Source organism: Pholcus phalangioides, unplaced genomic scaffold (genome assembly GCF_987345545.1).
Source record: "Pholcus phalangioides strain wild (caught in Gottingen) unplaced genomic scaffold, Ppha-v1.0 ptg000009l_1, whole genome shotgun sequence".
In the NCBI taxonomy this organism is placed as follows: domain Eukaryota; kingdom Metazoa; phylum Arthropoda; class Arachnida; order Araneae; family Pholcidae; genus Pholcus; species Pholcus phalangioides.
This window is the reverse complement of record NW_028301602.1, coordinates 45,313,302-45,601,659: the sequence shown is the minus strand read 5'-3', so window position 1 is coordinate 45,601,659 and position 288,358 is coordinate 45,313,302. Positions and strand designations below refer to the sequence as shown.

General features: G+C 37.6%; 8 protein-coding genes and 1 pseudogene across 14 annotated transcripts in view; 2 read left to right on the top strand and 7 right to left on the bottom strand.

Moving 5' to 3' along the window:
* Sec16 (endoplasmic reticulum export factor secretory 16) overlaps nt 1-44,041 on the bottom strand; it is a 94,902-nt gene extending 50,861 nt beyond the window's left edge. The window contains exons 1-13 of one of the 5 annotated variants that reach the window (XM_089236358.1): nt 43,763-44,041; nt 41,215-41,321; nt 39,872-39,944; nt 37,385-37,418; nt 36,156-36,234; nt 31,609-31,752; nt 18,888-19,935; nt 15,314-15,390; nt 14,932-14,986; nt 12,975-13,354; nt 8,720-9,794; nt 4,233-4,356; nt 1,024-1,155 (exon numbers count right to left, since the gene is read on the bottom strand). In XM_089236358.1, coding sequence (XP_089092484.1) covers nt 1,024-1,155; nt 4,233-4,356; nt 8,720-9,794; nt 12,975-13,354; nt 14,932-14,986; nt 15,314-15,390; nt 18,888-19,935; nt 31,609-31,752; nt 36,156-36,234; nt 37,385-37,418; nt 39,872-39,911 — 3,188 coding nt within the window. In that variant the 5' untranslated portion in view covers nt 39,912-39,944; nt 41,215-41,321; nt 43,763-44,041. Of the gene's footprint in view, nt 1-1,023; nt 1,156-4,232; nt 4,357-8,719; nt 9,795-12,974; nt 13,355-14,931; nt 14,987-15,313; nt 15,391-18,887; nt 19,936-31,608; nt 31,753-36,155; nt 36,235-37,384; nt 37,419-39,871; nt 39,947-41,214; nt 41,322-43,747 lie in introns of all 5 variants that reach the window. The other 4 variants (XM_089236357.1, XM_089236360.1, XM_089236359.1 and 1 more) reach the window with 4 other exon arrangements.
* A 7,408-nt stretch (nt 44,042-51,449) lies between these two features.
* Nucleotides 51,450-69,820, bottom strand: LOC149083185 (CCR4-NOT transcription complex subunit 9-like). Its single transcript, XM_089236356.1, has 9 exons — nt 69,583-69,820; nt 66,324-66,445; nt 66,098-66,218; nt 64,130-64,217; nt 60,460-60,566; nt 60,267-60,362; nt 59,177-59,275; nt 58,587-58,678; nt 51,450-53,432 (listed from the first exon to the last, which is right to left on the bottom strand). The coding sequence occupies exons 1-9, from the start codon at nt 69,604-69,606 to the stop codon at nt 53,264-53,266; spliced, it is 918 nt and encodes a 305-aa protein (XP_089092482.1). The 5' UTR covers nt 69,607-69,820; the 3' UTR covers nt 51,450-53,263.
* Nucleotides 69,821-78,181: 8,361 nt separating this feature from the next.
* Nucleotides 78,182-89,527, bottom strand: LOC149083184 (sterol carrier protein 2 pseudogene; annotated as a pseudogene). Its single transcript, XR_016193223.1, has 2 exons — nt 89,368-89,527; nt 78,182-80,363 (listed from the first exon to the last, which is right to left on the bottom strand). The product of XR_016193223.1 is annotated as a sterol carrier protein 2 pseudogene (transcript).
* An 8,188-nt stretch (nt 89,528-97,715) lies between these two features.
* On the bottom strand, nt 97,716-129,747 carry LOC149083183 (retinal-binding protein-like). Its single transcript, XM_089236355.1, has 13 exons — nt 129,230-129,747; nt 126,181-126,252; nt 123,877-123,952; nt 121,969-122,012; nt 111,960-112,022; nt 111,710-111,803; nt 110,453-110,547; nt 109,765-109,843; nt 107,715-107,795; nt 105,418-105,504; nt 103,151-103,257; nt 100,196-100,502; nt 97,716-97,981 (listed from the first exon to the last, which is right to left on the bottom strand). Exons 2-13 carry the CDS (start codon nt 126,235-126,237, stop codon nt 97,845-97,847), a joined length of 1,227 nt encoding a protein of 408 aa, XP_089092481.1. The 5' UTR covers nt 126,238-126,252; nt 129,230-129,747; the 3' UTR covers nt 97,716-97,844.
* A 4,209-nt stretch (nt 129,748-133,956) lies between these two features.
* Nucleotides 133,957-181,376, bottom strand: LOC149083181 (retinal-binding protein-like). Of its 2 annotated transcripts, none has more exons than XM_089236353.1 (13): nt 181,261-181,376; nt 174,721-174,799; nt 172,822-172,897; nt 172,430-172,473; nt 170,334-170,396; nt 168,258-168,348; nt 166,677-166,771; nt 165,205-165,283; nt 163,617-163,697; nt 146,358-146,444; nt 145,823-145,929; nt 141,954-142,269; nt 133,957-134,064 (listed from the first exon to the last, which is right to left on the bottom strand). In XM_089236353.1, exons 2-13 carry the CDS (start codon nt 174,775-174,777, stop codon nt 133,958-133,960), a joined length of 1,203 nt encoding a protein of 400 aa, XP_089092479.1. In that variant the 5' UTR covers nt 174,778-174,799; nt 181,261-181,376; the 3' UTR covers nt 133,957. The 2 variants fall into 2 exon arrangements, with proteins under 2 accessions (XP_089092479.1, XP_089092478.1); XM_089236352.1 differs by having other exon boundaries at nt 180,918-181,294.
* Nucleotides 149,411-160,048, bottom strand: LOC149083182 (uncharacterized). The gene is made up of 2 exons (XM_089236351.1): nt 159,694-160,048; nt 149,411-153,184 (listed from the first exon to the last, which is right to left on the bottom strand). Exons 1-2 carry the CDS (start codon nt 159,925-159,927, stop codon nt 149,495-149,497), a joined length of 3,924 nt encoding a protein of 1,307 aa, XP_089092477.1. The 5' UTR covers nt 159,928-160,048; the 3' UTR covers nt 149,411-149,494.
* A 6,219-nt stretch (nt 181,377-187,595) lies between the features above and the next one.
* LOC149083180 (SEC14-like protein 2) lies at nt 187,596-218,801 on the bottom strand. Its single transcript, XM_089236354.1, has 13 exons — nt 218,513-218,801; nt 211,325-211,443; nt 206,210-206,285; nt 203,616-203,659; nt 203,401-203,460; nt 200,766-200,859; nt 199,214-199,308; nt 197,215-197,293; nt 194,664-194,744; nt 193,189-193,275; nt 192,526-192,632; nt 189,582-189,891; nt 187,596-189,392 (listed from the first exon to the last, which is right to left on the bottom strand). The coding sequence occupies exons 2-13, from the start codon at nt 211,379-211,381 to the stop codon at nt 189,286-189,288; spliced, it is 1,197 nt and encodes a 398-aa protein (XP_089092480.1). The 5' UTR covers nt 211,382-211,443; nt 218,513-218,801; the 3' UTR covers nt 187,596-189,285.
* Nucleotides 218,802-252,578: 33,777 nt separating this feature from the next.
* LOC149083179 (uncharacterized) lies at nt 252,579-259,834 on the top strand. Its single transcript, XM_089236922.1, has 2 exons — nt 252,579-252,679; nt 259,393-259,834. Exons 1-2 carry the CDS (start codon nt 252,652-252,654, stop codon nt 259,665-259,667), a joined length of 303 nt encoding a protein of 100 aa, XP_089093048.1. The 5' UTR covers nt 252,579-252,651; the 3' UTR covers nt 259,668-259,834.
* An 18,508-nt stretch (nt 259,835-278,342) lies between these two features.
* Nucleotides 278,343-286,449, top strand: mtSSB (mitochondrial single stranded DNA-binding protein). The gene is made up of 6 exons (XM_089236921.1): nt 278,343-278,502; nt 280,139-280,202; nt 281,064-281,183; nt 282,873-282,960; nt 284,970-285,058; nt 286,309-286,449. Exons 1-6 carry the CDS (start codon nt 278,452-278,454, stop codon nt 286,389-286,391), a joined length of 495 nt encoding a protein of 164 aa, XP_089093047.1. The 5' UTR covers nt 278,343-278,451; the 3' UTR covers nt 286,392-286,449.
* The last annotated feature ends 1,909 nt before the right edge of the window (nt 286,450-288,358 follow it).

The window sequence follows — 288,358 nt, the reverse complement described above, 5'->3', positions numbered from 1 at the left end:
ATTCTCATTGACGAGCGACTTAAGTTTTCTGAACATTGTTCAGCGGTTGTCAAAAAATCGAATAGAATGCTTGGTCTCATTTTCAAAAAGGTCTCTTCGCGTTCTCCTAAAGTCATTCTTCCGCTTTTTCGAGGCTTAGTTCGTCCTGGACTGGAGTATGCTGTAAGGTTTTGGAGACCATACCTACAGAGGGACATAGACTTGGTTGAAGGGGTGCAGAGAAGAGCTACGCGTGTCCTTATTGGCACACAGGGCTTGAGTTATGAAGAAAGACTTCATTTTTTGAATATGTTTACATTGGATGAACGCAGGTGTCGAGGAGATATGATCGAAGTGTTCAAAATTTTCAATGGGATGGATAGGATGGACCATGAACTTTTAGTACACCGCCAATCGACTGCTTTTACAAGGGGACACCAGTATCGATTGGTGAGGGACAATGCAAGGTTATGGTGTCGCAGGGAATTTTTCTCCAATAGGGTTGTTAATAAATGGAATAGCTTACCCCCGGAGGTAGTAAATTGTAACACAATTGACACGTTTAAAAAGAAATACGATAAACATGTTGGGGTAAATCGAGAAGCTATCCATTCTTAGAATAAGACAACCATAAGTATTCTTTATGGGCATTGTATAATATTTTATCATGTGTATATATTGTTTGTAATTTGTGTTAATTGCATTTTTAATTGGGTTGCTGTATTTTTGAAACATATGACAACCATATTTTTATGGGCATCTTTTTATCAGCCACCTCGTTGGGCATTTTGCCTGTTGTGGTGTTGTATTTGTATTTGTATTTGTATTTAAATGGATATGCATCAATGTGTTTCAAAATCTTTTAAGACGACTATCTAGAAAGGACAATAAGGTATTGGGGCAAAAAATAGATTAAAAAATTTACTAACAATAATTTTTACGTACGTAAATACATACACATGTTAACAAATATTTTTGTTTCTACTCTAAGTGTGAAAATAGTTTTAATTTGTTACAATGGAATACATAAGTATGAACATATACCTTTGAGAGGTTTCTTTACTCATTTCTGTAACTGAGCTACGACCAGAATGTACACTTGATCTTTCAGCATCTGTTTCATAACCCATTCTCCTGTAGTAGTCTCTATATTGTTCATCCACTTGTTGTCTATACCTGTATAACACATGCAAGTTTAAATTACGGATTTTGCTGATGAGAGTAATATCTTGCAACTAAACTAAAGAAACTTACAAAATGGGAGGAAAAAACCATATGTAATATTATTGTTATCTCTTCTAGTTCTTTTAAATTTAAAATTGATTTTTTAAATGATGAACGTTAATTTAAAAATAAGATAAGATACTCGATTACACTTGATAACAGAAAAACTGCCTCCAACATGAAATATGAAGTTCCAAATGATTTTCGACGCATTATGTACATGAATATCAAAATAAAAGTTTTATTGGCTCTTGTTTTGGAGATATTAATATGCTACCAGTAGAAAAAAGTGTTTTACAAGCAGTATTATATACAAGACTATTTTGGTTGCAATATTCGTGAAAAAGATGAAGATTAAGCTTCATATGTGTGACAGTATCCATCAACATTCTGCTGTGGCTTTCTAGCAAATATAAAGTGGTAGTATCTTTTGCTGTTCCCATGATTTGAAGTGAGCCAAGCAATCACATAAATAAAACACTATTTCTGCATGGTGCCATCTCTTGTAGGAGGTGTTACAATAAAAAAGCAGCAATAAAATACCTTAACATAGCATCTGTTATACTATTTGTTTCTTATGGCAAAAGACTTCCCATACTCAGCCAAAAAGATTTTGATAATGTTTTTTGTATTTTTTTTTTGCTTTCGTTTTGTTATATTTTAATGTATCATGTTACCAATATGTGTATTAAACATGCCATTGCAAAGAAAACCATAGTCAATTTAACTTTTTTATATTCAGATTCGTGTTCAGCATAGCAAATTGCAAAGGAATTGAATGTTTTATTGTGGATGAAGAAAATTTGTTGTTTAATGTTATTTGACATACACCCTACTACACTGGTGCATAAAATAAACAAAATTTAGTGCAGAAGAACTTCGGTTAAAAAGCAAAATTTTGAACAGATTTTGACTGAATTAACAAGTGATAATTTGCATTACAAGCATAAAATTTGTGCTTTGTTTACTCCGTTAAAACCATTACAACTGAACTGATTGTTTTCGCTTTACAAACACACTTACTGTGGGATTGTGAGTAATACAGACCAAACTTTACCCACTGACAGTTTCAGAGGAACCATTTCTACATCATCTAGTCTCAAGATAATCAATAAAACCTGCAATGGATGTCACCAAGAGATCCCTCAACTCTGCTTCAAGAAAACTGGGCTGATTGCATTATTGAACATGATTTTAAGGGTTTAGCTCATGAACAATAGCCACCAGTTGTCATAGAGATTTTGTCCTTAGGAAAGACCATGGACATGAGGGCAATTCATGAGGACACCTGACTAGTTCATGAGGGCATCATTCAAGAACTAGTTGAATAAGGCCAAGAGTTGACCAGAGACAAATTGATGGATCTCCACAGCTTATGCAAAGGATTTTACCTGAAGAAGGAAATGAAAAGGAATCTCTCATTTCAAACAAGATTAGAAAAATGTGAGGAAAGCTGAGAAAAATTTAGCAGAAAAGAACCACCCAAGCAAAGCTGTAGCAGCGCAAGCAATGAATCTGTCCAATGATAATGCAATTCCTATTTCCGCAAAATCCTCAAGAGGGGGCAAAAGCAAGTAGCATTGGATGAGTACATTTTTAAAGTCACACAAAAAGAAAAAGATATTTGTTCGCTGTAAGTCAGCTGATAACAGCGAGTAATTATTGATTAAATATGATTTTTATCAGTTATTTTTATGTGTATGAATGATTGTTGAACAAATCATCCAAGTTTACACCATTTCCTATGGAAAGATTTGTTTCAATACATGAATAATTTCGATAACAAGCACGTTCAAGGAACAAATTATGCTCGTAAACAGAAGTTCCACTGCATATCTGAAAACAAAAATTTCATTTTTCTTTATAATATTTTGCTCATGCTAGTACAATCATTTACAGTTGGACCATTATAAAAACTTCCAGAGAACAAAAACCTTGTTTGCTATATTAAGAGGTTCACTATATCTGACTTATATATCAGAACATGCTACCCCCTCCTTTTATGTGACCTGCTTCAGTGAGGATTCTGTTTTCAAAAAATGATTCTTCAAAATAAGTTTTCAAATGGTGAGAAAAGAAGGGCTATTGTTACATCCCTATCAAAAATTGTTCTAATTTTTTTTTATCAAAAAATTTGGAACATTTTTAAAGTAAAACTTTTAATTATCAAAATTCATAAGATTTACTAGTTTTCAAGTTTTGCCCTGTTTAACCCTTTAAGCAGTTTTATAAACTTCACTGATCCACATTATAACTGGCACAGTGGAAATAACCTAGCGCTCTGTAAAATGGCACATCTTTTGAAGAAGACTTTTTCCCAATTTTGTGCTTCTCTTCCACAACTCTGAGAATAATAATAAAAAAATTAATAAATAAAAAATAAAAGAAGAGAAATATTCTATCTTTTTCTATTATTTAAACTAGACATATATTCCAATACTACCACAAAAAGGAATGGTGGGGAGTCATATTTTGAACAATGTCTCTCTTTCAGTTACCAAAACATGAACAATAACCGACTCTGCTCACTGGCTGTTGATCAACATTTTGGGGAGGGATGGAGAAAACATGTTCTTAAAAGAACCCTCATAACAAAGTATCTTGGCTTGCATTGACGATATATGGGGGTTTTAAGGAGGCGAGTTGTCTCGTAACTGCTGAAATAGAAAGCATCAAGTTAGGCGAGTAATATCGTAATTGCTGCTGAAAGAGTCAAGGCCCATGTAACATTTCATGAGGATTGGTCAAAAACTATTCGATTTGCATGGAAAACATGCAATACACTACACATAAACAGATAGGAAAATCAAAAATGTATTAATGGATACTCACATTATTGTGTTCAAAAGAATAAGAAATATTTTCCTCAATAGAAATAATAACAGCATAAGCCCACATAAATACAGTTGGGAAAAAACAGGAATGAAAGTTTTATTTATTAAATCAGAAAAATTGTTAGAGCACAGTTCATATTATATACTAACCTCTGACTACATTAAACTGGAAAAAAAACTTAAAATCAAACAAACCTAGGATCATTCCGATATAATTCATCGTAGTATCCATAATTATATCTGCTGTAGTTCTGCTGATAAGGATCATAGTATCCGTAATATTGATAGCCGGACATCTGATAGGGATCGTAATCATAACCTGCAAGAAATAACAAAACTATATCATAATTTCATAATTTTAAAGTTACAAGAATCGAGATGAAGAATACAATGCTTCAATGGATTGACAAACTCTTCATTTTCTTAATACTACCATTATCATGGTGAAATATGTTTTTTGTTTTTGATATCACTATGAATGTTTTTATTTTTCCATGATTTTTAGTTAAATGGAACAAATAATGAACTGGAAGTTTGTGTGGGATATATACAGTGGAATTTCCATAGGCAGCCACCTCTATTCCAAAGCCAACTTCCCTACATGGCCAGTTTTTCTCGGAACAGACAATAAGCTCCATAGACATATATACACTGCTCAAAACAATTAGGGGAGCACATGGTTTTAACAAAATTACGCAAAGATGTATACCGATAAGTAACATAAAATGAATCATCCATAATTTAAAGCCTAGCAGGAAACGGAAGAAGAAAACTTCATATGCAAATCAAAGTTCATGACGTCAAAAACCAGAAAAAGGAGATAAGGGCAGAAATCGGGATGTTGCAGAAACGTCTGTTATACTGCCGTAACTGTGAAATTTGATTGCGCAGTATTTTTTTTTCGAGACAAGGTGACTTAAGGATGTCTCAACAAAGTGATTTACCGGAATCCATGGCACGGCGTGTTATAGGCAGACTGGAATCCGGGCAAACACAACGTAGTGTCGCGGATGCTGTTGGAGTCGCCAGAAGTGTTGTTGCAAGGCTGTGGAATTGATTCCAAGAAACAGGAAATGTTAGACGTCGACCAGGGCAAGGTCGGCCACGCGCCACTACAGCAACTGATGACCGGTATATACGGTTAACAGCCCGTCAAAACAGAACAGAGAATGCTATGCAGCTGCAAAGACGGTTGCTCTTGGCAACAGGACGAAGGGTGTTTAGCCAAACAGTACGTAATCGGCTTCATGAGGGAGGGCTCTATGCACGTAGGCCAATGGTCTGCATTCCGTTGACCCCATGCCACCGTGCGGCTCGAAGAAGATGGGCTGCTGAACATCGAGATTGGGAGCAACATGATTGGAGCCAAGTGCTGTTTACAGACGAGTCCCGATTCAGTCTGGAGTGTGACACCCGACGTGTTCTGGTATGGAGGGACAGGGGCAATCGAAATAACCCTGCATTCGTTCGTGAAAGGTCACAATACAGACGAGCTGGTTGGATGGTATGGGGTGGAATCAGTATAGGCGGACATACGGACCTGCATATCATTCAGAATGGCACTTTGACGGCCAGAAGGTATGCAGACGAGATACTGCGACCTCATGTCATCCCTTACGCTGGAGCCATTCGAGATTCCTTTGTTTTCCAGGATGATAATGCCCGACCGCATAGAGCTCGTCTGGTGGAGAACATGCTTGAAGCTGAAACAATACAGTGTATGGAATGGCCAGCGTGCTCTCTTGACCTGAATCCACCTTGGACGACGCATTGCTGCGCGACCAAGGCCGCCTGTTACTGTCCGAGACTTGCAGATTGCACTTCTTGAGGAGTGGAACAGTATTCCCCAAAGTCTGATCGATAACCTCATCGCATCCATGGCAAACAGGTGTGCAGCAGTCTTAGCTGTTCGGGGAGACCACACGCCCTATTAAAACTCATGCATCATGTCTAAACAGTACTTTTTTTTATCGTTTACACGTAACCAAATTGTTGCCCTAAATCATCTTTTCATGTTTTTTTCCATATTTTCAAAGAATTAAAGCTTAATTCCAAATTTTTTTATGTCTTTTTTCTGTATTGCGCATTGATACGCGTGTACTATCCATTGTATGCCAATACATGGCTGTCTCGCACGGTTTTCTTCACTTTTTTGCTTGCTCCCATAATTGTTTTGAGCAGTGTAATACAAAAACCACCCCTATTCTGTGGCCACCACTGTATGTTGTCTGAGGCCACTTCCTTATTGATAACCGTTGAAAAAAAACCAAGTTTTTCTTTTTTCAAATCCATTGAAAGCTGCTAGTTCTCTTTGCACAACCTTATCATTTTTAAACATCAACATAAGAACATTTTCAGATCAATAGGATTTTCTGTTCATATGTGACATTGTCAAGTTGAAAACATTTGTGAATAGGATGACAACGGTGAATGCTATACAGTTGTTCTTAGCTGATAAGACAAATAACCTGTGATCTTTACAGAATAAGTGAAGGATGTGGAAAATCTGACTTTGTGGATACTTTCTTCACTTTTTAGCATGCAGATATTCAGTATAACAAGTGAAGGAGTAAAAGAAATGTGAGGAAAGAACATGTACAACCTGCTATAAAGCAGAACAGATCCCTCATAATACAGATTAAGGAACTGATTGAACTATCTGTAGTTCAAGTTCCGCATAAAATACAGTGAAACCTCAATATATATAATAACACCAGACCAAGAAAAAATATCACTATAGAGGGGTTATCATTATATTGAAAGGCAACATTATCATGTGCCATAAAATTTACGCTGCTGTTGGCATCTTTTCTAAATTGGCCTTGTCAGTATACCAAAAAATGTGCTTCAGAGTATTCATTCATCGCAAAAGATTTTAATTGATTAGCTGAAAAATAAAATTCAGTTCGATCTGTGTGTGCTGCTCCTGTAAAAAGTTTTATCACAATACACTTTGGTTGTATCACACAAAAAAGTAGTAATACACTTACAGTGATTAAGTGATGCCAAATACAGATATAATTAGACGTCCTTGGAAGAACTGAAATATGTGACAAGTTTAAAAATATGTTGAAAGATATTTGAAGCAAAAAATATTACAGCAGCAATTTTACTCTCCTAAAAATATTGTTATAGAAGGGTTTATCATAGTAAATGATATTTTTTGTATCGAGAGGACTTTGACATTAGGCTACAGGGGATTCCTAACAAGATTTGAAAAAATATCAATGTGTAGAAGAATTTATCATTAGCTTGAGTATCATTGCAACAAAGTTTCACAGCATGTTTTTTTTTTTTTTTTTTCTGGCATTGTAAGTAAACTGAGTATACGATTTTTTTGTGACATTGAAAACTATTATTTTGAGATGCGCTCCTGAATTTTTTTTCCTGTCTTACAACTTCTATTCGGCATTCACCTCCACAGATGGCCACTTTTTCGTGGAGTGTAGAATGGTCATCTTAGAGGAGTATCATTGTAATACCTTGTATTGTACACCCCCCACCCGCTATGATTTTCAAGAAAGTGTCATAACAGTAGGCTTCATAGAAATTAAATTTTTAATATCTATTCTTTTGATATCTATATATATAAAATTGATTTTCCATCTCTGTGTGTGTGTTCTCTACACAAATCTACAATTTTAGATCGATCGTCACCAAATTTTGCATACGAGTATATACCGAATGGGACCAGACTTGAACGATAGGCTACTTTAAAATTTCGTCAGAGCAGGGCAAATGTCCCAAATGGGCAAAAAACTGTCGGGCAACAATGGTTTTTTGGGCTCAACAATCACTTTCGGAAAATTTACTTTGGTTACCGTGGTTCCCTAGCAATGCGTTTCAGATGTGTACAATGTCTGCCTTTAACGCCTTTACAATGGTTTGTCACTTCTTTAATGCTGCCAGTATATGTATAATAGTTTATGCCTTCAATACTCCCAGTAATGAGGCTCTTTTGAATAGACATCATAATCATCATCAGCATCGCTTTGAGGGTCAGGCAAAGGTTGATCCCATAGAAATCAGTTAAAATTGCTGATTTTACTGTAGAAATGCGGAAATTTAGTGGGGGTTTTCCGCCACATTAATAATTTTAAAAATTGTATTAAATTCTCGATTTTTGAAATATTGAGTTTGCTTAGAGATATACAAAGCCCAGGAGATTAAATATGAAGTAATTAGCTGGACCTACTTTTAAGTTGGATATCCATGCAATAACATTGATTTAACCATTTATTTACATCTTCTCAAGCTCGACAATGAAAATGATTCCATATTGTCTTTTAATATTCAACTGCATAAATTCATATAGTTTAGGTTGTTTTAAAATTAGTTATGGGCCCATAAAGTAATCGAAGAAATTCCACAGCTTTTAACTAAGCATTTTTGGAAGCTGAAACAGGCAGATGGATAACTTGAAGTTCAAGGGGATCAGAATACCTAGCGCCCCTTAAAAAAGGAAAAAAAAAAATTTTAATCTCTACGTTTCTTGAAATCTAGATTTGTTTATTTCATGAGTCGCGCAAGAAGTAGCCATATTGGTTAATGTGGACAGCTTGTATTTCCCTCAAAGAAAGAGGGAGATATCAGATGATCCAAAAAGCCTCACTGAAGAAAACCCGGGCAGCGCCAGGTATTATAGCTAGTCATAAATATAGATGATTACAAACATTTCTTACCTGGATAACCTTTATTTCTCCTATAATAATCTTCATCCCTTTGGTAACTATCACGATATCGACGATCATAATACGGATGATTTCCAGCTTCTCTACCTCTTATAGGTTCCGATTCACTCATTCTTGATGATGGCCGCTCATTGTCAGACATGTATGATTTTTGGTACCCAATCTCTCTGAATGGATGACGTTCTAGAGGTTCATTTAAGGACATCCTACTTGAAGGTCTGGACCCTTCTCTACTAGGATATGTCCTTTGATCAATGTTCCTAAACCTTTCCTCTTCATATCTGTATCTGCTACCATTTTTGTCAATAAAATCATTTTGATATCCTAATGATCGACTTGATCCTGATTCTGTGGTTGGAGGCCTGCTTGATGCATCTTTTCTGTTTGGTCTTGGATCCATGTCTTGGTTTAATTCATAATCACGGTGTCGTTCATATCTGGAATCTCTTCCTTGATACTTTTCATAAGACTGATAGTGTTCAAATTCCCCATCATCATCGAATACTCTTCTGCGATACTTATCATCATAGCGATCTCTGTCATAAAATTCCTCTGAATCAATATCTTTTCTATGTCTTTCTTTTTCAGTGTCTCTGCTATGATATTTTGCTTTAACATTTTTATCTCTGTATTTTCCTCTTTCAGAAGCTTTTGCATGCTTTTCTCTTTCAACATTATCTTCAAAATACCTGTCATTAGCTGATTCTTTATCATAATACCTGCTATGAATATTTTTATTGTAATATCTACTATGGGTATCCTTCTCAGGTCTTCTCTTATCATTTTCATCCTCAGAATATGTTTCCCGGTGTTTCTTAAAATCGCTCTGTTGAGAACCACTGGAAACTGAAAGTGGGGACTTAGAATCATGGGAAGGGCTACGTCTATCATGACTTGAAACCTGTTCAACACATTCTTGACTAGATCTACTTGTATCACAAATATTCATATTTTCACTAGACGATTCTTCTTCTTTGTGTGGAATGGTTAAAATATCACTGGATGGATTGGACTTCATAATATTCTGACTGCTTGTTTCAGATAAGCTCTGTGGCACTGCTGAAACCTATATAGAGTAAATGTTAATAGTAAGGCCACGATAACACCAATAATTTTAGAGAATGACAGAAATGATTTAAAGAAGAGTAACTGGGTCTGTATTCAATCAAAAACAATTTTAGTTATTCAGTTTTCTTTCCATTAAATGTCACATCAAAGCTCCAGCAATTAAATGTGTACAATGAAATATGTTTAGATATACAAAAGGTAGATCTCAAATCATTTGTTCTATTGAAACTAGCAAGTATTCTGTCATACTAGGAGAGAAAAAAATTGTAGATTGTATGTAAAAAAGTCAGAAATTTTCCTCCTTCACTATAACACATCCTTTGTTTTATCTCATGCCTTCAGGACATGTATGCATACTTATAGTTGATACTACCTCTGTGATCACATTATCAAAGTTTGACCTTGATAGCATAATGTTTCTTGCTTATGCCTCAGTGGGGAAACATGGGCTCCACTAGCAGTGTGCATCAAAGAGAAACAAAAGAATAGTGATCCGATTTCTCTGGTTGGATGGTGTTGCCACGAATTGATAAAATAGTTTGAAGGTGACTGGTTGAACATAATTCACAAAGAAAAAGTAAGATGCCCGTCAACCTCCATCATAGACAAAATTCAGTAAGCTCAAGTACTGGCAAACCAGAAAGTAATTTATAATGTAGTACACTATGCAGATTAGTCATGGTTCTACCTATCAAATCATCCATAATAAACTATGCTTAAGTAAACAGGGCTGCCTTAAGAACATCATGAGTTCCTGTGCAAAGGGATTTTTCTGGAGGCACTGTACCTGACTAGAAATGCCCACCAACTAATTTGCATCTGCTTAGTCTCAAAATTTTTAATCAGATCTCATTTTCATGAGGCAACCGGGCCATGCCTGGGTGAGCCCACGAGTTAAGATGTTGATGGCCATAAAGTCTGTGCAAGATAGGTGTCAAGAGAGCTTACTGCAGAGCAGAGCTAGAATCTAAAAAGCAAAGCATGGGATGCAAACAACCGAAAAGGACCACAAAAAAAAAAATTCAAGATCAAACCTTCTGGAGCAAAGGTTATCCTAACCACTTTTTGGGACTCAAAAGGGTCTATACTGCAAGAGTACCTGAATAAGCAGACTATGATCAACAGTGCAAGAACCAGTGATCTAAAACTGGTAGTACCAGTCAATCTTTCAATCAGATCACTGGTAGAACCAGTGATCTGATTGAAAAACAATCTGAAGTCATTTTGACTGAACTGATTTTTTTTCTCAGCTTAATGGATGAAGGCAGTTATTTTTCTTTTCTGGACATTATGCCCAGTTGAACTTGGGAAGAAAAGATGTTTCTTTCCTAGTGAGAGAAGACAGAGAGTTTTGTCTTTACCACGTTAGATTCCTGGTGAAGACAAAATGCTTACTACTACTGCCACCAGGTAAGGGGTCATGCTGAAATTAGGGGAGGGCTATATGATGTCTCTACTTCAGCGCATTATGTCACTATACATAAATTATAAGGAAGGGTTGGTCCTGTCTCTAGTGGTGTACATGGATAGCTCACTTGCCTGGATTTCATGGGGACTGGGTTCAATTCCCGGCGCAGACAAAATTACTATTCTTCCCGAGTTCAACTCAACATAATATCCGGGAAAAAAAAATCTAAAGTCAAATTTTAATTTGACAAGATGCAAATGCAATTTGTCAAAGTGTAATTTCACCAAATACTGAGGCTTGTTGTCAAACAAAAACAAAAAGGAATCGCATGCAATGCACACCCATACATAGCTGGCCATAATGTTGAAACGATTACCCTTTTGTGCTTTGAGCCATAGAAATACCCTGCTTATAGCTCGGATCTTGCCTCTTCCGGCTATCATCTCTTTGGACCGCACAAACATTATGGGGTCGTTAATTATTGACATACTAAAAAGTGCAGGAAGCAGCACATAAATAGTTGGGCGAACAACACAAAACCTTCTTCCCTGATAAAAATGTGGTGCAGGTTTATGGATCACTAGACAAAAGTGCATCTAAAAGGAAGGAGACTGTGAAGGGAAATGAAATATCTGTTCAAGTCCTACATTTGTGCAAATAAATTGGAAAAAAAAAAATTAAATAAAGTGACAATATTCTTTGACTTCCCCCCTTAATTCAAGCACCTAAAAGAAACATCTTTGTCTGTTTTATAATTAATAAAGCTTCCACTTTCAATGAGATATTAATCTACTGGTTTTTTTTCTTCAATATACATAATACAGTAAAATCCCTCTGTTGCGGACACTCATGGGGCAAAAAATTTGACTGTAACAGAGAGGGGGTGATTGCAAATGAACCAAATTCTGACAATATAAGGTGTGTTTAAAGTCCTGAAAGTACATAGACAAACAATTAAAATTACAAGAAATATCACATAAGTTTACATACTGAATTTACATGTTTTGTAAAAAATTATCAATATTTGGTGGGTTTTGCTGACTATTCCAACTCCTTCAAACATTGGCCGCATGCAGCCAGCAGGCCAGTTCTTGACCATCCTTGGCATATATCTTTGGCTGAATATCCCTTAATAACTTTTAGACATTTTTTACTCCATTCTTCACTAATCACACTTGACAAAGTTGATTAGTGATTCACTGTTCAATAGCTGCCATCAAACTCGCAACTGTTGGTGTCCAAACATGGGTTTTAGTCCAATGGAACAAATGATGAAAAAAGTGTCCATGACCGTACTTGAGGGGGTTCGAAATACATTATTTACTTTTTGTCGAGATATTTTTATTTGGTGAAAAAAACCCCGGGGTGACCACATCTTGGGGGGGGGGGAGCGACCATTAAGAGGGGTTTTACTTTATATGGCACCTTTATGTATGTAAATCAAGGGTTCTCAAAATGTGTGCCGCCAACCATTGTCAGGGACATGTGGAACTATGGCCCAGACAAAGGTTTTCTGAATAGATTCTTTGTTAAACAGCTCTGGAGAGCCACAGATAAGAATTGATTATGGGTAAGGGGAGCCAAGGTGGAAAAAGTTTGAAAATCCTGACGTAAATATTTAAAATCACTTACTTGATTTACATGAAAGTGAATTTTTTCAAATGAACTATGCCATAAAATATACATAATGCAAAATATAATTCATTTTAAAAATTCTAGAGTTAAATTAATTTTAATCACAAATACAATACTATGAATAGTATAACATACCTCTGGGTTTTCAGTTGATTCAGAGCATTTTTCATTTGATTGTTTTTCATTAATGGTCAACTGCAAAGAATTGTTTTCATCATTTGAAGGAGGTATAGAAATGACAGGAGTTGGTACTGCTGGCACTAATGTTATATGGGGAATGTCAGGACTGTCCCAAAGGGAAGTACTAGAAAGGCTCAATTTATTTTCATGATCATCTCGTAAATGATGACGGTGTAGTGAATGCCAAGAGGAATGTTTCTTCAATTCTTCATGATCTGGAGGTCTTTCTAGATTGTCTGGAACTGTTTCAAGGTTCACTTCCTGAATACCATTATCCTCATGACTGTGAGATTTCATACTCAACTTTTGCGGTTGACTTTCCTGTGTTACAACCCCTGTGTACAATTAAAAAATACATACCAAAAGTAAATTAAAAAGTTATTAAAATTTATAACAACAGAAACTCCTGAATCCTCAGGATTTACACAATTTGGAATTCAAGAGATTGAATGAAACACATCATAAAATTAACGTGAGTACAAAAGCTAAAAGATCTGAATACTCTCAATCATCTATCTTAGAAAAACTAGTGAGAAACAAACTTCTGAGTTTCTATTATGCATGATATATGTTTTACATCTTAGCAATACTTGCTTCACAGAAGCAAAAGTACAACTACAGAGACAAATATTTCAATATATTTTGAGAAAATGACAATGCATAGCAGCAAAATAAATTCCAGAACTGAAAAAAATTTGGATTTTTTTTTAATCAATGCTAATAGCAGTCGTGTTTCCATATAATAAAGTTGCTTCATTCCATCAAGACTTGTTTTATAGAAAATTTAATAGAGAAATAATTTAATTGTAGTTAAGAGTAAATTAACAAAAATATGAGGATTTTGTTTAAAAAAATTTTACAAGCAAGTTTGTTGTAAGGGGTCATTCAAGTATTACGTCAGCATCGAGGGGGGGGGGGTTTGGATTCGCTGACTTTTGATGGCAAGGGGGGTTTGAAGGTTGCTTACGTCATCAACCACCCCTTTTTGAAGATATGAAATATTCTAAGCTGCTGACGAAATTTTGCTGACGGGTGAGGGGGGGGGGGTCCAGTGTTTTGCTGACAGGGGGGGGGGGGGTCAAAAATGGCTGAAAATCTGCTTACGTAATACTTGAATAGCCCCTACAGAGATTTCTATTATTATTTGTAGCTTAAATGGCAAAGTTGATGATGATTAGGACTTTTTCATGATTTTATACATCTATTCCATAATTTGTGGACGAATAATGTCAAAATGATATAAACAGATAATTTATATATATAGCCAAGTGGCAAAGTTTATTAGTTGCCCGCTAGTGCAGAGATTTTGTTGGCAGTTGTTTTTTGTTTAATACAATTTCTGGGTGCATCCATCCTTTAGGAGCACTCAGAGATGTGAAACAAGGTCTGGTCAAAGTTATTTATATATATATATATATATATATATATATATAGACTTAACTACATTTAGTTATTATATTTATTATTTGCATTGCTATTCACACAAATAAAAATAATGCAGCAGCAATTTTATTTTTCTTAGAGTATGTAAATTAGGCAATCTAGGAGCATAACAAATGACCAGAATTAAGGTTTTTATTAATCTATTGAAAAAATTGGCTAATCAAAATGCAACATGCACCACCAATGCATGGATTGGATTCTATTATGAATGCATTATTTTTTTGGATGGGATAATATTTGCTTGGTTCAACTAGTGATTAGAATTTATTACCATTATTAAACATTAATTGTGCTTTATTTAATTATTTGAAAAAATAATGTATTTTCCAATAGGAATATTGAACAAAGGACTGAAAACGGTTGAAAATAAAGCTCTCCTGAATAAAACAACTGTAAACTACACACTACGTGAAAAGATGCTAAGAAAAATGCAATAAATTAATCAGATATAAGTAAATATATACATTACTTTCAGCAGGAACTTGCTGATTCAAGTGATCATCGGGTGATTGATCGTCATTAGGCTGTAAGCAGAATCATGAGCTTAATTAGCATATGAAAGAAAACCAGAAAGCACAATACAATGTTATAGTGATGTGAAAAAATTTCATTTTTTTAATGTTGCAATAAAAATTCCATAATTTTTATATATCCATATTTTCTTTCAATAAAATTCTGACAAAACTACAAAATTCAACTTTGATTAATTACAGCCCACACATATATCATAATTTCCTGCCTAGTATTCATGGATAATGCGATGAACAAAAATAACTCAACTTATTTACCATGCAGTAAACATAATGTAGCTTTGCTCAATTAAAATGTCTTATTAATGCCCAGCAAATTACCTGATTAGCTGAGTGAGAAGTTGATGAATTATAAAGAGACAAATCATTTGGCTCAGGAACCTCTTGATTAAGTGGCTCTAAAAATTTAAAAAAAAAAAATCATTAGCTCTTTACATTCATATTTTCATTAACATTGCAATTATATATACAGGGCTAATGGCATTTTACTGTGAATCATTGGTCCTAGAGGCATACTTCCAATTACAAAACGTGTCTAAATAGTGTATAGTACTCAGATACGTCATTTATGTTGTAAGGGGTTGTTTAGTTATTAAAATAAAAAAAATGAACTTTTTATACCATCCCCATGTGCCCCAAATAACCCAATTAGAAAGTTGTTGCTGTTTTTCCTCTGATGCCAAAAAAAATTCCTTGTTTCTAAGCACAATATTCACTGAGATATTCAAATTCGAAAAATGGAGGAAAATTGGGTAAAAAAACAGTATTAAATGCAGGAAAACCATTTCACTTGCATTTAAAATTTCATATCAATTCAACCTCAAGAGTTTTTCAGTTTGAGACTTGTCTCTGAACTCACATTTGTCCAACATTCAAAAGTAGATAATCCATCCGTCTTATGTCTTCGTTGCCCAATCGCTTTGCATGTGAAGAAAGCAATGGGATTAAAAATGAATGAAGCAATGGGATTAAAATGCATCGACCTGATGCCATTTTATGAATAAATTTTTGAAATACAATGTCAGAATTACACTATAAAAGTTTTATGAAAGTTTGTTTATAAGACTTGAAAAATGCAACCAATAATCTTGTCGATTACATTCAAGCAAATGCAACTGATAAGATTATGGTTGCATTTTTCAAGTTTTATGAACAAAATTTCAAAAAATTTTAAAATTTTTTATAGTATTATTAACTTTTATAGTGTAATCCTGGCCTAAGGCACAAAAAAATTTGAATAATTTCAATGTGTGTGAATACTAAGCGATGTTACCGAAAAGAAATCTCTATGTATGATATCAGTAGTAAGTGATCTATTTTTGACAACAATTAAGCTTTCTACAAAAAATTGGTATGATAAGCCCCTTTTACATGTGCAAGGTTAGGGTTGAATGGGGAATGGTTTAATGAATATAAATCTGCTAGAGGCAACTCCCCCCCCCCCCCCTCCCCTATAAGGAAAAAGAGGTGGAAGAAATTTACACCATCTTTTTTGATGGCTTTATGGGGTTCCATGCCCCCTTTCTCATAATCCTTTACAATGTTTTCACTATTGCTGAGTGAAAGATACCACCTGTTTTATTTCCTATATACACGGGGGGGGGGGGGGGGGGAATAGTCTATCAATATGAATTGGAAATTATATAACTGTTATAATTACTGATAGAGTAAAAATAAAATTTTGATACAGTATATGAAGCTGACATTGGAAATAATTTTGTCTTTCATGTTTAGAAACAGCTTGTAGGAGAATTTGCACAACTCATTTTTTTGCTTGAAAGAAGTGTTTTTTCGATTGTGTAGTTGTTTGTTTTTTCATGAAAAATTCACCTCAACTTATATGCTTACATTATCTGTCTCATTTACAACATAATTTCAAGGCATTGCTTTATTATAAAATCACAACCTCTTCCCTCTTGAAATAAAATATTAAATGATGGCACATAAATTCTGAAGATGAGGCAAAATATAAAAAAAAAATTTTAACAAAAATTTTTATTTAATTCCCTACAAATTATGTAGTGGATATTGCCTGTAACTTAAAAAAACCACCATGTTGAAACATTTTAAGCAGGAGAATGTTTCAGACAGGAATTTTTGGTGAGTATTTTCAGCATACAGGAAAAAGTTGGGACTACGAAAATAAGTTAAACTAAGTGGGAAAATGTTCTAAGTGCGATTGTTATAAGCGAGATCCACTGTGTCTGATAATTTCTGTATCTCTTAATCAATGGCAGAATGCTTTAATGTGTATGTGTGTGTTACCCTCTCTGCAATTTAAAATTTTACAAAAATCAATAACAGATTCATCATTTTGTATATAAACTAAGTTTGTAACATTTTGTAAATAAACAAAAATAAAAAACATGTTATGAGAAAATCACTAATTCTTAAAAAATAGTGACTAAACATGTGTTTGCCAATACTGAATTTTTTTGCAGCTTGATCATAGACAGATCATTTAGATCTCTTGGGTCATTACCATGGACATGTATTTCACTTCACCAAACTGTGTTTTTCACCCATTCATCTTTTGTCTTCTCCTATATTTTGTTTATTTGTATCAATAAATTAATTACACTGGACAAAAATTAAATTGTGCCCGACATATAAATAAATATACAATTCTGGATGGTTTTGACCTGTGGAACACGAATATCGCCATGAAAACGTTCTGTCTTTTTAGCGGAGAGCTATTACCATGTTAAAAATGAATGAACTGCAGTGCTTCAATACATTTGTGTTTCTATGCATTTTTGTAGTGTTTTTTGTATTTGTGTCGTGTTTTGTGTACATTTATGTTGTGTCTCTATATGTTTGCGGAAATTTCTAAATTTTTTTTTGCATATTTATTATTTTTTCCATTGTGTTTCAATCTATTTGTATTGTACTAATATACATAGAATGTCCCACAGTTGACTGACGGTTTCCAAACCGGGATAGCAAGAAAACGGTGACAGCTATTGAAGTTATTTTTACAGAACATAAATATGAGAAGTCAGGAATTTCATTTACCTCATTCATGTTTCAAGGTGTTGTATAGTTATTAAAATAAAAAAATTAACTTTTTATGTGGACACCCTATGCTCGGAAACCCAATTAGAAAGTTGTTCCATTTTGTCTCTCCTGATGCCAACAAAAAAGTTCCATTTTTTAAAATCAATATTCGCTGAGATATTTGAATTCAATAAGTAGAGGAAAGTTGGGAAAAAGTAACAGACAACACTTCTTTCCCATCTTTTCTCCAATTTTTGAATTCAGTTACCTTTGTGAATATTGCACTTAAAAATGAAATTTTTTTGTTAGCATCAGGACAGACAACTTTCTAACTGGGTTTTTTGGGCACAGGGTGTGTATATAAAAAGTTAATATTTTTATTTTAATAACTATACAATCCCTTGAAACACGAATAACATATCTTAGTCTACTACACATTATTTGGATACTTTTTTTAATTGGAAGTATGCCTTTCGAATCAATGGTTTGCCAGTGAAGTGTGCCATATGTCCTGTTATATGTGCACCCTGTATATAAGCATTAGGGCTCATATCCATAAGGAAAGAATATTACATTTGAAACATGAATGACGTAACTGAAATTCCTGACTGCACATTTATATTCCTTAAGAATGACATTAATATCTGTCAAAGTTTTCTTGCTATCTCATTTTTAAAACTCTCAGTGGATTGTGGGAAACTATGTATTAAATGAACAACTCAAAGAAAATCCAGCCAATCCAGCTTTTTTATGATTAGATTCGTGGTTAGCACACTAAACTACATAGAAATTGATTATTTTTATTCAGGATGCAGAAAAGTTTTCAAAATTTGTTGTCTAGTGTTGTTATAAAATGACAAAAAATAAAAAAAGAAAAAAAAAAGAAATTGATTCAAACCTTCTACGGCCGAATCTGGAACATCAGTAGGAGGAAAAGTTGGGCCTTCGTCATAGGATAAGTCATTTTGGCCTGGCATAGTTTGATACTGTTCATTTATATCCTCCGCATTCTCTTGGGTTTCACTAGTTTCACAGTTATGCACTACAGGAGATTCATTAGAAGTTTCTATCCCACCACAAATGTTTTCTATTGTCATCTGAGGTATACTTTCTACAGTATTTTCATCATTAGGGTTAGTAACACTTTGATCATCTATGCTGTGGTTGAAGAATGTGCTCACAGAACCACTTTCTGGATCAATTTCATGAGCTATTTCTGGGGCATCAGAACTGCACATTGCATTAGCAACACTGCTGTTACACGATTCCAGATTCTCCAGATTGTTATCACCTATATATGACTGTTGATCCACAAATTGATTGATGGTTGGAGGGTAAACCAAATTACTTGCTTGACTGCTGCTATCAGTAGGTTGTAAGTAGTTAACAGCATGTTGTAGATTATTTTGGCCAGTGCCTGCTTGTGGAACTTGATTAGACTCAGTATTTACGACTCCAAATAACTCAGTATTGTTAGCTTCAGTTGTCAAAGAATTTGCTGAATCTACAGGCCACTGTGATATGGATTGACTCATTGGAGGGGGAGGTAAAGTTTGCGGTACACTATACGTCCATGGTAGATGAGCAGATTGTGACAGGGGTTGTGAAAGGGCCTCCCAGCTAGATTGTTCTTGCTGATACACAGAATTATTATACTGATTTACATTTTGGTTGCTATTGCCACTCATATTTTGTTGACACCAGTCATTCTGCATTCCATAGGCAGAATTTGCAGGTTGGCCTACTGATGGGTGTTCATATACCCCAAGTGTTTCATTGTTGCCTGTAGAACTTGGCACCGTATTGACTTGGGAAGTGGAGGGCAATAAATTACCTTGATGCTGCTGATACTGGGATTGAATAGCTGTATTTCTGTTGTTATTGATGCTGTTAGTATTACCACTGTTGTTCTCTGGCATCCAATTCCAGACATTGTTTTCTGGGGGCTGAAACAAGAATTGAAAATTTGTCAATTAAATAAGTTTTAGAAAAAGTGTCCTTTGATCAGTAGCAAAAACTAATACAATGCGGCACAATTTATGAATTTCTCATGGGAACCACTTGGTTTTATTTACATAAAAAAGTTATGTAAATAAAACAAACTTCAAAATTGAAATAAAACATTATTTATATTATAGCTTTGTATAAATTTTTTTATGGATATATTTGAGGCAAATCTGTTGTTCTGCCACCTAGGGGTCATTCAAGTATTACGTCATCATCGATGGGGAGTAGGTTTCCGATTTGCTGACTTTTGATGACAAGGGGGAAGGGAGGGGGGTTGGATAATGCTTACTTCATCTACCACCCTTTATGGAAATATGAGTTAGGATTCTGAGGGGCAGAGCTGATGACGAAATTTTGCTGACAAGAGGGGGGTCAGCGTTTTGCTGACAAGGGGGGGAGGGGGTCAAAAATGGCTAAAAATTTGCTTACGTAATACTTGAACGGCCCCCCTAGCGATATGTCCAATCTATTTTCATTTAAAATGTTTCATTCTTTCGATGACATCATATTAGGGATGGGACGAATAGTGATTTGGCTGAATAGCCAAATACTCGACTAATGTCTTGATTGAATACCGAATATCAATTTTCTTAAAATTCATCAAAATCGATATATATAAAATTGATTTTCTGTGTGTGTGTCTGTGTGTGTATGTTCTCTATACAAATCTACAATTTTAGATCGATCGTCGCCAAATTTTGCATATATACCAAATGGGACCTGACTTGAACGATAGGCTACTTTAAAATTTCGTCAGACTAGGGCAAATGCCCCAAATGGGCAAAAAACTGTCCGGCAACAATGGTTTTTGGGCCTCAACAATCACTTTCTGAACGTTTACTTTGGTTACCGTCGTTCCCTAGCAATGCGTTTCAGACGTGTATATGCCTTTACAACGGTTTGTCACTTCTTTAATCCTGTTAGTATATGTATAATAGTTTATGCCTTTATAATGGTTTGCCACATTTTCAATATACTCTCAGTAATGAGGCTTTTTGAATAGATGTCCTAATCATCATCAGCATCGCTTTGAGAGTCAGGAAAAGGGTGATCCTCATAGAAATCAGTGCTAAAATTGTTGATTTTACTGTAGAAATGCGGAAATTAGTGCTATTTTCCACCCCATCAATAATTTTAAAAATTGTATTGAATTCTCGATTTTTGAAATATTCAGTTCGCTTAGAGATATACGAAGCCCAGGAGATTAAAGGATAATTATGAAGTAATTAGCCAAACCTATACTTTTGAGTTGGATATTCGAGCAATATCATTGATTTCATTTATATCTTCTCAAGTATGAAAATTAATGTCTCCATATTGTACTTTTGATATTTATTTGAATAAATTCATGTCGGTTAGGATATTTTAAAATTAGTTATGAGCCCGTGAAAAGTGCATCGAAAAAATTCCACAGCTTTAACTAAGGATTTTTGGAAGCTGGAACAGACAGATGGATAACTTGAAGTTCAGGGGGGGGGGGGATCGAAATACCTAGCGCCCCTTAAAAAAAGAAAAATATATATTCATTTCTACATTTCTGTGTAAATCTAGATTCATTTATTTCATGAATCACGCAGGTCACAATATTGGTTAACTTGGACACGGTTTGTATGTCCCTCAAGAAAAATTGAGGGAGATATCACGTGATCCAAAAAAGCCTCATTGAAGAAAACCCGGGCAGCGCCGGGTATTATAGCTAGTTATAAATAAAATTGAAAATAAATTATTGGTAATTTCAAATGATTGACATTGAATTAATTATTTTAATTTTATTTAATATTTTAATTTTTTTATTTAAATAAATATTAAAAAACTGGTAACCAAAAGATTTTTGATGCTATGATACTGACAAATTTAATAATGATATATTGTATTTTACTATTAGTGATACCTCAGCAATGAAGATGAATTTCAACGTGCAGAGAAGTGATATTGAAACCATATGGGTTGAACTTGAGAACAAAAGATGTCATAAACTTATTGTTAGTTGTGGAGGGCGGGGATCTTATAGCCATTACAGAATCTTGGGCAACCGATGAGGATGAATCTTTCTTACACATCTCAGGATACTATACTTTTTTGAGAAATAGATCTGATAGGAAAGGGGGTGGAGTGTTGATATACGTGAAATCCTGTTTGAAGGCTAGAGATTGTAACGTGCAGAGAAGTGATATTGAAACTATATGGGTTGAGCTTGTGAACAAAAGACGTCATAAACTTATTGTTGGGGTTTGTTACAATCCACCGAATAGGGATCAAAACTAGATCGCCAAATTGCATGATGAAATTTCCTACATGTGTAAGCGTAAGAGGGTTCTCTTACTAGGGGATTTCAATTACCCAGGTATTGATTGGGAAAACCTTTCATCTAGAGATCAGTATGAAAGAGACTTTCTTAAGTTGGTGCTGGAAAATTTTTTGTATCGCCATGTATCAGAAGCCACTAGGGTTACTGCTATTTTGGATTTAGTTCTTACTAGTTCTGAGTATCTAGTTGAACATGTTTCAGTGGGGAAAGAGTTTTCTTCCAGTGATCATCGTATCGTCAGATTTCACTGTAACTTTTCCTCAGGTAAGGTTGATAACAAAAGATTGGTTCCTTGTTTTCGGAGAACTAACTTTGATGTTTTGAGAGGAAGGTTAGCGGAAGATTTCAAAGACCGGTTGGAATCAGTAGGGGTGGTAAGTCAATGGGAAGAATTTAGTACGAAGCTGTCCTCTGTTTTGCATGACGTCATACCCTTTGTTCGAAAAAAGCGTGTTTGTACATCACACCCTCTATGGTTTACGAATAGCGTGCGGAACCTTCATCTTGAAAAGAAAAGAGCATTCAGAGAGTATAAAAGTGGATGAGGTGCCCTATCATTGTTTACTGGTAAAAGAGGACTGTTGAATTAAGCGATAAGGGATAGTAAAAAAGAAGTTGAATCTAGGTTGGCAGATAACATTGCCTCTGACCCAAAATAATTGTTTCGATACGTCAATAATGGATGTAAGGGGACAGGTGGCCCCCTCTCGATAGGAGGCTCTAGGTTAGAGAGCAATGTAGGCATGTGTAATGCTTTCAATGACTTTTTCGTGTCGGTTTTTAAATGGAGATAATGATATTCGATACACGGGTGTTGCATGGGGTAATAAAGCCCTCAACGATATTCAAGTAGAAGACGTGGAGGTCCCAAATCTTCTAAGAAATGTATGTGCAAGCAAAGCACCAGGACCAGATATCTATCCCAGGGCCCTCAGGGAATGTGCTAATGAATTGTTGGGTCCAGTCGTACAGATATACAGGAGTAGTGTTGCTGAGGGTATCATCCCAAGGGATTGGAAACTTGCTAATGTTGTTCCGATATTTAAGAAGGGTAGTAGAGAAGCGGTGTCCAATTATCGTCCAGTGAGTTTGACGAGCTCCCTCTCGAAAATTTTGGAAATTATCATCAAAAGGCAGTTAGTGAAGTGGATAGACGAGAATAATGTACTGTCGGATGATCATGCCTGGGTTCAGGAAAGGGGAAGCCATGTGTAACTAACCTCCTTTGCTTCTATGATCACGTGACTAAGGCTTTGGGTAAGATCAAAAATGTCGATGTTGTTTACCTTGATTTCCAGGATGTATTCGATCGGGTCTAACATGGTAAACTCTTGAAGCGTTTACACGATATTGGAATTGGGGCAAGTTGCTGAATTGGATAGAATCGTCGTTAAGAGATAGGTCGCAACGAGTTATGGTGAACGGGGAATTCTCTGGTTGGACAGACGTCACAAGTGGAGTTCCTCAAAAAAGTGTCCTTGGCCCCACACTTTTTTCACTTTTTATCGATAAACTCGATCAGGGTATCGATGGGATTACTACCAAATTCGCAGATGATGTGAAGCTAATGGGGGTAATCGAGAATAAAAGCGATAGGGAGTCCCTCCAGACCAGTCTAAACAGGATTGCAGCATGGGCAAATGAATGGAGCATGTCGTTTACCGTTGATAAGTGCATGGTCGCTCCTTTTGGTTCGAACAACCCACGGTTCTCTTACGAGTTTAATGGTGTCCCTATCCCGAATGTAACTAGGGTCACCGATTTGGGAATTCTCATTGACGAGCGGCTTAGGTTTTCTGAACATTGTTCAGCGGTGGTCAAAAAAGCGAATAGAATGCTTGGACTCATTTTCAAAAAAAGTCTCTTCGCGTTCTCTTAAAGTCATTCTTCCGCTTTTTCGAGGCTTAGTTTGTCCTGGACTGGAGTATGCTGTAAGGTTTTGGAGACCATACCTACAGAGGGACATAGACTTGGTTGAAGGGGTGCAGAGAAGAGCTACGCATGTCCTTATTGGCACACAGGGCTTGAGTTATGAAGAGAGACTTCATTTTTTGAATATGTTTACATTGGATGAACGCAGGTGTCAAGGAGATATGATCGAAGTGTTCAAAATTTTCAATGGGATGGATAGGATGGACCATGAACTTTTAGTACACCGCCAATCGACTGCTTTTACAAGGGGACACCAGCATCGATTGGTGAGGGACAATGCAAGGTTATGGTGTCGCAGGGAATTTTTCTCTAATAGGGTTGCTAATAAATGGAATAGCTTACCCGCGGAGGTAGTAAATTGTAACACAATTGTCATGTTTAAAAAGAAATACGATAAACATGTTGGGGTAAATCGAGAAGCTATCCATACTTAGAATAAGACAACCATAAGTATTCTTTATGGGCATTGTATAATATTTTATCATGTGTATATATTGTTTGTAATTTGTGTTAATTGCATTTTTAATTGGGTTGCTGTATTTTTGAAACATATGACAACCATATTTTTATGGGCATCTTTTTATCAGCCACCTGGTTGGGCATTTTGCCTGTTGTGGCGCTGTATTTGTATTCAGTTGTAATAACTTGAAAATAAATGAACAAAATTTTTGCTCGTTATGCGAATTGCTCGTTAACCGAATCACACGTTAACTTAAGTTCCACTGAATAATCATCAGGGCCGGAGCTCTGGGCGAATTGATTTTCCTGCCCCCTCCCCTTCAACTAGAAACTATTGCTTACCAATTTGCATGCTTAATGTTGAAAATATTAACGAGATCTCAATATCATAAGCACCCCCCCCCCCCCGTCTGCGCTTGAGACTCCACGGGGCAAATTCATGCCTTTAAGACGGCACTCATATAATCATTTATATCATATAATCCTCCAGCTGTGTTGATATGAGCTAAATGAAGATAAATCTCCAACAAACAGCAGATTATGACCAGATTTAATTAATAACAATCACATGCATATATAGCCATTACAGAATCTTGGGCAACCGATGAGGATGAATCTTTCTTACACATCTCAGGATACGATACTTTTTTGAGAAATAGATCTGATAGGAAAGGGGGTGGAGTGTTGATATACGTGAAATCCTGTTCAAGGCTAGAGATTGTAACGTGCAGAGAAGTGATATTGAAACTATATAGGTTGAGCTTGTGAACAAAAGACGTCATAAACTTATTGTTGGGGTTTGTTACAATCCACCGAATAGGGATCAAAACTAGATCGCCAAATTGCATGATGAAATTTCCTACATGTGTAAGCGTAAGAGGGTTCTCTTACTAGGGGATTTCAATTACCCAGGTATTGATTGGGAAAACCTTTCATCTAGAGATCAGTATGAAAGAGACTTTCTTAAGTTGGTGCTGGAAAATTTTTTGTATCGCCATGTATCAGAAGCCACTAGGGTTACTGCTATTTTGGATTTAGTTCTTACTAGTTCTGAGTATCTAGTTGAACATGTTTCAGTGGGGAAAGAGTTTTCTTCCAGTGATCATCGTTTCGTCAGATTTCACTGTAACTTTTCCTCAGGTAAGGTTGATAACAAAAGATTGGTTCTTTGTTTTCGGAGAACTAACTTTGATGTTTTGAGAGGAAGGTTAGCGGAAGATTTCAAAGACCGGTTGGAATCAGTAGGGGTGGTAAGTCAATGGGAAGAATTTAGTACATAGCTGTCCTCTGTTTTGCATGACGTCATACCCTTTGTTAAAAAAAAAAATGTGTTTGTACATCGCACCCTCTATGGTTCACGGATAGCGTGGGGGAACATTTATCTTGAAAAGAAAAGGGCATTCAGAGAGTATAAAAGTGGACGAGGTGACCTATTATTGTTTACTGATAAAAGAAGACTGTTGAAGAAAGCGATAAGGGATAGTAAAAAGGAAGTTGAATCTAGGTTGGCAGATAACATTGGCTGTGACCCAATATCATTTTTTCGACACGTCAATAATGGATGTAAGGGGACAGTTGGCCCCCTCTCGATAGGAGGCTCTAGGGTAGAGAGCAATGTAGGCATGTGTAGTGCTTTCAATGACTTTTTCGCGTCGGTTTTTAATGGAGATAATGATATTCGATATACGGGTGTTGCATGGGGTAATAAAGCCCTCAACGATATTCAAGTAGCAAACGTGGAGGTCCTAAATCTTCTAAGAAATGTATGTGCAAGCAAAGCACCAGGAACAGATGATATCTATCCCAGGGTCCTCAGGGAATGTGCTAATGGATTGTTGGGGCCAGTCGCACAGATATACAGAAGTAGTGTTGCTGAGGGTATCGTCCCAAGAGATTGGAAACTTGCTAACATTGTTCCGATATTTAAGAAGGGTAGTAGAGAAGCGGTGTCAAATTATCGTCCAGTGAGTTTGACGTGCTCCCTCTCGAAAATTTTGGAAATGATCATCAAAAGGCAGTTTGTGAAGTGGATAGACAAGAATAATGTATTGTCGGATAAACAGCATGGGTTCAGGAAGGGGAAGTCATGTGTAACTAACCTCCTTCGCTTCTATGATCACGTGACTAAGGCTTTGGGTAAGAGCAAAAGTGTAGACATTGTTTACCTTGATTTCCAGAAGGCATTCGATCAGGGCCCAACATGGCAAACTCTTGAAGCGTTTACACGAGATTGGAATTGGGGGCAACTTGCTGAATCAGATAGAAACGTGGTTAAGAGATAGGTCGCAAAGAGTTATGGTGAACGAAGAATTCTATGGTTGGACAGACGTCACAAGTGGAGTTCCTCAAGGAAGTGTCCTTGGTCCCATGCTTTTTTCACTTTTTATAGATAAACTCGATCAGGGTATTGATGGGTATCTGCAAATTCGCAGATGATGTGAAGTTAATGGGGGTAATCGGGAATGAAAGCAATAGGGAGTTGCTCCAGACCAGTCACTATCCCGGATGCAACTAGGGTCACCGATTTGGGAATTCTCATTGACGAGAGACTTAGATTTTCTGAACATTGTTCAGCGGTGGTCAAAAAAGCAAATAGAATGCTTGGTCTCATTTTCAAAAAGGTCTCTTCGCGTTCTCCTAAAGTCATTCTTCCGCTTTTTCGAGGATTAGTTCGTCCCGGACTGGAGTATGCTGTAAGGTTTTGGAGACCATATCTACAGAGGGACATAGAATTGGTTGAAGGGGTGCAGAGAAGAGCTACGTGTGTCCTTATTGACACACAGGGTTTGAGTTATGAAGAGAGACTTCATTTTTCGGATATGTTTACATTGGATGAACGCAGGTGTCGAGGAGATATGATCGAAGTGTTTAAAACTTTCAATGGGATGGATAGGATGGACCATGAACTTTTAGTACACTGCCAATCGACTGCTTTTACAAGGGGACACCAGTATCGATTGGTGAGGGACAATGCAAGGTTATGGTGTCACAGGGAATTTTTCTCTAATAGGGTTGTTAATAAATGGAATAGCTTACCCCCGGAGGTAGTAAATTGTAACACAATTTACACGTTTAAAAAGAAGTACGATAAACATGTTGGGGTAAATCGAGAAGCTATCCATTCTTAGAATAAGACAACCATAAGTATTCTTTATGGGCGTTGTATAATATTTTATCATGTGTATATATTGTTTATAATTTGTGTTAATTGCATTTTTAATTGGGTTGCTGGGTTTTTTTTTTAAATATATGACATCCATATATATTTTATGGGCATCTTTTTATCAGCCACCTCATTGGGCATTTTGCCTGTTGTGGCATTGTATTTGTATTTGTATATTTGTAATTGTTCTGGAATCACTTCATTAGTCGAATGTGATCGTTTGATTCGTTCCAGCTTATGCCAAAAATGTAAAGATGTAAGTTTTTTAAACACACAGGGATGCTATAAAAAAGACAAAAACTGATTGAAAGCTAAAATGAACAGCTTCAAAATTGTATAAATGAGAATAAACAGGAAGATAAGAGATGCTGATCTTTTTATTTTCCAGCATGTAACACAACGAACACCAGCTTTAATCTACTATAATGCTCATGTTGACACAACCCGATTGAGTTTGTGTCCCCATCCATTTCTGATTTGGTCAGCTCATTTTTAAGTCTGATACATGCAGATGGAAAAGATAATCTCTTAATCTCTTTTAGACTGTTCGGTTTGATGAGTCTCACACTGAAAGAATGCGTGCTCTGAAAACATAGGCTACAATTTTTTTTAATGCATTTCCTATTTTGGCTGAACCTTTCATTTCATGTGAAATGGTTCAAAGAATTTCAGAAAGAGAAGCCTAGGTACAAAGCCTAGAAAAAAGATTCCAAGGTGGATATGAGTTAACCCGGCCCTAGTGACAGTAATTCTGATTTGTGTGAAAATTCAGCTAATGATGTGAGTATTTTATGTTAGTGTGTGCATACATATCATTGAAAATGTTCATTAGCTGAATCTGCATTCGTTAGCCAAAGCAGAAAATTCATGAAAAATCTTCATTAGTCAGAAAATTCATTAGCCGAGGTATCACAGAGAATCAAGTTTTTTTTCCCAACACTTGTTACAATTTTACATCTAATTACAAAAATGTCAACCATTATTTACTCTCAAGTATTAATGCATAATAAAACGTGTATGACTTATTTTTCCTCTTTAGATGTTCTTTGTCCCTTTCAGTAGCTCAATATGTTTCTTGTCTAGGTACATTCTTCAGTTAGTGAATTTGTGTAATTCAAGCTCACTTCCACATTATTGCAGGATTCTATTTTCAGCTTCATGTTTTACTTCTCCTAGAAATTCACTATGACATAACCTCTTGCACAGAAAAGGATAAGTATGCACCACACAATAAAATATAATTAGTAAATTGTTAATTTATGTGAAAAATTCCAATTAATATAATTTTTAAAATCAGTTTGGTGTGCTAAGATGGACACAGATATTCGGCCAAATACCTAAGCAATATTTGGCAAAAGGGCCGAATAGTAGCTGAATATATTCGTCCCATCTCTACATCATACGATTGATGGTGCTTGACCATTATTTTACTAATCTGGACCATGAGGATATAAAGATCTTGAAATATGGCAACACTCTATAGTGGAACTTTGGTTAATGAACTTAATTTGTTCCCCCAAAGTGCTGATTATCCAAATTGCTCATATATTGAATCAAACTTTCCCATAGGAAATAATGGAGACTCAGTTTTAATTCATTCCACAATTATTCATTAACATAAAAATGACAAATAAAAACAGCATTCAATCAATAATATAATAAATAATACAATAAAATATATATAATATTATGACACTTATGACAACTTACTCTAAATGACGAGAGAGAGGCGGACTATTATTAACGATGATTTACAGACTCACTGTTGTTTGCAAACTTATTCTTTGTGTAACTTAAAAAAAACTTATCCAATGACACTTGCTTTTGTCTCCTTTTTATGATTTCTCAGAAATGGGAAAATACATTATTGTTGGATCGATTCATTAGTTTGGCTTGGCTTTTTTCTACAAAATTTTACACGGATTCCCACGTTTTATGCATCTCTCTAATCTGATTTGAAGTTAGACACTTCTCTTTATTTCTCTGTTCCTCCTCCTCAGACAAGATATCATCCATGAGCTCTTGCTGTTGCCCGCAATGGAAATCCATCAGTTTGTCTGTGGTCAACTCCTGGCTATTCTACCACATAGTTCTTGAATGTCATCCTCATGTGTCTTGCTGCTGTGGTGGTCAAGTGGTCATAGTGACTGACTCGCATCGGGAGGATCTGGGTTTGAACCCCGCCCCCATCACCACAATGGTGGTCAGCTGAAGTTGATTTTTTTGTGGTTTTTAACTTTGAGAGAGCTGATCTCAACATTAAAAAGTCTCGCCACAGAGAGCAACAGGCCTACAATAATAAAATTATTCAATCATTATATTTCAGTCATAGTGAGAAAAGTTGATGGCAGCACTACACATAACATTACCATAGTGGTGGTCGGCTGAAGTTGATTTTCTGTAGTTTCCAACTTAGAGGCGCGAATTCGAGCTGATCTCCCCCGTTAAAGAGTCTCGCCACAGAGAGCAACAGGCCTACAACAATACAATTATTCAATCATTACACTTCTTCCACAGTTAGAAAAAACATTTATGGCAGATGGCTGCACTACACATAACAAGCATTACACAGAAACAAACTTCACGTCAGGTTAACTACACATACACACACATTCCAACATGTACCAATTCGTTAGAAGTTCCGCAGAGGAATATGGACGAGGTGCATGTGTGGTTTAGCAGTAGTCCCATGGTCTTCCCCAAGGACACAATCTCTTCGACAAATGTTGGCTTCTGTTCACGAGATAACCCCTCAAAGTCGCATTCAATAATGTAATTAGCCCACAGTTTTCTCAAAGCAAAATTACAAATAATTTCAAGCACACATACGTGGTTACACATGTATGGACAAGCAAAAAAAACTTTAGCTCTGTTAAATGTGATAATAAATAAACAACGATAACATGAAAATAAATAAACAAAACAAAGTTTTTGCTTGTAATACAAATCATCGCTTGTTAACAGAGTCAAAATTTTTGCTCATCGTGCGAATTGCTTGTTAACTGAATCGTTCATTAACCAAAGTTTCACTGTACTAGTCTATGTGTGGCTGCTACTCTCCTGGGAAACACTGTGTATCTTTGCTAGTTAAAGATATAATCAAAGAGTATGGGTGTCCTTTACCTATGCCAATTATATAGGTTCTTGGATGAAATAATACTACTAGGATAGTAGTATAAATATTTAGTAGGATAAGTAAAACCATGGTTTTTCAAGTTGACAGTCAAACACAATAAGTCCCTTGTGACAAATGGTGGTTTTTCCTCCTTTAGTTACATTTTAGTTTCTTGAAAAGAAAAGTTATCATACACACCATATTATTTGATAAGTTCTGGCTTATCTTGAAGCACATTTACTTAAGTCTGAAATATAAAATGTGCAAAATAATAGAATGAGCCATGCAATCTACCCCCTCCCCATTAAAAATGATTAAAATACTCATATTTAAAGCATAAAGCAACAAAATTCATTATTGAGCAAAAAGCAAATAATATCTTTAAATAATTATCTTTTATATAGGATTGCTGCAAAGCAGGTAAAAGCAATGCAAAGCAGAGAAATGAGCAATCGATATTCATACAAATAATTAAGTCTATATATACCCAGAACAAGTAGAATTTAATGCTATCAATCACCATAACAAGAGAATCAATTTTGGCTGTTCTGAAAATCAACATTAATTTTTGATACGATGATACTGACAAACAATAATACCACCACCTAATGGAAAATTAACATATTTATTCTTACCCTAGATGTATAATAAGTTGAGCCATCATGCCAAGACTCTTGTGGAGGTAAATAAGGTGATTGGATAGGCTCTTGCCCACTATAGTATGCTTGCTGTTGTTGAATTGGGTGTTGTTGCCAGGGGCTGTCAATGCTTTGGTTGGCCTGACATAAAAATAACAACTCACAATAGAGTAATGCCATGCATGCTAACCTTCACATACAATTGTATGCAATTGTAAGCATTGAATATAGCATATGCTTAACCATAAAAACACATTGAGGCTGCCAATCATAAATGGTGCTGCCCACAAAAACCAAATCAAGAATTTATAAAAATTTGTTTGATTCTCCTTCTTTCAGATGGGTTGAAAATCCTAGGGTCAGTTATTCAATATGAAAAAGGGAAATAAGGTGACAATCTTGAAACTTCAAGAAAAATTGAGTAAATATAATTAACAGAATAGAACAGACAGACATATTGCTTTACTGGATTGACAGCATACACATATTTAGACTACACACACAAACTAAGACATACGAGCACCAAAAAGAAAAAAAAAATTGTAGTCAGGAACTTTTTGCAAAAGCTGCAGGGCCTTTTTAAAAATAGAATTATATACAAAGTATGATAACAGCCGCCATAAGAAATTACAAACTGTAACTGCTTGTTCCCCTCAAGTATAAAAGATTTTTTTATTGATTTGGACTGTTGACTGCTAAAAAACTGTATCCATAGTGGAACTCTGATTGAGTGAGAATCATATAACATCATAAGCTTGATAAAATAGTTTATTTTTTAAGGATCTATAATATAATATATGTCAGTTCTTCTAACATTCTTGCTTCTTCTTCAAAGAGAGGCAAGAATGTTGAAAGGAGTAAAATCTTAAACAAATCCTCAGAAAATAAGGTAAACACTTGATTGTTGCATATTCTGGTGCGATTAAAATTTATTGGGCTATATCAAGTTGACACTATAACTAGTAAATCACATTGGGATCCCAAAATTCCCAGCCGCATTATCTCCCCTGAACCCTCTGCTACCATTCATTGGAACAGAAAAATGTTTGGAGCAAATTCGCAAATTATAGAAAAGTATGATGATTATTTACTCTAAATATAGTACTCTATTTACGAATTGATATTGGATTGAAAAGGAAAAATAAGAGAGGTTTTCTAAATGTCTAGCAAATGTTTTGAATAGTCATTTAATTTTTTTTACACTACTCTTTGAATTTATGGGATTTTTGTCAAATGATATGTAAATACGTAACGGAAACATATCAAGTCACCTTACTGTAGTGAAAAATCTCAGTGTACACAGTGGGATAGTTGTGCCAATAATGCATACCATAAAGATAAATGAGTTTCACGGTAAGATTGATCCAGACACATGAAAAGATTTAGCACAAGATCAAACAAATTAAAAAAGAAAAGCAAAAATTATAAACTAAGAAATATTTTTCACATGCAGATATAATAAATGTGTGCTGAAATTGCTATGATAATTGGATACAATATTATAGGGCATGAATGATTATAATGAATTGGCTGGCTTGACAAATTCTAATGTTAATTTAAATTCCTTCCTATCAGACATATTACAATCGATTTTTGACAATTTTGGACTCAAACAGTGCATCATAATAATCATAAAAAATACAACTGCAAAATTAAATTAGCGTTTTTCATACGTATATGAATACATGCATTTATACTGAAAGAAAATGTGCATCCTACTTCACATCTCCTTTGAGATATTGAATCATTCTCAGATGACAGGTGCATCTGGAGTTAAAGAAGTTGGCATTACTCAATACAGGCCCCACAGAATGGAAGAGTCCTATTAATCCAGTCAAACACCCCAGTGCCAATTCTTGCATTATCTGAATTTTGGGTGTGTTTTGTACCAACAGACGCAACAGGGACCCTCCCATTCACCCTCAGCCACTGAGAGTGAACAAAAAGTGCTCATTTATTTATGAATCAACATACAATACTTCATTCATTATTATATGCAACATCCTAGTAAAAAGAAAAGCATATCAAAAGCAATGTCTACAGTTGGTAATGTTTAGCAGTATATCTAGCCTTATCACGATTATGAAACAGATTACCACTGGATCTCGTGTGTTTATCCACACATCACAGTATTTGTCATTCTCTCAGCGTTTTTAATATTTCATTTGTTTAACATGCTATGCGTTTTAATTCATCGTATTGAGTTTTATTGGTGCATATATGCTTATTTTATTGACTGTGTTCAGTTTTTTTATTTACTTATTTTCTTTAATAGGTGTAATATAATTCCTATTAATAGGTGTGACCTTTTTTATATATATTTCCCCTTTGTTTGCGTTTCTTGTGTAATCTTTTTTATTGCTTTTACTGATATTGCTGTTTTTTCTCATCAGTTCCATTGATTATTGTAATTTGAAATGACATATATGCAATACTTTAAAAAAATTTTTTTTTACTATACAGTGATACTTTGGATCTCGTGTGTTTATCCACACATCACAGTATTTGTCATTCTCTCAGTGTTTTTAATATTTCATTTGTTTAACATGCTATGCATTTTAATTCATCGTATTGAGTTTTATTGGTGCATATATGCTTATTTTATTGACTGTGTTCAGTTTTTTTATTTACTTATTTTCTTTAATAGGTGTAATATAATTCCTATTAATAGGTGTGACCTTTTTTATATATATTTCCCCTTTGTTTGCGTTTCTTGTGTAATCTTTTTTATTGCTTTTACTGATATTGCTGTTTTTTCTCATCAGTTCCATTGATTATTGTAATTTGAAATGACATATATGCAATACTTTAAAAAAAATTTTTTTTACTATACAGTGATACTTTGGATCTCGTGTGTTTATCCACACATCACAGTATTTGTCATTCTCTCAGTGTTTTTAATATTTCATTTGTTTAACATGCTATGCATTTTAATTCATCGTATTGAGTTTTATTGGTGCATATATGCTTATTTTATTGACTGTGTTCAGTTTTTTTATTTACTTATTTTCTTTAATAGGTGTAATATAATTCCTATTAATAGGTGTGACCTTTTTTATATATATTTCCCCTTTGTTTGCGTTTCTTGTGTAATCTTTTTTATTGCTTTTACTGATATTGCTGTTTTTTCTCATCAGTTCCATTGATTATTGTAATTTGAAATGACATATATGCAATACTTTAAAAAAATTTTTTTTTACTATACAGTGATACTTTGGCTAACAAACGTCTCAGCTAATTGGCTATTTCCCCCCCCCCCCCATTTTACTGCCTTAGCTAACAACGATTTTTCTCGATATGGATGCATGATTAACCTAACTCAGCCATGTTGCGAGCTGAAATTTCATGCAAATCATAATTAAAAGTTGTCCCTCAAGCCTGATTAATTAATTAATATTCACCTTAGAACTTTCGAGATAATAACTTCTTTTAAATAACATTTTTGAATCATTTCATGTGAAATGAAAGGTTAAACTAAGAGAAAATGCATAAAAAAAAGGATGCCTGGACTTGAATATTTTCAGTGCACATGATAGAATGGTCTGAATTCACGTTGTTTCAATGCAAAGCTCTTTAGCATCAAACTGAGTGGTCTGGACTTCCTAGGAGTTTTTCCATCTGCATGTATGATGAGACACAGAAATGAACTGATCAAATCAAAATGGATATTAACACCTACTAACTCAACTGGGTCATGTACATTAGTGTAAAATAAAAAGATTTTTACTTTCTCATCTTGTAAATTCTCATGAATCTAATTGTGCTTTCAGTCAGATTTAGCCATTGATCAGTTTTTGTCTTTTGTACAGTGTTTCTTGGATGTTTTATGAAACTAGTCTTTAAATTTTTGGGTGTATCTGGAACAAATTAAATGATTTTCCATAGAAACCTATGGGAAATTGCATTTCGGCTAACAAAGATGGCTTACGAATGTAATTCTGGAAAGAATTATCTTCATTAGCCAAGGCATCACTGTCCATTGAATTTTATTTGTGTATACATGTTTATTTTATTGTTTATTTCAGGGTATTTTTTAAATACTTTATTAGTGTAATCTTTTATGCATTTTCCCCTTTGTATATATATGCTCGTGTGATTAATTTATTGTTTAAACTGATATACCCCTGCTTTTCATTCCAATTTCATTGATTGCTTGTATTGTGCACCTAGTGAAGTCAGAGCCCTTTGGCCTTTCACAGGTTTGTATACTAAATAAATAAATAAATATATATCATATAAATAAAATTAAGAATCCATATGCTCATAATATACTGTGAAACCTCTGTAATAGGGATGGTCACAATGTTCCTAAAAAAATTGCCACTTTAAGAGGTGGTAATTAATGCATCTTTAGCAGGATAATGATACATTAATTACCACCTTTTAAAAAGTATACTAATTTATAAGGTGAAAATTATCCACCATAAAAAATTGTCCTTGTAAGACAGTGGAACTTCACAAAGATTCTGCAGTGGTCGAATTTCTAGAAGCACCTAAATGACACTGTGTGATTTCTTTCTTTAAATAATAATCCAAGGACTCACTTGTTGATTATATAATGGCACATCTGGAGAACATTGCATATAAGGTATACTGGAGGTTGTTGCTGCTGGACTCTCTTGCCTTTTAAAAAACAAATAAGCATTTATGTATTTGAATGATTTCAAATATTAATTTTGTGGAAAGATACCAGTTAACATGTAAGGAAACTGTCAGATTAAGAAGAATGCATAATAATGGTATATTAAAAAAAAGTTTGAAATAAAGAAAAAACAGAAAAAACTTTCTAACTGATGATACATTAATTAGAGAAAATTACCATTAGTTCATTTCTACACTATAATAGGCTAATTAGATTAGGAGACACAGTTTAAAGAGGATTTAAAACAGACAACTATATCAAAAGTGGAGTATGAGTATGCTAAATAGTGCATGACCAAATGGTGCTCAACATAAAATTCTCAACCCCGCTTGGCATTTGAAATTTTTATTCAAACATACTTTTGTTTCAACCTTTCTAAAATAAGAAATATGGGGGACTCCACTTCAAAGAGTGGTTTTATGTATTAGGGTAATAAATAACTGCAACATTATTGTAGCATTGATATCATAACAGCCGTACAGTTGGAATACTAAACTCAGGCCAATGTAGATACTACACAAGTCTGTGTAAATAGCCATAGGTTCAAATCCTGTGTTTTTAGGCATGTCATTGTTGAATAGCAGGATTTTGTCCCAGTCTAATTAGCTTTAATGAGCAAACATAAACTGTGGTGAAGAAAACAATTGAAAGTAAGTCTAAAGAGGATTACAGTTGAATTTTATCCATTCATAAAATCACCCTATATAAATAGAGTCTTTTACTATAATCATATGCACTGTCTGTCAATCATGCACACATGAGTCTGTTTTATCGAGTCTCATACGGTGACCTAAGGTTTGACCTAAGGTGACTAACAGTGCATGTATGCAATAAAATGTTATGCATTTTAGATAATAAGTTAAGTATTTTTTATAAATCGAAAAGAGCCATAACAAATGTGATATATGCTACAGCAATTCAATCAGATATGCTCACCCCACCAATAAACTTGTTGCTAACCTAAGTTCAGATTTCCATACACATTAAACTTTGTTCCCACAAAGAGAAGAATTTAAAGGTTGCCCAATTACATGCACATATGTGCTTCATGTAATACTGTAACATTTGAAATTTTTCATTCGCCACAGAAAATGTTTACTATATTAGCAAAAGCAGGAATCGCTAACTTACTTTTGAATAACAGGATTACTGTAGAGAGATGAATCTACATAAAAAAAAAAAAAAAATGCACAGAATTATACAAATATAATTTAGTAAATGTGGACACACATATGTTTAACATTAAAAAAAAAAATAGATAATTCAATAAATTTGAAATATTTGCAAACAGTAATTTTTTTCTTAATGTGTAACAAAAGCTCTGGTTACTTGATATTTTTTCTGTTCCAATATTCTTAATCCCGTTACGTACAAACTTTTGGCAACTAATCTGAATAATATGCAATTGAACTAGCAGAGATGAATCTCACAAACTGGTATCATTGTTTACACATGGGAAATGAAGGAAAAAAGATGAGAGGAAAGCAGATTTTTACACTTTCTCCCTCTTCCAGCTACCCTTCTCCTATGTATATATTTACAGTCAGCTCCCCATATTCAAGTTTTTTTTCCCTTTATTGGAAATTTTTTTTGGCAACACTCAGCAATCATTTACGTGTTTGGTTAATAAAATTTGAGTTGTGCATGTTTAGGATGGCTCATTTTTCTAGTGCTACTGATAATGCTTCGAAAAGACAAAAAAAAAGTGAAAACTTTACAAGAAAAATTTGATATATTGACTATGCTTGGCGAAAGTAAGTAAATTGCTGCTGTGGTCTGCCGTTATGAAATCAACGGATCTATGGTGAGATATATCAAGAAAAAGGAATCTGAAATTTGATCAGCCATGGCTGTAGCTGCCTGCACCTGTGGCAGCCAAAACTTTGCATCGCCTGTGGAATCTATGTGTTTCTCACACAGAAAATACTGTTTTTTTGTGGGTACAAGACTGCTACAAAAAAAGTATTCCAATTGATTGTAATATTATAAAAGAAAAGGTGAAAATTTTTTACTCCTCTATAAACCAAAGGACTGGTGAAACGTCTATTTCATCAGAATTTTATGATTCAATATGGATGTAGAGGAAGTCGAACCGCTAATTAATAGAAATTCAGAGGCACTGACCGAGGAGGAATTAATGCAACTGACTGCGCCTGAAACTGAAGCAGTACCAGAAGAGAAAGAAGTGGAAGACAACATTCACCATGTATAACATCGCGGAAAGGCTTCGCAAGTTCAAATCAGCAATAGATTATTTTCATGACCTAGATCCCTCTATGGTACGTTATTCAGGTGTACAAAAATTAGTACAGGAAGCTTTGTCAACATAATCTAACATACTTGATATGAAGAAATGGCAAACAGAAATCACAATGTTCTTTCAGAAAATATCGCCAACAATCGCTGCAACCTCTTTTACATTCCCTTCTACCTCTGCTTCACCCCATTCTTCTCTTGATGTTCAATAAACGAGATATACAAAAAAAAAACCTTATAGTTTCGGTTATTTGCGGTCACCTGTAGAACATAACCTCTGCGAATACGGGGCAGACTGTACTGTATTTTATTTTTTTCGTCAAACTGTAGTGAGGAAGAAAAGGTAATGATGAGAAGAAAAAAAAGGCTATTTTGCTTTACAGGGTTACTAATGAGAGTCCCGGAGGAAGGAAAAGAGAGCTCAAATGTATTTCTTCCACACAGGGGCAAGATATCTCAGCTCTAATTGTTAAGGGCTTAAAAAACCTACTCTTGAATGGCACACCCTAATGCCTACTCAGTGTGGCGGGAGAGTTACATAGGTAATTTTAAATGTTCAGTATTTCATAGCTTGCCTTTATTTGCACATTCCCCACCTTCAAACAACTTCAAAAGTACATTTAAAATTATATTTTGACTTTTTTTTGGCACAAGGACTTACAGAGATCATGCAGTGCCAAAGCACAACATTCAGGGTATCTAAATGAAAGGTTCCTTCACTTCTTTTTCAAAATTATGACTTGAAAAATTTATCAAAAGAGTTGAAAATTAATTTTGTTTAACTTACAACACTTTATTGATGGAATAGAAATCAATAGAGATGGGCATGCATTTGTGTGGGGGTGTAAAAATATGAGTAGGAAATAAAATGCTTCAAAACTCAATTTATTTTGAGTACTATCTTCACAATTTTTTTTTCTATTCTGTGGAGACCATCTATACAAGGTGTCCCATAAATAAAGGTACACACTTTAAGGGGAGGTACAGAACATCAAAACGATTGAGAATTGCCTAGGAACCCATGACAGGAAATGCCATCATACGTTGCTAGGCGGTTCTAATCATGACAGCACTAGAAGGGAAATATGTGATTTTTCCCTCATTCGAGTGGTAGTTACAGCCCTCCCTAGCGATATGATAACTTTTCCGCGGTCATGGGTGCCCATGCAATTCTGAAATCTTATCTTGACAAATTTTATATATGTAAATTGTTTATTAATTTAAATTTCATTGTCATATGGAACAAAGTGACAGAAAAATAAAGACTCGACTGCATTCAAAAATATGAAAGCCATTACAATGGTCAAAATAATAATGATAAAACACTTCTTTTTAATGCTAAAATAAGAACAAAATACTCACTCTTGGGATACCTGCCCCTCTGGTACAACTTCTTGCTCATTTTGTTTTGACTTCCCGAACAGAATTTTACAACCTTAGTAATAATCAAAAGTGGAACAGAATTAATAATAGCACAAAAAAGGTACACACTTTAAAGTTAGATAACTTAAATATCTTAATTTGTAATACAGTAAATGCCACTTATTAGAATCACAGAAAATGTTATCATTCGGATATTTGTTATCACGAAGTAAGAAACAGACCAATATCATAACTTGGGAAAAAATTCCATTATAACCATACCACAAATTTTCAACACCAAATCGGCACATTTTGGCTTGTTTCTTTAAGAACGGCTTGTTTAAAAAATAAAGAACAAATTTATGGACATTACACAAAGGAAATATTTGACATAAAACAAGAAGCATAAATTTGAAGAAAATTCACCACAATAAAAAAGTGCCAAGAAGAATGGTTATAATGGAAGAGTATCGGGGAAAAAATAGTTAACGGGACTTCAGTTTATATAGGTCTTTTTTTCTATTGGGAATTCTTTTTGTATATTTTGAAGCTAAGGTAATTTTTAGACTCCATTCCATTATAAGTTATCACTTTCAACCTGCAAGACTATGTAGGTCAGAAGATGCCGTGCCCCCCCCCCCCCATTAACAAAAATCTCCGTACTCAATTCAAAATGTCCTTATAACAGCTGTTACGCTGCTGTAAGGACATATAATCAATGTATGTGTGGAGCTGCTTTTGCCAAGGGCGTAGCCAGAGGGGGGACTTGGGGGGTCTGGTCCCCCCCCCCCGAAATGTGAGAAAATGACCGAAAAAAGGGAAAAAGATGGCAAAATCTATTGTTCTGTCACTTTGGTTCCCCCCCCGAAATGAAAGTGGTCCCCCCACCGAACGAAATTTCTGGCTACGCCCCTGGCTTTTGCAATGGGTATTCTATAGTGAAGACATGTGCAAGATTAGAAAAAAGTCAGGCATTTTTTTATATAGCACATTTTTATATATACATATGGGCATACTTTTTTCAGCCACTTCATTGGGAAATTTGCCTTGCATATTTCAGCATTTTTAGTGCGTATTTTGCATTTTTTTAGCACATATAATCTGGTCTCTAGTCATCATCACACTTATAACCAAATATTTTTGGATATAGTAATCAATCAGTTATTATCAGAACCCACCCCTTTCCAAAGTCCAAATGTGATTACATTAAGCGGCATGCACTGTATTAAGCTAAAAAGTTAGACAGATGAGGTTTACAATTCAGACACGTGCACTGTAAAAACATTTCATGTTCACAGAGATCCATTTAGTATTTTTTTTTGGGAGAAGATTCATTTTCTTACCTGGAAAAGGAAGGGGAGTTATTTTTTTACTGCAGAGACACTAACAGGGAAGGGGAGTTAATGGCTGCATAAAACACCTTGCCTCTGTGTTTGGAGACTTGATTTATCTGATTGGATAAAGAAAATGGGAGTCATATTGCAGAAAAAAATGTTATAGTTGCATCAATTCAAAGACGTAAACATGACAAATACATTGTAACATTATAGGTAAGAGGCTTGCCTTACCACCAGAGCTGGAATTAGGATGAGAAGGGGCAGAGGGCAAAGAGAGCAACTGTCCCGGCAGTAAACTTTGGCAGAAATAATAAAATTATGTCCTCAAGACATAAAATTATCAAATTCCACAGTGAAGAGGGCAACAAAATCATGTTCGCCCCTCTTTTCTCCTCCCACAAAATTCTTAGATACAGTTATGATAGCTTTCTCACAAAGGTATACCAAAGATATCACTTTGGATATGGTTTAATGTCTACTTGCTAATAGATCACTCAAGTCAGGTGATTCGGGATGATGTGCCAAAGGGGAGTACACTCATTGTGCAGGTCTGTTGGATCATCCCATACTTTATGGGGCAGACAAATTTTCACATTTTATTCTACTTTTGGGAGGGATGATCCTGAGAGAAGGCAGGCATCTGCAATTGTGAAGGAAGAGGAGGCAGGCATCTTCAGCTGCAAATGAGGCATCGGCAGACATCTTCGGATGTTAATGGGGTGAGAAATCAGGCATTTTCAGCTATGAATGAAACAGAGGCAGGCAGCTTCAGCTATGAATAGAATGGAGGCAGACATCTTCAGGTGTGAAAACAGCAGATTAATATACATTCTTCGAGCCCTTGAATATCATAACTTACTTAGCCGCATAGGCAGAGATAGACTTGGAAGTCTGGGGGGCACGATGATAATGATGTCAATTCATATATATGTACACATTAGATCAGTCAACTCCACTTCTGTGATGTTGGGCCCCCTTCCTTCCCGTATCTCCACCCATGCCTGGCTGAGGTACTTTTGTTAAGAACTCTTACTTGGTTTACTGTAAGACCAGATGTGATCCAGGCTCTGTCCCAAGAGGGATATATGCCTTTTACCCCGAGGGGTTGGACTTGGTTTACTGGTCGAGAGGGTGCAGAGAAGAGCCAAGTGCACTCTTGTTGTACACCGAGTTTGAGCTATGATTGATTTTTTGAATGCGTTGGAGATAATTTCTTATAGAGATGGAACAAATATTTGGCTGCTATTCAGTATTCAGTCCTTTTGCCAACCAAATATTGCTGGATAAATATTCGGCTGGATATCTGTGTAAATCTACGCACAACAAACTAATTTTAAAAAATTATATTAATTGGAATTTTTCACATAAATTAAAAGTTTACTGATTATATTTTATTGTGTGGTGTATACCTATCCCTTTCTGTGCAAGAGGTTATGACAGAGTGAACTTCTGGGATTGGAAAAACATGAAACTGAAAATATAATCCTACTGTAATTAGGTGGAAGCAAGCATTAATTACACAAGTTCATTAACTCAAGGATGCACACAGAAAAGCTACATATTGAGCTATTGAAAGGGGGCAAAGAACACCTAAAGAAATATAAGAAAAATATGTCTTAAATGTTATGATGCATTATTGGTTGAGAGTAAATAATGGTTGAAATTTTCTTAATTAGATGTTAAATCGTGACAAGTGTTTAAAAAAATGGATTCTGTAAGTAATATTAAAATATGATATATCATTGTTAAATTTGATCACCAGAGTATCATGGCATTAAAAATCGTTTAATTACCAGTTTTTTAATATTTAAACAATAAACTGCAATAACTATACTTAAATTCAATATCAATTATTTACAATTACCAGTAATTTTATTTTCAATTAAAAACACCAATTTTATTTGCAATTGTGTTGAATTTTAAGAAAAGTGATATTCGGCCAAATCACTATTCGTCTCATCTCTCATTTCTTGATTGAAAAATGCATTAGAATTTCTTCAATTTTTAAAAAGCGTTTGTATGCTACTCCGAATGACATGGCATGTCGCAGGTTGGCCACTCTTGTTTTAGTGACTATTTGTTTTCTTGTGATAATTGCTCCTATTTTAGGGGGTTGCTGCATTTTAATTATATTTAACACCCATATTTCTTTACGGGCATATTTTTTTTTCAGCCACCCTGTTGGGTATTTTGCCTATCGCGGCCTTCGTATATTTGTATTTGATCAATTTGACGTGCTACCGATGGGCACATATGCATCAATGAAGAAAAATGAAATATATACTCTATCAAGATTTACAGACATTTTCCGAAGAACAAAATGATATAATCTCCTTTCGATGTAAATTAATGTCACATTAAAGAATTGTATATAAAAACTAATCGCTTCACATTAAAGTGATAATAACAAGATTGGAAATCGTTGCAATGCGTAATCACGGGATTCAACCAGCGCTAATGATAGTATTCAAAAATATGCAATACATAACACCAATAAATAATTATATAAAATGTTTCTTTTTTTTTCTCTCCCTCATCTCAACAAGAGGCTAACCTTCAAGATTTCGCAGTAGATCTCTCCATATGAATGTGACTGACGTGATGGCCTTTAACTAACACACATGAAATTCCGCTGCAAATCTGATTATTAGGGCATTGGATCAACACAAATCTCTCAAATGATGAGCGGCGAATCCAACAGCTTCGAAGGAAGAGGACTTGTATGTTAGCATTCAAACTGAGAGGAAAAGCAAATTATTTTAAAAGTGCCGAGAGAGAACTATTAAGTAAAAATCTAACAGCTGTAAGTAGCTAGCAGTTGCACCAGTGATTACGTTTACCTACTATTGTTGCCAATTTATGATAAGTCAAAGGGGAAAAAAATCGGTACAAATAAAATTGGGTTACTTATATTTAGGTTAATGGACCCTACTCTGACCATATTTTGCGAAGGAAAATACGGGATATTTAGTTCGGGAGGTGGGGGAACGGGACAACACTTAACTGTCGCCGAAAAAAGCACCACATTAACTTCACATTACTGTGAAGTTGCCAAATATCCATTTTCAACCCCCCACCATGGGCGGAGATACGGGGGGGAGTGTGGGGGGCATTGTTCTCCCAGCGTCGAAGGTGGAGTCGACTGATCTAATGTATATATGTATATATGAGCTGACATCATCATCATCGTGCCCCCCCAGCAATAATGACCTTGCCCCCCAGACTTCCAAGTCAATCCCCGCCTATGCCCCCCCCCCAAGTAGGAAAAATTTCGGAATAAGGTTCGTTTCTGGTGGTCCGAGGATTATAAATGTTTTGTTTCTTATATTAATCGATTCAAATTTATTTTCTCCATTCTCAAACTTTTCCCCCCTCAAATTAACCCTTTAAGCGGTTTTTAAAATTTTCCTGATCCGCATTATAACTGCCACATTTGAAATTTGCGAAACCTTCACAAATCGTCATCTATTTTCAAAAAAAATATTTTTTTTTTCCGATTTGCCAGCTGATAACTGTTTTACACAACAACAAGAAAATTTACTCTGCCCACCGCTTTTATTTTCCTCACAAAGATACGCCAGATACAATAATTTCCACGCCACCTTCCCATAAAATCCAAAATATGTTGTTTTTCAATTTTGCACGTCATAAAAAATTTAAATAATGAACTACGATTATGCAATAATAGTTAATGAAAATTTTCAGAAAAGCAAGGGGAATGAAAATTCAGAAAAGGGCATTTATTGAAATGCCTTCAACATAATGTTTTGTTTTTGTTGACGAAATCATAAAAACATAGACATGATACATGAAAAACATTTCAATACGACATAGACTTATTGGATGAATGGAAAAATCGAAACCACCAGAGCGAATTGGCTCCCTCGGGTGTCCCTGACTATGAATACGGTAAGCGTCATGAAAATTGATTCTCAATTAAATGTCATGGAAGAAGTTGCATGTGGCGGAGCAAACTTACATGATTATAATCAGATATATTCTTACAGTGGAACTTTGGTTAACTAGCTTAATTCGTTCCGCCAATGTGCTCGTTTTCGGATTCGCTCGTATATCGAATCAAACTTTTCTGTAGGGAATAATAGAAACTCGGATAATGAGTTCCACGTTTCACATAAAAATGACGTAATAACGGCATTCAATAAATAATACAACACAATAATAACATAATAAAATTTACAAAACACACACACACATATATATATACAGTCAAATCCCGTTTTAACGAATACCGATATAGCGAAAATCTCGTTTTAACGAACACTTTTCTAATCCGCCAGATAAGTTTACATAGGAACAATGCAAAAACCTGGAATTCCTTTATAACGAAATTTCATTTTCACGAAGTGATTTCTTCGGTCTCTTGGAGTTCGTTATAATTGGATTCGACTGTGTATATATATATAATAACGCCATAAAAATAAACACATAATACGATAATGTTTGCAAATTATTATAACAAAAATTAGAACTTTGCCTGGTTTTAATTTATACGAACTCTAGTCTGCAATAGTCTTAAAAACGTGTCAAATTTTTTAATTAAAAAAAAAAAAAAAAAAAAAAAAATATATATATATATATATATATATAAAGTTTATAAATTAACTTACTCTGAACAACAAAAAGGGGAGGAGAATTATATCGTTTAGGACAGTTTCCCAAAGTGGGCAATATCACCCCCTGGCGGGCGATGGAATGGTCCGGGGGGGGGCGATAGAAGCTACAAATATAACATAGGATCCTATGGGTTCGCTTGAGTCGGGGGCGATGAGAGAAAAAAATTTCTGAAGAAGGGGTCGATGGAACAAAAAGTTTGGGAAAATATGCTTTAGGACAATTTACAGCTCTCTGTTATTTGCAAACTAATTCTTTTTGTGTGACTGAAAAAGAGCCTATTCAATGATACTTGCTTTTGCCTCCTTTTTAGGACTTCTCTGAAATGGGAAATTGCATTGTCATTGGCCAGATTCATTGTTCGCATTGCTACAGTTTTATTGGGTTGATTCTTTTTCTCAAAATTTTGCAAAGATTCCCACATTCATCTCTTTCATCTCATTTGAGGAGAGGGACTTTTCACTTCTCTCGTCCTCAGACGAATGTAAAGAATTTTCAAGTGCATGCACGCGTGGTTACAAAGTTACATCTAGTTTCGTATCATAAATAGTTATGCTCGCTTGTGTTCATTGTTACAGTGAGGCAGACGTGGCAGTTAATGTGACCGGAGACTGTAGGGGGAAGAATATTACCCACAATTCCACACTACATGTGTGGTGAACACGAAAGTGAAAACCCATCAGTCCTGGGGGGAAGATTGGCAACGTTCGAGACGTTTTTCATCGCCGAAAGTTGCCCTTGCGGGTGATTCTGTGGGTGGGAACGAATCAGGTAGGAGCGAATATTAGTGTCTCTGTCACAGTACCGGAATTTACTATTATCCGCTAGGGAGGGGGGTTCTGATGCGGCAGTGATTCCAGTGCTGCCAAGGGGTAGTAGGGGGTATAGGAGTAGGATCCATCAATTCAATATAGGCTTGAAGGACATTTGCTCCTCACTTGGGGTCACGTTCTTGGAGCTTCCCGCATTTACCGATAGGTGGCTTCGTTCGGATGGGATCCATCTAAATAAGAGCGGGAGGCGGGGGGGGGGGTGTGTGGGAGGTTTACGATAGTCTTAGGTCAGGTTTTTTACTCCCAGACCACGTAGTCGGGAATGCGGGTTAATTAATGGTAATCACAACAGTACTGACGGGGAATTACCCACCTCTGACTTGGATGGCTTCTCGATTGACACTAAATCACCGGGCAAATTAAAATGTGTGTTAATAAATGCCAGGAGCTTGGGTAATAAGAAAGACTTTTTAGAAACTATGATAGTTGTGGAGGGCCGGGATCTTATAGCCATTACAGAATCTTGGGCAACCGATGAGGATGAATCTTTCTTACACATCTCAGGATACGATACTTTTTTGAGAAATAGATCTGATAGGAAAGGGGGTGGAGTGTTGATATACGTGAAATCCTGTTTGAAGGCTAGAGATTGTAACGTGCAGAGAAGTGATATTGAAACTATATGGGTTGAGCTTGTGAACAAAAGACGTCATAAACTTATTGTTGGGGTTTGTTACAATCCACCGAATAGGGATCAAAACTAGATCGCCAAATTGCATGATGAAATTTCCTACATGTGTAAGCATAAGAAGGTTCTCATACTAGGCGACGATTTCAATTACCCAGGTATTGATTGAGAGAACCTTTCATCTGGAAATCAGTATGAAAGAGACTTTCTTAAGTTGGTGCTGGAAAATGTTTTGTATCAGCATATATCAGAAGCCACTAGGGGTACTGCTATTTTGGATTTAGTTCTTACTAGTTCTGAGAACCTAGTTGAACATGTTTCAGTGCGGGAAGAGTTTTCTTCCAGTGATCATCGTATCGTCAGATTTCACTGTAACTTTTCCTCGGGTAAGGTTGATAACAAAAGACTGGTTCCTTGTTTTCGGAGAACTAACTTTGATGTTTTGAGAGGAAGGTTAGCGGAAGTTTTCAAAGACCGGTTGGAATCAGTAGGGGTGGTAAGTCAATGGGTAGAATTTACTACGAAACTGTCCTCTGTTTTGCACGACGTCATACCCTTTGTTCGAAAAAAGCGTGTTTGTACATCGCACCCTCTATGGTTTACGAATAGCGTGCGGAACCTTTATCTTGAAAATAAAAGAGCATTCAAAGAGTATAAAAGTGGACGAGATGACCTATCATTGTTTACTGGTAAAAGAAGACTGTTGAAGAAAGCGATAAGGGATAGTGAAAGGGAAGTTGAATCTAGGTTGGCAGATAACATTGCCTCTGACCCAAAATAATTGTTTCGATACGTCAATAATGGATGTAAGGGGACGGGTGGCCCCCTCTCGATAGGAGGCTCTAGGTTAGAGAGCAATGTAGGCATGTGTAATGCTTTCAATGACTTTTTCGCGTCGGTTTTTAAATGGAGATAATGATATTCGATATACGGGTGTTGCATGGGGTAATAAAGCCCTCAACGATATTCAAGTAGAAGACGTGGAGGTCCTAAATCTTCTAAGAAATGTATGTGTAAGCATACGCAGGATTTTCTGGAGGTATGGGTTTTTGGGAATCATAATTTTTTTACTGCAAAAACACTAAAATCTCTGAAAAAAAATCGTCAACGAATAAGGCAAACATCAGGAAATACTAAAAAATTCCTAATACATTTTGACACAATATGAGTGTCGTCTTCAGAGGATAAGAGTATCACGCTGACCGAGTTTCCCATTTGGATTGAGTACCAAATCTTCAATCTCGGTAGCAACCGTGCTCAATCCAAATGGGATACTCGGTCAGCGTGATACTCTTAACCTCTGAAGACGACACCCATAGTGTGTCGAAATGTATTAGGAATATTTTATTATTTCCTGGTATTTGCCTTATTCGTTGACGATTTTTTTTTGAGTATTGTTAGGCAAAGATCTACTCTTCCGTACTAAAATCTTTGTTCAGGAAGAAAGCTTCCCCCCCTTTTTGCGTACGTCGGTGAGCTTCACAACATCCCTCACAGCAATGTGCAACATACACAGGGGTTCTGTCAATGGACCTGATAACGCATGATGTTATATACCCAAGGAGGTGGATTGGACGCTCGGGACCCATTGCTTGGCCTCCACGTTCACCGGATCTCAATCCGTGTGACTTTTTCCTCTTGGGTCACCTTAAATCACTCGTTTATGCGACGTCTGTGGACACCCCGTAGGATTTCATAGCGCGAATTGTCGTCGCTGCGGCAGATATCAAAAGCACACCTGGTATCTTCGAGTGCGTCCGGGAATCGTTTTTACGTCGTTGTAGAGTGTGCAATGACGTCAGTGGCCGCCACTTCCAACTGTAATAATTAATCAAATAAATCTTTTTGTAGTTATTATTGTACTTTTTGTCGTTCCAGCATAACGTCAAAACCTGCATGCATTTTTTGCGATTTTCACCTTCTTAACGTGGTTTGCGACACCATGTTCCATTGCAATTTTTGTTCCTCTTGATGTCTACTAACCCTCTGAGGGTATCGGTCCATTAACAGAACACCTTGTATACATATATACACTGAAGAGCCAAAAAAAACTGGTACACCTGCCTAATATCGTGTAGGGCCCCCGCGAGCCCGCAGAAGTGCCGCAACACGATGTAGCACGGACTCGACTAATGTCTGAAGTAGTGCTGCAGGTAATTGACACCATGAATCCTGCAGGACTGTCCATAAATCCGTAGGAGTAAGAGGGGGGTGGAGATCTCTTCTGAACAGCACGTTGCAAGGCATCCCAGATATGTTCAATAATGTTCATGTCTGGGGATTTAGGTGGCCAGCGGAAGTGTCTAAAGTCAGAAGAGTGTTCCTGGAGCCACTTTGTAGCAATTCTGGACGTGTGGGGTGTCGCATTGTCCTGCTGAAATTGTCCAAGTCCGTCGGAATGCACAATGGACATGAATGGGTGCAGGTGATCAGACAGGATGCTTACGTACCTGTCAGAGTCGTATCTAGACGTATCAGGGGTTCCATATCACGCCAATTGCACACGCCCCATACCAGCACAGAGCCTCCACCAGCTTGAACAGTCCCCTGTTGACATGTAGGGTCCATGGATTCATGAGGTTGTCTCCATACCCGTACACGTCCATCAGCTCGAAGCAATTGGAACCGAGACTCGTCAGACCAGGCAGTCCTCAATAGTCCAATGTCGGTGTTGTCGGGCCCAGGCGAGGCGTAAAGCTTTGTGTCGTGCAGTCATCAAGGGTACACGAGTGTGCCTTCGGCTCCGAAAGCCCATATCGATGATGTTTCGTTGAATGGTTCGCACGCTGACACTTGTTAATGGCCCAGCATTGAAATCTGCAGCAATTTGCGGAAGGGTTGCACGTCTGTCACGTTTAATGATTCTCGTCAGTCGTCGTTGGTCCCGTTCTTGCATCATCTTTTTCCGGCCGCAGCGATGTCGTAGATTTAATTTTTTACCGGATTCCCGATATTCACCGTACACTCGTGAAATCTCGATAACCTGTAGCAGCAGTAACCGATCTAACAACTATGCCAGACACTTGTTGTGTTATATAGCCGTTGCCGACCGCAGCGCCGTACTCTGATTGGTTCGATATAGAGGGGGCAGGGCAACTTCCCGGCTGAAAAATTTAGGGGTGGGGCGGTAGTTTTAGGTGGGAACAAAGAACACCGTTAAAAAATGACCGAATTTTAAAGTTTTGGGAGGGGCAAAAATCCTAGTTACGGCCGTGATGCGAGTAAATTCATTTCATTCAAAAAAATTTTTAATAAAAGGAAAAGTTTTTCTTTTACTTTTTTTTATTTAACGCATGAATGAACATAACGATAATGGACAAGCACTTCCTGTATAGGCCACATTCTGAGCGGAAGGTTAAAGAGCTCTTTATTTAGCGACGGAAATTCGATCTTGAAAACATAACTACGTCTACATGAACTTCGGTTAAACGTAGTGTTTTGGTAATTACAATTTGATAAAATAATTATTGAATATTCCATATAATCGGGGTTAACACTTTACTAAAGTTTTTATTAATAATTAAAAAATTTAATATTTATAAATTGTAATTTTGTGATGATCTCCATTTACGAGACTTGAAACAAAAAGTTGTATCTCATATTACGATGTAGTGGAGTACACAAGATCGATCTTTTGAAGGACCGTACAAGGTTTGCGGATGGCAAGGGGGGCCACCAGGAATCGCTTTCAGAGAATTTTTAGTTGCCACCCTTAAAAAAAGTCCTTTTAAGGTGATAAAAATTGATCAAGAGATAACAATTTCGATATTTTAATTTTTTTCCACACAAATATACGCCAATATACAGAAATATACTGCGTACGTGACAATGGTGAGCAACCTTCAGAGCTAGAACGAGTAAAATGCCATCGGTCGATCATAGCGGGGCCTAATAACAAAAAATGCTACTTTTAATTCAATTTTCCATTTCCTGTAAGTTGTGCTTGTGTCCCCCCCCCCCCCAATTATATGCGGTTTTGAATTTCTAAATCATATGAGTGCATGCACCTTCAGCATGGGAATGATGATTCAGATTTTTCTTGATTTCTTAACTGAAAAAAATATGCATTTTTTGTAAATAAGAAATTCGAGGAAAAACAAAAATAAAGTGTAAACACAGATAGCAAGAGAGCTGATGCCAGAAAAATATACAGATAACCTTTTATTACTCGTATTAACATCAATTTTACATTGTGCTATCTTTTCTGGACAGTATAGTTGTGAATGGTTTAAAAAAAAGAAAACCACGATATATATAATATATATGCTCCATGGTTATGCTGCTAGCTATAACCGTGGGTTTTAGCTAGCAGAAACATCAAAAACCTTTTCAAAAATGCACAAATATACTGAAAAATGCAGAATTTTTCTCCTTAAAAAAATACGATTACATAAGACAACAAAATCCCATTAATAGTAAAATAGGATAATTTGCATTCCCTTTTCAGTGATTTAAAAAAAAAAAAAATCTGTTTTAACACAAAATATAATTTCACTACTAAAAAAATTAATTTATTAATGTTACATGATTGAAAACATTTAGAGATATCAATCGTTAAAGGAAAAGCTATATATTCTACTTTATCTCATTAAGTAAATGAGGGGAAAATTTAGAATGCTGAAAAGCAATGATTCAAAATTTTATAAATTATTTTCAATTCTGTGAAAGAATGCACAATTTCATGGCCCGTATCACTGGTAGATGCTTCTGAGCTATAGAACTGCGTAAAGTTCTTGGAATAGCCTTAAAAGCTTCAACTATTCTTAATTATATAAGAAAGAGGTTACATATGAATGAGAAATAAAAATGCATTGAAGTTTCTTACATGTACTTTGACTTAGGAACAATAAATCAATATTTATTATCTCCATAATGTAGAACTGGAACCAAAATTAAACACTGAAATGAACACAGGAAAAACAAAATAAGACGAGGTTTAATTGCAGCATAAAAATATTGTACATTTAATTACCTTTTTTAAAAGGAGCTATTCAAACATTATAAATTAAGAAAATTATAAAAGCAATTGTCATTTTTTCAAGATGCAATGAATCTTTTTGATTAATAGCTTTGAAATGAGCAAGTTAATGGAGCTGCCATGTTTTATTTTTTGCAAGAAAAAATTTGATTTTCAAATAATTTCTTAACAATTATATTTACTTTTTAGTCCCAAATTATTTTCTCACAAGAAAAATTTCCAACAATGAACATTAAATTTCAATGAAATGATACAAAAGAAGCAGAATATAGAAAGCATTTTCAGACAAATATGTTAAAAACAATTATCAGCCTCATTCACAATCTATACGGCACAAGTAAGCTTGGAAATTTTTGTCCAATAGCTCATATCACAATAAAAGATCTATTGATTACAGCAAATTATGAACATAAGAAAATAGGGGGAAATGAAGTTCATCAATACATAAATTGAAGAGCTTCATTTATTACATATACGATACTTCTATATACATCATGAATTGGCTTCAAAAGGAAGGGGGAAGTGAATTCCGTTTTGTTTTGATAAAACGGTTAAATTATTCTTCAAAATATCTCAACTTTTTCACAAAGTTCAGCCAAAGTTTATAATAATTGAAAGTGAAGTCAAATTCAGGATCACCATTTCAAGGAAATCAAGTTTATATTCCTTAGGTTACAGATACATTACAAATATTACATAAAAATTGCAGATTTGAATATACTAAAACGCAAAAGAAAATATTTTGCAGTTAATTTTTTTATCTTTTGAGTTATAAAGATGTTTTTATAAACATGTTTTTTTTTTCATAGACCAACCATAAGAATATATATAAAATGTAACAAAGTGATTCTTTAGAAAACTGATGTTTTTACTCAAAGAAAAAAATCTATTTGGTACACAAAGCTTTTTTTGTCAAGCTCTTCACCAGTGTCAAATGGTTTTTCACATTTTTCAATATCACATCATATTTACATAACAAAACAATTACTGCATTGTATAAGCATTCAGTCTCTCCTCTGACATAGGAGCATTTTCAAGATTTTTTAGCAGTTGACTTAGCCAATGTTTTGTCGATTTGTCCTCTTTCAGGCAATTCGCAAATGTACTATCTCTGAGTTGATCTGGAAGACACTGACGTAATGCTTCCCTGGCCCTATAATAAGATGCAAAAACATATTTTATTGACTGCGTCAATCATATAAACATGACACATATTGAAATATTGAACTCTCTCTTTGATAGATTTTGTCTACTTAAAAATTATTCACTGGGGTTACGTTCTGGGGGTGACCAAGAATACGGAAATCCACGAATAACCGAAACCATAGGTTTTTTTTTGTATATCTCATTTATTGAACATCATGAGAAAGAGCAGGGTAACGCAGAGGTAGAAGGGAATGTGAAAGAAGGTGCAGAGATTGTGTGCTATGTTTTCTGAAAGAACGTTGTGATTTTTCGGTTTGATGTCGTCTTCTTCATATCGCCATGGTGGAGTATGTTGACAAGGCTTCCTCTACCAATTTTTCTACATGTGAAGATGTAAAATAGATGGATCTATGTCATGAAAATAATCTATTGCTGATTTGAGCTTGCAAAGCCCTTCCACTATATTACTTGTGGTTAACTTGTCTTCTACATCTTTATCTTGATCTTCATCTGGTACCGCTTCAGTTGCAAGACCAGTCAGCTGCATTAATTCCTCCTCAGTCAATCCAGTATTAATTGGCATTTTCTTCCATAATAGTGTAGTTTCGTCAGCGTTAAACACCTGCTGATGGGCATAACCCTTCTCTTCAATAATTTTCTACAAAGTCTTTGGAAATTTTCTAGTTGCCTCCTGGTCGGCCGAGACTTGATCGCCAGTGATTTTTACATTGCGTGATCCGAATTGTTTCTTAAACCTATGAAACAACCTTTACTTGCATAAAATTCTGATGAAAAATAGATGTTTCACCTGCCCTTTCCTTTATAGAATAGTAAAATTTTTCGCCTTTTCTGTTATAATACTACAATCAATTGGAATACTTTTTTGTATCAGTTTTGTACCCACAAAAAACTGCATTTTCCATACAAGAAACACGTGGATCCCGTAGGTGATGTAAAGTTTTGACTGCCACGGCTAAACAAATTTCAGAGATTCCTTTTTCTTGATATATCTCACTGTAGATTCATTGATTCTGTAATGGCGGGCCACAACAGGTATTGACTTACTTTTGCCAAGCATAGTTTTCATCCACAAATTTTTCTTGTGAAGTTCTCACTTTTATTTGTCTTCTCAAAGTGTTATGAGTAGTAATAGAAGAATGAGCCATCCTAAATAAGCACAACTCAAATTTTGTAAACAAGACATGTGAATGATGATTGCTGAGTGTTGTCAAAAATTTTGACAACACTCACAACACCCAATACGGGATGGGGGGGGGGGGGGAAATGACTATCATTTCATAATCAATTATGTTAACATTTTATACAAACACTAATAATTGCAACAAGCAAATTGGCAAAGTAAAAGATGGCATTTAATAGATTTTTATATAATTATCAAGAGTTTTTGTGAAAGTCCAGTTATATTACACAGATGAATTGGGTAATTCAAACTTTTTTGGTGTCTCCTTCAGCTTTGCATTAAACAAGTTTGGCTGTATATATTGGAAATATATAATCAAAGAAACACTTACAAAGCAAATCAACAAACTTTGTGTTTTTTCCTTGTTGCAGAAATTATATTTTCCACCGAAATTTGGGGTAAAAACAATTTGTCATACTAAAAATAAAATATGGGTAAAAAGGTATAATAAATAATAAAATAGCATAATGTAAGGGCAAAATAAATGAAGTAACTTGGAATAAACCATATTAAAAGGAATGGGTGGCAAAAGGGATAGTATTCCCACCTACCACTGTGAGAGAGGTGCTAGTATCTTCACATTTGGAACCAGAAAAAGCAAAAAGAAACGGGCGCGGTAGCCCGGTCGATAAGATGCTTGCCTAAAGTACCAAAGGATGTTTAGAGGTGTCGCGAGTTCGATACCCGGTTCGTCCTTGTCAGAAAACTTTCCTGACACAGGGGTACAACAAAAAAACGGCGACTTGACCGCAGCAAAAAAATTGCTACCGCAGGGAGTCCCCCCTCTGTTTTTTAATACTCATCGAGAGGTTGGTACCTCTCGATGAGTATTAAAAAACAAGCCTGGCGTTCGGAATCGGCGATAAATTGTAGGTCTCGGTCTAATTAGCCCTCATGTGCAGAAAATGACTGTGGTGCGACAAAAATGATGAGCAAAAAGAAACAGGTCATTTTCATCCCAACTTGATATCAGATTTTCTCTTGGAGAAGAAAGATGGTGCTAACTATTCAAATGCACCAATGACTGGAACTTACTTTATGGCAGGGTTGTTTGGTTTAAACCAAGTGGTTTTTTTTCAAAAAATCAAATAGAAGTGGCCTAAATATCATTTTTTTCCTTGAAAAATATCATATTGGTTCACTATTAGCCAAAATGTTTCATTTTTACCACATTTTACATCCTTGGGGTACATTCTGATGGTATATCTTTAAATGACATAAGATTTTATAAGTGGTTTTTTTTCAAAAAGTCCCATAAAAGTGGCCAGAATATATATATTTTTTTCATATGAAATATCTTAGTTATTTAAAGCTATATACAGAAGCCAAAATTTCTCATTCTTGCCACATTTTCTAACCTTTGACTACATTCTGATGCTCTATCTTCAGCAAATTCATGAATAAAGATTGCATCACACATCTAAATATAGTGGTGTATTTCTCACAGGTTTCTTTTTCCCTTCACAAAGAAGCAGCAACAGTAGTGACACCATCATGCTAGAGGCAGGTGGTCTTATAATCCAATAAAGACACCAGCTGTCCTTAAAGGACAAAGACTAGTGTACTAGTTGTTACATTACCTCACATACATTTTTATTTTCTTTCCCATAAGAAGTAGCACATCTACTGTATATCTCCCATTCTTAATATTCGTTAATAATAATAGTTTTTTTTTATACTTTCATGGTTAAGCCCAGTTAATCAAAGGTTCTACTGGATAGTAGTAACAGATTCATGAAAAATAATCAGCTATATACAGGGTGATTATAATTTAAGTTTTGATTCTAAAACTATACAATAAGTACTGGTCAGAATGACTTGGAAATTTGCATGGATACTCCTGGAGTGGAATGGAAGTTTCTTTCGCAAAAGGAAAAAAGTGCAAGCAGTGCAAAATGTGCAAGTAGATAATGCAGTACACTTGGCCAGCAGTATAATCTATTTTGTGCAATCACATCATTTCGGCACTGCCACAGCATCAGTGTGTGGATAGAACAACTTCTTGCACATTGCAATACCAGCAAAGCAGCTGCTGAAGCCCATTTTGACAATAACAGGATGCAACTTAACCCTTGCAACTTCTGGGGTGGGGGTGGGGTGGTGCCACAAAATGTTACGAGCAGTGGTCAGATTGCAAACTTTGGTGAATTGCAATCTCCAGCGCATCCCCTTCTATATGTTAGCAGTTCCTCTGGAATATTAATGGGGGGGGGGGGGGGAGAGGTCGGTTCAATAAAGATGAATTGCAAGCGCATCCTCATCATGACCATGGCATACTCTGTTGTTGAACAAGAATTTTTGTGCTTTCACCTCATATCCAGAACACGGTGGACAACATATTTAACATTTCTTGAGTAAGTTGTAGTTGTTGATTACTTCGTTTTTTTGTGATGTTTCCATTAATTATAAAATCGTGAAATGCTATAATTATCATTTTGCCATGACTGGCTATCGTTTCCGTTCTGCAAGCGAATTTCCCATGTGTTGGATGTCGTTAATTTTACATTTTTAAGTTGTTTTTTTTTCCTTTACCAAATAAAATTCCATTTCTTCAGGAATATTCATGTCAATTTTCAAGTCATTCTGACAATCATTCTTTTTTTACAGTGTTTTGAAATCAGAACCTTAGTTATAATCACCCTGTATATCGTAAATCATTGCTAATTAATCTGCATCATTTATGCTTCATTAAATACATTATATTCACCTAATTTTTATTAGTTTTTGCAAAATAGCTTTCTAATTAAGTATACTGAAAGTAACTGGAGAAAAAAACCTTTATATATATATTATATGATTAATAACAACATTAAAAGAATTTTCATACACACAGTAATCCATTGAGTTGCAAAAAATAATTAAATTGCAAAAGTTGGTTTTTGTTAAAATGTCAGAAATATTTATTGGTTAATTAATATGGGAATAGTGTTAATTACATTAATAAACATTTTATTTTAATTAATTATTAAAAGTTTGAATGATTTTTCAGAAATTTTACTGTTTTTAATGTTAATACTATTTAAAACAAAAAAACCTGGTTTAAACCAAAAAAACCGTTTTTTTTACCAACCCTGCTTTATGGTGCCTTTTAAGCATATAGCAATGCTGTTAACAAGCTATTTTTTTAAAGGAAGCCACAGAAATTATCTGCTCCTCTCTCAAACTTTTTCATGGTTAACCAAAATTAGCGATGAGTAAACGATGATTTAATAATGTTGTTGTCTATGAAAGCTGGACAAGCCTGAAGAAAAACGATGACTTATTAGGGTGATGACTTAACAAGGTTTTACTGTAGTAAGAACTCATGCCAGTAGTATGGTAAAGCCAATAAGTTGCTGCAAGGAAATAATTTAGTTTCTTCAACTCTCCAAAGATGGCAGTAGTAATAAGTGCGAGGACTTCAGCACAGAGACTTTGGCTCTTGTCCTGTAAAATTTTGATTTTTGTGACTTAAGCCCCGTTCACATGTGCAAGATTGGGGGTCGCTTTGGTGATAATTACCGGCATGACAACTTTTTTTCCCCTCGTAGGGAAGAAAAAGGTGGGAGAGAAGCTCATCAAAAAAAGCCCATCTTTCTTGGAGTGGATTGGAGGTCGACACAGACCTTCTCTCCCATAATCCTTTGTGCTGCAAAAACTGCTATAAGCTCCTTCGTCAAACCATCTTGAATCAATCACTTCCGTTCAACCTATGTAACCAGTGACGACTTCCGGAAAGAAGAGAGGGAGATTACCGGCATAAACTTAACGTCATGTGAACGGTTTGTAGCAAAAATCCCCGTTACCAGGAACTTCCCGGGATATTTTATTGTACATGTGAACAGGGCTATACATGATTTTCCATGTCAATGCCACATTTAGTAACTAATCAGAGTAATAGATCTGGTTCAAATTTTAAAATACCTCACTGTTCAAAATAATTTTCCAGATGACAATTTATTTCCATGACTCTATAATTACCTTGGGTTGTCAGACAGCCTGAGATAACACCTTATAACATGTTTTAACAATCGGGCGGATTGCTCCTTTGCTAAAGACAGAACCATTTTCCCCTGATAATGATAAAAATTGAGAAATAAATTAAAAAATTTTTATTTAAGAAATGTTTTTGTTATTAACTAGATAATTTTAGTCAAAAACAAAAATAGCTTCAAATTGTGAAAATGGATGACATTTGATTTTCAAAAATTTCCCCTACCACAGAACATGGTTTTCTTAGAGCTCCTCGTTTATTAAAAAGAGGTTGTATTAATCTCACATAAAATTCCACACAAGTTCTTATAGAATCCTTAATAGCATCTACTAGCAGGAATAGTGATCTATTTTCGAAGATTGCTAACCTTTCAATACATATTTATATATTGAAAGATTAGCAATTAGTCAATTATTATTTATTACATAAATTTTCTCATTCTAGTTAAAGTTGAAAAAAAAATGGTTTACAGTTTTTATTTTTTTTAATTGCATAAGTGAAACTTACAAATTAAAAATTTTAGATTATCTAAACATCATAAATATAAATTCAAAACAAAACTATAATTTCTACTCACAAGGATCATGGCAACATGAGAAAACCTTTCATATGTTTGACAAATATATGACAGGCCTGTCTCGTCTAAGAGAATTTTTTGGAGTATAAAAGTGGCTACCTATTTAAAAAAAGAAAATCACATAATCAAATATAAACAACATGTACGCAAAATTAGAAAATTACTCAATTTTCTGCAAGAAACTCAAAAGTTAGATAGTTTTTAATTATTTAGAAGAATTACAAATAACATTACATTTGCTTTCACAAATTGTGGGTAAAAAAGTTGTAAATAGGAAAAAATACCAGTAAATAAATTTGAAGACATTTAGACAATGGATAAATTTATTTCATCAGATTTAGCAAACTGTTTCCTTTTTTTTCTTTTCTCCTTCGAATGCATCAAGGCAAAATAATATTTTTCAACACAAGAAACATGCAAATAATTATGAATGCAGAGACCACTACTTATATTGAAAAATATTATAAGAAGTGACTACAATTGAACCTTTTCAAATTGATATCCCCAAGACCAGAAATCACAATATTCACTTAGCGAATCAACATGCACCCTGAGTGGATACAGGGGTCCACATATTTCTCGCAAATATGAAATTCTAGTTTCACTAGAACTGTATTCTTCGATTAAATTTTTCATGGCATTGTCAATGGGTTACCAAACGTTGCTCATCAGTGAGATCTGGTGAGTTGTATCTGAGACATTCTCAAATTTGTCTTGGCTACATTATCAAGTCCAACATATTTTGTCGTCAAAGGATTTAACTATGTTATATATCTTTAATTTGCAAGTCCATTTTTAGGATTAAAGTTAAACTCCAAGCTGAATTTTGCAGGGGTTGCCATTCCTAAAATCAACTTTTAAAAGTCGCATTATAGTGAAATTGCATAAAGTGAAAAAGCATAAAGCGAGGGATACTTGTACTGAACTTGCTATTAATTTCCTTGATTGTCTGTTTGATCTATACACATTGAAACCATGCTGAAATTAAAATTTTAGCACATACAAGTAAGGCTTTTGCTTTCATTGTTTAAAGCTGATCCTGAAATGAGAGGCCGCCCATTCAAAATTCAAACATTGCAATGAAACTTACTGTTTTAGACAATTCACTTCCCGATTCCATAATCCTCAGGCACAACGGGATTATCTCTGTGGTGAGCAGAAAATTTATCACTTCTTGTTCGTCAGTCTGTAAAATATACAAATTGAGGAGTGTGTGCATGATAGGAAAAAAATAAGGTTTTATCTTCCAAAAATTCTATAACAAAAAATTAAATCAAACTCACTTTGACCAAAGCTCCAATCACCCCTAAACTTGTGAGTCTCAAATACTCAAATGGACGGGTTTTACTGACCGTGTGAAGGAAAGGATATAAAAACAAAGGCGTGTTAGCTGAAAACAAAAAACCCAAGAAAATTATATTTCATGCACTCTATATTGCAAAAGAAAAAAGAAGAGAAGACGATAAATTAAATACCATATAAAAATTAGTCTGGAATACAGGAATGGGTATTTTTAACATACAGTCAACTACACTTATATAAAACTATAACAAATATAACCCCACTTATAACAAATATCAATGATTCCAGTACATAATATAATTAAAAAAGAAATTAATATGCACCAAAAAAATAATAAACTTCTAGAATAAATTTGAATATAAAGGTGAAAAGAAAACATAATTTGACATTACCCTCTTTTTGCAATTCAAATTTTTCCATTTTTTCATTGCATCCAAAGTCTGATCCCATAGATTGGTCTCACAAATTCATTTTTTTTTCTTTTCGCATTTATCTTTTTACTGTTCAGGGCATAAAACATAGTGACTAATGCTTTTATTGGGAAAATCAGTAGAATGAGAGGAGAACTTTAGCATAGCCTCTCAGAGAGAAATTTTGATTCTTAAAGATTTTATTTCTATAGATTCTTTATTTCTATAAGCAGGGCATTTGTTCAACCGACTCCAATGAAGAGGTACAGACTGGTATAAAAAAATAAAAAAATTCACAAAAACACATAAAATTTAGAATTGATAGCATATTTCTGATATTTTACAGAGTGATTATAATTAAAGTTCCATTCTCTGAGTAGTTTTCTCTCAAAAACTGCTTATCCAAATACAGCCAAATTTTTAGGACATCTCAATAAGACTATGAGAAAGATCTATTAAATAAAAAAAGAGTTTAATTTTTGACCACCAGATGACACAAAAAGTGTAAATTTTTTATTGAATTTTCCCTTTTCCCATGGATCATATAGCATATATACCAAATTGCAATGGAATATGTTCTCCAAAACGGGTGCTACAAAGGTCAGAATAGTATTAGTCTGAGCAGCCAGTATACTGAAAATACTCATACCTATGTAGCACTTGGTCTGAAGGGTGTATTCCCATTGCAACTTTGTATATATGCTATATAGACCATGGGAAAATGTAAAATGCAAAAAAAAGGCGCAACTTTTTCACCTGGTGGTTGAAAATTGAACTATTTTTTTTATTAAATACATCTCTCCCCCATGGTCTCATTAAAATATCCTAAAAAAGTTGGCTGCATTCGGATAAGCAGTTTTTGAGGAAAAACTACTCAGAGTACGGGAATTTTAATCGTAATCCCCTGTATTTACACCAGTACATAAAAAATCAAACAAGTACGCGATGAAATTAAGTCTGGAAAAATGATTTCATTTCAAAATTTATAGCTATCGCATACATTCTTGGGAAAGGTCACAGAGGGGATTGCAGATGGTCAAAAAAAAGGAAACCCTTTTAAATTAAAGAAAATAAGGAGAAAACAAATGGAGAAAGTATCGAAGAAAATCAGAATTTTTCACAGACTGCCTCATTCAAGAAAATGAGAAACAGCGAGGAAATGAAGAAAAAACATTTCTCAAGATAAATATCCAAAAGAAGAGGTTTAGAGAAGGATCAGATCTTTTGAAATGGTTTAAAGAAATAGGCAAGAGAAACAATGTATCTTTCAGTGACAAGGTTATTATACTTGTATTATGTATATTATGTTGGTTTTTTTTTAATATACACAATAATGCAAAAGTCTATTTCGGTTTTTTTAAAACTCCAATCTTTACTTATTATACATTCAGCAAATGGTCGTGCTATTAAAATTTGTGTGCAATGAAAGCTGATTGTTTGATTTTAGCTACTCAGGAAAGGGTCTCAAGACATCTTTGAAAAACTTATTACAGGTTCTATTCATTTAAATATGCACAAAAATATGAAAAAATCTGGTGGAATTATTATGGGCCACTGAGAAAATGTGATTAATATTTGACATGCCAAATAGAGGCCAAGAATGAATTTAAAAATCCCGCAAAACCCTAGAGCAGTGGTTCTTAACCTTTTTTCCATCCCACACCTACAAAGTGCAATATGACTTACCTTCCCGCACCTCGTTGCATAATGTTTTCTATTTGTAATTTTTATTTTCTGCAATCAATTCAGTATTAATTAATTTTTATAAACTTTACTTAATTCCTTTTCTAGGCTACTATTAATATTTAAGCTTGTTTTCTTTATATATATCAATTCAAAAGATAAACTAAAAAAACCTTTTTTTTTTAAAATTTGGAAAAAGTTTCAATAAATTGTTCACGTAAGTCTAGCCAGCACCACAATATAGCCGCTGTGGTGGTCGAGTGGTTATGATGACGGACTCGCACTGCAAGGTCCCAGGTTCGAACCCCACCGTCGCCACAGGGGTGGTTGATTGAAGTTGGTTTTTTGTGGTTCCCAATTTCAAGCCGATCTCCCCTTTAAAAAGTCTCGCCACAGAGAGCAACAGACCTACAAACAGTAAAAATGTAATTCAATCATAACGCATCACTCAAATCACTTCTGAAATATGGATGGCAGCACTGAAAAATCCAACACAACACTACATGCACACTCAGACTGTTAGGTACACACACACAGTTACACTTCTGGCACAACTCACTAGGTAGTAAATCGCTCATGGTGATAGACCCGAGTTGTGTTCAGTTTGAAAGAAAGAAAGTACCACAATATACAAGGTGTCCTGTAAACCCTAACTCAGCTTTTATCTCATCAAGTGTCCATCGTAGAGGAAATGGTTCCAGTTTAAAAAATGCTGAAAATGTGTTCAAAAATCACCCCGTACCAATTTTGAGAGTGAAAACTACAGTATGTAATAAAATAAATTAAAAAAATAAAAATTCATGTTTTAAGTGATATATTTGAATTTGCTGATATATAGAATTCAAAAATTGGCATAAAGCTGGGAAAGGATAGCAAAAACTAATGGACAATGCTGCTTTTCCCCATTTAAATTAAACTGCAACATATTTTGGGTATTAATGGTGTTTCTTCTCAACTGAAATAGAAAACAAGTATGAATGCTAATAAAAAAAAAAACTTTTCATAACGCAAATTCCATATTATACATTTCTACAAGCAAAAGTTAAAAGATAAAGTGCTAAAATGAAAGTATAATTTTTTTTAAAAGTGTAATGTTTTTTTATGAATCGAAAAATTCTATTTTTATCATTTCAATATTCCTGAATAATTAGTCGACATGCAGTAATTTTTTTTTCTATCTCGCACAACCAAAAATGCGCTCCCACACCCTCCTATTAAGAACCACTGCTTTAGAGAGTTATCATTCAAACAACATGTGATCAAATACAGCACAGACAAAGAAAAAAAAAAAAAAAAAAAAAAGAGAAATAACTAGTTTCTAGAAGAGAGAAACTATAGGGGAGGAGGGAGCTATATAGAATATAGAGTGGGCGAGAATTTTTTTATAGATACGGCCAAGAAATGTTGAGAGGTGATGAGTATCCAACTGTTGTCTTTTCTAATAATTTTTTTGTGGAATCTTTAATAATTGCACGCTGGTGCTAATTTTTCTGTTTTTATGTGTTTCTGGGTGAGATGAATTGACTTAAATTTTGGAAAAAGTGGAAAGTTTAGTTACCTTGGAGAAAAGATGATCTGGTTTCTGGGTGGGATGCTACGCACTGGAGTAATGCCAAGGCATTACACACTCTGTTCGACTGATGGGCCTATGAAAAATGAACAGCAAAAAATTACCAACAACTGATAATGTAAAACAAAAATAATAAACCCATAGTAATAATCTTTTAAATTTGAATTTTCATTGTTCATTTCACATTATTTATTGCATAAATTTTATTTATTTCACATAAATGTATTTTGCCTCATAAAAGTAAGAAAAATAAGGGAAAGAAAGGCCAGATCCATTTTGAAAAGTTATTGTCTTAATGTTATTTACTGATCAAGCATTTCTGTAGTACAGTTGGACCCCAATATAATGAACTTCAACAAATTCCAAGATTAAAAAAAAAAAATTTCTGAAATTTTGAGAAAAATAAAGGTCAACACCCTGTTTAACAAATGAAAAACCTTTGATAAAACAAATCTATTTAGAACTATTCTTATTTTTTTTTCTTTATTTCTTGTCACCCAAAATCCACAATATGAAGATTTGATTTCTAAGGATTTGATCTTCAGCTCAGCTCATCTTTAGAGACAAACCAAAAAAAAAGGGAGGGAAGCAAAAAATCTGTTCCTTTTTGGTTCAAATCATCAAACGTTGGTGTCCTAGAGAGAAGAGCTTAAGCAATTTTGCCCATTACACTGACTGACACCAAGTGTTATAACTTGAGTTCACAGTCATGTAAATGTGAAGTATCCTTCTGTGGAGGATTTCGGTTAGTGAAAAAAAATGAAAATTCCTGGCGTGATTCTTAAGTTTATGTATTTTTTTTTTCCAATTGTTGCCAGAAATAAGTTGTAACAACCCCAAAGTAACTTTTAAGATTTTTCGGTTGGAGTGTGTTTATGCCCCTGATCAATTTGACCCAGATTTAATGAATAAAAAATTGTTGGCCCCCCCCCCCCCCCGGGATTCTATAAATTGGGATTTGACTCTGCATAGTTATGTGAAAATATTGTGAGCCTTCTTTAAGTATATATTTTTATCATGGTCTGCAATGAAATTTTTTTTAACGCACAGTCTAAGCAAAAATAAAAAGTTTTTTTTTTTTAAACATTTTTATAGTTTGTTAATCTTTTTCCAAAGTGCCTTTTTCATTGCATATGATGTCATTTTGACTTACTAGTCACAAGACACACATGCTGTGGCCACACACACAACTCACTTCCCACAGTAGTGGTCCACAAATTTTATGAGCACATCCACTTAAGAGGATCACAGTTGTGGTTCATGTCTTCACATGCTAACATTTTACAGCATCTGGAAACTGTATACCATATATATATATATATATAAGACAAGTTGTTTTTTTTTTGAAAGGTTTGTTTCTTAATTTGGGGGGGATTGCCTCATAACACCGGTCAGTTTTTGAGGAGAAAATATCGACCTCACTTTACCAAATCATATACATGACCTCCACATGGCTAGCTGGTAGATCTGCGTCGTCATTGGACTACTTCAGATGGCGTCACTAAGTCAGTTCAGTAATTTTTGTAGCTATGTCCATACCCCACAAAACCAATTATGTTAAAATCAAAACAAAAAAATTGGAAACGTCGTTGGCTTTGATACTCTGTGGACTAAGGTGAAAATTATACTCAGTGGTTGAAGATGAAAACGAAGATGCCACACTTTATGATTTGACTTTCGATGTAGAGCCTGAAGAATCAGAAGAAATGAATCAGAAAGTTTGAATTATGTTTCATTGTAACTTTTATTGCATGAAAATGTACGAATTTTTTCCTCCTCTATATTATGTTGATTTTTGGGGATCGGCTTGGGCATGTGATTTCAATTTATTGCGGTTCTGATGGTCCTGAAGTGAGAAGGTCGGCTTATACACGAGTATATACAGCATTCCTTTACGAATGACCCTGTATACGTATTTTTTTTTTCAGGCCAAAAATAAAAGTACTTCATACTCACTGTTAAAACTGGTGGGTTTATAGCAGGATAAATATTAATGATCTCGAGTAAGAGAGCAGATATCGTGCCAAATGAGTGCCATAACATGGGAGCAAGATCCGGAACTACCTCCCTCTTCTTGCTGAACATGTAAAGTAAAACAATATGAATGATTTTTCAAAATTTATTATTATTTTTATTCTGTTTAATAAGATCAAAGGGGGAAAAATCAATAAGTGCATTTAACCTCAGTTCCAGAAGTGCATTTTCCCTTGTTTCTTGTCTGGTCAGCTCGCTGATCCACTGATAGATTTTTTCTCTCTCTACTGGCTGTAACGTCACATGCTGAGTTACACCTACCATACGTTGCTTGAAGAGGAAAATAAATACTTAATACTAAATCATATATAAACAATACAAGGTAAAAAATTTAAAAAAAAATCAGAAAAAGTATGATTAACCCCCCTCATGAATATTGTCCCCACCAAAGATAAATGACGGTATTACTAGGTGGTGCTACGCAGTCATGTGGGCATCGTCATGTACTTGCATAGTGAGGACCCAGGTTCAAACCCCACTGACGGCATAGTGGTGGCCGACTCTAGTTGGTTTCCTGTGGCATTCCAACTTCAAGGTGCAAATGTAAACTATTCAAGCCAATCTCCCATTTAAAAAAAGTTTCTCGACAGAGAGCAATCAGGCCTACAACATTTCAAAAATTCACATACGACACAAGCAATTTTTGCAAAAAAAACTGCTTTCTAAACCTAGGAAATATGTCTTCCTGTGTGCATCTTCCCCCCACCCCCATTAAAAATTCATTCATTCAAACATTCGAAGATATTCACAATAGTCCAAAGTTAGATGTGCAATTATCCAACTGCAGAAGCATATTTGCTGTGAAGCTTAGCAGGCAAAGGCCCAGGGCGGCAAGTTTGAGGAATGATCGGTTAAGAAAGTTAGTAGAATATGAGAAGGGCAGTAAAATTTATAGTACCAATCGGTGCACTGTGCTGAACTCCCATCCTGACAATCCAGGTTCAAGCCTTTGCTGGCGACACAGTGGTGGTGAAGTTTGTTTTTCAACTTCACAAGGGTCGGTCTCCCATTTGAAAAAAAAAAAAGTCTCCCCACAGAACGCAGACAGACCTCCAGCTAGATATTGCATAACACATGAAAATTCAAGTATATCCACCCTCTTCATTTCAAAATTACTACAAAAAACAGTGTGTAAGATCTTGAGTAATTAAAACAGTGTTCAAGCACGTGAGTGACTAAAACAGTAACCTAGAGAGTGCGAGACCAGGCCAGTGAGGAACCTAGAGCATGTGCAAACATGAGAATAACCAAAAGAGGAACCTAGGGCACATGCAAATTTGAACAGAGTCGCCTAGAGAGCCATGGACCACGTCAGTGAGCAACCTAGAGATTTTGTGAGCGTGGGAGTGACCAAAAGATAAACTCAGAGAACAAAGTACCAGCTCAGCGAGAGATCAAAAGTGTGAACTACGTTTGCAAGCATGTGAATGATCAAAAGAGGGACAGAGAGCGAGGGGCCAGGACACTTATTGACCTAGAGATTTTGAGTGCATGGGAGTGACCTAGAGACAGGGCCGCAGCTAGATGTTTGCTCAGCTGAGCAAACAGATTCCCCCCCCCTTCATAATGTTGAAAGGTTAAAGGGTCAAATCTGTACTCCCCTCTGGCTTGGTGAACTACACCCTCCTGCCCCCTATTTGCAGCCCTGCTAACATCGCCATGGTGAACAGAAATGCAGCTATACTCTAATTTACTAGGAGCCCGGGACCCAGGTTATTAGCCAAATCCTTTATGAGGGAAAGTAGGTCCCTCCTGAAAAAAAAAAAATAAAGTATGGGTTTCCCCTCCCCCAATTATTATTCACTGGTATCCCTATGAATGAAACAATTCATTTCTAAAAACATGTTCAATCCGAAGGTTCACTCAGCGATTTATTTACCAGCTTAGAACTATAGTGAACCTACAATGAACATTTACTTTCATTGTCTACTACTGGAGTCCAGGTATTTGACGCGCTATAGTGCCATCTCTGGTGAATATATAGGCGTATTTATTGGGCTCCTAGAAAATAAAATTATTTGTCATCTAATTTTGGCAGCCCTCCCCCCTCCATTTTGTAATGGAAAAAGACAAAACTCAACACCTGAACACAAAACTCCAGCTCTCCCTTGTAACCCTGTCTAGCAAGGGGATCAGCCAACATCATCTATAGCAGAAGGTGTCCACACGTTCTGTTTGGAGGGGCAAATTGTATACATTCTTTGAACAGTCCCATATGTTACGGGACAGAAAACTTTTCCCATATTATTTGGCTCTTGGGAGGGGGGGGGGGGTGATCGTTCCTACTCCCTCCCTCCACGGGATCCACTCCTGAGTGAAGGCAGACATCTTCAGTTGCCAATGAAGTGGAAGCAGGCATCTTCAACTGCAAATGAAACTGGGCCAGATATCTTCAGTTGCAAATGCAGCAGAGATGGATAGCTTCAGCTGAGAATATAGAGTGGACGCCAGAATCTTTAGCTGTGAATGAAATGGAGGCAGGCATATTCAGCTGCAAATGAAACCAAAGTAGATGTCTTCAGTTGCAAATGAAGTCGAGGGCAGATACCTTCAACTGTGAATGAAAGGGCAGGTATAATCAGCTGTGAATGAAAGGGCAGGTATAATCAGCTGTGAATGAAAGGGCAGGTATAATCAGCTGTGAAAGAAAGGGCAAGCATCTTCAGCTGTGAATGAAGACACAGGTATTTTCAGCTGCAAATGGAATAGAGGCAGGCGGATCCAGGGTGATGTGTTGAAGAAGCAACTTATTGTGTATAATCTTGGGTGCATTGGATTATCCCGTATTTTATTGGACAGACAAATTTACCCCATATTATTCTGCTCTCGGATGAAGTGATTGCCTTCTCCCTATGGATCTGCAGCTTGTTTGGAGACATAAATATATTTACAGGGTTGGGGACCAAGTAGGCTGAGGATTGTAAATGGTGGCTAAAAAAAATTAGACTAGGATAGAAGAAAGGGTGGTAAAATTTGTGTAGCCCATAGCAGTGCCGTCTTAACGCATGGGCCTCACAGAAATGAGATCTGGCTAATATTTTCTAGAATTTACCAGGCAAAGGCTCAGGAAAAACAACTTGGCCTGGGGCCCATGATGCTCTTAAGATGGCCCTGGCCCACAAACAGTCCAAGCCTCAGTCCAACTTCATTGCATTTGTTTATAAATAATTGTAATCATTTAGTGTGAAAAAATGTTTTCTCAACAATAAATGTCATTGGAATATTTCAAAAATACAGAATTGAATTCATCACAAAACGATGATGACTGAATGCCAGCCTCCAGATGTTTGCATTCGTGTCTCGTCTGCACATTCATTTTATACTTCTTCCTCGTTGTACACACGCAGACGACAGAATACAGCACAGCTTTATAAAAAAAACTACCCCCAGAAAAGAAATTTACTTACTGGAGGAACGGATAAATTATTCATAGCTTCTGAGGTCTATGCTTTGTATCTCTTAAATATCGCATAAATTTACTGAAACGTCACAATTTACCCGACTCACTCTCAGTACAATATATTATCAATATATATATTTATACATATATATATGAATTATTTTATTACTATTATCACAGATCTTTTCGTGGACAAACGATTCGTTCAATCATCCGACTCGCGAACGGATCATATCGTTCGCGTAACGTTCATCTTCAACTACAACGATTTCCTGGGAGTATAGAGTGATTGGTAAAGTTTTCGAGTTACTCAACAGATGGCACCCCAGAGAGTAAAACGGTGAAGAAATAACTGACGTGGAGCAAGGCCACAGAAGTCATCAATCTATGTTTTTTGAATCCTTGATTGACGTCTCTTTTAAGTATCATTTCTCCTTTTTTGATTTTTTCATGCATTTTGTGTTGAAATCTGGTGCCGTGGGCATCGAACTCACGCCGCTCCTTCAACGTTATACGGGAGTGCCAAAATGCGTGCTTGCCCTGGTTGACCAAACGTGTAGCTTCAGTCCAACTGATGTTAATAAAAAGCCTCTGCGGGTAACGTAATGTAATGAATTTAATGACTTCCGTGCCATGATCCGTCAACCATGCCATGTGCAGAATGTCCAAACTAGAGTCCCTAGACATACCAGTTATACCGAACTTTTTAGTTTTGAACTAAAAAGAGTAAGCACAGCGCCCAGGGCACCAGAGTTCTCCCCCCCCCACCCGCCGCACTACCCTAGTCGTAGCCCTTTTCTCACCCCACTGCGTTGAGAAGGTTTCTTTTGCTAGAGCTCCTTGAAACCCTAGACCAAAGCGGCTTAAGATTTATACAGCTTTAATACAGCTTTGCCCTAGACTCACTTATCCACTATGTTTGAACGAAAGTCTCGTCAACGCTATAGCCAATCGTTGTTCCAAACGCCGCTTTAATTTTAACGATCAGACGTCACTTGGAGCTGCAAAATCAGTTCTGTGTTCTAAGATGGAGGACGACACCCTCCCTATTTTTATAGAGGCGCGCATACCTTCTTTCTTTCTTTCAAACCGATCATAACACACCATTAGTGGGGAAATCACTAATATGTGTGTGTGTCTGAGTGCGTATCTAGGCCTGTTGACAGTATTGGTTGGCACCAGGGGCGTACGCAGGATCGACCTTTAGAAGGGACCAAAAGGTTTCACGGGTGAGGAAGCTCAAAAAAATTCTTTTCTAGAAAACCACCTATCATCACTGAGATGCAAAGCTGCATTAAGAGTACACTTACAAGCGGCTTTGCTGAGATGAGATGTTTTGTTGTGATTTTTTTCCGTAGAAAATGCCATGGAAAAAACAACAAAAAACAAAAAGAATTCAATTCCGAAATGTTTTGGCAATTTGCTATTACTCAACCGTACATGCATCCCGTAAAAATTCCTCTGAGGAATTTCTAATGAATTGGTACATGCAGGAACGTTTGTGTAAATGCGTGGTCCCCCCTAACGTATTTATATTGTCAGAGTTTTGCCCTCCCTGCGTTTTACTTATACTGCTATCTGCCTTCCATATTTTGAAATGATATTGGCGAATGTATGAACTTTTATGTTGTGCTAGCTTACCCGTCACGCGTTGCTGCGATCTCAGAAGAAAGGAAATGAAGGAAAGGAAAAAAAATTAAAAAAAAACAACATCCAAAAACTGCCAGAAACCTTCGCGGGAGTGTATTCAACAACTTCCCAAAGTTTCATGGCGATCGGATGAATGGTGTAGTAATGCATAAAGAACAGACAGACAGACATACATTCGTTTTTATATATATAGATAAGTACCGTGTAAAGGTCCACCAGCTCTCTGCGGATAGTTTTCCAAATGGCAGACTGGCTTGCATTAACTAAATTACCATAAACCTCCAATTTGCAACTGCTAAAATTCTACTGATGCAATTCTGATGATCTTATCGGCCTCTTACTAGAAGTCACCAGACGAATTAAAAATAAGAAAGCATAATATGCGAAAAAATTAATTTTATTCCAAAAAAAAAAAACTTCCGAAAGTTTGATATATATTTCTAGGGCCGTAACTAGGCTGGGACAACCGGAGCACTGTCCCCGGGCCCACGAGTTGAATGGAAGGGTACCACAAAAGTTTACATTTGTTTTGCATAATAATAACCCTTTCAAGAGGGGCCCCAAGGAAAAGTCTGCCCCGGGGTCCCGATAAAGCAAACTACGGCCCTGTATTTTTCTAAATTTCAACAATGGGTAGGGTGGTCGGAATCGTTTTTTTTAGACATGTGACTGTTTGACTTAAGCTTAAACGCTCAGCATGCCCCCATTATCCAGCCATCCAGGGAGGATCAGCGTAGTAGTCCTTAAACCATGGCTCCCACATAGGGGGGGGGGGGGCCTGACAGGGCTCTCGCCCTGGGACCCGGGACGGTTATCATCATTTTTTTACTTTTTCACGCTATAAATTAACTACAGAAGGGGCCCGTTAAAAGTCTGACCGTGGGAGCCCGCAAAAGATCCCAGCCTAGGGCATGTATTCTAAGCTGCTGACGAAATTTTGCTGACGGGGGGGGGGGGGGGTCAGTTGACAAGGAGGGGAGGGGGGTCAAAAATGGCTGAAAATCTGCTTACGTAATATTTGAATGGCCCCTTGTATATATATATTCTAGTTGACTTTTTTTTAAATTATTTCCTTATTTTCTGACAGGTTTGCTCATGCTGTGTTGGCTGGTTGTACATTGTTGAGTATATTGCTTGTCTACCCGCAATCGATACTTTGTCGGTGATTGTGGATTCGAATCCAGTTTCTCTGACTGAACCATACTTTTTTTCCCGATTGCATTCAATTTGCAAGTCTGAGTTTGAGTGCTTTCCATCTTTCACAAAAGACAACTGAAAAAAAGGGAATTTGTTTTTGCTCAGCCGCACTAAGAGCAGTTTTACTCCCCGCAGCCTCAGGGATAAGTAGTACATTTTGATTTCAAAAATTAATACTAGGGGGGTTCGTCCCAGTGCTGCAAAAGATTATGGATGAATACGTGCTTGCCCAGCTGACCAGTATCATGACCCAAGTGTCAGCTTGAGGCTCTGAAGGACTATCTACTATCTTTTTCTCTCCCTAAGCGCATGGGCGGAGACATTCAGCTCCTCCTAGAGATAGAAGGCCTCTGAACTGTTTGCCATAAACGTCATTCAGACTACCTAGCAAGTTTGCCACATTTTGAAACACAGCATCCTATTTCGTTTCTTCTTATTTTGGCATAGAATCTTCCTGATTGGCTCACAAATACCGCATAGTGATTGGATGTGGGGCATAGAAATCATCAATTCTGAGCCCGATCATTTCTTTTCCTCACAACGATGATACTGGCACGAGCAGGGAATTTTTTCCTTGAATATTCTGAGGGAAAAATGGACTACTTACTGACGTCACAAGCAGACTGCGGAGGCCTTCTATCTATAGGAGGTGCTGGGACATCTCACTTCCAATATCAGAGGCGGAGCCGATCGATTCAATGTATATGCATAGGCTATATTTGAACTGACATCGTCATCATCATGTCCCCTCCAGCAATCATCATCATCATGCCACCCCCAGAGTCTATCTCCGCCTATGTCTATACAGGCGCCTATAGGCATGCTCAGTCTGGTTGAGTCGGAATTGTATTTCTGCTTGTTATCTAATAGTGCACATGTGAAAGTTAGTTTTATACCTAGATATAAAACCGAAGTGAAAAGGGAAAAATAAGCGATGATATGCTCAATGATAGTCTCCAACATGATGTCATTAGGGATCTCAGAGATTGGCGAAATAACAATGTTATCTCTATAACTATATTGCATGTTCAGGTGTAGCCATCTATCTTCTACAAGAAGTGAAAGTGAGAAACTTTAAATTGAGGGATATTTTTCTTAGTGCAATTTAAAATTTAGCCCCTTCACGTAAAATCTTATGACAACAAATTTGGACAATCTCTATTTCCAGTATCGGCGGTAATTCTAAAAAAAAAAAGTTTTCCCTTGTTCGCGGATGTTAGAAAAAGAGAGAAAGGGGAAAAAAAGAAATATAAGGGAAACTACAGTACAGTAAATAAGTAGATACAAGAGTGCTCTTTCGCTCTCACCTTCCCCTATGTTTCTTTTTCTATTTTATATACAGTATGTGTCAGGGCGTAGCCAGAAATTTCGTTCGGGGGGGGGGGGACCACTTTCATTTTGGGGGGGGGGACCAAAGTGACAGAACAATGGATTTGGTCATCTTTTTCCCTTTTTTCGGTCATTTTCTCACATTTCGGGGTGGGGGGGGGGACCAGACCCCCAAGTCCCCCCCCCCTCGCTGCTACGCCCTTGGTATGTGTATATATATATATATATATAGTGTGGAAAGATACATTATACGTGGAGGAAAAAAATCATTAAACAAGAGTATAGAAAGAACGGGGACGGAAAGAAAAACTTCCGTTCAAAGGGGTACAATGAAGCTTCGTGACGATGAAAAACAGAGATAAAACAGGGAAAGTTCGAATGAATTTCTTCTACTTTTCGTTTGGATGAGATATCTCGTCCGTGATCGTTCATTTTTGGGGGCGTGGTAACCGGTATTGTATCTCTGCAAACATATTTCCGCATCCAATTTAATCATTTCCTGTCTGTATCAAAAGCAACAAGTGGTCGCATCGTTTCGGTGTTATTCTGAACGGAATGGGATTCACGTGCAGTTTGTGTGTGTTTAAATGTAAGATTAATGCGGATTCAAGTCCACGTGAACATGATTCACGAACAATTTCGACTTTGCTAATTAGAGGGAAGCGGTGGCGTAGATTTTGAAGAGAAAGTAAAAAAAAAACTTATAGGTTTGATGTGGCGTCGTTTTCCTTGATCTCAGCAAGTAAAGGCCAGTTGGAAAGTACCTATTACTTTCAGATCCATGAAAGGTAAAAAAAAAACCCTAATAACAATTTCGAGTGGTGTTATTTTGGTCAATAAATGCATACACACAATAGCTTCAGCGTCGACAAGTGAAGTCGCTTTAGCTTTCACTTCCTTTTTCTCGATTGTTTCAAGCATTTTTTTTTCTCTCTCTCTTTTTTCTGTATTGTGTTTCGTATTTTCCTGTTTTCTTTCTCCTATAATAATAACATCGCGCAATTTTCCATAATTCACTTTTCCTGTGCGTAAACGATTGAAGAAGAGAATGTACATGTGCACTCATCACTCGTGTCAGGGCCATGTTTGAGGAAATCATACCTAGATATAAAACCCACGTGAAAAGGAAAAAAAAAGCGATGAGCTCAATGATAGCCACCAACATGATGTCATTATACCCAGGGATCTCAGAGCTCGGCGAAATAACAATGTTATCTCTATAACTGCCGAAATTTTCGATTTATAGAAGCTGAATCCATAGTACAGAACTGTGAACACTCTTCTCTGACTCGTACTTAGAGGATTGAGAGTGTCGAGATCACAGAAAATTGATACGAACTTCCTCTATATATTCATGAATTCACTGTTTTTATTTACGAAGAAGTCATAACCCCACGGTCACGGGTATTTTCTTTTGCCATGATTTCGAAAAGCATTGTCTCTCTCTCAAACTGACAACATAGGTAACAAAATTATTTTCCGGTTGTATTTTCCCAATAACGTAAGAATTGAAATGTTGCATTTCTGTCTTCCTTCCTTTTCAAAAAGTTTCTTTTGTTCCATCAATAAAAAAAATGTCCCCTCCCCACTTTTATCTATTGTTCCAGCTTGAAACAATTTTCCTCAAAAACTGGAAAAAAAAAAAAAATTCCAGACACTTTTTGTTCCTTTCTTATCTACAGAAGAAATCAAGAGACGCACGTGCACTTCATACATATCATAATTATCCCGGTATTCATCTAGTATGTCGTGTACGAATTCAGTATGACCATACATACGTCTCGTTCCTCGTTCTTACATGTTATTTCATTCCATGAAACTTACAGTGAAATTTTGAAAATCGTTTTCAGTACAATCAATGCTGGGCCTGATTTTCACATGGGCAAGCGGCATTTGCCCAGGATACTCACGGCTTTGGGGCTCAAAATTTAAACTATAAATACATTTGTGTACACAGGGTGAAGTCATTTCAACTAAAATACAGTAACTCATAAACCCTATACGTTATAAAAAACATAGTTCCAGTTACAAAAAGTATCCAAAAAACGCGTACATTTTATGATCTATTAGATATGTCATTTATTCTACTAAGTGCCGTATATATGTAATTGCCTAAGCCCGAAGTTGGCCACTTCGCGAACAGGTCGGCCCAGTTGATTCGGCTAATGTCTGAAATTCGGGCTTTCGCCGGCCCCCATATGCCGATCCGTATACACATGGATCATTAAGATATCGATATTCAGATTCCTTCGATCGTTAGGGTTGCCATAGCTAACTATGGCTAATTATAAATGGCCATAATTATCACAAAAGAAACGCCAACGCGGCGATGACCCCGAATCATAGGAATCTATATATGGGGCCGGCCAAAGTCCGAATTTCGGACATTGGCTGGGTCAACTTGGCTCGTCCCTTATCCTCTAACTTTCAATTAAGAAGTTGTTGCCATCTATTTGCTGAACCGAAGGAAAAAAAATCCATTTGCAAGTGAAATGTTAACCGAGATATTTTAAAGTTAAAAATCGCTGAAAATGAGGGAGAGAACATCGTATGAAGCGAAAAACAAGTTTTCCGTTATCATATTCTCTTCTTTCTCAGCAATTTATGAACTCAAATATCTCGGCTAATATTGAATTTTCTTTCTTGGAGGTGAAGCAGAGATGGGGGCAACAACTGTGAAAATTAGGGAATAGGTGGACCGTATAAAAAGTAACTTTGTACACATACGGCTCCCTGTAAAATAAATGACATGCCTGAGAAGTGCTCGTTATTTGAAAACTTTTTGAAAATAACAGTTTGTTTCTAACAAACCAACTAGATCAAAATCGTGAGGTTGACTTAGTTAATGCCCAATTTGCACATGGTTCCATCATATCAAATTTGCTGAAAAAAATGCTGAGTTGTTCGTATTTTTTACTTCCATTAACTGTTTCAAAGCTCTTCCAATATTTTCAATAACTTTACTCATGTTTGTGATGCATTTTTCATTTTTGTACATTCTAAATGCATGCATGTCTGCTTGAGGTAGATTTTTTCACCTCAAAATGTAGCTCGTAGCTCGAGCAGCCACAAAATATATTTGGATTCCAAATCTTCAAACTCAATAGAGCCAACATCACCTATATAAGACGACCGCGCGAAGCTTGCGACGGCACTGAAGGCCATTTCACATATTGCCATTGGATATAGCAGGCCGGCGAATGCGATATCTTTAACTATTTTTGCAATATATCCAACGGCAATAGGAGAAATCTGTGTGGCCTTCTTCTGTGACGTCACAGGCTTCGTGCGGAGACCTTCTATAGGTGGTGTTGATAGAGCCCGGAAGTTTAGGAAAGTGCCTAAACTTCCTTTAGTGCCTAAGCTCAAAATAGGCACTAAATAAGCATTCACAAAAATGGAAGGAAAAAAAGTAACTGAAAGACTATATATATATTAAGTGTCCGAAAACTGGCTAAAAATTGGTTGCACTTACTCTATTGCTTCAATTATGGCTTAAGATAACTACATTATTTTAAAAATAAATGATTTTATGCCAAAAATAAAGTGTTTGTGGCACCTCAGTTATGATTAGTTCGATTCCAGGGCCTCGCACCTGTCACACGACCCTGAAGGCATCTGTGGTCAATTCAGTCTTATACTAAATACCTAAAATAGTTTTCAATGCATTTGTGGTGCAAAAAAGTAAAATGGGCTCCAGAGATCTTTCAACTACTGAACGGCGCTGGATGAGCCAAGGCGCCAACTGATGCGTTTGTCTGAAACAAAAGTATTTGTGCCTTACACCATCCGAACCAAGCGAAGTTAATGCAGGACAACACTGAGTTTTTTTTTATCTCTCAGGCACTTGAACCTATTCGCGTTTGAACAGGGCAGGAAAGATTGGGTTGATTTTAGGAGAATCAAAAGTTCTCCACGTACAAAATATCCAAGTTCAACAGAATATGGTCTTTTTCTTTCTTTCAAATCGAGCACAACTCAGGTATATCGCCACTTATTGGCAATTTACCACCTAGTGATTTGTGCTGGAAGTGTAAGTGGGTGTACCTAACAGTCTGCGTGCGTATGTGATTTGTCAGTGTTGCCATATATATTTATACCGTTTGTAGGCCTGTTTCTTTCTGTGATGAGACTTTTTAACGGGGCGATCGGCTCGCATTCGAGCCTCGAAGGTGGGAACCAACCACAGAAAACCAACTTCAGCCGAACACCACTATGACTACCATAGCGGCAGAATGTGGCCTCCGAAATTCACAAGTAAACTTAAAACAATGTTGGGCATGTATGACAAGAAAAAAGGTGTTTTTACAAAAAAAAAAAAAAAAAATTGAAAAAGGCAAAATCGGGCATTTTGCGTGAACTTCCGGGCTCCACTTTAAAAAATAGCCACGTTTCAAATTTGTTGAAGCACAAATTCTTCCACACATTAGTAAAGAAAAACAAAAAATATATATTTTATTTTAACAAAACATATTCTCTGAAAAATTTCTTTTCACATTGAAATAAGAAATAAAATTCTGTAATTTAATGTTCCTAGAACACATTTAGAATTGTTTTAATAACACACACACGCACTGGTTGGAATAAATTCTTACAATGTCTTTTTGCGGGAATGTCATTATACATAACCCATCGAGTGTATTGGTTAAAAAAAATTCAGTTTTCAAAAATTCAATCAACAAAGAATTTTTTCTGGATATCATGACGAGGATTTTTCACCTCGGCATAATATCCAAGAACAAAAGTCTTTCCTTCACACATTGGGCTGAGAAAAAAAATCATCTCAAATCTCACTAAATTCATTTTGTTCATATTCTGATGGCAAAAAAAAAAAAACGTATTCATATATTAACGTATATTTTAAGCATAAAATCTGATTAAAATTCGGATCATTTAAAATTTCTCTTCTTTGGCTTCGGTGCTAAAATATAACATCTAAAAAAACTGACGTATTTATGCCTTAAAGTTTCGAGAGCAGGATATCTTTCAAGTACAAGAATTTAGTAATGAGTCCAACGTTTCCTTGCAATTTCAATTTCCCAGAGAAGAAAGCGTTTTCTGGCGTGTACTTCCTCTCCAGCAGATCGGACAGGACACTGTCGTTGAGGGTAACCGTGCAATCGCTCTTGACATCCGGATCGAAACTCACGCCGATCTTCCCGTTATCGACGTTTATCACTCCGACGGCCATGTAGTCGGACTTGTCATCTCGAACTCTGACCTTGAACGAGCCTTTCAACTTCTTGTCGATGACTTCCTCGACGTAATCGATGATACTCTCTGCCAACGTGAAAAACGAAGCGGATTTCAACTTCTTCATATCTTCCGGAAGCTCCAATGGCTTCCTATCTGAAGAACTTGGGTTGGGAGCCGATGGTCTCAACTCCGGAAAACCGAGCCTATACAATCCGACGACGACAGCACCGCCAAGACCGATGTTATGCTGTAGAGCGAGTTTGGCTCCTGGAACTTGTCTTTCACCAGCTTCGTTACGCAACTGCCAACAGAGTTCGGAGCACTGCGCTATTCCAGTTGCACCGAGGGGGTGTCCCTTCGAGATAAGGCCTCCGCTCGGGTTGACAACGTAGCGACCTCCGTATGTATTATTCCCGGAATCAACGAGTTCTGCACCTTTGCCGACTTCGCATAATCCCAATGCCTCGTAGGTGATCAGTTCGTTTGTAGAGAAACAGTCGTGAAGCTCTACGACGTCGACATCAGAGGGCCTTATGCCCGTCTTGCCGAACAAATTCTCAGCAGCTCTATGGGTCATGTCGAAACCAATCATTTTGATGCTTGTCTGTTCGCTGAACGAACTCGGAACGTCGGTTGCCATTTCCATACCGACAATCTCCACCGCTTGGCTCTCCAATTTATGGTCTCGAACGAATTTTTCCGACGCCAGAATAGCCGCTGCCGCTCCATCCGAAGTCGGGCAGCACTGAAGTTTAGTCAGAGGCTCGTATATGACCGGAGAATTCATGATTTGCTCAAGGCTATATTCATCTCGAAACTGGGAATAAGGGTTTTTGACAGAATGCTTATGGTTCTTGTAAGCGATCTTGGCAAAATGTATCGGTTTCGTACCATACTTTTGCATGTGTTCCCTGCCGGCACTCCCGAAGAATTGAGCAGCTACAGGGGAACTCTCGAAGCCATGCGTTTGAGAGAGAACGGTCACGTGCTTTTCCATCGGGTTCGTCCTATCGTCGAACTTGGAAGTCAGTGAACCTCTGGCCATCTTTTCAAATCCGACTGCGAGTGTGCAATCTGCGAGTCCCCCTTCGATCAATTGTTTCGCCATGAAAAGAGCAGTGGCACCAGTCGAGCAGTTGTTGTTCACGTTGTAGATAGGGATGCCGGACATGCCAACTTCGTAAAGAGCTCTCTGGCCACAGGTGGAGTCGCCATATACATAACCTGCAACCGCTTGCTGCACCTGTTGGTACTGGATTTTCGCATCTTTCAGGGCTTTAGTTACAGCTTCGACCGCTAGATCAGGATAATCTCGTCCATGGGAACCTGGCTTCAAGAACTTGGTCATCCCGACTCCGATGACAAAAACCCGAGACCTTACCGATGCCATCGAGTATCGGTGATAAGAATCTTCCCCTGCAAATAAACATCATAGAATTAATGATAAAAGCACACACAGGAAGGTTAATTTCCTTCTATCGAACACACCATGAAAATAACGAGGCCTTCTCACAGTATCATGGCCCTCAGGCAATGTTATGCTATAAGGCAGTGATTCTCAAAGTATGCGTCGCGGTTCCTAGTGGCGCTGCGGCGAGATAGTGATATTGATGTGTGAATGTTCGTTGCTTTGAAGCAGTTCTTTGTTGGACTATTCAGGGAAGCCGTGAACGGACATTGACTAGGGCAATCTAGAACGTTCCAGATCTCCTTGTTTTCTTTACCTCTTTTCTCATCATCGCGAAGCTTCATTGTAACCCCGAATGGAAGTTATAGCTTTTTCTGTCTTTCTATATAACTGTTTAGTGATCCCACCATAGATAATGCATCTTTGTTACTGCCAAAGAACGAAATCGGCCGGTTCGCAGTTGACCCAGTCAATGTCCGAATTTCGGGCTTTTACCGGCCCGTATATATCGATCCCTAAGATATCGATTCCTTTGATCGTTAGCGTTGCCACTGCTAACAATAATTGTAAATGGCCAAAATTATAACAAAAAATACGCCAACATGGCGATGATCTCCGAATCATATGGATCGATAAGTCCGAAATTCGGACATTGGCCGGGCGGGTCAACTGTGCCGGCCAGTTCGGATTTCGAGCTTTGGTAGTAACGCGTGTGTGTGTGTGTACATATATATGTGTTGTGTTTCGTCGGCATCAAATAGCTAGAACCAGCTTCTTTCAATAACTACATAGGAGATTGTGAAGGATCCTTTATCCTTCTATTTCTAACATGCGAACAAGTAAACTACTAGTTTGTGATATTTATTGCCGATCTTCAAATACTTATCATTCAAATTTGTAGTCAAAAGCCTTTACGAGAAGGGGGTTAAAGCTGATTCTCTTAGAGACATCGAATTTCAAAAGTATGCATAAGTTAACCTGTACATTTTGATACAATTAATTTCGATTCACTATTCTACTTATAATGATACGAAAAGTTAATTATATGTGTAAAGGGCAGCAGCACAAATATGCAAACCGACTTTTTTTGACGGATATTCATTTGAAATAATTTCAAAACATACGCAGCATTTTGTTACAAACTTATAGAAATAAAAAGGTTCATTTCTCTATCGAAAAATAATTTTGCGACTCATATTATCCCTCTCTTGTACTATCATGGCAAAAATATCAGCAGCATCTTTTTTCCTTGAAAAATTATCCCTCTTACTATTTTTATAACATGTATTTCATTAAAGAATCCACCAAATAAGGAAAAACTCTCTTAAAATAATACTAATAAACCCTCGGCAATAAATTCGTTGATGCAATGATTCGCTCAATTTCTAGTTGATTAGATATTTATGTTTTGACGAGAATTTAAAGGGGGAAAAAACTCTCATAAATAATATATTCTAGCTAATTTTTCCGTCTAAAGCAGTGATTCCCATCGGGGCGGTAGACGCTACGGGCATAACATAGGATCCTATGGGTTAGATTGCATTGGGGGCGATGGGACAAAAAAGATTGGGAACTATGGTCTACCGCCCCGCCCCCCTGGGTAAATTCCATCGTCCCCCACAGAGGCGTTAACGTCCACGTTGGGAATCACTGGTCTAAATAAAGGAAGAGGTTCTTATCAAAGCCTCCTAGAAGTCAAGATACCCTTATAATGTGCTCGTTAAACCAGAATTTAGATCAGTTTTCCATTTGCATCACGTCCTATTTCAAGAGAAAAACAAATTTCTCAGCTCAATTCTTAAGTGGGGGACCCGAACAATTAATGTTAATATCTTTGCCCAGCGGTTCGTTCCAGCGACTCTTGGAAAGCAATACCCCCCGCCCCCCCCCCCCCAACTTCGGATACCACTGATTCAAACAATCAACCCTTTAATGCATCGTTTTGCCGACAAGCTACAATCGATTCATAATTGATTGTTCCATTTAATTGACATTAAAATTTTTTTTTTCATTTTCTATTTTTCTGGTGATATAGTCCATAGAAACTAATGGCAAATTTTAACTTGAAAACATTGGAAAAAAATATGGTAAATTACCATACCATGTTAAAAACATTGTAGAAAAATCTACCAAGAAGAGATCTATGTTCATCCACTTATCACAGATTTTGCCACTCTCTCTCAGCGCTTCTGATCTCTCATCATTTTTCACGTGCTAGATCATCATATTGAGTTTTATGGGTGTTGTGTATATTTTATTAAGTATATTCTTATTTTATTGTATGTCGTTTGTTTTAAAATTTATTTATATTTTTAACATATCTTCGCTTGCGTTTTTTGCGTGTAATCGTTTTTACTGATATTGCTACTTTTTCTCACGAGTGATATTATATTTTAATTTGCAATTACATGCAATTTTTTTTTTCGTTTTTTTAAATTTTTTACTTTATCATATACATTGAATTTTATTTGTACATACACGTGTATTTTATCGTTTGTTATGTACGTATTCGGGAATTTTTTTACGTATTTATTAGTGTCACCTACATATGTTCGCGCGTGTGTGATTAATTTATTGACGTCCCTCTGCTTTTTCTTTCTAATTTCATGGATTGCTTGTATTATGCACCTAGTGAAGTAAGAGCTCTTTGGCCTTTCACAGGTTTGTATAATAAATAAAAAAAATAGCAAAAAATTTCCTTTATTCAGCACTTTTTTCCCTCCAAAAGGATATTTACTTGACTGTTATTTAGAAACCTTCAAATCTTAGAAAATGACTGACAGAAATTCAATTTTTCATTTGGAAAGAATTCACGAGATTCCACAATATTTTATTCATGAAGAAAAACAATTTCGAGTATTCGGATTTTGACACTAAATGCGTTAAGGGTTAGGTTAATGACCCGTCTTTATGACAATTTTGAAAGTGAGTCCCGGTCTAGTTGGTCCTCTTGCGTATGAAATGATCATGCGACGAAACCTAATGGGTTATGAGCAATGATGGGATTGCGCAAACCTCAGAAACGGATACAACACATCCTATTATGTGCCAAATCGTCAGAGTTCAGAGTATCAAACATTAACCGTGAAATTAGAAATCGATCGTTGAATAAATAGAAAGAAATTTCAAAACAAGAAAATTCTTCGTTTTTGTTGCCACACGGAATCATTTCAAATACGGTAATTTCGTTTTAATGACAAATGCCACTCGTATCATAACAGTGATAAGAGAATGCTAGATTAATGCTATCTCTGAGATGATGCATTCAAAGTTCAAAGCGCTAAGTCAAAAAATTAAAAGAAATGTAGAGGCTATGATTTTTTTGCAGTTATATTGTTTCTATCTCTTATAATCTAATTATAATCTTATAACTCGCGAATCCTGAAACCTCTTGCCATCGTTTAGCTAGTGATGATGACCAGAGACTTTAAAAAGCAGTTATTGAAGGAATGACTTAGTCAAACTCTCTTAGATTTAACGCCCCATGTACACCAGAAATTCGTTAATTTGATTGGGTAATTCAAACTTTTACGAACTTCCTTTTAGTTTTCCATCTAATTTAATGTTAAAATTTTGAAAATGTTTTGAATGTTTTGGATAATTCGAAGTTGCAGGGAAAAAATTTTGTATGAGCCAATTTAGTTGGGAAAAATTCTTCAAGAAGTCAGAGTTTGTTTTATTTGATCAAGTTGTTTTGAAAACAACAAATTTTCAAAAACAAATATAAGTTCGAAAATTCGTCTTTTTTCTACTCTTTCTTTGATAAATTAATGTTCATTTTAACGTTGTCCAGCTGGAAGGCATCGAGAATGTGTACCACTTGATACCGATTATATTTAACCTACGGATCAATCGATACATAATCAAAACTGGAATCTTTTTTATCGTCATTAAGAGTACCGGAAAGTACAAATTGTAATAAGTTAATGACAAGTATATTTCCATGATAGCATAAGAATGATAAGCAAAATTTGGGAAACAGTTTCGTAATGGATGATCACGAATTATTTTAGTAAATCAAGTTTTGAACACGGTCAAGAAATTTTGCAGAAATGCTGATTCCAGAACAGTGGAATAATGTAGCAACTAATATCAATTATTACAATTATAAAATTATTAAAATCTGGAAGATAGTTTTGTAACTGATGATAAAATAATAACAATTATTATTTTCCTATGTGAATGTTGATGATTAAGTTGCAAGTTATAGTCAGTTTACAGATTCAGGATAGATCAATTGGATAATTCCAAGTTTATTCCGCTGACTATGAGCCATTGTATTTCCATTGTATGAAGTTCCATTGTATTTAGCAGAATTCTAGAGCTATAATAAGTTTGAAGTTATATCGGATCACTGCTAATCCCGTTTGCTTATATCCCTCCTCGAGACAGAGTGGGAGCCATGTTCTGGTTTGGTGCTAACCCCGTTGCAATCCCTGTGTGTGAAAGATTCATTGACAGAAAATTTCTGGTGCTAAGTGGGGGTTGGCACTAAATCGGGAAGGCCACAATGGGGTTCGACTGTATATTTATATACTTCACAAAACGAACTACTCCGTGCTTCAGTGAATTTCAATTTTACAAACAGGCATGTTTGTACGTATATAATGCGTTGGTGTAGGCTTTCACGGCCGGAGTCTAATTGAGAATGAAAACCTAAAAGCCCTGAAAGTCCTTGGTCGAACGCAGAGATGACCAAGGTCCACCTGCGCTGTGCCACAGTCACTCGCGAGAGGAGTGTACTGCACTATCCGAAGTCTGGAAAATGTGTAAAGTGGCCTGTCATTTTGCGGAGCACCCGCACTCCAGACGTAGGCTATGACATATTGAATATATGGATTTTGTATCATTTCATTCTAATATCTCGGGTTTTTCTACGCAAGCGCAACAAACACCTTAGCAACCTCGTGAGAAGTATATATATATGTATTATATTTCATTGTATTGATTAAAAATACTTATCATCAAAAAAAGTATTATTTTAGTATAGGCATTTTTGCAATGAAATATTCCACCATAAATATATTTGATGCAAATGTAATTATGTATAGAAACGCAATTAATTTGCATTGGTTTTAAATATCCCTTGTTGAACTGGATTTTTGCTCAACCGGCTGACCCTCAGTCCCAGTTGAACCGGTTAATGGAGGTTCAAGTATATTGGAGGATTGTATCTGGTCTGATGCGTAGTTACAATATTACAGGATAGAGTGTGCCTTTGATTAATTTACGGTTACAATTTTTCTCGAGATATTCTGCACGCTATCCATTTAAGGGTGCTTAAACATACGCTGGGGGGTGGGATTAAAGGGCTTAACGGTGGATGCAGAATATGATGGATTAATCTCAGTAAAAATTAATTTGTCCGATCAAGGAGCAAACTAAATGCGGAGAAATTCCCACGTTCGAACAAGTTAAGCATATTTATGTAATTGCATGTTTATTATTAGCCAATATCTCTGATCGCTGCAGGGCATGTGATTTTTTTTATGATCAATTCTCGCCGTTCCTCAATTTCTTCTTCCTTATGCGTAATGTTGACTTTCAACTTTCTTTAGCTCTAAGCTATTTTATAAGGCGATTAGTTCGGTTCCTGAGATAGAATAATTAATATTATCGTAGAAATGTTGCATAGGATTAAAAGTGGAAAAGAAACGAAGAAACGGAAATTCGAGCAACCTTGACCCATTGACTGCAGAGAGAGAAAAAAAAAACGTTTAACGTTTGAGGTAATTAGGAAGAAAAGAACGAGGAGAGAAACTCGGAAGTATCAATATAAGTAAAAAAAGTGCATAGTAAAAAAGCTACCTATTACTCATTTCTTGGAAATCTCTGTTATCCATTTTCTCTTTACGTAGAAGTCTTTTAAGAATTAATTTCTCCGATAAAATTCTTTGAACCAGTTGATTCCCAAAGTGGGGCCCACACCCCACGAAGAGGGGGCACAATTTGGGAACCAGTTTTTCTAATTGAGGCTTAGTAATTTTCATAACGCACACCATTTCATACTAATACAATTTTTTAAACAACTTCATGGTGACTTCTTTTCCACTATACTCTCATTTCGTTCTTTTATTTATCGCTTCCAGTGTATTCATTCGAATATTTAGACCAGGGGTTCTCAACCTTTCTTTTATCTGTGACCTAAAGCAAACACGATCTACTTTACGAGCCATGGATCAGTGTGGTTTTAGAAAATAACTATAAGCCATTGGCAAACTTGAGTGCATTTATAACAGGATTGCGAGCTTATTTGTACGGCCCATCTCGGAAGCCCCTGTGTGTGTGATTCCCACGTATGGATTTCCACCCATTAAGAACTATTGCTTTAGACCACACAAGTGAATGATCTTTTTAACAGTGTTACAAACAGTAAAAAAAATTTCCCACTAGGTTCTTCTAGAACATCATAGTTTATGAATAGAACATCTTCGAACTAGAAAACGGGCTTTTCTGATTTGCCCAAAATTTTATTCCATGTGAAAATTAATACCAGAATTAATTTTATTCATGTTTCCGATGGCCATACGCCCCGTATATCTCGGGACGTTCCAGTATTTTCACGTAATTTAATAATAGATTACTAGTACACAGGAGAATTTTTGAAAAAGTCTAGGAAACAACTAGCAACTAGATGGGTATTTTTTCCAACTAAATGACTGAAAAAAAGACCAGATCTAATTGGCAAATAACTACCTAAGTTGGCAACACTGCGTTTTGGCTTCCTTCACGTGAATAGAAGTTCGCTTTTAGAGTAACAGTAATTACAAGTTACGGGAGAAAGCACCTGAACTAGTGGGGGGGGGGGAAGGAGGCAAGAGCCCCGGGTAGCAGTTTTGACGAGGTGGCAAAATGACGGGGGGGGGGGGGTTACGTCAGGATTTTAGAGATGCTTTGGTGGGGCATGACCTGAAAAACATTGGGAACCACTGCTTTAAATCCTTCAAGTACCACATTATGAAAAATAGAAATATTAAAATATAAATATGTATAACGATAATAATGAATAATTATCATGAAAATTATTTGGTAGGTCATTTTAGGTTTAATTAAAGACAAGAAAAGTTTTTTTTTTTAAATACTTACACACCACAAATTATTTACGCTGGTACTTTGAAGTACCGTCAGTAGTCAAAGGGTAGACACGTATTTACAGCGGCGGCAATTGCGAGAAGTAGCGAATTTGAGGAATGAGTGGTCACGAAAATTAATGGAATGGGAGAACGATGGCAAAACTTGTACAGCCCACAGACGGCATAAATGCGCCTCTGCCTAAAGAGCGACGGAGTAGGTTAGTGAGTGACCAAACGAGAGGAAGTTTGAAGAATGTAAGCGACCTAAAATGCAAAGAACCAAATCCGTGAGTGACCAAAAAAGTGACCCAGAAAGTTTGCAAGCACGTGAGTGATAAACACAGTGACTTAGAAAGCAAAGGACCAGGTCAGCCAGTGACCAAAAGTGGAATTGGAGATTTTTCAGGCATGTGAGTGACCAAGAACGGGACCTGGAGAGTTTGCAAGTATGTGAGTGACCTAGAGAGTATGGGACCAGGCCAGTGGACGACCAAAAGTGTCACATACCGGACACCAGGTCGATGGGCGTACTTTATTCGCAGTCCCTACCGTTTTCCGTGACTGGCGATTTTTTTAGCAATTTTAGCGATATAGTTGGCAACTTTACTTGCCTTTTTCGGCTGTGAATGGCAAATTTACTTACCTTTGAGAATTTTAGGCTGTAACTGACATTTTACTTGCATTTGAGTTGACTATTTTACTTTTTGGCTTTAATTGGCTATTTCGCTTTTTTTTGACTGTAATTGAACATTTTACTTTTTTTTTTAAAACAATTTTTGTGGCTGCAATTGGCACCTTTACTTAGCTTTGACAATTTTTTCGGCTGTAACTTAAATTATTTTGACTGTAATTGCCATCTTTACTTCCCCCGACAATTTTTGGCTGTAACTGGTAGTAACTTTACGTGCCTTTGACAATTTTTTTCCGGATGTAACTGGAAGCGTTACTTGCATTTGACAAACTTTTCGCCTGTTTATGGCACCTTGCCTTGACAACTTTTCTTTGGCGACATTTCGTTTTTATATGAAAGAAATACAGTCAGTGGGTATTTATCGTGTTGCGTCAAAACAAACTTCTTTCTACCGATACAACTTCCGCCGACCGGAGGTTGTGCGGGCACACCCTCATTTATATCTCAGATTTCAAGACGTTAGTTGCTCGTATTTTATATATTATTTCGGCACATTTCAGAGGACAAATCAAATGATTCACATTCACGGTTGTGTGTTAAAATTGTCATTTATTGCCAAACGGGCAAATTCATTTTCTTTCCTTGTCGGCACTTGCAATCCAGGGCGATGCAACGTTTAGTTCCGTTGGATCGTCCAGCATGTTTACGGGAGATAAATTTCCTTTTTATTTTTTGGCTCCTAAGAGAGGCGATCACCCCCAAAGCCTCCTAGATACTTCTAGGAGGATTTGTCACCCCCCCCCCCGGATCCGCACATGCTATATATATATATATTTTGTTTTTTCTGCCGGTGACTATTTTCAACAGTAGTAGATAATATTTACGCGAGTCAGATATTAAAAACATTGAAAATTACGCTCGAAACGTTCATTTCAAGTGATAAATTCCTTCTGATCGATAGAGTATTTCCAGACGATGTAAAAGATGGCAACATTCTAAATGGGAGAAATAAAATTCCGCCGAGTCATCGCATCAGCTCACAACAATGATGTGATCAACAGCAATTCACATTTTTTATCTCATATAAGTAGGTGAACACGATAATAAAGAATTATTGATTAAGGCTCGTGAGAAATGTTTTTTGTTTGTTTGAAGAGCGACCACAAAATATATACGTTATTGTAGCCAAATACACGAACACGCCCCCGTTATTTACGCAGCAGCAGCAGCAGCCAAGTGAAATTGACGAAGAGAGAAAGTAAAGAAAGAGAGGTTGTGTGTGTGTTTGTAATACGAGTAGATTCTTACCTTTTGCAAGGAAACCAACTTTACCGAGAGAGAGAAAAGGTGAATCGGCTTTTCTTTTTTCTCTACACAACTGATTCTTGCGCGCACCTGTATAAACCAACAACAACAAAGTCGACTTGAAGATCAAGGGTTTAAAACCACGGGTTTCATTATCGCCTGGGGCATCAAACAAATATCACATGACCGGCGTCAGAGCGAGCAGATGGCGCTGCGATCGCCCTTTATCGGGAACGACTGCGCTGTGAGGGGGGGGGGAGGAAGGAAAGAAATTGTTTCCTGCTTGTGCGCGCGCCAAAAAAGAGACGCGCGACAAATATTTCAATTTTTTTTTATTTTATTTATTTTTTGGTGAGAAAAATGAAGCAGACACGTGATGGCGGTTATCGTTCATTGAAGATACGAGTCTGGGAAACAATTTTATCAGATAAAATATCATTTTTGAAAACGTAAACAACCTCAAAACCTTGTGCAGAGATACGGGGGTCATGAGAACTGAGTGCTATACCAAAGACTCCTAGCTATTACTAGGAGGCTTTGGCTATACCCCCACAACCAGGAGTAGAGCCCCTAGGCTGGGACCTTTCGCGGACTCCCCGTTCAGACTTCTCACGGGCACTTCTATAGTTCATGTATAGCGTGAAAAAGAAAGCAAAAAAATTATGAGAATTGTCCCGGGCCCCAAGGCTAGAGCCCTGTCAACCCCATCCTTGGGGCCATGACCCCCCACCCCCTACACCTCAGCATCTATCACAAATGATGTAATGTATAAATGTGCATACATGGCCAACCCGTGGGCCAGATGTGGCCCTCTGAGAATTCTGATGTTGCCCGCAACCTCAAACCTAGTTTTGTGAAAATAAACTAAACCGCACATTTATAAATCACCAAAGTCATCCCCGTGCAGTTCCACACCTACTCAAGTAGCCCGCTGCACATTCCTAGGTCACTTAAGTGACCCGCAGCGTATTTACAGATATTACTTAAGTGATCCACAGTATATGGGTTCAGCTCTCACTCCTTTATTTTGCAATTTCTATTGCAGTTTAAAATTTAGAATATTTGAAATTTTGACAATTTCAGAATGGCCAATTCGGCAACTTTACGGACTAATGAGGGGGGAAAAGGCAGAGAGAACTACACACACACATAGCTTCGAAAATTCATTTCACTGTTTCAAGCATTTATATCTCTTCTCAGATTTTTAGTTGCTCGTATAAAAATACTATTTCGGTGTATTTCAGTTACAGATCACTGTTATAGTTTACTCGAGTGATTTGGGCGTATTTTCAGAGCATTTAAGAGAGCCGTGGCACATTTTCAGATCACTGAAGTGACCCGCAGCATAGTTCCAGATCGCTTAGTGACCCGAGGCACATTCCCAGATTACATAAGTGGCCTCTGGTGACTCTCCAAAATTTTGAGCACAATTGATGTGGCATTTACAACTACTGTTGGCATCATCATCATCTCATGCTACTGCCTTCCCCTAGCTATTCAAGTCAATAAAAGAAAAAATATCCACTCATTCTCTAAACATTTTTTGGCATTAGATGTGATCATGTGGGACATTAAATTGAGAATGTGACTTCAAAGCATGGTGAAGCTTGCTGCTGTTGTAATTTAACTCTTTATCTACCACATTATGAAAAATGGAAAATTATTATCATGTAAATTTTCTCTGGTAGGTCATTTCAAGTTGTAACTAAGGCATACGAGATTTGTTCAAAAAGTATCCGACCATAATTTTTGATGCGTAAACCAATGAAGCTAGGGAGTTGTGTTTTGGTGATCCTATATATAGTGCGCATTCTTGAATATTTACTTGCTTTCAGAAGCTGTTAGTCGCCGGCAGATCACCGATGAATAATGAAGTGACAAATTCTCGAAAAATTCAAATACGTTTCATTTTTCTGAGGGCCCTCTTCTCTTGCGGCCCCCGGGTCATGCCCAGGTGGTCCCATGCGTTAAGACGGCACTGCCTACGATAATATCACACTTCCGTCATAGTTTGAAAAATTGATGGCAGATGGCAGCACTACGTTAGGTTCACAATACGTAACATTACAACATGCACCAATTCGTTAGAAGTTTCACAGACGAATATGGACGAGCTGCATGTTGTATGGTTTAGTAGCAGTAGTACGGATTTCAGTGGCCAGAGCTCAACGATTTTATTTTTGATTTTATTCGTTTTTCTATGTAAAGTAGCTATTTTCTAAAAATGGTCGGCGGGCCACAGAAGAAATCTTGAAGGACCACATTTGGCCTGCAGGCCATGGGTCGAAGACCCCTGTTGTACTGCATTAAATTTTATGTGAGGCCTGGTGATTCCAGAGTGAAAACAATCCGCAAGATTCGGCAGACCCTCGAAGATGAAGAAATGGGTATCACTCAGATAAAGGAGTGGTGCAACAACTTGGTGGACGCACATCAATGGAAAGTGAAGCACATTCTAGCAGGCCCTTAACGTCCAGAAATGAGATCGTTATTTACCAAATGAGGTGATGCATGATCATCCAATCACGATCAGATAACTTGCAGACGAGGCGAGCATTAGCATTAGATTCGGTCATTCTATTTTAGAACGATATACAGAACGGTAATACTGACGATTAGTGAGATGCTATATCAAAGTTATGCAGTCCGTCTTTTTTGACTACAGTGGCGTGGTTCATCACAAGTACGCACCACACGGCACAACTATCACGGCACAACTATAAGAAGTACTACCGATAGGTTCTGCGTCGCAACAGCCCCTGCTGTACAGCAACACGAACAGTTGAAGCTTTCACAATACATTGACGTAATAAGCGAAAAGTGAGCTCTCCAGTTATTTGGTTACTTACCCATGATGAGAACACATATGATCCTCGTGTTGCGAACGTCTGTGAATCATATCACCCAGGTGATTTGCATAAACACGGCTGTCACTTGGATTAGTGAAATTTATGAAATATTCACTGGCCAATGCGTGTGTTGTTAAAAATAGAAAATGCTTTGAATAATGAAATGGTCTTTCATGTCAAGGCCTTAAACTTCATTGAAATATGAACCATAACTCGTAGACCCTGAATGAATGAATGTTGTTTTTACTTTGTTGAAGATTTCCCTAAAACCTATCAAAGAAGAAAGATGACGACTGTCAGTCTATAGTCGTTGGCCATGAAACGAGTAACTACATCGGAAAGTATGTATGTAATGATTAATATTAAATTTATAATTACAATAATTACTCTTTTCCTGTTTTCCGAGTAGAAGAAGTTCGACGATTGCAACATTCAAAGGGGCGACGACACTTTCAAACGGTCATCGAGTTTTATCGCGTACAATTTGAATGTTAAATAAAAGAATCGCGCAATGTTTAGACATTTTTTGAAAGTCTTATAGCATCAGCTGAACTGGCACCATCTAGGAAAAAATCTTTTCTCATGATAACTGATATGTCCACAAGTAGTATAAAGATATCAATTTTTTTTAGATTTCGCACGGCAAAGGCCTCCACAGGCACCAGAGCCATGCGATATTTTAACATTCCAATTTCTACTTGGTTCTTTCTTCATTTCGAACCGAGCACAATTCCGGTCAATCGCCATGGGCAATTTATCATCGAGTAATTGTGCCGGAGGTGTGAGTGTGGGTACCTAACACTTTGATTGCGCATCTAGTGTTGTGTCTGATTTTTCAGTGCTGTCATCTATATTCCAGATTATGTGTGAAGTGTAATGATTGAATATTTGTATCGTTGCAGGCCTGTTGCTCTCTGATTTTCAACAGGGACTTAAACGGGGAGATCAGTTCGCATTCGGGGCTCGAAGGTGGGAGCCAGAGGAAACCAACTTCAGCCGACCACCACCACCACTACGACCACTAAACCACACATACACCACGTCCACATTCCTTTCCGAAGTTTCTAATGAATTGGTACATGTTGGAATGTGCTTGTGGGCGTCGTGAACCTAACGTGGAGTGTGTTTCTGCGTACCACCATTTGAAGATTAAAACTCCATATCAGTGGTGCTGAAGGCCAACTATTTAATAACCATTACCAATATCAAGAGGGCGTGGTAGTCCAGGTCGATAAGATACTCGTCTAAAGTACTAAACGATGTTTAGAAATGTCGCGAGTTCGATACCCGATTCGTCCTCGTCAGAAATAAAACTATTCGACGCTTTGGTGAATATATTGGTGTAAATCGCATTTACTTTTATCCTCTTGAAACCTGAGGCAAAACTGACTTAATGTTTTAAGACTATTATTAATGACTAATTAATTTGGGTGGATGTATTTACTATTACCATTTGAGTTGGGTACCCTTTTTTGCGTATACCTCAAGTCTTAACTTGAAAAAAGAATCATTGAAAATCATTTAAAGCCATTAAAAATGAGGCACACGCATATGTACCTATGGAGTGAATAGGTTGATTTTTTATCAATTTTCGAAATATGTCCAGGACTTTTCATCCACCCTATATATCGAATGTTCCATGCTAGAGTTTGGGATAGAAAGACTTCATTTCTCGTTGGTTTTTTTAGCAATAACTAACTAGTATATACACGCCTTTTCATTCTTCATCTTTTTTTATAAGGCGATTAATGTTGTCACACGCAGACCTAGAGTACGAAGACGGCGAATACAGAAAGTGCAACAAACTTGCGAAATCAGGATATAATCTACGCAATGAAGTAGGAAATATGGGAAAAATCATTAAAACAAACACTATGGTTAGTATAATGCATGACAATCCCCGCAGACCACGTTTCTCTATTTCTAATCCACAGACCTTGAGTGTGATGCGTTTCTCTTTTCGCAATAACACACCGCGTAACGGCATTCAATAGGAAGGTGCGTTTCTCCCCTCCCCTCTCACTCATGTGTGTGTGTGTGTGTGTTGATTGACAAGCGCGAACCTTGGTGTTTTTTTGCATCTTGCGGAATCGAAACCTAAATAACTTGACCAATATAATTAGAAAATAAAATATATTTATTAACCCTTCTAATAGAAGGCATTAAACGTGGCAGAAATTTTTTTTTTTGCATATTGATTTCTGTCATACGTGGTATTTATTGTGATAATTATTGTTTAATGACAGAACCAAAAAGAGCATCGAATAAGCATAGAAGTAAATGTTCTAGTTTTATTAGACATTTCCGAAGAAGAAAAAGGTGGAGAATTTTCCAGAGAAGAATGGTTTGTTAATTCGATCATCGAAGAATAAGAGGCTGACGGGACAAGGACAGCCACTTTCTAAAAGTATTAATAGTCATGAAAAGTTCGATTTCATTCTTTTTCCTTCGGGGTCACGATTTCTCAAAGTGCTTGTCAAATACAATTACGTATCTTCCTAACTGGGATTATGGAGAATGCATGATAACTACTCTAACATACAGTCGGACCCGGATAAAACGAACTCCGATTCAGCGCAAATCTCTCGATTATGGTCAAAACAAAGGTTAAACCCCCACTTTAACGAATATAAAAACCCTCGATATGCGAATTTTTTTTTCCGAACTACTGTATATTCTTAATTTTTTTCTCTTTTTTCTAGTCACCCAAAACCACAATCCGAAGATTTGCGACCTCCGGCTCTTCTTTAGAGTCAAACATAAATAGGGAGCAGGAATCTGTCCCTTTTTAAGTAAAAGAGGGAATAAAGCCATCTAGAGTGTGTGCGGAATGGTTTCTGTGGCCACAATACCATAAAAATGGTATACATCAAGGGTGCTCAGCCTCATGAAGAGTGCGGGCAACTTCATTGGTTTAGGAAACGTGTCGCGAGCCACGTAAGTGATCTGTGAATATGCCTCCGATCACTTCAGTGATCTGCTGCGCCAAGGGTCACTTATGTGGTGTAGAAATATGCCAGGTGTCGCTAAAGTGGTCTAGAAATGTGCGTGCCGCGGTCACTTAAGGAAGCTGGAAATGTGCCTTGGGCCACTTAAGTGATCTGAAACAACATCCTGGTCATCAGTTATCTGTAAATGCGCCATGGGTCACTTAAGTGCTCTGGAAATGTGCCATGGGTCGTTTAAGTGGACTGGGAATGTGCAGCGGGTCACTTAAGTGACGCACCTCGTCCATATTCCTCTGCAAAACTTCCAACGAATTGGCGCGTGTTGGAATATGCGTGTATGTATTGTGAACACGTATGTGAATTTTGTTGCTGTGTAATGCTTGTTATGTGTAGCGCTACCATCTGCCATCGGGTTTTCTAAGTATGAGTGAAGTGTAATCATTGAATAATTGTATCGTTGTAGACCTGTTGATCTCTGTGGCGAGGCTTTTTAACGGGGGAGATTGGCTCGCATTCGCGCTTCGAAGTTGTGAACCACAGAAAACCAACTTCAGCCGACCACCATTGTGGCGACTGTGGTGTTCGCGCGTTATATGATTGCGTGATTTAACTTATTAAAAACACTTCTTGGTGACAGCATTTTGCACTACCAATGCTGGGCGCTCGTGGATTACGTACTCATTAAAGAGTTGAAAAAACTGAATTCCCCGAGACAATTGTTTTGCCCTCAAGAAAAATGAAAAAAAGGCGTATTTAAGTAACAAAAACAAAAAGGAAAAGTATCACAACTGAAAGCAAAACTCTTCCCGACGCCTGCAGTAACCTGGCGGAATTCATGGTTCAAAGCTGTCGTTTATCCGAGCTGATATATGAAACGTATTTCTGCTTTTCTCAATGAATATGTTGATGATAACTCGAGGATAAGTTTCTTAAAGGAAAACTGGACGATGTGAAATTTCAGCTCGTAAAATACGAGTTCAGTTGACTAGCGTTTCCGAGTTCTGCAGGAAAACTATGGAACTAATCGAGAACTTGGAGGGATCAAACTATCCATTTTCTCGCACCTTTCGTGGAGTTTTTTTTTGAAATACATGAGAGAGAGAGAGAGAGACATCTCAGCCACCTCGTTAGGCGGCATTTTGCCTGTTGTGGCGTTGTATTTGTAAGTTGGTAGACTTGAAACGTGTCTTGAGTACCAATTTCAAAGGCATTTTCACGAGAGAAAATTTTTTTTTAACAAATGAGAATGGTGGAAATGATGGAGTATATATTATTATGCTGAAGTCACAGCAGCAGAGAAGAGTTTAAATAAACCGACTCGACACTTCCAACGCACAAAAATGAAGCTTACCAGCGTATAGGTAGGCTATTTTGTCCATCTGAAGTCGCGACAACACCTAAATAATCTTTTATACAGCTCTTCTCCAAAATACCTTTTTAAAATTGTTTTTGTGTGTGTGAACAAATGTGAAATTTGATTCAATTTTTTTCTTGCGAATAAATGCGAAATTTCTTGCAAATTCTTTCTTTTTTCGCAAAATTTATACGCATTATTATATATATTTTTTAAAGTAACAGAACCCCACGGTAACCAATGAACTGCAACAAAAGAGGGAAACTCTTGGTTTTACTACCGCTTCCGTTCGGATCTGCACTTCCGTTCTGGCTCGAAGGGCTTGAACCGCCGCTTCCGTTCTGGTTTAAAGGACTAAGACAGCCGCTTTCGTTACTGTTCATTTATCTGCACGATCAACTACTTTCGTTCTTGTTTGCGGGGCAGGAGTACCACTTTCGGTCTAGTTTGTGGAGGTGACGGACACTATTCGTTCGACCTTCAGAAGTGATGGACTTTCAGTTTATTACGCACTTTGTTAAGTCTGACAACTAGTCGCTTAGCGCTATTTGATGCGCACTTACACTCGTCTCTATCGACACTCCGCCCCGTAACTACTTTCGAAGTTCGTATCATCATTTATTCGGAGTGTCTGTGTCTCCACCACCACCACCCCTCGTTTTAGTTTCCGAGAAGCATTTCAGATCGATCTTCATTTTGGTATGAATTCCGGTCCTTCACTTTTGAAATTTTGTTCCCATATGTCCCGTTTTTGTGTTGAAGGAATCCTTCGCTTCGCGCGATCACACTTTAGGAAGTTTTTCATGACGCGATTATTTTGCATACCAATCAATCGCGTAAAAATCTTGCGATAAAGTATGGATGGTTTCTATGGGTAGATGGTGCAAAAATACCGATGCTTGTAAACGCGCAGCCTAAAACCCACCTAAAAATATCGTTATAGAAGGATTTATCTTTGTATTGAGTATCGTTGTTGCGAGGTTCAAGGCCGTCTTAAGAGCATCATGGGCTCCCTGGCAAAATGATTTTTCTGAGGCCCTGAACGGCGAATTCTCGAAAAATTCAACTACTCTTTTTTTTCCCCCCGAGGCCCCTCTTCTCTTGAGGCGCCAGTGTGGGCCCATGCCTTAAAACGGGCACTGGCAAGGTTTCACTGCACTACTGAATTGAATTGACAATGTTTTTATATATAGACGTACATGAGGAATAAACTTTTATTGTTTTTGAACGAATATTATAATACATGTTAGCGATCGAAATATTGGTTTGATGATATAATACGTTCCCGAAAGGTAAAACAATGTTTAAATGAATAAATACACGTGCACTTCATTGGGTCAAATTCACGTATTCAGGTGCTTTAGAAGTGACGCACACTTTGCGTCCATTCGGTTTGATGATGTCTGCCCTGACGTATAGCTCTTTAGATATCAACCAACTGAATGAATTGTCGAAGATGATGTGATCTGTATCAAAGAAGAAAAAAAATCGATATGTAATGCATTTCACATACAATAACTTATTCAGGGTGATCCAAAAGTAAGTTAACATTTGAAAGATTGATAATTAGCCGAATAAAGGATAAAAATTGACACACATGCTGGAAACGAAACGAGGTTTTATTAAAACCTTGGAAGAATAGTTACAAAAATGGCCAACAGATGACACTAGACAGATTTTTGATCTATAATTAATATATTGATTAATCTTTGCTAATAGATTCATTGTAATGTTGATTTTAGCTTTCGTTATCGGACGAGAGCGTCATCTGTTGGTCATAATTATTTTTAAGGTTTCAATAAAACCACACGCCGTTTCTAGCCTGTGTGTGAATTTGTATCCCTTTAAGTACTTCCGTGAATTATTAAAATTTCAGATGTTAACTGATTTTTGGATTACGCTGTATATTGGCACGAAGTAAGTGAGACATTGAATAGGATTCGATTCATTACGTCTAAGCACTATTAGCGTTAGAGGTAAACTGAGCGCTCTCTTCGCGTTTGAGAGGCGTATTTACACATGGCTGGAACAGGAAGTTGATACATGCAAATCAGTTAGAGAATAGTCTAGAAACCTCTAGAACCAACACAGGAAATGAAATAACGCAAATGGGAACTAATTCAACATTTAAATGCCTATCCATCTGGATAAGGCTGGCCTCGAACCCACTACCTTTAGCATAATGTCTTAGCCCACTGCACCGACTAATGTTATTTTCCTAGCTGGCAATATTAGTAGTAGCGCAGAATTCAGAAAAATAAACTAAAATAACCGAAGAACACACTGTGTGTGTCTTGCGCATAAAAAAATGTTTGTAATCAGGGGCGGCTCTTTGGCCGAGCAGCCGTACAGGCCACCGCTCTAAGTACCAAATCCAAGGTGAAAGGACGAAAATAAGCTATGTCGACGTGGAAAGGGGGGCGCCAAGAAGGTCCAGCACACGAAGAGGTTTTTCCTCTGGCATGCCCCCCCCCCCCATGTACGTCTCTGACCCCAATGTGTGTCAGAAAGTAGGGGTACAGCTGACGAAACTTTGCTGACAAGGGGGGGAGGGTCTGAGTTTTGTTGACAAGAAAGTGGGGTAAAAAATGGCTAAAAATCTGCTGATAGTCCTTCATGACATATTTGAATGGCCCCTTATGGCTAATTTCCTTCCCCAAGAAATTCCGTTTAGCTACTACTCCGCTTTGGGCACCATTTTTTTCCCGGAAATATTGAAATATTTATCTGTGCCTGGGTCTGTGGGACCCAACCCGTGTCAAGCAACAACCACAGTCAAGCAACATTTTTTTTCCAATGTTAACTGATATAATTATTTTAAAATGACTTTCAAAATTAGATATGAATATATATATGTTTGTTTTCATATTATATAAGGTTTATTGCACATACATTTGAAAAGTCATCTTATCGTTTTTATCATTGAATTTCTTCTTTACTATGACGTTATGAGTAATCCAGAACTGTTCGTTTGAAATTTACTGTAAAATAGTACAGCAATGGGTAATTACTTTCATTTTATGTTCATTATTATAGCTAAAATGATGTAATAATAAATGTATCAAAATACTAAAAAAGAATGAGTATAAACTTTTTAATGTACTATATAATTCAGTACGGATCTGTTGGACCCAACTCGTGCACTCACGGAACATTTTCTCACCCGTGCACTGGAGGGGTTAAAGGCATCTATCGTGGGGGAATCCACGATAACAGAAGTTAAGCTATTCCAATCAGCACCAAGAAATTCCGATGTTTTTTAACATATTGGCCCGACTCATGCCAGAAGCATGCACGTGAAAATTTCCAAAACGTGGGAAATGGCATTTGAATGTTTACTCTACCCGTATTACTCTATAAGTGCAATTTCCCTAATATGCTTTGCAGCATGCATTTCAATAGGGGCTAAAAAAATATTTGCGTTTTTCTTATAAAACTTAGATAGTAAAATATACAACCAGCTGATAAACCCAAAAAATGAAAATTTGCATATTCAGGTTTCCGGCATGGTGGGGACGATATAATATGCAGGTCAATGCTGTAACTAATTTTTATCTTAAAGTATGGCAACAACCGTTTCCTATTTTTGAATTTATTAGTGAATGGTAAGAATTAGTGAGAGCTAAAGAATATAATTTCTTAAAGAAAATATGGAAATGTACAACTGAGGAAGTTCTTACATGTTCCGGGTCTTTCGCACAAAAACATGCCAGTTTCACAAAAGACTCGAGTGTCCACCTTTTGCACCGGAATGACGTCCTCCGAAACATTGCTATGACTGTGAAAGTACCTGAGGCCGAATCCGATATCGTAGTTTACGGTCTGGAATTCCCATTCGATTCTTGAACCTGGGTCTGGAACCTCCACCTTGATGGTATGCCGAGACATTCTCGACACAGTGAACTTCTTCACCCCAGGTTTAGTGGATATGTTTTTTGCCGATTTGCTCGAATAGTAACTTTGTGGCACAATGCTTCCTCTTTTGACCTGAAGATGAATAGAAATAGCAAAAGTAAATCATAATCAGTCCGTGTCTATGAGAGAGGGTTACTTTCCTAATTAGCTTCACGAGACATGATATAACTTCATTCACATATTTGTCAAACATGCAGTATTTTGGCGAATTACATTTTTTTCACTTGCAGTACCCATCATTTTCCACGATAAGCAATTTTTCAGCCATTTTAGCGATTCCTTGCAACTTTATCCGCGTTTGACAATTTTTTTTTACTGTAATTTACAACTTCACCTGTCTTTGAGAATTTTTGCGCTATAACTGCCAACTTTACGTACCGTTGACAATTTTTTCGGCTGTAATTGACAACCCTTTTCTTGTCTTGAAACTTTTTTGGCGATATCCCGCATTTTTATGAAAGAAATATGGTCAGCTTAGTTATTCATAGCATTGTGTGTATTAGGTATTCATAGTATTGTGTGTATTAGGTATTCATAGCATTGTGTGTATTAGGTATTCATAGCATTATGTTTTGATACTTTTACCAACTCTTGCAGGCCGGATGAAACCCGTTGGCGGGCCGCATTTGTCCCGCGGGCTGGAGGTTGTGCATCCCTGGTTTAATTCAGCGTTTCTTAACTTTGTTGTTTCTTTCCCGCGCCCCAGTGCAATTCACTTTACATACCTTTCCGCATAGAGGTTTTCTATTCATTAGGAAATTTAATTTCTTGTATAGCTAGTTATTTATAGATTAGTTATCCATTAATTAGCCTAATTTTTTATAAATTCTTCTAAATATATTTAATTCTTTTTTGGCTGTAGTTAGCAATTCTGGCTATTCAATTTTTTTTCCAACTAATTCAAAAACTAATAAAAACAAATTTTTTCAACCATTTCGAAATTTGAGAGGGAAAGAATAAATGATGAAATAAAATAAATAAAATGAAGTTCTTTACTTATGGATATCAGCGCCCCCCCCCCCCCCAATAGGGTGCATACGTAACAGGACGTATGTCAATAACCGACGAACCGTTGATCCTAGGGGCATACTTCCAATTAGAAAAAGTATTCAAATAACGTGTAGTACTCACATATGTCATAACATGTTTCAAGGGAGGTTGTACAGCTATTAAAATAAAAAAAAATAACTTTTTATACCATCCCCGTGTGCCCAAAAGAACCAAATTAGAAAGATCTTGCCCTGTCTCTCCTGATGCCAACTAAAAGAAATTCCAGATTTTCCGCATCCCCGGTTAAGAACCACTGGTTTAAACTCATTTCATTGTTGAAAAAATTGTCGCTCTCCTCTCTATTTTTTTTATAACTATTCAAAGGGAGTGAATCTTTATTATCCTTGTTTGATCACACACCATGCATGATTATCAGCCACGATTCTTTATGCCTGATAATGTATCGTTTCTATCGTCTATCCCAGTGGTGCGCAAACTTTTCAGTGATGCGGTTGACAAACCAGATATGCAGTATTTCTGTCGCTCGTGGGCCAGAAATTGTATGTTTACAGTGTGACCATATGTGCGACATGTATTTTACGGGACATTTCCGTGATACTGGATGTTCCATTATTTTTGTTCGAAAAATTCGCTGTTTTCTCTCTTATTTTCAATGTGGCTCACATGCACTTTTGGTATCAAGAATTTAGATTTTTTTTCATGATTTAGTCATAATTATCATAACATAATTTATATCATAATTAATTTTACTCATATAAACATATTTATTTCACATATTTGTCAAACATATACATTTTGTTTGGTGCATTATACAAATTTACACCCATTGAATCTTGTGGAAGCTCCCTACAAAAAGTGTTCATTTTAGTACTCAGGGCTGCAACTGGGGGGGGCAGCAGGCGGGTCTGGTGCCCCGTTCGCTAAACTAGAAGGGGACGCCAAATTCACCCTTTAACTGCTTCTTCTACATTACAAGGGGCGCCAAAATGCCGGCTTCTCCCGGGTGACAAAATCTTGTTGTGGCCCTGTTAGCACTTAATCGCCATTAATTGCTGGCTTCAGTCAAGGGTGATGGATTCGATTTGTGATGTTGATTATGTTTAAAAATATTGGTTAATGTGAAGAAAGCCAACGTAACTTATGTGTGTTTGTATATATATATTTTTTATTTTTATAACACTTATATTTTCATTTAATTTTATTTTAACAGCAAAATCTGTGCATAGCGCACACATCATGTACGGGTGGCAAGGAACTGATAAGTGGTTGAATTTAAGTGATGTTTCCGCATGATTTCTTCCACGTATTAATGATGCTTACCAACTTCATTCGGGAAAAATGCATAATCACCGTGATAAATGTAGGAAAAATTGTCAAACCTATCGAGATGACTGTGGTGATTATGCATAATAACCAGCGACTATGGATAACCTCTAATTTATCATATTTACCGTAACATACATATATTGGAAATATGATAGGCTTTGTTTGGTTTTGCTTATACTATTTATACTTTCATGGTGGAACGGTGAATGAAGTGCATTCTAAACTTCCTTTCCCGCTGCACACGAACTCTGATCATATCACCATATGGAAAGTTTACATTTTAAATTGAACATAGTGTATTGTATGCTGCACTGCATGCAATCTAGTTACAACAAAACTGCCCCTTAAAAATTGAAGAACAGGAATTCGTATAGAACACTCACGAATGTTGTACACAAGGGATTTCCATCTGGATCAGTTCTTGTACCACCTAGATACGCAGGCAAGATTCCAGGATCCGCGACACGAGTCAGCTCTTCTTGCCACCCATCTGAAATCACAAATACGAGGGTGAGTGAAAAATAAGAAACAGTGAAATTAAAAAAAAAAAGATTTTGAAATTCACTCTTGCAAAAAGCAACCAACAAGAAATACACATCAAAGCTTGACTGATTCTTTTAGTGGAATTTAGTAGATTCTTTCATCGAACACATATAGCTATCAATGAAAAGATTCCATATCTTTTTATGAATACAGATTCTTTTCCGATCAAAGAAATGAATTTTTAAAACCCTTTGTTTCAACCCGACAGAAATAATTTCTCCATTATTTTCAACTGTCCCACTCCTGAAGTTTGTAATACAGTCAAACCCGGTAATAACGACATCAAAGATTCCACGATATTTTGTTGTCATAACAGAGGTGTCAGTACAACCAAGGTATGTGTTTTCAAGACTTTTTGACGAAAAATATTATCAGAGGCAATCAAATATTTTACATGAAGTTTTTTATTTTTTTATGATTAGGGTGACCAATTTGATCGAGAAAAGTACGGGAAATTGGGATAATTAATACGGGACATCGCCGTTTCTCACTAAAGATGTTACTAAATGTCAACGAAATTATCACACATTGTTTATAAACAACCTTTTTCGAAAAAAAAAAAAAATGCTGCAGCAACCTTTGGAGCAAATATATACGGAATATATTCATACAGACTTAATTGACAAGCATTAAACATTAACCCTTTAATTGACAAGCATTGAAATATAAAGAGGAGAACAATTTTTTAAGGGTTATGTATAAAGCAAATGAGGTACCCCGAATACTTTTACATGAAAAAAAAAATTAGTGTCAATATTTAAAAAATATAGGATGTTGCACTTTAGGGAACACACTGTATTTATATGATTTATATAGATTTGAATAGTATAGAAACATCATTAATTGTTTGCCAACTTATTTTTCTATCATTGTTGAAGAATGCGCGGCAATATGTCCCTTCCACACATGGTACATCCCTCCAAAATGCGAGGACTAAAAATCATTCTTGCTTGGCTTGTCAAGAAATAGGAGACACGTGTACCTTTGAGTCCTAATTTTGCTCCTAATTATGGAAACTTCGCGAACAGCTCACGAGTAAAAATCGAATGTTTGGGACTTGCTTAGAAGCATCGATGTCGAAACGAGCTCAAAATATACAATGTTTTTATTTGAAAAATACATGAAACTCATGTTTTTTTTGAGAGCAACACTGCGAAATAAACGGTTAAACATCAAATGGTTTTCCGTTTTTAATACTGTACAGATAAGTACGTTTACGGTCAGTGGCACTGGAAGGTAGGTGTGTCTATAGAATTGCACTGCTTCACTTTTGTTATCTATGTCCGAATTGCACTGACTGCCACCTCTCCACTTTCCTGCTGATACCGATTGTTGGTAGATAACTTTTTTCTTCTCTCTTATCATTATTTTTCCTTCTTATTTCATTTTTGCTTAGAACAGGCAGTGGCATATAGTCACTGGCACGAAAATTTAAGTTTCTGTAATTAACTCAATTAATTATCCAACAATTAGTTGTTATAAAAATTTCAAACTTAAAATATTTACTCCCTAAATTGCAAAATCAATTTCTTGGGGAAAAAAATGCACCCGGGTATATCAATGCAACACAATTAAAATTACTGTGCATGTCGACTTTTGTGATTAATTTATTGTTTCTTTTTCAAAAAAAAAATTATATTTAGCGAAATTTAGATTCTTTCTTTGAAAATGCTACCTGCGTATTATAATCCTCTACATTCAAGCGATGTGTGGTTCCTGTTTTCACAAGCAAAAGTGATGAAAACCCCATTTCGCAAATGACTAGTAGAAATCTTTTAAAAGCTGTCTTCCCTAGTTTTGGAAAGGATTCCAATTGAGAACACGAAAATAGTTCTAAATAATGGTTTTGAAATTCCATTTAAATGCGTGCGCTGGCTCGCATTTCAATAAGGTAATTTTGTATTAAATTACCATAATTTATTATAAGTTTATAAAGAAATTTTTGAATTTCTGACTTTGCTAACAGAAAAAGAAAAATTTCGCAGTTACAAATGCATATTCCACAACATTGTAATAGATTTCGCAGCGGAAATAATGCAAGAAAAATGCAAAAAAAAGCCCCCCCCCCCACCCACAAATATGAGGAGTTGAGAAATTTTCGTCTTACGTTTGCCGAATACTTTGACTTTGTTCTTCGTTTTTTCGTAGAGCAAAGGTTTCAGCAATGAATAAGCGATTGTAAAGGTGAGAGATGCTAAAAGAAATAAAATAAATTATAGACACAAAACAAAATAATACCACCAATTAATATAGTAATATAAATACCTACTATAATTTTTTTTTAAAAATAAATAATGTGATCTTCACGTATTCTCAAGGGATCAGCATGATCCGTCCAGGGAAAGTCGCATAACACTGCATAATAACATTCATTATATTGTAATATACACTGAAGAACCAAAAAAACTGGTGCACCTGCCTAATATCGTGTAGGGCCCCCGCGAGCCCGCAGAAGTGCCGCAACACGACGTGGCATGGACTCGACTAATGTCTGAAGTAGTGCTGGAGGTAATTGACACCGTGAATCCTGCAGGGCTGTCCATAAATCCGTAGGAGTAAGAGGGGGTGGAGATCTCTTCTGAACAGCACGTTGCAAGGCATCCCAGATATGTTCAATAATGTTCATGTCTGGGGATTTAGGTGGCCAGCGGAAGTGTCTAAAGTCACAAGAGTGTTCCTGGAGCCACTTTGCAGCAATTCTGGACGTGTGGGGTGTCGCATTGTCCTGCTGAAATTGTCCAAGTCCGTCGGAATGCACAATGGACATGAATGGGTGCAGGTGATCAGACAGGATGCTTACGTACCTGTCACCTGTCAGAGTTGTATCTAGACGTATCAGGGGTCCCATATCACGCCAACTGCACACGCCCCATACCATCACAGAGCCTCCACCAGCTTGAACAGTCCCCTGTTGACACGTAGTGTCCATGGATTCATGAGGTTGTCTCCATGACCGTACACGTCCATCAGCTCGAAGCAATTGGAACCGAGACTCGTCAGACCAGGCAGTCCTCAACAGCCCAATGTCGGTGTTGTCGGGCCCAGGCGAGGCGTAAAGCTTTGTGTCGTGCAGTCATCAAGGGTACACGAGTGGGCCTTCGGCTCCGAAAACCCATATCGATGATGTTTCGTTGAATTGTTCGCACGCTGACACTTGTTGATGGCCCAGCATTGAAATCTGCAGCAATTTGCGGAAAGCACGTGTGTCACGTTTAATAATTCTCGTCAGTCCCGTTTTTGCATGATCTTTTTCCGGCCGCAGCGATGTCGTAGATTTAAGTTTTTACCGGATTCCTGATATTCACGGTACGCTCGTGAAATGGTCGTACGTGAAAATCCAAATTTCATCGCTACCTCGGAAATGCTATGTCCCATCTCTCGTGCGCCGACTATAACACCACGTTCAAACTGACTTTAATCTCGATAACCTGCCATTGTAGCAGCAGTAACCGATCTAACAACTATGCCAGACACTTGTTGTGTTATATAGGCGTTGCCGACCGCAGCGCCGTAGTCTGATTGGTTCCATACCTCTTTATTTGCATACGCATGCCTGTACCAGTTTTTTCGGCTCTTCAGTTTATTATAAATACATACTACTACTAAGCCACGCATGCACCTCGTCCACATTCCCCTGCGGAACTTTTAACGAATTGGTACATGTTGGAATGTGCATGATTATAATTATAAAATGTATTAAATACTCGTATATCGCACAGGGTGAACCGAGGTCCATGATGCAATTCAAAAATCAGAATAAAATCAAACAAAATTATGTTTTTCAAAGTCATGATTAACGGTGACCCCCTCTTTTACGGGCAAATTTTTTAACCGATTGACGTAGAAGAGCGTGATTTGCAGTAAACTGGTTGTCATGGGAAAGATGTTGATGAAAGATTGGCTGTAACAGAAAATATCTTCTCATCGAAAAAGAAATAGGAAAACACAAGTAAGAGTACAAAATATTGATTGCAGTAAGAGTAGAAAATGTCTGAGTAAGAGTAGAAAATGTCTGATAAGAGTAGAAAATGTCTGATAAGAGTAGAAAATGTCTGATAAGAGTAGAAAATGTCTGAGTAAGAGTAGAAAATGTCTGAGTAAGAGTAGAAAATGTCTGAGTGCAGTAAGAGTATAAATTATCTGAGGGTATTTTAGGAAAGCATTTATTTGAGTGTATATTTGTTGTATATTTATACTGAAATAAGACGCAAGAGGGAAAAAAGAATAAACAGTGCATCATCGTTATAAATGAGGTGTTTCTGAGACATCAATTTACATGCCCGTCAACAAGGTATTTACAGTAATCACAGCTAATACACAGACCATGATAAAATACCCAGGGACATATCTTTGGGTATTTATGAAATGGATGAGTAATAAGTAGTTTTTAGATGATACACTTACCGTTTATTATGTAGGCAGTTTTCAATCTCTCGGGATAATTTGCTTCATAAATAGGAAACATCGATAACAATAAATCCATGGCTGATATGAGAGAAAAAAAAGAGAAATTCATATATATATAAACAATCTTCTTTTTACACTGATAACTGCGGTAGAACTTGGTCAATTCGACCTTTTACGAAATCTCCTTCAGTTTTCTTTTTGATCTAAAGTTGAAACTCCTTGTTTCAATTCAAATTTTTTTTGGATAATTGGAAATTAAAGGGAAAAATCATAATTTTTGAATGAGTAAATTTAGTTAGAACAAGAAGCCAGATTTTGTGCTTTTCTCGATCTAGTTGTTAAATAACAAAGTTTTTAGGACTATTAAATGCTTGAAAATTCTGTTTTTCTCTATTCTTATTTTTTTGTTGTTGTTGTTGATAATTGAATACCCGTTTTAAGAATATTCAGCTGGAGTGCACACATCGGGACTGTGTACCACTTGATACCGATTATGCTTATCAACCTATTAGATCAAGGTATAACATTCAAAATCTGAATCTTCTTGTCATGATTAAGAGTATAGAAAAGTATAGGAAAAATTAGAATAAATTGCAATACGGTAATGAAAGTATATCTCCTTGATAGCATAAGAATGATAAACAAAATTTGTGAAAACAGTTTCATAACGAATGAACATGAACTATTTCCGTAAATCAGGCATTGAACATGGCCAAGAAATTTTGCGGAGATGCTGATTCCAGAACCGTGGAATAATGTAGCAGCTAAGGTAAATTATTATAATTAATTAGCTATTAACATTTCGGAGACAGTTCCGTAACTGATGATAACATTTTAATAATTGATGATTGTTATCTCCTATGTGAATGTTGATCATTAAGTTGCAATTTGTAGTCATTTTACGGATCCGGGACAGATTAAATGGGTAATTTTAATTTTGAATAACTCTAATTTTTTTCCAGTGACTTTGGACTTTGAATTTACCAAGTTCAAATGTGTCTGTTAAGCACTACTGTTAAAACATGAATTTGCCTGTGTATGTAATTTTTTTTTTCAAATTCATTTTATTATTTTAATAACATTTTATTACAATATTTATACATTTTATTACAATATTTATATATTTTATAATATTTATATATTTTATAATATTTATATATTTTATAATATTTATATATTTTATAATATTTATATATTTTATAATTATACAATAACATAATAATAATTATTATATCCATGAAATTCATTCAACTCAGGACGTGCACAACCTCGGCCTGCGGGCCAAATGTGAATCACCAAGGGATCCAGCACGCGAAAGTTGTTCCGGTAGAAAAGTATCAATACACATAACGTGATAAATACCTAGGCTGACCATACATCTTTCATAAATAGACGAGATATCGCAAGAAAAGATCCCAGTTACAGCCGAAAAAATAGTCAAAGGCATGTAAAGTTGATAGTTACAGCCAAAAATTGTCTAAGACAAGAAAAGGTGCCAATTACAGTCAAAACAGTTGTCAAAGACAATTAAATTTGTCTGCTACAGCCAAAAATATTGTTAAAGGCAAGTGAAATAGCCAATTACAGCCACAAAATTGTCAAATGCAAGTAAAGTTGCGAACTACCGCTAAAATTTCTGAAAAATTCTGGAGCCGGTATATGCATGTATATCAATTGGCATCATCATCATCATCATGCCCCCTTCCCCCCACAGCTTTCATTATCGTGTCCTTTCCAGCCTGTCCTGTCTGTCTCCGCTTATGGTTTATGACCCGCGAGCTGCAGAAATACCGCATATCTGACCCATGGACTGAAAAGGTTATGTATACCCCCTGATCTAACTGTTCAGTAATCCGATTCCCATAAAAAAAGTGCAATACATGTGACATCTTTCATTAATTAGAGTTTTTTTTGTTTTAGACTAAAGTAATAGTGTTTGTAATGTACAAAAAGAGTCTCTGGAGTGATTTGCAAAAATAGAATTGAATGTGTTATTTTAGACGTTATAAATGAGCATTTAGAAATAGAATAATTTATCATTTCTTACCCTGTTTGTTCGTTACTTGGGACATGGGCATTTTATCGAAATCCATGATAAATATCCACGTATCGCATAATCTTCCGTCCTAGAAGAGTAAGGAAAAAAAACCCGTTAGATTTTTTACGGTTTTGATTATAGTATATAAACTTAGTAAATAAAACAAAGCTACTAAATTGGGATACAACTTAACACCCCCTTGTCCCCACGCGAACGTCCCTTTCCAGCTACGCACTAATGAGTCAGTCTCTTTCAATTTTTTTCCCCTGTTTACTAAGCATTAAAAGTCTGAGGCGTGATATTGGACTACGATGAAACCAAAATGCCGTGCATATATATGAAAAATATCGTGCACCATAAATGGATCACAACTATGAAAGTAAATACTGCTTAGGGGGTCATTCAAGTATTACGTTAGCATCGGGGGGGGGGGGGGTTCGGATTTGCTGACTTTTGATGACAAGGGGGGGGAGGGGGGTTTGGATAATGCTTACGTCATCAACCACCCTTTTTGAAGATATGGAATATTCTAAGCTGCTGACGAAATTTTGCTGACGAGGGGTGGGGGGTCAAAAATGGCTAAAGATCTGCTTACGTAATACTTGAATGGCCCCCTTATTAATATTTGAACTTTGGAAATTAATAGATGGAACAGTAAGAGTTACAAAATTACACAACCGATGTATAAGACTCTCACCTCTTCCGATTTCTTCCTCAATAACTCAGCGAAATATTCCACCAAATATATAACATGAATTGTGAATTCAGCTTTGCTAACACTTTTAGAAAAGCCTGAAAATGAAACCATTATATTTTACTAGTGTGAAAAAACAAAATCAGTAATTAAAATACAACGGGGGAAAAACTGAATAATTTTTGTTTTCTTTACGTTTTCGTCACATATTGTCTTCACGTCGGCTAAATTTTTTTATCATAAACCCTCAGATTGAAGCACACTCGATTATCGGAAACCATGGATTTCTCGACATAGACTTGTCCTGATTACGTCGTATAATCGAGGTTTTAATGTAAACTGCCGTTCGTTTCTGATCGCATAATTACAAATCTTACATTCTTGGTTCTACTAGAGCAGTGTTTCCCAAAGTGGGGAATGTCACCTTCGGTGGGAGATGGAAAGGTCCAGGGGGACGATAGAAGCTACGGGTATAACATGGGATCCTATGGGTACGCTTGAGTTGAGGGCGATGAGAGAAAAAATTTCTCTGAAGAAGGGGGTGGTGGAACAAAAAGTTTGGGAAACTATGCTCTAGTACATAGTACCGTATATTATACCGTACCGTACTTATACCGTAAAGAAGAAGCATATCCAGGCAACTTTTATTAAGAAATTCATTTAAAATTCGTTTTTGGTGCTCCTCTTGTTTCTGGTATGAAAATTTTCAAAAATTTTAGTGTCTAACTAAAGCCTAAGCTGTCGCCCCTTACAACCGGCCGCCCCTTGGGGTACACCGCACCAGTTGCACCCTCGCTCAAGCCGCCCCTGATAACGGGATTCGAATCTGCCACCTTCGTCGTGAGAGTACCACACTCTACCAGCTACACCATAACAGATATTGAATTTCAGCTATAATTAAATAAATAAAAAAGGTGGGGAAGAAAACACCCATTCTCTCAACTTCGCAAATAAAATTTCGCCTAGGATTTTTCTATAAGTGTCGTATTGGTTCATTGCGACCAATTATGAGACGCTATCAGTCCTTTATTATACCTGGAATACATACACACGTATAGGAATGTAAACTTTGCGCTGCGGGGTCCTATTTGGCGCATATGCCAGATTTTGCGAAGATCAATAAAAGATGGAAAGATTCATATTGAAAACGTATGCGTACGCAGACAGATGGAAAGCAACGAAAATGTGCAACAATTTCTCATTTCATTCATCTTGGTTTTATGAACATAAAGTGTGTTGATAAATTTTAAATCCACTTGCCTATGAGATCCATACTCTTGAAATCGGTTAAAAGTACAGTGTCTCCTTCGTAGCCGAATCCAAAATATGTCAGGGGATAATATTTATCTAATACCTAAAAATAACCGAAGAAATTTTTTTTTTTTAAAATAATAAAGACTTTTTTTTTCATGCGATCGCATTCGTGATACGCATTTGTTTGTCAAGGATCAAAACACGCCGATAAATAGATATGAGTGATATAGATATTTTGAGAAGTGAAATTTCTTACTTCGGGAGGTTTGTACGTTTGAACCAAGTTATCGATTCCGTGTTTCTGTCGCCATTTGATGCTCTAGTGACGAAAAAATATTTTTCAATTATTAACAAAATTTAGTTTGCATCAAAAAAATTACTAGTAAATCAGTTTCAATTGTAACGAATACCAAAATTAAAAGTTAAAGACATGAGAATATAAAAAGAACTCAAAGAGAGAAAAAAGAGCACTTGTGAAAACCGTACGATAGACGTTTGAGTTATTTTTTGTATACCCGATTTAACGAATCGGAAGAAATCAACAATTTTATCCATTAAATCGGGGTCAAATTGATCAGGAGCATAAACACACTCGAAACCGCAAATTTTAAAAGCTAATTTACTTCGGGGGTTGTTACAACTTGTTTATGACAACAACTGAAAAAAAAAATTACTTAAACTTGAGAATGAAGTCAGAATGCATGAAAAAATTGCTAGATAGAAGCACTGGTGTACGCAGGGGGGGGGGGGGGAAGAGCCAAGATTATAGTGTTATTTTACCGGAAAAACATAAACCTTCCCTCAGAAGGAAAAAAAATCTGAAAAAACCCTCCTCGAGAAAATTCTGCATACGCCTACGGATAGAAGTACTATGTTGGATACGTCTCAGTCGAAATTGTAATTTTTTTCGCTAATCGAAGAACGTTTTCTCTTCAGAGATGACACCAGCGTTTTTCCATACTATACATGGAATTTTAACGTGGGGTTACGCTCATTGGTTAAGATCAGAATTACATGACTGAAAAGGGAAGCAAATGTGGTTGTTGTTTATGGAGTTTACAGCGCCATCTAGGTTGGCCAAATAGAGATTGAAAATTTCCCAGCAATTTCAATAATATAATTTTTAAAAACGGTGATATTTTTTCTTTTTTTTTAATTTTAAGTAACGTATTACTTAAATTTTTTTTCAACTTGCTCAGTTATGTAAATAAAACTAGCATTTTTTGCCATTACTTATATGATGCAATTTTTTTTCTTAAAGATGAAAATTTTCTTGGTTTCTTGTTTAAGGCCGGGATTACACTATAAAAGTTTGATAAAAGTCCTTTTATAAAACTTGAAAAATCCAATCAATGAGGTTATTGGTTACATAATCTTTTGATGCCGTATTAAATGAGTCATAATCAGATTTGTCTTTAAAAAGCTATCCGTACGCGGGACCGCAACTAGATGTTTAGTCAGACGGCGGAAGCACGCATTCTGATGCCCCCCTTGTAATGTTGAAGGTAAGGATAAAGGGTGAATTTTGATCCCCTCCCCGTCTCTGGTCCAAGACTGCGGTACCAGACCCACCTTCTCTATCCCTAGTTGCGGGCCTGGTCGCGCTACATAGAGCAAGAAACCCTGACTATTAGTCGATTTGAAGGACCCATGTCGGAAGTCCCTGAAACAAATGTGGATCATGACCCATATAGCTCAAGAATTCCTGACAGTAAAAGTGCATTTCTACGACTCGTCTCGTAATCCCCGCGACGGCCCATGAGTTGAGGAAACCTTGGCGTAGTAGTACATGTATGCTGAAGCCCAACTCTGTTTTTCTGTGTTTAGAAATCGAACAATTATCTATAAACTTCCATTGTTGAAGCTACTGGCGCTGAATGTTTTTAAACATTGTAAAATTTTCATTGTTTCGATTGGAAACGTGATGTTTTCAGTTTTTGCTTCATTCTTATCCATCCCCTCTGAGGATCGCTATACGGCTTTTGCCCGTCCCATCATCGTGACGCCGAGTTTGGATGACCAATCCCCACAGTTTGCCCCGTGTGCAGCTGGTCGGTCGCCATTTCATTCGCGTGCGTGATGGTCGACTGTCAAGGAAGCCGGGGCAGAGGAAGCGGCCCGTGTCGAAAGGCTTCTTTCCATCGTTGGGCCGAGCCATACGACCTTAACCGGGTCCGGGGCTCGGCCGAAACGTGGTGTACGGGCGAGGCCTCTACCAGGGCACCCAACCAACCAACTTGCGGTTGCTGCTCTGGGGCCCGTCGAGAGAGGATCTTCGATGGGTTGCGCAGGATGAAGACGGAAATATGCCTACGTGGGAACCCGCCGTACACAAAGGGGTAACGCGCCTGGCACCATACCTCCTGGGTGGTGTGGAAAAAAAGTGGTGCATTTTTTCCTATTCTCTTCTCGGCTTGGCGAGTATTCTTTGCATTTAACAACTTCACGTACAAGGTTTTGGCAAGAAATTTTGGTTTCCCATTTTTAACGAATCGGAGATAAATATGGTTACGTTGTTACGTTGTGCTAATCTAACCACACGTTAGAAAGGGGGGGGGGGATATATATAAAAGGGAAAAAGTATTATAGATAAGGTGAATAAGAGAGTTTTTTTAGAGTCCTCTTTCACTCTCATCCTATGTGTTCTCTTTCGTTCCTATATGTATAGTCGAAAGTTACATTATATGTGTGGAAGGAAAAACCATTAACAGTTGTATAGAAATAAAGGGGAAGGGGAAAGAGAGATAGATAGATAGATAGATAACGCAACTTCCGTTGAGATAGGGTCAATATAAAGCTTCGCGATGGAGGAAAGAGGAAAGAAAACACAGAGAACTTGTTTGAATTTATTCCGCTGGTGTTTGAACGTAATATTACGCTCGTGATCGTAAAGATGTTAAATGCATCCATACCTATGAATCCGACGCGAAGTAAGATGAAGTATCGATCCCCTGTTTGCTTCGGTACGTTACAGTTAGAGAGTTGACGCGAATCAACCCAAAGAAGCCATTCGATTCACTGAGGACAACGTGGAACATAAGGTTCTCAATCTGAGGCCCATATGGAACCCCTTGCGGTCCTGGGATAGTCTAAGGAGGCCACGAGGGAAAATCAAGTGAAAGGGGAGCCATGACAGGTACTTAAGGGGGGGGGGCACAGAGCACAGAGAACCGTGGAAAAAAAATTCGGCTGTCAAGTCCTCAGTGAAATCTGGTGTGAAAAAAATGTGACTAGTTTCAGAATCCAGCAAAAAGTCTTGACTCAGGAATGTCTTAAGAGCACCGCATTTCATTATCATGTGAATCCTTCCTCTGTATTATTAATTGGCCGAGCAGGATCTCGGTGGGCCGTGGAGTTCAGATAGCACCGTTTGGATCATCTTAGCGCATGCGCCCATCTGAGTATCATACTAAGGGCTTCATGTCCGCAGGAGACGTCCGTGATGAGGTCCCGGATTTTTACGAGGAAGTATGTAAATATGTAAGCTGCTACTTTCAGCTAAGTATGGCTCTTCCCCCCCCCCCCCCCATAACAACATTTTGCTCCAGAACTCATGATGTTGCGACGGTCCTTCATAGCCCTAAATGCCAGCGGTACCTCGACACAGGAGAGAAGCTCACTTATTTCTAGCCCATATCAGGCGTGGATCCAGGGTGGCATGTTAGGAGGGGCGATTAATTGCTTAGGTTCGTTGATTCCATACTTTATGGACAGACTGATTTTTTCCATATGATCTACTTGAGAGGCCTGCCACCCTTCTTGATCCAAGTGTGGTGGCCCAGGGGTCCAAAAATCAAACTCATTTATAAAATTTTTGTTGATTATGAATTTAATATTGATTAAGGCCCCGAGAAGAAAATATTGTCCAAAAAGGTGACATGGGCTAAAAAAGGTTAAGAAACGCTAAACTGAAAGACGACACCAACTACAGTCTGAGCAGTTGCCGAATTCCCTCTGCTTCGCCTGATGAAATTCCATCTTTCCCATTTGAAGGTGAAAGTGGATTCGAAGATGAGATGCGTCGAGGATATGTGACTCCACAAGCTCAGGAAGCAGTGCCGTATTAATGAATGGGCCCAACCGGAAACGGCCCGAAGGCGTCGAGTGCAGAGGGAAGGGGCCTCATTAAAATTACATCTGGTTGAAATTTCCGGGAATATAAGCATGTAAATTTCGTAGGACGGAAATTTTTTAGCCCGGTAGGGAGCCCTCACAAAAATCACTTTGCCTGAGGCCCCCATGGTGCTCTTGAAATTCCTGTCTGGAAGCTATTACCAACCAGAAAATGACCAATTATGTCCTATCCAAAATTTCATTCCGATTCCACCGGAGAATAGTAGGCATAGTCAGACAGTATTTATCATTTTGCCGCTTGTGGGCTATGCAGATTTTGCAGCCCTTTTGCCGTTTTCGGGTAATTTTCTTGAAAACTCATTCCTGAAATTTGTCGCACCTCCCGACTTGTTACCCTAAGCGCCTTCTATAACAGCAAAGAACATCATTCTTTTTTTCCAACCAAAACACAACTTTTAATATTTAGAGCATACATGCTCAACCCATGGCCCACGGCGAAATTTCGCCCTCGGAGTCATCTGATGTGACCCCGCTGCCTCAAACCTCACCTTGTAATGTTTAAGGAAGTGAATGAAATTCGAGATATAGGTGCTTCAGAGTATGCGCTTAAGAACAGGAAGGGAAATAAAACCTTAGCTCTCGTGGTTGCATCAACAGCAACGAAATTTCAAAAATTCGAATGGCAACACTCACTTACTGTATATGCACTGCTAAGTGATCGGTACAATGAAAAACTATGAATGGCTATAATGGAATTAACTTTTTAGCAATGTAGAACGCAAAAATTCCAACAGCTGTTTGGAAAAGCTGTCCCGGTTCGTCAGTGGAAAATGCAATGAAAGTGAAAAAACCTGTTATAGCGCAGGTCACTCGCTAAACTAAAAAGTCCCTTCCAGCCACTCATACAAATATATACAAATACAACGCCACAACAGGCAAATTGCCCAACGAGGTGGCTGACTTAAGAACATCATGGATCCCCGAGCCATTTTTTGGAGGCCCTACCTACTACTGCTACACCACACCCCCCCCCCCGCGGAACCCCCATCGGTACATGCGGGAATGTGCGTGTACGTGTAGTGAAACCTGACGTGAAGTTTTTTGTGTTTCTCTGTAATGCTTGTTATGTGTAGTGCTGCCATCTGCCACCAGTTTTTCTAACTATGAGTGAAGTGTTATGATTGAATGATTTATCGTTGTAGGACTGTTGCTCTCTGTGGAGAGACTTTTTAGCGGGGAGATCGGCTCGCATTTGCGCCTTGAAGGTGGGAACCACAGAAAACCAACTTCAGCCGACCACCACTGTGGGGTTCGAACCCGGATCCTCGCATCGCGAGTCCGTCACTATAACCACTCGACCACCACAGCGGCTTCGCTGCACCCCGTCTCATAATCGCAATCGTTTCACCATCATCACCACCACCACCACCACTATCTTTCTCTTTAATACAGTTTTGCTCGCCATCATCACTACGTGTTGCCACGTTCCGTGTAACCACGTGTTTTTTATTTTAGCGAGTGTCCTGCGCTTTAACAGGTTTTTTCACTTTTCCACATTGGAAACATTTCATTTTCCACTGACGAAGGGGTTATAGTAGCTCCAAAAAAGTTGTCTGGCGTTAATTTCCGCATGTTTTTAGCTAACATCGTTGTATTTTTTGCATTCAACTATGAATGGCGTTTGAACGGTATCTAGAGCACCATAAACGAAGGCGCCGGACGCAGACAAAAAAGATACCAGCAAGGGGTTTGGACGCCGTTCCCTCAGTGGCGAACTTACTGCTCCAGTAATGTGATTAGCCCACAGATAAGAGGATAATAAGATATTTTATAGGGGGTGTTGGATTAGCATTGGATGTTTCCACGTGTTTCTTTGTTATCGCCGGCGAAAATATACAATACAGGTTCGTTGTCCACTTAAGCAAAGCAAATGATTATATTCAAATTTTTACACATTCTGAGCATTTACAAAGGTTTTTTGAAGACTTCCTACATAAACATATAGTGTTCTGACGCTTTGTTTTCTTTATATTCCCCTTCTTTCTCTATCATTCATTCTTTTTCTGGCTCACTTGTGTGCATTACAAAATGATATCAACGTAGTAAGGAAATTGTTATTGACGCTCTCTTCGCTTTTTTGTTATGTCTTTTTTACACGTGGTTTAATTTTCAAGCGTCATGTTAACTACACTGCTCAAAACAATTAGGGGAGCAAATGGTTTTAACAAAATTACGCAAAGATGTATACCGATAAGTAACATAAAATGAAACATCCATAATTTAAAGCCTAGCAAGAAACGGAAGAAGAAAACTCCATATGCAGATCAAAGTTCATGACGTCAAAAACCAGAAAAAGGAGATAAGGGCAGAAATCGGGATGTTGCAGAAACGTCTGTTTTACTTTGACCTTTGAAGACCGGACACACCCCGCTTCCCATCTCATAGAGATATCGAAGCGTTCCCGAAGGGTGGGTGTATCCGGAAAGTTTTATTATAAAAACAAAACATTGTCGCCTCATACGAAAGCAACCAAAAAAAAAATATATATATATATATATATGAAGATGATCGTTAATCTAAAATCATATAACAGGTGATTAAACTCGAAACATAAAACGCCAATCGACAATCGAAATTATAAAGAAGATTATGCGATGATAGCCCTCCCATAAGAATCTTGCCATCGTCAGTTAATCTAATGATTGTCAATAATACCATGGCAAACAGGTGGGCAGCAGTCTTAGCTGTTCGAGAAGACCACACGCCCTATTAAAACTCATGCATCATGTCTAAACAGTACTTTTTTTTATCGTTTACATGTAACCAAATTGTTGCCCTAAATCATCTTTTCATGTTTTTTTCCATATTTTCAAAGAATTAAAGCTTAATTCCAAATTTTTTTACGTCTTTTTTCTGTATTGCGCATTGATACGCGTGTACTATCCATTGTATGCCAATACGTGGCTGTCTCGCACGGTTTTCTTCACTTTTTTGCTTGCTCCCCTAATTGTTTTGAGCAGTGTAGATACCAATCTAATGGATCGATTTTCAAACAAAAAGAGGGAAAAACATATTTTTCCTGCTAGTCTGACACGTATAATAACTCTGCCTACAAAATTCCTATAATGAATTTTTTTTTCCCATTTCTCAAAAAGGTCACATTAACAACAGAAAATGTGTGCAGCTTGAAATCGTGAATCATTTTTAAAATCTCCTTTGAACAACAATCATCAGCAGATCACCAATGACTCTAAAGCAGGGGTGCGCGGACCAAATCAGCACCTCCTATAGAATGAAGGCCTCTGCTTGTGACGTCAGTAAGTAGTCCATTTTCCCTCAGAATATATATATTCAGGGGAAAAAAACTTCCCTGCTCGTGCCAGTATCATCGTTGTGAGGAAAAGAAATGATCGGGCTCAGAATTGATGATTTCTATGCCCCACATCCAATCACTACGCGGTATTTGTGAGCCAATCAGGAAGATTCTACGCCAGAATAAGAAGAAACGAAATAGGATGCTGTGTTTCAAAATGTGGCACACTTGCTAGGTAGTCTGAATGACGTTTATGGCAAGCACTGCAGAGGCCTTCTATCTCTAGGAGGTGTTGGCCAAATGCAACCCAACCAATCCGGCTCGCGGAAGCGTTCTAGAGAAGAAGTGTCAATTCACTTAACAAAATATATGACGGGGTTAAAGTCGAAGGGGTGCAAGTCGATTAATACTCATTTTGAAAAAAGAAGTTTTTACAAGAATTTTTGAAAAAAGGGTCCCTTGCTAGAAAGTTTTTATGATTTCATAAATCCAATTGCGACTATCGAAGCTGGGAATCGTAAATTTCTTCCAACAGTTTAGCACTTCTACCCGAGAGAGAGAGAGAGAGAGAGAGAGAGAGAGAGAAAGGACGTGGGTTCGCGATTCCCCGCAGGAGCAGTTGAATTTTCTCTTTTTCAAAAATATATCTTGGCATCAGCCAACTGTTAAAAACATTTGTTTAGCACTTCTAGATTGCATTTCTGGCCTTAAGTCAGAAATATGATTTACATTCACAATGACTTTTACCAACACCACCTTGGTATTGTTTTAACTCCCTCGTGTGTACCCAGGCTGACCATATAAAACTAGGCTGAGCCAGAAATGAAGATCTCTACCTAAAATACTGTACGTCACTGAGTAATCATAGTCATCGTATTACGTATCACGTGATCTTTCTAGAACCTTGCTTTTTCCATCATGCTGGGAATGGATTTCGACATTGAAGAAGCTGTTGTCCCCGATTTTTACGGCATGCCTGTTAATTCAAATACAAATACAAATACAATATATTTGTATTGTATTGGGGGAATATGGAATTTTTTTTCTTAATCTTACATTCTGACAATCAGGAAAAAAAAAAACAACTCAAAAAACAGCCAATAGGTGGTGCTGGTACAAGCGGCTTCGGTGGAAATATGCAAATGAGACGGTATAAGAATTTAAACTCCTAATCCACAATCAGTTCACCGTTGTAAACCGTGTATGTGGATCTGCTGTACTCTGCGTTGCTGGATTTGTGACTCGCCTGCAGTGTACAGGGTGATCAGCGAATACGCCCTTATTTCAAAATTAAATATCTCTACAACAAAGATCAATAGAATTATGCGGTAAACGGTACGTTTATTAGCAAAACTGTAAGACTGTTGTACAGAAATTTCGAAAATTTAGGTTTTTTTTTTTAATTTTTTAAAATTAAAAAAAAACAAAAACAAAACTGGAGATTTTGGGGATCCGAAAATCCTCATTTGTGTGAAGAGAAACCACTGCATTCGCCCAAAGTTACTGCATGGGCTGCGGTATGCGCCAGAGGCATTATCGGTCCCTTCTTCGTGCGAGAAACGATTACTACTGAACGTTACGTTACAATTTTGGAACAATTTGTCAGCACACATGGCGCATACCGCAGCCCATGCAGTAACTTTAGACGAATGCAGTGGTTTCTCTTCACACAAATGAGGATTTTCGGAACCCCAAAATCTCCAGTTTTGTTTTTTTTGTTTTAAATTTTAAAAAATTTAAAAAAAAAAAAAACGAAATTTTTGAAATTTCTGTACAACAGTCTTACAGTTTTGCTAATAAACGTACCGTTTGCCGCATAATTCTATTGATCTTTGTTGTAGAGATATTTAATTTTGAAATAAGGGCTTATTCGCTGATCACCCTGTATTATCCCCTGTGGTGGCCATGTGGAACACATACTGCTGTAATAAACGATTTCGGGGCATTCTGTTTGTTCAAGGAAATAGTTATTTTCAGGATATTTTGCTGAGGTGAACTCGGAAAGAAAAGTCATCACGTCTCCGCCGGGACTCGAACACAGGCCCTCTTGCATACCGGGTAAGCATGCTACCATCTACACCACTGGAGACATGACCCTGCCTTCCTTATTTCACGCACTGTTTCCTCGATATCTCGGGCTGAGAAAAAGCCATCTATCTCACTCTAAACCGTCCCACCCGGGGGCCATTTCCTGAAGTTGAGGCTACGAATGGCTCTACTTCAGCGCCTCACGCCACAGTGCGTGAAATAACGAATGCAGGGTCATATCTCCAGTGGTGTAGATGATAGCATGCTTGCCCGGTATGCAAGAGGGCCTGGGTTCGAGTCCCGGCGGAGACGTGATGACTTTTCTTTCCGAGTTCACCTCAGCAAAATATCCGGAAAATAACTGTTTCCTTGATATCTCGGGCTGAGAAAAAGCCATCTATCTCACTCTATTCTGTTTGTTATTTGCGCATCGTTTCTTTGACTTCTGTACGCAGAGCCACCTATCGGCTGTTTTATGAGTTTATTTTTTTCCTGTCAAAAAATTTCCGTGACTTAGCGATGCTAACCCTGCAAACCGTTTATTTCTCCGGTTTTTATGCATTTTTAAAGTTTATACGGACTTTTTGCCCACCCTGTATTTATAGTGAAGTATAATAATAATAAATAATATGCTGATTAAAAAAAATAATAATTGTTATTTGAAGGAAAACGTTCTACGAGGAAAGACATGATAAGTAATCTCGTTGGTTAGCATAGCGTAATGTAAAAGAAAAGATGAAGTAGATGATAATAACACAATAGCTTCAAAATTATTGATGAAAGCTCAAAACTGAAAGGCAAACTATAAAAGAATTGCAAAATTGGAAAGAGAATAAATAATAAGACTCACGTTGCTGAGCATCGTGACCGCTTTGTCAACTTCGAAATCTCTCGCTGCAAAAAATAATCATAAAAAATAATTACTAACAATGCTATTTTCCTTTTTTTCACTCGAGCATATTTGTATTTTTTAATTCCCGTAATGAAATACATACCGTATTTTCCAGCTCATAATACACGATTATACATTAAAAGAAATCATAATTTCTCAGTGCGGATTATACAGGGTGCATAGGTACCAACACGCACGGCATTTTACTGGTGAATCGTTGATCCTAGAGGTATACTTCCAATTAGAAAAAAGTACTCAAATTACGTGTAGAACTCAGATATATATATACGCCATTCATGATGCAAGGCGTTGTATAGTTATTAAAATATAAAAATTGATTTTTTTATACGGGCAAAATCAAATTCGCTCAGATATTTACATTCGAAAAACGGAGGAAAGTTAGGAAAAAACAGCATTAAAAAATCAGAAACATGAATTGTTATTGTTGTTGTTGTTGGCATCAGGAGAGGCAGCGCTACAACTTCCTTATTGGATTTTTGGGCACTAGGTGTTCGTTTAGAAAGTTAACAGTTTTATTTTAATAACCATACAACACACATGAAATGACTTATCTGAGTACTACACGTTATTTGTAGATACTTTTTATAATTGGAAGTACGCTTCTAGGATCAACGGTTCACCTGTAAAATGCCGTGTAGCAGTACTACAATAGTACCAGCTTCTTTTTTTGAAGAAATTAGAAAATAAATAAATATTTAAGGAGTTAATGTCTAAAAGTGGATTTTTTTCAAAGATATAAAGCTGGTATATGGAATCCGACTAAAAAAAATCAGCATCTTTTCAACAAAAAAGCATAACTAATATAATCTCCCTCCTCCATATCCTTAAAATTTCGTTACTGATAAATGAAATTTTTATACGCGGATTATACGCAGGAAATTACAATACAGAAAATTCTTGTCAGTTGGTGGATCAATCACTTCAACAAAAGTTTTCGAGGTATTCAATTTCACTAATTTTTGAATATAAATTGTGAGATAATTTCTCGTAATTTCATGTAATAATGGATTTTTATGAGTATTTTGACTCTAGGATAGTGGTTCTTAACCGGGGGTGCGAGATGGGGAAAAAAAAATTACAACGAGTTGAGTGATTATTCTGGAGCACTGAAATGATGATAAAAATTAAATTTTTTTAGTTCTTAAAAAAAATGGATCATACCAGTATTTTGATACCTCATCTCTGGGCTTTCGCTCGCAGAAATATGTCACTCAGAATTTGCGTTGTAAAATTTTCATTTTCGTTTAGCGATCGTACTTCTATTTTTCATTTCGGTTGAGAAAAAAAAAATACATAAACTATTTCGTGGTTTGTTTATATTATGGTACCGCGTGTCTTGGCATCTCGTGCTTAGATTTGATACTGTCGTGAAGACAAGACTCAGCAAAAATGCCAAAAAATTTATTCAAGCGTGTGCATTGATTTATAGTTGTTGCAGCTGGAATCAATGAGTGAGTAATTATTCAATGCATTTTTTTTACCAAATCTCAAAACATGTTTAAAAAAGTATCTTCTTTTTTAGTTTCGTTTTTGAATTAATTTTCAAAAAAAAGAGTAAAGTCAAATTTAAATGTTAGCCACAGCCGAAAAGGTCATTTAATAATAAGTATAAGGATTCATAGAAATTAATTAAAGGATAATTAATGTAATTAATTACAGAAAAAACCTGAATTTTCCAACAGATAAAAAACGAATTCCGAAGTGGTGCTGGAAGATAAGTCGCATTGCTCTGGGGGGTGCAGTAACTATTTTCACGTGATTATTCGCTTATACTGCTCAAGTGGCAGATACGTGACACTCCAGCACTCTGATTTTATAGAATATCAAAAATAGAAAATGACTTACCTCTTAAGAATCTTAGTATTCGGGGTTCGTCTCTGGCTTCGTCAGCTCCATGAAGTTCCGTTATTCGTTGCTTCATCTGTGAATCGTAATTGTAATATACGTAAAATTATCACTTGAACTGTTTTAAAAATGCCTAATATCAAAATATCAGAGAATTTAACAATCATTTGATAAGCTTCTAGTCTCTCTTAGTCAAACTTGATTTGTCAAACGAAAATTTTAAATAATACCGTTGATTTTTAAAAGCTACTTCACCCTAGAACAGAGGTCTTAAACCTTTTTCTAGCCGCGAGCACTGCCTGAACCCATCATGAGAAGAAAAGAGCACCTTTATGGGGTTAATTCACATACAAATCCATGAAATCAGGATAATTTCAATTCTTGAATCCAATCTGCACAAGCTGTTAAATTGGGATGTTGATTAAGTGCTCGCGAGCACGATATCGTACACGAGCATCGAGCACTCTGGGTGCTTCAGAGAGCACTGTAGTGCTCACGAGGAAAGGGTTGAAGATGCCTGTTCTAGAAATACCGAGCGGTCATTTTGACCGGTGTTGGAAAATTTCGTTGCTTAACAGATTTTAAATATACTATGGATGCATTTTTTAGGAAATAAAATTATTCATTCCCTCTTCTGAAACTAGGATATAGAATCGTTCGCGTTCCGTTACTTTAATTCAGGCGTGAGCAAACATACAAGGTGTTTCAAAAAAATGAACTAATTTCTAAAAATGGTAGAAGTCATTGAAATTATTCATTTTTTTTGTCTTACAAATACTTGTTTAAAAATATGGCACGAAGGTGCCAGAGTGTTCTAGAGCAGAGGTTCTCAACCGGTGCTCCGCGGCGACTCGAGGAAAATAAAATGAATCAGTAAATTTGATAGATAAATAAGAGAGGTCTACAAGGTTCTGCCATAAACATTATGTACAAAAAAGGGCTCCTCGAATCAAACAGGGCTCCGCCATAGAGTAAGTATGGAGTAAGTATGCCTTTTTAAGTATGGCAGGGCTCTGCCATACTTAAAAAGGCTCCGCGAGTCAAAAAGGTTGAGAACCGCTGTCCTAGAGCATAAAGCCAAGGAGGTGAATCACATTTTATTTTTGACAAAGCATCTTGCGGTAGCAGTCCCATTTCGATGTGTCAAAGGGTCACCTATGTGGGGATGGAAGTTGTCTAGTGACTTTAGATTCCGTATTTTATCGGACGGAACCCTTGTTTTATCATTTCGGCTCATTATACAATTACACGTAAATGATTAGTGACACAAAATGGTTTGCCTATTCCAACAACTTGAAAACAAAAGCGACAAAACTGTAACAACACCTCGCATTCTTCCTGTTGGTGAATGGAGTATTAGCTTCAAACGTAAAATTTTCTTTACTTAAAGGATCCTTTGCGCATATGCAAAGCTACGCATTTTAGGATTAAAAAGTTTCCTAACAAAGCTGAGTTGGGTTGATGAGATTTTGTTGTGAGCAGTTTTAGCTTTACACTACAGCGTTGCACACAGATACCGATTGAAATTTGCTCCTAAGAGTAGGATTGCAAAGCCATTGCCATCTAATGTGTACGTAAATTCTGAACTGATTATTCGATTTTGTTGCTAAAACTTAACCGAATTTACGTGATTCTACTGACATGTCTGACCGCGTATAAGGAAGCATATTACTGTATGAACGTAAAATATTCGAAACCAGGCGGATCCACTTCCGATGAGATAAATGTTTTGAAAGCCTCTTGATATATTTTTGGCCAAAATATCTTTGGTTAAATTGGTTTATGAATTCTGGTGGTTAAGTTTTATGGTGCCAATCTTAATTTTCCCCATGCTGTTAATATTAGGAACCGAAGGCTTCACTGTCTCCAGTCTTGTGGGTTGATCTACTACTGCTACTAAACCACACATGCACCTCGTCCATATTCCTCTGCGGAACTTCTAACGAATCGGTACTTTTTGGTATGTGTGTGTACGTGTAGTGAACCTAACGGGAAGTTTGTTTCTGTGCAATGCTTGTTATGTGTTGTGCTGCCCTCTGCCATCAATTTCTCTAACTATGAGTGAAATGTAATGATTGTACCGTTGTAGGCCTGTGTTGCGAGACCTTTTTACGGGGAGATCGGCTCGAATTCGGGAACCGCAGAAAACCAACTTCAGCCGACCACCACTCTGGCGACTGTGGGGTTCGAATTCAGGTCCTCGCGATGCGAGTCCGTCACTATGACCACTCGACCATCACAGCGTCTCTTTGGTAACACGAGAAATAATAATAATAAAAAGAGAAAAAGTCAATAAATAATTACTTGATTGAAGCTGATGAGCTCGCCATCGGTCAAATGTTTGGTCACGTGAAAATCCATGTCCAACAGATAAATCTGTCACAATAAAAGAAATTTTCACAATCACTGTTTGATTCGGATTTAAAATGACCAGTGCCCGGGTGTCGATGACATTTGCATTTTTGTGCAGTTTTTCACAATGAAGGACTTTTTTTTCAAGTTTTAAGGTATGTTTTTGCACATTTTAATCAAGTTTTTTTTTTTCAGTTTTCAATTTTTTTTGAGAATAGGTTAAAAAATTGTAAATAATAAGCAATGGATAATTATGAAAAAAAACTCAGCAATATTTTTTTTTTTTTTAAAGATGCATTACTTTCATCACTTAAATCAGTGGTTTTAACCCTTTTTCTCCGCTGCGACCCAAAACCAATGCAACTAGCTTCGTGACCCATTGGACTGTTTGTTTTTCGAAATTAGTGAAATCAGTGACTCAATAAGTGCATTTAAAACAGAACCATAAATGAAGTTTTACGACTCATCTAGGAAGTCCCTGAGAGTCAAGTTTGGGCCGTTACCCATAGATTACGACCCCTCTCAGAAGCCCCTGCGAATCAAATTCGGATCGTGACGGTGACCCATAGCTCAAGAATCTCTGGCTGCAAGTGGATTCGAACAACCTCTCTCGGACGGCTCTGCGAATCAAATTCGGATCGTGAGACATAGCTCAAGAATCTCTGGCTGCAAGTGGATTTGAACGACCCATCTCGGAACTCCCAGGAACCCAAATAGATTGAGAGCCCCCTGACTTAAACTTTATATTTTTTTATAGCAGGGTCACCCTTACCAGACGCGGGGCCCCGAGCGAAAATAATAGCGGTGTCAGAATCGTCTTAATAATTTCGGGGTCCTAGCCCGAATTTATATACTCTGGGGAAGATGGGAATGATCATACAAAAATTAATTCACTATTATAGAATATACAGGGGTCTGCTGAAAAATACCCATACAAAAAATATAGACACAATGAAATTAATTTTAAAAAAATGAAAATCATTGGAAATTCAGATCGATAAATTGTAAATAAGAAAAATAATTGACAGAGATAATTCCAGCACCCATTGCGATTCCTACGAAACTTTGGGAAAGCTCGCCTTCACAAAAAACTCTTCAAGTGGAGTGTGGAGACGCATTATCATAATTTTTTTTTTAGAAATATAACGTGATCTTCACTTTAATAACATAAGAACGCAATAGAGCAGGGGGTACACAACCTTCGGCCCTCGAGCCAAATGCAGCCCGCCGAGGTGTCCCGGTAGAAAATTAACAATCGGGCTGACCATAGTCTCTTCGATAAAAATACGTGCAATCAGGATCCATACGAGTTATCACAAATATCACCTAAAACGCTGTCAAAGGCAAGTCCTGAAGGCCAATTATAGGCAAAACAAATTGTCAAATGCAAGTAAAGTTGCCATTTATAGCCAAAAAGAATTATCGAAGGCAAATATGTAATTGTGCTTAATTTTCTGCAAAGATTTTTACTCTATGATGCTGTGATTGCCAGTATGAGTCAAATCGGCTTCTTGGCCATTTTTCTCTCAGGCTCGTAATTTTAACCATAGTAACTAACGTTAGTGAAACGATTAAAACATTTCCATGACCTATTGAAAAAGACATAGGTTGTTGGCAAGGTTTCTATATAGAATATATTTTTGCGCGTTGTACTATTGTTAATTTACGGCATACAAACATCAACTATTAAAATTTGAAGCAAACTTGGTAATTTAACTAATATTATTGCTCATAAAATATTTATTAATAACATATCATATTGACTTTTTCTGTGCGACACGTTAATCACAAACCGGTCACCAATTTCCAATGGAAGAACCACAATAGTTGTATTTTTTATTTGATAGGTGGCAGCAGTGATTCCAGTTCAATGATGTGTTTCTTACATGTAATATATAATATACTGTGATTTTTAATATTTTCTAGAAGGCATGTTTTTACCGATGAAATTTTATTTTTACCCGTTATTGATTACGGGCAAAAGTAATTAAAAAAGACACAATTTTTCATGATGACAATGATTCAAGTTTACTAAATAAGAACGTTTAGAGTCTGAGAATGAGAATGTTTCCGCATACAGAGATTTTTTTGCTGCGAAGAGAAAAATTTTCAGTTATTCTCTGAAGGTATAAATAAATAATTAATAAATAAAAAATTAATTAATATTTATTTATATTTATAAATATTTAATAAATAAATAAATAATAAGAACAATATGTATATTCCTATTATTCTATAGCATGTTATTGGAGCTAGATGCTGCTGTGGGGACACTTTTTTTTAGATAAACATTCAAAAATTTGTTTGAGTTCTGTAGAACAGCCTCATTATCATCAAGGGTTCCGCGGAACAGCCTTATCAAGGGTTTCGTGAGAAGCATTACGTTGGAAACAACTGCGTTGTAACGGCAGTTGCAATGTAACGCCTAACAATAGCTGAATAAAAGCATTCAGCTTAAAGGAAAGAAAAAAAACCCTGTTTTTTATAATTGGGAAAAGAAAAAAATGGAATGATTTTCATCACTTTTTGCAACACCAATTATGTGGGAAAGAGAAACAGTTATCCCATTTTACCACCCGTCCCGTTCAATCAAACGGGATGTATGGTTACCGTAACGGGCTTGTTTTCGAATATAGTTATCATTTGGTTATTGTTAAACCCCCTCCTTTTGGTTATTGGGGAAACCCCCTCCCCAGTCCCAGTGTGATCACATTAAGCGTCGTGGACTATATAATGTTTAAAATGAATTTACGTGTGATTTTCGATACTGTAAAATAAGTTTTCTCTTTAACGAAATTTGAAAAAATTTGTCTTTTTTTTTTTTTAATTTTAACAACATTTATTTTTTTTTAGTTTCTAGGGAACTTTTTATGGTAATTTTTTGTTTTTTTTTAAGGTCAACAACATCCGGGCTTTGCTCATGGCTCACTTTTGCTGGTCAATACCCGAGAAATATTCACGAAACATCAGGTGAAAAAAGAAAGAACAGTAAATAACTCACCACGAGAAATCAGCCGATGTTCTGACTGGGACACTCATCAAACTTGACACGGCAATCAGACTCGGCAAATCGCCAAGTAAGTAGTAGCGATATTCTGATGGAAAGAAGAAAGTTATATTTGCTTGATTAATATTAACTTCTTTTTTTATCGCACATCCCTGAAGAGTCCTTTGAAAACTGTTTTCTGTTTTTCTTCTTCTTTTTAAGGACGTATAATCTTCACGAATAAGAAGAGGAAAATTTTATACGCAATTCCACAAGAAGTTCGAACTTGGCGAGAGGAAAGGTTTGAAAGCGGAAAGAATTGCAATGTAATTTCGTAGATAAGCCAGTTTTGCGCTTTTTTCGTTTTTTTCTTTTAAAAATTGCACGACACACCATTCTTCCTTAACCAGCTTTTCTTTTTTTCCCTTTTTTTTTGTATCAAGCTCGTTTTTAGTCGACATCGTAGTTATAGAGATGGTGACGGCCAAGCGGAGACGACGAGCCGTTTCCACTGCCTCGTTTGAGCGCGTTATAACGATTATCGCGCGCCGTAACGTTCAAGGTCCTTTCCTGCTGGATATCAGACGGAAGGTCGACGGCACGTGATCGCTATCGTCATCCTAAACTCGTCGTCGGGTCGAGGTGTTGAGATGCTTCGGGAATCGACGTTACGTTATTTAAGAACCCCGATTACATAACGATAACATCAATAATGATCAGTCTTGTGGGTTACGTCACATTCGTGAATTTTTTTTTTTTTAATCATTTTTTTATGGAACTGATAGGACCGCATGTGAAACCCAAGTGCACAAGACAGAATTCATTTGTTCCAAAAAGGGAATAATAAGCTAGATATTTTTACGCACTTAACTTTACTTGTATACGGGGTACGGAATTTCGCTTCCGACATTTCGCCCTTCCCATTTCACCTGCCCTGACAGTATGAGTGACCGAATGAGCAACCCAGTAAGTGACTGACTGAGTGAATGATCAAGTGATTGGGTGAGTGACAGTATGAGTGGCCATATAAGTAAGTTAGTGACTGTATGAAGTGACCACTCCCCACTCTCACTTGGTCTCTCATACGACCACTCACGCTAACTTTTTCATTCATTCCCCCATTTAATCTCCCCCATTTAAACATCACTCTCCCATTTAATTAGTCACTCATATGGTTACTCACGCATTAACTTGGTCACCCATATTGCCACACACTTGGTCACCCATATTGCCACACACTTGGTCACCCATATTGCCATTCACCCACTCACTTGGTTACACACTTGGCCACTCGGCCATTCACCTTTCATTTGGTGAGTCATATGCTGCTCGCTCACTCCACTCACTTACTGGACTAGGCACGGATCCAGAAGGTGAGTGATCGTTCCTCCAAAGAGCCCAGTTAAATGGGAAAAATAGGTCTTTGTAAAACATGGGACAGTCCATTGGGCTGTCCCATGCAATCCACCCTCCTGACACACCACCTGGGTCTGCACCTACTCTAGGCTAGAATTCGGTGAGCTTTTTTTCCTTGCTGTTGGTGTTTTAAGGCATGTGGCTATCTCAACATCATGAGTCCCCGGGCAAATTGATGTTTTGGGGCCCCATACGTAGCAAGAAGTAACAGCTTACACATTTATGTACTAACATTTGACAATAATTGTACCAGATGTCATCATAGAGGTCCCCCTATGGATAGCAGGCCTCGGACCATGCCACCTGGGTCCGTGGGTTAGGATGGCCCTGATTCTATGGGCAGCTTTGCTGGATTCCGAAAGTAGTAACATTTTCTCCCACACCATATTTCATTTTAAACCTTTTTTTCTTTATAGCTTTTCGTGCCTCCCCCTCCCTTCACCACTTGTCGGGGCTCCCCTTTCATCTAATATTCACCCGTGCCTCCCCCTCCCCCCCGGAATATCCCAGGACCGTAAAGGACTAATCTGAGAACCATCACAGTGGTAAGATGCTCATCTTCCACTATGAAGGTTACCGTCAAGGTCCACGGGTTCGAATCAAGGGCATAGAACGTCAGAAAACATCTTTACCTACCGAGCCTAGGGCGACCACCGATAGATGGCGCCTTCATTTCCCGCCCAGTGAATTGCCGTATGGCGATATATGATCGGAGTACGGTAAAGTAGCAGTCTGAGAACAGCTGCTTAGAGTCGCATTCTATTCATTTGATCATTTTTGACGCACCACGATCATTTTCTGCACACGCGGGCTAATTAGACCGGGACCTACAATTTATTGCCGATTCCGACAGACTTGTTTTTTTATACTCATCGAGAGGTTGGTGCGCTAACCCCTCGGTGTCGGACTCGCTGCGGTGGCAGTATTTTTCTGTGGTCATGCCACCGTTTGTGTTGTACCCCTGTGTCAGGAAAGTTTCTCACAAGGTCGAACTCGCGCCACCTCTTAACATCCTTTGGTGCTTTGGGCGAGTATCTTATCTACCTGGGCTACCACGCCCAAGAGGAGATAGGATGATCTTAAAGATCTGATGTGGGAGAAAACACGGCCGTTTATGTCAATCCATATACAGGGTGCATAGGAAAGCCCCTTTATTCTGGAACAACTCACGAACCGTCTATCCGAGAGCCATAGTTCCGGTTAGAGAAAATATCCAAATAACGCGTAGACTTCAGATACGTCATCCACATTGCAAGGGATTGTATAGTCATTGAAATAAAAAAAAAGTAACTTTTTATATGAGCAGCCTGTACCGCAAAAAACCCAATAAAAAAGTTATTGCCCTGTCTCTTTTGAGGCCAATAAAAATGAAAAAAAAAATTCCATGCCAAAAAAAGTGCAACATTCGCCTAGATATTTTAATTCGAAAATCGCTAAAATTGAAGGGAAGAGAAGAATAAACTAATGGACAGGCTGTGATACTACGCTTCATACGCTTTTCTTTCCCTCATTTTCATGGTTTTTTCGAATTCAAATATCTAAGCGAATATTGCGCTTAAAAACAGGCTGTTGGCTCAGGAAAACAGGTTTGTTGGGCTCAGGAAAATGCAGGGAAACAACTTCTTAACTGGCTTTTTTAGGGTGTGACCAAATTAAAAGGGAATTTCTTTTTACATTAACTTTTTCCAATTGTTTTCTTTTTCTTTAACAGAAAATAATCGCAACAGGAAATTGTTAAAAATCGAGCTACTTTCGGAAGTATCTTTATGAAATTTTCACGACATTCGAGTGGGAATTTTAAACAAGTCGCACTAAATATCTAATAATTTAATCATGAGAAAATAGAATTGATATTCTCTGCGCGTGCGCACTTTAAAATCAATTACTCAAAAAATGTTCATATCTCATCGAATATTAAATTTCTTACTTGAAATTTCTTCACAGTATGTCTCACTTATTGTGTCAACAATTTTCTGTAAGTTTCGTGAAAATTGGTTGAAAACTCCGCATGTTATAAGCAGAAAACATGCGATGAAAATTAGAATTTTCAGAGGAAACATTCATATTTTCGTGAAATACTTTCAAGTTTTACATTGAAAAATGTCAGCTAAAATATTTGTAAAAATTACAAATTGTTTGAAGCTTTTGCTGATACAGGGTGATTAAAACCAATTTTTTCCTCATTCAACTTTCATGGTCCCCCCCCCCCCCAATGCACTCGTGACTAAATTTTCACTGGAATTGTGAGTACAAGCATAGTATTCACGTGATCGAAATTTTCGAACAATCCATCTACTATTTTTCTAAAAAAACTCGAAGGAAAATCTCTGAATTTCAAAGTGTGCTGTGCACTGACCTATGGCTATTCAGAGTGATTCTTTAATTCGCTTGGTCGCATTTTACTGACAAACCGTTGATCCTAGAGGCATACTTCCAATTAGAATGAATTTCAAAATAACGTGTAGTACTCAGGCACGTCATTCATATTTCTATGGGTCGTATTGAAATGAAAAAAAAAATTATGCGGTCGGACACCCTGTCCCAAATAAACCCTTTTCGAAAGTTGTTGCCCTGTCTCTCCCGAGATAAAAAAAAAAAACTTCACGTTTTTAAGTGCAATATTCACTGAGATATTTGAATTCAGAATCACTAAAAAGAGGTGGTGAACAGCATAATGAGCTTTTCTGTTAGTTTATGCTGTTCCTTCCGATCTTTTTCTGCTACTTTTTAATTCAAATATCTCAATGTGTATTGCCCTTAAAAACATGGATTTTTTTTGTTAACCTCAGGAGAGACGTTTCAACTTTCGTTTTCAGACGACGTTTCAGACGACAACTTTCTAATTGGGTTTTTTGGGACAGGGTGGGCGTATAATTTTTTTTAGGGCAATAGTTATACGACCCCTTGCAGCATGAATGACGTATCTGAGGTGTACACGTTATTTTGATACTTTTTCTAATTGGAAGTATGCCTCTAGGATCAACAGTTTGCCAGTAAAATGCGGCATGGAAAATTAACGAATCGCCCTGTGCAGTGTACTTTAAATACGAACATTTGCGCCTACAGTCGGCACGAAAAAAATTGCACACGAACCCCCCCCCCTTCTCCCAGGCACACACATAAAGGTTGGGAATCACATTCTCATGTGAGTAAAATCAATTATTAACCAGCAGTATATCAATCGAGTAATTTATTGATTGTTTCCAAAGAACAGAAAAACACTTTATAAGTAATACGAATTTTTCTCGAGTCGAACAAATTTATTGGTACAATGTATAACAAATCAAGAAAGAACACACGGGGAATTAACGTTGACTATGGATGTGTCTATGAAGTGACGCATATTTTCTGTCCATCGGGTTTCACTATGTCAGCGCGAACGTAAAGCTCTTTGGATCTCAACCAGCTGAACGAGTTGTCGAAGACGATCGTATCTGCAAGTAAAAAAAAATCCACAATATCCACCTATTACTCCGTTCACATCTCAGCCAAAACTGGCTATCAATGAAATATATATATATATTTGATTGATTTGTGTTTATTGCATGTTAAAATGTCCCTTAAGAGTTGTCACGACCCCCGAAGTCGATTTTTCAAAAAATGTGTGTGTTGATCGGTTAATTTGTCTTCTTAAAATAAGAAAAAGAAATAATGAATTATAGCGTGAATGTTTCATAATGTGTTTTTTCAAGAAAAACAAAGTGACTTTCGAGAGTGAGTTTAAAAGTCACTTTGCTTGAAGGAACACTTTTTTCAAAGTGACTTTGCGTTTTTTTCTTGAAAAAACACTTTGAATGTGATTTTCTCAAATTGCAGTTTTTCAGCTCATGCGCAAGCTTGGGGGAAAAAATGAATAAAAACTGCTCCGCACCAAAAATTCTGAAATTTAGCAGAAACGTTAACTTGACGGGTGTGTTAGTGAAATACACATCAATGGACTAATGGAAAGTACATATATATGTTAAAAAAAAGTTCTGAATTTTTAGATTTTTGAAATTTATATATATTTTTTGAAAGTTTAAAAATTCATGAAATACCAACGAATAGTCAAGTACATTTTACTAACGAATTTCGAATAGAAATTTCTGTAAAATTTCAGAATTTTCGATGTAGAAGTTTTTTTTTTAATCTTACGAATGTAGATTAGTAAAAAAAGACCACTATCTGAAAAAAAAAATCGTGTTATAGGGGTTTTCCTTGTGTATACTGCGTGATTCCATCATCCCCTTGTCGCAAATTACTGGCGAACCGTTGAACCGTATGTAAATAACGTGTAGAGCGCCATTCATGTAGCAAGGGGTTGTATAATTATTATTGTTACGTCGCGCCGCCGGGTCACTCGTCGAACCTCTTCTCACCAGACCCGTCCCGTCGCGCGGATCTCTCCAGGGTTCTTCGCCGAGGACTTGAACATGGGTAGACAATCACACGAACGAGGATTCGAGAACAAATACTCGCTTTTATTTACATGAGCTGCTAAAACTACTGCTAAACTAGAGCAGCCTTCCGAACGTCTTCTCCCTTCGCGTTCTACTTTCCGAGTTCATTTTGAATCTCGTTCTTCTATTATCACAATCGCATGCCACGCGAACCTTGCATGCGTTAACCAAGCCTCTTCAAATTCTACCCTTCGTAACATTGCCCCCCTCCTCGAAAGTTGCACGTCCCGGGCAATTCAGTCCTCAAATTGGTGAGTCCTCCATAGTCCTTATGGTAATAAGTAAGTCTGATGACATAGACAACCTTGAACTTCAGAGTCCTTTGAATCCACATCACGATGATGTCTAGTCTCTTCCTAAGACGACGGCGTCCTTCCCATGAGGTCTGAAGTTTCGGACACCGTTTCTTCCTGACACGGTGACGTCTTTTCCATGAAGTGTGGAGTTTCTGACATCCTCTTTTCCGACGTCTCAGACATCCTCCTTTCCATCGTTTTGGACATCCTCCTTTCCATCGTTTTGGACATCCTCCTTTCCATCGTTTTGGACACCCTCCTTTCCGGAGCTTCGGGCACCACCCTTCCTGTCGTTTCGGACGCCTTTCTATCCGTCGTTTCGGACGTCCTTCTTTCCTGCGTTTCGGATTCCAAAGCCAAAGTCTCTCTCCTTGAAGTCGTGAGATGGGGCCTTCGCATCGTAACAAACTCTCATCTTCTCGGGGCCGATGTCAATCCTGTCTCTGGCGATTCGATGCACATCCTCAAGGTGCTCCTGGAATTCCTCGCGGTATTCTTCCATACGAAGAGGAGCATCTTGCGGTCGCCCAAACAGCAGGTCACTCGACAGCCGAAGATCCCATCCTATAATCATCTGTGACGGTGAGAATCCACTGCCCTCGTTGACGGCACTCCTATAGGTCAGCAAAAGCAGCAGTAACTTCGAGTCCCAATCTTGTTCGTATTTCGACACGAACGAGAGGTGATTCAGAAGGGTCCTGTTGAATTTCTCCACCATCCCATCGGATTCCGGATGAAGCGGAGTAGAACGCGTCTCTTCCATTCCCAGAAGTTTGCACATCTCAAGGAACACCGCTGACGAAAAGTTTCGACCCTGATCGGAATAGATCATCATGGGGACTCCGAATCGAGACACCCAATTCCGCACCAACACTTGTGCTAGAGTCTCGGCCTCCTCATCGGGAACAGGAAATGCTTCCGTCCAATTGGTGAAACAGTCCATCACCACAAGTACAGACTTGTTACCATCGTGGGTTTCAGGTAACGGTCCTAAGATGTCTAAGGCAACTCTCTTGAATGGCGCACAAACGTTGTAGCGTTGAAGTCGGCCACAAGTCCACTTCGGAGGTCTTTTCCGGGTGGCACAGGTGTCACAGTTTTCACACCACTTCTCCACATCGGTCCTGAAGTTGTCCCAATAGTATCGCACACGAATCCTCCGTATCATTCTGGTGATGTCGAAATGCCCATCAGTCGCGTTTCCGTGCGACCCTTTCAAAACTTCTTTCACACGGCCTTCGGGTATGATTAGTTGCCATCTGAAAGTCTTTCCAGCCTCTGACTCCCAACGGCGGTAGAGCATGCCGTTCCTCATCTCTAAGGAGTCCCAGAGGGCCCAATATCTCTTTGTGGTCGGACTGGAAGAAACGACGTCTTGCCACCCTGGTCTGTTCTCAGTGGATTCCTTCCAGTGTATGACCACTCGTACGTCCGGATCTTCCAGTTGTGCCTTTCGAGTGTGCTCGTCACTCCAAGGAGCGTCACTTAAGTCCTGAGACTGTAGCTGCCTCACAATAGGTTCTGCAGACCTGTATTTCCTTTCTACCTTGAGACAATGACGGCAGTTCCGTGGGCATGGTTTCCTCGATATGGCAACAGCATCTCTCCGCGATGATCCCTCACGATGCTGGATCCTTCTCAAGAGAACGGCTCCGATTCCACCATCGTCCATGCTCCCGTCGGGGATTCCTGCTTCTGGAACAGCCATCACTTTCCGCTGAAGGACTTCGTCGTCACAACCTCCAAGTAGGACGACGTTTTGCTCTTTCATTGTAGACAACTGGTCACTCCGAATGTCCAAAGAGAGTCCATGCTTCTTCAGGAAGTCCAGTCCGAGGATGCCCGTGTCCTGGATGTCGGCTGCGAAGACGGCATGACGATAGGTGACCGAGACCAACCTCGCTGAGACTTCCAACTTTCCACGCACAGTCACCTTCTCTCCCGTGACTGTCTGTAGAGTCAACGACGGTGCCACGTACAGAATTCGCTGCTGGAATCTTCGATCCAGGTCTCTCCAAACGATTCTGACGTTGACTTCAGGGTCGATGTCCATCTGGCATGGAAACTCAATTTCCTTGCACAGTCTACGCTTCCCACCATGCCGCTGTGAGCCATGGTACACTCGACTTAATGCGCTTTCTTCACAAGCAGCGGCGATGGTTTGCCTCACACCGTTGACAATATCCTCCTTGAGAGCAGCGATGGATGTGTTGACAACGGCGATATTGGACTCCATGCTAACTTTCATCTGGGCCATCATATCCATCAGCTGCTTGAACTGTTCTCCCGTCTCGTTCTTCTCCATACTTCTTGTCTTGACCATTCAAGTCCTTGCAGCGTCGCTCTTCTGACACCAGTTTTGTTACGTCGCGCCGCCGGGTCACTCGTCGAACCTCTTCTCACCAGACCCGTCCCGTCGCGCGGATCTCTCCAGGGTTCTTCGCCGAGGACTTGAACATGGGTAGACAATCACACGAACGAGGATTCGAGAACAAATACTCGCTTTTATTTACATGAGCTGCTAAAACTACTGCTAAACTAGAGCAGCCTTCCGAACGTCTTCTCCCTTCGCGTTCTACTTTCCGAGTTCATTTTGAATCTCGTTCTTCTATTATCACAATCGCATGCCACGCGAACCTTGCATGCGTTAACCAAGCCTCTTCAAATTCTACCCTTCGTAACATTATCAATATATAAAAATTAACTTTTTATACCATCACCCCGTCCTCGAAAACCCAAAGAGAAAGTTAATGCCCTGCCTCTCTCTCCTGTGGCAAAAAAAAAAAAAAAAAAAAATGCGTTTCTGAATGAAATATTAGCAGAGATATTTGGATTCTAAAATCGGGTAACCGTTGGGAAATAACAGCATAAACTAACGGACAGCACATATTTTCCTCGTTTATGCCGTTCTTCCGGAACTTTTCTCCGATTTTTGAATTCTAATATCTCTGCAGATATTGTGCTTGGAAACGTGGAGTTTTCTTTATTGGCCTCAGGACAGACAGGGTAACCAAATTTCCAATTGAGTTTTTCGGCGGGACAGGATATCCGTGTGAAAAGTTAAATTTTGTTAAATTTGAATAAAACTATACAACCCCTTTCAACGTGAATGACGTATATCTGAGTTCTACACGTTATTTAAATCCTTTTTCCAATTGGAAATATGCCTCCAGGATCAACGTTTCGCCAGTAGAATGTGGCAAGGGTCATTATGTAATCATTCTGCATTTGCAATGTACAGTAGTTCATTACTTCTTAATTTTGAAAAAAAAAAACAAATTAACAAAATTATTTATTCGCAATTTGATTTACAATTGAATGAAATACACATTTTTGAAACATCTACTTAAGGTAGTCGTGACACCCCCTTAAAAAAGTTATATTATAACTAATTAATTCGAGTCGATATCTTCATTGAGTAAAGTCAGATGCGCGCATGTGCACCTCAAGCCTTAACTTGAAAAAAGATTCATTAAAAACTTTCAAAACCGTTGGAAATTAGATACACACATATGTGTAGGGAAGAGGTCAATTACTTATCTCAAGCAAGTAATAAGTGTTTAATTATGAAAATGGAGTGAACGTGAATTTTTGATGATGTCTACATGAGAGGAAAAAAACTGCATCAAATACACACGAATGCGAAACATCCGATCAATGGATCGTTTGCGTGTTCGGACTCTCAGCCACCTCGTTGGGCATTTTGCTTGTTGTGGCGTTGTATTTGTATTAGCTCTGACGGGAAATGCTTACGCTTGTATTCCCAATGACGGTGTATAATGGTAATAACAATGCCATTATATGTGGTAATGGTATGGCCACTACCACAATAGTAGGTACTACTAAACGCACAGGCACTTCGTTAGCATTCCTCTGGAGTAATTTATACGAATTGTTGCCTGTTGGAAGTCTTGTATCACCGAGACAAGCATGATTTATACAACGTAAATGAGTTAGAGCCGCGAACACACGGTCGCACGCACCAATTTGTTATAAATTCGACAGAGGAATGTCAACGAAGTGCATGAGCAGGGTAGCAAGGAAAGTCCGTAGGCCACATTTTACTGGTGAACCGCTTATCCTAGAGCGCATACTTCCCAATTAGAAAAGGTATCCAAATAAGCGTGCACAACTCACAGATGTCATTCATGTTGCAAGGGCTTGTATAGCAATCAAAATATGAAAACTAACTTTTTATACGGACACCCTATCCTCTAATTTTCAATTAGAAAGTTGTTGCCCTGTCTCTTCTACGGCCAACAAAGAAAAAATTCCACGTTTGTAAGTGCAATATTCGCTAAGATATTTGAATTTAAAAGTTTTGGAGAAAAAATTGGGAAAGAACAGCATTAAATTAGAGAAAGAAGCATTGTTCGTAGTTTTTTCTGTTTTCCTTCTCCAATTTTTGAATTCAAATGCCACACTTAGAGACGTGGAATATTTTGGTTGGCCCTCAGGAGAGATAGGGCACCAACTTTCTAATTGGGTTTTTTAGAACAAGGTGTCTGTATAAAAAATTAGTTTTCATATCTTAGTAACTATGCAGTCCCTTGCACTATGAATGACGTATCTGAGACCTGCACGTTATTTTGATACTTTTTCTAGCGGGAAGTTTGTCTCTAGGATCAACGGTTCGCCAGTAATATACGGCCTTACGGACTTTCCTTACTACCCTGTATACTGTTTATGTAAGTATCGTACCGAAGGTCTGCCTGCCCTCTGTGAATGGTGTACAGCAGTGTTTTTCAACCTGTGGTTCGCGGACAAGTTGGTGCCCGTGAGTATTGATTTTTACTACCGGGGAGGGGACACCGCGGTGCATTGACCTTCACTACTGGGGGACCGTAACTTTAAAAAGTTGTGCAGTGGGAAACACAGATGTACGGCATGATTATAGCACCCATTGGATAAGAGCAGAACGTTTGCGTTCCCCAAGAGATACTTATTGTGCGTACGCATATATGCTTACTCGCTTTGACTCGGGGGTGTAAATGATTGCTCCTGACGTTTGTTTTTCTTCTTTTTTTTCTTCCTTCCATCGTTTCCACCATTCGCGTGCAGCCTTCGCCATACAAAATCTGAAGACTGGTCCACATCCGCAGAACTTCGCAGCACGATACGTCTTGAGCGGGCTATTTTAACCCCTTCACGATCGCGGACGTAATATTGCGTCCAAACGCCAGTGGAATAAATTCAAACAAGTTCTAGTGTGTTTTAAGGTTCAGCTGACAAGTTCAACAAGTTCATCCCCCAACTTGTCCACGACCTAAGTAGCGCACCACCCTTTTCAAAAATCTGACAACAATTCCTACAATAATTTCTCCATCATCATCACTATCACGTTCTCGTCTGTGATTGGCTCCGCCGATTTTCTCTCCTCCTCTTTTTCTCATGTTGCTGGGTCATTCTATTTCGACTCATTGTCTTGAACAACGAGTAACTCCCGTTGTATGGAGTATTTTTGCTCTTTTGGTATCTTTCTATTTTTCTTGTCTACTGAAGAAGAAGTTATCTGACACACACCCCCAACAGGTAATTCATTTCTGCTTTGTAATAGCCCTATGAACTGAAGCAATTATTTTTCATTTCCCCTTCCTTTTTCTAACGTGCGAATAGGTTAGGGCGAAGTTACGAGATTTATCGCTGATTTTTCAAATAGAGAGATAATTCAAAATTTTCGCCAAAAGCTTGTACGTGTAGTGGTTAATGGGTTTTGAATTCAAATATATCAGCCAATATTGCACTTAGAAACGCAAAATTTCTGTCGTTGTCTTCAGACAGGGCAACAACTTTCTAATTGGAAATTGGTGGACGGGGGAACCGTATGAAAATTTAGATTTCTTATTTTGTGACATACCGTATTCTCACTCTCAACACTGGTACGAAGTAATTTTAGAACACATTTTGAGCATTTTATAAACTGGAACCGTACCTCTACGATGAACGGTTGATGAGATAAAGGACTTAACACACCCTGTATTTCAAACCACTGCATTTTGCAACAGAACTTTATTTTCACCATTGGTGATTTTTCAGAAATTTAGCGATATTTGGCAACTTTACGTTTTTGGCGATAATTGGATATGTCCCGGGTAGATCCCGATTTTCCGTATTTTCATGAAAGAAATATGGTCGGCTTTTACCATACCGATAGAGAAAGCCGACCTTTTCCTCCAGAGCAGTGGTTCTCAACTGGTGCTCCGCGGGGCTCTTCGGGCTCCTTGTACACTCTCCAGGGGCTCCGCGGCCGCTTGAGGAAAATTAAATAAAACAGTAAAATTGAAAAAATAATTATAAATATTTTTAAGTAGCAAAAAAATAAATCAGGTAACTTTGATGAATAATTAAAAAATGGGCCTACGGGGCTCCGCCATAGAATTTTTTTACTAAATGGGCTCCGCGAGTCAAGGTTGAGAACCGCTGCTCCAGAGGAACTTTCGAGGGCCGCTGCTGCCCACGGGTCGGAGGTTACGCAGTGTGCACCTTCTTCCCTCCCATTATTGATAATAATAATGTAAATAAACAATGTGCACGCGATACGAGTATACAACGGGGGGGGGGGGAGGAGTTAATAAGGAAATTGTTTACATGTTCCCGGTCTTTCACACAAGTATGTGCCAATCTCACAAAAGATCCGGGTGTCCATTTTCTGCACTGGGATGACGTCTTCCCCGTCCTTGGTGTCGTCATCTTCGGGAGCATATGAAAGGCCGAATCCGATGTCGTGATTCTCAGTTTGAAACTCCCATTCGATTTTGGAGTTGGGTTCGGTCACGTCGGCTCTGATGGTGACGCGCGACCGCCTCGGCACGTTGTATTTTTTGACGCCGGTCTTCGACGACAAGTTGTTTTTCGTCTTCTTCTTGGAGTAATAACTTTGTGGTATGTTGTGGGCTTTCTTGAGCTGAAACAAACACAACTCGCGTTAACAACATAGGCAGAAAACAACAATCTCACAAAGAAATCTGAAAACACAATTTCTGAACGAGGAATAAATACAATAAATTTTGAAAAAATTTCAGCGTTCTGAATAAAAACAGTCAACTCTGCTATGTAATTCAGTAGACTGAACACGAATCTCACCAAGGAAAAAAAAACTAGATTGGATCCGGTTTTCTTTGTAATTGCACATTTAATACATTGAAACACAATGAAAAAATAAATATGCAAAAAAAAATCCCCATAAATATATAGGAAACACCGCAAAGATATAGAGACACAATATCAATATACATAGAAACACAACAAAAATGCACAGAAACACAACAAAAATGCACAGAAACACAACACAAATATACAATATACAAATATACACTGAAGAGCCAAAAAAACTGGTAAACCTGCCTAATATCGTGTAGGGTCCCCGCGAACCCGCAGAAGTGCCGCAACACGACGTGGCATAGACTCGACTAGTCTGAAGTAGTGCTGGAGGTAATTTACACCATGAATCCTGCAGGGCTGTCCATAAATCCGCAGGAGTAAGGGGGGTGGAGATCTCTTCTGAACAGCACGTTGCAAGGCATCCCAGATATGTTCAATAATGTTCATGTGTGGGGATTTAGGTGGCCAGCGGAAGTGTCTAAAGTCAGAAGAGTGTTCCGGGAGCCACATTGTAGCAATTCTGGACGTGTGGGGTGTCACATTGTCCTGCTGAAATTGTCCAAGTCTGTCGGAATGCACAATGGACATGAATGGGTGCAGGTGATCAGACAGGATGCTTACATACCTGCCACCTGTCAGAGTTGTATCTAGACGTATCAGGGGTCCCATATCACGCCAACTGCACACGCCCCATACCATCACAGAGCCTCCACCAGCTTGAACAGTCCCCTGTTGACACGTAGGGTCCATGGATTCATGAGGTTGTCTCCATGGCCGTACACGTCCATCAGCTCGAAGCAATTGGAACCGAGACTCGTCAGACCAGGCAGTCCTCAACAGCCCAATGTCGGTGTTGTCGGGCCCAGGCGAGGCGTAAAGCTTTGTGTCGTGCAGTCATCAAGGGTACACGAGTGGGCCTTCGGCTCCAAAAGCCCATATCGATGATGTTTCGTTGAATGGTTTGCACGCTGACACTTGTTGATGGCCCAGCATTGAAATTTGCGGAAGGGTTGCACGTCTGTCACGTTTAATGATTCTCGTCAGTCCCGTTCTTGCATGATCTTTTTCCGGCCGCAGCGATGTCGTAGATTTAATTTTTTACCGGATTCCCGATATTCACGGTACACTCGTGAAATGGTCGTACGTGAAAATCCAAATTTCATCGCTACCTCGGAGATGCTGTGTCCCATCTCTCGTGCGCCGACTATAACACCACGTTCAAACTCACTTAAATCTCGATAACCTGTAGCAGCAGTAACCGATCTAACAACTATGCCAGACACTTGTTGTGTTATATAGGCGTTGCCCACCGCAGCGCCGTACTCTGATTGGTTCCATATCTCTTTATTTGCATACGCATGCCTGTACTAGTTTTTTTGGCTCTTCAGTTTACAATAAACAAAAAATATAGAAAATTGAGGGGAAAAAAGAGAAAAAATCTCGTGAAAGTTTGAAAGATTCTTTTTTTTGCAATTCATCGTGAAACTTTTCTAAATTCTAAGATTTTGTCCTTGATTGTCAATGAGCAATATCTGTAACGCAAAAATATATAGGAAACATATATACAATATATTCACCGAGATACTTGAGTTCGAAATCGCTGAAAATGAGGGAAAGGACACCTTACAGAGAGAAACGCGGTGTCACTCATATATGCTTCTAAACCACCCCTGCACCTCGTACACATTCCTCTGCGGAACTTCTAACTAATTGGTACATGTTGGAATGTGCACACGTACGTGTTGCGAAACTGATGTAACGTTTGTTTCTGTGTAATGCTTATTATGTTTAGTGCCGCCATCTGCCATAATTTTTTCTAACTAGGAGTTAACGGTACTGAGATCGAATAATTCGATTCCTTTGTAGTCTCTGTGGCGAGACTTTTTACCGGAGAGATCGGCCCGCATATGCGCCTCGAAGTTAGGAACCTCGATGTATGTATGTTGTTGTTTCCCTCATTTTCAGCGTCGACTCAGAAAGACACGAAAGCAACTTTCTAATTGAAAATTAAAGGACTGGAAAAAACGTTCAAATTTAGCTTCACAACACACACACACAACTCAATAGATATAAACATCATATATACGGCTCCTACTAAAAAGATGACACACCTCAAAAATGAGTACGTTATTTGGATACTTTTTCTAATTGAAAGTGTATTTTTGTAAGCAACGGTTCAAAAGATAAAGGGTGTATAAACACCTTATGTTATACCTTGTATATAAATGAAGAACTGGCTTTCATCGAAAGTTTACCCATTGGTAATAGATTAACAATAATCTTCGTCTCTGCAAGTTTGGTTTCGGGTGTGTCCCTTCGTCAGTAAATACAGGATAATACAGTCAACGCCGCTTATTAGAATAACAAATATCGTTATCATTCGGATATTGTGCAACGAAGGGACACACCCGAAACCAAACTTGCAGAGACGAAGATTATTGTTAATCTATTACCAATGGGTAAACTTTCGATGAAAGCCAGTTCTTCATTTATATACAAGGTATAACATGAAGTGTTTATACACCCTTTATGAGAAAAAATTCGTTTGTTATAAGGACTTTTCAGATATAATGATATCTTTTTTTTTCTTTTCCGTCAAAAGTTTTTCCTACGCATTTTGAAGCTAAAGTTTGACCAAACTTGTTTTTTTGTCTGTAAGCTTTGTTATCAGGCTGCAATACTATGTAGGAGGTTAGGTGCTCTCTCATTCCCCCACCCCCCATTGTTGACAAACATTTCCAGACTTAATGCCGTAATCAGTCCGTAGTATTTGCTGTGATCCGTGTGCGTGTGGAGCTGTTTTACAATGCCTTCCTACATTGAAGGCATATGCATGTGACGAAAAAAGCTCTTTCCTTCAGTTCTTGATCAGTTTCTTTCAGTTGACTAAACTCAAATGTCTTTTTTTCTGAGGAACTTTCTCGAGGGATCTGTGAAATATATTGTACATTAAAAACATATCTTAATTTGTGTGATTTACATTAAGTCCCATTCTGAAGCCTCACAATGGCTGAATAACAAAAATGCTGGATTTAAGTTCAAAGGAAAAAAAAAGGTCCCGTTTTAAAATTTTTTACAGCTCATGTGCGGGAAAGACAAACACAGCTGTTCCGTTTTAGCAACACCCGTTTACCACACGTCCCGTTCAACTGAGCAGGATGTATGGTCACCTTACTTGCAAACGGAACTTTTCGGATATAGTTATCATTTGATTATTGCTATCAGAAACACCGAGTCCCGGTGTGATCAGAAAAAGCGACGTGGACTGTATTTAAATTTCCATTCATTTTACACTTAATTTCCACGATTATGAAATTTAGAAAATGAAAAGAAGATGGAGACAAACACTAGCTTACGAGCTTCAGACAAGCGGGATTTCCATCGGGATCAGTTCTCTCACCTCCCATGCATTTTGGCAACACATCGGGATCCATTATTCTATTGAGTTCTTCCATCCAACCATCTGAAATGCAAATAAGTACGATATGCTTTATACCTGCCAACAAGTACACATAAAAAGATGGCGCATGATTATTAAAAATTTATATATAATGAGCATGTCACTCTCCAGTTTCTTGGAAAGAAAAATTCACAGACCTCGGCAGGAAATAATCATCGCCCCGCGATTATCCCCATGCGAGTGCGCTACCAATATGTTGTAGAAGCGGCGGGGAACTTTCTTCCTTGGAGCGTATACTCGTATAAGCTGAACTAGACCGCGAGGAAGCAGCACAGTCTGACACGCGCGATTTAGCCAATAGCTCGTAAAAAAAAAGGTTTTAATTTCTTTTATTAAAACTTCGTTCAATTATTGAAGTGGTATCTGTTGCTGGTGATGCAATTAAATATTTTGATGAATCAATTTGAAATAAATTTCAAAAAGATACTCACTTTTGCCAAAAATTTTGACTTTGTTCCTCGTCTTCTCGTAAAGAAATGGACTCAATATCGCCCAAGCTATTGTAAATGCCCGGGACGCTGCAAATAAAAGATGAAACAAATTTGTACGCGTCTTTCTCATTTCATATGGCGTAATTTGGGCGACAATATGACCCTATTTTCTTGTAATTTGGAACGTACTGGTTTTTTTTTTTCAATATTATCATAATTAGAGCAGGGATTATATGCAAATTCATAAGTGCGTATGCAATTACATATATTAGCATTTTTTTTTATAGTTAGTGCGTAAAATCACCAAAATTTTGGAAAAAGAGCATATTTTTAGCATTTTTTGTATTAATCGCATTGTACTAACGTTTTCAAGATTGTTTTTAACTTTTTTATTCTCAGAGAATTTCATCAAATTTCTTCAATTTTTTTCAAGAAAATAGTTCACTATTGACTATTTTTCATTTTAGGGGTACATTTTTGAACGCAATTTTTAAGCATTTTTAAATGCATATTTTTCTACTTCTTAATGCAAGTGTTCTTTTTATTTTGCACATATTTTTCATTTCTAAGGAAACTTCGGTGTTTTTAAATGCATATATTTTTTCATATTTCACGCATATTTTTCAATAAACTTGAAGAAGGTAAACTTGCCCTTCGGAGCATATTATAGAATTTTCAAGGCATATTTTTTAATTTTATTCATATTTCAGTATTTTTGACTAAATGCATATTTTCACAATTTTCATGGATTATTATTATTATTATTTTCATTTTTCGACACTCTCAAATGCATATTTATTCATTTCTGTGTGTATTTTTATTTTTAGTGCTACACTTCGGCGTATGATAGATGGATTTGTTTTCATTTTTCGCACATACTTTTGATTTCATGGCAGGGCCTATGTCACGGCATTTTTCCAGTGTTTTTTAACGCACATATTCTAACGTTTTTAATGCATATTTCAGCGTGTTTTAAGTGCATATTTTCCACTTTTAAGTGCATATAATGTGAGCTATAATCAGGATTATGATCCAAAATATAAATATTCATTATTTTTGCATGTTTGTGATGTCAAACAATGCCGTCTTAACGCATGGGCCCACCCGGGCACGGCCCGGGGGCCTCACAAAAATGAAACTAGGTAAAAATTTTCTAGAATTTATCAGGTAGGGCCTCAGAAAAACCACTTGGTCCGAGGGCCCCATGATGCTCTTAAGATGGCCCTGGTGTCAAAACGACTTTTTCGTGAAATGGCGCGATGTTCTGTATTAACCTTATCTAGGAACTCAATTTACAGTGTAGTTCTCGATGGTTAGCGTGAAACAAAATGGAGTGAAGTGTGTGGTCTCCACGATATTTTAGTCGTGAACATTTCAAACAAAATAGTTTACGTTGTTATACGTTACTGTCTTCTGTGAAGATCATGCCAAGTTGAATTTCGATAAAGGCGCTGTAGCGCATCGGAGCTCACCCTTATTTCATGATGATGTTTAAGAATGGCTTGAACCGTTGAGGGGATAAGAAGTTTTCTGTCAAACATCATAATCAAGTACTTCAACAAAGTTCTTATACAGGGTGAGCGTCCTGGGCACATTTAAGAAATTGTTGAAAAATCAACCGTTTGACATAAAAAGGTGCGGTTTGCAAGAAAATGCTTATCAAGACATAGAGTTTTTTTGTTTTTTTTCCAAAATAAATTATAAAAAGTTCAAAATTTGACTCACAACATTGGGGGGGGGGGGACTGTGAAAATTGTCGGTCATCCCGTATAAACGGGACTCAAGCCCATATGTAGAAGGGGAGGATGCTTTGCATTGTATGTTAAGTAATTATTGGGGGATCTTAGCCCACCCACACAAAATTTATTGTGGGGGAATAGTCTCAGCCTCTAGGTTCTGGTGTCTATGCTCACAGGTGGTGCTCTCAAACAAAATACTCGACATTAATGCAACACAGTGTATAATTAATGTTTATGGCATTTTGCGTTACGTAAAACTAGGGTTACAAGATCCGAAGACTGAGAAATGATGATGTCTTCGCACGCAGTCTTAGGGACGTCACTTCTCCCAATTTTTCCATTATTGATATCAATAAACTCAGAAAACATGACAAACCAGAAGTTGATATCAAAAGCAGAAATAGAAAACATTCTGGGAATTTCGACGACCATTGGTCAATGAATGCGAGAAAAAAAAACCATATATATATATATATATGTATGTGTGTGTGTGTGTTTTATAAGTGTATATATACATACACACTTATATAAATGAAGAAATATATTTTTGCAAAGTGGGGAAAAAGAAAATTTTCCAAGAAAAAATTAAACATAATTCCAAAAACCTGAATAGGAGGACAAAAGACCAATTTTCCGAAACGTAGGAGGACGCTCAAATTGACAAAAAAAAGGAGGAAGTTTGGTAACTCTACGTAAAACCATCGCATTTCAATATGAGTGTCTTTTTTAGCTCAGGTTACATCTAAACTGGTGAAGAAGGGGGGGGGGGGAGTGTTCATGTCGAAATGTGATTATCGTGTATTCATCATACACTGTTTGTGTTGCATTTTATGCGTCATTCCAAGTTTTTCGTGAGTCCAACTTTTTCATAGTCCCACCTCACTGGCCCGTTCGTATTCCCACAATCGGCCCATTGGGCTGGGCATGGGGAAAAAGTTTGATTAGTAGGGGAAAAATGGGGTTTTCAGGACAATAGGCACTCCCCACTTACTCCCCACCAGGACAATAGGCACTCCCCACCAGGACAATAGGCAATCCCCACCTTACGAGTGGATGTCTTCCGCAGCCCTCCGCTAGATGGCGCTCACATGTTTCCCCCCCCCCCCCTTAATTAAATAGGGGGATGTATATAAATTATCGTTTGTAATTTTTTTTAACACACTTTTACTCAAAGATGACTTTTCTAGAAAGTTTTCAACATATCCCGCCCCCCCCCTTTTTTTTTTCCAAGTTAGCTGTAAAGAAAAATAAACACAACGATAATAAATTACAGAGTCATTCTATATGAATCAAGTTTTCATTTATTTACATGATTAAAGATATATACATTGAATAGTTGAGTAATAAAAAAAATTTACAAGAAAGATAATATTTACAAGAAAAAATATTTACAAAACACTACGTCGTGGGGATCGCGTAGTGTCCATATGCATATGTATTTATACCATCACCGAGAATATATCGTTTGTCATCACGGGGGCATAGCGTCGTCTTCCTCATGACCACCGTCTGCAGCTGGTGATGTTTTGATGCAATTTTAATCATGTTATTTTTTATGGTGGCCTTGCTACTTAGACAAGCCAAGTAGTCCTCGTGCTTTAGATGTTTTTTAACCACTGCGCGAACTACCCCCTTTGCGGTCTTTTTCTCCGCGACTGCTGTGGTCATCGAGTACATTTTAGCGCGGAGACCAACGAATTCCACAACGGGTTCGCCGCCGTTCTCATCCTTCATCAAACCCACCACTTTCTTGTTCTTCAGGCTGAACAGAGGATGGTCACTGGGGTAATTCGAAGTGTCGAATAGATGAAGCTCCTCCCGCATATCCCTATATACATCACCGGTTTTAATCTCGTATAAGAACGAGTCCGTATCTGTGAATAAAACTTCAACATTGGATCCATACTTTCTTTTCATAAAATTATAATGAAAATCTGCCATGATGTATTTGGATAGGTCTAGAATAGTCACACCGGTATAGATTGGTCTATCCAAATGAATTTTGATTTTGTTCATCCTTACCACAGCTAGATCACCGGTGATTATACGAAAATCTTCGAACGCTGGGGATGATGTGAGCTTCCTCAAGCTCTTCTGGTTGTTGGCCAAACGGATGTCAACGTGCTTTCGCAGGTTTTCTAGGGACTTCCCATACACAGCGTTGTTGAGAAGTTTGTAAAAGTCCTTCTCAAACTCACACCGAGCTTGCTTTCGCTTCTCGGTGTTGAACGCTATGTATGGTCGAATCCACGGCTCCTGAGTAAACTCGATAGCACGTTGAACACCCGTCAGCTTCATCCCCAGCGAGGTGTATAATTTTAAACAACGGTAGTGGATGACGTATGAAGTTTTATTCATCAGATTCGGAGCGAGCTTTTTAGATGGTTTGCCACCGAGTCTCTGCACATACGGTGACAACATTTCTGGGGTTATCTCTATGTTCTCAGCTGCTAGGGGGTAACAATTGTGACTATCGTGCAGATTCACCGGGTATTCCATGCTGACCTCGAGTATGTAACCCTTGGCGGCGTTGTCGTCCACAGCTAAAAAGTCGATCTCGCTGATCTCACTCGGTGACAACCATCTAAAATCGCTCACCGGGAGAGACTCCATCATACATTTACCATATAAATTATTTACATCGAAATACATAATATAAGAAGTTGGTTCACTGGGATTATAACCGGATACGAGAGGATTATTTGCCCGCGCATATCGTTTGGAGATAACTGACACACCACCCCTCACAGCTTTCTCCAAAAAGAGGTGCATGTCCGGGTCAGTGATCAGCTCAAGCTTGGCACCGGTCATCCTCAGGCATGCATTGAAAGCCAATCCAGGGGATGTATACGTGTGCACAGGGTCTATCTTGAAGTTGCCTTCACACAGCCTCCTGAAACGCTCGAACACATCCCCGAGGAGAAGCACATCTGTCTTTACATACAGATCGTGGTAATCACCGAGATTAGCAAGCTCGAACTCTCTCCAAACGTCATGTGCGTACTCATAATCCTCATCGGAAATATGTTGATCCCCAAGAGAGGTGTAAAAGGCCTCTTTTGGGGGCAGCACTGGGTCATTAAATTTACTGAACGAGTTCAAATACTCATATGGATATATACCTTTTCTTCGAAGGTAATGACTTTTACCCCCGAAGCATTTGGACAAGTTTAGAAAATCACCGGGCTCCATAGTCTTCACAAGGGATTCTAATGACGCATTGAGGAACTGGTTTGAGTCCAAGAATCGCAAGCGACCGAGAGAAAAGGAGATAAACTTCTCCATGTTCCTCCCGATCACTTCGATCCTTCGGTTTGGATATTCGCTCAAACCTTTCACCAGAAAGTGAGCATCATAGTTTTGCAGATTGTGAAAAATCACCGGTATGAATCTCCTAAGCCGCAGTTGGAGATTGCACTTCTGGTGGAGTGCGGCCCTGTACGTCCCAGTAATGTGACAGTGGTCACGAACCCTATCATCGTCCAGGGGTTGCTCACAAACCATGCAAGTGTAGGCTTCGCTGAAACTTTTTTGATCATGAGCAGTCATCCGCATAGGCACTGGGTTATCTAACTGGCTCATGACAAACCGCTCTTCATTGATGATGCACCGGAAAAATTCACTGATGCAATCCTCACCCCTATAAACTTTGGGCTCTTTCACATACAACCCATCGGGTCCCACAAGTGTATATGCAAAACCGCAGGGGCGGTGATGATGTTTCTGCGTGGTGTTGGAAAACGAGGGGTTCGGATCGCATCCTTCTACAAGTTCCAGGATTGCCTCGAAATCTGCATATATGATGTAGGGGACATGAAGTTGGAAATGGTGATTTTTGTAAAACATGATGTTATCCCCCTCACTAGGATAAGTGACGCGCTGCGGACCATGCTCGCGACAATGCGATATGTGTGCATTGTGTTTTTCACGGGTGGAGAATTTTTGAAGGCAGTAATTACAGAAATAAGAAGCACCTTTATGCTTCGTGGTGTATGATAGCAAACGAGACATATTTTTGATTAAACAATAATGGGCCGTTGTCTCGCTGCTGATGAGTAGCAGATTAATGATGGTCTGCGATGACGCCTCGCTTATCCTAAGAGGGAAAACTTCCATCCCCTCGCACCCAAAAACATTTATACGCAGAGAGTTCGACACTTCGAATTTACCAATCTGGTTTAGGGTCACCGGGTATTTGAGAGCTGTGGTATCAAGCTCGTTCTCAAACTGCGTGTATTGGTTCACCCTTTCGGGATGTACTTGCACTGGGTGTAGGGCAGCCAACACCGACCAGAGGAAGCATTTCTCGTCGTGGTTCTTGATGTTGATGATGGCTCCCCTGTTGGCTACCCCATTTGGCAATGTGATGTAACTAGCTGCACCCAGTGGTTGATACCTACTTGTGTTCAGCTCAAGCAAGAGCACCCGCTCGAGCACCCACCCACTCCCACAGCCCTCGAAATCCTCTGTCGCCTGCTTTACCTTATCGAAGGCTTCCTGCAGCTGTTCATCGATTTGCTCGATATCTAAAGTGGTGAGCATCTTGCTGCGGAGATACCCGCTGCAGAACTCGTCTTCCCCGTCACTACCCCTCCTCGAAAACACAGCAGTCGCAACTAAATTCCACTTTAATGATCTATGAGTGATCATATCTTCCCCCAAGCGCTGTGTCAATTCCCCTCTCACGCTGTCGAGGAAGGTAGTCATGTCCATCTCTGTGTCTGGCGTGGGGGTCAGTTCGTGAGTGGATAACATGCCTAAAGCACGCCTGACTTGCCTTCCTGCCCCTTGCTGCGGTGGTGCTCGGTGATGGTTCGATGCCCCAGGCTGGGCCGCTTCCCCGCCTTGCTGGGATGGTCCTCCAAGATGAGGTGGTGCTCGGTGATGGCTCGGTGCCCCTCCAAGCTGGGGTGCTCTTTGGGGGGCGTGGCCCATGTTGCGTTGGTGGCGCATGAGGTGACTATTGCGGTGAAAAGCTGCATCGCACTCCATGCACTTGTGCTGGCGTTCACCATGCGTCAACCTATGACGGTTTAGATTCCGACGTAGGGAAAACTCCTTGCCGCACGTCTCGCATAGGTGTCGCTCCTGAAAAACAAATAAAAAGGGAATGTAGGACACGTAAGTCTAACACAAGCAATGGATGAGAGATACAGAAACCCACGTCTTCCCGCTAGTTTCGGTGGCGTATCCGCCCTCAAGCGCGTGCTCAAGTCATCAAAGAAAAAAGAAATCAGAGATTGGTTGTCTGGCGAGAGAGCGTACACGTTACACAGGTCCATTAAAAAAGTGTTTCCCCGCAACAAAACAATAGTGGCCGGTCTGAGCAGTCAATTTCAAATCGATTTGGTGGACATGCGTAATCTAGCCATTCACAACGACGGTTACAACTATCTTTTAACATGCATCGACGTCTTCTCCAAATATGGTTTCGTCATACCCCTCAAAAGAAAGACCGGTGACAACGTTGTCAAAGCTTTAGAAAGCATCTTTCAACAACGTCAACCAGTGGCGCTACAGAGCGATAAGGGGCGAGAGTTTATAGCCGCGCCAGTACAGCGTTATCTAAAGCGTCAGGGCATCAAGTTTTTCACTACGGAGAACGAACAGATCAAAGCCAGCGTGGTGGAGAGGTGGAACAGGTCGCTCAGAAACTGGATGTACAAGTACTTCACTGCCAAGAATACTTATCGCTACATCGACATGATCGAAGATCTCGTGTGGAGTTACAATCACAGGTATCACAGATCTATAAAAATGAGACCGGTCGACGTGAACCCCGGAAACGAGTCTGAGGTGTGGAACAATCTCTATGGGAATACATCCAAGAAACAAGAATGTAAGTTTAAAGTGGGTGATCACGTGCGCATTAGCAGATCGAAGCACACTTTCGAGAGGGGTTACGAGTCCAATTTCACCGAGGAGATATTCGTGGTGAGCGAGTGCGTTAGAAGGGAAATTCCCGTTTACCGACTCAAAGATCTGATGGGGGAAGAAATCAAGGGCACCTTCTACGCCGAAGAGATGATCGGTGTTAAGATGGGAGAGAAATTCCCGATAGAAAAAGTTTTGAAGAAGAGGAGAAGAAAAGGAATAGTCCAGTACCTCGTGAAATTTCGCGGGTATCCGAAAAAATTCAACTCGTGGGTAGTGCTATAAAAACCCGGAAACAGCGCACGCATCTGTCATTTTCGAGATGGCTTCTTTCTATCTCACTTTACCCAGCGATGCCTCCATGGACTTTTTTCCAGACAACACGCTCTCGAATTTCGTGGTTAAACTCCCAAACACCCTGGAGTTCGAATCCGAGATGGAAGTCGCACTGTCAGAGATAATTTATCCCCATTCGTTCCACAACATCACTAAAGAGACAAACACTTTCGAATTCGATGTCGGTAACAAGGTAATGAAGACCGGTCGCATAGCCCCGGGTTTCTACGAGACGACCCCTGAACTGATCAAAGCCATATCCACTCAAAATTTTCAAGACAAGATCGGTGTGACGTACAACAAAGTCACGAAAAAAGTGAAGGTGAACCTCAAGAAAGACGCCAAGCTCAGACTCAGACACGGCATAGCTGAAAACTTGGGTTTCGAGCCCGGCCTGATAGAGGGCCCGACCATCGTCGACGGCCCTTTCACAGCGGATCCTAAATTGGACTTTCATCTCTTGTACGTGTACTGCAACCTGGTTGAACCTCAGGTCGTGGGTAACACCTACGCACCGCTACTGAGAATCGTGAAAACTAGCGGTCAAGATGGGGATATAGTCAGCGTGTCTTTCGAACGCGCCCATTACATGCCGCTAGCCAGAAAGAGTTTCGACATCGTTCACATGTATTTAAGGACGCACATGGGCAAGTTTTTCACATTTCAACGTGGAAAGGTGATAGTGAAACTACACTTTAGACTGCGACATGCATTATAAGCCGTACCGGAGCTGTGCCCACAGCATCAACGATTACTATCTGACACAGGCTGGAAACGGACTCGGATATTATCAGGGTAGCGCTCTGCAAAGAGGTTATGGCCTCGGGTCCATATTCAGCTCTCTCTTCAGATCGGCCGTACCGCTGTTGAAGCGAGGTGCCAAGGCCGTGGGATCTCAACTGTTACGCTCGGGCGTAGATTTCGCCAACGACATCGTTCAAGGAAAAGACGCAAAGATAGCTGCTCGCGACCGTGCCAAGGAAGCCGGAAGGTCTCTCACGGATAGGGCGGCCAGTAAAGTCAAATCCATGCTCGGAGGAAAGAATAAAAGGAAGAGACTCGTCAAGAAAACTGTCAGTAAGAAGAGAGCTAGAAAGCTGTCGACATCCGATATATTCAGCGATGGCTTTAATCCACGAAAATTCTCATGAATGTTTGAAAAGCGAAGCCGATCTGTTCACGGTGCCACCCACGGAAACCTCTATAGAATCAGCCGAGTGGGTGCAGTACCATCCTATATCTCAAGTGCGTGATTCGGGGGCCCCCCTCGAATTTCACGTGGCCGGTAGTGCCGAAGAATACATAGACCTTTCTGCCACTCAGCTGTATGTCAGAGTAAAGGTGACAAAACCAGAATCCGACGAAGCCGTATCGACGGCGAATAATTTCCTACACTCCCTCTTCTCCCAGATTGACGTCTCGCTAAACGGGAGAACGCTCACGAACTCATCACACACTTATCCGTATCGAGCTTACCTGGAAACACTGCTTAACTACGGATCGGATGCAAAGAGAGGACCCCTGACAGCCGAGGGGTACTACAAGGACACTGCAGGTCACATGTCTGACCTCACCAAGAACGAAGGGGCCAAGAAGAGAGCAAAACTCGCGGAAAATTCTTTTGAAATGATGGGCGTGCCTCACGTCGACATATTCTATCAACCGAAGCTGATGCTCTCTCTCGTGGACTTGAAGATGAGATTGGTTCGATCGAAACCCGAGTTCTTTCTGATCACTGCTGCTCAGGGTTGCGACGTGGTTATCGAGCAAGCGAGTATTTTTGTGCGCAAAGTAAGAATGAATCCTGCTGTGGCTGTAGCGCATGCCATGGCGCTCGAGAAAACAACAGCCAAATATTGCATTAACCGCGTGATATGCAAGGTCTATTCGATATCCATGGGAAGCATGAGTTTCGTGCAAGATAACGTATTTCTGGGTGTCATGCCTAAGCGATTGGTTATGGGCATGGTGGACACGGAAGCATTCAACGGAACGTTCGGTTTAAACCCCTTCGACTTCAAGCACAACAACGTCAACTTTGTTTCTGTTTCTATCGATGGAAGACCCGTCCCCCACACGTCGCTACAACCAGACTTTAGGAACAGACACGTCATCAGAGCCTACAACACACTCTTCGTGGGCACCGGAAGGCCCGGAGAAGATAAAGGATGTGACGTGAGCAGAGAAGAATACGAAGCCGGCGGTTACAGCCTCTTCGCTTTCAACCTGATACCCGACATGAGCGACTGCGGACACGTGCACCTACAAAAGCAGGGTAATCTGCGAGTGGAACTCAAGTTCTCCTCAGCCTTGACCAAGACCGTGTCGGTTATCATATTTGCCGAATTCGAATCGCTGGTGGAAATAACAAAGTCCAGAAGCGTCTTGTGTGACTTTGCGGGATGAACACTAAACAGATAGAGCGCGCCCTCTCGACACACCCCCACACACGAAAGGCTTTCCTAGGTGTTTTTGCGAGTGATAATTTACCCGAAAATGTGATCGCGTATCCCGCTGCACTGGTTGTGAACACGGACAGAGAGAACGAACCCGGAACGCACTGGTTGGCTATTTACATCGAAAACGAAGCGAGAGCTGATTTCTTCGACTCTTACGGGAACCCGCCCACCTATTTCAAGAAGGGACACATAAACAGATTTCTACGACGCTACTCGCGCGTCGACTATAATGACGTCATGTTACAATCAGATAAGACAACCGTGTGCGGTCACTATGTGATTTTTTTTATCTATTCTCGATGTATCGGCGAAAGTATGAATAATATTGTATCGCGTTTTAATATGCAAAACGATATGCGCGTAGCAAGCTTTGTAAAGAAAAATTTTTCTGTTAAATAAAAAATGCATTGTAATTTTTTGTCATTTACTATGGAACCTTTCAAGCTGACACATCCGAGCACCGTGCTCATTGCCGGACCTACCGGTTCGGGAAAAACATATTTTCTCAGAGAACTATTAAAACACAGAAACGAAATGTTTCGAGAACCTCACCCGAAGCGCGTTATATGGTTTTACGGCGAATATCAGACCCTGTTCGAAGACATGGAAGACTACGTGGAATTTCGAGAGGGGAGCAATTTCGAAAGCGTGGAAGAAGACAGCTTGGTGATTTTAGATGATCTCATGAACGAGCTATCCGGCGAGAAAAAATTAGCAAACCTTTTCACAAAATACAGCCACCACAGAAAATTGACTGTGATTTTCATTGTGCAGAACGTGTTTCATCAGGGGCGGGAAATGAGAAACGTTTCTCTGAACGCACAGTATATGTTTCTATTCAAAAATAGAAGAGATGTCAGTCAAGTGACCCACCTGGGACGTCAGCTGTTTCCCAGCAAAATCAAATTTTTCAACGAGGTGTTCGAGGATAGCACGAAAAAACCGTATTCGTATTTAATGGTAGATTTACGACCCGAGACGGAGGAAGAAATGCGCCTGCGCACTAACGTGTTACCTGGGCAGACGCAATATATCTATAAACCCAGGAAATGAAACTTTCCATTTTTGAAAATGACGGCAGTGATAGAGGTCGAGGGTTTCCAGCTGTCGGATAGAACATTCATAATCAAGGAGTTGGCGTGGTGCTTCATGCATTCGAGAGAGAATTTTCACTCTGTATACAAACCGCCCAAAAAATTTTCGGAATTATCTCCTAGAGATAGACACCAATGTCTCTACGTCACCAACAACATACACGAAATATCGTGGTCGGCGGGTGATGTACCCTTTGAAATGCTGGAGCAACATTTGCAGCGATTATCAAAAGTCGTATTGTATGCGAAAGGCCACGACAAGTGCCGGATGCTACTGCAACAGTACGGGTTAAAGGTTTATAATCTCGATGCCATTCTCTGCCCCAATATTGTGGACTTGCCGGAAGTGAGCGCGAACTGTTGTCGCCACGAAAGCATGATAAAGCACTGCGCGCTGAAGAAGGCTATAGCATATAGCATATGGTTGGAATAAAAATACCGTTATTTAAAAGTATGGCATTGGAGAAGCAACAAGTGCTTCGTCTACTCTCTGCCTGTCCGAGGAATAAACGTAAGGATTTGTTGAAGAAATTACCGAAATCAGCATTAAAGACAGTCTGCGAGTGCTCACTCAATATTTTGAAGGGTGTCATACCGTTATCCTCAAAACAGAAAAATAAACTGAAAAGGCACAGAAATACACTTCGCAAACTCGCCTGCAAAAAGACGCCGCTATACGAGAAAAAGCGCATGCTGATTCAGAAAGGAGGTTTTTTGTTCCAGTTAATCCCAGCCGCCATACAAACCCTCGCCACTTTGTTCACGAGATAATGGAGCACGCACAGAAATTCGCTCTGGTTCCAGAACAATTGTTATCGCGTCATGTGACCACAAAAGAGCAGCTTTCTGAGTTGGACAACGAGATGTTGAAAATACTGCGAAGCAAGGAGCCCGAAGCTATAAAAATTAAACTCTATCAGAATCTGCTGAACAAGAGAATCAACGTCGCCGAGAATAATCCACCGCGGTTACCAGAACCGAAAATTCAAGAAGTAGAAAAAGAGAAGAAAAAGAAAGTTGACGAATCACCAATAGCTCTGATTTCTGTCCCGAAATCGCAAAGAGGGCACTCAGAAAAAATTATCATGCATATAAATAAGCATCCGAACATATTAAAAATTAATTCTAACGGCTCGATCGTTTATAAGAGCAGACTCATCAAAGGAAGCGACATTCGCGATTTGATATCAAGTGTGGTCGGTCGGAGAAAATCACCCGTGGTGGGTCAAGAAATTTTCCTGAAAGCGCTAGAAGAAACCGGAGCTCCGAGAGATTATATAAAAAACCCATTTTTGAAACATATTTGGTTAGAGCTTTGAAATGCCAACAACAGTGGAAGCCGTGATCTACGATCAAAACAATAGAAAGCAGGGTATCGCATGGAAAACGGATGTACCGTCATTCGATTTACCGAGCTGCTGGTCCTACGAATTGGAGAGTCATGGAGAACTGATAAGACACAAGAGAATGTTCGCCATATTCACGATACTGATTGTTATATTATTTACTCTTATAGCAACAACATATAAAAATCAAATGGACTTTGAAAGATGTAATTCCTCTCTTCCGCTGGGAGGAAATATTTTTCTCACGTATTGCAATAAAACCTACGATATACGCTATTTTAGCGGAAATGCACCCACTACGAAAGCCGTTAATCTCACCAGTTCGCAAATGTATAAATTGATTCACGAGTCTGCGGATGTACTCATATACAACTGAATAAAATATATTTTTTTCTATGTATTTGAATTCTTGTGTCGAAATAAATTTACCTCGCGACATGAAATGAAATTTAAAAGCAATAAAAAAAAAATTAAAAGAAAACACTGACCTTTTTCTTCTTCTTCTCTGTTGGAGCATAACCACTCGGTCCAGCTTCGTCCATTATACGCTTATTCATGCTCATACATTGTTTGACGAAATTCTCCTCGTCTTCTTCCAAAAATTTAAATTCACTTCCACTAATTAAATTATCGTTGAGACATTCATCAATGAAATTTTGTTCATCAGCAAACAACCTAACTAGATCTTCTTCATTAATCCCGAAATTCACGAAAGAACTCATACTTCCAATGCGAACGAAGAAAGAAAGCTGAAATGAAGTTGACTCTATTGAGATCAAAAACGAAATGAGAGATCGTGTGAAGACGACACTTTTTATCGCGAAAGGTGATGACCAGAGCGTTATCGATGATTCATGTACAGCCGACGGTCATCGCGGTGACTCACATGCATCTGGGTACTCGTGACAATCTCACTCTACTGATTATTTTTGACTCAACTTGTGCACGCCAATACTGATTATTTTTGACTTACCAAATGTAGTACTGATTATTTTTTATACAGTCGAATGTTATACTGCGATTACTTTTTGGTGCTATCAAATCACCAAATGGGGTACTGTTTATTTTTTGCGCTTGCCAATGCAATAGTACTGATTATATTTGACTCCAACATAGTATATCCACATACTCGCATATAAAAGCTGTAGGGTAGACAGATTTACTTCACTCACTCGCTTTGGATACGCTCTCTCTCCGCAAATCTCACTCGGTAAGAATTTTTTTTTTTTATAACTATGGCTTCTTGTGTACTTGATCTGGAAGGGGTAATGCTTAGAAATGGACTATATGTAGTTAAGGAAATGGCTTGCTTCAATTTAGGCACAGGGAGAGTGTATCATTCACTCTATCTGCCACCTTTTTCTAGCGATGAGCTTGCAGATGAAGATTTTAAGCAAATGGTTTGGGTTAGTAAAAATATCCATAATATTGGATGGGAAGAAGGTCTTTTCGACTATAAATTGATGAAAATTCATCTCGTAAGCGTAAATAATAAGTTTAGTCAAATTTATGTTAATTGCATGCAGAAAAAAAAATTTCTAGAGCAGCGATTTAATTTGAAAACGGTAGAAGTCTTGAACTTTCCTAAATCGCTAGCGGCAAACAGCGTTTCTTGCAGCTTTCACCCTCTGCAAAAGGGTCATTGTGCTAGAGGGAAGGTCATGGCGTACGCTGAATGGTTAGATGGTTAAAATTAATTTCTAATTTTTTTTTTAATAATAGTTACAATTTTTTTTTAAATTATTTGTTTATGCGTAACAGAAAAAAAATATATATTTCATTGGTTTGGGGAATAATTTTCATCTATTTTTTCTTATCGTGAGATTTGCGGATTGAATGTGTTGTCACTCTTCTCGTTTAGAAAAAAAAAAAAATGACAAGTCTTTGCTTTGAATACGCACAAAACGTTCTGGAACAACCCAATGCTGTGCTACGACAACTTGAAAGGGAAATCGTATACCGTCCGGCCGAGGAATGCATCTTCAAGTTCGGTGATAGGACTTATCCAATGCCCCGCCAACACGCAGCCTACGGCGACCCCGATTTATTCTACAAATTTTCTGGAATGAAGCTCCAAGCCCAACCGTGGACGCCTCTCCTATTGGATTTGAAAGCTGTGGTCGAGAGCATCACAGGTTACGACTACAACTTCGTCGTCATCAACCGATACTCTGATGGACAGAAGAGCATCTCCCCTCACTCTGATGATGAGGCGCAGCTCGTGAAAGATCATCCCATCGCTTGCCTCTCCCTGGGCGCTGAAAGAAACATCATCTTCTCTCGTCGGGAGCACAAGTCCGTGGACCGAATCCTCGAGCACAACAGCCTCTTGACAATGCTACCTCCAACTAACCAGCTGTGGCGTCATGCGATTCCAAAGGACTCGAAAGTCAAAGACGTTCGCGTTAGTCTCACGTTCCGGAAAATAGTCCAGACAAAGAGGAAAGCCGTGGCAGAATCACCACCAGCTAAGAGATCTCGCAGCAGTGGCTTCGATAAAAGCCAACTACCAACCAACATATTCCACATCGAAGAGAACTTTTATGTTAGTGTAGTGATCTTCAACGGGGAAGTGAAAGTTCACATACGCGAATACTACGAAGAAGAGGGACTCGTGAAGCCAGGCAAGAACGGCGTGACTCTTTCTCCATACGTGTGGCAATGCTTGCTAACTGAATTCTCCCGTCGCAGTATGTCTCAACGCGTCGGCAGAACATTCTTAGTGTCCGAGAATTTGATAGCGGATTACAGCGGTGATGCTGTGATCATTCAACCTATTCATCGCAACGGTGAAAAGTTTCAGTGTTTTGGAAACATCGTCAAGATGTCGTTTCGCGTAGCAGATAAACTTTTCTGGTGTGATGAAAAACAACAGCTTCATAGTGTTATCACCAAGTTCATCCAGAAAGCACTCTGCTTGGACTATCTCAAATTGTGTGTGCGCGAAATCCAGACTAAAGGGACAAACTCTTTGGATATTACAGATGTTCTCGCTAAACTGGTGAGTGAAAAACTTTCAGTTACCATTGGGAATGTTATTGATTGTCACGGATGCTCTATGGGCTATGCCAATCAGCTGGGCCATGAATGTCTGCAGGTAGATGACATGTATTACAAATATTCAGATCACGCTATAACTTTAATTGACTTTCGCGAAGTCGCAAAAATTCTTGTGGAAAATTACAATGTCGTAGAAAAATGTTTTGATGCGATTGATTTTGATGTTTTGAAATCAAAGATAGAAGAAAATTATTTGAAATAAATGAAAACTTGATTCGCATAAAATGGCTCTGTATTTTATTGCTCCCTTGTTTTATTATTTTTTTTTTTACAGCTAAGCTCATCTTGGGGATTTAATTTGTGTGGGAAGAAAACTTTTTACATTAAAAAAATTAAGAACGGTAAAAAAAGCGTTGGAAACTTCTAGGGACTTTTCTTAGCCAGACTTGGGAAAACTGACATAAAAAGTAAGAACGACTTGCACCTTAAAAAAAACGATAATTTTTTATTTTAAAGTAATTCAAACCCTCATCAAACTTCTTTGAAAAAAAAAAAACAATATTTTAGGGTGCAATATAAGAAAGATCCCTGATGTGACATAAAATAAATTTAATTTGGGAAAGGTTACTTGGTATCGTATTTGCTAAACTCGATAATTTTTTTTTATTTTAAAAAAATAATTTAAGCCCTCATCAAACCTGTTTGAAAAAAAAAACCGATAATTTAAGAACGACCCCTAATGTGACATCATACGATATTTTAATGATGTTGTTCGTCATTAGCTTTCTTGGATGAAAAAAGTAGGACACAGTTGATCACGTGAGTGCCCCATAGCCCCGGTATACAGAGGGTGACATAAAAAATTCTAATTTAATAATGACTCCCAGGAAAGATCCCTGACGTGGCATAAAAATTTAATTTAAGAACGACCCCCAATAAAACAATTTGATTTAGGAAAAAAAAAAAACAGTAAAGCGTCACCCCTCTTATCGAAGCATCCCTTATCGCGTGGGAGCGCTATCTAGCGGAGGGCTGCGGAAGACATCCCCTCGTAAGGTGGGGATTGCCTATTGTCCTGGTGGGGAGTGCCTATTGTCCTGGTGGGGAGTAAGTGGGGAGTGCCTATTGTCCTGAAAACCCCATTTTTCCCCTACTTTGATTCTATTCTGGTCTGGTACTTTTTTATGTCAATTGGCTGAGAAGTTTCATTCTTTTTATAAATTTTCTTCTCGCCCACCATGTACTTTGTACAATTGCCCTCCTGAGGAAATTTTCCCGTTTTAAATAAAGTAGAGAATAATCAGCAATTGCTGAATTAGACGAAATAAAATTAAAATTAGTGTGATTTATCTACGTAAGTGAACGGAAATAGCATCTTGAACCATGAGCGTACAAACACAGTTTCACTTACAGTTCACAATGTAGCCATTCTTTAGCCTCTCCGGATAATTGGCTTCATATATGGGTAGAAGAGACATCAGCATATCCATGCCTGCAAAGAAAATTACAAATTGATAATTCCCTTAAGAATTGAAATTTGTACGTTACATGTTGTTGCCTCTGTTTGTATTCAAAATTAATTCCGGAAAGACATCGAAAAAAAACAACAACAAATTACTTAGAAAATTTAAAACATGTTCTTTGATAAGCATGACTCTTGCACGATAATTGTTTGTATTCTTCGTATTTGTACCTCTTTATGTACGTAAATATCAATTGATGAAACTTTGTACAGACAGTAGCGATCAGCAGTGTCACCAAGCGAGCCGGTCTGATATTTGAAAACGTCTCTCCAGACAGACCTTCAACGCGATACTTGCATAACCTGAGAATTTAGGCATTTTCAGTTCAAAATATGGACGACAGATGGCAGCACCAGCACAACGCGAAGTGAGATTAATTCTAACTATATTTCACACATATACCGATCCATTAGAAATTCCCTAGAGGAATGCTTGCGAGATTCGATTTGCTTAAGTAGTAGTGCTGTCAAAAAGCATGAAATTGTATTGTATACAGCTAGAATAGTCCGTTGCCGTATTTCCAGAGGAAATGTTTTTCAATTTCAAGTGCGGTGGTCGGCCACCACCAATCAATCGCCAATGTGGATCGCCAATCAATCATGACTTCAAAATATCAGTCGGGGTCACGGGATTTAATGAGTGTGCCATCAAAGTCAATCGTTGGCAAAAAAAGTGATGCAAAATCATAAATGCTGCTACTACCACACATGTACATCGTACACATTCCTCTGAGGAATTTCTAACGAATCGGTGCAAGTCAGAATGTGTGCGTGTTCTGTTGGTTGTGTGGTCTCTAACGTATTTATGTTTAGAGCTGTGCTCAGTGTTCACCAATACGCATCCAAATTCAATTTTACTCCTCCAAATTTCGTTGAGGATAGAAAATACTCCTTCAAATTTCAAGTTGTTTTGTTTCAATACAGTTATTTCTCACTGATAAAAAAAAAAATACACCTTAAAACTTTGAATAGAATTCAAATTTACTCCTCAAAAATATATTTTCGGAACACACTGGTCGTGCTTCTTTCCTGTTCTTGCTGATGTTGCCATCTGTCTTCAATATATTGCAGCAAAGACGATAAATTCTTGAATTTTTATGTTATCGAAAAGGCTGCTGCGATCTCGGCAATAATTTGGTTGGTGACAAAGTTGAAAAAAGTTTATGTGAGTTATCGAATTATTTAGGCTTTTGGCAAAACTGAAACACGTAAATACTCATTGCGGAACCTCTAACGTAGAGGGCACCTGTTGATATAAAAAAAAACACTTCGCACCGAAAAAAGAGGAAGCTCGTCATTATAGAGCCCGTATATCTAAGACTTACAATTTCCTCAATGTTTCGTCACATACACAAAAAAAAGTTACCGAAGTCTGGGATGACGTAAGCTTTCGGATTTTGCGCCTCACACATTTGTCATATAATATGCATTTTTTGATGAACATTGTTCGAATAGAAGGACAATGAAAGGATTTTACCATTTTTGTTGGTGACTTGGGAAAGAGAAGTTTTTTCGAAATCAATCACGAAAATCCAAGTTTGGCAGAGTTTTTTTTCCTGTCGGGAAGAAATAAAGGAAACATAAATTAAAATCGGTTTATCCGAAACAAACAAAAAGAAAACACGCAATAGTGTTAAAAGAAAAAGAAATTCGTCGATATTCTGGGTTGGTGTTAAAAGAAATGTCTTTTGAAATTGTCTTTGTAGGCGTTTCTCTTTTGATAAACTTCACCTTATTAACAGGGAAGCGCTTGAATATAATTTTTCCTCATTCCTCTTGCGGGGACAGACTTATCCAAGATGAATGAAAACTTCTGATTTTGCTTTCGGTGATTTTTTTTCCGTGTTTTGTTAGTCGTGTAGCACGTTTGATAGTAGTACATAAAATATCGAACTGGACTCTCATCGTAAGGATCCGAATTCGAACACCGTTGGCGGTGGTTTTCGAACTTCGAAGAGCGAATTCGAGCCGGTCACCCATTTGGAAAAGTCTCTGAGCAGAAAGCAAGCAGACTTATACAACATGATAATTACTAACATGAAGAATTCGGGCATTTACCATTTCCATTTCAAAATATGGAAAGAAGATGGCACTTCCAGCAAGAAACGAAACAAGCACATATCTGACAACATAAATAGGTTAGGGGGTCGCACATACAACTCAGAACACACGATGCGGCATGCCCCGATTCGTTAGAAATTCCGCAGGGGAATGTGTACGAGGTGAATGTACTGTCAAATAGTAGTAGCGGTACATAAAGAACAGTAGTAGTAGCGGACTTAAGAGATATCCGGCGGACCGGTTACCCGATAATATTTATCGGGAGAAAAAAACCACCACGCATGCAAATGTAACCTGGGGAAGAAAAAGAAACCGTATGTAAATCTGCGTCGCGATGAATAAAAGGTGCGGACGCCAACCTTGTGAAGTTATTCCACCGTTCTAACAGTTGTAACGTACGGGATAATGGCGCACTATAGTAATACTGAATCCGTGCCTTTTATTCGCTGTGACGCAGAGTTGCATACGGTTTCTTCTTCTTCTCTCCCAGGTTACATTTGCATGCATGGGGTTCTTTTCCCCCCGATAAATTTTAACAGGAATACCGTTTTAACGTTTGCGGAGCGGCCGTTAGCACGTTTGAGTTTCATGTTAGACCATGCATTCTTTGATGAAAATTGTTTGTAGTGTACTATCACCTCTTAAAGTTTTTCCCATCTTTTCTGAATCACCCTGTATACGCGGAAGTGGGCACCGAAGCGACGTTTCGCACGGGTGAGAATTTCGCCTCGAGTCGCCCTCCATCTGGAACAAGATGCTTATTATGGCAAGGTATTTATTTTTCTACGTACGTGCGTGATAAGTTAACATGATGCTTTTAAATCAGCAAAGGTATGTTATATTGTATTAGGATGCAATCGAAAACAGAAACATAGAATAGTTAGTTACTTCTTGGGATTTCTTTTCCAGTTTCTGGCGGTATGTCTCCATCAAGTACATCACGTATGTTATAAATTCGGATTTAGTGACAGACTTGGAAAAACCTGAAGAAAAAAAAATATACGATGACCGACATGAAAATATACGATACCGAAAGATTTCGACCAGTTAGTTTATACGAGCGTTATTGTATGGTGAAAAAGTTGGGGAGGCCACAGAACAACGTTACCAGGGCAAAAAGGTCAACCTCGAAGCTACTGTTGTACAAGTGGGAGAGATGCTCCTCATGTCCAGTACAAGCGCAATGCAGAATTAAATAATGCATCAGACGCTGATAAATGAATTATTGCGCTGTGATGAATTTGCGTTTCCATGTATTTGTGTTGTGTTTGCGTGTATATTAATGTTGTGCCCCTATATACATATCGGTGAAGTTTCTACACGCAGTGAAAGCCCGTTATAACCACAGTTCGCAATCAGAAGGAAAATTGTTACAACGGACTTCCCGTTATAAATGAATTTTAGTTTTTCTGCACAGTAAAAACATTGCTGCACTGTAACACCTACAGATATAATGATATGTTTTTCCACCTCCTATATGAATGAGAATATGAAACTCTCTTACTTCGGCCATGTAATGCGCACAGAAGGCTCACTAGAAAAAAATGGTAATGCTTGGATGAATAGAGGGAACGAGGTGGAGAGGCAGACCAAGCACCAGATGGATAGCTGAGGTGTTGTGCAAAGCACCAGAATGAAGCTAGCACAACTGAGACATGCTGTGAATGGCAGACCAGCTTGGAGAGCCATGATCTATAGTCACTAGGAGTCGAAATCGACTCGGTGGTTTCTAACAACAACATATGAATAAGAAGATAAGATACACCATGTAGTCTTATCTATGGCCACTATGGTGGTCGAGTGGTCATAGTGACGGACTCGCATCGCGAGGTAGGTACGCGCACAGTTACACCTCCGGCACAACTCACTAGGTAGTAAATCGCCCATAAATGGTGATAGACCTGAGTTGTGCTCGATTTGAAAGAAAGAAAAGAAAAGTCTTATCTATGGGGGAGGTACTGACACATGCCCCGTTTATAAATACCTACGAATAGGGTGAAGAAATTAAAAAAAAAACCATTCTTTACGTATAATTCTTAAAGAAAGAGAGGAGAACGTGCTTTTCCCCCCGAATTTGTCGTTATAGCGAATGTGTTCTGATTTTCATTCATAAATGACTCCCAATAAGCGGATATTTTTGTGTCGCATTAACGTTAGCTCTTTGGCAATCACTTTCGAATTACTCGTAATTGCGAGATTCTCTTTATAAACTGTACTCGTTACAACGGGCTTTTACTGTATTTTTATTGTTGTTCTGTACATTTGCTTTATATATACTTTTGTGTTTTAATGTATTATATTATTACATGCATATTAAATGTACGATCACAGGGAAAACCGTACCCAATCTACCTCTTTTTATGGTTAAATTCGTGTTCATCACACCGAATTACATAAGAAATGACTATTTTTGTTTCAGACGGAGAAACTGTCAAAATTTGAGGAATGGAAACTGATTGGAGCACTTACCAATGAGATCGATGCCGAAATCTACGACGGCCACGAGATCACCGAATTTGCTGAACCCAATGAATGTGATCGGAAAATATTTATCAAAAAGCTATCGAGAGGAAATAAAACAAAAATTGTTTCAGTTTTTTTAGTGAAAGATCCTGGATATTAACAAAGGATGTAAATTATTGTAACTACAAACTTTAATTGGCAACCCTACCAAAATCCATCTGTGCATTTATGGTCATATATACCTACAGAGTAAGCGTTAGGAGTTGAGCAATCAATTACTAAACAATAGAGCAGCGATTTTCAGTCACTTTTAGTCATTGATCCCCAGAAATCTTGGTGTCTGCCATGGTGTCACGACAGTTCAGCGTGAGACAATTTAGTGCAGAGACAATTCAGCGCAGTGATTGTGTTTTGTATATAAATAAGAATTCTCTTCCCACTTTTTTCAGACTTAGGACTAGTATACTTTGAAAATGCTTTAAAATTATTTTGAAAATAAGGTGTGGTTAGAATTTTATGTTTGACACAAATATGTGTCGTCGTCAAGAGAAATGTATTGTTCTCGATCTTGTGGCGTGATTTTCAGGATGGGCCCAAGGTAACTAACGCTGCATATTCCGCTGAACGAACCATCGATAAATAAAGAGACAATATTGTTCAATAGAGTCAACATATTGAGACAATTCAAGATGCAATTAACAAACTATGAATTTATTAAAATATCAGAGGGAAACGATTCACGAACCACGCTGTTGTCGCTGAGATGATCTGAGTTGCGCGCAACCACCTAAGGCAACGGACGCTCTCCAATGGCATGCTGCTGCCATTTAGTGGCCTCAACATGTATTATCATGTCATAAAAAAAGTAGTTACGCTTGCAGCTGAAAATTATGTGCCTTTTCCTCGTAGTAATTCTCCTTCGTAATTTCCTCGTAGAAATTCATCTGATGAGATTCTCGTAATTTTGAACTATTTCAGAGACTCTTTTTTTCAGCATCCGTAGCTCTTTTACGACGCTTAGTGTTTCCTTGACCGAACATGCACTGCTCTAATTCAATTTCTGTTAGTTTCTCCTCTTTCTGCAGGGCCGTTATGAATTTCCAAACATTGGGATGTTGATGGACTTCAATAGTGCTGCTGCTGAATGAATTATGCCAGCCCTCAATATTATTATCGGTTTTTGCTAAGCCGTCAATAGCGGCATCGAACTGATTCCATAGTTCTATAGCAAATTTTGGATCTCCACTGATTTCTTCGTGTTGGCCTTCCGATCCAGGTGTCTTCGAAATAATTTACAATACCATGTAAATCTTCTTCATTGCCTCTGTGGTACTCGCTATCTTGCAAATCAGTAAGTATGCCAGTCCTTAAGTCTGGAAAAAAGTGGAAAGGGAGAATTTTTATTTACAAAACACAATCACTGCGCTGATTTGTCTCTCGCTGAACTATCGGCGGTGAATTGTCCCACGCTGAACTGTCGCAGATCCGTCTGCGATGGAATCTAATTTATAGCAGAAGAAACTACAGCCTTATGAAACTGTTCTTGAACAATAAAGGATATTCTATCCATTACCAATAAACGTTATATGTGATAGCAATACCACGTACTCGACTGCAAAAGAACTCCAAAAAGAAACTCCAAACAAGAGATGTCACCACAAGTATAACTCTTGGCACACCCCAATTGGGAACCGCTGCAGTGGAACGTTGTCCGCTGCATTCACAGATGCATTTAGGCAGAGTCGACAATTCAAATTATAAATTCTGTACTCGGATGGCAAAACGCTTTATGTCATTTTTTAAAATGTTCAAGATGGCAAATTTTTTAAACAACATTTTGCCAATATGGTGTGGCTTTTTGAATTATTAAAATTTGGCTCCATTGTTTTCCTCCTGAACTGAAAAGGGAAACGGCTTACATTTTGCCATATTCTAAACATAAATGAACGAGACTCCGGAATGTGAAAAACTCATTTTTTGGAAAAGTGCCTTATAACATTTTGCAACCTGAGCACAGACTTGATAGATACAATAAACGTCACCCCCACGGTTTGATATAGTATTAATAGAAAGAATAATCACCTCGGGACTGTCATAAGTACAAAGAATATCGTCGATGCCATACTTTCGCCTCCAAGCGATGCTCTGTAACACGAGAACAGATATTAATGTATATTACACGTATGCACGGCATATAAAATAACACAACATACATATGCAGTGTTACAATTTTCAACGGGATGGATAAGAAGGACCATGAACTTTTAATACACCGCCAATCGACTGCTTTTACAAGGGGACACCAGTATCGATTGGTAAGGGACAATGCAAGGCTATGGTGTCGCAGGGAATTTTTCTCTAATAGGGTTGTTAATAAATGGAATAGCTTACCCCGGAGGTAGTAAATTGTAACACAATTGACACGTTTAAAAAGAAATACGATAAACATGTTGGGGTAAATCGAGAAGCTATCCATTCTTAGAATAAGACAACCATAAATACATTATGGGCATTGTAGAGTATTTTATCATGTGTATATATTGTTTATAATTTTTGTGATTGTGTTTTTTTTTTCAAGCCGAGCACAAGTCAGGTCTATCGCCATGGGCAATTTACTACCTAGTGAGTTGCGCCGGAAGTGTAAGTATGTGAAACTAACAGTCTGAGTGCGTATCTAGTGTTGTGTATGATTTTTTAGTGCTGCCATCTATATCTCAGAAGTGAAGTGTAATGACTGAATAGTTGTACTGTTTGTAAGACTGTTGCCCTCTGTGGCGAGACTTTTTAACGGGGAGATCGGCTCGCATTTGCGCCTTGAAGTTGGGAACCACAGAAAACCAAACTTCAGCCGACCACCACTGTGGTGACGGTGGGGCTCGAACCCCGGTCCCCGCGATGCGAGTCCGTCATTATGACCACTCGACCACCATAGCGGCTGATACGACTATTGCTGGTTGGTATGGTTTTATTTTTACATAATTAGATTATAAATTGCAGTAGATTATTACATATTATTATATTATACGGTGTGGTGGATATGCAGATGAAGATAATCCGATGTCACAGCTTGTGCGATGATTGTAGGTACAAACAAGTTTTGGTGGTCCCTGATTGGACGAAGAGAGATAGGTTAGAGAGTTGTTCGCAAAATTTATTTGTGAACCAAAAGTTGTAATTAATGGAATTCAATTAGATGTTTCACTGCTGCCATAGGCGGAGATAGACTTGGAAGTCTGGGGATGGCACGGTCATTATTGCTGGAGGGGGGGGGGGCACAATGATGATGATGTCAATTCATGTATACGCATATAAATGAATACGCACTTTTCCTGCAAAAGTGCTTACTGCAATGCACTTTTGTATACTACATCGACCATAAAGCGTCCCTTTACAAATGTATCCAATCGAAATGAATAAAATTCCAGCAACTGTATTATTCCACATATATTTAAATTTGTGTTTTTTATTTTTATTATAAGCGTGCAGTGCTGACGGGAGGCTACTTTGAAAAGTAACGCGTCAATTAGTTCTCCGTATACTAACTAATTTTGTAGAATTTTTTCTTTAATTTCTAGGACTTAGTTAGAACTAAAACGATCTACCAAATTTACATAATATTTATTTTATTTTTTCATAATGTGGTACTGAAAGGATTAAAGTGCGAGGCAAAAGAAAGCCAAAAGCATTAAGAAGGAAGAAGGGCTGGCTCAGAGGTACATGCACTTCGCACTCATTCCTCTGCGGAATTTCCAACGAATTGGTAAATGCCTGAATATGCGTGTACGTGTTGCGTACCTAACGTGAAGTTTGTTTCCATGTAATGCTTGTTATGTGTTGTGCTGACATCTGCCTTACTGATTCAGACTGCGTGAAATCAGCGAGAGAGAGAGAGAAGGAATTAAAACATTCCATAAACCGGAATAAACCATAAACCATTCCATAACGGAATAAATATTCTTATTCAGATTTGTAGTTATTGTTCTCCGCTTACGATGATTCCCGCATCTGCAGACGGAACGTGTGGTTGCTTTCTCAGTTTTTGACCACCTCAGAAATATCATCAATAAACGCACATGATAGTCTATTTTTAAAATTATTGCGGAAGAAAAAAGAAAGACTTAATAGTGATTATCTTTTATTTGTTGGGTCTGAAAAGGTTAATGACGAAAATGGCTTACGTTGCTGAGCATTGAAGTCGCTTTATCGACGTCGAAATCTCTCGCTGCAAAAGACAAATTAATCGTGAGAACTTTTTTCACTCATTTTTCTATTTAAAGAGAACATTTTTTAACGAGGAAAATACCCCGTGAAAATCCGACAAAATTATTTTTCATAGCAATAGAATTATTATGGTTGTAATAATGGAAAATTAATGAATGCTTCAAAGTTCCCGAAATTTACTCATGTGTAATGATTAGCCTTAAGGATCATATAATACACAAAATAACAGGAAAAAGATCCTCTCAAACAAAACAAAAAAAACTGATTTCTAAAGATATATATTTTTTAAAGTTATTAATTAAATCGATTGGTTACTTTACAATGTATATAATTATTTTCTTCCCCTCACCAATCAGAAACCTGAGCAACCTAGGCTCGTCTCGGATTTCTTCTGGCCCATGAAGTTCTTTGATGTTTTGTTTCATCTGTTCAAATAGAGAAAATAAAATATCCATATTGAATGTTTACCCATATCCTAACGTGGAAAATAATGAGCAACATCTAAATGTCTGAAAACGCAATTTATAACCGTATGATATTTACAAACTTTGCAATTAATTATTTACTCAGAAAATCACCAACGAATAAAGCAAATACGAAACTCCTTTTTGGTAAGGTGACTTCTTTTCAAAGGAATTTTATGTTTTTCTCGTATTTGCTTTATTTGTTGGTGATTTTTTTAGTATTATTTAGTAAATCTCAAATATGTTTCACACCATTACTTTGAAAATAAAATACGAGGGGCATTCATGCAGGGTTAACATGGCCTGCCATAAACCGCAGCAGAACCCTTAAGTTAGGATCTTTGGTAGACTCCGATCAAATTTTTCATTTGCCCTATTATAGTGAATTTGTATCATGAAAAAAAAAGAAAAGATAAGAATCATCCTGGGGGCCCCTTTGTTTGAGCTCTTTCATTCCCATCCTTGTGGGAGCCATCAGGGGGAGTCAAAACAATAGAATCACCCATTTATTGTGATCTTGGTTCTCCTATGTGTGGGAACACATTCTCCACCTACTGCTGTAACTTGACTGTACATGCACCTCGTAAACATTCCTCTGAAAGATTTCCAGCGAATTGTGTATGGTGGAATGTGCTAGGTTGTACGATACGCAAAATCGTGATGTACGGCCAAGATCACACACACACACACACACACACACAAAAAGGTTTAAAATAATACTCAGCCGGTGATCTCATATTCAGTACCACATTGACATCCAACTTGACGTTTAATTTCTGAGGAAAGAGTGTTATGTGTTCAAGGAGTGTTGCTTCCATCTGCGTTCTGAATTTGGAAGTAACAACCCGGAAAGTTATTTTGTCTGTACGAATTATTTGTGAGTATTAAATGTTGCTCTCTACGGACAGACGACATACTGTCCCGATCACCTTTATAGAATTTTGTGAGTGACCCCTTTACAGCATCCCTTTTGTCCCTCTGGCTTAAATAAAGTGCGGCTGTGATTGTCGATGATTCTCCAATAATTATCTGTTTAATAATTTAATATTTAGATGCATACTTAAATATTACAACTACATGGTATCATGCATCTCGTGAACATTCCTTTGGGGGTTTTCCTCGCCTGTTGCGGTAAAATGTGGTACTGAATATGAGATCACCGGCTGAGTATTATTTTAAACCTTTTTGTGTGTGTGTGTGTGTGTGTGTGTGATCTTGGCCGTACATCACGATTTTGCGTATCGTACAGACAAACAGAGAGACATGATCGCTGACCACCCAGAGAGACTGCGTATCGTACAGGTGACGATTTTACGTGTAAAGGGGCCTTTAATATCACCCCCCCCCCCACCCCGCAATGAGGAAGGCCCCCTGGATGCTGGTTATTGCATATTTTTGTAAACCTATGTGTTCTGCTAAGAAGCTAAATTCACAAAGGCCTTCCTGTGATTGTAGGGGGTTGTTATTGTGTCAGAAGTGAAATGAAGTGATGAATAATAATCGGATCGGGTGAAAAGGCCATGGAGCCGGAAAGATACAAGTTGTTGACTATTGGACAAGAGATCATGTCGAACGCTCTGGTTTAGGCGTCTATGTAAATAAATGTGAATATAAATTATTCTCCTTGGTTCTAGTCTATACTTAAATCGTGATGTGTCTAAGGAGGCCGAGCGAAGCAGTTATAACAATGAGGTACAAGTTTTTCCCGGATGTCAATTCGACCTCGACATAGGATCGCAAACGATTAAAGTTACAAAACAAGTTCATGAGGAATAAAAACTCACTTGAATGAAACTTTGTAGCTCAGAGTCAGACAGGTCTTTGGTTACGTCAAAATCCATTGTCTTGTTGGTCGCAAATTGTCTATAAGCATACAATCATGCAATAAAAAAGAAGTTACATCTTGTTACATCAAATCACAACTGTTGTGATTATCGCCAATGAGTTCGAACGAATAACGACAAACGATCTCTATTTAAAGCTACCAATGTTCAAACCACAGAGTAATAATACTATAGAGTGCGCGCGAGGGGTTACAATGTGAAGCAAAGATCCGGAGTCACGTGACTCCAGTCGAAAGGCTGGTCAGGGAATCTCGCTGGCAATGCTTTCCTTATGGCTGTTCGTATGACGATCTCCAAGTGCTGTCTTATTTTTCATTAAAATGTTCACCACGTGTGCAGCTTTCGGATGTTCGGAACGGTTTAGGAAAGGAGGAACATTATCCTTTCACAAAGGAGTACTTTTTTGCTTATTTCCTTTCTTATAAATTAAAAATTGGAATATTAAATTGACGATGCAATGGATTTCTGACGTAATCTCAGTTTTTAACGACTCCATTTTGGATTTAATTCAATTAAAGTTCCAAGTTTTGGTAAAATTCAAATGTCATGAATCATTATTAAATGTTTTAATAGAATTTTTGGCAATAAATGATTGAAATTGGGAGTTTTATGAAGTTTTAACTGAAATATACGTCTCCGCAAGATTTGGCGAGATTTGGCGAGCTGGTGAGTTCATTCGAGTTTTGCTCAACTTGGAAGAAAATATGCTTTTCAGAAGGATAAATTTATGAAAAATATTCTATTTAAATATAATGTGAGGAAAACTTCCCCCCCCCCTCTAGACAATTGCAGTTTTGCATAAAAATGCATAACAACCTCTAAAAATAATAGTATTTTTACCCCTCTTCGTAACGGTTATGTTTGCATATGCTGATAAATACAGCAAAAGCTAACATGAACAAAGCCGATGAAAAAAAATCTCTCTCTATCTTCGCATTTATTATTAATTTAATTTTTATGGCGAAATATGTGTAGTGCACGCATCTCATACGGGCAGAACGAAGTTGTTGAAATAAAGTGATATTTCAGCATGGATTTTTTCCATATTCATCAAACTTACTAAGTTCATTTTGAGAATTATTCGATTCATTCGTAAAAAGTGATAAATGCTACGAAATTCATCAAACTTACTAAAAATATTGGTAATTATGCATATATTTACCAACTATTGTGCATAATTTCTGAAGATAACGCGCACTACGGATTTATCAAATTTACAGTAACATAAACATTATATATTTGTTGTATACAATATTTTGTTTCCTGTGTGTGTATAGATATTTAGAAAGCTATTAAAAACTGTGCCAAAAAATTTATTTCATGAAATTTATACTGTTTATATTCACTTCCTTCAAATATTATATATTCAATTAAAATTTAAAAACCCATGTGTTAAGAAATTATTAAGAATTATCCCTTAATGGAAAATAAAAAAATTCCGTTTTCCAATATTTGTTTATTTTATAGAATTTATTTTTTCAAATCTGATACTCCCTAAATATTTCACATAAAAATGAATGAAATTCATTGAAAAAATGAAGGAAAGTTTTCATCAACTTGATCGAATTGAGTCAAATTTCGTTACAGCAACATCCTAGCTTCTGCGAAAACGCGCCAAATGTAATAGCGCAGAACCTGTTCTTTCCCCGAAAATACTGCTCATCTTTTCTTCACGTTCGACAAGTTTTATGAATAGCGTGCGCGGTCTATTTATATCTTAAGTCTATGGTTCAAACGCCCGAAACCAGAGTTACTGCATTATAATTTGGACACATTTCCAGTTTTGATTCAGTACTTTTTAAGAAATTCCTAAAAAAGTGTTCATTCCACTTAAACTTTTATTCTGTTAACCCTTTATATAGCGTAGCAGAAATTTCTAATCCTGTCCCTTTTGAAACGTTTTTAAATACAAATAAAAATACAAATGCGAAGACCACAACAAGCAAAATGCCCAACGAGGTGGCTGAGAAAAAGAAGGCCCATAAAGGGAGCCATTAAAGGGAGTTTAAGTATTCTTTTGTAATTGAGTAGGCTTCCCTCCAATTTTCAGTAGGTACAAACTAAAAACTAAGGGGTATAGGGGGAAAGTAAAAAAATCAGATCTACAAAATATCTGAGCTTGTCAATGCTAAAATAAGAGGCTTTTAAGGAGACGAAATATCTCGTCAATGCCGCTTAAAGGGTTAGGAGTTTTTGGATACAAAATTTTATATCGAACTCTTTAGCAATTTACTTGAATGTATGACATCAAACACTCTAGAGTTTTATTAAAACTTCCATGAAAAACCGCCGTGACGTTTATTGCCACCATAACACAGCTGGCATTAAATAATTCAGTTAATCCTTTTTATAATATTGTTCAGGAAATAATTTTTATTCAATAAGTCTGAGCAAGAAGGGGGAAAAAAGACGAGAGAATGTTAATACAATTACATAATACAGTCGACGCTCGATTTTACGAACCTCCAATTTACGAACACGTTCCTTTTTACGAACAGGTCTTCGATCCCGAACTGTATAGCGCTGTGTGTGCATAGAGATAATTTTAATATCCGCTCTATTTTACGAACTCTCATTTCTAGAACTCTTTATTTTATTTCATTTTTATTTTTTCCGGTTATTTCATTCTTCCAGAGCCGGCTCTGAGTTCACTGCAATCAAAAGTAAACTTCAGTTCGGACGTTGTACGTATCTTGAGTCAATCACCAACATACAGGTGTTTTGCAAACACGTGCCAGACAAGAGGGTTCGATTGTTTGCTGGGGTGACCGTGAATTGGAGATGAGTTTACAACGTAATTCACTCTTTGTGTATTATGATTGGATAAACTGGTGGTTCCAGAAATGGTATGTATTTGGTCAGGGGTCCTCAAACTGTGCGCCGCAGCGACCTGGAACCTTTGTTAGGAGCGCCGTGGAGCTGTGACCCTGACAAAGGTTTTTCGGAAATATTCTTTGTTAAACAACTGTGGGGAGCCGGTGGAGCTCGCGGATAAGAATTGAATAGGTAGAAAGGAGAGCCTCGGGGTGGGGGGGGGGACGTTTGAGAACCCCCTGCATTAGGTTATTGCAGGGCCAGCATTTCAACTTTTTGCCGGGGCGGGGTGTAAAGAACATATACTCAATCTATGTATATATTATATACTATCCCCCCCCCCCCTGATCTCCCACGCCCTATATGACGGGTCTGGTTCCAGACCCGTCGATCAATTCTATTTCAGCCAACTGCTGTTCGTCAACTTTCCTCTTCACAATGTTAACAAAATGAGAAAAGATCGTGCTTGGCAGTCGATGAGGGGAAAAAAAAACATTTCGAAAGAAATTTATGTGTGAACTCTTGCAAATACAGAAATTGCCAAAAGTACAGGATTCAAAAAATGACATTGAATCCTCTAATCAAAGATCAGCTAAAGATCGTTTCTACGGCAAGTGGTTCCAGCGGCGCGTTCCACCATCCCGAAAATATTTCCGAGAAGCGAGATTCGCGTGTGAAATTTCATCCTACATCAATCCTATGAAATATTATATTTCTCAAAATATTGCGATGAAGCAAACAAAAACAAGTGATTTTTATGTAAATCATCAATATATATATAATGCGGGAATAATTACTCATTTTTCATTTCCCGAATTGTTTTCATTGTCGAAGAATAAATTCCATTTACGAACTTTCGATTTCACGAACTAATTATCGAGTCCGCGTACGGATTCATAAAAACGAGCGTTGACTGTATCTCGAAAACTCTTCCTCATTCGATAAGAAACGGCACAAACCTCTTAACGTGGAGACCGGAATTAAATCGCAGATTAGTGAATACAAACAGAGATATTATGATAATCTTTTACCCATAGCATAGCGTAAGCAATAAAATAGCATATTATCGTGGATGAAAAGATACACCAAGTTGATAGAACCTCCTGTAGTCTTATATTTCGTTGTCAGTTTTGTTTGTAAACATAACACAAGAGTTCGAAAACGATCACGCAGTGGTGTATTTACGGAAGGGGGAGGAGGGCTTATCGAGCTTAGCCTGGGGCTACAATCTCGGAGATTATATACAGGGTGTCCTGTGAGTGCTATAATGCGGCCTTTATTTCATAAACCGTCCGTCGTAGAGGTATGATTCAAATTTTAAAAAAATGGTCAGAAGGCGCTGAAAAATTACCCTGTACCAGTATTGAGAGTAAAAATACAGTGTGTCACAAAATAAAAAAAATCTAAATTTTTATACGGTCTCCCTGTCCTCTAACTTCCAATTAGAAAGTTGCTGCCCTGTCTCTTCCGATGCCAACAGAAAAAATTAATGTTTCTGAGTGCAATATTCGCTAAGATATTTGAATTCAAAAATCGGAGGAATGTTGAGAAAGAACAGCATAAACGAACAGGCAATGCTTCTTTCCCTCATTTATGTTGTCCCTTACCAACTTTTCTGCAATTTTTGAATTAGAATATTTCACTTGGGAACTTGGATTTTTTTTGTTAGTCTCAGGAGAGACAGGGCAACAACTTTCTAATTAGATATCGGAGGACAAGAAGATTGTATAGAAATTTAGATTTTTTTACAAAGTCTATTTTCACTCTCAAAAAAATAATTTAATATAAACCGCCGCAGGCATTATCTGTGCTAATGTTTTCCATTAAAATGCTCTTTTCTCAAAACTAAGATTTTTGATAGATAAGGAATATTTTTACTAACGCCACTCATTCAAATGTCTCGAAACTTTGTGTCTCTCAACAGTATAGGGTTACATACTTTAACACGAGAATTTTTTTATTAAAATTATTTATAAATTTTTTATGGCACAAAATATGAGTAAATTTTGGTGATTTTTGAAAAGTTGCATGTTGTTAAAGTTAAAATTCCATAAAATAATAACCAACAGTTAAAATCTTAAAAACCCATGTTAAATTGTATAAAAAATATCCATAGAATTTGAGGCAAAAAAAAAATTGAGTGCCTAAAGGGAATAGAAAAGTGTTAAATGTTCCTTAGGGGCCATTCAAGTATTACGTAAGCAGATTTTCAGCCATTTTTGACCCCCCCCTCCTTGTCAGCAAAAGTCAGCAAAGCATTGTCCCCCCTTCCTCCCCCCCCCCCCCCCCCACTGTCAGCAAAATGTCGTCAGCAGCTTAGAATATTTCATATCTTCAAAAAGGGATTATTTCTTTCACTTATTCTGAAATTATTTAATTTCTTCTGAATTTTCATGATCGCCATTTTCTGAATTTTCGATTCCCCTATCCTACAGAATACACAAAATCGGCGCTAAGTAGCACCGAAATTGTTAGGACGCCTCTGGCCCCACTATCATTTGTGCACCGGGCCCTGCGTCTTGTACGGGTGGCCACTGATTCGACCTCTATCTCATCAACCGTTCATCGTAGAGATATGGTTCTAATTAGAGCAATATTCGCCGAAATATTTGAATTTAAAATCGGAGAAATGTTGAAGGGGACGGCATAAACTAACGAAAACGCTTCTTCCCCTTATTTATTCTGTTCTTTCCCAACTTTTCTCTAGATTTTGAATTCAAATATCTCAGTAAATATTGCATTTAGAAATATGGATTTTTTTTGTTGGTCTCACACACAAGAAAGACAGGGCAACAACTCTTTAATTAAAAGTTGGAGGACAGCGAAACCGTATAAAAGTTTAGATTTTTTTTATTTTGTGACACACTGTATTTTAAATCTCAAAACTGGTAAGGTATTTCTGAACACATTTCCAGAATTTTTCAAGTTAAAACCATACCTCTACTACGAACGGTCGACGAGACAAAACCCGAATTAGGACTTGCAGGCCACCCTGTATATCAGATATTTTCCAACATCTCGGAAGGGACCGGGGCCCCTGGTTTTTTCCTCTCGATATAGCCTTGTAATTCATCCATCACGGACAGTACAAGAGATACTGACAAGTGATTGAATGTAAGTAATATTTCCACATACTTTCTTCCATATTTAGGATATTCGGGAATTATGCATGATCCCTGGTGGAAGTAGTAAATGCAGGAAAATTGAACAAACTTACCGAGGTGATTGGTGATTATGCATATTAACCGTCGATTATGGATCACCGATTCAACACATTTACCGTAATAACAGAAATAATAGAAATACTATTTAAAAATATTTACTTTTTCCGTAATGAAGAAGTGAATCCCCTATCGCTAAGTTATACGTGATCAGCAACGATGTCCTTTTCGGTCAATTTCGCTAAAGCATTAACTGCACCAATATTTAGTGATACTTTTCTCTATAGATACTAACGACGCTGTAATCTTTCCATCTTGTTCTCTCGGTTCATTATTTCCCGTCGAGGAAAATTCTAATGTTCAAATACAATTTGACTCGAGTTCAGAGAAAGACGAGACCGTGTAAAGAAGCCGATGGAAGGTCTCGACGGAGGTCGTGTCACATTCGACCACAAAAAGGAAAAATGATGATGAATAAAGAGAAATTGAGAAATTATTTACTCACAAATCCGCCACCAGTCATGAAACGATTATCAACTGACGGGCGTGGGGCGTTTAACATTTTGCGTTGCATCAGAAAACATTTCCCATTGGTCGAAAAGACACAATGTTATTTTTAATGAAAAAAAACAAACGACCTTCGCTCCAATACACTTGTTTGGACCGAAGATAAACTCTTTGGTCGAAAAAGAGACATCGTCTGTGGATGCGATATTATTTCAAAAAACACATCATTCGCCCCAGCTCTCGTAGGGGACAGACGTGTTTTTGCTCGCTCCGACTAGGGAGCCATTTCTTTTTACTTCCAGCTTTCTTTTAGGTAACCTGACATGGCAAGGTCCAAAAAGAAGCCGAGGCAAGCCGCTCACATGCCAGCGCCTGCTCCCGCAAAGAAATACCAGTGTTATCTACACCATGGTGCATTTTCTAAGCATTCAATCGAGTGGATGAAATACTTCGCGGAAGTAGACTCTACTCGGAGGAACTGGAATCTCAGTACTCGTGAGGAGGTAGCAGATGACCCGCATCTCCAGTGCCAAGCAGTAAATCTACTGAGTGATCATGCCAAGGACTCTAAGTTATGGGCCAACAAAGAGATCCGCTGTGAACTGGAACGGCAATTCATTGAATTTGTCACTGATCAATCCAATCATAGCTACTGCAAGGACCTGGTAGTCAAACTCAAGGACCTTGAGGGGACTAAATGCATCCTCTACGAAGATGAAGCATCGCCACAAATCCTCACGGACCAGACCCAGCCTGCTCCGCACGAGGTCAATACCTGTTTTTTCAGATCTCCCGATCCGAGTGCTAATCCTTTGGCACTCGAGGAAATCGCTGAGCAGCCTTATGGCCCGTCCGAGGTCCCTGTCTCTTCTATTTTCAGGCCTGACGAAACTCAGAATTCCCGGGAAGACATGTGCTCATCGCCTGCAGAACCCTCCCGCTCTCTTTCTCCTTCTAGGCCCTCAGATCCGGAACTCATTTCCGAGGAAATCGCTGTCTCAAACGGTCCTGTCCACGAGACAGAGGAAATCGCTGATCAACCGATGGACCTGACTACGAATACTAGCGTAGCCGTCCCGTATGCTTTTTCAGCGGGTGATATGGTATCATCCTCAAGAGAAATCCCCAGCTCTCCTGTAATTGGCCAATGCTCTGAGCTAAGCCAATCAGATGATACCAAAGAAAACCTCACGATTTCGATCCGAAGCAACGGGAAATGGATGCATACTGATGCCCAGCTCTCCCAAATTTGCCACAACCATTTCTCAGCCAAGCTGAACGGCAAACAGATTGAGATTACTTTCAGAACAACTGACGATCTAATCTCAGCCAAAACTCTACTAGAGGCTGAAAACCTCGTCATCCAGCCGAAAAAAAAAAAATCAGACCTCTTTGCCGTGCTAATTCGGGGACTTGAACCCAGCACACCCCCGAAGGACATTCAATCTGCCCTTAGCCGACTTGGATTCACCACCACCAAAGCGGAAATATTCAGAAAGTCCAAATCAAACGCATGGAGAATCACTTTGGAAAAAAATGAACCCAATCTCCAAGTACTCCAACTGACCGAAATCTCTCACCTCGAGGTCACCGTCGAGAGGTATATCCGGAACTTCGACGAATTTCAATGTAGGCGGTGTCTTGGTTTCTCGCACTTTGCTAAAACCTGCGTAAATGATTACAGGTGCATCAAATGTACGGACACACACGAGCCCGGAATGTGTAGCAAGGTGCGAGGCCAAGATACCCCTCAGTGTGTCCTGTGCCTAGGACCACATCCAGCGAACTTCAGAAAGTGTCCGGAATTCCTCAAGATCCAAAAAAATAGGACCTCTTCTAACAAGAGACTTCCCAAGGACTTTCGCATTCAGCCCATGACCATCGAGCCGAGCAAGAAAAAGGCTACCAGAACTTTCTTACCAAGGCCAGTACAACTGAAGTTTAGTGCTTTTCTCCGAAATCAGAAAACTCCACTCCCGGCACCGCCGACGGCATCTCCGGCACTCAATGAAGCCGAACAGCCCCAGGCCAAGTCACCGGTACAGGCTGACTCCTTGACCGTCGCTCCTACGATGACATCACCAAGGTGCCGTCCTAAGAACTTTGAGAAGCTGGCCCAGAAGTCAGTGTCAGAACTGAGAAAACTCGTCGCTAACATGGCAGAGGACAACATCACTGACGGCGTAACTCTGTCACTTTACCGTGACTTCTCAACTCTGGCCGAAAAACTCTGTGGGAAGATCGCCGGGTCCTAAGCCTTCTTTGGGATCAGGTCCTTCCTGCTCTTTCAAATTTCCATACTATCCTCTTTCCAAACCCAAAAAAATCTCTAAAAAAAAAAAACTTTATAATTTAAAAAAAAAAAAAAAAAAAAAACTTTTATTTTTTAACTAACATTTTTTTTTATCTCTTAACACTTTTCCCTATCGACTAGGAACTTTGTTTTTCCTTTCTCTATTTTCAGATCCTAGATTGCAGAGCAGACCAGCCAATCCAAGGGCTCCATCCAGCGGTCCAATCACAGAAGACCAGTCTCTCCGGCTTTCTTCACCAGCTATTATCTCTTCACTAAAACGACTAACAACATGGGGTTGTGACGGCATTACTCAGCTCCGGAATTAATTTTATTAATTCCGAGATCCAGAACCACTCTTCAAAATTTACTACGACACATATTCCTGTCGCATTGTTCACTAAATTCTCTCCCCCGGCACTTTTGTGCAACTCTGCAAAAAATTACGAAATTTAAATTTCACTAGCGGATTCTACCCAACTTTAACCATGGCCCTTGGGTCAAGAAATTTATTTCTTGGCCCATTGACACTTAGCTGCCAGGCCTTTTGTAAGCCGCTGCAATAGCCCTGAGGGCAGGACTCGGCACAAAATTCTCGCATTCCGCATTCCGCATATTATTTCAAGAATAGTTATGATAGTAGTACAAAAAGGCGGTAGAGAAAGAAAACACAACACTCACACAAACATCAATTCTATTGGACAATGACGACACGTGCACAGATCAACGAATGATAGTAGAAAAAAAGTGTTCGAAGACGGCTCGAATCAAATCAGACATTAAAACATCGGACATAAATATTCAACATTCAATAGATTTTCTGCAAAACAATATTTTATCGCGAATGATATATCAGCCAGACATCGAGTTTCGATGGTATTTGTCGTGCATAAACCCTTTAAGTGCCTTGTCTGTCGCAGGTGCCCGATGATAATTAACATATCTCTGTTCATACAGAATGAGACGAACACACGCACAGAGTACTGAAAGAAAAGCGTTTTTTTTTCCTCCCAACAACTTCTCTCTTTCTAACGTGGATCTATTTTTCTCCACATTTTCTTCGTATCCGTCGAAGTAAAAATTTCAGCAAAAGTTTTGGAAGATTGCATTTTATCGACTTTCTGGGGAAGGGGCTGGGGAAACAGCACAGTGTGTCCCATAAATTCGTAGATAGTTTCAGGGCCACCCTTAGGGGTATGCGATAGGCGCGGTCTCACCGGGCCCGCTCTTCGTGAGGCGAATCACGGTAAATTATTGGAGGTTTTCAACACAGTTCTTGAATTATTTCTTGTATTAATTCTGAATTTCCATTAATTCTGGAAATTCCCCCCCCCCCATTAGTTCTAAATTCTCATTCTCATGGATTCTGGGATTATTTCTTCCACTGGTTCTGAATTTTCATAATGGAAATATGAAATTATTTCTTCGATTTGCAAGCCCAAAATTTTTATATATAGGATTAAAGTTAAACTCAAAGTGAATTTTTCAGGTTGGAATGCTTAAAATCGGTTTTCAAAAATCGCGTTATAGCGAAATCGCCTAAAGCGAGGGATACCTATACTCTGACGAACTTTTAACAGGAAATAGACACAGAAAAGTCAAATTATTCAACCCATCTCTAGTTTTTGACTATCTCAGTATACACATGATATGCGATGATTTTATTCAACCTTTGTCTCGTTAACTAAGACACCACGTGATCAGCACTTGCAGCTCGAAGTCATTTCCTAATGCCCTAAAAAATCATGCTAAAAATAACTTTCCAGTGAGCGGAAAGTGTTGGCGAGTCTATGAAGCCATGGAATTGAGTAGTGATATGAAAATTGAGAGTTTTGATTGTTCAGTTGGTCGACTAAATCACCTAAATAGTGCGAAATTCTGTGCAAAAAAAGTCTTGTAGACTGAAATACTATGAGACCAAAAATCAATTTCATGACTAGACTCCTGTTCATTCGTTAATATTAGAACAAAACGGTCTAAAGGACGTTTTGATTGAGAAAAAGCAGCCATTTTCCTGCGAATCCCCCAAGAACCCGACAGAGCAAATACCGTACACTCTTGACTATCCGTGTGGCTACGCAAACTCGTCCATTATAAAATCTCCCGTGATGGTCTAGCCACACCTCAGAACCGGACCGGTTTTGGTACTGGTTAGAGTCAGTGCCGTCTTAGCGCATGGACCCACCCGGGCGGGGCCCGAGGGCCTCAAGAGAAAAAGGGGCCTCACAAAAATGGGATCTGGTTGAGATTTTCGAAAATTTGCCTGGTAGGGCCTCAGAAAAATCATTTGGTCCGGGGGCCCCATGATGCTTTTAAGACGGCCCTGGTTAGAGCGCATGATCACGTGATTAAGGTTTTGGGTAAGGGCAGAAATTTAAATGTTGTTTACCTGGCCGCTGTGGTGGTCGAGTGGTTATCGTGACGGACTCGCGATGCGAGGATCCGGGTTCGAACCCCACAGTGGTGGTCGGCTGAAGTTGGCTGGTTCCCAACTTCAAGGCGCAAATGCGAGCCGATCTCCCCGTAAAAAAGTCTCGCCACAGAGAGCAACAGTCCTACAACGATAAATCATTCAATCATAACACTTCACTCATAGTTAGAAAAACTAGTGGCAGATGGCAGCACTACACATAACAAGCATTACAGAGAAACAAAAAACTTCACGTCAGGTTTCACTACACGTACACGCACATTCCCGCATGTACCGATTCGTTGGGGGTTCCGCGGCGGGGGATGCATGTGTGGTGTAGCAGTAGTAGGTAGGGCCTCCAAAAAAATGGCTCGGGCAACCATGATGTTCTTAAGTCAGCCACCTCGTTGGGCAATTTGCCTGTTGTGGCGTTGTATTTGTATTTAACCATGATTTTCAGAAGACATTCGATCCCGTCCAACATGGTAACCTCTCGAAGCGTTTACACGAGATTGGGAACAACTTACTGAATTGGATAGAATTGTGGTTAAGAGATAGGTCACAACGGGTTATGGTAAACGGCGAATTCTTTGATTGGACAGGTGTCACAAGTGGACTCCCTCAAGGAAGTGCCCTTGGCGAACTCCGCCCTTCCGCCAAATTAGGCCGGATAGTCCAGAGTCTACTCTCTACTGTAATGGATATTCACTTATAACGAGAAGTCCGTTATAACGACAATTTTACTCGTGATTGTGAACTGTCGTAATAAAGGACTTTTACATACTAAATATAGTTCAATGAACTTGCGATGTTGAGAAGAAACAAGAACTGACTTCATTTTATAACTAAGATGTGCCAGATCTCTCTTAAGGTTGAAGACAAAAAATGAAACTACATTCAGATGTTAAGTTATATATTTCTAATCTCTCGCAATCAAAAAACCATAGCTACAATGCAATTATATTGTAACTATTTTAAGCGTTTCAAGGTTTACTATGCTGAATGTACAACAGTTTCCATTATAGATAAATACAGGGGGGATTTGGAAAAACTTGAAGAGGTTTATTATTAATACTGAGTCCGTGCCTTTTATTCACTGTGACGCAGATTTCCATACGGTTTCTTCTTCTTCCCCAGGTTACATTTGCATGTATGGTGTTTTTTTTTTCTTCCGATAAATTTCAATAGGAATGCCGTTTTAACGCTTGCGGAGCGGCCGTTTCGAAACGCGCAATCGATTTTGCGTTTCATGTTGGACCATGCATTCTCTGATGACAATTGTTTGTATCGGTGTGTACTATCACCTCTTAAAGTTTTCCCCATCTTTTCTGAATCTCCCTGTATAATAAATGAATAGCGGAGAAAAAAGAACACCATGCATGCAAATGTAACCTGGGGAAGAAGAAGTAACCGCATGCAAATCTGCGTCACAGTGAATAAAAGGCACGCGCGGACTCAGTATTAATAATATCTATACTCGAAGCTGATACAGGTTTTCGTCTTTAAAAAAATTGACATTGAAAAAAAGAATCTAGAGAAACACTTGCCAGAGACTGTCTCGTCTTGTAATTCCCGCATCACAATTTACACGAAGAAAAAGAATTACGGGCTCCGAGAAATGCAATTAACGTACACAACAAAGAGACATTGTCTTTTTTATTCGGAACACTTTTTCACGCATATACATAAAAGGCTTGGTACCGTTTCGTCCTTTCCCGGTTCATCTTCAAGTCGAAATGGTACCGTTTTCATCTTGCCCCTCTCCTTCCCTATGTCTATAGAGCAGCGGTTCTCAACCTTTTTTGACTCGCGGAGCCCTTTTCAGTATATAATTTCCATGGCGGAGCCCTGTTTGACTCGAGGAGCCTTTTTTGGAACATAATTTTATGGCAGAACCTGGTATGTCTGTCTTATTTACTCATCTATCAGATTTACTGATTCATTTTATTTTCCTCGACTCGCCGCGGAGCCCCTAGGAGGCTATAGAGTATAACGCTCAATCAAGATGAAACACCCCGTGCTTCCACACTGGAATAAATACCAGTGATTGTTGTAACAAGAACTTTATCATAAATAGGGCTGCTATAAATACACTCTATACTAGGTATTCCAATCACACATTGAAGTGTTTTGCGAGACGGTCACGATTCCTCTCGTTTATTTCTAATCGAACTTCTATCGTAATGAAAAAAACACCATTCGAATAAAACTTTTTTTTCTTAAAAATCGGTAATTTAAAAATTAAGAGCATCTTCGATAAAAACTGATTCAAAAAAAATTTGTAGGAGGGGATAATATGGTATGTTTATCTCTCTTGAGAGAGTACGTTCGTATGCAAATACAGACAGTCTTTATCTTTTTAAAATAAAACTTGCTCTTTTATTTTTATTCATTTATTTTATTTATTTATTTTTTGGTGAAAAATTACTAAAAATCAGTTGCAAACATCTATCGATACAATTAAACATTAAGCACAAAAATTACATTTGAATGACTTTCCATTGAAAAAAAAATTATTTTCAAATTTACTGGAAAAAAAAGTTATTATAGCAGCTTTAAAATTATTCTCCGATTTAAAGTTAAATTTTTCTAGCTTACAAAAAAAATCTATCATCCTTTTTCGTAAACCTAATACCCCCCCCCCCCTCACCATGTTTCACATATACAGCAACTAGACTATATGTTGCTTCCAAAAAGAATTTGTCATATTTTTCCGGTGTTTGGGAATAATCGCCTGTTCGTAGTCCTATTAAATTTCATGTCCAATGAATCAGGTTTAACGGACATATACATAATCGTCGATTCGGAAGAATTAAGGATTATTTCATTTCAGAATTTCATTAGAATTATAAAATTATAACTATCAATTCTTCTTGATAAATTCTGCGTCATTCATACTTTCGGGGGGGGGGACCTTATTTCGAGTTATTTCAAATTTTGCGCTTCTCGCTTTGAAATCACTAAAGTAATTTTTTTTTTCACTTTGGTTAGGTAGCCAATGAGCATCAAGTACAACAATGGGTACTTCACTTGGCATTTTATCCGAAATGAAGACAACCCATCCCACCCCCCTCTTGTAAGGTGTTATCATCCGAGTATGTAGCGCCACTATTTTGCCGTAAGGATGAAATGGGAAAAGACGAATTGGTACATCACCTATAGAAAAGTGCTCAGTACAGGTATCACGGATTACAAAAAAGTTCACTTTTTCTACACGATTTTCCTCCAACAGAAAACCTCATCGAAAACATTTTCTGTAGATGCAGGAGTAATGACGTGCACAGCAATGGTACATAAATACATGAATCATGCCTGTGATATCAGTCGGTTATGCATATGTTTTCTCCATTCGGTAGAGTGAGGGTCACCCGACAATACAGTTCTTTAGACCGTAACCAGCTGAATGCGTTATCGAACACGAGACTATCTGCAACAACGAAAAAACAAATATTGATCAATACATGATTAGGATATTAAAACAAATTTGAATTAGTGTAGTAGCACAGACTAAATAATCAAATTTCATAATTTGATGAGATACAATTTTTTTTTTCAAATTCAACTAGTGATGTTGGAATGAAAGGTTTTCGAAAATAGAATATAAATGAAAACTAACAGATTCCAGATTCTTGGCACTGGTAAATTCCCTCCTCGGAGAACATCCACGTGTGCACTCTCTGTAACTTCACGATGTCCGTCGATTCCTTGAACTTCTTACTTTTCTGGAACTTCAGACCGAAGGCGATGTCGCGATTCATCGTTTCGAACTGCCATTGGATGCACGATCCTGGCTCGGTGACCTCGATGTCTATGGTCGCTTTGGACATGCGAGGGATGCTCAGTTTCTTCACTCCGGGCTCTCCCACGAGATGGTGTTTGGCGTTGTTGTCGTAATAGGTCTCTGGAATCACTCCTCCAAAACATATCTATTATGTCAGTAGGGAGAAAGAACATACATCGTCAGTAAATTCGAATATGCGGAAAACGTTCAAAGCATAATCTGTATATATTTTTGTATTTATATATATATATGAAAGAATTTGTGAATACATTAAATACGCCCAAACAACTGTACCGGTACGACACATAGTTTTCGAGAAAAATGCAAAAGAAAAGTATGACGTCATATCCGGAGAAAGAAAAATAAAAAAAACTTTTGGAAAAAAAATTGGAAACATGAACGCACACAATCGGTATCTACATGCCTCGATATACGCGGTGGACATTTTGAACCTCTTCCTATGTAAACATACGAATACTGATGTTCATATGTTTCCAATAAAGTTTTTCTTCTTTGCACCGGATATGACGTCATACTTTTCTTTCGTATTTTCCTCGAAAACTATGGGTCGAGGTTTTGTATAGGCTATATATAAACTGAAGAGCCAAAAAAACTGGTACAGGCATGCGTATGCAAATAAAGAGATATGGAACCAATCAGAGTACGGCGCTGCGGTCGGCAACGCCTATACAATACAACAAGTGTCTGGCATAGTTGTTAGATCGGTTACTGCTGCTACAATGGCAGGTTATCGAGATTTAAGTGAGTTTGGACGTGGTGTTATAGTTGGCGCACGAGAGATGGGACATAACATCTCCGAGGTAGCGATGAAATTTGGATTTTCACGTACGGCCATTTCACGAGTGTACCGTCAATATCGAGAATCCGGTAAAAAATTAAATCTACGACATCGCTGCGGCCGGAAAAAGATCATGCAAGAACGGGACTGACGAGAATCATTAAACGTGACAGACGTGCAACCCTTCCGCAAATTTCAATGCTGGGCCATCAACAAGTGTCAGCGTGCAAACCATTCAACGAAACATCATCGATATGGGCTTTCGGAGCCGAAAGCCCACTCGTGTACCCTTGATGACTGCACGACACAAAGCTTTACGCCTCGCCAAGGCCCGACATCACCGACATTGGACCGTTGAGGGCTGGAAACACGTTGCCTGGTCTGACGAGTCTCGGTTCCAATTGCTTCAAGCTGATGGACGTGTACGGGTATGGAGACAACCTCATGAATCCATGGACCCTACGTGTCAACAGGGGACTGTTCAAGCTGGTGGAGGCTCTGTGATGGTATGGGGCGTGTGCAGTTGGCGTGATATGGGACCCCTGATACGTCTAGATACAACTCTGACAGGTGACAGGTACGCACCCATTCATGTCCATTGTGCATTCCGACGGACTTGGACAATTTCAGCAGGACAATGCGACACCCCACACGTCCAGAATTGCTACAAAGTGGCTCCAGGAACACTCTTCTTACTTCAGACACTTCCGCTGGCCACCTAAATCCCCAGACATGAACATTATTGAACATATCTGGGATGCCTTGCAACGTACTGTTCAGAAGAGATCTCCACCCCCTCTTACTCCTACGGATTTATGGACAGTCCTGCAGGATTCATGATGTCAATTACCTCCAGCACTACTTCAAACATTAGTCGAGTCCATGCCACGTCGTGTTGCGGCACTTCTGCGGGCTCGCGGGGGCCCTACACGATATTAGGCAGGTTTACAAGTTTTTTTGGCTCTTCAGTGTATATATCGAAACGTGCAAGGCATATTCTATGTATCCTTTTTTATACTTCGCACTGTTTTTTGTGTACCCAGTTTTCGCTATCAATATATTATTATTTTCGGATATTATTTTCAAAAGGGAACATTTCCATTTTTTTCCGAAATGTACTTTTCAACGATTTCTGAATCTTTGGAATGAGCTCTGTCCGATTATGCATCAGAAATTATTCCAACGGGAATAGTTTTGGTCGAAATCACAATGTAAAGTTGGTCGTTTCTACCAAAAGGGAAAATATATCCTCCTTGTTCATTCACTTCGGTATTTCTCATTCAAAGGAAGCATAATAAACCAGTTTTCCTTTTATGGTGTAAAAGTTTTTTTTTCTTCAAAATTCATATTTTTCAGAAAGAATTTCAAAGTCGTATTATACACTAGAATATCTCGATAACGGACATCCCATGGGACCGAAAGTTTTGTCCGCCAACGAGGAGTATCCGTTAATGGACAGAGAAATAAAAACCGTAGACGAGTCCCATCGACGTTTTTCAAAAAAGTATTCTTTGGCGGAGGTGTCCGCTGACGGGAGTGTCCGTTATGGGAGGCTCCACTGAAGAATGATCGTGTTTTTTGTTATTCACGAGACAGAAGTAAGAGTATACCTTACTTAGCTAAATGAAACCTTCTGGAATCAGTGGGGGGCGTAGAAATGTCCTCTTTTTCATACTTAACCAGTTCTAATTTTAATCAAAAGGTAATACTTCTACTAATTTGCTTTTCAAACGGAATATTTCAAAAATTTGAATTTAAATAACTTCCTTGGATGATCAAGAAACATAATATTTAAAAATTCTTGTGCCATTCTCCCATATATTACCTGTTGGGATATTTTCGTAAAGCAGTCCATTCCGGAGAAAAAAGTTTTTTTACTTCTATTGTGTAAATTTAGCAAAATTGGAAACGTTCCCTTTTGAAAATAAGCTCCTCAGTTATCGTTCATTATAAGTTGTATGAAGAAAGGAATCTCCTCACCATCGTTGTGCACCTGGGATTACCATCCGGGTCAGTGATGGATCCTCCTAGAAATGCGGGCAGCTGCTCAGCATCAAAGAACTTTCGAAGATCTTCTTTATATCCATCTGGAATCATTATAGAAAGTAATTGTTGAAATTTGAATTATCAGGATCTCTAAACGTTAAAGAAGACGGAAATTTCGAATTTCAACTTCGAAGCAATTGTTATTTGAAATACGTTTGCGATTTCGGTTTCCAGGAAAATCATGTTATCGCTTTGTAAGAACCAGTTCTCCTTCAATTAAGAAAAATTACAGTATTTTGTAACTTTGTAGGACAAGTGGGGGGGGGGGGTTGCATTTTCAAGATATTACAAAAATCAGAGGAATGTAAATTTTTGTCAATTAAGTGATGTTTCAACATGGTAAAATGTATGTGGTATGTATAACTTTGTTAAATACGTCGCGCGTCTGAAATACTTCTAGTTAACTGATTCTCTGCTGCGTTTGCGATTCCTGACTACATAATAGCTATGGACCCTGTGTGTTCTGATACAAAAACATTGTTTTTAACCAAGAGAAAAAAATTGCAGCACACGTAATAGTAATACGTACTATGTTGTGGATATGGATAAATACGTAAATATGGTTTGACACACACACAACTGTTTTCTTTATCTTACCTTTACCAAATATTTTTATTTTGTCGACAGTTGCTTGTGTTAGGAAAGGCTTCACGATAGAATACACCATGTAGAAATAACTGGATGCTGAAATATTAAAAAGAGAAAAGAAATTATATCTGAAAAAGCAGAGAAAATGATACAGCTTTGTTATAAAAATTCCAGAACAAAGTAACAAATATTGATGCTTACATGTGTAAAACTTTATTGTGTAAAATTTTATTGTGTAAAACTGGTTTTACACAATAAAATTTTGATAAAAGTCCTTTTATGAAAATTCAACCAATAAGCGTATCGGTTGTATTCGAGCAAATGTAACCAATAGGGTTACATTTGCTGGATAAATGCAACCATTTATTGGTGGTTTTTCAAAAATTTGGTAAAAGACCTTTTATCATACTTTTATAGTGTAATAACGGACTAGGCCAATATTACACTAGAAAAGCTTTATAAAAATTATTTTATAAAACTTGACAAATGCAATTTATAAGCTTATCGGTCGCATGCACTCGAATGTAACCGATGAGCTTTGTTAATTGCATTTTTCAAGTTTTGAAAAACAACTTTTATAAAACTTGGAAAATGCAACCGATAGGCTTATTGGTTGCTTTTTTTTAAACTTTTGTAAAAGTTCTTCGATTAAACTTTTATAGTGTAATCTCGGCCCTGCACGTATACGCTGGAAAAACTATGCTTCTTCTCAGTCTTCTGACTAGCATTCTAAATGTTGCTATAGATCAGTGGTTTTCAAATCTGAGAGAGGGGTTCGCCTCTAAAATTATTGTCGAAAGAGTGTCACGCTTCCAGTCACGTTCCGAAAACTTTGGGAACCACTACCATAGATTTTGCAGAAGTATTTATCAAAGTAATTGTCGCGGCACCCACGGGAGTCGTGATGAGATATTGATGTGTGCCTATTCGTTGTTTTGAACTGGCTCTTTGTTAGACCATTTCAAGAAGCTGCGGATAGAAGTAGGCTAAGCCAAGGAAGCCACGACTGGCAATGGTTTGGAAACCACTGCTTTAAAGGGAGGTTCTGAATCGTTAGGCTCAAGCATAACTAGTCTTTCGAAATTCACCGTACAAACCTGACACCTTAACCAAATACACTATCACAGAAGTGGATGGAAGGCGACAGTACCAGCAGAACACGAAACAAGCACAACTCCGACAATATAAATACGTTAGGGCTAGACATATTGGAGTATGCACGCACAATAGACTTAATGGTTCCTGCATGCATGCACCAATCCCGAAGAGGGAAGAAAAATTTTTTGGCTGAAATGTCTGGATTTGGGAAGTCCTACTGTATGTGAAAATGCAATTTTTCGCATATTTTTTGAATTTTTATAACTTTTTCAAAATTAATCTTATGCGAAATTTCTGCAAACCCCTTACGTACGTATGGTATGAAGATATATGATATATTTAATTTTAAAAAGCAAATTTTACACATTTTAGGGAGAGATACATACCATTTATGACGAAGGCTCTCTTCAGTCTCTCGACATAGTTGGCTTCGTAATATTTTACGAACAATAAATATAATTCGATCGCTGTAAATAATAATGAAAAAATGAAACTTCTTTTATCTCGGGCAATACCACACACCGTATTCTAAAAATTCAGGAATATTCTCATCATAATAACAATTTATTAACAGAAATTATAGAAAATATCGTCGCAAACAAACGTGTTTATAGATATTCTTTGTATTAGTATCAAAATACAGTTTATCATTTCCCTATGTATGTGTCATGGTTAATGTGATAAAGGGGTTGTTGTACATAATAAACCGATTATTATGCATAATCAACGAGCGTTTTGGTAAGTTCGATGAATTTACCTAAATTTACCAACGCTTATGCAGAGTATCCACTCGTTCGTAAGTTTGATTAAATTAATTACTTTTACCGGTGATTATGCATAGTACCCAAGTGTCGTTGGGTACTATGAAATAGTACTACTACAAAAACAGTTGGGTCTTCTGTCACAAAGAAAAAAAAGCTCTTTAATTGAGAAAATGTATCGGTCTTAGACTGGCCATCGATGAGTCCTGATTTGAATCGTATTAGGAATGTATGGGGAGAGGGGCATACATACTTACAATAAATGTGTTTGCGAATGAAATACAGTATTTTCGACTGAGATTAAGATATGGAAGGATGCCAAGGGTTGTTGTCTGGAAAGATTTCACTGAAAGCCTCGTGTATCGTCTTGTATTTTACATGTTTGTGCACGTAATAAATGTTTAGAAAACTGATGCTGTGTTTTCATCTTTGAAGCCTACATATGCTACAATAGCCCAATGTTATGGGTTATGCATGCTTACCAATCGTCTTGTTATTTTTAATACTTTCGCCGGCAATAACCAAGAGTCGTTCGTAAATTAGAAAAATTCGTAAACTTGAAAATTATCGCCTTTATCTGTGAATATGCATAATAACCAAGTGTAATTGGTGAATTTGATAAATGTGAAAAAAAATCCAAATGAGTCGAGTATGTGTGTGATGAATATAGTCGGACCCCGATATAGTGATAAAAAATTGTGCAATTATACCCCGATATGATGGTAAAACACACGTATGAATTATTATGTATATCATATAATACGATTCATCATGTTCATCAACGACGCACGTATTATTCATAATCGCCGGTAAAAGTGCTCAAATTTAGGGAAATTTATCAAATTTACCAAAATGGTTGGTAAGTTGATGGTAACCATAATAACCGGTTATCATGTATAATAATCGAATTTATCACATTTACTGTAACATGTATACAATAAAACCTGTCTTCAACGGAATCGCAAGGGACCGAGATTTTTTCCGTTGAGCACAGGTTTCCGCTTAATAGAGGTTCAATTGACATAATGAGTAAAATTATGTACGGATGTCGTATGCAATTGAAGTACATTATAATAAAAATAAATCACTTGAAAATAAATTAGTTGATTTAAATGTACATGAAATAAATGTACATTATTTACTTTATGATTACTAAATATTTAGGTTTTGAACATCTCTATATGAAACTTCACCCCACACTGTTTTTCATCTGAAATGACTACATTTACGTTCTTTTTGACTTATTCTGAAATTGTCAATGAGGGTGGCAAGATCTGTCATGTCTGGTTCAATTTGTACATCGTCGTCTATATTTATGTAATTCTCAGCATCAGGGCCGTAACTAGGATTTTGGATGGGGGGGGGGGGGGCAACAGCTCCCCTGACCACTGTAAATGCCACTTCCTAAGTTTTGTCACCTGACCTCTCCCCGCCTGCCTCTAATTCCGGCCCTGCTCAGCACTTGCAATCACGGGAAGCAGCTTGCATAAAATTTTGTAAGGCCGGGATGAAAGTTTGATAAAAGTCCTTTTATAAAACAAAAAATGCAATCAATAAGGCCTGTGGTTGCATTTTCTTGAATGTAACCAATAACTTTATCGGTTGGATTTTCAAGTTTCATAAAAGGACTTTTATAAAACTTTTATAGTATAATCCCGGCCTAAGTCGTTGTATATCATTTGGAAATCTAACCATTACACTGATTTAACCCGTAAAAAAATGCTTACCGAAAAATTGTGTTACAATTTCACAGAACGCAATTGTTTCACTACATGTGACTTTTCAAAAACCACAGCGTCAAGTGTACGGCAACGGTTTCTACAAATCTAACGATGGGTGCCAACGATTCTTGCCAATGCGAGTTAGAACTCGCATTGGCAAGAAGTCATCGTATTAAAAATTTTGATGGAAGAACTAATATTTTCTATGATACTTTGGCCAATTGGTCGCGAAACAGTCAGTGTTTGTGTGAAATTTTCCGTTAAAATTTTCCTTTCCGTTTCCGCGTTAGACAGGTTCCGTTTAATCCAGGTTTGTTAATGTGTATTTTGGCATTGAAATCACGGGACAACGATTTTTTTCCGTTAAAGATAGGTTTCCGCTTGATACAGGTTCCGTTGAAGACAGGTTTTACTATATAAGTTATATAATACAGTATAACAATAGCAAAAATTACCTTCTTTCAGAGTTACTTGAGTTAAAGAAACATGCTCTATGTCGATTACATACGTCCATTGCTCGTGAACTTTGACACTCTGTAAGACACCAAAACAATCTTTAGCAAGAGAACAACTGGAAAATGAATTTTATACAGTTCCGTGAACCGCTACTTCACGCGTTACAATACTTCACTCTAAAACTTGATTTAAAAATTCGAACGAACTTGTAGTAGCAAAGTCTACCGCAGCGAGTTCAGAGTCAAGATAATTAGACTACGAAATCCGCCTCTGCTCACAATAATGGAGCTTATTTGCAGTGTTCATGAAGTCTTAGCACCGGAAATGCTTTGCATCACACAATTTTAGTAGTTTACAGAATACGAAAATATTAACTGCATTATTTGAGGTTATGTAGTTTACGGCCATGTCTCTCATAACCTGCAGCAAGGCTTAGACCTTTTTCAGACCCCTCTATAGTGAATTTATAGCGTGGAAAAAAATACGTGAATCGTCCATTGGGCTATGTTTACGGTATTATGTAAAGAAATGATAACTATATATTGTGATGAACACAAACGAAGAATTACTCCATTTCTTAATGTTTTTTCTTGGCCATTCAGTTCGTGCAATAAATTCATTATTTCTTGATAACAGAATAATATCTATATATAGATAATATTTTATCTACATAACCAGGAAAGGATCCGTGCCGGGGTCGAAGGCGCGCACCTCCCTAGAAAAATTTAATCATTCAATTCTTCAAATATACATATATATATATATAGATAGATTTGATTCCAATATAATACCATTGAATTAATTTTCAACGAACAAATTTGATGAAATCGGAAAAGAATTATTTTCGGGAGTCCTGACTGGAAAAAAAAATGTACCCCCGTCTAAAATACTGGTCGTATGGTTCATCCCGCGCCTTCACGAGAAGCTTCGGTTAGGGTTACCAGATCCGCGGGAACTGAGAAAGGAGGACGTATGCGCACACACCCTTAGTGCACGTATCCCAATTTTCCCAGCAGATGGTGCCACTATTCCAACTGATAAAACCGGCCACAACAATAATTTTTCCCAACTCTAAAACTGAACCGCTAAATAAAAAGCAGAAACAGAAAAAATTCTGGGAATTTCGATGTCTATTGGTGAATGGGTGTGGGGGAAAAACACAAAACACTCATATCAATGAAGAAATATATGTTTCAAAGTGAAAAACAAAAAATTCCCCTGAAAGAAAGAAAATAATTCTGAAAACCTGAAAAGGAGGACAAAAGGGTGAATTTTCCGAAACGTAGAAGGATGGTTGGTAACCCTATCTTTGGTGGTAAGAAACACGGGGAAGGGAAAAAGGGGATTGTTTTTATACAGTTTATTGTGTTTCTTCTGGCCGCACGGAAAAAAGTGCCAGGGATACTGATGCTCTGACATCCTCATCTTCTATCTTTAAAATTTATTCTATTTCTTTTAAATCTACTGTATCTTATAATAGAATCTATTTTAATTATAATTTAGAATATAGTTAAAATTATTGATATACTACATATATCTTAATACTAATAATATTATTTATAGATATATCTTCTTTTTCCCCTTTATATATTAGAATATAATGCATTGAAGGAGAGTAGAGTGGTAATTTATTCACAATTTGCAAAAAACTGTTGCCGAGGGCAACCACTGAAACTAAAATGATTATTTTGAAAGTTGTTAAGATATCGGTTAGGCTCACTGCACAAATTAGTTAATGTTGCGTTGATAGAGAATTATTATTTTTGTTCTACATACAGATAATGTGAAAAATAATTTGAAAAAAGAAGAATTGTAGAGTACCCGTATCCCCTGAGGTCAAAAGAAAACATTCTACAGCAAGAAAAAATCAACACACACACACACACACACACACACACACACACACACACACACACACACACACACACACTTAAAAAAATAAAACACTGCATATCGTTATTGTAAACTAAAGATCAATGAGTTTTTCGTTATTCTTACGTTTTCAGACAGTTTCTCCATATAAAGCACATCACATTGCAAATCATGGAAAGCTCTTTGAAGAATTTCGAGTTTCTTCGCCGACTTCAACAACCCTAAAAGGTATTATCAAATATATATGGTGCCTCCTAGTAAGCGCTAATGCGGCCTTTATCTCAGCAACTGTCCGTCGTAGAGGTATGGTTCCAATTTAATAACTACTCAAAATGTGTTCAGGAATCACTTTGTACCAATTTCAAAAGTGAAAATACAGTGTGTCACAAAATAAAAAACTCTAAATTTTTATGGGGGGGGGGATCCCCTGTTCTCTAACTTCCAATTAAAAAGTCGTTGACCGGTATCAAAGCATACTACTGGTAATAGTACCCTGAGGCCAACAGAAAAAATTTCACGTTTCTAAGTGTAATATTCGCCAAGATATTTGAATCGAAAAATCGGAGAAACGTTCTGAAAGAACAGCAATAACAAACGAACAACGCTCCTTTCCCTCATTTTTATGCTGTCCTTTCCCAACCGTTCTCGGACTTTTGTTGGGCTCAGTAGTGACAAGGCAACAACTTTCCAATTGAAAGTTAGAGGCCAAGGGGACCGTATAAAAATTTCGATTTTGTTCTTAATCTCGTTACACACTGTAGTTTCGTTTCACTGTCAAAATTGGTACAGGGTAATTTTTAAGGACATTTGAGCATTTCTTAAATTGGAATCATACCTCTACAACGGATGGTTGATGAGACGAAGGTCGCGTTAGCACTTACAGGAAGACATACTGCACAATCAGTCGGAAAATTTTAATCAAAAATAAAGAAGGTAAATAGCATTTACAAAGATCACGGAAACAGACAATAAATTCGCAATTAATTTAAATACATGCAATTTTCGAAGAAAGTTCCTTGTTTTTTATTCGGTGAGTTATAATGAAGCTGGAACTCTTCAAAACAGATTTCCAAGTGCGTAACGAAAAACAATGAGCATTTGCGTAAGGACGGAATCCCTACTTAGAGACACTGCCGGGTTTTTTCTCAAGGAAAAACACCTGCATTTCTTTTTTTTACCACTCTTCATCACAAACAGACACAATATGTTTTGCGCTCTTTTTTCCTTGACTTTTTTTTTAGTGAAATCTCTGATAATGATCGAACCCTTTCAAATAGGATCAGTTTCAACTTTGCCCCCATTTCAGCGCACTATCAAATGACAGAATTTTCCCAATCTGAAAAAGAAATGTCGGTGTATACCCCCCCCCCTTTTTTTGTTGCTCTTTCGTAGTTTTCTACAATTACTACAGTTACAATTTGTTATAACTTTTTTATGCATGTATGGTTAAGTAGTAGTAGTAGTTATAATTTTGAAAGTTATATAAATGTATATATGGAAGTTTGAAGAATAAAATAAACCTTGGAAGAATTCGAAATTTTTAAAAAAATGTAATAATTTTAAGTTATGGGAATAAATATGTGACATTGGTATTATTTATTGAAAATGTTTGTTTTCTTAAAATCATACTACTATAATAACCATTGTAATAGATAGATGTATTAGTTTAATCAATCACCTCTTATATCAAGGGTTCCGAAACTATAATAAAGAGCTATATCACCATCGTTGTCCAAAAAACGACGGCTCCTTGGGAAGTATTTCTTGAATACCTAGACATTTTTAGAGAAGAAAATCATTGAAAAATACAACTGTTCACACACACACACACATATAAATAAGGTCGTAAATGAAATCAATATTTTAATTCTCTCAAGAGAAAGAGATATCGGTTAACACATAAGATATAACTACAACAGCGGTTATACGCATGATCTGCGGGTCACACGTGGTCTTCGTAGCTGTTTGCTGTGGTTCGCCTAGCAAAAAAAGCTTACATAGTTACATAATTTATACAGTGAAACCACCCCTAAAGGACACCTTCCCATTAATGGACACTTTTGATCCTCGGTCCCGGTTTTAATGTATTTCACTCCCCTTAAGCGGACACTCTCGATAGCGGACAGTATAATCAAGCAAACTAGGTTTTTTTTTTTTTTTTTCGATTCACCGTAGAAATAACTTTGTTAAAACATGACTTTTTAACAAAATTACTAACCGATATGATATGAATATGACAAATCATCGATTAATTACTTAATTAACTGAACATAACTATAGTCCAGGATATGGTGAATTGGAATGGTCATGTGTTGGTTTCATTTGCACATGTTGATACATGAGAAGAAAGCCAATATTGCGATACTAAAAATGTCTTTTATGCTTAATTAAAAAGTTCATATTCATTTAAAAAACCACCCTGTACAAATATAAAGACATTTCAGTTTCTCGCTGATCTGCACGGGATTATGCAACTTTTTCTATCGCTTTTTCCACTGTTGAAATTGAATGTGGACAATTTACTTTACGTTCACTTTTCTGACACCCTGAGTTAATTGCGACCATAGATTCCACCGTAAATATTGTTCGTCTTGATGGGTAGCACCTCCGATTTTTTCTAAACAATTTACGTTACGATTTTTTCTAAACAACACCATAAATGAACGATAAAAAAAAAGAAAACATGTGCCTGTGACTGCCGTGATTTATTTTATTTCCCATGTAATCAACATAATGAAAGGTTGACGCTCCAAGTTTCATTCGGCAACACTGAAAAGGAAGAGCTGAAATCTTCTATACGTTCGCTAAAGATGATCTGCAAGGTTTTTACCCCACCTGTGCGAACATAGCATGGCGGGTGCGAGTGGCGCAGTAGTAAGATGCTCGTCTATCATCATCAAGGTTACCGTCCCGACCGCGGGTTCGATCTCGAAGAAAAACCTTTCTTTACGGAATTTGAGGCGACCACCGATAGATGGTGCCTCAATATACTCTCGCCGAAAGTCCCTTCAGTCCAAGACGAGGATAGAAGCACAATATGACTTTCGCTATATATATATATAAATATATATATAGTATGCATCAAAAGAACCAGATTTCAATGAAAAAATTCAAAAGTTAGAGTATAGCGCCACAAAAGGCTGCTTTATACTCATAACTCGAAATTATAAATTAGATATTATGAAAAGGCGAAAAAATGAGAAGTAATTGAAAAATTGAAAAAATTAGGAAAAATATGGATCAATGAGGAGGTCGTTCTCAAGGGAAAACCCCCCACATTGCTCCAAACTGCAAAAATGTTTCTAATGATGGTAAGCCTATAATAGGCATAAAATTACTATCAGTTTCCCCCGACATTTTTGCGATAAAAAAGCTTTGGAAGTCAAAAGGCAAAAATGGGAATACACAATTATAATCAAACAAATATGAAAAACAAATGAGTAGCATAATATAAAAATATATATACACAAAGTGAGTAAAAATTGAAAAATTAGAATAATTGAGGATTGAAGAAAACATACCAAGAGTTAGACATTTTAAAACATGCCGCCTGAATTAACTATTAGGAAAACGCGGGTGAAATTTTGAAACCCAAAAAAGAAGATGGATAACCGTTGCCACTCAATTTAATTTTTTTTTCAGAATATGCTTCTAAAAAATCCTTAGCAAACCTGTAATAAATGCTAAGGATTTTTTTAAAAGCATTAGAAATATTTTTGCAGTTTGGAGCAATGTGGGGGTGGGGGGGGGGAAGGGGATTCCCCCTTGAGAAGGAACTCCTCATTGATCCATATTTTTCCTAATTTTTTCAATTTTTCAATTACTTCTCATTTTTTCGCCTTTTCATAATATCTAATTTACACACACACATATATATATATATATATACCATATTGGTCAGGCATTTGAGTCGAAAGCATCACCTATCCGCTGCTTCAACTTTTGCAAGTCTTGTGGGAGGGGAATTTTTCCCCTACTCTCAAATTAGTGAGAGAGAAAAAAAATCCACGTCTGTGTGTTGAAGTTTTTGTATGCTTTAGTTTACAGTAAGTTTTATTTCGCTTATGCTTCCATTTTGAATAACAGTGGTTGTAGTGAACATTTAGGATATGATAGCTTTTCAGTGTTGCCAAATGAAACTTGGAGAGCCAACCTTTCACATTATACAGCTATATGTGAAAAATATCAATTAAAGCAGTGACACAGGAATGTTTTTTTTTTTCTACCAATGATTTTGAATTACCCTATATTATATGAAAACTCTAAGATTTTTATTTTGCCATTACTTGTACAGAAAAAATATAACTATTTACCTCCGGACTTTGATAGTTATGGATTTCATCGATGTTGAATTGTTTCTTCCATTCCAGATGCTAAAGAAAAAAGAAGTATCGAAATTATTTTTTGAATCCTCTTTACATGTAAGCAAAATGTGCATGTATGAAATATATGGCAATGAAGTATATGCATTTATATAAAAGCAAGAAAAGCAATACGAAGATTAAAAATAAAAGTAAACATAACTTACGTTTCTGACCATCGAAAATGCCTTATCAACATCGAAATTTCTCGCTGTAATGAAAATTCATAACGAAGATCAGATTTAAGAGCACACATATGTCTAGTTTAATCAATGGGATTTCAATCAATGAAAACAATTATTCTCTAGATAAATAGCACATTTTATCAGGCCCTGTCTATGTAAGTGTATCGTATTCTCATCATTAGCCGGTATGCTGGGTGACAGCGTGACACCTACCGGAAATACCCGTATTTTCCAGCATGCCGCGAAATTCCAGTTGCAAATGCCGGATAATTTTCAACTATCTGCGCTACAAGAATCAATTTAATTGGCTGATTTGAATTTTATCTAATCTCTACATTTCAGAATCCTTTGTGTTTTACGAGCTATGTTCAAATACAAATACAAACGCCACAACAGACAAAAATGTCCAACGAGGTGGCTGAAAAAAGAAAAAAAAAATCAAATTTCAAATCAGTTTTGAAAGGGGCCGTTCAAGTATTACGTCATCATCGATGGGGGTGGGGGGGTTTCCGATTTGCTGACTTTTGATGACAAGAGGGGGAAGGGGGTTTGGATAACGCTTACGTCATCAAACACCCTTTATGAAAATATGAAATATTCTTAATGACATCTTACTCGGTGCGCCAAAAAGGAGAAAAACCTTTCGATCGTTTGTGGGCACTTGAAGTAACATCCCCCCCTCCTATTGATAAGTGCCCTACAGAGCCACTTTAGTGATCACTAAATGTTTCGCGGATCCAAGTGATCTGGAAATGTGTCCGGACCGCTTAAGTGATCTGGAACCGTACCACGCATCACTGAAGTGATCCGTAATTATATGCCACGGATCACTTAAATAATCTGAGAATGTGCCGCAGGTATCTTGAGTGATGTAGAACCCGCACTGGGGGCCACTTAAGTGCTCTAAAACTACGTCACATGTCACTCAAGGGATCTGTAAATGTGTCACGGATCGCTTAAGTGTTCTGGAACTGTGTCCTGAGTAATTTGAGTACTCTGAAAATGTGTCACGGGCCGCTTTAATGTTCTGGAGTTGTACCACGGGACACTTAAGTGATCTGTAGATGCGCCGCTTAGTTCTTTTTTTTTTTTTTACAAAATTAGGTTTGAGGAGGGCAGGCCGCATCAGATAACCCCCCCCCCCCGGGGGCCAACGGCTTTTATGCGATTTATCATTGTATGGCTTAGAGGGTAGGTCGCTATGAATTTATTAAAGATAAATTTTGAGTTCATAGCCTTCAAATAACATTGAAATATTAACAGAAATTGATTATAATAACATATAAAGGTATTTATTTTCTTCCGAAATTTCAATTTGAAAAAAAATATTTTTTTTTGCATTAAAAAAATAAATTTTTGATCGTGGGAGGGGGGTACGAGAGCCCTCTACGCCCCCCCCCCCCGTGTACATCTCTGATCCCACCAATATGCGTTATGATTCAGAGGGTCAGAGCTGATGACGAAAATTTGCTGACAAGGGGGGGGGGGGTCAAAAATGCTAAAAATTTGCTTACGTAATACTTGAACGGCCCCAAATCAGTGAAGTGGCCCGACTCTCTAAAAGGTTGAGCATTCTAGCTCTAGAGCACAGGTTCTCTAACTGTGTGTGTGTGCGCCTCCACCCTTTGTTAGCGCCACCGCTCTGCGGCCCCCTTGACAAAGGTTTTTCGAAGAGATTTCTTGTAAAACTGCTCTGGGGGGAGCCGCGGAGAAGCGTTGATTAGGGAAAGGGGGTGCCGCGAGTTGATAAAGTTTGAGAACCCCTGCTCTATAGAGCAAAGAGGTTACGTTTACTTTTGTACCTCAAATCTTGATTTCTCAAAAATGTTGGATGCTAAGCATATTTATCGACGTATATTAGATGAGTTAAATGGAGATAAAAGTAGATTGTGCGTGTAAAATTGTAATTACCAAAACAAAAAAACCAATAAACTGCTCGGCAAACATAATGTAATGCAAAAGCGGAGTAATATTTATTCAATTTCTGGACTGCAATGAAAAATAACTTGAGAAACATCAAGAATATTTTGCATTACCGAGACGGTAATTAGAGCAATAAGTGAAATGTTCAATTTTCATTATTGTTTTCAAATTTCGGGGCAAAATGCACTCGCTACAATGAAAAACTATAATTTTATTTCGATTCGCTTATTTATTTAGTATTTAGTATTAATTGATATCGGTTTTTTGAATTTATTCGGTGATCATCATCAAACCTCGTTTTTCCCGGCATGCCGGGAATGAACAATGGATTCTAACATTCAAAAAGGTGGTATCCCCGATTTTTCCGACATACTTCGGGAAAAAATGGTATGTATAGCATGTAGATGAAAAACGAAACTGGAAGACCACCCAAACATAGATTTTGTACTAATTTTGATATGAAAATTAATCTTATAAATAATTATAGAAATTCGCGGCTACTTTTTTTTTGAAAATGACGCATTAAAAAACTCCAAACTCTTAACTTCAAAGTTCTTTTTCAGATAATATTGACTATTAAACACTTCACGATGAAAATATTTATTAAGATTAAGCAAAGAAAAGATATAACAACCAAAGTAAAGATCTCATACCTCTGAGAAATCTCATGAGTCGATACTCGTCTTCCGTCTCCTGTACGCCATGTTCATTTGCCACCCGATTCTTCAGCTGTGACATCATAACAAAAAAAAAGGTTTAATTAGCTAAAAATGCTTTCCCGAAATAATCTCATTTCTTAACTGGTTATCCTAAAATTTTTCGTAGAGATTCGACTTACGCCATGTCCCAAAAGTTTATAGACTCGTTTTTTTCTGTATTTGCCGCACGTGGTGTAATCAAATACAATTTTTTCACCGAAAAAGGGGGGGGAGGAGGAACATTTTTTCAATAATTTAAAGAACATTTTTCAAAAAATAAAAAAAATTGTATTTATATTCATTAATTTGTGAAATTATGGTGTCTCAAAAAGTTTATGGAAACTATTGAATACTGTATATGCAAATTTGAAACGCGTGATCGTGTCGCAAGTCTTGAAACCTATAAACGCAGCAAGACAGAATAAGGTGTGAGAGAATCTTTTATTTGCAAGACGGCGAAAGCAACGTAACTTTTATGTGGATGAGATTAACAAAATTTTGAGACTTGCAAAGTAAGCCTATTGAATATTTTCCAAAGGCTTTAAATCGTAGCAAAATCATAATTTATCTCGTTTTAGTCAGTAGAACGCCTTACCATCCAAAATCACGTCCCGAAGAACTTCGATATACGACTTTACACGGCGATAGGTTGATAAAAATAATGAAATCTACCCAGGTGTTGTGTGTTTGTTGAAATTCTGCTGGAATTTTCATATGATTCGCACTATTATCTGGCAATAAAATTATTGAGAAATAAAATTTATATTTCTCGCGCATGAGCAATTAATAATTATTTACTAAAAATAGTCATATCTCATTGAATAATAAATTATCACATTTTGAATTTCCATACACTATGTCTCATGTACAACGTCATATTTTTCTATAAATTTCGTAAAAATATGTTGAAAACTCGTATGTCATAAACTCATAAGCAAAAATTACGCGAGGGAAATCGGAATTTTTATAGAAAACATTTATATTTTCGTAAATATACACGCTATTCCAATGAAAATGCACAGAAGTATTGCACAAAGTCAGTGCAACATTTTTTGCAAGCCATTTGCAGATTTTTCTGATACAGGATTGCTCAAAAACTCTTTTTCCTTATTTAATCTTTTGTCAGTTCCCCCAAATGCACTCTGACTAAATTTTCTCTGGAAATTGTGAGTATCAATGAAGGTTATATATGATCGAAATTCCGGAAAGATTCATCCCGTGTTTTTCTCGAAATTTGAGAAAGTGTCTGAAGTCCAAAAAGGACACAGACTTTTGGAAACGTAGTGTATTTGATTATTCTATAAGCTAAAAATTGTAAACGCCTTCATTTATATTTAGTCTTTTATTTTCATATAAAAATGTTTTTCTTTCAAATCAGTTATTGAATGCTAATTGCATCTGGTCTGCAATACAATATTTTTTACACATTCATGCATTATTTTATTTTTCATTGTCTGAAAAATAACTTTTTCGAGGTTCTCTATAAACTTTTGGACCAAAGTGTAGATGAATTTTGTGCTTCATTTGAGTTTTTTCGTTTGGTAATTTTTAAAACATTACACATGGTATCCGATTCAAATGTCTCTATTTTTGAGCCACTCTTTACAAGAAGTTTGAAAAGATAAGAAAAGTAACAGTAAACCTCTCTTTTGCGTACACCGATGGGACAGAAAAATTCGTCCGTAAAGACGGGCGACCGTTAATCAGGGATTTGAAATGCATATTTTCATTATACGAGGAGAAATTATTTGATCGTAAAAGAGAGGTGACCGCATCTAAGTGGTGTCCGTTAAGAGGGGTTTTGCTGTAAATAGAAAGCAACACTTTTTCAAAGTTTTTTGTAAAAAAATTACTGCATTTCCGCATTCACTCTCTCTCTCTCTTTTTTTTGCCCGGATGAAGAATGGCCCAATGACCATATCATGTAAAAGATTTTGAAATTGTTTCGTTTTTTCACTACGAAAATTGCTTGGATATTTTGGAAGAGAGGAGATTTTTTAAGAAAACCGTAGGCCGCCCATTTTTCTACGACCAGATTTGTAAAAATTCATAGTGATTTGTGAAGAAAAGTTGAATGGAAGAAACACCAGGAAATTTGCCTCGGCATCATGTCCAGAAATTCTCTTTCCTAGATGCGTTTAGGCTGAGAAAAAACATCTCGCTTTGTAAATTCGATTCACTTTATGTGTTTTTTTTTGTGTGTGGAACCAATTAATCAGGTAATAAAGTGAGGGGCGCTTATGAATTGTTGAAGGCAGCAAATAAGAATAATTATTCTTATCAAACGAGTGAATAAGCATTTAGAATTTCATTTTTTTTTGGAACAAAACTTCCAGAAAATTTATTGGAATCACGACTCAGCAATTACAACTCACTGACGGACAATTTCTAACAAGTCCGTTAACGACACAGAGTAATAATACTATAGAGTGCGCGCGAGGGGTTACAATGTGAAGCAAAGATCCGGAGTCACGTGACTCCGGTCAAAAGGCTGGTCAGGGAATCTCGCTGGCAATGCTTTCCTTATGGCTATTCGTATGACGATCTGCACGCGCTGTCTTATTTTTGATTAGAATGGTCAACACTTGCGCAGCTTTCGGATGTTCTGAGCGGTTTAGGAAAGGGGGACCAGTATCCTTTCACAAGGGAATACTTTTTTGCTTATTCCTCTTCTTATAAATTAAAAATTGGAATATTAAATTGACGATGCAATGGATTTCTGACGTAGTCTCAGTTTTTAACGACTCCATTTTTGATTTAATTCAATTAAAGTTCCAAGTTTTGGTAAAATTCAAATGTCATGAATCATTATTAAATGTTTTAATAGAATTTTTGGCAATAAATGATTGAAATTGTGAGTTTTATGAAGTTTTAACTGAAATATACGTCTCCGCAAGATTTGGCGAGATTTGGCGAGCTAGTGAGTTCATTCGAGTTTTGCTCAACTTGGAAGAAAATACGCTTTTCAGAAGGAGAAATTTATGAAAAATATTCTATTTAAATAGAATGTGAGGAAACTTCCCCCCCCCTCTAGACAATTGCAGTTTTGCATAAAAATGCATAACAACCTCTAAAAATAATAGTATTTTTACCCCTCTTCACACCTGACATAAAACTATTACAGAAAAGAAATTTTTTTATTCATTAATTTATGTTTGTTGTATGTGAAATTGCCGCTTCAAACAAGAAAATTAATTATTCAATTGATTTTTTGAGTCAATATTTGTACTAAGACCTGAAGTCATATATTGTGTACCTCAGATGTTATCTTGAAAAAGAATCATTCTAAAAACGATTTAATACCTTAAATTAAGATTAACATATGCATACTTTTGGAGCGAAGAGATTACATATGTCATATATATATATATATATATACATATATATATATATATGTGACATGTGTAAATATTATGTTATGTATATGAAATATTATATCCTAAAATATTATATATATATACACACTTTAAATTATTACATATATACTCTACATGGAATTTTAATTCTTATAATTTAGAGAAATTGATGATGAGATTCTGTAATTTTCTTGAGTAAAATCTATTTTAATCCTGAAATATTATGTAAGTGTTTACAGTTTTGTGTGATGAGGTTATAAAAGGTTTTTCAGGAATGTTAGAAATGAAACTTTTTCTTATTGTTTGAATATTATTTCATGACTGAATATGGTATGAGTGTGAATGTGTTACATTACATAACATAATATGATGCATTATAATTAATTATACATTAATTATGAGTATATAGAGTAATTGTAATGTTCTGGAAAGATATATTTTTGTTTTAATAACCCCTAATTTTCGAAATTAAAAGCGACAAAGTGAATGAAGAGAATATTTAAAAATATAAATGAATTAGGCTTTACAACATATACGTTGTTCCGTTTTCCAATATTTGTTTATTTTATAGAATTTATTTTTTCAAATCTGATACTCCCTAAATATTTCACATAAAAATGAGTGAAATTCATTGAAAAAATGAAGGAAAGTTTTCATCAACTTGATCGAATTGAGTCAAATTTCGTTACAGCAACATCCTAGCTTCTGCGAAAACGCGCCAAATGTAATAGCGCAGAACCTGTTCTTTCCCCGACAATACTGCTCATCTTTTCTTCACGTTCGACAAGTTTTATGAATAGCGTGCGCGGTCTATTTATATCTTAAGTCTATGGTTAACGAGAGATTTCACTTGTATGCACAGTGTAGGCAGTTTAATATGATCACATTGGGACCCGGGGTTCCTGATTAGAATAACCGATTGATAAATTTTCTCGAAAACAAAATCCCGGTTGTAAGTACGATGACCATATGTCCCGTTTGGTTGAACGGGGCGTATGGAAACGGAACAACTCCGTCGTTCTTCTTTCCCACATAATTAGGTTTCAAAATGTAAAATCATGCATGTTTTTGTGATTTTTCAAAAATGGGATTTCCCTCGCCTCCACCCACATTTTCAAACTAAAATCTTTTTTTTTTTTAAATTCAGAAATTGTCAGGAGATAGAATGAAACTGTCGAATTACGAATCGCGATACTTTTTATAATGAACGATATACGCGTCCCTTGTGAAAATCTTCTAGCCTAGAAACTGTGAATGTGGTCAGTTTAAAGAAACTGACCAAGAATTCAAGAAAGGGCATTTTTTTACCTAACACAGGCCTTCACTATGGGAAAGTCATTGCAAAAGCGCAACACGTACATGGAATCACAGCAGCTATTAAGGCCCGATTAGGAATTGTGAACCTGAATATAGAAATTTCTGTCAATAAGGAAGTCTTCTGACTTCCTACATAGCCTTGCAGATTGATAATGATAACTTATGGGGGGAAAATGAGTCTGATTCATCCTTAGCTTGTTCAAAACATGCAAAAAGAAAAAAGCTTCCGACGAACAAAAATTGATAATATAAATCGGAGGCCTAATAATTTGAAGATTTTTTTTCTCATGTTATGATACTGGTCCGTTCCGTATTTTGCAAAAATGATAACAATACCCGAATAGTAACATCATACGTGATTCTAATAAGCGGCGTCTGTTGCATTTCTTTTACTTACTTGGATCAGTGAGAGCTTCTGTTCGTGTGGGATAGTTGTCGGAACAGTCCGCTTCATGGCTTTTCGTAGTGAGCACCAGTTGAAAATAAAATATCGCCAAACCGAGATTTTCGATTATCCTGAAATACACGAAATGCACGTCACTTTCCTATCACACAGAAATCAAGGTTAAAAAGAAAAGGGAACATTTCAAATCATTTTGATTTAGTATCTATCGGGGAAAGGTGCTACCAGAAATTACCTCAATGAAATACGATCCTTCGTCCAATAGGAGAAAGCCATTAAGATTGAAAACCGAATAGATCTTATTTCGACTACGTGAACCAGTACTCGGCAGTACGTAGTATGGCGGAAAATTTTCTCAATTTTCCTGCAGGTGTGGGGAAATCGTCGTTCAGAAAAACCATAAAAATGCTCTTGATTACGGAGATAAGAAATCGAATAATCAATCGTAAAATACTGAAAATACTGTTGGGGGGGAGGAAGAGGGAAAGGGGTGTATGACATCACATATAGACGTGATAATTTTTGTTGCATCAAGGTCATATTATGGTCAAATTAGCCAAATACGGTTTAGATCAATGTTTTTCAACCGCTGGTCCGCGAAACATTTCAACCAATCCATATAGCCGCTATGTTATTTTAGATTTATTAACCCTTTAAGGGGTTTTTTGAAATTTCCCTGATCTGCATTATAACTGCCACAGTGGAAATCACTAAACCTTCTGCAAAATGGCAAATATTTTTTCAGGAAGAATACTTTCTTCCGTTTCTCCCGATTTCACGCAAGTGAAAATGGTCCCCCCACCAACTAGAAGAATAATATTTTAAAAAACTCAAGGAAGAAAAATACTCTTATTGTTTCCTACTGTTTATACTGTACGTAGTATTTCTACACTACCCCGAACTGAAGGGATGAAAAAAAATACCCCGTCTCTCTCTCTCTCTTCTCCAGTTATCAAAACTTTGAAAGAAAACTGACTCCACCCACTGGCAGTTGATCTAATAGTTAGGAGCCATTCAAGTATTACGTCAGAATTGGAGGGGGGCCTCCACTGCACGGAGCCATTCAGCATACACATACGCTCCAAGGAGAGGAAATTCTGTCTTCATAGCTTAGCTGATAGAGCACTCGTCCGGCAAGCGAGAGACCGGGGTTCGAGTCCACGTGAGGGTAGAGATGAATTTTTCTTTCCTGAAACATCGGTATCTCCTCACTCAGCCAGACTCTCCGACACGACCCAACCTCCTAAGAGGTGAAGAGAGGAAGTTGTCTTACACAACAGCTATGGGCGTGAGCGGTCATCAATCAATCACTCAGCCAGTTTTCCGTATCTGTCCCATTAACATGGGAGAGTGACATCTTTCGTCATATGAGGGCCACTAATGCCTCTACTTCAGTGCCTCACATCACAGTGCGTGAAATACGCAAGGCATGGTCGTGTCTCCAGTGGTGTAAATGGTGGCATGCTTGCCCGGTATGCAAGGGGGGGGGGAGGGGTTCTAGTAGGAGAAAAGATGACTTTTCTTTCTGAGTTCACCTCAGCGTAATATCCAGAAAATATCTGATTCCTCTAAGGAATTTCTAATGAATTGACTCTTGAAGGAACGTGTGTTATGTTCTTGGCTCTAACGTATTTATGTTGTCAGAGCTATGCTTGTTTCGTGATATATTAATGCTGTCCTGTCATCTGGCTTCTACGTTTTGAAATAAAAATAGCGAATTCCTGAATTTTTTGTAAGTATAGTGAATGTCTACCTGCTCTCTGCGTTATGAGCAACTACAATGTAGATTCTACATCATTGCCGTATAACCTCGATTATCCGGGTGCGAATCAACCGGGTAACCAGCTACAGGAATCCTTATCTGTGTTGTTATTGTTAGTGGTTATTTTTCATTGGTAATCTAAAAAATTTTGTGAAGGTTTGGTAATAAAACAAAGCATTTCCATTTCGTAGAACTGCATTTCTCTCTTCATTCTTTTACAGAAGTCCCATTTCAACGTGTTGAAACGGCAGCCTCTCCCCTTTCCCATATCCCATATCCACGCATAAGACCTAAGAACCAAACATTGCCCCGGGGGGCGATCCGCATTTGAAGATTTTCAGCAAATTACAGGCGATGCCGGAAGAAAGCTTCTCATGTATAGGAGATGTTGGTTGAAATGCATTGTTTTTTCCTTACAACTGAAAGACAAGGCACAAAGATTCCGCCATCAGATATGTACACTGGATATTCATTTTAAACAGGTAAAATGAATAAATACCTTTCTTTGTTTGCAATTTTGTCATTCCAAATGATTTTTTTCATTCGGAATAACAAATAAAAAAAAATTTCTCGGTGGTTTAACCGTAATTTTCTGTTATCCGTGTTCCCCTTCCCCACCATTACCTCGGATAATCGAGGATACAATTTTTATACGGCGCCCAGTTAAAAGAAACTACAATAAGCAAAATTTACGCCTCTCTATTTGGAAAGACGTTTTTGGAATAGGAGATCGGCTCGCAATCTACTGGCCGATCGCTGTCGTAAAATATTTTAGTTGTGGCCAAAATAATAATAATAATAAAATTGATAATAAATGTCGCATGAAAAGCATAGGCACGCAGTTTCAGTTTCTCTATTTTCAGTTGAAGTTGTCTACGTCGTTGAGTTCCAAAATATACGTCATACAAGTTTTTCAAAATCTCATACGTTAAATGTGATTTTCGACGCACAATAAAGATTAAGGAAGTTCATTCAAAGATAGATAATTTGTTACTTTTCGAGAAAAGAATAAAAGGTAGACGTATTTTTCTTTTTGCTCCTAAAACTAATCGGTTTAATATGGTAATTTGTCGATTTTAAAAAGCAGTAAAGCAAAAATAACAGAGCTTGTGGAATACAAAAAGGGTTGATTGAATCTAACCTTGGAAGTTAAAGATTTCGTCAAAATTCTTCCAGAAGTCATAAAATATTATGTATGATATATGATTTTTTATTCTTAACAAGTCCTATTACTGAGTCGTCAATATGTCATTATTGCATCAATCACGTGCACTTCCTTCACGTTAATATTTTTTTGAAGAGAGAAAAAAATTAAGGAAAAAAATTCAGTTCACATAAATAGTCACAGAATAAACAACCAATAATTGGGTTTTTTTAATAATAATAATAAAATAGATTTTATTGCGCGTTTTTTTTTTCTTTTATTCAGGAAGGTGAAAAAATTCTCAAGTTTCCTCTTTATTTTGAAGTTCGAATCGAACGAAGTACATCCATTCCGATTTTTTTAGAACTGGCAACTGGTTGGATTCATTTGAGAATTTCCTCGAAATAAAAATAAAAAAGTTTAATAACTGGTTTCAAAAATTGTATTTTCTAAAATCAAAACTGAAATATATATATATATTTTCATTAAATACCAAATCTTTTAATGGTTCAATACACGGGTTCTTAACCTTTTGTGCTCCACGGTCCCTTTGCGCCAATAATGCGAAGGTCAGGGGTTCCCCCCCCCTCCTCCTCTCTATGCTCCATAAGATGAAGGTCACGAACCCCTTTGTAGAATAATATTTGATACATAATAATACTAAATAAATAAGTTAATTGTTTCCTCCCCAATGTCACGGGCCCTCTAAAACCTCTTCAAGGACTCCTACTTAAGTACCATTGATTAAAATTGTAATATTTATTTTCAAACGAAAAAGAAACGATGAAAAATATACACTGAACTAAGACGAAAATAACAATTAAAACGATGCAATATTCACCCCCCCCCCACACGCAATTCAATATTTATATTTTCTATCTATAATAATATTTCCTACTTATAATAATATTTTCAATCTATCCGTGTTCGCAAAAATTTGCATTACGGAACGCACGTAACCTGCAATCCTTCTATGGACCACTTTTGATGCATACAGCATAACCCCTCCGATCCTGGTGCCATAACTGTGTGCGTCACTTTTTCTCACTATAGACTTTTTTCTTTTGACCTCGGGGAGTTAAGCCCAGAGACAAGGATTGTGTAAGTTTTGAGTTAGAAATATGGTGAATATGAACATTATGGGGCTTTCATCGGGGGCAGCACTTGAAGTCGAACTTTCGGGGGTGTTTTAAGATGACTTCCAGAAGAAAGAGCCTCCGGGAAAAGTGGGATTTTTACATAAATTTTGGCAATAAAATTCTGGAAGAAACTACGTGTGAATATGAATTTGCCCTGTATCATCTTAGCTGAAAAAATTCGAACGAAGTGAACCATTTCTTCACATAAATAAGAAAATTTAAAATTTGAAGAAAAAAAATAAATAAATATTTACTGACATTAATGTTTTTAATGTATTTTTGAATGCTACCAAAAATGCAAACACATTTCGAAAGTTCCAAAAAAAACGAATGCTCGGATCTGAAAGGGCTAATGAGATATGTTCCGAGGTTTCAGAAACTTGTACTTGGTATTTTACACAGGGCCTACAGCATAGTTTCCCAACCTTTTTTGTCCCATCGCCCCCTTCTTCAGAAATTTTTTTCTCCCATCGCCCCCCCCCCAAAACAATCTAACCCATAGGATCCTATGTTGAACCCGTAGCTTCTACCGCCCCCCTGGAACATACCATCGCCCCCCCAGGGGGCGTTAACGCCCACGTTGGGAATCACTGGCCTACAGCATCACAGCAAATAGATTTAACAGAAAACAACAATGAATGAACTGTCACAGATTACGTTAACTCTATATCGCTCCTATCTAAATAATGGCATTATAAAGCTTCATTTTTCACAAAGCTGTGGAAGTTAGGTAACAGCAATAGCAAAAAACAGAATGAAATTAATCTCTGTCGCAAGCATGAACAAATTATACTGAGAAATTGAATTGAATTAAAAATATCATCTCTTCATACAAAAACACCAACTGGGGCGAAAAAAAAATGAAGAGAATCTCTGTAACGTTTGTGGGTGGCGAAGCACTGACGCTAGTGACCACAAATAATATTCAGTCCATACATATGCAGAAATTAGTCAAGTTAACGACACGTTATACATAGAGATGAGCCATCGAACGTAAAAATACGGTTAAGAACCGATAGACATTCATTGCATTGTTTTTACTCGATTATATCATTTAATTTTAAGAATTCTTCCGTTATATTTATTTTTTCTCCAACTGTAATTGGATTATCTGTTGTTGGAGTGGTGAATAAATAAATTAATTAATTCCCCACTATATTTGAATTATGATGATATCTGGTGAGATTCCATCATAATTTATTTTTCTTTGCCTAAATTCCACAGGTTAATTTTCTTGAATTGATTCCGATTACCCTTATAAAATATCGTTTTTCATAAAATACCGTATTTACTCGCGTATAGGTCGAGGTATGCTGCAGAGAAGAGCTACGTGCGTCCTTATTGGCACACGGAGCTTGAGTATCATCATCTATACATTGTATATTGTTTATTATATTACATGTGTATATATATATATATATTGAGTACATATAATGTATATATATTGTTTGTAATTGAATTTTTAATTGTGTTGCTGTATTTTTTGAAAATATATGATATCCATATTTGTTATGGACATCTTTTTCTCAGCCACCTCGTTGGGCATTTTGCCTGTTGTGGCGTTGTATTTGTATTTGCATGATTTTAAGGATCAAAATGAGGAAAAATATATATATATTCAATTTAATTCAACTCCTTATTTTTTTCGTTTATTCACAGTTAATGGCATAAGCTTTTCAGGGCGAGACGACGTAAATACAGGGTGACGTAAGTCGAGGTATTATTTTGTGTGAGTCAGTTCTGAATAAATTAGGGGGGGGGGTGGCACTCAGAATGGTGTTACAAAAAGTATTGAAAACTTACCAAAGATATAGAAAACTTTCACAAATTCTGAAATTATGTCTCATAAATTCGCAGTTTTCATTAATTCTGGAACTATTTCTGTCACTGGGTTTTCGTTCATAAATTTTCGAATATTTCATTAATTTTTAATTATATTACTACTACCCGAATCTGACTAATTTTTTCATCAGCATTGAATTTTTAATAAATCCCAAATTATCATTTTCAATCAGTCAGAATTATCATCAGTTCCGGAGTTTATTTCTTAAATAAATCCCAATTTTTCATTGAATTTTTGTCTTTTTATTAAAATTTGGTGGTCAGATATTTACGCTCGCTCATATAGGACGATCTAGGTTTTTGAAGCTGTGAAAATTGAATAAAAACCTCGTCCTATATACGCGAGTAATTTATTTTATTCCAACAGATATACTAGAGATATCAAAACCACTCGTGAAACGCAACCACACTCTGGCCAAAGCTGTAACGAGAGGGTGGTCTTGGAGGTCTGGTCCCCCCCCCCCCCGCTCGAAATATGAGAAAATGACTGAAATAAGGGGGAAAAGATAGTCAAATCTATTGTTCTGTCACTTTGTCCCCCCCCCCACCCTCCTGAAATGTAAGTGGTCCCCACCTCCGAACGAAATTTCTAGTTACGGGTCTGACTCTGAATGTTGATGAATTACAATACTGGTGAACAAACTACGATTCGTGGGCCATTCGACAATGTCTTATCAGGTTGCAAATTAATTAAAAAATACAATCAACGCTCGATTTCACGCACCAACGCATTTTCACGAACTAGTTCTCTGGTCCCAAACAGTTGTCATTTCCACAACTCTTTAAGCGGCATTAACGATATATATCTCGCCTTCTTAAAAGACTTATTTTAACGTTGACAAGTCCAGATATTTTATAAATTTGATTTCTCAGTGGAATGTTTTCCCTATACCCCCCTAGTTCGCACCTTCGGAAGAAACTTTCTTCACAAAAAAAAAATTTTGAAGGGGGTATAGTGATTTCTGCTACGCCGCTGAAAAAGTTCTTTATTAATTCTTTTATTCTTAATTCTTTCCCATTTACGAATTAATTGATCGTACGAGTTCGTAAAATATGAGCGTTGACTGTTTCTGAATATACATGCAGCATAAGACATAAATATAAGCAACATATGTGTGCAAATTAATGATATAATGCAGTGAAATCCTCTGCAATATTTAAAATAATTATGTATTTCACCCTGGAATATGCCGTTTACACTGTCACTAGAAACAATCCTGGGAGAAATACAGTCCACAAGCCAGATAAGTTTGTTGGTCCATAAAATAAGGATAATGGTAAATTATATGTCTTACCAGTAATTTCAGCTGATCGGATCCAGGCTCAGTACCACACGCGAGACTGTCGATTCGAAGAAACGAATGATCTCTTTAAAAGAAAAAAGGGTATTTTGTAGACCTTCGTCTCAGTTTTTATCATAAAGTTAAATCTCAGAGCATTCACTGAACGTTCTTGAATAATGCAAGGAGTTTTTTCCCTTACGTTCTTATACATTAGATGTATCTGTTCTTTTTCCAATGCCATTCATTATGTACGCCCCTGAATGATAAGCGTATCATCATCACCATCATCATCCTCTCAATAGCAGCACTTTTCCTTTTAGAAAAATCTCGGGATTTGTTTGCATTTAAGAAAAAGGGAATCAATGCAAAATAACGCGGAGGGGAAAAGAAAATTGATAGTTATTAGGGAAAAAAATTCTGGTGAAAGGAAAACTATTAAGTTATAATGGAACGAATATTCCACAATAATTATATACATGTAAAAAAAACAATCATTTCGCATTCTTCCGGAAAATCATCGTCAACTTTTAAGATGAAATCAAGGAAACTTTTTTCAATTTACTGTCTAGAGAATCATCTCGATGGTTCCGATTTGATTAGAAACGACTGGAAAAAATTGAGATGCGTTTCTCATACTGAATGCATATATATACACGGGGAAAAAAACGCAATGCCTCTAAAAAATTACTCTGCTTCTAATTTTTGTCTACATCTACTTGTTAATAAAAGAAAAAGAACAAAAGAAAGGAAGCATTACTAAAAGGCGAAATTAATATTGGAGAACTCGTGTGTAGAAATCACAGATTAGCCATCGGATGAAATTTCACGTTTGCTTCGGGAACTGCTTCACTCCTTTTCTCCACCTATTATAAACACATTTAGTTCTTGAAAAACAAGCCTCACGTGTACCTACCTAATAGGCTGAAGTTATTTATTTATTGGGTAAAAAAATATGCAACGTGATCCTGAACAGACGCGTAATTTGACAGATCATTTTATAAGAGATTAAATTTAATTAGCCTATTTGAAAAGCACAGTATTCCAGAGTTTTCGACAAATTGTAAATAGGCAGTAAAAATTTCGAATTAATTTTTTTTTCAGAAATCAACTATTGATTGCTATTATTCCAAACGCAATCAATCCGTTCTGGTACAGACATGATAATTTTAGAATTTTGTCTACGCAGCTTCGGGTTTACACACAGGTGTGTTTTACTTCACACAATACTTTATATTATCCAGTCCAATGTACTAATTAGCATTTCAACAAATCTAGCGTTTTCTATTCTTCGGATTATTATACTTATATAAAATTATAGCGTGATTAAGGTATCTGAAAAAGATTGGGAATAGAATGGAGGAAATAAAACTACAGTAGAGCATCGATTTTATACGATCAATACCGATACATCGGTTAACCGAAAACGTTCCAATCGGCAAATTCAAATTTTGCGCGCCATGTAGAAGTTCCGCTAGCGGTCGATAGTCTCAGCTCTTTTAAAGCAAAAGAAAATAGCAGATTTCTTTTCCTAAACGGTAGGCTATTACTTTAATGGCCATTTTGAACTTGTCAAACTAAGCTAGCTGTGTTATTTGTAAGACGAGACGTGTGATACAAAATATATAGTTTTGTGTTTAATATCACTGTTTCTTTGTTTCTCATTGCTCCTATGACACTGGTACAATTTTTTTCCCTATGAATGATCAGTTATTCGAAAAATTAGTTATCCGAACACTCCCAGTCAGGACATATTGTCCATGTCGGAGGAGTCATAATAAATATGAATAAAAACTCCTCTGTAGCACACTAGTACCGTAATTTCCTGCGTATGATCTGCATGTGAAAATTTCATTCGTAAAAAGTGAAATATTTAAGAACGTAAAGGGCTGTTTGCTTCGTTTTATGTAGGGGAAAAAAATGTCAATTTTTCTACTCTCATCTAAACGCCATCTATAAATCTTTGAAGCACTGCCTATCTTCGAGTTCAGTAATTTCATTTTTTAAGTCATTTCGGATAGAACGTATGCGGTAGTGCTTTGGATATGTTATACATTCATTCTTCCACCTGAGTCAAAATTATTAAAAAAATGTTTTTATTTGTTTGTGTTTACTGTCGCAATGTAAAAATGGCCTTCAAAGAGAAATCGTTTAATTATTTAATTAATTAATTTTGGATCGATATCTTCACTGGGTCATTTGAGTTACATATGTGCGCCTTGGAAAAAGAATCAGTAAAACCGTTAAAAAATTTTGAATATTTATTTCTATTTCAATCTACAGATAACACGAGGCAGCATATAATCCAAGTTTAGGAATTTTTATGGCTTTTACAATGCACTAGCTGTTACCCGCGGCTGCGCTCACGTGGATTTGGAAATCTGAAAATTACTCGGCGATGATTCACCCATATAGTATTTGAACCTGTCATGATCTCCTTGGGGTATTGAATTTTCATAAATTCAGTCTTAGGGGGTGTCTACATTATGAAATATAATACTGACCAAATTTCATATTTATGGCTTCAGTGGTTTCAGCTCGGCACACATTGCCCCATATGACCTTTGAACCGCTTTATGACCACCTTAGAGGTTTAAATGTGAAAAATCCCTCCTCAGTGATTCTTCACATAATAAAATAGAATAACTGACTAAATTTCATATTTGTAGCTTCAGCGATTTCGACTCGACTCATCGATGATTGCTCCATGCAACCTTTAAACCCCACCCCCTATTAGGGGTTGAATTTTGAAAAAATAATTTTTCAATGAGTCTACATTACAAAATAAAAATACTGACAAAATTTCATATTTTTCATTTCAGTGGTTTCGGTTCGGCGTGATGCTGCTATATAACCTTTAAACTCCCTCGTGACCCTTTTAAGGAGGGGACGGAAGTTCTAAAATCCCTTCTTTAGTGAGTCACTGCATCACGAAATGAAACTACTGACCAAATTTCATATTTGTAGCTTCAGCGGTTTCGGATAGGCGTGATTTCTCCATGTAACCTTTGAACTCCCTTTGACCCCCTGAGGGATCGAATTTCAAAAACCCCTTTTCAGTGAGTCTTTAGGTCATGAAATAGAACTATTGACCAAATTTCATTATAGCTTCAGCGGTTTTGGTTCGGCAATGATGAATCAGTCAGTCAGTGAATCGGTCAATGAATCAGTTAGGACGTGTTATTTTATTTATAATGACCAGAAAAATACAGTAATGATTCTTTTTTCCACTTCAAATGTGGGCCAAATGGAAAGTCTAGAAAGCCAAGAGGCCAGGTCCTAAAATTGTAGATTTCACATAACATCCACGCACGCAGACACACACACGCAGAGAAAATTAATTTTATATATATATATATATATATATATATAAATAATGTTTTTTACTGTTACAATAGTTATATTTGTTACTAACAGGTGGCACTTTTTAGCCGTAGACCATTTACGCGCACACATTTACTATTTGCATTATCAAGCTATCTGTCCGTCGTTAATGTAATTATTTCGGCAATACATTTTTAATTATTTTTAAAATTTTTCACGACTTTCTGTGAAAAAAATTCAAGAGAGATCATTTGCATACAATAGGTACATGTTGAATAAATAAGTCAATTTTTGGCTTCATTTTTCCAGATTTTTGTTTGCAGTGTGTTATTTCCTAATCATATTCTAGGTTAAGAGAGTGTTTTGGGTATGTTATATCCACAGTGTGTTTTAAGCAGAGAAATATATGGAAGTGAATGGACCAAAATATTCGTTGATTACAAAACCGTATGCTATATCCGCGGTGTATGTTATATTCAGGGTATGTTATAAGTGTACTCGACTGAACTTATTCTCAAAATCATAATGCTGAATCTCATCGTCACAAGGGCTCTTATACACTTGAGACCCACGGGGGCGTGTCACCCTTTATCTACAATATTATGAAAATTACAATAAGAAGAAAATGACAATAAACATAAATGAAATATAAACATGTACCAGGGTCCCACCCTGCATACCAATTCACACATTTATTCTCGAAATCATAATGCCAAAGTTCATCGTCACAAGAATACTTAGCCCCCCTCCCCCTCCCGGCCGTTTCGTTAAAACGGCCCTGCAAGAGACTTTCCAATGCAACCAACATGTAAAAAAGCCTGCAGTATATGAAGTTCGCTTTGTGCTGTGTGAATAAGCGAGAGAAAATTGGATCATTTTGAAATTTAAGTGAACCCCCTTCCCTGAAGGGGGAGAAGGCTCAAGAAATTATAATTTTTCGCAAAGTGATATCATAGTAGTGATGTCACAAAGTAATGAGAAAATCCATCCCAATGGAGGACCAGTTTTATTTTCAGGCCGCCACCCAAAACAGCACAGAATGCTGCTCGCCGCCCCATCTTTGTAGAACTCTTCGTTTTGGAACTGCACCTATTTATCTAATTGTGACAGAGAGAAGGAGCAAAGAACGAAAGACCTCTACACGTGTTTTATTCGTTACTGATAACTTAATGCCCGAGTTCACGTCTCCCGTTTACAGGACGCCCGAATTCGCGGATTGATAAACGTTTTCTACCCCGAGTAAATACTTTTATCTAGAACATTTCGAATCCAATAGCGGCCCGAAACTATTCATTTTAAATGACTGAGGAAAAAAAAGCGCTTCTATCGTAAAAAAAAATTAGTGGATACCATACCGCAAAAACACATCTATGTATCTCCGGAATGCCTCGGAAATGTATTGCCTACTGCTACGGTTGAAAGAAAAAGACGAATTTATCCCATAAAAGCATATATATGCACTTATACGCAAGTAAACGGAAATCCTCAAGCATACGTCGATTCCGAACGATCATCGAAAATACTTTAAGTGGCTCCTCGCGTAGTTTCATTACATCCGCAGCAGCAGCAGAGAATAAAAAGTTATTTTTTGGGATTACGCGCAGGCAATACCCTATCATAACTTCGGGGATTGAGAGAGAGAGAGAGAGAGAGATGTCGCATCTGCCGTTATAACCAGGACATTCTTCTGGGACTTATAATCTACTCCTGAGAGAGGATTAAGCAAAGGTCAGGTAAAGAGATGCATTAGCGATGCTTAAGTCTTGACTGATTCGAGTGGCACGACCTCACTCCTCGACGTATCTGTCCCATTCCACTTTTCGCGTGTACTCTCAATCCCCTCCCCTCTCTAAAGAGTCGAAAGATCAAGTATCCTCTTCTCCGAGGATGAATGAGGATGAAAACCGCGGTTCGACCATGTATCCCATTTACTCTTTCAGCCAACTTGCATTTAGTCCCACTCATTCCCCTAATATCGTTCGGTGATCCGTTTACATGCTAAAAATCAGCCACAGTTGCATATATATGTGAGAGAGAGCGGGGATGGAGAGAAACGGTTTTGAATCCTTTTAGCATTTGTTCTGCAGGATAGGCTCTCTTATATTTCTCATGTGTGTGTGTGTGTCTATTTAGGGAGCATAGCAAATAGATCCTATCTCTTATACGATGGTATTTTAATTATTTTAATACCTACCGTATCTAATCCGAGGATATTCGCTGACGTATAAACCATGTTTTCCGCCCCCTGCCCTTCTGAATATATTTTTTTTACTTATCATTTTGATAAGACATATTTAATCTCATATTTGGGATTGTGAAGCCTCTGTTTTTCTTTCCTTCCAGTTTTTTGACCTTCTTTCCCAATGCATGCTGTCCAACTACTTCTCTTAACACTTTTCTTCATACTGGTAGTTAACTCAAATAACATGTTTTGATATAAAATGTTGCAAAATTGTGAAAACAGTAATAAATTGTATGCTACCTAAGTTATTTTCCATAAAAAAAGTAACTTTTATTTCAAATTTTAAGCAAAATTCATGTAATATTCGAAACACGATTGTGAAAAAATTCTATGAATGAAATGTTTTGTTATTTTTGCAGTACATTCAGCTAGTGATAATCCAGGTTATCACTAGCTGAATCAAATTTTAAAGGATTGTATTTTTTGCTCATAAGTTTCAAACCAATCTGTTCAAGTACGTGTGAATTTTAGAAAATTTCATTTCACATATCGTGTATAAAACACAGTAATTAGATGAATGCATGTGATAGACCTTCGATTTTTGATTCACAACCTTAACAATATATGGCAAAATATCATATAAAAAATTTTTAATGATACAATCAATAGATTTTCAGAAATCACGTTTCAAACTCAAGCAAAATGTCTGAAATAGCATTCTTTGTAAAATGCGTTTAAAGTTTTTATTAATAGATTTACTTGATGTATAGAAACGCAACATTAAAGTTGGCATAACTTCGGTTTCAAGCGTCATTTAAATAAAACAAACAATGCCTACTTTGGAATCACAAGAAATAAGGCTTTTGTAAAATATGAAAAAAAGTCGATATTTTCTTCCAAAATGACGTTTTAAACGTTGTCGGACACCATACTCTCTTCGCTCCAGAGGTGTCTTTAACGGTTTCAAATGGTTTTGTGATGATTCTTTTTTTAAGTTAAAACCTGAGGTAAGCATATATGTGAACCTAACTGAAGTGGCCCTAGTAAACATATTGAACAAAATTAATTAATTAATTTTTTTTATTTTGACATACAAAAATAAACCCAAATCAAGCAAAAAATTTTTATTTTAATAGTCAGTTTTTTCTCAGGTTGGGTAGGAAGAGGTTAAACGGACATTATTCAGAAAGACTGGAATGTTATGAAAAGACGGGCCATAGAGGCATTTGCCCATACTGGGGCCTAAAAATTCAAACAAAATATTTGGCTTTTAACAAAACATATTTTACTACGAATCGAAAGATGAAGCTAATCCGGATGGATGAGTGGATTTACTAGGTGGTCATAACCCCCCCCCCCCTCTTGCCTGCCAGCATCGATGTTGACTAATTGTCATATGCACATACGATTATCATCATACACACGTTTCTTTCAAAAAATCAGAACGTCCCAGAAATTTAAGAGCGCCGTTCATGAAATTCTCAAGTTGGAAATGTCTAAAATTTTCATTACGGATGTAATCTACATTTCCATCTTCTAAGAGGTTCTTGATCCTACCAGTAGCATGAAATTTGCATCAAGTCGATTGAATGCATCCTAAAAAAAAATGCTAGTTTACTTTTGTCCTCTTTGTTTAAGAAAATTAGAACATCTGTGACTTAAAACGGAATGTTTTTCATTCAAATTTGCATCAACTTGATCGAATAAGTGTTGTATGTGTTTCCTATTTATGCAATTAAACCTGGAAGAGTTCGATCTTCGCATTACGGGTAGAAAAACGGGATATTTCTGTAAACACAAAATTTCGTGTGCATTTTTGCTTCGACGGTATGGAAAAACGCGCCCTGATATCGTACAAATACATTGTACTGTGGCCATCTTTGACCATGGATTTTGTGCATCAAGACATTTGATTGATAAGTCTCCGGCACAGATCTGGAGGATTGGGCCGGACATCACTTGATGGGATTAGTGTCAGGTACAATCATCAGATATCATGAAACCACCCGAAGTATTGATGAAGTTTGATGGGTAGAGCCCAACTACCGATCTGCGTCTGCGTTTTCCATCCTCGAACGGAGTCTTCAGCTGCTGGAATAAAAAAATATGGACTAATGAATCAGAAGACTTCTTCTCTGCATGCAAATGTATATTGACTCCCCACCTTGTGATTCCAGAAGTTGGAAACTTCTATGTAAGTTAGATGACAGTTTTTCTCATTTGCCATCAATAATTTCAATTCACTATGCATAGTAACTGTGGCAGCGTCCAACACTGCTTATCCTGATTTTATATATTTATTTTGTGACATTTTGATGGAATTTTCGAATTGTCAACAATTTTTGTTCACTAAATATGTCTTTTGTTAAAATTTTCATTATGTTGCGGATGTGCACGTGTGCAATATTCTTGTTTAAAGAATATTTTTGACACGAATACATCTTTTAAAGCATGACAAAAAATTCTGTAACGGAATAATTTAAACACTCATATCTCAAGAGGTATTAATTATATATATCAGTATTTTTCATGTCTGTGGGTAGATCTCACTGAAGCAAATTCGATATGATATCACCTTTAATTTTAATACCTTTTCTGGTCTTGGCACCAGGCTTGAGGCCCGCTTTCGTAACGAATTTGTTTACGCTATATCTCGGGAGGTTCGCAACGCAGATAGAAGCCAATGATTTCGTCAGACCAGGGCAAATGCCCCAAATGGGCAAAAAACTGTCCGGCAACAATGGTTTTTGGGCCTCAACAATCACTTTCCGAACGTTTACTTTGGTTACCGTGGTTCCCTAGCAATGCGTTTCAGACGTGTATATGCCTTTACAACGGTTTGTCACTTCTTTAATCCTGTTAGTATATGTATAATAGTTTATGCCTTTATAATGGTTTGCCACATTTTCAATATACTCTCAGTAATGAGGCTTTTTGAATAGACGTCATAATCATCATCAGCATCGCTTTGAAAGTCAGGAAAAGGGTGATCCTCATAGATATCAGTGCTAAAATTGTTGATTTTACTGTAGAAATGCGGAAATTAGTGGGATTTTCCGCCCCATCAATAATTTCAAAAATTGTATTGAATTCTCAATTTTTGAAATATTGAGGTCGCTTAGAGATATACGAAGCCCAGGAGATTAAAAATGAAGTAATTAGCCGGACCTACTTTTGAGTTGGATACTCATGCAATAACATTGATTTCAACTTTTTATTTATATCTTCTCAAGCATGAAAAATAATGTCTCCGTATTGTCTTTTGATATTCAACTGCATTAATTCATAGTTTAGGATGTTTTAAAATGAATTATGGGCCCGTAAAGTACATCGAAGAAATTCCACAGCTTCAATTAAACATTTTTGAAAGCTGAAACAGGCAGATGGATAAATTAAAGTTCAGGGGGGGGGGGGGGATCGAAATACCTAGCGCCCCTTAAAAAAAGGAAAAAAATATATATATTCGTTTCTATGTTTCTTTAAATCTAGATTTGTTTATTTCATGAAGTCGCTCAGGAAGTCGCCATATTGGTTAACTTAGACACGGTTTGCATGTCCCTCAAAGAAAGAGGGAGATATCACGTGATCCAAACAGCCTCATGGAAGAAAACCCGGGCAGCGCCGGGTATTATAGCTAGTAAGTACATAAAATTTCAAAGTTTCTCCCACAGTCGAACAGAACATGCGGGAAAATCGTTCGATTAAATATCACGAGTGAAGCGCCAAATATTAAAACATAATTGTCCGAAGAATGTAATTTGGTCAACTTTATCCGCGAGAAATTTAATTTGTAATTTCTTGTGGCTTTGGCGAAACATTTCCCAGTTTTGGAAAACTGTGGAAGAAAATTTTATAAACTTTTGGGAAAAGTTTTAAAAGTGCTGACACTGAACGGGTGAGCCCTTAATTCATCTGGGCTCGTTCTCTCTCTTTGTTTCCACTAGAATACTCTCTCTCTCTACTACACGATATTATTATAATATGCGATAAAAGAGTCTCCCGATAGAGAGAAAAGTCGACGATCTACTTTTAACAACATTAAAAGTCTTCTACAACTGATTCGAGAAGAAGGGGGTGAAATGATCTGTAATAGGATTTCCCCTCATCACCCTTTCTATTTCCCCCCCCCGATACTCGGGAAAGGGGAGAATTTTACAAGGATAAAGCGAGGCAAAGGATGAAGGAGGTACGGGGAGGGTCCAGCCAATCCTCAACAACTTTTTCAACGTTAAAAAAAGCGGGTGGTCGAAAGGGAAGAGAGGATATGTAACAACTGTACACACCACTTCTGGAGTATGAACTGGCGAACCGTGTTTCAGAGAGGGTCTTAATTAGAAATTGCGCACTGAGCCAGAGGCTGATCTGATATTCACTCTTCTGTCGCCATCGATTCGGGTGTGGGTGTCACGAAATAAAATGTCACTGCATTCCGACCGAAATCGTTAATGATCCGCGATTGTTACGGGGAGGGGGGGGGGTAAGGGGTGTTATGTGTGAATGAAATATCGTGCTGATCATTTGCGTTGATTGCAGTGTGGTCAATGGACTGTGTGATGTGAGCGCCAGTTGCGTAAATTATATTTCTGATACCTTGTCCTCTTATTTCCTTTCTTTAGCCCCAGTTTTACGATCCGAAAGACGCACAAAACACCAGGGAAGCTTTGTGACAACTTCAGATGAATAGTTTTGATTTTGTATTACAGATTTTTAGATACGCAAACACTCTAGGTTCGCAGCTGTGAGCGTCAGTGAAATTCAAAAGACAAGATACGAGCAAGGCGCAAATCCAAAGAAGGGAAGTGGGTGATCGCCCCTCCCAAAATAGGGGGATGGTGATTGGTTTTTCCCATAAAATACGAGACTGTTCAACGAATCTACTTCATAAGTCTTCCTTCTGGCACATCACCCTGGACACGGGGCTGATGTCAGGAGGGATAAAAATGGAATATCGTGCGCTTTTTTGCATGAACAGAATGGCAATGATTTTTGTCGGAAATGTCTCCTGTGCTTGAAAATGATTCTCCACATAGGCTATCGTATTCAGTATTCAGACGGTGCAAGTAATCTTCAAAGAGACATTTCATGATTAAAGGTGGAATAATCCATTTATCAAGTGGCGCCCTTCCTTTTCGCATGGTGAAAACTATGATGTCTTGTAAAAATGACATTAAAAATATTATTTAACCAATGATTTATTTCAAATTTTGTACACACATATTTTATTGTGTATGCTATGGCACGTAAGGTGTTAATATAATGGTTTTTTTTTAGTTTGCAAAAAAGTCAGTATTGAATGGATGTAACATTTTGTACTGGCATAGGAATGGCAATTACAATCAAATTACATGTGAAATAAATTGAAAATAATGGTTAATTAACTACTTAAAATGCATATTTTAATATTCTGTTTTTTTTTCTCATTTTAACATCATAAGCGTCGTGTTATGCTCAAGCATTTCTCTTATATATATACACTGGTGAAATAAACTAAGAGAATTTGCATATTTTATCGAATTTCAAAATAACTGAACTGAATATAAAACCACTGCTTCTAGACAAAAATGCAAATCTTGTACGTCAAATACTTCTCTGCTTAGCTCCATCTTCACACCCTTCTATGACTACGGGTCTATCCCATGCTCTTGGAAATCTGCAGTTATTAGTCCAATTTATAAGAATAAAGGCTCCAGGGCAGATCCGAATAATTATCGCCCGATATCGTTAACCGATATATCCTGCAAAATTTTCGAGAGATGCATCGTCAATCAGTTACTTCCATTTGCCGACGAAATGGGCTTAATCCCCTCAGTTCAGTTTGGCTTCATTCCTGGCCGCTCCTTATCAGTGCAGCAGTTGATTTGTCATGATATATGGGAGAGTGCTATAGACTCTGGATAAGAGATTGATGTAATTTACGTCGATTTCCAAAGGGCATTTGATAAAGTAGACAGATTGCTACTACTGAGGAAGCTAGCTTGCATGGGGGTTCCTGATAAAGTTGTGAGGATAATTCAAGAACTGCTGTCAGACAGAATTCATCAGGTTCGCGTAGCCAGCGTGATGTCTAGAGACTGTCAGGTGCCAAGCGGAGTTGTCCAGGGATCGGTGTTAGGCCCGATCTTATTTACTTTGTACACTTACGATATTACTCAGGCTGTGACACCCATCTCTCTATTGCAATTCGCTGATGATGTGAAGTTATTCTCTCCAGTGGAAAACACTAGGGGCCTAAGAATTGCATGCCAACAACTTTTCCAGTGGAGTTGTCAGTATAAGCTACCTATTTCATCATCAAAAAGTGGATCAATGCATTTAGGTAGACGCACCGATCCTGAGTATTACCAACTAGGTAATGAAACGTTACAGCAATTGGATACATGCGTGGATTTAGGTATTGCAATGAGCCGCATTCTGGATTTCACTGATCATTATCATGGCATAGTCTGCAAAGCTAATAGAATTTCATATATGTTACGTACGGCATACCGTAAGTGTGATGCGCATACGTTGTCATATGCTTTCTGTGTGTACGTTCGCCCGACTCTGGAGCTCTGTTCGCAAGTATGGAGCCCTTACAAAATCAAGGACATACAGCTCCTCGAAAAGCCACAGAGGTCGTTTACTAAACGAATACCTGGCATGAGCGGTCTATCTTATTGCCAGAGACTTCAATTTCTGGGTTTACACTCACTGGAATGGCGTAGAATTGCTCCAGATCTGAAGATGTGCTACAAACTAGTCCACCAAATTGTTTATCTACCATTGAGAGAGCCTTTCTTTGAGATCATAGACAGGCGAGTTAACCTACGTAGGCATCGCTTCCAAATAAGAATACCAACGGCTAGAAGGGATTGCTTTTTCCACGGATATAGATGCCGTGTGGCAAGAATATGGAACAGTCTTCCATCAGTGAAGACTGTTACCCAGAACTTGTATGTGCCTCCTACGCAAGATTCGCTTCCACTATTGGGGATTTCGACCTGACTCCGTATGCGAAGTGCTTCCCATACTGACTATTATTATTTTTTTTTTTTTTTCTTCCAGTATAAGTGCATTTCATGCCTTCTGGGGTTATTGTAAATAAAAATAAATACGTAAGCGTACACGTGTGTGTAGGCGGAGCCAGTAGAGAAACAGGCTTTATAAGCGCGCGTAAGTTAAGACGAATTTCGTTCGCTAGCACACCTCGGCGAATTTCTTGGTGTTATTTTGCAGCAATCGGTTAATTTCAAATTGTAACTGTAAAAATGAGTAACCACCAACGTTTAGATGATGGAATGAGGTGGCGAATTGTGGGGAGGCTAGAAGCAGGCCAATCTCAAGTCCAGATTTGTAGAGTTCAATTTAACGCCCAGCGTCGTGTGTAACTTATGGAAACAGTTCCAGGATACCGGATCCATCGAGAAAAAGCCTGGGCAAGGTCGTCCAAGAGCCATGACGGCCAGAGAAGATCGCCATTTGTCGATTATAGCGAGGCGTAACAGGAGTGCTACAGCTTCTCAGCTCTCTCGTGACTTGTATGCAGCCACAGGAACCCGTGTGTCAAGGGTGACTGTTTCCAAAAGACTTCATGAGAGAGGGTTATTTGCAAGAAGACCTGCTGTTTGCGTCCCGCTCACTTCTACGAACAGGAGAATCCGTTTATCATGGTGCAGAGAGCATAGAGGTTGGAGTATGGATCAATGGGCGACCGTTCTCTTCACTGATGAGTCCCGGTTCAGCCTAAGCACCGATTCTCGCCGTACGTTCATATGGAGGGAACCAGGGACCCGCTACCTACCCTCCAATGTCCGCGAAATCGACCATTATGGCGGAGGAGGTTTAATGGTCTGGGCAGGCATCATGTTGGATGGCCGCACAACTCTCCATGTCTTTGAAAGAGGCACTGTGACTGGTGTGAGGTATAGGGATGAGGTCTTGGAGCCCTATGTTCGCCTTTTCAGAGGGTTCAGTTGGTCCTGAGTTCATTTTAATGGATGATAACGCGAGGCCACATAGAGCTCTTCTGCTCGACGATTTTCTAGAGAGTGAGGATATTCGACGGATGGATTGGCCAGCCAGATCTCCAGACTTTAACCCTATAGAGCATGTCTGGGACGCTCTGGGGAGGGAAATTGCAACTCGCAACCCCCCTCCGGGAACCATCCAGGGAATGAAAACAGCGTTGCTGAACGAGTGGGACCAATTGCCACAGGAAATGATAAACTGCCTTATTTCAAGTATAAAATCACGCTGCGAGACCTGTATATCTGTAAGAGGGGACAATACCCCCTATTAATACCCTTTTTTTTTTGTTTATTCTGCAACCGCTGTTTCATACTTTCCGACTCCAACGAGTGTTACGCACGATCATGCGTGTGTATTACAATTATTGAGTGCTTATTTGTTTTGTGTTGTATCAATGTATGTACATATCAAATTTCATTAAAATCGGTACAGTAGTTCTAGAGATATTCGACCAAGTCTGCAAATTCTCTTAATTTCTTACACCAGTGTATATACAGGGTGATTATAAAAAAATTATCCCGACATATGGGCCCCTAACTATCATACCATTCCCAGAAACTGAATGAAATTTTGGCATAAGGTATTTTGAGGTATGCGCTCAAGAATGATATGGAAAACAACAGTGTCACTCTAACAGTTACGGTTACAGTGAGAAAATTTCGAAAATATCAAATGGAAACACCAAGTTTTTTGTATTGGAATGTGAAAAACCCTAAATAGCGTTCGAACGGCAACTGTAGCATGAAAATCACCGGCGGTAGATAGGCTAAAAGTGAGGACAACCAATAAGGACAGAGAAGCAGCATAAAATAAAGCATTTTATTGTGTTTCACAAATTTTCCACATGACCTTGTGGAGGACTAATCAGGCCTCAGCCGAAGAAACGGTGTGACGAATGAAACGAACATTAATGCTCACGGCAAAGTCCTTTTCACTTTTTCCTTGCCTAGCTCCGGGGATTTTCGTGCTACAGGTGCCATTCCAACGCTATTTAGTGTTTTTCAGTATAGAGATTGCATTCCAATACAAAAAACTTTGTGTTGCCATTTGATATTTTCGAAATTTTCTCACTGTAACCGTAACTGTTAGAGTGACACTGTTGTTTTCCATATCATTCTTGAGCGCATACCTCAAAATACCTTATGCCAAAATTTCATTCAGTTTCTGGGAATGGTATGATAGTTAGGGGCCCATATGTCGGGATAGTTTTTTTATAATCACCCCGTATATACATATATGTACAAGATGTCCTGTAAGTGCTAATGCGGCCTCTATCTCATCAACCGCCTGTCGTAGAGGTATAGTTACAATTTAAAAATTTAAAAAATGCTCAAAGGAGTTCAAAAATTACCCCGTAGCAGTTTTGAAAATGAAACTACAGTGTGCAACACAATAAAAAAATCCAAATTTTTACACAGTGCCCTGTCCTCTAACTTCCAGTTAGAAATTTTTTTGCCTTGTCTCTCCTGAGGCCAGCAAAATAAATTCTGTGTTTCCAAGTGCAGTATTTGCTGAGATATTCAAATTTGAAAATGAGAGAGGAGTTTGGAAGGAAAACAGCATAAATGAGGGAAAGGAGCGTTGTCCGTAAGTTTTTGCTGTTTTTTCGTAACTTTTCTCAGAGTTTTGAATTCAAATTTCATAGCTAATATTGCACTTAGCAACATGAAATTTTTTCCTATTGGCCTCAGGAGATACAGGACAATTTTTATACTGGAAATTAGGGGACAAGGAGACCGTATAAAAATTTAGATTTTTTTTAAATTTTGTGACATACTGTATTCTCACTCTCAAACCTGGTACAGGGGGATTTTCGAACGCCTTTATGAACTTTTTTCAAATTGGAAATTAGAATCATACCTCTACGACGAAAGGTTGATGAGATAAAAGCCTTATGTGAACACTTACAGGGATACCCTGTATTTATATATATATATATATTTAGACAAATGTGCAGTATGTTGCAAAATCAATTGTCGAAACTCACCAATACCAGTGTCATAGGAAGCTGAAACATGCAGTGTAGTGCAAAAAATTGTAAAAACAATTATTATTTATAAATGAAAAATTGAAAACATATTGACGATGAGAAGAAATGGTATTTGAATGCATTACATGAAAATTGAAAATTTCAAAATTGAAATAAATCGAAGAATTGAAAAAATGCAATTAATCGAAGCCACGCTCCGCATGTTATAAACAAAAACCACGCGATAAAAATTGGAATTTTCATAAGAAACATTTTTGCATTTTTGTGAAAATACGTGCAGTTTTCACGAAAATGCTTCTTATTTAATTTTTTGTTAGTCCTCTAAATGCAGTCGTGACTAAATTTTCACCGGAAATTGTGAGTTCAAGCACAGGGTTTACACGACCGAAATTTCAGAACAATTCAAGTATTTTTCTAAAAGTTGGAACAAAATCTCTGAATCCAGTGTCCACTGACTTATAGCAAAAAAAAGTGCGTATGCTTATATGCATATTCGTTCTTGAAATGCGAATACCGGATGATGAGATATTTTTCGCGTTCTTATCTCATCTTGGCTCCTAAGAAATGTATCATACAATGAAAATGAATCATTGAAAAAAATAAAAATTTAAATCATAGAGAAAGTCCGGTGGTGGTCAAATTCTTGTCTCGTAGCAATCGATAAATTTTGCGATATTTCCCAACTCCATAGACACAGTATACGACACTGGTTCTCTCTCAAATGTACAGAACGCATCGCGAGAGAAAGAGAGAGAGAGAGAGAGACGTTGGATGTTGCTGTCGCAGATTGTGGAGTCGGGATCCGGTCGAGATTGATGTCGGAAATCAGAAGAGGTGCATTCGTTGTGTTTCGCGAAGACGTCGACGTCCCTCATATTTTTATTTTCTTTTATTTTAGGGTGAGAGTTCGGGACTTCATAACTGGCGGGAATGATGGAGAGGATGACGCAGTTAACTTGTTCTCCTCCCCCAACGGGAACGGGCCTGTTCCTTACTGCGACAGATTAATGTGCCCGATCGCGATTCGCACCGATCAGCGAGGCGCGTAATGCTGCGGTTACGGTGGTTGCGGCCGAGCGCAGATTGCTTCATTTGTCAGCAGAACAAAACACAACGGCAAGCTTCCTGTCAAAGGCACGTGAAACGCCGCCGTACGCGATGCGTGTAAAACTGCTTTTAGAATCATAAATGTCATGTTAAACGTAAAAAACCATGCATGCGCCGACCCCACATTCGTGCTTTTATAAAAACCCAAATGTATTTTGAAACAAAATGCTGTGGGCCTATCAATGTCAATTCAACTTTATTTTACAATTGAGGTGTTCGCAACCGAAGTAGACCAAGTCCATTTAATACAAGATTCATCGAAAGACTGGTTATTTGCGGAGATGAAGATTACAAGGCAGAAAATTCATCACTGCCCCCACTGGGACTCTCGGCAAGCGACAGACCGGGGTTCGAGTCCCCGTGCGGGCAGTGATGAATTTTCTTCCTTGTAATCTTCATCTCCACAAATAACCAGTCTTTCGATGAATCTTGTATTGACAAGTGGAGAGGACGTTTCTATATGCAAGTCCATTTATCTTGATCATGGATAGTAACACCTTAAAGTTTTTATAAAAGCAGGGCACTAAAAATGATAGTTTTAACTGAATTTTGACATATTTAATTCCTTTACATCACTTGAATTGAATTGATTGCCTATCAAAGACTCTAAGGTGTTATTATCCGTAATGAAGATAAATGAACTTTGCCTACTATGGATGTGAACCCATCAAATTCAAGTATCGTTACAGCGAGATTTATCTTTTTTAGGTATTTTCCCCACCATCATTGAGCAGTAAAATGTGATTAATAAACATTCGAGATATCAAAAATTTTATATTTAAAACCGCCAATGTATAAGTGCTCAGTATGTCATAATTTGTACGTTATGTGGCTGACATGAAACATCGTCGTTGATAGAGACGATTCCTGACATCTCTTCTGCATACCCAAGGGTGTCCCAAAACTGTATACAGACAAAATGAATTTTGTACACGTCAGGGCAAACAATTTCAGCAGTAGAACCAGAGGTCGAAAAGGACTTTTATTTTCAGCGCATATCAACATGGAATTTTAGCCATTGGCGTTCAAAAGGAAGCCAAAAAAGGTATTTTTTCAATCCCCGAGAGCAAAAGGAAAAATATTTTTCACTCACACACACACATAATACCGTAACAGAAAAAAAGAGCAATATATTTTTCCCCTGTTAAAGACAAAGAAATTTCCCTGTTCATGATATGAACAAGGTGTTTCCACCATTTTTGCGACTTTTGAAGTGGGGGGGGGGGTCATGCACGTAAAGTGGGTCGTTATCCTGGGATCTATCACAAAAGTTGTTTGTCGTAACGTGTGCCATCGCCCCCTCTCATTATGGCGATAGAGTTCTTCTTACAGTTAGTCACTGTAAAATAAAGTTTAATGCAGTGGAACTTCGGTTAACGTGCAATTCGCATAACGAGCAAAAATTGTGAACAAATTTTGACTCTGATAACGGGTGATTGTTCGCATTACGAGCAAATGCGCTTTTTTTATTTATTTTCACGGTATCACAACGGAGCTGATGGTTTTTTGCTTTCGCCCACACACGTGTTATAGAATTGCGGGCAATATTCTCCCCTACGGTCTCCGGTAAGCGTTCCTCAGTCGGAAAATTAACACACGTGCGAGTGGGAATATTTACGATACGAAACTATATGTAGCATAGCAGCGATGCGTATGTGCAAATGAATTTTTTTTTTTTAAATTATGCTTGGAAAAAAAATTGTGGGCTGATTATATTTAGTGAACGTGATTTTGAGGGGGCTAGCTCATGAACTAGAGCCACTACTTGTGGAAGAGATTTTGTACTTAGAGAAGACCATGGACTGGAGGTGCATGAGGATGGCATTCGAGAACCATCGGTGAAAAATGTCTAGAAGTTGACGGTAGATGAAGTTATGGATCTCTTTTTCATGCACCAGCAAGAGTTCGTGGACGGTATCTCGTCTGAGGAAGAGAAGTAAAGAGGAGTCCCTCACATAAGATGAGATTATAGAGATGTGTAGAATGTAGGAATCTATGCAAAACTCTGTGGAAAAGAACCACCCAAATAAAGCTGTAACAATGTGCAATCTCTCCAACGAACACTACAATTTACCATTTCCGAGAAATCCTAAAAAAAGAGGCAAAAGCAAGTGCCATTGGATAAGGTTCTTTTTGAAAGTCACGCAAAAAAGAATAAGTTTGCAAACTGAGTCTGTAAATTATCCAAAACGATATTCCTTCATGTCGAGTATATGTAGGACCGGTACTTTTATAATTTTTTCTTTTTGGAGGGGAGCACACTAGGAATCTCTATTCTGAAGAGCTTTGGAGTTACTACTAAAGTGACCTTCGAGACGTAGTATTTTAAACTGAAAGAAATTGATTAAAACATCAATATGAAGATACTTTCTTTGAACATTTGATCCTTTTTCAAGTAGTAGAGTATTTTATGAAAATTCGCTGTGTGGAAACACTGGTCCCATATGCTCCTTCCTGCGCGTCCCATCTAGCTTCTACCCATTCACCCAAACAAAAGCATAATTCGAACTATTTTTGGAATCTATGTCTGCGCATAGTCTATCTGAACGGTAAATCTTATTCTGAATCACACGTGTACATTAGCTATATTTTTTTATGCCAACGAGATTTGTTTGAAAAGGAATGGCGGCGCATGTCAGCCATTTCTTCCCTCGCGTCCTTTCTGATTAAAGGAAAATCTCATACACACAAAAAATGAGTGACATTGAAGCTCATTAAACGGGGAAAAAACTTATTTTTGAGTAGATTTTAACTTTTTTGAAGGACGTTCGCGAAAACATTCGTCGGTCAATCAGATTGAATAGTAAATTCTTACTTACGGCCAGACGTTTTATTTTGTTTAATAAATCTACGATGATGGTTCCAGGAAAATTTTTATTGTCACTACAAAAACCTGTTTCATTTGTTAATCTTAAAATCGTGCATATGCACATAAGTGACACGTTTCGTTCCAGAACTGAATTCTCGTGAACGATAAAAAAAAATCTGCGTAAGAATCTCGCGCGATAGAAGTGAAACTTCTATGTTTTATATAACTATATATGACTAAATTAATGAACTTTAGAAAATATGTAATTTTTATAAATATGCCAATATAATATAAATTATGTCAAATAAAGTCTGGAAATGCATTAAAAACCGCTTGCACGCATAATAAAATAACCCGACATCAATGTAATTCCATACAATTTATTCAAAATAAAAGACAGCGCAGTCAATTAAGGGCTGGCACTGTGACGTCACAAAACTTGCGTTCGCGTGCGAAATATACTCTCGTGTGGAAAGGGGGTGCAGCGCCACGGGGAGTAGGGAAGGTAATAGACTGTCTTTGTCCGACACAAACAGTCCGAACAACCCCCTTCCCCCAACTTTATTTTCTCACACGGTCAAACCTCCGCTATTAAGAAAAGGAAAGTGATGATGAGTGAAAAAGATGAATCTCCTCTCCCTCACAGAAATTTACTCTTATTATGCTTTCACTGTTACGTCAACATAAAAGTTTCACTTCAAAAATCGAGTTATTTTCGTGTAAACGTCAATCGCGTTTAGTAAATTGAAATTAAATTATATTTTTCGTGTGCTATAAAATACTGTGATGGGGATCTTAGCTTGTGTTCAGGTATGTCAGCAATGAAAAAAAAATTGATCCACATCCATAACTAGAGCTAGGTTCGACAGATGCTACCTAAATTGTCCGAGCGTGCTTACGTTGCCTACAGGATGGTGTCAAGTCCCTCGGCGACAAATTACTGGCGAACTGTTGTTGATCTTAGAAGCATACTTCCAATCGGAAAAAGTATCCAAGTAACGTGTAGACCTCAGATACGACATTCATATTGCATATGGTTGTATAGTTATTAAAATACAAACTTAAGTTTTCATTTGGTCACCCTGTCCTAAAAAACCAATAAAAAAGTTGTTGCTCTGTCCCTTCTGAGGTTAACAAAAAAAATTTCATGCTTCTAAGTGCAATATTTGTTGAAATATTTGAGTTCAAAAATTGCTAAAATGAGGAAAAGAACGGCTTAAACTAACGAAAAAGCTGGTTATGCTGGTCTTTCCCACCTCTTCGTCGATTTCTTGCATTCAAATATGTCAGCGAATATTGTAATTAGAAACATGAGTTTTTGTTGTTAACTCAGAAACAACTTCATGTCTCACTGGATTTTTTTAGGACGAGGAGATCAAATATAAAGTTACTGTAGTTTTTATTTTGATTTTAAAAACTATACAACCCCCTTGTAATATTAATGACGTATTTGAGTTCTACACGTTATTCGGGTATTTTTTCTGATTGAAATTATGCCTCTGGAATCAACTGCTCATCAGTAAAATGCGGTAAGGGGAATTATGGAATCGCTCTGTTTATTTGCGACGATACTGCGCTTTGGTTTTACATTCTGCTCCGGCGTTTTCCATGTCATTCTCTTTGAAATTTTGTGCTCTACGCATTCGTGCCCGATTTTTGCAATTCTTATTTTACTTTGCACTCATATATCGCAACATTATAAAAAAAATTGGAATTTTTCAAACTTTTCCGAAAATTCTTTGTGCACGCGCAGTTCACGACGCCTGGTTGCCACGAAAATATTTGCTAGAAAACTTTTATAGTGTAATACCGGCCTAAGGCCAGGGAATTACACTATAAAACTTTGATAAAAGTCCTTTTATAAAATTTGAAAAATTCAATCAATAAGGTCACCGGTTGCATTTTCTAGAATGTAACCAATAACCTTATTGGTTGAATTTTTCATGTCTTATAAAAGGACTTTTATGAAACTTGAAAAATCTAACCAATAAGGTTATTGGTTACATTCTAGAAAATGCAACTGGTGACCTTATTGGCTACATTTTTAAGTTTCATAAAAGTTCATTTATAAATCTCGGAAAATATAACCAATAAGGTGATCGATTGCGTTTGCTAGAGTGTTACCGATGCTCTTATTGGTTGCATTTCTCAAGTTTTATGAAAGAGCTTTTATAAAACTTCAGAAAAACAACCAATAATCGTGTTATTAATCAATTATAATCAATTAATGTATTAATTACATTCGTAACAATGTAACCTGATCACTTATTGGTGGCATTTTTCAAGTTTTATAAAAGAACTTTGTAAAACTTTTATAGTGTAATCCCACTCTTGAGCTGATTTACGCTACGGATCTTTTCGTGTATTTAAAGCAGCGGTGTCCAGAATCCTCCTCTGAATTCTTGACCCATTCGAAACATCGCCCTCCATCCACTCTTTCTATTAATCAGCTATATCCTCTGTATATGGTTTCTATTGTACCAGTTCACTAAGAAATTGGGGGGGGGGTGCAAACTGTGACACTCGTGCCAATTGTTGCTCGTCATAATGTCAGGAATGGCATACGAAAATTAAAGAAAACTTCACTGGAGATAACGCCACAGGAAATATGTGGTGTTGCGAGATGGTGACGGCGGCATTACTGCTACTTAACCGTACGTACATGCCCCTCGTCCTTTGCGGAATTTCCAACGAATCAGTACAAGCAGAAATTTGTCTTCAAAGTGTGTGTGACATAGGCGGAATAGACTTGAAAGTCTGGAGGGGGGGGCACGATGATTGTTGGGGAGCATGATGATGATGATGATATGTCAATGCACATATACGCAAATACATTATATCAGCCGGCTTTACCTTCGACCCTGAGGGGCGTTGGACCCCACGCCCCCGTATCTCCGCCCATGGTGTGTAAGTATATAATATACTATGGGTATAACGTATTTATGTTGCCAGAGTTGTGCTTGCTTTATGTTCTTGGTTTTGCTGCCATCTGTCTTCCATATTTTGAAGTGAATGTGGTGAATGATTGAATTTTCTTGCTATGTAAGTATCGTGTTGTAGGTCTGCTTGCTCTCTGCGAAGAGAGATTTTTTGAAATGGGAGACACCGGCTCGCATTTGTGCCCTGAAGTTGAAATTGAAAAACCGCAGAAAACCACCTTCAGCTGACCATCCATGTGCCGCAAATAGGGGTTCGAACCTAGTCCCTCACGATGAGGATCCAGGTTCCCCCCCCCTCCTCCTCACTGTACGTCAAGGGAAGGACATTGCTTGAAATCTCCATTGATTGGCCTATGAATGTCAGCATGGTTGTTCGAGAAAGATTGTGAGCCTAAATTCAAAACCGTCAGCATTACCGTTTGATAAAATCCTTTCGATGCAATCAATCTTCCAGTAACTTTTATTTTCAAAAATTTACTGTCTAGTAAATTGTTCAGCAGCTAATAGCCCTAGATGATAAAGATTGAACAAATTGGCCGACAGAAGCAACGTCTGACTGCTTGTGGATTTTCCCCAAATGTCTACATTTTTGCTTATGCTATATAAAAGCGTAATTTCTGTCCTAACTTCGAATAATTGTTCGAAAAAAGTTCGGATTGAATAAGTAATTTTAACATTAGTAGAAAACTCAAGGGGGAGTTCGTGAAATATCCGAAATTCGAATTAACCACGTTCGAACTAACCAAGTTCTGCTGTATTTGGAGACGTCCGCGTTAATTTTCAGCTCGTAAGCTCTCTTCTGGAGTAGCATACATAGAGTTATGCTCGATAACGTCTAGTTTCAAATATTTAGATTAAGATTACACGCTTATCGATCGTTGAACGATCGTTTGAATTCTCCGAAAATGATGGAGCAAACAAAGTGCAAGGGAATCAAATTCGTATAAACTTAGAAAATTATCGATACACATAATTTTCGGTTATTATTAGGATGCACTGGAGGTAATGGGGGGGGGGAGTCGTAGGAAAAGATGATCACACTGCATAGTGCTGCATTGGAATCTGCGACGCCCCACCTCCTTGAGGATTTGCTACCGAACTTGGACGGGAGATATTGCTACTCATTGGTTGCTACTATCCGCCCATACCGTCTGATCCGAGAGAATCAACTCCCAGCGACTCCGGGAATCGTTGCTCAGGAGCATCTCTCTTCCTCTTTTAATCGACAATGTCCGAAAGAGAATCGTTTCCCGGAAACTGAAGCGAATACGTTTCACGGAAAACCTGTTGATAAAATCCTTTCGATGCAATCTTCCAGTAACGGTAAACCCCTAATTTTTCCACTTTGTTTCTTCTTTAATTCCTACCATACATTATATTTACTTTGGATGCATGACAACTTTAGAGGGTGGAATATCATCCGGCATTAATTGTAACTTAATTTTCTTAATCCTTTTGAAGACGTTTAGGTGCACGCAAACTTGCCGAAAACAAACCACATTTTTCAATTTTTAAATACAGGTGCCCTCCTTTTAATTGGTTCCACGAAATATTTGCGCAAGACGAAATCGTGTAAAGTGGGTTGAATTTAACATGGGTGAGATAGGCTTAAAGGGGTTTCCTCCAGAAAATTAAGAAAAAATAAACTCAATTTCCAGCAGCAAAATAATTTTTTTTTGAAGGAATTAAGGGAGTGTCACGACTTCTGGAGTCGAATTTTCAAAAATGGCTTCAAAAAATATTCCATTCAATTGCAAAAAATTTCGTGTCAATCGGTTTTTTCTTTCAAAATAAAACAAAGTATAAAATAAATAACATAGTGTAAAAGTACTACAAGTAACCCCTTTTAAACGTGATTTTCTCAGAGATTGAAGTTTTTAATAAATATTTACTTGACATGTTAGTAAAATTAACTTCCAGTTTAACAATTAACCAATGGGAAGTATTTAAAGAAAGGTGCGTGTTAAATTTTAGATTTTTGAAATTTTAGATTTTTGAAATTTAAATATTTTTCCAACTTTACAAATTCGTAAAATTCTAACGAGTAGTCGGATATCAAAGTTTGAGAGATTCATTTTACTAACACATGCCAAATAAACATTTCTGCAAAATTTCACAATTTTTGATGCAGTAGTTTGGTTTTTTTTTTCAATCTTACAGATGACTGAAAAACTGCAATTTGAGGAAATCGCGTTCAGTGTTTTTGCTTGTATACATTTACGCACTACAATTCATTACTTCCTTTTCTTTTATTTTGAGGGAAAAAAAATCAATCGATTGACACGAAACTTTTTGCATTTGATCTGAAATTGAATGGAATACTTTTTAAAGTCATTTTTGAAAAATCGACTCCAGGGGTCGTGACACGCCTTAATTAATCGAAATTATATCAATTCTTGTTCATTTAGGCTGTATGGTTAAATCTAGTTGATACTTTTTACTTCTGTCTTCACTGCTTCCGATTGATTCTAGTTGTGTGAGTGTGGATTTTTTTTCTTTCCTTAAGAGTCTGCTATGACAGGCTGATTTTTTTTAAAGGAAACAGTCCAAATTCAACTGACAAGCAACTTTCTTCGTCGCGATACAAACATCCAATCATTTCGCTTCTCTCACAGTTAGAAAAATTGATGGCAGATTTCAGTAGCCTACTACACATAACAAGCATTACACACAAACGAACTTCATGTTAGGTTCACACCACTTACACGCACATTCCAACGTGTACCAATTCATTGGAAGTTCCTCAGAGGAATGTGGACGACGTGCATGTGTAGCTCAGTGGTATAGCATATAGCAGTAGCATTCTTCGTCTTTTTATAAAAGTTTGATAAAGCTGAAGAATTCTGAATATTCCTTGCAGATATGGCAATTATGGATTCATTAGGAGAGTTTTCTTAGGTGAAAATTTTGATGAAATTGTCGATGCCATCAGATGCCAAAGATACCAAACACATATCAATAACAAAAGATGTTAATTAGTGAGATCTGGTCAGATGGATTTTAGTGTTTTTTCCACATCTGTCTCATCTACATAGTCAAATCAAAGGGATTTTATCATTTTAACCATTTTATACCTCAAATTTGCAAGTCCGTTGTAAGGTTTAAAATCAGACTACAAACCAAATTCTGCAGTTGCACTCTAAAATAGCCTTTTGAAAATCACGTAAAATGAGGAATACCTTGTACTATGGAATTTTCTACGTCTAACTTCGTTCAAGTTTTTGTTGCACCTTAACTAGAAGTATTTGAAACTTTGCGTGTATATCTCAACATTCAGGTGCTACATGGTGCTCACATTCAGGTGAGACTTTCTTATTAAAATGATTTAAAGAAGTTTTATTGCACGAAATATGGTAAATTTTGGTGGTTTTTGAAAAAGTTGCGTGTTGTTAAACTAACAATTAAAATATTAAAAGCTGTCGTTAAATTGTATAAAAATATCAACAGAATATCTAAGAGAAAAAAAATGAGTGCCGGAAGTAGGCATATTAATGTTTATTAATGCAAAGAATTTTTTCCATGGGAAATTATGGGAAGCCATAAGATCGTGCACCTACGCTTCCCCCTCCCCTTAAAATAACGTTTCGAATGCAGTGAAAAAACCGGTATTTATTGAGGTTGGTTGAATACCTGCTTTTTTTAATCGATATATTTATTTTTAGAACTCTCTAAGAATGTGCGTTTTTCTGTTACAGTATTAGTTGAATACTTTAGCTCAGTGATTCCCAACAATCCCGCGTTAACGCTCCCTGGGGGTCGATGAAATGTTCCGGGTGTGGTAGAAGCTACGGGTATAACATAGGATCCTATGGGTTAGATTGTTTTGGGGGCGACGGGACAAAAAAATTTCTGAAGGGGCAAAGGGACAAAAAAGGTTGGGAAACACTGTTTTAGCTGGAAAATGGAAAATTAAACAACGGTATATATGATCTAAGCCACGGATGCTCGAGGATTCGCGAAGAATTTTGTGACCTGTCACGATACCCCAATGCAGTTAAACAGCAGAATTGAAACATCACAATGAAATTTCAAACAACCATAATATTATTTATGATCATTTTTCGCGGAACCATCTCTCGTTAGACTTCAGATAATTTGAAACTGTCGATCCGTCATGGGGTTCACGAATTGGAATGCTCACACACATTTTCCATTAAATTCACGTAAGGTTTAGCTTCGTGAGCCACATCAGATGGGCCCATTTGCTGAAAATGTATGGTCCAATTAGCATTTACAGATCTTTTTCTCTTCGACCAGGGTCCGTCGGAAGCCGGATGTTTCCTTTTCCATATTCCGTGGACGATCTTCTGAAAGCTGATGCCGGAGGCAACTCCTCAGGCGATTGCCAATCCTTCAATCAAGACACGGTGGTGACGGCAGATGCTCATCATCTCTCCACAAGCCGGAACTCGAACGAATCAAACGATTTTTCCGAAGCATTCAAAGGTAAAAACCTTTAACAAAAAATTACACTTCTTAAAAATTCACGGCCATAAAAATTGGCATTTCCATCGTCTTAACCCTTTCAGACCCTGGTACCGCAAATGTGTGGGTTGTTTTTCTGACTGTAGAATTTTTTCTTTTGACCTCGGTGAGTTTTTCCCTGACCTATAGGATTGTGTAAATTTTTAGTTAGAAATATGATGAATACGAACTTTATGGGGTTTTTATCAGAGCGCAGTGCCCAAAGTTGAACTTTCAGATTGAAAGTTGCACTTTCTCCTGGAAGCCATCTTATAACTATAAGATGGCTTCTTAGAGGAAGTGCCTCCGGGAAAAGTGTGATTTATTCTATAAAATTTAGCAATAAAATTCTGCAAAAAATTGCGTGTGAAGTTGAATATGTCCTGCATCATTTTAACTGGGAAAACTTCAACGAAGTAAACTATTTTCTTCACAAAAAAAACTGAAAATTTCAAAATTGAAAAAAAAAAATGAAGATTCGCTGACATTTATGTTTCTAATGCATTTTTTGAGTACCAAAAATGCAAAAACATTTTGAAAATTTCAAAAAAATGAATGCTTGGGTCTGAAACACAGTTGTAGAAATATTTTATATTTCTCTTCTCAAAAACTTCTTGGTATGCACCAGTTTTTATTACCCACATTCTCAAACGCAAATAGTACATTAAAACTTCGTACCGTTTATCTTACACGTGTTACGTTCCCATTCAACAATATTAACCCCTTTCTCCTACAGACTTTTGAATACAAATTTAGATGACCTGTATTTGAAGTATCGGCCACAAATCTCAGAAACTGGTTTTCTTGTTAGCATTTTAGAAATGGAAGGGGGGGGGGAAAAGACGAGTGCGGTGGATTTTTCTTATGTAGTTTTCGAGAGAAAAAAATCTGTCACGCGGAAAAAATGAAAATGTACGCAGAAACATGATAAAAGGGGGGGGGGGATGCTGAGGTGAACGAGGAGAGAGAAAACAACTTCCTCCCTCCTTCATGTTGTAGGCCTGCCTACATACTCTCCGCGTGGAGAGTCTTCTTGAAATGGGAGAAAGGCTCCCATTCGCTCCTCAAAGTTGAAAAACCTCACATAACCAACTTAAGCCGACCACCACTGTGCCGTCAACGGGGTTCGAACCTGGATCCTCAGGATGAGAGTCCAACACGATGACCATATGACGAAACAAATTTTGCGAAAAATGGACTTATGCCCTTTTTCGCATAAAGCAGTTCTATTAATTTGCCTCATAAGGACCTCTTGTTATCATTTATTAATTATAGCGTGAGCACATAGCGTCATGCCGCATTTGAAACCCTCTTAAGTGGAGCAGACGCTCTTCCTTCGAAAACATCATCTTATTATTAAACATTATACTGTATATATAACAATATACCTGTATATACTGTATGTGGCTGTAATACAGTGTATACAGGTATACACATAAGTCTATATGATATGTTACGGTAAATGTGATAATCGGTTATTATGCATACTTACCAATCTTGGTAAGTTTGATAAATTTATCACTTTTACCGGTGAATATGCATAATACCCAACCGTCGTTGGAAAATTTGATAAATACTTTAAATTTATCGCCTTCATCTGTGATTATGCATAATACACTAAAGTAATTGGTGAATTTGATAAATATGAAAAAATTCCAAATGAGTCTAGTATGTGTGATGAACAGGTCCGTAACCCCCCCCTAGGATTTTTGCCGCCCGGGGCAAACACTATTTTGCCACCCCCACAACTTTAAAATTCGATAATTTTCTAATGGTGTTCTTTGTTCCCATCTAAAACTGTCGCCCCTAAATTTTGCCACCCAGGGCAGTTGCCCCCTCCCCGTCCCCTCTAGTTACGACCCTGGTGATGAATATAGTCGGACCCAGATATCATGATAACAAATTTTATGATCATACCCGATATAATGATAACAAACTTTATGATCATACCCCCATATAATGATTCAAAACTTGTATCAATTATCATGTATAGTTCTGTATATCATACAGTACGATTTATCATGTTTACTATGTCACGACACTTGGGTATTATGCATAATCAAAGGAAAAGCGATAATAAATGATACTTATTAAATTTACCAACTACGCTTGGATACTTTGCATAATAACCGGTAGAGGTCATTAATTTAGGGAAATTAGTCAAATTTATAAACGACACTTGCGTGCTATGCATAATCGCCGGTAATAGGGATAAATTTGGGAAAATTTATCAAACTTACCAAAATGCTCGGCGATTACGTATAATAGCCGGTTATTATGTATGATAACCTGGATTCATCATACTGTAACATATAGGCTTACATACTATATACTGAAAATCCATACTGTTTAGCTTTTCTTAGGGAAAAGCTTTGATATCTTACAAAAGATGTGACATGGGAGTAAATCTGGTCATGTCATGTCATGTATATTCATTGACACCATAAACATCTACCTGCGTCGTGTAATTTATATAAATTTAGCGAAACAAATTGAACTGGATCTTACAACGCTAATTTTTCGTAAGGAAAAGCTTGGTAGAGAATTCAATAAAGTTAAAGAATGGCTGCCACGTGTTCAAAATAATCTCTGCATTGATCTTTTTCCAATTTTCTCATTTATTTACGTATAGGGAGCGGCCACGTTAGTTTCTCGCTGTCTGCTCGCTTGTTACGCTGCATATATCCAGGATTATGCTTTCAGCTGGCAACGCCAAGTTCGAACTCGATCGTACCCGCTGCTGGTTTCATAGATAACTGTTCGGCCAATACCGGTCCACCTGTCGCCGGTCAGCCTCACGAGTCGAAAATGAGCGCCAACAGTTGTTTCTGCGCCGCGTGTTATAACTTGCCGACTCAAGAATCACTCTATTACCACACCATCAGGTGAGATATCTCAACAATTTCTTCTAACGATGGTAATCATTGTCCAAAACTTTGAATTCGTGATTTTATTTACACGATTAACTTGCTTCTGGCTATCGGATCGATTCATTATTTTCCGGTTCGGATTCATATCTATGTTCATGAAATTGATTGTTAACAGTAAGTAGGAAGGAACGAAAGCTTCATCGCATAATATTCAGGGTACATATAATACTGAATCGGCACAAGTACCTGACGCAATGCGGTATCTCTTCTTCATCTCGAACACTAAGATGCATTGATAACAAACTAAAAGACGAAATAACAAACTATAATAAATGTGAAATAACAAACTGTAGTAAAGGTGAAATAAGAAACTATAATGAACATGAACGTCATGTGAACGCCATTTTCCCCATAAAATATTTAAACTTCTGAAATTGCATAAGCAGAACTATTCGTGAAATGTGCATGAGAAAATGGTAAGCAAGAGGGTAAGTAGTGAAACAAAATAAGTAGTGAAAGCGAAGAAAGTGGGTTTCTCTATGATTAAAATGCGAATAATTCTGCCTATGCAATTTCAGAAGTTTAAGCACCAACTAAAATAAAGATGAAATAACAAACTATATAGTTAGCGTAAAGACGAAATATATATATCAACTTATCATAAAGATGAAATGTATCAAACTATCATATGAATAAAATATAACAACCCGTTATAAAGATGGATATCTAATGCATATCAAACTATCATAACGTCAAAATCAACGTATAACAACCTATCATAAAGACAAAATCAACCACCTATATATAAAATGGCATAAATGTAAAATAACCACCACATATCCATAAAAACATCGAATATAACAAACTATCGTAAAGACAAAAATAAAAACCCATCATAAAGACGACATAACAAATTATCATAAAGACGACATAACAAATTATCATAAAGACGTCGAAATAACAATATGTTTCGCTCAAAATCCCCTGCGATATGTTTTTAAACTCCTCGCCAGTTTTTGGTCTTTCGAGGTCGTCTGATAGCATCGGTACTTTGCACTCTGTATTCACCCTTTCAAAAACTTTATTAACATTTATTGTTAATGAAGTTTCCGTGAAGCTACTTTCTGTGTACAGTACACAATTGTGTTGTACGGTAAGCAACTTTACAGTGTGATAACCCTTTATCTACCACATTATGAAAAGTAGAATAAAAAAGAAATGATATTAAATAAAAATACAAGTATATATAATGGTAATTGTAAATGATCATCATGTAAATTATGAGGTAGGTCATTTCAGTTCTAATTAAAGACAAAAGCATACATACAATACTTTTGTTGCTTTTTCTTAATTAATCAATACATAACAAATTATCAAACCTGTTACTTTAAAGTTCCGATGTTAAATAAAGGGTTAAATAGTTGAATGCACATCACGTTTTCTAACGTCGAGAGAAGCTCAATATCATTGGTAGCTATTGTATCATTTACACTGGCTGTTAATAATTTTTTTTTTTTAATAAATTCATATTTTTTTCTGAACAACGTACTTACGAAACACGGAAAGAAAGCATCCAGAATAAATTCTACGGTTTTTGTCAATTTAACATTTACATCTGAGTAAATATAGTCTACGCGCCGCTTATAAAAATCACGGAAAATGTTATCATTTGGGTATTGTTATAACTTTTGCAAAGAAAGGAACGGACCAACATCATAACACGGGGAAAAAATGGTTTTTACTAATCAGTAATTCGGAAAATGTCATCAATTGTTCTTTGTCGAAAGTTTTTTTTTTGCCCATTCTGAAGATAAAGATTTAACCAAACTAATCCTTTTTTTCATGTAAGTTATCGTTATCAGATTGCAAGATTATGTAGACCAGAAGGTGTTCCCCCCCCCCCTTTGTAAACAATCATTTTCATACTTAATGTCGTAATCAGTCCGTAGTATTCGCTGTGATCCATGTGCGTGTGAAGCTACTCTTGGAATGGCCTTCCTATACTAAAGGCAAATGGATGACGAAAAAAATCCCTTTCCTCAAGTTCTTGATTATTTTCTTTCTCAGTTGACTAGGTTCAAATTTCTTTTTCCGACAGACTTTCTCAAGGAATGTATCAAACGTATTGTGTACATTAAAAAAAATATCGTAATCTGTGATACATACATTAGACAGTTAAATTCTAACGCCTCACACAATGGCTGAATAACAAAAATTTAGAACTTAAGCTCAAAGTAGGAAAAAAAGCCCCTTTTTGGAATAGAATAGAAAAAAATGGAACAATTGAACATTTTTCAGCCGATTGTGTGGGAAAGAAAAACAGGGTTGTCACGTTTCACCAACACCCTTTTACCACACGTCCTGTTCGACCAAACGGGATGTATGGCCACCGTAATTGCAAACGTGACTTCTTTCGGATATACATATCATTTGGTTATTGTTATCAGAAACCATGAATTTCGATGTGTTCACATTAAGCGGCCTAGAATACATCGAAACTCAAGGTGATGACTTTTCTATCAAGTAAAAGTATAATAAGTGATTAAGTAAAAACGCAAATTACATCTAATGAGTATCCATCCTACGTCTTATATTGTGTGTAGTACTCTATTGCTGATTATAATAAGGTAGAAATGTAGAGGGAGAAACTGTCTTAGATTATACAACCCGTAAAACCTAATCTAAGTCAAGGGATCATTTCTGTAGTCGTGAAGCAGCTCTAATGAAGCTGCTGAATCAGGAAAATTATCTCTTTGAATGTGGAAAAAGATTTTATTTGTGAAACCTTGTTTCTGTATAGGGGAAATATTCTCAGCCACACTCTTCAAGTTATAGATAATATGTATACAGGATGATTCAGAAAATAGATCGATAAAACTTTCAGATGAGATGGTACACAGCAATACAAACAATTGTCATCAAAGAATGCATGGTCTAACACGAAACGCAAACGCGACAGCGCGTTACGAAACGGCCACTCCGAAAGCGTTAAAACGGCATTCCTGTTGAAATTTATCGGGAGGAAAAAGAATACCCTGCACGCAAATTTAATCTGGGGAAGAAGAATAAATCGTATGCAAATCGGCGTCACAGTGAATAAAATGCGCGAACGCCAACCTTGTGAATTTATTCCGGCGTGCAACCGCGTTCTAACAGTTATAACGTTTTCGTATTCCATACAAATTTTTAATTGACATCCCTATTTTTATGGGAATTTTTTTTTTCAGCCGCTTCGTTGGGCAGTTTGCCTGAATTGGCCTTTGTATTTGTACTTGGGAAGCATCAGCTTCTCTCCCAGCAAGTACTATCCGGCAAGAGTTTCTAGGAAAACAAGCAACAGCATGAAGATAGGAAGTAGTTTCCGAAATCAATGATTAACCTAAATTAACTGATTTAAATGACAAGATTCAAACGATGTGGCGCGGCAGCCCAGGTCGATAAGATATTCACTTAAAGTACCAAAGGATGTTTAAATGTGTCGCGAGTTCGATACCCGGTTCGTCCTTGTCAGAAAACTTTCCTGAACAACAGAAACGGTGACATGACCGCAGAAAAAATTGCTACCGCAGGGAGTCCCCCATCGAGGGTTTAGCGCACAAACGTCTCGATGAGTATAAAAACAAGCCTGCCGTTTCGGAATCGGCAATAAATTGTAGGTCCCGGTCTAATTAGTCCTCGTGCGCAGAAAATGACCGTGGTGCGACAAAAATGATCAATGATCCAAACAAATTCCGAGGTTTGGCAAATATGTTCAGCATCTTAAATTGCTTACATGCGTGCAGTCTTAATTTCTCAATATATCCCTATATTCGTTTACATCTAACGAACAGGTGTATGGAGAATCAGTGTAATATATTTTTATAGCATCAGTTAATTTTTTATGGTTACGAAAAATATTTGATTAAAATTCGATTAATTGATCAAAATTTTTGATTAACCAGTTGAAATATTTAGTCGATTCCCAACACTAGTAGAAGTTCTTCGAGGAAAATTTCGCCAAACACGGAACTTTATTAAGTATAAATTATGCAGTATTTATATATATCGTGTAGTGTATCATTTTCTTTTTGAAAACGTATCTTAATGCCTCCACGATTGGACATTGATCCAAAAAAAATGTGATTCCAAACTTGAATCGTTATTATTTTGCAGACAGGGGCCACCTATATACGTCCCGTACCCAGTTCATAGTTTGGATTTACTGGAAAATAAAAGTTCGTCGGTGAGAAGGAGCTCCTCTCCGACGGCCACGTCGACGACAGCAACTGCGGCAGTCACCGCTGCTTCTCTGGCGGGTAATAGCAGCTCCTCCTCTTCCAACCAAGAAAAAAACTTTCTCTGCAAAGAGTGCGGTAAAAGTTTCAAAAGATCCTCGACTCTATCAACTCATCTGCTCATACATTCCGACATCAGGCCATACCCTTGCCAATATTGCGGCAAAAGGTTTCATCAAAAGTCCGACATGAAGAAGCATACTTTCATTCACACCGGTAAGTTTCAATTACCGACCCTTTTGGAAAATCTAATCGTGCTTATCCATAAAAAAACTTGAAATGACATTCCTTTATTGCTAAAATTTTTTTCCGCCATAGAATAGTACATGTTTGCTTTCTTGTTTATCGAAGATAGTGTTATTTATATAGAAGATTATAGCGGAATAATCAAAAAGAAAGGAAATTAAATTATTTTTTATTGGTGAAAGGTTAGGGAGCGGAAGCTCGACAGCAGAAATAAGAAACCGAGTCTCATCACGAAAAATTATTTTCATCATTCAAAATTTATTAAATGAAATATTAATATTCTTCGTGATAAATTTTGCGGTTATAATGATCACTATATCATTCCCCCTACCCCGAACGTTGTTTTTTGTTTTTTTTTGGAAATCCTTATACTATACGTGAAGCAGTAGTTCTTAAAATTTTATTACCCGTGGTTCCCTTGTCACCGAAAAGAAGCGCTTCCTAGCATTAAATAGGCAATCGTCAATATGTATATCTCACTGCGAACGCCTATGACAAACGATAGTAACGCCCCTAGCTGCCGCGATGCACAGTTCGAAAAACACTGATGTAAAGGATCGTTATCCTCATGAAAGCGTAAATTACGAAGATATTTTGCAGTTTTTTTTTTTGCTCATAAAGTTGATGGCAATGCCACAAAAGACAAAATATAAAGTGATTTATGATTGCGTATAGTGATAAATGTATGTAGTATGCATAATATTCAGGGTACATATAGCAAAAAGCCCACGGGAACCATACTATAAGGTTCATAGCAAAAAGCCCACGGGAACCCCCAGTCTATATAACGCGAGATGTTCATATGTTCATAGCAGAAGGATCACGACAACACTCCACCTATCACATACCATAAGGACCGCGGGAATTATACTCTATATATCTCGAGATGTACATAGCAGAAGGATCACGCGAACCCGTCTATCGAGAGATGTATATACCACGAGAAACACTGTCTATCGCGAAATGTAATATCAGGTAGACCACGGAAACCATACTCTACCTATCGCTAGATGCGCAAAGCAGGAGGACAACGGGAATTCATACTATCTATATAGGGTACACATCAAAAGAACCACGGGATCCACAGTCTCTCTACAGTGAGATTTACATATCAGAAGGACCACGGAAACCCCAGTCTATATATCGCGAGCAGGACCACGAGAACCGCACTCTATCGAGAGATACAATTTAAAAATAACCACATTGTATCTATCGTGAAATGTATATGTCAGAAGGACCACGGAAACCATACACTCATCTACCGCGAAATTTACAGAAGTAACACACCAACCGTATTCCATGTATCGCGATATGTACATACCAGAAGGACCACGACAACTATACTCTATCTACCGCGAGATTCACATATTCGAAGAACTCCGGGAACCATACTCTACCTATCGCGAGATGTTCATAGCAGAATTATACAACAACCAACCACACTATCTGTCGCGAGATGCACATATCACAAGGACCATAGAAACAGTACTCTGTCTATCGCGAAATGTATATATGTGAAGGACCACGAGAACCCGAGTCTAACTATCGAGAGATGTATATGGCAAAAGGACCACCACGGGAACCAGTCTGCCTGTCACAATGTACATATCAGAAGGACCACAGAAACCAAACTCTGCTAGATGTGAAGAGCAGGAGGACCACGGGAATCCCCACTCCTATTACGAGATGCACATATCAGAAGGGACACGGGAGCCATGCTCTATATATGGCGAGATATATAGCAGAAGAATCAGCGAACTACACTCTGTCTATCGCGAAATATACGTATCCAAAGGATCACGAGAACTCCTACCTATCGAGACAGGTACATAGCAGAAGAGCCACGAAAACCCTGGTCTATCTATCGAGAGATGTATATAACAAATACACCACGAGAACCAGTCTCTCTCGCAAAATGTACATATCAGAAGGACCACAGAAATCATACTCAATCTATCGCTAGATGTGCAGAGCAGAACCACGGTAATCCACACTCTATAACGAGATGTACATATCAGGACCACTGAAAGGCCAGTCTGGCACGAGATGTTATCGCGAGATGTTCATAGCAGAAGGCGAGAACGACACTCTCTCGAGAGATGCACATATAAAAAGGACTACACGAACCCCAGTCGAGAAGTTCATATCAGAAGGACCACGGGAACCGTACTCTATATATCGTGAGATGTACATAGCAGAAAGACCTCGAAAACCACAATCTATCACGAAGTGTACATATAAGACTACGGAAACCATACTCTATCTAACGCGAGACGTACATACCAGGAGGACCACAGAAACCCCAGTCTATCCATCGCGAGATGTTCATAACAGATAGATCACGGTAACCACAGTCTATTTATCAGGAGATGCACATATCAGAAGCCCCACGCAAACCCGTCTGTCTATCGCGAGATGTTCATAGCAGAAGGACCACGAAAACCGCACTGTATCGAGTGATATACATATCAGGAGGACCACGTGAATCACACTTTATATACATCGAGATTCACCTATTCGAAGGACCACGGGAACCATACTCTAAGGTTCGTAGCCAATATACCACGAGAACCCCAGTCTATCTAACACGAGATGTTCATAGCGGAAGGATCCCAAGACCACCTGTCACGAGATGTTCATAATGGAAGGATGCCAAGACCACCTGTCACGAGATGCACATACCATAAGGACCACGGAAACTATAGTCTGTATATCGCGAGATGTACATAGCAGAAGGATCATGCGAACCCGTCTATCTATCGAGAGATGTATATAGGAAATAGACCACGAGAAACTCTGTCTATCGCGAAATGTAATATCAGGAGGATCACAAAAACCATATTCTACCTATCGCTAGATGTGCAAAGCAGGAGGACAACGGAAATCCATAATCTATATCGAGATGCACATATCAAAAGGACCACGGGAACCCCACTCTATCTCGAAATGCATATATCAGAAGGATCATGGGAACCATTCTAAATCTTTCGCCAGATGTACATAGCAGACGCACCAAGAGAGAAGGATCACAACCATACACTGTCGCGAGATGCGCATATTACAAGGGCCACAGAAACCAAGCTATATATATCGCGAGATGTACATAGCAGAAGGACCACGTGAACCCTAGTCTATCTATCCAGATGTTCATAACAGAAAGACCACGGGAACTATATCTATCGCGTGATGAATATAGCAGAAGAACCACGTTAACCCCACTCTGCCTATCGAAATGTACATATCAGATAGACCCCGAGACGAAGTGGCAACTTATTGGTTACCATAGGGCTCTGTTACTTGAAAAAAATAATGTAGGGAAGTTTCGTTTAAAAATAGTTTCGTGAAACCCCACGAAAATGTTTCCTTGATATCTTCGGCTGAAAAAAAGCAGTCTCTCCTCAAACGTTTATTTCATTAAAAACGATTTTGCATTTTGAAGCGGGGTTTAGGGATTTCTGTGCCGCATTAAAGGGAATTTAGGCTCATGGAATCGAAAAAATGCTTTTGGTACTTTTTATAAATTTTCTCAGCCCAAGATATCAAGGAAATGTATTTTCTGGATATTATGTTGAGGTGAACTCGCAAAGAAAGCTCATCCTGTCTCCACCGGATCTGTTTTTGTTTCTTTAATTTTCTTTCCGAGTTCACCTCAGCATATCCAGAAAATATTCGTTTCCTTTGACTGAGAAAAGCCAGATAATCTCTCTACTGTACCACCCAATATGTAACAAGGATCTGGAACCGAGGTCTGCGTAAGTAGCCTTATGACAATGTGTCTCGACTTCAATGGCACTCAAAATCTAAATTTCCTGAATAACAGTCTCAGACGTTGTCACCCACGCTGGTAAAAATACTTTTCATCAGTTAAAAAAATCAAACAAATTCAGTCGTTTAAAAATATTAAAATGAGGTTCCCTCAAAATCACCTAATAATGATGGTGAAAGAGACCTTATGCACATGGCTGCACCACATCGTTCCAGCGTCCTCGACACAATGACGACTAGCCGATAGACAACCTTGGTAACAAGTGTATTTCAATTTAATTTTTTTTTTAGACTTCCAAAGCCAGCGATAGATCTTTTTTCTATCGCAAAAACCGAATGTGATACCAGTTTTCTACAGTAAAAACAAATTTTTTCCGTGCCGATCTGGTGAAACCAATTTCCATGAATGATAAAATTTATCAAAGAATTCACAAGTGATAAATTTGGAAGCCAAGCTGATATGAGTTGTGTTCGTTTCTTTCAAATCTACGTCATACTTAAGATTAACGGGAACTTTGGAAATTAAGAAGTGGATGATATTTATATATTTAGTTTGAGGCGAAAACCTTCATATTTAATTTGAGGCATGCTTCATGCGTTTGGTGGTATCATAATTGCGGCGCTTTGTGTGTGGATCGTCCCAAAAAAATGTCTGCAATCTCACATCTGTAACATTTGTTTTTCTTTTCATCGTTAAACATCGATAACAACTAATTGAATATTCGCATCAGTGAATTTGAAGGTTTACTGAACATGCGCTGGTATAGAGGCCACAATCTAAATTTATTTTGAACTTTAACCATTGCCATTTCATGAGTCTCATTTTCAGATAACGATGTATCTCTTTAGGAGGGAACATCTTTTTTCTTCATCTTCTAAAAATCAAAAAGAAAAAAAAATGGGGGAAGCTTTCTCTCTGAAGCAATGGTTTTTAAACTTTTGACAGCCACAACTCCCTTACCCTCTGATCATATATAGTCAAACTCGATTATAACGACATCGAGGATTCCGTAAAATGTTGTCGTTACAACCGAGGTTGACGTTTTACATGTGAAAAATTCAATCAGAGAGGCGCAATGAAGCACTACATAAAGCTGAATTTCATAACAATCAGTGCGATCATATTTTATTGTAAAAAATGCCAGAAATTAAAATAATAAGTGCGGGAGCTATCGCCTCTTTCTCGTCAAAAAATGTTGCCAATTGTCAGCAAAATTGCCTCTCATTGCTTATAAACAGACCTTGGTGAGAAATAAAGTGCTACAAGTCTGCGGTAAATTAAAACGTATTCACGGGAAAAAAAAGTTGAACATGGCACATGTTGATGAATATTCATATTTTTACATTGTCATTCGGGTAAAAATGAAATTTTCTAAATTACTCAAATTATCTTCATCTTGATTTTAGTATGGATTATAGATTAAAGTTTCACTGAAAAAACGGGACATTTTTATGAGTAAAATCGGAAAGGGCAAAATTACAGAAAAATACGCATTGGAATTATTACATTTGAATTCTAAAGACAGATTGACTTCTTAAACACGTAACAGGCGTTACTCAGAAACAAACTACGCGTTAGGTGAAGAGCAGATGCACGGCACATTTAGCGACATTCACCAATCTGTTAGAAGTTCCTCGGGGAATTGGGAAAAAGACTTTTCTGGTTATTATGCCGATACAAACCTTAGGAAGGAAAATTAGCTGTCTCCTCCAGGAAATCGAACTCGGGTCCTCTTGCACACTAGATAAGTGCGAGTTGTACCTACAGGTGGAAGTATAGGTCTACCTATACACTACCAGAGTATCGGCACGAGAACCAGAAAAATCTCTTTTCCCAATGTATTACGGGACGAGAAAATATCTCTGCTTAGAGGAATGTTTACGAGCAGAGTATTGTGCGGTTTATGTATATATATATATATATATATATATATATATATATATATATATATATATATATATATATATATATATATATATATATATATATATATATATATATATATATATATATATATATATATATATATATATATATATATATATATATATATATATATATATATATATATATATTTATATATATATATATATATATATATATATATAAGAGCAGTAGTAGCAGTTGATGGCACAATGGTGGTCGGCCGAAGTCGATTTTCTGCGGTTTTTCAGATTCGAAGCACTAATGCGAGCCGGTCCTCCATTTAAAAAAAGTCTCACCGCAGAGAGCATGGAGACTATCAACATAGTACTTACGGTATATACACAGAAATTCAAATTCAATTTCAGTTAGAAATATGGAAGACAGATTGCAGCATCAGTATAAATACGTTGAAAAAAAGAAACTCTAACAACCCAAATACATTACGGCCACTAATGCACTCGGAACACACATTCCAGCATGCGAAATCAACCAGAGGAATGTTCACGAGGTGCATGTACGGTTAAATTATAGTAGTAGCAACTTCACGACCCTCTGTGCGGGCAGGTGCACACCGTCAAGAACTCGCATCGCGATGATCCAGGTTTCGAATCCGGTTCTATGTTCCTCTGGGATGAAACCCGGACCCTTTACTGCGATGGGTTGGAAATGAAGACGCTGTCTGCAGGTGGTCGCCTCAAGCTCGTTAGGGAAAATATCTTTTTCATATCCTCCATCGGGTTCGAACCCAGGCCCGTGACAGCAACCTTCACGGTGGTAAACGAGCATCTTACCACTCCGCCACTCGGACACTTCGTGTTCTTACTGACGCTGCCATCTGTATTCCATATTTTGAAGTTGAAGAGATGGCAAATGCTTGAATTTTCATGTTTTTCCAAACCACTGATGTTGATATACATGCATAAAATCCACATATCTCTGATCATGACAATGAAATTGATGCTGGATTTTTTTCTTTTGTTTACACCCCCAGGTGAGAAACCGCACAAGTGTTTAGTGTGCGGAAAAGCGTTCAGCCAGTCTTCCAACTTGATCACGCACACGAGGAAGCACACTGGATTCAAACCGTTCGCTTGCTACACGTGCGGCCGAGCTTTCCAGAGAAAAGTCGACCTGAGGCGTCACAGAGACACCCAACACATGGTAACGGAAATGACCGGACCCATACCCTTACACGTGTTTACCGATTCCTGGGGCCGAAGGTTCAACCTGATGCACCACAATCTGCCCCTCAACGTAACGTATTAATTAATATTTTCTCTTCGAATGAACCGCAAGTTGCGCGCGGTTCGTCGTGCTCGTAGATGTTATGCGTCATTCATTTGAGTAATATCCTCTGCCATCATCGCATCTGCTCACATCGTTTTATTTTTCATTGTCAGTGACCATCCGGCATATTTGTACAATATTACTCGTTCTGAATAAAACCGGTACTTATAGGAATCATATAAACATTGTCTTTATTTTAGAATATAATGGCAGTTTTCAGCCGTAATATTTCTGTACCAAAATGAATTTTTAGAAGGTTATATGGGCTTTAACACTACTTTAAAAAAAAGTTGTAGAGATAGTTTGAGTGTTTTCCACTGCGACGACGATGGAAAAACTTATTTTTCCTCGGCGTTCTCGGTCGTGTCCGACAGTTCAGTATACTCGGTGCATTCACTTTCAGAGGGTGATTGATTTTCGTCGACAGTTTCCCCCACAAGCGAGTCGTCCAGCATAGTATCGGTTACGGGAACAGTGTCCTCTCGTTCCATTTCTTCATCGACGGCATCGAGTAAATTCGAAAGACATTCCTTCGCTTCCTTCACAATGGCGTCGACGCCCATTCGACAGAATTTTCGTATCCATATCTTCTCTTCTTCCTCTGATCGAAACAAAATGATAGACACATTAAGGATAATAAATAACACGCAAGATAGCACACACAACGGGGTTTACACGGTCGAATGTTATCTGCCTTCTATGTAATCGCCCGTCGGTAAGAACGAATAGTGAAATAAATATGTTTTTTCACCAAACTTTATAAGCATTATAATACGTGTCCACTGAGTGGCCGCTTTATTATGACCGCCTGACAGTTTTAGACAAATGAGCTATGGGGTCACACTATTGAGTGCTAGGTTAATATAAAAAAAGCATAGGTCCGCATTTCTCAGCCTATGGTCCACTACGATGGCATAGGTGGTGCAACTACAAATCGCAGTTAACAAACATGTACAGTGTTTCACGAAAAAAAAATAATCAAATGATCTGCCGCATTCCCTTGTATAGGCCACGGCCAAGCAATATTGAATAAATAAATATATATATATATATATATGAATAAAAGTGATATATGCAGTGAAATTCGTCAAACTTGCCGAAATGATTTGTGATTATGCATAATCATGGGGTGATTACTTTCACCGCAACATGTACAAAAACTATAGCTAGTGTTGCTTTCGATAGTAACAAAAACGCACGTGTTCGCAGAACAGTACAAGGTGTTTATAATTAAAGTTCCCGTGAACTCTCAGTAGTTTTTCCCAAAAACTAAACTCATCCGAAAACAGTCAGGATATCGTGATAAGACTATGGGAGAGAGACTTTTACAAAAAAATTTTTTTTTCAATTTTTTACCGCATTTTCATTTTTCTCCCCATGGTTCATATAACGTAGTTTTTCAATGGAATACGTCCACCAGAACGGGCGCTACATAGGTTCAGACCTATGTACCGCCCATCAATGTACTGACTCTGCTCAGACCTATGTAGCGCCCATTCTAGATTCTAGTGGGCATAATCCATTGAAGCTTGGTATATACGATGTATGAACCATGGGAAAAAGGAAAATGCATTAGAAAAAGCGCCACGTTGAACATAAATTGAATTATTTTTTTATTGCATAAATCTCTCTCCCATGGTCTCATTAAGATATCCTGAAAATTTGTGTTTTCGGATGTGTTTATTTTTTGTGAAAACCACTCAGAGTGCTGGAACTTAAATTATAAACACGCTAGTACTTTTGAGTCGTCCAAGCAGTGCATAGTAGTAAAAGCTGCTGTGGTGGTCATAACGACGGGCTCGCAACACGAGGACCCGGGCGGGTTCGAATCCCACCGTCGCCACAGTGGGTGATCGGCTGAAGTTGGTTTTTCTGTGTTTCCCACCTTTGAGGAGCGAATGAGAGCCGATCTCTAGGCTTTTTAACCTAGAGATCGGCTCGCATTCGCGTGAAGTACGTAAATCTGACGTGATGTTTCTTTCTATGTAATGCTTGTTATGCGTAATGCTGCCATAAGTTTTTATAAATATGAGTGAAAAGTAATTATCGAATATTGCATCGTTGGTGCAGAAAGCAGAGAGCAACTGTCCTACACAAAATGGGTTTTTTTCTTCTTTGACAATAACCATTCCGTGATTAGAGGAAGGTCGCGATTATTGCAAAAGACGAATGTTGACGAATCGATATAATTTCAATTTCTCTGCTAATGACGAAGGAATGAATAACTATATAACCTGGAATGCGCAAGAAGTATCCGTCGTAGCTGCGAATCTCATTAGTTCGAGGATCGTAGATTCCATCGCCGGTGTCACGGTGATACGGAGGTAAATCCGGCGTCGGTTGCACTTGCGTCTCTTGAGCTGCGACTATTAGACACAGATGAATAGCAGCAATGTGTTACATGCTTTCTAAAATATACTGTATAAGACTATTTCAGATATCACCATTTTTCATCCTTTTTTTAAATGCATTGCATGTTCAATGTTTGAGATCAATAGTGGGAAAAAACAATCATATCATAGACTAATGGGCAAACTACTGCCCGCGGGCCCGATATGGTCCACTTAGTGGCTCAATCCGGCCCGCTGGAGATTTAAAAATAATAGTATAGGCCATACATGCTCAGCCCATGACCGGCGACCAAATGTAGCCCTCGGAGTCATCTTATGTTACCCGCGACCTTAAACTTAATATCGTAAAAATGAACAGAGCAGCACGTTTACAGTTTACAGATCACTTGAGTGACCTGCAGCACAGTTCCAGACCACTTTAGTGACCTGCAACACAGTTCCAGACCACTTGAGTGACCTACGGCATATTTGCAAATCCATTAAGTGACCTACGGCATATTTACAAATCCATTAAGTGACCTACGGCATATTTACAAATCCATTAAGTGACTTGGAGCGCTGTTCTAGATCACTTAAGTAGCTCGCGGAGTATTTTTGCCTCACTTAAGTGGCCCACGACCAAAGACAGATTAAGGTCGGTCGAGGGTCCCCGGACGAAAAAAAAATATTGCCCCCCCCCCTTAAATCAGACAAAAGTGTAAAGTTGGGATTTTGCGGAGCAATTCAGAAGTCGGGGCTCAGGGCGCGCGGCCAGTACTCCCGCCGTTAAATCCATCTCTGCCCACGGCACATTTACAGATGGCTTGTGTTTCTCGCGACACGTTTTCAAACCAATGCACTCTTCAAAAGGTTGAGAACCTCTGGAAAAGACATTTTCAGTTTCATTGTTTCAAAAAAAGTTCATTTAAAAGGGTTTCCTTCTTTTGTATATGGAAAATATGGTTGTGAGAATTTAAATACAAACTGAATTTAAAACTTTTGAATATGCACAAATAATGAAACACATATATACAATAAATATGGGTAAAATTATTAAAATGTACTTGTTCACACATCAACATCCGGGGCCCTGGTTACAATATAAAAAACATACTGTTGTACATAACACTTGAAACCGTCATGCAGTGTCCTATAAATCCCAAGTCGGCCTACCTCTCATCAACCGTTCGTCGTAGAGGAATGGTTCCAATTTAAAAAAATGCTCAAAATATGTTCAGAAATCATGTAGCAGTTTTGAGAGTGAAAATACAGTCGGTCTCTCATAAATTAAAAACTCTAAATTTTAATATGGACACCCTGTCCTCAAAAACCCAATAGGAAAGAAGAGTTGCCCTCTCCCTCTTCTGAGGCCAACAAAAAAATTTTCACGTTTCTAAGTGAAATATTCGCTGTTATATTTGAGTTGAAAAGTCGGAGAAAATTTGGGGAAAATCAAAATATAAAAACTAACGCGTGGACAACGCTCGTTTCCCTCATTTATGCTGTTGTTTTCCAAATTTTTCTACGATTTTTGATCTCAAGTATCTCAACGAATATTGCATTTAGAAAAACGTGGAATTATTATTTTTTTTCCTCAGGAGAGAGACGGGGCAAAAACTTTCTTATTGTGTTTTTAGGACACCCTGTTCTCTAAAATATATATATATATTCCATATGAAAATTTAGATTTTATTTATTTTATTATTTCATACTTTATTTTAACTCCCAAAAATGCAGCGAGGGGATTTTTGAACACAATATGAGAATTTTTTGAATTGAAACCATTCCTCTAAGACGAACGGTTGATGAGATAAAGGCCTACTTCAGACTTACAGAACACCCTGTGCATAACACTCACATTCTTTTTTTTCTCAAGTAAATGAAACGGTTTGTTTCAATACAAAAAACATAGTTTGAGTCTTGCGAAAACCGAACCTGAAAGTTGATCTAACAGTTCAGAAAGTAATTTTCGCATATTTTTTATAATCCCCGATCGTACTTATTTCGAGCCAAACATGGTTCTTTATGTACTCGTATATTTTATTTTTTTTTGTAACTAATTTCAATGAATTTGTTGAAGACAAGATTACTTTTACTGAGATTATAAGGCGCGTAATATAGGCACTCCGAAATTTTAAGAACGAGAATCGACTTGGATGTGTCCTGCCACGTGACATCAGAACGATTCTATCCTTTTTTAATGGTTAAAGCTGTCTGGTGAACCAATTCAGTAACTGCTCATCGTCTTTCTCGTTCTACAGACTATTTCATCCTCGAAGAGGTAAAGTTTGTAGTGATAAAAAAGAACGAAACTAAGGATACAGCAGAAATGATATCCTAAGATGATGTCCCTCTCCGCTACCCATACGATGGTTTCATCAGCTGGCTGATGCGAAGATGAATTCATAAAAAAAAAATTGAAGTGCCTCTGCGGTGAATCGAGCCCACGCCCTCTCACTTGCCGGGCGAGCGAGCCCGCCCGCTAGACTACTACGATACAAAGGCAGCGAAATTCTTTGCTTAGAGCTCGTGTGCGCTGTCCGACTGCCCACATTAAGTCACGTTCAGCGCACACGAGCTCTAAGGAAAGAATCTCGCTGCCTTTGTAGCGTGGTGGTCTAGGGCGCTCACCCGGCAAATGAGAGGACGTGGAAGTAGGTTCTATTCTCCGCAGAGTTTTCTTTCCTGAATTCATCTTCGCATCAGCCAGTTATTGAAATCTTCGTTTCAGAAATGACTTGGTGACAGAAACTCATTTGGTCTAAATGAGTGTGCCAGCAAGAGTTCTCCATTGTTTCTTCCCGTGGGAAAACGACCCTCTTTTTAAGAAACGCGTCCCTTGAAAAGAGGGAAAGTTCCGAAGTCAAATCGGATTATTGGAGAACTATACTATGTCCATGTGAAAGTGGACTTGTTTTCTAATAGAGATTTTGTTCGCTTTAATGGTACAGCAATCTCCTAGTACATGTTAACATTAATTGTGGTGTATGTGTGATTATATTTATTTACCTCCTCGTTTTGATGGATCTTTCACTATTTCAGACCAGAATCGTCTGTCTGGTGGAGTACAGTACTTCCAGTCCTTTTCCTCGTATTTTAGTCCATCAGGAAAGGTGTAGTATCCCTATATATGAAACAACAAGAAAAAGGCTCACTTTGAACATCGATGTGTTTCCTTTTAAAATAAGATTTGCAGAAGCCACAGAAAAAGTCGCTGTGGTGGTCCACCGAGTTCGAACTCCACCGTCGCCACAGTGGTGGACGGCTGAAGTTACTTTTCTTTGGTTCCCAACTTCGAGGCTCGAATGCTAGCCGATCGCCCCTTTAAAGAGTCTTGTCACAGAGAGCGACAGGCTTACAACGGTACAAACACTCAATCATTGCACTTCGCTCATAGTTAGAAAAATTGATGGCAGATAGCAGCACTACACATAACAAACATTACACAATAAAAAAATTCCGCGTTGAGTTCACAGTACGTGCACGCACATTACAACGTGTATAAACTCGTTAGAAATTCCGCAGGGAAATGTACACTAGGTATATGTGTGGTTCAGTAGTTAGTAGTAGTAGCCACAGAAGAAAACAAAGCTATAACGGTCTAAACGTAGCTCACAAAATACAAAATATATTGATTTGCAAAGAACAGACAAGGTTCAAATCAGCCTATTCAAAATCAATTGAATTGTACACCAGTTTTCATAAAAATTCAAGTCAGATTTTCTTTTGATGTCAAAAAAGACAGCAATGAAAATTTTTAGTAGCCGAGTAACTCAAAACTTCAGCGATGCAGCGTCTCCGCTGTTGTCAGCATTTACTGAAAATTCATAGTTATCACTAGGGCTAGGATTTCTATGACTTAAAAACTGCTTGAAAATGCTCTATAAAATATGCATTTATGCCCTGGCCTAAAAGAACTAAAAATATGGTCTATGAAACAAGAAAAATTACCTAAAGAGATTTTTTGGCCTCAGGAGAGACGGGGCAAAAACTTTCGTATTGGGTTTTTTAGAACAGGGTGTCCGTATGAAAACTTCGATTTTTTTATTTTATGACATACTTTATTTTCATTCTCAAAACTGCTGCAGGGTGATTTTTGAACACATTTTGAGCATTTTTTTGAATTGAAACCATTCCTCTAAGACGAACGGTTGATTTTCCTCTTCCATTTCCGGTAAAGTTAATTTTAGTGAAAAATAAATGAAAAAATTTAGTGAAAAAAAACCAATGAAGAGAATATTAATGCAATTAGAACTATTTTAAATCATCAGTTGTACCCTGAAGTAAAATTCTTCAATTTATCAACTGCCCTCTCACGGAATCAGAAACACAACTTTTTTTAAAAAAATCATTTTGGTTTCTGCACCAAACTGAAATTTTATTGCCTAAAAACATGTCCCATGGAGGGGGGAACTGAAAAATACTTTAAAAATTTATTTATGAACTTAATGCTAAAAGGGAGTATAGTCGAAACTACTCAAGGCAAACTTGCTCAAGATAATTTTGGCGTTATGCGAATCAAATATGTTTCATGTTGGACATAAAATTCATTGTTTTATTAGTTAATACTAAATTCGTTTCGTACGAAATAAAGTAAAAAAGTTCGACCGTATTTCGCCTTCTTTTCTGTATTGATGTCGTAGTACATTCAGACAACACAAACCACTGAATTGTTGCTTCCCAATTCGAAGACAGATGGCAGCACGCACGGTATGGTAGGTAAACACCTACCATAAGTGATAAACCAATTTAATTTTTTATTTATTTTTATTTATTTATCATATACAAAACCTGTGCAAGGCCAGTAGGCTCTAACTCCACAGGTGCACAATTCAAACAATCAATAAAATTGGAAAGAGACGGCAGGGAACATCAGTACACATTCATACACACGAATATATGCAAAGAGAAAAATGCATAAAAGATGACGCTAATAAAAAAAAAAAATCCCCGAACACAAAACAACAATAAAATAAACATGTTTACACAATAAAATTCAATATATAAATCCGAAAAAAATACATGTATATATATATATATATATTTATTTATTTATTTAAAAAAAATAAAAAATCATCACATGTAATTCCGAATTGAAATAATCAATGGAACTGATGGAAAAAAAAAGTTATATAAATAAAATAAGCATACATGCACCAATAAAACCCGACATGAACTAAAATGCATAGCACATCAAAAATGTTGAAAGATCAGAAGCGTTGAGAGAGTGACAGAACCTGTGATATGTAGATGAACATACGAGATCTGGTGGTAATTTGTTCCATACTCTTCCAACTCGGCATCGGAAGTTATAAAATTTAGCGTAGTTCCTGGCAGTTGGAAGTTTTATTTGTAATGAATGTCTTCTCAGTGATGGTCTGGGATTGATTTCAAAAAATGGAGTTGGCTGACCCGTATATACTAAGTTGTGTACAAGTTTGAAGCACAGCTTTAAGTCGGCTTCAAGGCGACGCCATTCTAAAGAGTGGACGCCGAGACATCTGAGCCTTTCCTCGTATGGGAGATGACGCAGACTGCAAAACTGTTTGGTAAATGACTTCTGGACCTTTTCGATGAATTTTATATCTACCATATTTGCGAACAATACTCCAAGATTGGACGTATAAAAACGGTAAATGCGTGCATGAGTGTAGCGGTATCACATTTTCCATACGTCTTCCGTAGGACGTAAGAAGCGCGTCTCGCTTTACACACTAAATAATGTAAGTCGAAATTTCCGGCATTGCAAATGGTGATTCCCAAGTCAGTATAGGAAGTGAACTTCTGGAGCTCTTCGCCACCCATCGAGTAGCTTGGATTCATTCTGTATCCCCCTATGTGCATGACACCACTTTTGTTAACGGAAATTGGAAGACGATTGACTACAGTCCAGTTGTGGAGACGTTGGGCTTCAGACGTTGGAGAAATCAGGTTTTTATATAAAAAGAACCAAGCGCCATTAAATCAAAACTGAGAGAAAGCTATTTAAAGTTATCTTCGATTGAGTTATCTTCGATTCAGTTATCTGTTCAGTTTGGTAGTTGGTTCAAGTGCACACAGACGGCATTACAGACTATATGTCACTTAGCTCTATTTAGATAAAAAATCCCACCTCTTGTTTCAGATGTCGGTATATCTCGACAATGTTAAAAATAGCGCTTGGTTCCTTTTATATAAAAGCAGTCCAAATGATAAATCAATTTACTGCTGCAATGTATTATGCTTCGGGGGGAAAGGACAGTGGAGAAGGAGAACTCGAGGAATCACCAGGAAACCTTGAGGATAAGGGGCCATTCAAGTATTACGTAAGCAGATTTTCAGCCATTTTTGACCCCTCCCCCTTGTTAGCAAAAGTCAGCAAAACACTGACCCCCCCCCCCCCTCCGTCAGCAAGATTTCGTTAGCAGCTTAGAATATTTCATATCTTCAAAAAGGGGTGTTTGATGACGTAAACAACCTTCAAACCCCCCCCCCCCTTTGTCAGCAAAATTCTGACCGTCCTCACCTCCTTTTCAGCAAAATTTCGTCATTAGCTCTGCCCCTCTGAATCCTAACGCATATTGGTGGGATCAGAGACGTACACGTGGGAGGGGGGGGGGCTCATGTCCCCCACGAGCAAAAATTTATTTTTTTAATGCAAAAAAATATTTTTTTAATTGAAATTTCGGAAGAAAATACGTTTATATGTTATAATCAATTTCTGTTAATTTCAATGCTATTTGAAGGCTATATGAACTCAAAAACTTATCTTTAATAAATTCATTGCGACCCAACCTCCAAGCCATATATGGTAAATCGCATAAAGGCCCTTGACCCGTGGACAAAATATGGCCCTGAGGGTTATCTGGTGAGGCCTGCCCTCCTCAAACCTAATTTTGTGAAAATGAACTAAGCGGCAAATTTACAGATCGCTTAAATGACCAGTGGTGGAATTCCAGAGTATTGAAGTGACCCGTGGCACATTTTCAGATCACTTAAATGACCCGGGACACAGTTCCAGAACACATAAGCGATTTGTTACACATTTACAGATCCCTTGAGTGATATGTGGCATCGTTTTAGAGCACTTAAGCGGTCCCATTGCGGTTCTACATCACTCAAGTTACCCGCGGCACATTCTCAGATTTTTTTAAGTGATCCGCGACATATAATTACGGATAACATAACATAACATAACATAACATAATTTATTTGTCTCCAGTCAATTTCAATAATAACTTAAGTGATACGTGGCACAGTTCCAGAGCACTTAGCGGTCCGGACACATTTTCATCAGGCAAAACATTTAGAAATCACTAAAGTGGCTATTTAGGGCACTTTATCAATAGGGGGAGTGTTACTTCACATCGAAAAGTTTTCCTCGTTTTTGGGTCGAAGAGTAAGATGCCATTAAAAATATTTCATATTTTCATAAAGGGTGGTTGATGACGTAAACATCATCCAAATCCCCCTCCCCTTGTCATCAAAAGTCAGCAAATCGGAATACCCTCCCCCATCGATGTTGACGTAATACTTGAATGACCCCCTCACACTTCCCTTGGCACAATGACATCGCCAAATTATTGTTGTCGCCGAACTTGCCAAGTCTGTCGTCAATTTGGCGAGATTTACAGAGAAATGGATTAATGATTATTTACAGGCAAAAATGGCATAATACATACAAAAAATGACAATTTGCATAGTTTACGTAACAATATCGATACATTGATACCTCGACTTACGAATTTTTCGGCTAACAAAGATTTTTTTTAGATTTTCTTCTGCTTCGGCTAACGAATATTTCAGTTTATACGGCGGCTGTACGCGCTAACGCAAAACAGCCGCATCGTGAGCTAAATTTCGTGCGAATCAAATTATTTCAATGAGTAACTGTCACTTCAGCCAGATTAATTTATTTAAACCTTGGAATATCACATTCCAAATACACCTCTTTTTCTCTTTCAGAAAGATTTTGAGCCATTTCATGCAAAATGAATGATCAAGCTAAGAGAAAATGCATTTGAAAACAGAAAGAAAAAAAAATCCTTAGACGAATGTTTCAGTAGATGCGGTGACTCTTAATACCAAATTGAACTGTGTGGACATTCTAGGAACGCTTTTCCATCCGCATGTGCGTGAGACAAACGAGCTGACTATATCACATATACAGGGTGACCTGTAAGGCCCGAGTCGGACTTTATCTTATCAACCGCTCGTCGCATAGTGGTATAATTTAAAAAAAATGCTCAAAATGTGTTCAGCAATCACTCTACACCAGTTCTTGACGTGAATACGTCTCTCAAATCACCTGACGATACTGGAAGCATTCGCAAAAAGCTGCGTGACGGAATTATTTAAACACTAATAACTCAGACCCAACGCAAGTCAAAAGCAAAGGTATCATCAGATGAACATTGTAAAGGTGCATTCAATGAACCGATTCAATGATCTTTCAATATCTCTTCCCGTCTGGGCACCAGGCTCGCTGCTTTGATTCGCAACGAATTGTTTTCCCCATATCAAGAGCAGTTCGCAACGAACTGCAACGACAATGGTATCGATTGTTAGAGCTATTCCAAAGACAAAGCCGATGATAATAACATAATTTCATTGTCAGTGCCTACCGAACTATTCTAGGCACAAAAAAAAGTACTCACGTCAAAATTTGCGGCCGTATCTGACACAGTCTACCCCAATTGGTTTTTATAGAGTGGAAATGCAGTATGTTACAAAAATTTAAATTTTTATATGAACACCCTATCATAAAAAAACCAATTAAAAAGTTGTCCCCCCCCCCCGTCTGTTCTGAGACAATTTTCAAGAAATTTCACGTTACCCAGTGCAATATTAACTGGCATATTTGAATTCAAAAAGTTGGGAGAAAAGTTGGGAAAGAACAGCATATATTATTGAACAACGCTTCTTCCCCTCATTTACGCTGTTCTTTTCCAACTTTTCTCCGATTCTTGAATTCGAATATCTTAGCATATACATCAGCATTTGTATATAGCACAAGAAAACATAAATTAACATAATTAATAAAAACATAATTATAACTTAGAAACATAATTTTTTTAGGAAAGACAGAGCAACAACTTTCTAGTCGGAAAATAGAAGACGGGGAGCATATAAAAATTTTGATTTCTTTTATTTCACGACACATAATTTTACTCTTGAAACTGATGAAGAATGATTTCTGAACACATTCTGAGCATTTTTTAAGTTAGAACCATGCGTCGGCGATGAACGGTTGATGAGATTAGGGCCAAATCAGAACTTACAGGACACCCTGTATAGCACACCACCTCACTCACTTTTTTTTCACTATGTCTCATGAACCCGACTGCACAGTGTACATAGTATAAAATAAAAAAGTCTTGAGTTTTTATTCTTCCTCCTTCATCCAATTGTAAAGCTGTTCATTTCAGCCTTCAGTTAGTATTTATCTTTTTTTGGGCAGTACATGAGAGGAATTAAGCAACTTTCCATAAAAACCTTCGGAAGATAAGCGTTTCGCCTAACGAATGTGTTCCGGAAAGAATTATTTCCGTTGGCCGAGGTATCACTGGATTTATTTTTGAGGCGAATAATCTCATACCTCGAGTCGTTTTCCATCTTTCCAGAGACCACGGAAAACGCCACCGTCGGCATACAACAGCAATCCGCATCCGTGAAAAAGACCATCTTTTATTGTGCCGACGTATTTGACGTTCTTCGAAACAACAGCGCTCACTTGCAGTTCCCCTTTGGTCACCTGGAACAAGAATCATTAACCCAATTAATACTAGTGCTATCAAAATTTGTATTCCCTTCTCAAATACAGAATTAGAAACCAGCGGAAGAAACGAGGATAGGATATTCGCAATTATTGTAAATTTACTATCCTTTATATTTTTTGTTGATTCTTGTCACATGCGGATCTCATATAAGGACACATATAGAGTATTTCCCTTCTCAAGTGTTATTTTTGCGTGTAATCTTACGATGCGAAATACTTTGCAGAAACTATTAGTAGATACTGCTATTAGTAGATCATGCTTCAGTAGTTTTTGAATAAATTAATGAAAAAATTCATGCAACTGAAAAAGTATGAACTTACATCCGCTTTTAAACTACAAATGTGAATAAAAATTTCTTACGAGTTAGGCACTAAATTAAACAAAGCAAAATTTTTGGAAAAAATCTGTCGTTATCTGAGCGTTTGGTATTCATTGCCATTCGCTAAAATACGTGGGGGTTTTTTAAGGTTAAAAATTTGATTCTCAATGAAACATGTTGAAAGTTAATCGACAATGTGCACTGCCGGCCCAAAAAGGAAAACTACGCTCACTCCAACAGTTTTTCGGATAAGTCTTTCTTTTTCCAACTTAAGGTACTCCGATAAACTGTTGCAGAAAAATTTAACAAAATGTTACCCAAAAAATTTATCATAACATTACTTTTGTACGCAATACCTCAACATTTATTTTAAATCAGATATGCATCAATGTTACACCAAGATCGGTTGGTGGATCCAGAAAGAGTAAAATGACTCCTTCCTAATAAGTTTCATAGGCTCTTGGACTTAGGAGGGGACTTCTACTACTTAACTTCGTACACATTCCTCTGAGTAATTTCTAACGATTCGGTGTGTGTGTGTGTGTGTTCTGAGTTTATGTGTGTGTGTTCTGAGTTTATGTGTGGCCTCTAACGCGTTTATGTTGTCAGAGTTGTGCTTGTTTCGTGTTCTTGCTAGTGCTGCCATCTGTCTTGTATATTTTGAAGTGCAGATGGTAAATGCTTGAATTTTTCGTGTTATATAAGTATCACGGAGACTGGAAGGATGACAATCCGTGTCCCAATGATAACTCGTGCTCTTTCTACCAATTTTCCACGGTCGGGGACAAATAAATGAATTTCGGCATCGTCATTCTGGAACACGCCATCATCTTCAAAGAAGAAAATGTTCATACATGTGTGTGTGGATAAATATGTCACTAAGTATGCTAAAATATTAGACAGACTTCATTTTATTGCTAACCCTGGTCCAACTGCTGACACAGACGGGGCAGTTGAATATAATGCGACTTAATTTTTTTGGTTAGACAGCGTATGCACGCATGAAAGCGAAGAATGCACGCTGAAAAGTCGATGTTATCGTGGTTATTAATAATTTCCAATTTCATTAGAGTACAGTCGGTTCTTTGTATTCGCGGATTTCATATTAGTGGTTTTAGTATTCGCGGTCTCTTTCCTAGTTTTCTAAGAAAACACCATTACAGTGCTAATTTTCGGAACAAATTCGATTGGCACAAACGTTGTTTCGTTCTGGAAGTCAGAAGGTGCCTTGACATTGAAGACATGCTATTCAAAGTTCTTTTGATTCTGGATAATGTCCCTGAACACTAAGGCATTCAAGTCCTCTGTATGCTTTCCAACTCAATATCTAGCATTCATCTGCTTGATCGGATGTTATGCGAACATTTATGGCTCGCTATAAACATTGCGAAATGATGATTGTGCAGGACTGCAGGTGATCGAACTTTTGGCCACAATGTGTGCCCAAAAGTTCTTTCAATACGAGATGACTGTTCTCATCTATATAGCTTCCGCAGCACAATGACACTGATGGCATCAGTGAAATTCATTCTTGAATTTAAGACGTTTCCTGCATTTCCATCTGCTTCGATCACCTGCACAATCATCATTTCGCAATGTTTATAGTGAGCCATAGTGAGGCCGAGGACACATCAATTTCTACGGAGACAGAAATATAGGTTTGAAAGACATTGTGTGTCACATTAGCGAAGCAGATGGATGAAGAAGGATTCAATGATGTGGGCATGGCAGAGAAATTGTAGAATTAATTAACAGCAATTCAAGAATTGACTGACAGAGGAGAGATTAATCGAACTGACTGATCCTGAAACTGAAGCGATACCCCCCATGAAGATGATAAAAATTAATAAATGGAAGGCAAATTCATTATGAGCAACATAGGCCCTGGGACAGTGCCCCGTAAATATGCCGCGGGTCACTCAAGTGATATGGAACTGTGCTGAGGGACACTTCAGTGATATGGAAAAGCGCAACAGGTCAATTAAGTGTTCTGAATGTGCTCGCCGTGGGCCGCTCAAATGATTTGGAACTATGCCGCACGTTACTGAAGGTATGCGTGATATGCGTGGTATGCGTGATATGCAACTATGCCGCGGGTAACTCAAGTGATCTGAGAATGTGCCTGAGGGTCACTGAAGTGGTGCGAAACTTCACCGCGATTCACCTAAGTGATCTGGAAAAGTGCCGTAAAAAAATATATTTTTGAAAAAATTAGATGGCCACATTGGGCTCTCGGGCTATGGGTTAAGCACGTATCACATATAGCAACACACATATATGCAGATTACTACCTTTTATATACTTCGTGAACTCACCTGCAGTGGCGTATATTCTTTTGAAAGCCTACGTTTGATCATAATGAAGAATCACAAGCACAACTTCAAGCTTTTCAAATTAGCACACGTTCATTCTTAAAAAAAAGGTTTTTACAAAGGAAATTTCGCGGCCTAGACGTCCTAAGCCATTTAATTTCATATAATTAAAGTGATTGAATAAAATTACCAAATAAAACCGAATAAGAAGTAAAAATGTTTTGGTTTAAAAAAAAATGTTTAGTTAAAAACCGATTTATTTTTACAAACTCATTTTCGGAAGTGCCTTTGGGAAATTCATTTCAATATGCTGATTTGATTGATCAAGGGAATCTCTGCTGCAACCTATTAGCTGCAGCCTAATTTGATATTAATTTCAAATCAGCAGTTTTGTCCTGGTACATTTTTTTGTCAAGTTATCAAAATATTCGCTTGAATTTCAGAAAAACCGAAACTTTCACAAAATAAGGAAAAAAACCAGTTTCTTATGTACATGCAGGGCCGCAACTAGGGGAGCAGGTGGGTCTCGTGTCCCGGGCGCTGGACCCGAGGGGGCGCAAATTTCATTCTGAAACCTCTCCTTCAACATTACAAGGAGGCGTCAAAATGTGCCCCTCGTGACCAAGCATCTAGTTGCGGCCCTGTGTACATCCGACGCTATTTTAAAGAAAAATGCGATGTTTGATCACCAATAATGAAATATTAAGGAACGTAGAACTGTAGGCGGAAGCGGAGGGAGGGGAAATCGTCACCTAATCACCAAAAAAATCGTATTATTGGCATAGGCAGGGGAGGGGATTATCGAAAGTGCATAATAGCCCCTTCTCTATACTATCCATAAATTCTCGGTTCTCCCCCTGTCTTCCCGTTCAAAGAAACCGTATCCGCTTGTGATATATTAGGGTTCTTGGTCACCTGTTTTTTGTATTTTTTTTTCTATAGTGCAACATCTGTTATCTTAAACAAAATATTTTTCATGAATTTTTCAAATGCCGTAAAAGTTTTTTATTCCTCAGATTTTTATACCTCTCAGAAGAATGATGAAAAATTTCAGAGGGGGCTTCACGCACGATCTGGTTGAAATTTTCTAGAATTTACAAGGTCTAGAAAATTTTAACTGATCTAAGTTTTACTCAGAGAAATCACTTGGCCCGAGGGCCCCATGATGCTCTTAAGACGGCCCTGGGAATCGGTATGTATCTTCTATACCTAATCGTCGCTTCAGGGGTGCTTCGCAGGGAATAGTTTACATATTCCCTGCGAAGGTACTTGTAGATACTATATACACCCCTGAAGTGATCATCAAAACGCATCTAGATGCGTCAAAAAAATATTCCTTAAACTTTTGGAGAGGAGTGAAAAATCTCTTTTCACTCTTTTCTTTTTTTTCGGATGATACTGCACACCCACAGCTAGCTTATTTCAAGGCTATCGAAGCTAGAAATCACGTGACTTTATCCGTCCGATAATAGGGCATGGCCGACTCGATGTGTTTGGTCACGCGAATATTCTGTCTGAGAATGAAAGTAGGGAATATATTTGTGTTACTGGAAAAGTCCGAAGTTCGGCCAATTCGCGAATCGGCCGGGAGTTTTTGCCAAGTCCGATTTTCAGAAATGATTCGGGTTTTGACCGGCCAATTTGCGAAGTGACTGTATATCCCTGGCCAAATTTCGATGTGCTGATGTAAGACGGCCCGGTAGGCACCAAATCCCTTTTTTTTTTCTTCGCCAACGTGCGATACATGTCTCTATATAGCAGCTGTACTGGATCAGCTTCATGTGACGAGAGAAAAAAAAAATAGTATTTATATAAAAATGTAGACACAGTTTCTCCCGTCAGATTTGGAGAAAAAACTGATTACCGCATCGTGTGACTACGGTTTGGTGGGTTGTCATTGCACGTGTTACGAGAAAATACGCCAAATAGTGATAACCTCGAATCATATCTTTTATTATCGGACTTTGGCCAGGGATCTCCGGCCACTTCGCGAATTTGCTGGCCAAAGCTGGCCTGGGGGGGGGGTCCGTAATGTCTTACGATGGCCCTGCCTGCATACATTAAATAAAAAAAACACTGCACTTTTCAAAAATTTGTGGTTATTTTTTCAGCGTATAATCCACAAATTAGATGTAGGAAATTAGAGCACCCGTGACAATGATTATCGTTAAACGGGCGGAAGAAAGAAAGAAATTGCAAACAAAATATGAGATCATCTTACTTCATGCGTAAATGTTGTATGCTTAGATATATTTGTATTTATATCCTTATATCCTTAGATATATTTGTATTTGTATTTGTATTTAGATATATTTGTATTTATAATTGTATTTATATCCGCAACACATTTCAAAGTTTTCCCTAATCAGGAGCGGCTTGAGAGAAAAATCACTACTCCTGTTGAACCTATCTTTAGCTCCGCTTGAGAAAAAATCTCTTTCTGTGGGGACTTATTTTTAGCGCCGCTAATCCCGTCTTTATTGTCGACGAAGCTTTTTTCTGCCCTTACAATTCGTATTTGACACCCTTCCTAGAGCGGCGCCCCGTGTGGCTGCACGCATAAGCGAAGATGCCAGTTCATATAGAGGGTATAGGTATCACCACGTCATTTACCGGGAGCCGTTGGTCCTAGGGGCATCTTTTCAATTACAAAAAGAGCATCCAAAAAACGTGTGGAACTCAGATACGTCATACATGTTGCAAGAGGTTGTACAGCTATTGAAAAATTTTTCCCGAAAACGTAATTAGAAATTTGTTGTTTTTTGTCTCTCCTTATGCCAACAAAAAAAATCCCACGTTTCTAATAAGTGCGATATTCGCTAAATTCGAGTGAACAAGTTTACCAGCATTTAATGCTGTTTTTTCGCAACTTTCTACGTCTTTCGAATTCAAATATTTCAGTGAAACGTGAAAGTTTTATAATTGTTGTCATCGGGAAGGCAGAGATGGAATTCTACTTCTGGAATTAAGAAAAAAAAATTGTCATTTTCAGCCTCAGTAAAACACTTTTAAAATATCTCAGTAGATAGCAGCACATATATCAGTAGCGAGAGGAAAAGACAATAAAAACTGATTTCAAAGTGTGTAGAATACTCATACTCTGTCATACCCTGTATTAAATAAAGTTAAGACGGTTCTACATAAATTAACACTCATTGACTTTACATCGGTGTGGCTAATCATCGTCTCTAAGCCTGAAGACCTGTTTTTCATCTCATAACATCTCCATCTGCGTTTTTCGACTGGTTATTTGTTGTTTTTCTTTTTTTCTGACTTCGTTGTTAACATTTCTATCTTTCTCAAGAAGAGGAAATGGGAGAAGAATGTTCGGATATCTACATTTTCCTTGTATATTTTCGCTTTCTGCAAGTATAACCTTTCTAGAAGACACTTTTGTGTGCTTTCCTTATAGCTAAGCTGACCATATTTCTTCTAGAGAATTACGGGAATTTATGATTCCAAATACGGGAAAATACGGTATATTGCCAATTATTGCCAAGAACGACGCCAAAAATGAACCAAGTTGCCAAATATTGCTGAATTTACGGAAAATCGCAAGGCGGGAAACGAAGCATTACTGCAAATTGTAGTGGATTAAAATGAATTCCACAAAATAAAACGTTCATCAACACAAATGAGGGAGATTAATGTTCTTATTTATAGTTTTTGATAATCATAATATAATATACGAGTTAAAAAATAATTTCAATCTTTGACTTCAATAAATAATAAAAATCCAAGTAGCATGTCATGTAAAAAACGGGAAAACCCGGGACATTTTTGCCAAAAAGTCGAGACAGCCAGAAAAATAGAGAAAACCGGGACGGTCCCGGAAAATACGGGACGTATGGTCATTTTACTTATAGCTCAGTGTTTAGTATATGTTTTTTTCAAACAGGAGATGATCCTTAGACATAAAGCCCTGTATAATTAAAGAAGAAAAAGAAGAAGTTTACATTGGCTTGACGGCGCGAAATCTCTTTAATAAGACAGTGTGTTGTATTCAAGAGGTATTATATTCGTTTGAAACATTTTCTTCAGCACATGGCAGGTGCTTTGATCCAGTTATGCAAGTCGATCGCTCAACCTCATCGAGTAAGTAAAATTTACGATGAAATATTTAAAATTGTAGTGTGTGTGTGTGTTCTGGTGCTCATCAACATTTTATTCAGAGTAAATTCCCAGTATACGGTATACAGTAAAACCCCATCTTAACGGACACGCCTCTTTTACGGACGAATTTTTTTTCCCCGCCGGTGTCCGCAAAAAGGGGATACTGTTTGACCACTCTTTTTTGATGTCAGAATTAGGCACATTGTACAACTTAGTTAATACAGGGTAGTTATTAACAAACTGACAGTCATGGGTGGAGATACGGGTAGGGCATTCCCCACCCCTCACCCCCCATCGTCAAAGGGGGAGTCGACTGATCTAATGTATATATGAATTGACATCATCATCATGCCCCCCCCCCCAACTTCCAAGTCTATTTCCGCCTATGCTGAAGGTACTCGGATGTATGTAGCGTCCATTCTGATACAGGTATAGTAAAACCTCTCTTTTGCTGACACCGGCGAGATGAAAGAATTTTTCCGTAAAAGAGGGGTGGCCATTAATCGGATTTGAAATGTGTACTTTCATTATACAAAGAGAAATTATCTAGCCGTGAGAGGGGGGGGGGTGTTCGTTAAGAGCGGTTTTACTGTATTTTGATTAATTTAGTACATAAGGATATATAGACCATTGGGGAAAAAGGAAAGATTCGATAAAAATCTAATTTTTGACTACCAGGTGAAACAGCGGCACTTTTTTTTTATCACAGGAGTCTTTTTTTTCCTGTGGTCCAAATAATATATATACCAAGTTTCAATGAAATACATCCACCACAGCAAACACTTCATAGGGCGGAGTAGTGTCGGTTGAATTATACTGACACTACAACCTATGTAGCGCCTGTTCAGGTGCAGATTTAGGGTGATGTGTTGGGAGCGGCGATTTATTGTTATTCAGGTTGTTTGGTGAGTCGTCTCATATTTTACTTGGCAGATGTATCTTTCCTTCATTTTGGCTCTTGAGAGGGAGGGCAATCGTCCAGTCCCCCTCCCCAATCCACGCATGAACTGGGGCAGACATTTGCTGCTGCAAATAAAGCTTAGGCAGGTATTTTCAGCTATGAATGCAGCTGAGGCAGACACCATGAGAGGAAAATAAAGCAAAGTGATGTCTCCAGCTGTAAATGAGACAGAAACTGACATCTTCAGCAGTGAATAAAGCAGAGGCAGACACTGTCAGCTGCAAATGTAGTGGAATCAGGCACAAATAGGTTCATTGAATCGTTCAGTATTTTACAGGATAGATCAATTTTTTCTTCTTTTTTTTGGCTCTTGGGAGGGCAACCTTCCCGGATAAGCACATGTGCTCAATGTGGTGGACGTATTTCATTGAAACTTGATATATAAATTATTTGCCATAGGGGGAAAATACAACTGCATAAAAAATAACACTTTTTAACCTGGTATTCAAACATGAAAGTTTTTTATTGAATCTTTCTTTTCCCCATGGTACACATATATTCTACATACCAAGTTTCATAAAATACCTCCATCAGAATGAGCGCCATATGTGTTTGAGTAGTGTCAGTTTATTTATAACCACTGTGTACAATGTATTTTTCTTATGCCACTAATTGTCATTTATTCCACATCCTTTACTTCTTTCTTCTTTTTTTCAGCCTGCCATTTTTCCCATACTCAGAAATTACAGCAGTGAAACGCAAAGGTTAAGAATGGAAAAAAGTAAGGGGGCTAACTTTCAGTTCTGTGTAACTGTTCTATACTGTTTAATGCTCATTGTCATATAATTAACAAATATAATAAAATTGATCTGGTATGGGCAATGTAGCTATGTTCAAATGTGCTAAAACCATAATAATCCGAACAGCTTAAAAAAAATCGACAAAAATTTTGTAAGAAAGGACCAACACTCTCCATAGAACAGCTATAGTATAAATCCCCTTTTCCACATTTTTTTTTTTTCCTTCCTTGGGCAAGGAATACATCCTTAAGCATGACAAGTCATTCTTTATGCTTTCCCACACATCACATTACCGAAAAATGATAATAATGGCTATTGAAACAAAAAATAATGACAGTAAAAAAAAGCAATAACAAATGAAACGACATTGTCAGACTAAATAAGGGATGGAGATTAAAACAAACATTTTAGACTAAATGCAGTATCCAGATTTATAATAAAGCCACATATTATAACCTCTTACAGCCCTCTGTACCCAATTAGGTATCTGTAAAATGCATGAAAAATTAAAAGATATTGTAACCACTTAATTAAATCAATTAAAGGTTTTGAAAAGTATTTTTCTCTTTTAATAATATTTCTTCAAAAAAAAGGTTTTGCTTGGGTCTTAAGAGGATAAACTGAACAACTATGGTTATGAATAAAAACATGGTTCCAGAATAAAAACTCTGGGTTATAAATAAAAACCAGGACGTCTTTCTCTGAGTTCAATAAAAACACAATTGCAGGATTAAAATTCCACATATAACATATTTGAACCATGTTGGTGGGTATTTAAGAAAACATAGTTGTAATCATTTTTTTCATCTACATGATACATAATTTATTTTATATATTTTCAGGTGTGAATCGTGTCATCTTACTCGGTCGTGTTGGAGTGGATCCCCAGCTTAGAGGCAAAGATGACAGAACTGCAGTAGTTTTCACTCTAGCCACCAACGCCGGTTATAGATATGAAATCAGTGAGTTTCATTCATCATCACAATTTATTTGTTATGAGAGGAGGTAAAAAAATTACAGGCAACCACATCCCCACAATCAGGGGCATAGCTAGAAAATTTTTTCTGGTGGGGGACCAAAGTGATAGAACTATAGATTTGGCCATCTTTTCCCCTTTTTCAGCCATTTTCCTCACATTTTTGGGGTATCAGACTTTCAAGTCCACCCCCCCCCCCCCTCGCTATGCCCTTGCCCACAATATTAATAATTGTGTATTAATAATCTATATGCCATCTGTAAATCATTGAAAAGCTATTTTATATTACAGTAGACCTTTCCCTAATTTGGCATATATCAGACTTGCATGTGCCTGATTACCGGATGTTAATTGAAAAACCCACTTGAAGAATATTAACTTATGTGTACAGTCATGAAGTGACATGATAGCATTAATCTGATGATCTTTCATTACAGATAAATGTGTTTATCTAGGTTCATCTGTATATACAGCGATACCGTGAATAACGAATGCCTCAGCTTACACATTTTTCAGCTAACAAAAGATTTTCTTCATAATTTTCCTGTCTCAACTGGCAAACATTTTCATTGATATGGATGCCCATGCTAACCTAACACTTCTTCCAGTGCAAGACTCTTCTTAGCACCAAACTGAACAGTCTGGACATTCCAGGAGCTTATTTTATTCCATCTGTATGTATCAGACACAGAAATATGCTGACCAAATTACAAATGGGTGGGGACACCTACGTATTCAACTTGGTTGTGTCAACAACTGCATGCTGTGCGTGATTGTGTACACATTGTATTGGCCATTAAAATCTCATACTCTGTGCTAGCCACACCTCATAACTGGATGAGTTTTTGAGGGTGGGGGGGGGGGGTTAGAGAGTAACTGGAGAGACATTGGGAGAGACATGGAAGAGGGGCTGAAAGGGAGAAACTCTGTCATCTACATCTACTGCAGGGCTGGACAAATCTTGGAGTGCAGAGTCACCATGGTCACTAAAAAATCGATATTGGTTCCTAAAATTTCCATTGTATAGTTACTAAATTGCAGGCTGAGAGCAGCACAAAATGTTTGGAATTTATAGCAGCATATCTGCCAATGTGAAAGAGGGTCACTATGGCTTGAAAAAGTCAAAAGAAGCATTATTTTGGACCTTTTTTCCCGTATAAAAAGTTTTTGGCACCTAAAAGATTTTTCTGGCCCTTAGATTTTTTTGCAATTTGTCCAACCATAGTCTACCGCATGTATAAATTTTCACATATCTAATTTTGAAGTGTTAGTGCTATTTTAGCTTTCTGTCAGCTTTTGTCTTTTCTATAGTCGATAGCGGATACATGTTTAAAATGCCAAAGCATTTTAAACATGTATCCTTAAATTTTGGGCCATATCTGAAATGCATTTAATGATTTTCCATAGAAACCTATGGAAAATCAGACTTCAACTAACAAACATAATTCGAGAATGAATTATCTTTGTTAGCCGAGGTATCACTGTACTTGAGTAAGTTACGCACAGTGCTCTCTCTCTCTCTCGCTTGTTCTCTCGAGAAATAGAGTGCAGGCACTAACAATGAAAGTATTATTGCAGCAACTTTCAGACTTTAAATATTTAAAAAAGTTATAAATACTGTCTATTCCTCCACCCCACAGATAAAAAAACAGCTTATGCATATTTTCTCTTTTAGGCAGTCAGGTACAAAAGACTGAATGGCATAGAATAACAGTGTTCAAACCAGCTCTTAGGTCACTAGTGCTAGAACATTTAAGAAGAGGGTAAGTTTGTTTTCTCTTAAGAAATTGCCTTTCAGTGGCGGCTCATGGTCAGATATTTTGGGGGGGGGGGCAGATTTCTAAAAATACACCGCCATCTATCGGTGATGATATGTAGTCAAGTACATGTGGGGCCGTAACTAGGATTTTTTCCACGCAGGGCTAACATGATTTTGCCGCCCCCACCAATTTCAAATCTGATTTTATATAATGGTGTTCTTTATTTCCTTCCTAAAACTTGCCACTCCCTAAATTTTTCCACCCAGAGCAATCACCTCACTGCTCCCCCCCCCCCCTCAGTTTTAACCTATGCAGTGCAAAAACAATAATGCTCTGTATCAATGTGTACAACACATTTACATAAATAGTTTGCACAGTGAACTTAAGCGATGTCTTAACACCATTGAAAATCATTATTTAAGTTTAGCAGTTGCCATCTTCAATGGTTTTTGAAAATTGTGGATATCCATACTCTTCGTCCAATATCAGAGGTCTGCGCCCAGCCAAAATTTGAGCCTGTCTTCTGGACCCTTCACAAAATTCCAGATCTAAAAAAAATTTTCTTTTCCAATTTATTAAATTCATTTAAAAAAAAATTCAATGGTATGAAAGTGGTATCAAATCCATTTTTAAGAATTAAGTTGACAATTTTCAGAGGGGCGCTCGCCTACGTACCTCCTTCATGAGCCGTCCCTGTTGTTTTTCATGTCTGGTGTAAATATCTATACAGAATATACTCACGCTGTAGCACCTAGACATTAGAATGTGTATTGAGAAAGATGAACGTGATATTATTCAGGCGTCTACCCTTTTCACTTCAAAATATGGAAGATGATGATAGCACTACTAGCACCAAAAATATCCATAACTGTGACAATATACACTATATTTCCAAAAGAGTCTGTGTCCTTTTTAGGGGTTAGATATTTTCACAAATTTCTAGAAAAATACTGGGCAAATCGCTCTGAAATGTTGATCACGTGAACCCTATGCTTGTACTCACAATTTCCAGTGAAAATTTCGTAACAAGTGCATTTAAGGGGACTTAGAAAAATTAAATGAGAAAAAAAATATTTTTGATCAATCCTGTATTGTAAGAAAACTGCAAATGATTTGTACAAAATATTGTACTAACTTTGGCAATATTTGTGTGGATTTTTGTGAGAATAGCACGTATATATTCACGAAGATACAAATGTTTCTTATAAAAATTTAAATTTTCATTGTATGGTTTTTGGCTTATAACATGCAGGGTTTTCAACCAATCTTTATGTAATTTACAGAAAAATCAGCACTACACATTAGTCACTCTATGTAGGGATTTAGAATTTGATAATTCCTTATTCAAATGGGACATGAGCATTTTTGTAGTAAATAATTTATAATCGTTCATGCACAAAAAATATTTTATTTTCTTATAATTTGGTTGCCAGATATGTAGTGCACCTTGTATAAAAATTCTAACTGAATGTCATGAAAATTCAGAAAGATATATGCAATATTTTGAGCTGCAATTTAAGTTACTGACTGAGAGTGCTTGGATGATAAGGAATTTTCCATAAATTGGTATTTCGATTATTATAAATTATTTGATTATTTCAAAAATAAGCCCACAGCTTTATGTGAATAAGCGAAGACGTGCGTCTGATGCTATGCAAAGGAAAGTAGGACTGTATCAAAACTACTTTTACTTTCAGGTTTTATTTCTGGTTGAAGCTTACACTGACATATAAAATCTGCTGCAATAGCATATATACTCATGCATAAATGCCTCGCCCCAATATATAAGAACCGCCAAAAAGACTGTTTTGTATTTGATTTCTTTCATGGATTTTTGGATTTTGATTTTATTCATATAAAAAATCATTTTACATAAAGTAGATTTCATTTTTCAAAGAAGTTTATTTGTATTATTTAGTCATTCATTGTACAATGTGTGTTGTTGTTGTTTTTTTGAAAAAATCATAGTGATAAAATGTTATTTGGTATTCTAACTTTTTTCTCATCATCAGGTCCAGAATATATGTGGAAGGAAGATTGCTATATGGTGAATTTGTAGATGCCAAAGGATTGACTCATCGAACAACATCCATAATAGCAAGTGAGAATTTTTATCTATTTCATTTTAATGTATTGTGCTTATCGTGAGACTTATAGATGAAAAAAATAATTCCAATGAGTAACAAAAAATATATGAATGTTTTGCTTTTGTTTATTTACTACAGCAATAGCTAAATATATGTTTGCCGATTGCTTACATCACACACAGTGCTTTGTTCACAATGCTTTGCTTTTGATGTAGTAGCGATGACTAGGATTGTAAAAATCAGAGCCCTAGTGATGACACACACAATACAAATACAGTGATATTTCTGCTACAGAATGTCTCTCTCAGCTTACAGATTTTTTAGCCAACAAAGATTTTTTCACAGCTTTCAGCCTTAACTAACAAATACAAATGTTTTCTTTGATATGGATGCGACTCGCTAACATAACGCAGGCTTATTGTGAGCTAAATTTTGGCACCAATCATAATCGCCATTACAGTGACTCAAATTCAATTAATTTTATGTCTGTGTTGGAATCATTTTTTAGATATGCTTCTATTTCTCTTTCTAAAAGCTTTTCATCCATTTCATGCAAAATGAAAGATTTAGCTAAATGTGTAAGTGCATTAAAGAAAGGAGCCTGGACTATAAAATATTTTCCGTGCTCACATGCTTTCCAAGTAAGTCTCATCATAAAACTGAACAGTCTAAGAGTTGATCTTTTCTATCTGCACTTATCAGCCAGAGAAATCAACTGATTGCACCACATGAGGGGAACACCCACGAACCTTACTGGGTTGCGTATATAATCCGTAGAATAAATATATCTCTTCAGTTTCTCATCTTGTAAATTCTCTTTTAACGAATCCTGAAGCTGTTCATTTCAACTTTCTGTCAGTTTTTTTTTTTTTTTTACAGCATTTCTAAGTGTGTTGTAAAACTTATCTTCAAATTTTGGGCAGTATCTAGAACAAATTAAGCAATTTTCTATAAAAACATATGTAAAATTATGTTTCAGCTTATGAAGATTTTAGCTAATGAATGCGATTTATGAATGAATTACCTTTGTTAGCTAATATATAACTGTAGTTTATCATCCATGGGTGGTAGTTGATATGCCTCAATTGCGTGGGAAAATTACTTTATTTCTTATAATATTTATGTTATGTGTCTACTAGCATTGCTACCATTAAAATTATTGTGTTAAATAAAACCTTTTTTTCTACATTAGTTAGGGATCTATTTTTATCCTTAATTTCCCACCCCCTCTCTCTTCCCTTATCTTTTATGGGGTTTTTTGCAGACGATATCATATTTGTCGGAACTCCTAAGAGAGATGAAGAAGCTGATGATTTAGAAGAAGAAATACCCGCAGAACCTATGTGATTATATGTCGTATTCTAATCTTTAAAATGATGTGTTCATTAAAAACTATTCTACTTGATATGTCTTGGTGAATCATTTAGAACTTCATATTTTAAATTTTTCTGATGAATACAGCATTACCACTGGTTCAATCCATGGCTACCTTTGTATTTTCCATTGCTGTTCAACATGGAATTTCTCTCCATTATAAAAGAATTTGAATTTTCATACATAATCAAAATTTACGTGATCGAAGTTTTTATATAGGAAAGAAAAAAAACTCTGAAAATGTTTCTTGTGAGCCTATTAGAGAAGAGAAATAGCTTCTTAAATCACAAAATGATCTATGTGAAACAGCAGAACAGGCACTGTAGCCTGGATTGATAAGATAATCGTCTAAAGTACCAAAGGATGTTTAAAGGTATCATGAGTATGATACACAATTTGGCCTTGTCAGAAAGTTTCTTGACACAGGGATACAACAGAAACTAGGACATGACCACAGAGGGAGTCCCATGACGAAGGGTTAGGTCACCAGTCTTTTGATGAGTATAAAAAAGGCTGCAGTTTTGAATTGGTAATAAATTGTAGGTCCTGCACCTAAATTAGCTCTTGTGTGCAGAAAATTACTATGGTGTGACAAAAATTATCAATGAAATAGCAAAACTCAAAGAAGCCTACAGTTATGACCATCTCAAGAGCATTGTAGACCCCTGGGCCAAATGATTTTTGAGACCCTACGGGGCAAATTCTCAAAATTTTCAACAACATCTCAGCTTTGTGAGGCCTTGGGCTTTGCCCTGGTGAGCCCATACATTGAGACAGCACTGCTTACAGTAGTTGCAGCAATGACATTGCCAAAAAAATGTCAAAAATATTAATAAATCTTTATCAACAGACCTAATTTTTGTTGTAATTTTTTATTCTTTACTGCTACTTTATCTTTCATAATGATTTTCTAATGAATCTGTACATACCAGAATATGTGTGTGTGTGTGTTTTTTTTATCGAGGATTTGCAAATTGATCTGGTGAAATTCATTTGAGATCAATTTTTCTTATTTTTTATGTTAATTGTTTCATACAAGATGGGCATCAGTGAACCCCTGAAATAAAAAGTGCCTGTACTAGCCAATATGTTCTTACAGCTTTCCATACTCTTCAGTATTCTAGATAACGTGCAACTCAAATACTTGTTTTACCTGTGTGCAATTAGGTTATATGCTATATCACCAATAGTACATTTATTTGTACGCTCTGAATATTTTGCCTGTTGAAAAAAAAGTTCTACATTTACATGTATTATGTCATGTTTTTTAGTTCCTTCCCCCCCCCCTCCCATGGCCCTCTTTTGGACAACATTTTCTGTAAATTTATAGCGAAAAATAAATTTTTACACTAAAGGCTCGTTTACACAGGTCAAAACTTAGTAGATAACTAAATTTAAAGTCATCAAGCACTTAAAAAAAAAAGGAGGTATGGGCTGTTTACATGGGTTCAGTTAGTAAATGGTTAAGTAGATAAGATAAGTAAATTGGAACCAGTCTTTGCAGTTAATACAAATACAAAATGCCACATCAGACAAATTGCCCAATGAGGAGGCTGAAAAAATTATGCCCGAAAAAAAAATATGGATGTCAAACATACTGACAATAACCAAAATATAGCAGCCCAATATAAAAGCATGTACAAAAATCTATAATATAATGTCCATAAAAAAAAATTATGGTTGTCTTAGTATGGATAGCTTGATTCATCACACTGTCTGGTGTACTTTTTTAACGTATCAATTGTGTTGGAGTTCATGACCCCCGGAGGTAAGCTGTTTCATTTATTAACAATTCTATTAGAAAAAAACCCTACGACACAACCTGGAATTGTGAGGAGGTACTATGAGCATGCCCCAGTGGGCACTGCCCTGTAATATCCAATGAGCATTCACTACCTGATTACTTACGTTGGGCAGTGCCGACTTAATGCATGGACCTA

Bases quoted from the DNA above. Each gene is read 5' to 3' on its own strand.
- LOC149083183 (XM_089236355.1), bottom strand. From the start codon at position 126,237: ATGGATTTTCACGTGACCAAACATTTGACCGATGGCGAGCTCATCAGC. The intron at 105,505-107,714 runs GTAAGTGTATCA...TATTTCTTTTAG, and splicing joins AACTGCCTACATAATAAACG to CATCTCTCACCTTTACAATC. The intron at 103,258-105,417 runs GTAAGACGAAAA...TTGTGATTTCAG, and splicing joins AGTCAAAGTATTCGGCAAAC to ATGGGTGGCAAGAAGAGCTG.
- LOC149083179 (XM_089236922.1), top strand. From the start codon at position 252,652: ATGAAGAAGCATACTTTCATTCACACCG. The intron at 252,680-259,392 runs GTAAGTTTCAAT...TTACACCCCCAG, and splicing joins GCATACTTTCATTCACACCG to GTGAGAAACCGCACAAGTGT.
- LOC149083182 (XM_089236351.1), bottom strand. From the start codon at position 159,927: ATGAGTTCTTTCGTGAATTTCGGGATTAATGAAGAAGATCTAGTTAGG. The intron at 153,185-159,693 runs GTCAGTGTTTTC...TTTGTTTTTCAG, and splicing joins CAGAGAAGAAGAAGAAAAAG to GAGCGACACCTATGCGAGAC.
- mtSSB (XM_089236921.1), top strand. From the start codon at position 278,452: ATGGCAGGTGCTTTGATCCAGTTATGCAAGTCGATCGCTCAACCTCAT. The intron at 278,503-280,138 runs GTAAGTAAAATT...TCTTTTTTTCAG, and splicing joins CGATCGCTCAACCTCATCGA to CCTGCCATTTTTCCCATACT. The intron at 281,184-282,872 runs GTGAGTTTCATT...TTTCTCTTTTAG, and splicing joins CGGTTATAGATATGAAATCA to GCAGTCAGGTACAAAAGACT.
- LOC149083181 (XM_089236353.1), bottom strand. From the start codon at position 174,777: ATGGATTTTGACGTAACCAAAGACCTGTCTGACTCTGAGCTACAAAGT. The intron at 163,698-165,204 runs GTAAAATCCTTT...TTTTCTTTGCAG, and splicing joins CCAAGTCACCAACAAAAATG to GCATGGATATGCTGATGTCT. The intron at 142,270-145,822 runs GTAAGCTAGTGT...TGTTTGTTTCAG, and splicing joins ATCCCGCTTGTCTGAAGCTC to CTCAAGAAAGCCCACAACAT.
- LOC149083185 (XM_089236356.1), bottom strand. From the start codon at position 69,606: ATGAATAATTTATCCGTTCCTCCA. The intron at 60,567-64,129 runs GTAACTAAACTT...TTTTGTTTTCAG, and splicing joins CAGATCATCTTTTCTCCAAG to CTAACACGCCTTTGTTTTTA. The intron at 58,679-59,176 runs GTGAGTAGAAAT...TATCATTATCAG, and splicing joins CTCATGTTGCCATGATCCTT to GGGAAAATGGTTCTGTCTTT.
- LOC149083180 (XM_089236354.1), bottom strand. From the start codon at position 211,381: ATGAAGCGGACTGTTCCGACAACTATCCCACACGAACAGAAGCTCTCA. The intron at 194,745-197,214 runs GTAATTTTTGCT...TATTATTTACAG, and splicing joins TCAAGTAACTCTGAAAGAAG to CGATCGAATTATATTTATTG. The intron at 192,633-193,188 runs GTAAGATAAAGA...TAATGATTCCAG, and splicing joins AATAAAAATATTTGGTAAAG to ATGGATATAAAGAAGATCTT.